The 277,370-nt window shown below is 39.3% G+C and overlaps 7 protein-coding genes, 1 long non-coding RNA gene, 1 other non-coding gene and 4 pseudogenes across 16 annotated transcripts in view; 7 read left to right on the forward strand and 6 right to left on the reverse strand.

Annotated features, from left to right (window-relative positions):
* Positions 1-26,264, reverse strand: part of LOC149105773 (uncharacterized) — a 58,273-nt gene extending 32,009 nt beyond the window's left edge. Inside the window, exons 1-14 of one of the 4 annotated variants that reach the window (XM_089271255.1) lie at positions 26,123-26,264; positions 24,698-25,530; positions 22,728-23,098; positions 19,245-19,986; positions 18,741-18,837; positions 17,902-18,151; positions 16,081-16,884; positions 13,355-14,594; positions 12,776-12,880; positions 12,087-12,343; positions 11,484-11,751; positions 10,403-10,661; positions 8,380-9,738; positions 5,880-7,731 (exon numbers count right to left, since the gene is read on the reverse strand). In XM_089271255.1, the coding sequence (XP_089127381.1) occupies positions 10,639-10,661; positions 11,484-11,751; positions 12,087-12,343; positions 12,776-12,880; positions 13,355-14,594; positions 16,081-16,884; positions 17,902-18,151; positions 18,741-18,837; positions 19,245-19,986; positions 22,728-23,098; positions 24,698-25,475 (4,935 nt within the window). In that variant the 5' untranslated portion in view covers positions 25,476-25,530; positions 26,123-26,264 and the 3' untranslated portion in view covers positions 5,880-7,731; positions 8,380-9,738; positions 10,403-10,638. The other 3 variants (XM_089271253.1, XM_089271254.1, XM_089271257.1) reach the window with 3 other exon arrangements.
* Positions 26,265-47,300: 21,036 nt separating this feature from the next.
* On the reverse strand, positions 47,301-167,541 carry LOC110066283 (uncharacterized). Of its 2 annotated transcripts, none has more exons than XM_089271263.1 (12): positions 167,447-167,541; positions 166,164-166,858; positions 62,225-62,595; positions 58,739-59,480; positions 58,235-58,331; positions 57,400-57,649; positions 55,579-56,382; positions 52,853-54,092; positions 52,274-52,378; positions 51,585-51,841; positions 50,982-51,249; positions 47,301-50,159 (listed from the first exon to the last, which is right to left on the reverse strand). In XM_089271263.1, exons 2-12 carry the CDS (start codon positions 166,801-166,803, stop codon positions 50,137-50,139), a joined length of 4,797 nt encoding a protein of 1,598 aa, XP_089127389.1. In that variant the 5' UTR covers positions 166,804-166,858; positions 167,447-167,541; the 3' UTR covers positions 47,301-50,136. The 2 variants fall into 2 exon arrangements, with proteins under 2 accessions (XP_089127389.1, XP_089127388.1); XM_089271262.1 differs by lacking the exons at positions 166,164-166,858; positions 167,447-167,541 and adding exons at positions 64,196-65,028; positions 65,621-65,754.
* LOC110066281 (uncharacterized) lies at positions 81,436-105,872 on the reverse strand. Of its 3 annotated transcripts, XM_089271269.1 has the most exons (15): positions 105,767-105,872; positions 104,475-105,173; positions 102,792-103,300; positions 96,621-97,371; positions 96,108-96,204; positions 95,261-95,510; positions 93,468-94,274; positions 91,713-92,390; positions 90,755-91,310; positions 90,103-90,207; positions 89,459-89,563; positions 88,716-88,981; positions 87,669-87,936; positions 86,666-86,923; positions 81,436-85,903 (listed from the first exon to the last, which is right to left on the reverse strand). In XM_089271269.1, exons 2-14 carry the CDS (start codon positions 105,115-105,117, stop codon positions 86,901-86,903), a joined length of 5,058 nt encoding a protein of 1,685 aa, XP_089127395.1. In that variant the 5' UTR covers positions 105,118-105,173; positions 105,767-105,872; the 3' UTR covers positions 81,436-85,903; positions 86,666-86,900. The 3 variants fall into 3 exon arrangements, with proteins under 3 accessions (XP_089127395.1, XP_089127393.1, XP_089127394.1); XM_089271267.1 differs by lacking the exons at positions 81,436-85,903; positions 86,666-86,923; positions 87,669-87,936; positions 90,103-90,207 and having other exon boundaries at positions 88,007-88,981; XM_089271268.1 differs by lacking the exons at positions 81,436-85,903; positions 86,666-86,923; positions 87,669-87,936; positions 89,459-89,563 and having other exon boundaries at positions 88,008-88,981.
* On the forward strand, positions 94,859-94,931 carry Trnat-ugu (transfer RNA threonine (anticodon UGU)). Its single transcript has one exon. It is a non-coding gene; the product is annotated as a tRNA-Thr (tRNA).
* LOC110047785 (uncharacterized) lies at positions 106,103-108,604 on the forward strand (annotated as a pseudogene).
* Positions 108,091-115,801, reverse strand: LOC149105775 (uncharacterized). Its single transcript, XM_089271292.1, has 2 exons — positions 115,114-115,801; positions 108,091-110,134 (listed from the first exon to the last, which is right to left on the reverse strand). The coding sequence occupies exons 1-2, from the start codon at positions 115,444-115,446 to the stop codon at positions 108,359-108,361; spliced, it is 2,109 nt and encodes a 702-aa protein (XP_089127418.1). The 5' UTR covers positions 115,447-115,801; the 3' UTR covers positions 108,091-108,358.
* On the forward strand, positions 136,546-137,260 carry LOC149105776 (zinc finger MYM-type protein 1-like; annotated as a pseudogene).
* Positions 167,542-167,591: 50 nt separating the features above from the next.
* LOC149105777 (uncharacterized) lies at positions 167,592-167,987 on the forward strand. The gene is made up of 2 exons (XR_016201403.1): positions 167,592-167,661; positions 167,838-167,987. It is a non-coding gene; the product is annotated as an uncharacterized LOC149105777 (long non-coding RNA).
* Positions 167,988-180,325: 12,338 nt separating this feature from the next.
* Positions 180,326-181,579, forward strand: LOC149105778 (zinc finger MYM-type protein 1-like; annotated as a pseudogene).
* An 8,117-nt stretch (positions 181,580-189,696) lies between these two features.
* LOC110057502 (uncharacterized) lies at positions 189,697-212,395 on the reverse strand. Of its 2 annotated transcripts, none has more exons than XM_089271251.1 (14): positions 212,287-212,395; positions 210,026-210,865; positions 207,657-208,027; positions 206,474-207,218; positions 205,672-205,768; positions 204,028-204,277; positions 202,242-203,045; positions 199,913-201,146; positions 199,295-199,399; positions 198,198-198,454; positions 197,599-197,866; positions 196,337-196,595; positions 194,402-195,606; positions 189,697-193,565 (listed from the first exon to the last, which is right to left on the reverse strand). In XM_089271251.1, exons 2-12 carry the CDS (start codon positions 210,807-210,809, stop codon positions 196,573-196,575), a joined length of 4,938 nt encoding a protein of 1,645 aa, XP_089127377.1. In that variant the 5' UTR covers positions 210,810-210,865; positions 212,287-212,395; the 3' UTR covers positions 189,697-193,565; positions 194,402-195,606; positions 196,337-196,572. The 2 variants fall into 2 exon arrangements, with proteins under 2 accessions (XP_089127377.1, XP_089127378.1); XM_089271252.1 differs by lacking the exon at positions 212,287-212,395 and adding an exon at positions 212,077-212,195.
* Positions 193,830-194,636, forward strand: LOC149105779 (uncharacterized; annotated as a pseudogene).
* Positions 212,396-223,992: 11,597 nt separating the features above from the next.
* LOC149105780 (uncharacterized) lies at positions 223,993-230,160 on the forward strand. The gene is made up of 4 exons (XM_089271281.1): positions 223,993-224,123; positions 224,339-224,467; positions 227,163-228,003; positions 228,503-230,160. Exons 2-4 carry the CDS (start codon positions 224,366-224,368, stop codon positions 228,835-228,837), a joined length of 1,278 nt encoding a protein of 425 aa, XP_089127407.1. The 5' UTR covers positions 223,993-224,123; positions 224,339-224,365; the 3' UTR covers positions 228,838-230,160.
* A 7,358-nt stretch (positions 230,161-237,518) lies between these two features.
* Positions 237,519-258,460, reverse strand: LOC149105781 (uncharacterized). The gene is made up of 13 exons (XM_089271264.1): positions 258,350-258,460; positions 256,944-257,764; positions 254,276-254,646; positions 253,082-253,823; positions 251,297-251,393; positions 250,458-250,707; positions 248,612-249,415; positions 245,888-247,121; positions 245,276-245,380; positions 242,269-242,525; positions 241,671-241,938; positions 240,422-240,668; positions 237,519-239,669 (listed from the first exon to the last, which is right to left on the reverse strand). Exons 2-12 carry the CDS (start codon positions 257,707-257,709, stop codon positions 240,646-240,648), a joined length of 4,917 nt encoding a protein of 1,638 aa, XP_089127390.1. The 5' UTR covers positions 257,710-257,764; positions 258,350-258,460; the 3' UTR covers positions 237,519-239,669; positions 240,422-240,645.
* Positions 258,461-277,370: the final 18,910 nt, after the last annotated feature.

A 277,370-nucleotide genomic window follows, 5' to 3' on the forward strand; every position in this document is an offset into this window, starting at 1 on the left:
GCTTGCTTGCTTTCTTGCTGATTGTGACAAGCTTCAGTTGCAGGGATTATAAAAAGGCATAAAATTCAATAAAAAACTTTATATTCTAAGACGCTTTTCCACTGAGATGAAATTTTTTTTGTGATGAGTTGATCAAAAAATGACACTAAGAAATACACATAGATTGTAATTTGAAAGGAAATATATAATATTGGCAGAGTAAAGATTAAGGTTAAAATTGATTAGCTGTAGATTAAAATAAAGGATACTCAGATTCTTTTTTGCATTTCTTTTTCCGCTGGAGGATAAATAAATAAACAAAAAAATATATATATCGTCTTGTCTTTTTTGATGAATGGGAGTACAAAAGAAGCTCTGTAGACAATTTGATCTTACCCGTTTTTCGATAAGCAATCGTCGATACCAAGGAGTCTGCACAGTTACCCCATCAACCTCCTTGTAGTTTTTTGATATCTTAAGCTTTTTGATTTTTTGTTTTATCGTTAGCTCACTTCGTAAGAGCGTCAAACTGCGTGGCGGAATGTCGTGGGTTCAACACCCAGACCGGACCACAAACCAGGGTCTTAGAATAAGTGGTAAGATCATGCTACCCGTGTGCTTAACATCTGCTTCAGTTCAGATGGTTGCACCATTGGGTTGTGACTTCAACCCGTTGACCTTGTCTTCGTCCCCTTCACAAGAAAAACCTTGGTGGGGAGATAAGAGAATCCACGCACTTACCAGAGCGTGCTTCCCTGTGATGAAATCCTGGTTTTCACTTAAAATTCAAGCAGCCTTTTACATGACGATTGCAAACCCGTCTCGGGGGGGCGAAGGTAAGGTGGGGGCCGAGACAATTCGGGTGGGCGAGTTCTCTCGCCTCGGCAGGTATAGAGTATCTCTGGCAGGCGAGACAACTTTTCTTCACATAAACATTCTGGCGCGCCTAACCGGGACAACTCTGGGCGTGGCGAGTGTCACTAAATGCCTAGATTAAGTGTTAAAAAAGCAGAAATTTGTATCAGAAAAGTCAAAATTAACTCGCCAAATCCCACTGTGATCGAATGACCGAGGGAAACTCAAAGAAAGAGGGAAATTTGCACATTTGATTGTTCATCAAGGGTTATGAATGCTGCAGTCAAGTTTGACGGCCTGTAGGGAAACCGTTTTCACATATAAACGCTCGATAAAGTTGCCTCGTGGCGGGGGTTGTCTCGGGGACATACACGAGACCATATAAATGGGGCCTAAGTCTTCTGAGTGGCAGAATAATGCATTTAAAATAGCAAGCGAGGCATGCAACAGTCACAAACTTCCAGCACTTTAAAAGCAATGTTTTCACTGTACAGGTGTAAGATTTTATCATCGAGCCTTTAAATTCAATATCCAATCCGACTTTCGGCACAACAAATTTACTCCACTGCTGACACCTTGTGATAAGCCAGGAATCCAATCATTTTCCTTCAGCGAGATTCAACTAACGCTGTGTAAACAGTGTGCAATCATTCAAGAAATTCACAATTGCAGCAACTTTTTGGTGCTGAAAACGCTGTAGTCAATGCGCTCAGAGCACATTGGCCTGTAATAGTTCTGTGTTTCGTTGGACGATATGTTTGTTTTTAAGTCTCGGGTCCTGTCCTCACTAATGCGTTTTCTATATCGTGAAAACGCACATTTCATCGGTTTCCGACAAACACCAAGCATGGTCTTCAACGAAAACGCAGTCCACAGTCAGGAGACAGTTAAAAACTGATCCTTATTTTTTAAGGGAACAGCGCAAAACAGAGGCCTTGGAAAACTCTGACGTCATTCACACGCACGTACGTGCACATTCGCTACAAGAGATAATCTCTGGTTCGCAGGTAACGGTTGTATGGCCAAAACGCTGTCGAAATATCGTCCACATACATCCAACACGGAGTTTGCCGTTAACAACGCAAAGTCAAGCTGCGTAACATTCGTCACAAGTGGTATTATATTATCCTTTGCTCATTTATTTTATTACTGTGAAAAAGTGGGGGGAAGGCTGACAACCCCCCCCCCCCCCCCCCCCCACAGCCCCTTCCGTCCGCGCTGTAGAGATGTGATTTGGCCGAGATGGCGGGTCTCCCAGAAGATTTTTGGCTGGCCATAAATTTCAAAGGACAAAATAACCCGACTGTTTGTTTTTGTTGTGGATCGTTTATCATGTTCCTACAGACACTAAATTCAGGAGGGGTTATAAGGCGAGACGTTTTGGCTAAAGGGGAATGGGAGGAGACATGAGCGCGGCACGCTTTCTTCCCTACTCGGCCATATCGCCCTTGTCCCGCCCTTGTCCCGCCTTTTTCCCTACTCGGCTACCGCCATACCGCCCTTTTGCGTTCGCGATGACTAAACACTCGTCCTAGTGACCCTTAGAGAAAAAATCCGGCTGCCAGCAGACTAGTGCCTACAGAATGGTTTCCATGGCGGCAAATCGAGCCTTTTTTCCTACCCTTTTAACCGAAGAATGTCTTGTATGCTACGGACCGAGCTCGTTGATCCGATAATTTTCCGAAGAATTATCGAGTGATTCGGTCTCTTTCGTACATTGTTTATCGCTATCAGACAACCTAACGACTGTTACAAACAGCCAGCCATTATTCTTTAAGCATTTTAACAGCACAATAAACTGACAAGGGGAATGTGACTTCCTAACGATGCTTTAGAGGTTCACGACCGGGAAGACTCCAATGCATGTGAAAAAATAGAAAAGTTTGTCTCTGTGTTTTTGACTGCCTACATGGTAATGTATGTACGCCTTTCACGAGGAAAAATCACAACTTCAACACCAGGAACAGACATTCGTCAGTTGAACTACCGAAAATGAAACTGGAGTTTGGCCGTAAAAGTTTTTCTTTTTTAGGTGTTTCAATTTAAGATAGGTTACCATCAGAGGTCAGAAATATGAATTCTAGAGTTTGATTTCGCAAAAAAGGTCAACGAACTTTTTTATTTGCAGTGTTTACAGGAAATTTTTAAATGTGATTTTTATATGTATTTTTCACTGATGTAGATTTATTTTACTAAGTTTTACAGGACACCTTTGATAACACTACAAGTTTTACTGATGGGTTTATGCTGTATAATTTTTTTTTAATTATGAAGAGACGGGGTGCTCGTTGGAAATTTTTAAAAGAACCCCTATGAGGTACCAAAAAACCCGTTTTGTAGGTTAAGCCCCATTTCATTTTCACATACAAGAAGAACCAATTCTAAAAGAACACATTAACTTACACCGTGACTTATCCACAACAAAACCCAAAAAAAAGTGATAAAGAAAATCCATTGATTACCTGCAAAGATCTTTGAAAGCAGTCATGAATCTGCATCCTATTTAAGTGGCTCAGTTCAAATCAGAATTGAAAAAAAAAAAAAAGATAAATAAAGTCACATTCTGACAGTGCGGCTCCTATGTACACTACTGCTGATTACTGAAGCGGTGATCAGTACTGTAATGATTCGATTTAGCGCCCGGGGCGCTTATTTACACTTGGTACTTTAGAGGAGGGCGCTTATTTCTTTGTTGAGAAACAACCGAATGCTCAAAACAAAACTTTAATACGGTATTTATTAAAATAAAGGAACGATAGCAGAAACTGCGACAAATATACGGTAAATATACCGTAACGTTTGATGGAATTATGCAGTCGCATGGAAATAATAGTTGAGAAACTCAGACGAAGATCACTGTTTTTGTAATGCGGCATTACGTACCTGAGCAGTTAAGGAAGATGAGGCTCGGTTGATACGTACTCTGACGGCGCTGAAATGTTATAATATTAGAATAGAGACGCTTATTAGAATGGAGACGATTTATTGGAATAGAGGCGCTTATTAATAAAAACACATTCGAAGGGGGCGCTTATTCGTAAGGGGCGCTTAACGGAATAGACGCGCTAAATCGAACTATTACCGTTCTTCAACACGTACGTTAACCACTAAAAGATAAAACGAGCACCCCCGTCACCGTTATAAGGGAGTCCCCCTGCCCTCTCGCCCCCCCTTCGCCCCCGAAGGGGGGGGGGGGGGGCAACAGCCTCTAACCCAGGTCTCTATCACGGGAATTCATTCCAGGTTATGTTTACTGAAAAGGAAGCAACAGTAAACGGTCTCTTCCTAACTGCAATGGTTGCTGGATTTTGGAGAAGCTTTAGGAAGATAGTAATTGCCAATGACTCATTCCATTTAACATGTTGTCGGGTTCAGACAGTTCCTAGATCTTTGTGTCATTCAACTGTTACCACCGTCCTTCAACAACTTTGAAAAACATTTATTGCTCCATAGTTCACCACACAGAAGGAACAACTCTGCTTAATTTGTTGAGATTATATATGATTTGAAAGTCTCTCTCTGGTCTTTCCATAAACAATGTAACACGGTTGGTCGTTATTGTGGACCCAACTTGCTTGCTATAAGTGAGTCAACCATCAGGGGACCTCTTCATATTAGCGCGGTCAACTGGGCTAGCTTGGTTTCAGAGATCTCGCCATTCTTCTCGTCGTAAAAATTTCGACGTGTTCATACGACAAGCCGGGCTGGCCAGGGTTCGAAATTTTTACAAAGAGAAGAGCAGCGAGGCGAGATTACGAAAACCGACCCAGCTCTGTTGACCAGGCTTATATGAAGAGCCCCGGAAACAACTGGGGAGGTCAAAAGCTACCATGGCCCACCTCCTGTACGGTCCCTGGGGAGGGGAGAACAAATGATCACTTTGTTATCTACTCCCTATTCTTTGTGGTGCCAGTATCTCGGGCAATCTATATACCCACGAAAGGCTCGCTTGACCATTGACAACCCAGAGAAGAAGAAACTGGTTTAATTAATACCCCCTTTAAATACAATCTTTTACAATAATATATCTCGGTTATTATACACTTTGCTGTAATATTGATGATTCTTAAAATAAGCAGTCTTTGGTATTCAGAATAAAAGTTTAGAAAACGTATACCTACAAAAAAATAACCATCAGTATAAAATAACAAACAGATAAAGCGCATCTCCAAAAATTCATTTCTTACATTCTAACAATGGCAAAGTGTATTTCTCTGAGAGGGATTTTTTACTCTTACAAAAGGCTGCTCTAAAAAAATAAATTCGTTTTCAATGTTCGCGCAACGGAGAGGCCTATTATTTACTATGTACCAAAGTACTCTGGTCAACACAACATTTCGGTAAATATTTAGCTCCGTACTAGTAAATTATACCTAATTTGCAACCTAACAAATGATTAATACATGTAGACGAGGGTCTAAATGGGAAGGGGGGAGTGGGGGGGGGGGTAGCTTTGACGGTTGACGGTTATTAACAGGAAATTTCTTCTTTGGGTTTAACTTAATATTAACTCTTGTTCTTCTCAACTATTACCTAAGGTGTTTTAGAGGTCGTCTTGGAATTTCACGGAAGGAATAAAGTGAAAGTTTGCCAATATACTTTAAGACCTCTAGAAAGAAGCCCATAGAAAATAGGCGCACTGATTGGTCAAAAATCGTGTTTCTGACTCGATAAAAACAGAGAACCAGCATGAGCTGTTGACAATGAATGATGGCGCGAGCAAAGAGAATTTACATTTTGATCATCAAAGTAAACGACTTGTTTTGTTTACTTTGCCGTCGGAGAATCTTCTCAAAGAAATAGAAAACATGTTTCTGATTGTTTCTATCGTGTTTTAGTAGAATTCTACTAGTATACTAATGCAAATGCTGCAGTCTGATTGGCTGAGCTACTCGTATACTATCAGCCATTAGAATGCAGTAGCTGTCGGTCGTCCACGAAATGCGACGTTTTTCCGAAGTTTTGGAAGAAAGTTTAGATGTAAATGGATAATCAAGTTCCTGAGAACACTAAAAGGACATAAACGGATTCTTGACTTAAAAAACTTGAAATTATGGAAAAACCGGTTCGCGCGCGTAAACAACTGCAAAATTACCAAAGACAATTCAATACGTGCGATTACATTAAAGCGTAAAGTTCAATAATGCGCCGAAAAATATTTGGAAACCATTATTTGCGTTACTTTAAGTTAGAATTCTACTAAACATGCTAAAGCAATTAGATTATTCGCTCTCGATTTCTATCAGGTGATAGTTGATTTGCAAATATACTCTAAGACCTCTAGAAAATAGCCAATAGAAATTACGCGCACTGATTGGTTAAAAATCGTGTCTCGATAAAAACACAGAACTAGCACGAGCTGTTGACGTAATGATCACGTCATTAATGGTAATTCTCTTTTCTCTCGCCAGCGGATGGCGAGAGAAAAGAGAATTTACATTTTGATGATCAAAGTAACCGAGTTGCTTTCTTTTTTTCGCCGTCGCGGAATTTTCTAAAAGAAGTAGACAACATGTCCTGCGTGTTTCCATCGTGTTATAGAAACACTCGTGATAGTTTGAGAGAACTCGTGAAACCTGTGGAAACAGCCGCCTGTCGGCTCGTGTTTCCATCGCATTCCTCGTTCTCCCAAACTTCCACTCGTGTTTGTATTTAACAATTAGATAATTCTCACCGTCGACGGCGCAGCCCGAGTCAACTATGACAGAAATCGAGAGCGATTAATCTACTATAAATCTACTAGTCGTTCAAAACTTCATCTAAATCAGCTCTCCAGATACTTAGATAACGCAAAGAAGCGGTCGTCATTTTGTTAACAACTGATACTGCTACGCTACTCTCTGTCTACAACAGAATAGATAGTGAGTAGAGTAGCTAATCAGAGAACGGCATTCGTGATAGAACACTAGTAGATTGATAGCAAAACTCGACAGAAACAAGGTACATATTTTCCATTTCTTAAATAATATACAACTTATAAAAATACATAATGAATGAGCCGAGATCAATTTCTTTTCTGTGGCTATCGATCAAATGCTGTTAGAAAGCTTCAATGTGCTTGGTCCTCAAAAACAAAAAGACTATAGTGTCAGCTTATTTGGGAACATGGAAACTAGTTTAAAGGTTTAAAGATTCTTTGAGACTCAGAAGTCCGTGATGAGCCAATAAAATAGTGAGATTTGAAATACCTTGAAACCATTTGACGGTTAACATTGAACTGCCTCTTTTTCGGACGGTTTACAGCAAAAATTGCAGTTTTTTGACGGTTTTCGGTTAAAGTTTGGGCTGTTTCACGGCTGACGGTTAACCCCATTGAGACCCTCGTAGATAGGGTTGCATTTTGAGCAAGTTTATTTGTTTAAGTAAATATCTTTATGTACAATCTTCTAATCTAAATCTCAGAATGAGTATCCGTTTATTATTTGCTATTCTAAATCTAATATTGAGTATTCTTTCTTATTATTTACGATTCAAAGGAAAAATTTTTAGGAAAGTCATGGGGGTAAAAAACAACTGATCCCTCAAAAAGAAATTTGAATGAAACAACGAATTCTCTTTCCTAGCCTGCGAACAGGCTCACGTTTGAGGAACACACGTGCAAGCAGCAAAGTTTAACCTCGTTCCCACGGTCCCCCACTCTCACTCTTGGGAGGACGACAGAGAGACCCCAGGAACAACAGAGATCAGAGATTAAGGCAGGCTGACTTCCTTTCTGCACCTCCTCGCTCGCTGACTCCCACTTCGCCGCTCACGCGTGTGACTCAAAGGTGAGCCTGATCACAGGCTATCTCTTTCCTGAAGATGAAAACCAATGCAGAGACTTCTGAGAGGGACTGGAGGCTAGCTGGAGCTCTTGAATTTATCCAGGTCACTGCACCGACTTCCAACATTTATTTGCTGAAATGAAAACATAATTTTGCTGTGTGAGTAATGCAACAGAAGTGCACGGGAAAAATATGACATTAAAGCTAATAAGAAAATATTTTCATTCTTCCAACCATATTATTGTCTTACTTAATATCCCAAATTTCTTCGAAGGACAAAATCTCGTTGTGAATTAAGGTTATCATTTGATCTTTAATTAATTTTGGGACAATGAGGACAGTAAATCCAGAATCATCAGATAAAACATGGCAAAAACTCAAAAGATTTTCATGTAAATGCTGCACCAGGGAAACAACCCTGTAAGCGAGCTGACTCGACACCAGTCTTCTTCATACAACACGTGGCACGGCACAAGGGGAAAAGTGCAAGGGGGAGCAAGGGGTACCCATCTCACCTTACGGTTCCATCTCGCACTGTGCCACACACTGTGGGAAGTTGTATGAAGACGAATGGGGACGAGTCAGGTAAGAGAGCGCCCACTAAAAGCTGCATTTCTCACTCGACAGAAAAACAAACCAGCATCAGCTGTTGACCAAATGATCATGTAGAATTTCTTACTCTGGAATTAAGTTTGTGCATTTCTACATGTGTATCAGAACAAATCAAGATCTTGGTAGCAGAGGGTTGTCAATAGTAACTGTTCCTGAAGCTGTTACTGACCTGACTGAATTGGAGGAAATTGACTTGTCAGATAATTATCTGGAAGAATTACCAACAAGTATTAACAAGCTGAAAAATCTGAAAACGCTGAGATTAGACGAGAGCCAGTTAAGAGAACTTCCTCAAGCCATTGCTGAGTTGAGTAACCTGACAGTGCTTAGTGTGAGTAACAACCAGTTGTCTGTTCTACCTTCCAGGAACTGAGGGGACTGTACTTGAGTAGTAACCAGTTGACTATGTTGCCTGATGATGTTGGTGAACTGAAGGAGCTGGAATGGCTGGATGTAAGAATGGAGACTGGAGACTGGACTTGAGTAATAACCAGTTGACTTCATTGGCTGATGAGATTGGTGAACTGAAGGAGCTGGCATGGCTGGATGTGAGTAACAATGAGCTGACAGTTTTATCATCACACATAAAACATCTCAATAAACTCTGGGTACTGTTGTGGGGTGATATCCAGTTGACTACATTGCCTGATGAGATTAGTGAACTGAAGTTACAATTGCTATCGGAGATGGCGTTTTAAATCTTAGTAGCCGAGGGTTGTCAAAAGTTACTGAAGCTGTGTCTGACCTGACTGAATTGGAGGAACTTGACTTGCCAGATAATTAATATCTGGAAGAATTACCAACAAGTATTAACAAGCTGAAAAATTTCTTAAGGCTGACATGAGAGGTGAACCAGTTGACAGAATTTCCTCAAGCCATTGCTGAGTTGAGTAACCTGACCGTGCTTAGTGTGAGTAACAACCAGTTGTCTGTTCTACTTTCAAGGAACTGACGGGGCGGTACTTGAGTAGTAACCAGTTGACTATGTTGCCTGATGAGATCGGTGAACTGAAGGAGCTGGTAACTAGTGTTACATGATGTGAGTAAAAAGAAGCTGACAGTTTTATCATCACACATAAAACATCTCAGTAAATCTCAAATAGTCCTGAATACCGGACTTGAGTAGTAACCAGTTGACTACACTGCCTGATGAGATTGGTGAACTGAAGGGGCTGGAATGGCTGGATTTGAGAATGGAGACTGGAGACTGGAGACTGGACTTGAGTTATAACCAGTTGACTAAATTGCCTGACGAGATTGGTGAACTGAAGGAGCCGGAAAGGCTGAATGTGAGAATGGCTTACTGGAGACTGGACTTAAATAATAACCAGTGGAGACTGATAAATTGAATGAGCCCATAGTATTGGATGTGGGTAAAATCACGCTGACAGTTTTATCATCACACATAAAGCATCTCAATAAACTCTGGGTACTGTTGTTGAGTGATAACCAGTTGACTACACTGCCTGATGATATTGGTGAACTGGATGAGCTGGAAATGCTGCTTGTAACTAGAAATCCTGTAACACTGGAAGAAATGAAAAAGGTTGTGAAAATACAGAAGACAATTTGAAGCCAGGCCTGGCACAAAACAGTATGTGTGTAGACCTGTACCTCTTAGGGATTCTTTTCAAAATTTCTGACGAGCATCCCTGTCTTTTTCATGTGGGAGTCTCACTCCTGCCCAGGCCTCACACCAAAACAGTGGCACAAGAAAAGAGAATTTACATTTAGATTAACAAAATAAACCAGGGACTATCCTTTCTTTTTATTGCTGAGTTTTCAACAGGAAATAGAAAAAAATTTATCTATGTTTCTATTGAGCTATAGAAAACTCGTGAAAGATTGAAAGAGCTGAAAAAAGTACTCTCCTAATCTTTCACTTGTGTTTCTATGAAACAATTACCGGTAGATTATGGGCTGAAGATTTCTATTGCATGATAGTTGACAAGGGCACAGTCCAAGTGAACTATCACGCATAGTATTCGAGAGCAAACAATCTAATTATTTTACTGTAGTATAAATCTACAAGTTGTTCTAAAATGTATCTAAATCCTCTTCACAGACGCCTCAAAAACACAAAGAAGCAGCCGCCATTTTGTCAACAAGTGCACACTGCTACCCTACTCACTGTTCCATGTTTGTTGAGGTCTTGCACGTCATAAAATAAACATAATCATAAAACAACTTACATTTTGTTAGCACCAATGCTTGCATGTATGAAGTTCTTGTGTTACCTTGTGATGTTGCCACTAAACAGAACACTCATGTTCACCAGCAATTCATTGAACAATCTTTCCTTTGGCTTATTACTATGAAATCTATTTACTACCAATCTTTGTAGTTCTACTATCTTGCAATTCCTTGATGCTTTCTAAATTGAAGTTTGAAGCTAAGTCACAAGTTGCTTTATTGTCAAAATTTGATTCTAATCAGACTTGCTCTGCAAACCTGCAAAGAGATTAAAAACAAAACTGAATAATCAGATACTAGTAGCAGCTCTTGAATTGTTGTTCAGGTCCACATGAAGGCAGGCATTAAATCATTCTACGATGATGAGAGTGCAAGTAACCTCCCTTAAGCAGTTTGGTGAGAATTATAGAAAATAAGAAAAACCTGATGATTCATAATATTATGCAACACAGTGGAGGATAAAAGGTCTACATCTTCCAAACTTATTTCAATCTACTCACAATTTTGTCACAGTCCCTGTTATAATATAAACAGTATTCTATCAATATTTTTTCTTGACCTTAGTTGCATGATCTGATCAGCTGAAAAGCCATGTAGCAATCAGAAAACCATGTTCTACTATTTCAAGTGTGTTCAATCAAAATCATAAATTAGTGTTTTACAAGCCTTTGGCTTTATTTGTTAAATTAATTAAAGATAATTTCTCTTGAAAAAACAAGAAAATGATATACATGACAAACAGATATGTACACAGTCATATAAAACACTAATCATAAATTAGTATTTTACATGACTTATGGTTTGATTTGTTAAATTAATTAATTATATTCTCTTGAATAAACCAAGTAATTTGCATTCCTAGGAGAGATACAAATTTGTTTACAATCATGAAAAAAATAATATTATAAATGTCTGAAAAAGAGGGACAGTTTACATACCCAGGAGAAATATAGAAAATTATATACATGACAAACAGACATGTCAACAGTCTGAGATAGTACGTTTTACCTTGTATGGGCTGCAATCATATACATCACTAATAAACTGTCATATAACTCAGTGTGTTGTCCAAAGTCTCACCTTGTTTGGGTTGCAGGCTGACGTAGTGGACTTCATGAACATGGCCTAACACAAGTGGGTCGGTGCTGATCACATGACCATCAGGCCTGATAGTAAGGTCACGGTGATTTGACTGACTGCTGATCACGTCAATGTAGGTTTTATAGTGGTTTGCAGTTGCATACAGAATCACGTGATCGCCCCATGTGCCATCTTGCTCCATGTTTGTAAGATAATCAGCCCATGACTGATATCCATTGATGAAGTTAAACAAATCTGTTCCATCAGGCTGTAAGAAGGGAGAATAAAAAGGCTAACTTTTAACGAGGTCAGTACACACATATACGTGTGATGGCAGAAATGTCCCTCCCTAAAGTTAAAATTATGTATAATGGAGAACCAAGTATTGAGATCTTTTTTCACAACAAATTATTTTAAGGCAACTAATCCCTACAGGTTCATGGCAATGTCCAGTTTTCTGCCATCTTATCGGACTGCAAGTCCAATTCAAATGCTGACACAAATGCTGGAGTCTGATCACTTGGAGCATTATTTTTCCCAAGCCACAAATTATTGTTTAAAGATATTTCAATCCGAAACAACAAAATAAAACACTAAACTTACCAGTTTTGGGTTCTTTCTGAGGTACTGCACTATGGATTGTCTTAATTCTCCATGTGAGATCTCAATTCCTTTCACAAGGTTCAGTTGTTCAGACAGCACATGAAACATGCAGTTCCCTGACCCTTCATTGTCAGAAATCACAAAGCCTTTGTCTGATGCAATCTTCTCCAACTCTGCTGATAGATCAGTATTACTGTTGACCTTGCTTACATCGCATTGCATTTGCTGAAGATTCATGAACATTTGCCCAAGCAGATCTAAAAGAAAAAATATGTAAATTAAGGTTATTGCACAAGGGGTACTCACTCAAACCTTTGGCCTGGATGGAACGTGCCATTTGTTACTTCAAATCCTATTTGAAACCAAAAATGACAGTGTGTAGTCTCATATGCACAGCCCCATGGAAAGATATTTATGATATGGTCCTGGAAATACGCTTTCAAGTTCTCTATGTAAAAGAAGTATACAAATCAATTACCAATTCTGAGTAAAAAATTTACGGTATCTAGAGCAACAAGGCAAAATCTGAAAAACTTTCAGACCAAAAAAGCTCAAAAATCAAGCCCTTTGACTCCCACACCCCCATATAGCTCATTTCTGGGAGTAATGCCTCCCCCTGTTTCGTTCCATGTTCACACTGTTATTCCGGAAAATATTGCTACATCCTAGTGTTGTTGCTACATGTTTACCTGGGGGTAGTGGAGATTCAATTGTGATCTGTCTTGCTGCAGACTCTGCTAAGTCTCTACACTGACTTGTGAAATATGCTTCATGTCTTACAGGTTTTTCTGAAGCTATGAAAAAGAATTAATCAAATTAATCCATCTGTCCCCACACCCCACCAGCTTCTCTGCATGCTCCCCTTTAATAGGAAGACAAGGCAACTTCACTTTGACCTCCCAACATGCCCCAACCCAGTTTTGGAATATGTCTGGACCCACCAGACTGGAAAGTACAATTTCTCTTGTCAAAACACTTGGTAAAGAACTAAAAAACTAATTAAGCTTTTCACAGGGGCCCCTTTTTGTAGAGAAAAAAGGCATTATATCTTTACTAGGATCCCCATCACCCTCACACCCTGACTTTGAACCATACCTGGATCCACTTAAAGTAAACATTGTTCTATAAAACTTGATAAAAGGGCTACAGACAATTACTGCATCATTCTGTGGATATCTCGTGAAACAGATATGAACAGGAGAAAACAACACCACAAAACAAATCCGGTGAATCTTACTAATGTAAATTTATTTAAATCAAAGCCTTACCATTAACCAAACTCCTCATCTTCTCAACAAGGGCTTCACACTGTTCCTTCCAGCTGAACTTCTCTTCATAAGATGTCCGCAGTGCTTTAATCTCTTGCAGTCGCTTTGATCTGTCTTTCAGACTTATTGCTTCAATTGCCTTGGCCCACTCTTTAGGATCAGCAGACTCCACCACAAATGGCTTGCCTAGTGGTAGAGTGCGCAGTGTATCTCCAAATCCCGAGTTTCCACTCACAAGAATGGGAAGACCAGCAGACAAGGCTTCCAATGCAGTTAATCCAAATCCCTCTGTCCTGGACGGCATGATGGCAAGGTCAACTTCACAAAACAACTCTTTCAATTTTTCCTTGCTTTGTATAAATGTTCGGACAATCAACTGATTTTTAGAGATTCCACTTTGCAGCAAGTTTTTGGCAACTTCATCCAGTTTCCCCTCAGGTGCCCCAACAAACACCAGAATATAAGTCTTAGAACTGTCTTTCAGTTCAACTATTGCTTTAGCAGAAATGTCGTATCCTTTAAGACTGAAGTCTTCAGGATCACCACGGCCAAAGGTCAACACCTTAAAGTTGGCACCCTCTTTTGTTGCTTGTCTGATGTCTGAAAATTCACTGAACGTGCCAGGAGTCAGCTGAATGATATCTTGGTGTTTCTCACAAGAGCGCAGATAAGATGAGTATGCTTTCTTCAACTTGGGTCCAATTGTGACAACTGTATCTGCCAATTTACACAAGTCTACTTCGGTTCTGTTCTTCTCTTCACCTTTGGAAATGGCCTTTGGATAGTCTTTGTACATTCCAAGTTCTTCAGGAGCAGTATGCACTACTTGCACCCACTTACAACCGTGCGACTCTCTAATGACCTGGGCTTGTTTACCAAGCTTCCCTCCATGACCCACTATGATGTCAATAGCAAGGTCTCTTGGTGGGAAACTCAGCCAGTCAAGGGGGTCATCATAGCCTGGACGTCTCTCTGCTTCTCTAATGGACACTTTGTGGCTTTCAGCAGTCCTCTTCCCTTCTTCAGAACAGGAAAATTGTGGGACTAAGAGGGTGACGTTTACTTGCTCATCTTGGGCCAATTCTGTGGCAAGCTGTCTGTTTACGGTTGACAAGCCTCCTTTAGATGAATCCCACTCACTGGCCAACAGAGTAACACTCAATGCTGTATCAGATTTCCCTTGATTGTCTTTTGCAGGTGCATCTTGTGTAGTGGGAACTCTGGCAGAAGGACTCAAATCCTACAAGAGAACCACACCTACAATTAAAGCTGGCCTCCAGATCAAGCAGTCCGGGTTTGAGACTTGGCAGGGTCACTGTGTTGTGTTCATGGGAAACACACTTTGCTCTCACAGTCTCTCTCTCCACCCCAGTGTATGAATGTGTACTATACTGAGTATAGCAAATTTTAGGCTGTGGGTAACCCTGCACTGGACTAGCATCCTCCAAGGGGAGGTACAAATACACCTACTGCTTAATGCTACAGGAAATTAGATGAACTCTACCAGTATGGGACTTTTAGCCTGATGAGGACTTTTTACAATAAAAGACACAAAAGGTTTACAACCAATTAGCAAATAACTCTCTGTAGCATCTTAATGATTATCTTCAACATGAAACAGTCAATTTTAATCTTTTGCAATTTTTATAAGTAACTGACCTTAATCAAATCATTTCTCCAGAGGTATAATTTAACCTCCGCAATGAAATGTGAAAAGTGATCTAATCAACATGACACCAGTGTGGGACAAAGAAAAAAGAAAAAATCTGACTCAGATTTTTACTTTGTCCTGTGCTCGTGTCCTGTTGATTAGTTCACTTTTCACATATATAGGTAAGGTAGGTAGGTTAAGTCTGTATATGAGTCAAGTGGCCCATCAGGCTGGAGCTTATCCCGGTTTCTGTAGCATGAAGCGACTAGGAGTATTTCTACTCCCCCCTGGATGGGATGCTAGTCCATCGCAGGGTTACCCCCAGCATTAAGTTCACCGGTACCCATTTATACACCTGGGTAGAGAGAGGCACTGTGAGAGTAAAGTCTTACCCAAGTACACAACACAATGTCCCTGGCCAGGGTTCAAACCCGGACTGCTCAATCCAGAGACAAGCACATTAACCATGAGGCCACTGCACCTTCCTTTCACATCTATAGCATTGCAGTAAAGACCGGCAGGCAAAATAAATGCTCTGGGGGAGGATGGAGTAGAAAGAATTACTTGAGAAAGGAGCAGAACTCAAGGAGGTCCAATGCCTCAGCCACTAAACATTTTTCTCAGAAAAGCTTATACTTTCGGATTCCCTCCATACAACAATTCGTACCTCAGGAGTTGCTGGTGCCCCTTTGACATACTACAGTAGACAAAGGAAAGGTTACCCAAACCCTTTGGACTACACTGGTAGAATTTCCACAGTATCTTGTGTAGGATCCTAAATGAGTTTTCACAGGATCTCTTCTCATTCTCCAGCATCTTAACTAAAACACCATTCCTAGTTATCATCCTAACAAATCCTTCAAGATCTCACAGGATCCTGTGATGATTTAAGCCATTTTATTCTTGAACTTCTGAAATCACTACCTCCTTTCAGACACAGCTCGCCTGTATGGTGCTTTAAAGGAATTCCAACACCAACAGCCCCCCATCCCCACCCCCCAAACACAGGTGAAACACAGATCTCTTCTCATTAAGTAGATTTTCATTAAATATATAGATTACATAAATCACATACCTGGTTAGTTTTTTTCAACAACCATTTCTCCAGGCCACGGACAGGGTGTTCTTCATCCCAGGGCTTCCTAGTACAGATCAGTGGTTGATCCTCTTTCATTTTAAGGAGGTGGAAGCACTCCTCATCGACACATGACACTCTTCCATGGTTTGAACACTCTTGACCAGCCCCATCTCTCCCTTGATGACAGTATGGGCAGGCTACACACAACTCATACTGCAGTCCGCTCAGGTATGGCAGCTCCTGTGACAAGGTTTGCAAAGTTCTCTCCACAAACTCCCGAACTAGTGTAGGTAGTTCTTCCGACTTGTCTGCTGACACCTGATGACTTTGTGTTCTTTGCCTTAAGATGATCTTAATGAAACTCTTCCTGCAAATGAGAATGAAATTATGGACTTGCTTCCCAATAAAGAAACAAGCTCCATTTTGGTACAGCATGGGATGCTCCATGGGCCAAGTCTTCTTACAACACCAACGAATGGTTTGCGACACCAGCTGTGAGAACAGACCATGAGGGACAAAGCCATGCACAAAGTGGAGATACAAAGGACAAGGATCAGTGTGGGATGGCTCTATTTGACAAAAGTCATCAGGTGATGGTTCAAGTTGAGCTGGTACAAAGTATTTTACATCACTTGGGGAGGGTGAGAACTTGGCAATCAAACCAAACTGCTCCATCATGTTCAAGATGTCATCTTTGATAACACCTTGTTGAATAAACTTGGAAAAGACATGATCGACGTGTTCCATGCAGAGGATGCCGTTTTTCCTCAGTTCATCCCAGTACTTGGCATGTACAGGATCCTAAGAAAAATCATCATAATGACAATTATAAGTACATGCATAATGCTACCTGGCTACTTTAGCCACACATGAGGCTAAAGACTATATTGACAATGGCAAAAACTGTAAGTACACTTATCAGTCTCTCAAATAGGGAATGCTTTTATGTCAAAACTACATGTAACAGTTACTTATTAAAACCGAGATTCTGGAACATACGTTCATTTTAAACATATACTGAGAGATGTTTCTTCATGTAGTACTGACATTCCTAGCATATGATAAGTTCACTGAGTGGTCCCAACGTAGATATAACAATACAAAGTAATGTGACAAAATATTTAAATCACCTCCACTCAAACATGTTGCATTTAAGCCAACATGGCACCTGCATTCTTAACACACCCCCAAGACATTAAAACGAGTTTTTGCAAAAGCATTAGCCTTTGTTATTCATAACCAATACTCCTTTTGTAATGCATTGTTATGGCCAACAAAGCAGGACTCCAGCTCAAAAAAATCCGTAATTTAAGCTCAAACAAGCTCAAACAAATGCATGATTCCACGCTAAGCAAAATTCAAATCAAAACACAGAAAATTAACAAGCACAGTTGGAAAATACAGCTTTGTATCTCTTCCTCTGAAATAAGGTGTCCTGGTGTTGACAAGATGGCAAAAAAATTTCAACACTATAGCATCAAACTATCCCTAGTTAGCCCAAAAATTTGAACCTGTTCACCCCTATACAATTTGAAAATATTTATATTTGATATTTAGTTTTCCTAACTTGGTAGTTAATCAATTAATTTACAAGTATCTAATAGGCACTGCATCATGTAGAATGATATCATTTTCTACAGGGGCCAAATTAATAGAAAGATGAACAAATACATGTTTGTGTATATACCGTAGTGTACATATTGTAACTTAATGTTTTTCAGCTATACAAATATTAAAAAAGTGACAACAACCTCTTGAGGAAAAGATCAGGTAAAGGTTAAACACTGAAATTTCTAACATTGAAATTATTTTACCTACCATTTCATCGAAGTGTGGAATAGTTATCAGCTGCTTCAATAGTTCAATCAGCCACTGAGCCTTCAGAACAACTGTACTGCGATGCTTGATAATCATACCAAGGCCATGGTAGAAACTGATCATGCCAGCAAACTCATCTTCATCTTCTATAAAGCAGTACTTTTTGGCATAGCTTTGGAGTTGCACCAGATTTATGTGAAAAATCTGTTTGGCAATCAAGGCTTCAATCACCTTTTCAAACAGAAGCCATCTAAAAGAGATCAGAGAAAATGAATCACATTACATGACAAGCCATTATTTGTACTATTTACCTTGAAGATCGCTATAGTATCCACAAATGAACAAGTTTTGATTAACGGAGGATAACTACTTCAAATCCTTGCCATATAATATTAATGTTCTGATGGCTTTCATTTCAAATTGCAACTAAAATGAGAGTGCAAGAACTATAAAAGCAGATTTGTCAAGATCACACATTTGTATTCAAACAACACACATGTGTATCCCTACCTGTGCACACGACAGTTCTTAAAATTTGATTTGCTAGTTTACGAAAGCCATCAAAATGTTGTCACAAACAGAGGTTTCATTAAGGCTGGGCATCCAGCAAATTAACTAAGCTGTGACAATTATATTTGTCCACCAAATAGAAATTGCATTGCAGATAAGGGATGAATTAATTTTCTTTTGTTTTATTCCCCAAAGCCTCAGAGCTAAGTTAAAATTTTAATTATAGATTGAAATTGGCCTATTTCTTCGCCTCCAATGTCAGTGCAACAATACCTTGCTGATTTAAAAATACTCAAAAAAAAAAAAGACTATAAGTATTTATTATTTACCTGACTGGTATCTCCTCCCCCATATATGGCTCCTGTCTCAACACCTCCATGATTTTGTTCCGCAGTTCTTGAATGTCATCTGTCTTCCCCTCTTGCTCTAAAAATAAACAACACACATTTTGATACTGATCCTGTGTTTACATATAACTGAGATATCCTTACAGTGTGCATGTAGGTACCTTGTAAATAGGTTCAAATCTGGTGTCATGAGCAAGTAGTAAATTTATGAGAGCAAGCAACAGTGGCAAGCCAGAAAGAGAGTCTGCTCTGATCTCTGTGGATATTCATTTCTACCCTTAGCCAAGCACCATACTGGTAAGAACCCAAGAATTGCATTTCTTGAGGTCATTAGTTAACTGCTGCCCCCGTGCTGGTCTTCAATTGGATCGCAGGCTCAAGCCAGGTTTACTTATTGTAATCAGGAGTTCCGCTCTTAGGCTTGGCTATATCTATATATTAAATAATTAAACAGTTTTACACAGCAAGACATTAGTACTTTAATACCTGTTTGATGTTTTTGTTTCTTTCCACCCTTCCTGATAACTTTCTTTATCCTATTCCAGATCAGTGAGCTTGTGTTATCAATGCTGAACAATGGTGGGACCACATGTTTCCCATATTCCGTACCAGAAATCCTCTTCTGTATTTCTGATTTCATCTCTGCAATGTCTTGAGGAGATTGTTTGTCAGCATGTGTGCCTACAATGAGTACCGGAGGTCGCATATAGGGCAGCCTACTTTCAGCATCAATATCTGGTTCTCCTTTCACTCGTGAAATACTGTGAATTGTAGCAAGCCAGGATAGCAAATTCTCCAGATTTGTTTCTCTGTTTGGGTTTTTCAGAGGAATGTCACAAGTACCTTGTCTAACACACGGCTGAGCTTGCACAAGTAATGGCTTGTTGAGATTGTGCACTAAAATATACAGTACACGTGATGATAAGAAGAGTGGGTGAGAGGCATAGTACAGGTGCTGTCCAGCAAAATCCCACACATCCAAACTGGTAACAGATTCTTCTTTAGCGATATCACTTTCAACATGTTCACCTCTAACATACTCCAGGAACTGATGAACATACTTTGTGACATCATCCGCAGGTGAAGTGGTGTTGATCATTACCTCAGGTTCATTCAGCTCAATTTTACTTCCACATTCAGGGAAATGTTCACCATTATGGGACTGCTTTGACATTGCTTTTACTTTTCTTGATGGTGAGGAAATTTCAGAGTCTACAATCTCCTCAACCTAGAATAGATTATCAAACAAAAGAGTGATTAATGACTTGATAATTAAAAGTCACAGGTACTCAGAAATAGACCCTGACTGACAGTTCCATATCTTCCACACACCATGCATACAGATTGAAATTTCCTCTGAATTAAATGCTCCATCATAACAAATATTTAATTATAGTTATCTCGCTCTAAGACAGGCAAGCATTAGCTATCTAACTGAGAGAGGTGATCTGATGTAATAGCCCAAAGAAAGTAAAATGAAAGTTAAATATACATTGTGTAGTTCCAGAAAATATCCATACCCCCCAAGGAAGGGATTTTTCCTATGACCCCCCTGCCCTCTGGATTTTCCAAAATTGGCTCACGAAATGGACCTCCCCTCCCCTCCCAAAATTCCATTTTTTGTCGCACACCCCCTGGAAATATTATCACTCCTTGTGGAAACCAAAAATAAGCTATTTTTTTTAAAGTGCAAAATACTGAATTTTGATCCTTACCTTTTTTTCCTGAAAAATTTGGTGGATATTGTGACCAACACATCGCCAGAAGGTACATCGCCTGCCTCAAACAGGCATATCGCAGAATTTGCGATATGACAATTATAGATTTCATACTGTCAATTCTGCTTCATAAATATTTTAACAAAACAGCAGTTACTAAAAAAGTTAATTTCCAAGACCACTGAGAGAGAAATGCTGAAAAAGAAACGCTTTACACTGCACCAGTTTAAAGCACAACAATCAAAACAACATAATTTTCAGTGCATGTTTTGTATCAAATTTGGGCGGATCAAATCGTTGTAAGTATATATCTGAAAGATTCAATTTTATTTGGAAGCTAGAAAATCAGAACTTTCCTGACCTTCAACAAAGATCTTACTGGTTTTAACGTTTCCAATGGGTTAAGTTTTCTTGCCATTCTTATGTAATGTCCCTCGCAGCTGCACTGTTATTTGGGCTGTCACGTAGTAGTGCCAAATATTTTTCTTATGCAGTCCTTTGCTCTTGATCTTGCTCTACGAGTTGTGTGAGCAACAAGAAAAATAATTCTTCAATTTGCCAGGCAAGTACACCACAGTATTGTCACAGTGAACATTCATAACTCTGGCAGCAAATTCCAGCGTATGGTTGCCACAGGTTTTTATCGTGGGTACTGTAAAACACGCTTTGTTCGGTGTAAACACAATATGTATATTAAATAATTTTATTAGCAACGGCTAGCTATTTGAGACCACGAGATAAACAATGCTTTGCTCTGCTTTATGTTTTCAAATATCAGTCCTGCATTGGGATTAAAAGAACTCAGATCATATTAGTGATATATTTTTGCTTTATTAATAAATAGTACATGACATTCAGAGGAGAGCAACTTTGTTTGCTACACATCCGAGGTGCCATCCATGAGTGATTACAACAACAGACTGCGCCAAAAATACCTTCCAGTTTTAATGAATAACGAAGTGAAAGCTTTTGCTGTAAACCCTTTCTTCTCTGTAATGTTGGAAGATGACTACAACTGCCTATAAGAAGAGTAAAAAGAATGCATTTTCGACTTTTTTGTAGCCGTGTAAAATGTAATTCAATCTTTCTCGCGACAATTGGCGTCGTGTCGACTGGTGGTGAAAATTTGACATGTTGCCGATTTCGAAATTTGCATAATTTCACTTTGCCAGCATTTATTTCTGATGGCGTTTCTTGATGGCATTAGCCTGTGGTAAACCACCTTGTACTCCACCTTCTCTGAAAACCTGCTTGAACCTTGAAAATCTTTATAAAACATTTTTTTTTCTCATTCAAAGTTTTGTCGAAAATGATGTTGCAAGCACCATGCCCACGTTTGAAAACATTTCAGCCTTACACACTACATGGAATGTAAACTAACTTGTGTGAATGGATTTATATTACTCACTACCATTCATGATTTCCCTTAAATTACATTTACTTGGGCTTAAATGTAAATATTATGATTTCTGTGTGATTCAAAATGGGTGTCGAATGATTTTTTCCCCTTTGTCTTCGGCTTTTATGCAGAAATATTGAAGCAGCAAGTCATTTATTTATCTAATTTCTGCTGATTTATATCGCATGCAGCTCACTGAAAAATATATTTGCCTCCTGAAATATAATTGTTACTGTACTGTTTTCCTCGTTCAAGAATCATTGTTAACGAGATAAGAAGTCTGTTATCTACCGATTCCGAATTTCGGCAAATTCAATGTTGATGCACTCTTCCATTTCAAACGTTACTTTTCACGCTTGCGACGACAGCTTAAAAATGCAACGAAATCTTCCAGCTGAAACGATACAGATAGTAGTGACAGAAGTACCTGGTCAAGTGCGACAGACATATTTTCAATTAGTCACGATTAACTCATCTACTTTCCACAACATACGCTTTGATCACCAGCCGCTACTCGGGAAAATGATGGGACTCTAGCGGCGACAGAATATCCAGCCTAACCTGAGCACAAAAATTTACATTTTGCACTTTAAATTAGCAAGATTTATTTTTTGCGTTCGCAACTCGAGAAGCAAAATGCAAACGAAACTTTACGTACAACTGTATGAAAATTGAGACCAGTCTGGAAAAAAAATTCATTAAGACAACCCCCTCCTCCCTCCAGAAATTCCTGCGCCTTTGACCCCCACGACCCTCTGGAATTTCCAATCCCTTCCGTGGGGGGGGGGGGGGGGGGATGGATATTTTCTGGAACTACACATTGTACCTCTAAACATTTAACTTTATTCAAACCTTATGCCTTCTGGGATCATTTCTTTCAGCCCTAAATTCTTTTCCTTCACACAGTTTCTCAACCACTATCCTTGATATATCTTTAGAACACTCTAGCAATCCTGCTTTGTTCTCATGGGTGGAATGCCAGTTCTTAACTTGTTCAACTTCTATTTCACATGTTGAAGCCTGTACTTCAATTCCCTCAGTACTCTGTTGTTTGGGGTCAAATGGCAGGCCTAAGAGACTCTTCTTTAGACTGGTTTTACCAGCACGATCCTGACCAATTAGTAATATGCGGCCGCGGTAAACATTCACAAAGCCATCTCTTAGAGCCTTTTCATAAGCCAGTCGTGCTCTTCGTCCTTCTGCTTTTTGTTCAAATACATGATCTAATATAAAAATTCAAGAAAAATATTCTTTAATTGTCAATTAATAAGATTATAATTAAAGTGTAGTTTATAATTCTTATATAAAGCTTCATACATGAAAGATAAATGTAACCTGTATAATAATATACATGAAAAAATTACTCAATTCTGATTGGCTGAGAGCAGTGCAGTTCAAGTGTAACACCAGTGCAAAAAGTGTAACATCAGTGCAAATTACACATCGTAATTCTGGATTGTGATTGGCTGAAAGGAAGTAGGAGATTTTCTAAGCCGATGATATCACATAAAATGATGACGAATATTTCGTCCGGAAACTTTGAAAACAGTTTTCTCGAATGAGAAAAAATGCCTTCAAGAAAGATCTACCGGCACTTCCTTCACACGAATTTTTTCATGTTTATGTTATTAATAAGTAATCATACGGTTTTTCTCATTCAATTTGGAATTAATTGACAGTCGTGAGTTTGTCAAAAAGCTAAAATTGCACTCTCCGAAGCGGCTTGTGCAATTTCAGCTTTTTGAAAAACTCACTCGTGCAAATTATTCCAAATTGAACTCCAAACCGTATGATTACCTATACTAACATGAATATGGTAAAAAATTAAAACTTTTGTGCTAATAAAGAGGAAGGGAATTTCACACCTTGTAAAGATATTTTTAACCATTTTGTGCATGTGATATAAACATTAATTTTTTTGTGTAAAAACTGCACTCATAAATGAGCTGCATTTCCAAGTTAAAAGTTCAAATTTTAAAAACACAAAGAAACTATGAAATCAGTAAAAGTATTTCCCTTCTCTGCCAATTTAATTTTTTTTTTACATTCTGTACAGTTCATAGTGAAATTATTAATATAAGATGCTCTTTTGGTTAGGGTTTGCCTTCAATTTCACTCAAAACTATTGAATCAAATACTGATAACCAAGCAATATTGGAGAAAGAAGTATTTGGGTAGTACAATTACCAAATTTAATTTCCACAACACCAAGAAATTTTCACACTCCTTGACAAAATTTTAACAAATGTTTTAAAACTCACGAACAGAAACGATGATGCCTATATAAATCATGCAGTTAAAATTAAACTTTCAACAAAAACAATCTTAAATTAGCTATTATTTAATATAATTCTTCTCAGCCTAAAGGATACACTAAATGGCCAGCAGCACATTTGTAATTTCTAAGTTAAACTACATGTTCCAATATTTATTTCATTCACTACACTCCTAAATGGACAAACGGTCGAAACATCTTTGTATAAGAAGCTATAAACGTTGTTTTAACGTTCACATAGAGTCAGTGTGAAACAAAACTTCGAAATAAGTATACTACACTCCTTGACAATTATTTTAAAAATGTTTCACTACTCATGAACAGTAACAAGGATGCCTGTATCATGCAGTTGAAGTTAAACTTTCCACAATAACAATCTAAATAAGCTTCACAGATATATTAAATATACTTCTTCAAAAAGATACACTGAAAGGTCAGCAGCACATTTGTAATTATGTAATTTCTAAGTTAAACTACATGCTCCAATATTTACTTCATTCACAAGACATAAAATAAAATACAAATAATGAGCATTTCATATCTTTACCTGTAACATCTGTGTGAAACTTCATCTTATTCGGTAGCTTCACAACCTTTCTCCTTTCTTCCAATGTTAGAGGATTACCAGCCACATACAGGAATAACAGCTCCTTCAGTTCACCAATCTCATCAGGCAATGTAGTCAACTGGTTATTACTCAAGTTCAGTGTCCAGAGTTTACTGAGATGTTTTATGTGTGATGATAAAACTGTCAGCTTGTTGTTACTCACATCCAGCCATCCCAGCTCCTTCAGTTCACCAATCTCATCAGGCAATGTAGTCAACTGGTTATCACTCAAGAACAGTCCCCGGAGTTTACTGAGATGTTTTATGTGTGATGATAAAACTGTCAGCTTGTTGTTACTCACATACAGCCCTTCCAGCTCCTTCAGTTCACCAATCTCATCAGGCAATGTAGTCAACTGGTTACCACTCAAGAACAGTCCCCGGAGATTCTTGAGATGTTTAATGTTTGAAGGTAGAACAGACAACTGGTTGTGACTCACATTAAGCCAGGTCAGGTTACTCAACTCACCAATACTGTGAGGAAGTTCTCTCAACTGGTTCCCGTCTAATATCAGCCATTTAAGATTTTTCAGCTTGTTAATACTTGTTGGTAATTCTTTCAGATAATTATCTGACAAGAAAAGTCCCTCCAATTCAGTCAGGTCAGACAAGGCTTCAGGAACTTTTGACAACCATTTACCACTCAGATGTAAACAGCTTTCTCCATCCTCATCTGTATAAATCTTCTTCCTCAGCTCCTCTGCTGACATTTTCGCCATTTGTATACAGTGATACTTACGATGGTTTGGATGCTTTCTTACTTCTGATAAGTATCTGAAAACACATGAAAACAAAAATTACAATCAATTCACGAAGCTTCCAGTAATTTTACATACGGGAGGAATCTGATAGAAATCACATAACAATTAGGCTAAGCAATTTGAGTTCATTAGCTGTCATATTTTGGTTAAACAATATAAAATTAGCAAGAATATCAGTATTAATATTAACACAGCCTGCAAGAAGCTGTTATTGAATACAATAATTGAATTTTGAGGACATTTTCAAAACAAACGTCATAGCTTATCGTCAGCTCAGTTCCATGGAGCGATCGCTCTGCGTTAATTCGTCCAACTCCGTTCAAAATCTTTACAGCTTCAACTTTAACAAGCTACCTTCTAGTTAACTTAACTTCCACTTGTGCTTTATAAGTACCGCTCGCTGTTTCACTGCTTTTATGCCATAAATAAGGTGACAAACTTCACTTCAAAGTTTCTGTTTCAAGGAATTCAAGCCGAACTTGATCTCACTACAAAAATTCAGCCTAAATTGCTCATTTACACGCACCAGGCGTAAACAAGCTTAAACTAAAAGCTGGCTGAAAACAATTCGCGTTAATTGAGCATCTGTACATTAAACTTCTTACCTTGGACTGCAATAACAGAAAAGAACCGACTCCTTTCGATGTAACTGTGTAGAAGTACTTTCTCTTTCGAGACAGCCCCAAACAACTCCCTAAATACCTCAAGATCTTTGGCTTCTCAAATGAGCCAATCATAACCAGGTGAGAAAGGGTGTGGAGCGGGGAAGGGAGAAGGAAGGGAGAGGATGAGGAGGAAGTGGAGGAAGTGAACGAAGTGGACCAAAGTGGTTCAAATCTAGGCCTTGGCCGATTGTGCTCCTAAAAGTGGCATATTATGCTACTAGCAATGATCGAAATTTTGCCAAATTATGCCAAAATTATGCCAGAATTCCCAAATTATGCTCCTGATTTCCGAAATTATGCTCACAAAAGGACGTAGATTCTGCACATAGAGGCCCCCGAATGCGAAATAACGACACCAAATTATGATGTTTTTCAAATAAACTGTTGTTGTAAATGTATTTGTGTTTTATGGCAGTTTGTCTAGGCTCGGCCATCAGCTGTCCAAATGCTCGCATCTCTGAACCGTTTTTAAAATGCCTTCAACGACACGCATTGCAGGAACATACTACCTAAATTTAATTTATTTCTGTAGAAAATACACCATATTTACTAAATTTTATGAATTTATGCTCCAAAAAGTGCTAAAATTTGCTAATTATGCCGTGGCAGTGCTCGTTTAAAAATGTCTGCTTTTTTGCTCCAATTATGCCAAAAATTACGCTAGCACAATCCGCCAAGGCCTATTCAAATCACGACTCACGGCTGACCACGAGAAAAAAAAATGCACTGACGGGGAAAAGTAACAGGTTTTTTTTTTACCGAATAAACCCTTTTACGGACAGACTATCAGAAAACCTGGCATGATTTTTTTTCTTTTTTTTTTTGGCCTTTTGACTGTGCAAGATTTTTTTTTTTCCAACTGCAACCCTTTGCACGAATTTTTTTAAATCTGCTTTCTACCATATTCGCCTGCGCGTGGCGCATTTGCTCTGGGCCTCTATGCGATGATTTTCCCTCGCTTGGTGGGACGGTCCAGAGAAAGCACTCCAAAGCGTTGACGTTGATGCCTGCGCCAAGGCCTTTGAGGGATTCTTTGCAACTAAACGCTAGCTCTGACACAGTTCTCCATACAGCAGCCGTTCGAGCAGTCGGCTGTCTGGCATTCAGACAACATGGCCAGCCCATTTCGCCTGTGCTTTCTGTAAGAGGTTGTGTGCACAGGATGCTGGTCCGTTACAGGACCTCCGTGTCTAGAATTTTATCTAGCCACCTGATGTGGAGAAGTCTAAGAAGACAGCTCAAGCCGGGAAAGTTGTTAAGCTCTTTGTAGTTTGCCCTCCCAAATTTGGTTCAAAGGGTTAATGAGGGGGGTGAATAGGTTTTCGGATCGACGAAGTTGGCCTTAAAAAGCGCATGGATTGTGGATTTTTGCGGTAAATCGGGCGGATTCGTAGTCTGCGAACGCAGACGTATTTCCGGCTGTCGGACAGCCCCTCGGGTCGGTAGTGCCCTCCGCTCCAAAATGTCAGTCCAAAAAGAAGACTGACCTATTTAAATTTGAGAAATAATCAAAATGTACGAGTTGTGATTAGTTGAGATAGAAGAGTTGACAAAAGTATGAGACTCAAAACAAACACTCTGGCTTTATATAAATGGGATCCAGACAGAACACTGGAAAATTTATCGCACCTTGGCTGAGTTATAATTAACTGGTTTGATACCAAAATGCAACCCTTCTTCTCCATGAATTTATTTTCTTTGGGTTCCTCTTTGCAAGAATTTTTTCCTGCCATTATCCCTTGCTCTCATTTTCTCTGGGTTTCTCCGTACTCCCTAACCCCGACACCATCACTTTTCTAATGATCCGTTCCTTATACGAATATTCAACACTGTAATATTATTGTGATTTTAATCTTATTTCTTTATATGATTCAACTCGATAATGACGACTTTTGTCCAAACCTACCGAAGATCAACAACTTCAACAGGTTTATTCCAGTATTGACATTTCTATGCACGGTTTTAACCGATTCGTAATAAACAGAATAAATAACAAGCAACCTAATATTAGCGTTAAGGAAATTTTCCGAAAATAATTCAGCTCAAATTCAACTCGAATTCAGTAAGGCCCTCAATAAGAGACTGACAGAAAACTAGACCTGTCTATATATTCTCTCTTTCTTGATCACTCGAAAAGAAAGAATCGAACTAGAAAGATGCGTGACTGAGAGTGTTAATTACATGTATTAAGTGAATACTTCTTTGCCATTGAGAAACCAGAGAAACTGATAAACCAGCAGTAGTTTTCTGTCCAAATCGCAGATTGTCGCCAAGATTTTGGTTGGTCCCTTCTGCGCTCCAACTCAGCTCCCTCTACCCCCGCTAACCATTAGGTATCTCCCACTGAGCTTTTTGTTCGTCTCTTACTTCTCTTGTACAACTGTCAAGGCTGCGAACAGTGTCCCAGGCTATTACAACTGCCACGCAACCTAACCAGCATAAACTAAACTACCTGACTGTTTTGTTTGTTTTTGCCACAGGAATCTTTTTCCAAGGTCCAAAAGAACGCGAAAAAAATTCCTCGAGCACCCAGGATATCACTTGATCGGGCTCCCTGCATATAAAAGTGACCCGGCAGATTTTCCAAAAAACCCATCAGAAGACCCATCAAAAGGAAGGAAGGAAGGAATTCCTTTGTGTAATAATACGCTACCCGCCTCTCGTTTATTCTGTTAGAGGTACGAAGATCTTACCTTGTGGGCGTGGCTTGAAATTGTTTTCTCCCCTGAGAGGTACCAATTCTAAAACAACACACTATCTCCTGTCATATTATGTTGGTTACACAGCCCGACACCTTCATTAACGCATTGCCGAACATAAGCATTCGGCTACCGGCAAACACCTTTTAGAAGTGCACGGTGACAAAAATCTTCTTAATGAGGCCCAATTTCGTGTTCTCAAGAAGTGCCACGGGAAATTTGACTGCCTTGTGTACGAAATGCTATTCATCAAAGAACTGAGGCCTAGCTTTAACACTCAGAATGACTCCATCAGTACTAAACTCTGTTTAGCTTTTAGCATATTTTTATGTTACTTTTCTTTTTAATGAACTATTTTTCTTTTCAATGAACTACTTTTCTTTTATTTATAGAATATTCATACTCTTTTTTTTTTACTTGATAATGACGTCCGAGAACGTTGAAACGTCGTGTATTTTTTAACCGTTTTAAAAATTTCTTAAATGTTTTTAAGAAAAGTTTTTTCGCACTTTTTTTATAGCTAAGTGTTTCAAAAAGTCGCTTCTTTTTCATATATTTGTGTTTGGCCAAACACCCTAACAGGTACAACAAAAGCTGCTGCAGTGGACCTTTTGAGTTTTAACATCCTTCGAGGTACCAGAACTGCTTTTTTAATCCCTAAAAGGTACGACGAGCACCCCCGTCCTTTCTACGTGGAAGTCCCCCCCCCCCCCCGGGAATCAAACAAAATCAAACACCGTTTGTTGACCAAACATGTTGATGTTATACTGGGTGACCACACGGTATCAAACATCACCGTCCAAACGAATGTTTTACAGTGTTTGATCAAATGTTTGTCGACTTTTAATTTTAATAAAGATGGTGAATTTTTAAGCTCGGTAATGAAATGTGAAGGTGAATTAATCAACATGGCACGAGCGTGGGAAAAAGAAAAATTCTGAGTCCTCGACAGGAATCGAACCCATGACCTCCCGAACACCGGGCGGGCGCTCTATCCACTGAGCTACGAGAACTCATGGAGAGCAAGGGTATTTAACTGAGTTCATGTATGATAGGTGTCCTGCATACTGCTAGGATCAACGCTATCGAATTCATCGTGAGTAGTGATAAGTTAATAAAGATGGTGAATTTTAAGCTCAGTAATGAAATGTGAAGGTGAAGGTGAATCAATCAACATGACACGAGCGTGGGTATTTGGCCAAACAAAAATATATGAAAAAGAAGCGACTTTTAAAACATTTAGCTATAAAAAACTGCGAAAAAACGTTTCTTAAAAACATTTAAGAAATTTTTAAAACGGTCAAAAATTCTGACTACTCAGAATTTTTCTTTGTCCCACTCACGATGAATTCGATAGCGTTGATCCTAGAAGTGTGTAGGACAGCTATCATATATGAACTCAGTTAATTGACCTTGTTCTCCATGAGTTCTCGTAGCTCAGTGGATAGAGCGCCCGCCCGGTGTTCGGGAGGTCATGGGTTCGATTCCTGTTTGGGACTCAGAATTTTTCTTTGTCCCACGCTCGTGCCATGTTGATTAATTCACCTTGACTTTTAATTTTATTAAACACCATCAAACAAGGTGTCCAAATTAAGGAGGTGGAATTCTCCGGTTTTCTCCTTCATTTCTCCTGTGTATTTCCCTGTATTTCTCTGGGACCCTCTGGTCTTCTATCTAAAGTGACGGTACTTTGAAAAGGGAGGAAAAGTTTCAGCGGACAAGTTAGCAGTTTGCCAGGGCACACAATTTTGGGCGCAAAAATTTGAACCTGTTGTTCATTTAAGTTCTGATTTTAAAAAGCAAACCAAATGTTAGTTTTTGAAATTCGGAGAGGGTCTTAGGTCTTAAGATTAGGAGGGGGTCTTAGATCTTAGGTCTTAGTTTTTGAGACACCCTTCGAGATTTAGATAGAAGTCCTACACTCCCTTAAGTTTAAAACGAAGATTCAATAATACCTACTGGAGAAATCAAAGTGGCTATGAGCTACTCAACTTGGAAAATGGATCGTCTGTAAACAGTGACAATTTTGATGCCACTGACTTGAGGCTTTAAAAAGCCCACTGGTAACGGTAAGAGAATACACGAGGAGATGTAACACCGTTGAAAACATTCATGAAGTTATTCAGAGGTGATCCTCGTCCGAAATATAAAGAAAGTACGGCTTCCTGCCCAATCAGCAAAGCAAGTGTAACCGGATTCTCATTTTCATTCCTATTGTTTTTCGTTCTTTACTTTCCCAGGCGATATCAGTGATTTTTTTTTTCTTTCTTTGTTACCTTTTGAGAGATCTTAAAAATACTGAAAGAAAAATATACAAAGTAGAGTCATAATACCACAAGGTTAGCACCACGTCTCGTCCGCTCAACGAAGTTAAGCCCTGTTCGGCGGGGTTCCTACTTGGATGGGTTACCAAATACGAATGTCCTGTGTTGTAATAACTTCTATTTTTTTTTCTTTTATTTTGTCCTTCCCTTTCCAAGGCGATATTAGTAACTCTCCCAGTCTAGAGTATTTATCAACTAATTTTGTTCAAATCATTTCGCCATGTCAGTACTCATCTTTGAAGTAGCCTAAGTATCAGGCTTTTCTTACTCGCGGGGTAGGAGGAAGCACCCGGCAAAGAAAAGCCTGACACAAGGGTCTTTATTGCTCCACCGCCTTTAATCTTTAATCTTTAATAAGTATACTCCTGAAACAGTGGAACTATACTAGGAGTTGAGAATAACATAATAAAAGCACGTAATAAATAATTACAATATGTATATATACAGTAAAAATTATAAGTTAGTAAAAGACAAAATAAAATAGATTAAGTATAATCTCGTCGAGATAAGTTAGGAGGTCTGAATATACATTATACAAAAGATTTAATGGCTGCAAGAGCAGTAGTCTTAAAATTATTTATATTAAGACCTCATAACGTAACAAGCGTCATTGTAGGTATTAACCGATCAGAAACATTTCTGGCTGTCATGTTTACTTTGCATGCATCACAGAACATTAAGCTTAAATTAATTAAAGAAGGCATTTATATCGTAAACGCAAGGGTGAAAAATTCGTACCATGTTTGTACACTGTACACTTTATCAGCTGTTAAAAACTCTGCCGGCTAGAAGCTTCCAGATTTAAAAGATTCTCTCCACTTCTCTGATAGTCACTGTTCGGTGTTTCCAAACCATACTATTTCGATCTCCACGTCAGATTTGAGATTTTCATCTTGGAGGCGGCGTGGCCTAGTAGTTAGGGCGCTGGATTTGTAATCCGGAGATCGCGGGTTCAAATCCTCCTCCCTGCCACTAGCTGGATTTGTGATTGGCAGTCCCAGATTCAACTCCTCCACGCTTTGTAAATAGCCAACTGGTCAGCCACCCACCAGTTTGGATTTTTAACAAGTTTCTGTTAATTTACAGTATTTGTTTGCTTATTTCAGTGTCCACAATTAGTACAGCAGTGCTAAGCACTTCGACACTTAAATAAAGTGATTTATTTTATTGATTTTTTCACATGTCATATCTTCAAGTAAAGCTGATTTCGCACCATTTGTATTTAGCCTCTTCACTTGTTGCTTTCGTATTAACTCCAGCGGACTGACAACCAGCACTGAATGCGTCTTTCTTGTTCCGTTCTTATTAAGCCAAATACTGTGATAACACTATCTGGAGCAGCTGGTAAATGAGGCTCTTTCCCTAGCCAGTTGGTCGAAGAGGCCATTAGAAAAGTTCTCGTGATATATTCCTTTGTAGTTTTTGTAGTTTTTGCGGCAATCGAGTACGGTTAAAACCTGTATAAGTGGACACCTTCGGGAAATGGGCTATTGATATAATTAGCTTCTATATATAAAAACGTTCGTGCGAAAATCTATTCAATGTAGATCATTTCTGCGGTAATATATTTAGTACTTGCGTCAGAAATTCAAAGAATAACTAACTTGACACGGTGCAATCGACTGTAAAACGGCCTTGGACAGCGCGATGTACGGAACCCGGGGGGACTCCTATATGAAAAGATCAAGGATGCTCGTCGTCTCGGGTACAAATCAAGGATTCTGGTCTCACTTAAGGTGTTGATGACGAAACGTCACCATTCTTAGCTGTCAAAGTATACTTTAGGCTGCATTCGGAGAAATAATAATAATAAAAGAAACGCTCTCTTTTGTTTTCCGCTGATCTCTCGAGTACACGAGTCGCCTACAAGTGCGCACGGGATCCTTTCTTGAACAGTGGCTAGTAATCGAACTCGTTCCGTTTTAACTGGTATCTTTTAGGGTCTAATGAAGCTCGAGTAACGCCCGCATTAGTCTTCTTTAGGAGTTAAATTCAAATTTTCCCACGAGCATCCGTAATCTTCTCATATGGGAATTCACCCCGGGGTTCCAAATGTCTAACAGGAATTGACCCACTAAGGAGTGAAGAAGTGATGGAGTGAAATCGTCCCACCACTACAACTTGGAAAATTTTCTAAGTTAAAAATGACCGGACGAGAGATGAACCGCCTACCTATAGCGGTACACAGAGGCCCTTTGGGCTGCCTCGTGTCATTAGCGTCGGCGAATGAATGTGGCGGAAATGTTGTTTAACTCTTATAATTATTCCTTCGAGATAGGAGAGATCTCAACTCGTATCACAATGTAAAGGAGGGGCCGTATTAAGCTCATATCAAAACAGGATTCAATAAAAAACTGGCGACCTTCAACGCTTTTGAATTGCGACTATAGCAAGCCTCGCATTAAAACTTTTCCCCCGTACTTATCTCCAACGACCAAACCGGCTTCATTAGTGACAGATTTATCGGAGAAAATTTTCGTTTAATAAATAGCGTTATCAAATATACAACAGCAAAAAATATGCGAGCAGGTTTGTGTCTGTTCGCTAAAGCAATCAAAATAATGCTATTTTCCAGTGAGTTTTTGTTACGGTTCTTTTGGGGAGTAATCATATAAGAGGTCAAGCAAAAAGAAAAACAACAACAACAAAAAAAACAATCGCTCAACTGCAACGAATCATATACACTTTACTGTTTTTAGTTTTCTTATTCATACATTTCAGTGAAGAGTGTAAAGCCGAGCACAGGAGAATATATGGAGGTTGGCTGGAATCCAACCTTGTCCTTGGATTAAAAAAGAGAATATTTTGACAATTGCTAAGAAATTAATGTTGTACTCGTTGCTAAAAACTGGGATACAACTGCGTGTTGTTTCTAGGAAATAAAAGTGGTCAAACAGTTAGAATTTCTGTTAACTTTCTTGTGTGTGGGGGAAGATATACCTCTTTTTTCAAGGGAAACAATAACTTTATTTGCAATAACACAAGGGAAACAATACTTACAATACAATTACGAACAGTACACTCTTTGGACTACTTACATCACTACTATTTACATCATATTGCTCTAAGCATTTACACTACTTAAATTACAAAATCTACACGACTTACTGTACACTACAGTGGAATCCCGTTTTCTCGAACCTCCAAGAGAAACGAAAATTAGTTCGAAAAATCGGACAGTTCGAGAAATCGGGGGTAAAATTACAGTGTTCGAATGAGGAGGGGAAACGACTTTTGGTTCGAGTTAACGGGAGGTTAGAAAAATTGAGGGTTCGAAAAATTGGGATTCCACTGTACTAAGAAATACAGTAACGACCAGGGGCAAAGAAAAATAAAGGAGAAAAATAGATAATTATCATTACAGCTTTAGGTTGCACGATAGGAACATCAAAAACAGACCAAAGGCATGTGGCACATTTCAGATAAAATTAGCTGTACACCTGACAGGAGATTAGAGATAGATTAATGGGTAAGAGATAAATACAGATAGGTACAGAGAATATAATCTAAAATATTTATTAAATCCTCATGTATCCTGCAAGAGGTTTCCATTTCTTTGTGTCTCCACTTTTTATTTCTATTTCATATTGTGATTTTAGTGTGCATTTGAAATGCGTAAGATTCGGATGATCTTCTTTTGTTTTAGCGAGCCATATGTGCTATCGTGGTAAGAGAAAACAGTAGGTGATAAGAAGCCCAAATTGAGAGATATCTGGCCTCAGACCCAAAGCAGTAATATTTGTCAGAGTACAATCTCTAGAATGTAAATTTAAGTTTTTCAGCCATTCAGTAACTTTATTCCAAAAGTTCCAATGTTTGGCGGCATGACCAAAAAGGATGAATTAATGACTTAGGAGAGGTGTGACAAAAACTGCAATTTTCATCACCCTGTAGACCGATTCTAAATAACAAGTTATTGGTTGGTACACGTCTATGCAAGAATTTAAACTGAAACTCTATCAGCTTAGTGCTCTTGGTGCATTTTTTAGTCAAAAGCTAGGCAGCAGTCTAATTTATGTTGTCATTTATTGGTAGGCTACAATCCTCTAGCCACTTCTTTTGACTTGACTCTGGGGTTAAACTCTACTAATCAGTTTTTTTATATACTGATGTAGTTGCTTTTTGGACTTGTAAAATTCTTGTTGTAAGTGGCTCATATTCGTAGTTAGTATTCTGTAAATCTTGAAACATGATTAGAATCAGTCCGGAGAGACTTTACAGCCGATACTAATCCGTAGAAGCTGAGAGGGCTAGGGTCTATTTCATACTTACCGCTGAAATCATTTATCGAAAGAAAGGTGTTTTCCGGTCCTAAAAGATGTTTCACCTGAGTTATTCCCTTTTTAAACCAATTTTTTTTAAAGAAACTGTCTTGTTGGCTATCTTTATTAGGGAGTTACGCCAAAGTTGTTGATTCAGAAAGTGATCTCTCGATGTTATTTCAGGTTCAAAGTTAACTTCTGACCAGATTCCTAATAGTTCTTTTAAAAAGGCGTCCGAAGTTGTTATTATTATCTTTCCATCTCACAGGTGATATTACCTTGGCGGAGCTAGAGAGCAGCCGTTTGGATGTGTTTGACGAGATATGCTTAAAGATTGATAATGGAAGATTGTGGTTCAGACGCGACTACGAACGGTTAGCTTCTAAGTTTAAGAAAATTCCTCTCGAAGTACGCAACTCTTTACGAGATCAGCTCGGTGTTGAAGGCGGGAGTCCCTCTAAGATGCTGATGACTCAATTGCAAACAAGATATCCAGAGCTTACTCTGCGGCAATTTGCTGAGAAACTAAAAGAAATCGGGCGAAACGACATTGTACAGTTGCTTGTGACACGTTCAGCACAAGACCTCTCACCGACCCAGTAATGCTGAGTAATCTCCGGACTACAGCAGTGCTGTAAGATGATCAGCTAAACTACGAAAGACAAAGGAGACAAAAGAGACAGAAGAGACAGAGGAGACAGAGGAGATAGAGGAGATAGAGGAGACAGAGGCTGGTCTCAGTGTAAAATGTTAGCGGAAGACCAACTAACTCTCAGTCGAATGAATAACATGGTGTCATTTTCAAATTGTTGGCAATTTTCGAGAGTGTCGAAGGTAAGTCTTGTTGAACCCTAGGGCTACCCTAGCTGCCTTGTAAACGCCCTTCTAGGGATAACTTCCCTACCCTGCTCAAGCCAAACAACTGGGCTGAACCAGGGCTGCATTTGACATTGCAACTTGTTGTTGTTGCCTGGCAATAATACGTAACATAACGGCATTCGGTAACACTTGTAAACAGCAGTCCAGACAGGAGAATCGACTTACCAAGCAGAGCTATTCCCTTGTCGGCCATTTTGTTTGCCATTATGTTGTCCAGAGTGGTAGGGTAACCCTACCTGTGAAATTTTGCTTTTAAACCCAGGCAGTCTTTGACCCTCCTGCTAGGGTAACCCTTCCTCCCTGTAAACAGGGCCTATAAAGGATGGATTCAAGCTCAGCAGGAGTCGAAAACGCAAGCATGAAGACACACCCAAAAAAGAACTCATCATTACAGCTTATGGATACTCCAAAAAACCAAACCAAACAAAAGGAAAAACAAACAAGCATAAAAAAAAAACCAAATATTGAATAAAATAAAGATTAAGCTAAATTTATACCAATTTATTATTTATAACAATTTGCACAATTTATGAATTATTATTAATGAAGTAACCCTTTAATTAATCAACCGATCAATCGATAAAGTATTTTCATAAAGTTTAGGAGAAAGGAATATTGTGTCAAGTTGATTTATTTAAAAGTATTGCTACTTTTACAAATGTCACGGGTAGTGTATATTTTGCCGAAGACAATTATATATTGATAAGCATTTGGAATGAATTCAGTCAGCTTGCTTGCTTTCTTGCTGATTGTGACAAGCTTCAGTTGCAGGGATTATAAAAAGGCATAAAATTCAATAAAAAACTTTATATTCTAAGACGCTTTTCCACTGAGATGAAATTTTTTTTGTGATGAGTTGATCAAAAAATGACACTAAGAAATACACATAGATTGTAATTTGAAAGGAAATATATAATATTGGCAGAGTAAAGATTAAGGTTAAAATTGATTAGCTGTAGATTAAAATAAAGGATACTCAGATTCTTTTTTGCATTTCTTTTTCCGCTGGAGGATAAATAAATAAACAAAAATATATATATATCGTCTTGTCTTTTTTGATGAATGGGAGTACAAAAGAAGCTCTGTAGACAATTTGATCTTACCCGTTTTTCGATAAGCAATCGTCGATACCAAGGAGTCTGCACAGTTACCCCATCAACCTCCTTGTAGTTTTTTGATATCTTAAGCTTTTTGATTTTTTGTTTTATCGTTAGCTCACTTCGTAAGAGCGTCAAACTGCGTGGCGGAATGTCGTGGGTTCAACACCCAGACCGGACCACAAACCAGGGTCTTAGAATAAGTGGTAAGATCATGCTACCCGTGTACTTAACATCTGCTTCAGTTCAGATGGTTGCACCATTGGGTTGTGACTTCAACCCGTGGACCTTGTCTTCGTCCCCTTCACAAGAAAACCTTGGTTGGGGGATAAGAGAATCCACGCACTTACCAGGGCGTGCTTCCCTGTGATGAAATCCTGGTTTTCACTTAAAATTCAAGCAGCCTTTTACATGACGATTGCAAACCCGTCTCGGGGGGGGCGAAGGTAAGGTGGGGGCCGAGACAATTCGGGTGGGCGAGTTCTCTCGCCTCGGCAGGTATAGAGTATCTCTGGCAGGCGAGACAACTTTTCTTCACATAAACATTCTGGCGCGCCTAACCGGGACAACTCTGGGCGTGGCGAGTGTCACTAAATGCCTAGATTGAGTGTTAAAAAAGCAGAAATTTGTATCAGAAAAGTCAAAATTAACTCGCCAAATCCCACTGTGATCGAATGACCGAGGGAAACTCAAAGAAAGGGGGAAATTTGCACATTTGATTGTTCATCAAGGGTTATGAATGCTGCAGTCAAGTTTGACGGCCTGTAGGGAAACTGTTTTCACATATAAACGTTCGATAAAGTTGCCTCGTGGCGAGGGTTGTCTCGGGGACATACACGAGACCATATAAATGGGGCCTAAGTCTTCTGAGTGGCAGAATAATGCATTTAAAATAGCAAGCGAGGCATGCAACAGTCACAAACTTCCAGCACTTTAAAAGCAATGTTTTCACTGTACAGGTGTAAGATTTTATCATCGAGCCTTTAAATTCAATATCCAATCCGACTTTCGGCACAACAAATTTACTCCACTGCTGACACCTTGTGATAAGCCAGGAATCCAATCATTTTCCTTCAGCGAGATTCAACTAACGCTGTGTAAACGGTGTACAATCATTCAAGAAATTCACAATTGCAGCAACTTTTTGGTGCTGAAAACGCTGTAGTCAATGCACTCAGAGCACATTGGCCTGTAATAGTTCTGTGTTTCGTTGGACGATATGTTTGTTTTTAAGTCTCGGGTCCTGTCCTCACTAATGCGTTTTCTATATCGTGAAAACGCACATTTCATCGGTTTCCGACAAACACCAAGCATCGTCTTCAACGAAAACGCAGTCCACAGTCAGGAGACAGTTAAAAACTGATCCTTATTTTTTAAGGGAACAGCGCAAAACAGAGGCCTTGGAAAACTCTGACGTCATTCACACGCACGTACGTGCACATTCGCTACAAGAGATAATCTCTGGTTCGCAGGTAACGGTTGTATGGCCAAAACGCTGTCGAAATATCGTCCACATACATCCAACACGGAGTTTGCCGTTAACAACGCAAAGTCAAGCTGCGTAACATTCGTCACAAGTGGTATTATATTATCCTTTGCTTTGCTCATTTATTTTATTGCTGTGAAAAAGTGGGGGGAAGGCTGACACCCCCCTCCCCCCCACAGCCCCTCCGTCCGCGCTGTAGAGATGTGATTTGGCCGAGATGGCGGCCCTCCCAGAAAATTTTTGGTTGGCCATAAATTTCAAAGGACAAAATAACCCGACTGTTTGTTTTTGATGTGGATCGTTTATCATGCTCCTACAGACACTGCTGGCATTTTGTTTTTCTCTCGAAATTCAGTAGGGGTTATGAGGCGAGACGTTTTGGCTAAAGGGTAATGGGAGGAGACATGAGCGCGGCACGCTTTCTTCCCTACTGGGCCATACCGCCCTTGTCCCGCCTTTTTCCCTACTCGGCTACCGCCATACCGCCCGTTTGCGTTCGCGATGACTAAACACTCGTCCTAGTGACCCTTAGAGAAAAAACCGGCTGCCAGCAGACTAGTGCCTACAGAATGGTTTCCATGGCGGAAAATCGAGCCTTTTTTTCTACCTTTTTAACCGAAGAATGTCTTGTATGCTACGGACCGAGCTCATTGATCCGATAATTTTCCGAAGAATTATCGAGTGATTCGGTCTCTTTCGTACATTGTTTATCGCTATCAGACAACCTAACGACTGTTACAAACAGCCAGCCATTATTCTTTAAGCATTTTAACAGCACAGTGAACTGACAAGGGGAATGTGACTTCCTAACGATGCTTTAGAGGTTCACGAGCGGGAAGACTCCAACGGCATGTGACAAAATAGAAAAGTTTGTCTCTGTGTTTTTGACTGCCTGCATGGCAGTGTATGTACGCCTTTCACGACGAAAAATCACAACTTCAACACCAGGAACAGACATTCGTCAGTTGAACTACCGAAAATGAAACTGGAGTGGCCGTAAAAGTTTTTCTTTTTTAGGTGTTTCAATTTAAGATAGGTTACCTTTAGAGGTCAGAAATATGAATTCTAGAGTTTGATTTCGAAAAAAAGGTCAACGAACTTTTTTATTTGCAGTGTTTACAGGAAAGTTTTAAATGTGGTTTTTGTATGTATTTTTCACTGATGTAGATTTATTTTACTAAGTTTTACAGGACACCTTTGATAACACTACAAGTCTTACTGATGGGTTTATGCTGTAGAATTTTTTTTTAATTATGAAGAGACGGGGGGGCTCGTTGGAAATTTTTCAAAGAACCCCTATGAGGTACCAAAAAACCCGTTTTGTAGGTTAAGCCCCATTTCATTTTCACATACAAGAAGAACCAATTCTAAAAGAACACATTAACTTACACCGTGACTTTTCCACAACAAAACCAAAAAAAAAGTGATAAAGAAAATCCATTGATCACCTGCAAAGATCTTTGAAAGCAGTCATAAATCTGCATCCTATTTAAGTGGCTCAGTTCAAATCAAAATTGAAAAAAAAAAAGAAAAGATAAATAAAGTCACATTCTGACAGTGCGGCTCCTATGTACACTACTGCTGATTACTGTAGCGGTGATCAGTACCGTAATGATTCGATTTAGCGCCCGGGGCGCTTATTTACACTTGGTACTTTAGAGGAGGGCGCTTATTTCTTTGTTGAGAAACAACCGAATGCTCAAAACAAAACTTTAATACGGTATTTATCAAAATAAAGGAACGATAGCAGAAACTGCGACAAATATACGGTAAATATACCGTAACGTTTGATGGAATTATGCAGTCGCATGGAAATAATAGTTGAGAAACTCAGACGAAGATCACTGTTTACGTAATGCGGCACTACGTATCTGACCAGTTAAGGAAGATGAAGCTCGCTTAATACGTACTCTGACGGCGCTGTAATATTATAATATTAGAATAGGGACGCTTATTAGAATGGAGGCGATTATTGGAATAGAGGCGCTTATTAATAAAAACACATTCAAAGGGGGGCGCTTATTCGTAAGGGGCGCTTAACGGAATAGACGCGCTAAATCGAACTATTACCGTTCTTCAACACGTGCGTTAACCCCTAAAAGATAAAACGAGCACCCCCGTCACCGTTGTAAGGGAGTCCCCCTGCCCTCTCGCCCCATGTTCACCCCAGAAGGGGGGGGGGGGGCAACAGCCTCTAACCCAGGTCTCTATCATGGGAATTCATTCCAGGTTATGTTTACTGAAAAAGAAGCAACAGTAAACGGTTTCTTCCTAACTGCATTGGTTACTGGATTTTGGAGAAGCTTTAGGAAGATAGTAATTGCCGATGACTCATGCCATTTAACATGTTGTCGGGTTCAGACAGTTGCTACGATCTTAATGTCATTCAACTGTTACCACCGTCCTTCAACAACTTTGAAAAGCATTTATTGCTCAATAATTCATCACACAGAAGGAACTGCTACTCTGCTTAATTTGTTGAGATTATATATGATTTGAAAGAGTCTCTCTGGTTTTTTCATAAACAGTGTAACACGGTTGGTCGTCGCGGCGCTATGCCCCACTGGGGGCCATGAGGATTAACGAACGACGGTTGGTCGTCAGTGTGGACCCAACTTGCTGAATATAGGTAAGTCAACCATCCGAGGGCCTCTTCATATGAGCCTGGTCAACTGGGCTGGCTCGGTTTCCGAGATTTCGCCACTCTTTTCTCCGTAAATTTAATGATATTTTAACGGGAAGCTTTCTCACCCGTAGGTGATCTACAGAAAGGTCCCGAAAAAGTTTCGATGCGTTCATACGAGAAGCCGGGCTGGTCTGGCTATCGAAATATTTTTACAATGAAAAAAGCAGCGAGGCAAGATCTCGGAAACCGAGCCACCTCGGTTGACCGGGGAGGTTAAAAGCGCCCAAGCCCCATCTCCTCTACGGTCCCTTGGGAGGGGAGACCAAATCTTTTATGTCAGGAACTTTTCCAAATTCTCTCTGTGTTCTCATTTCCTTGATCGCGCAAGAAGAAAACCGACTGAATTGTAAAGAGGCGCGAGTGAAAATGTTAGGTAAATGTTTCTTTGCCATTGAAAGAATAGAGTAACTGTAAAGTAAATGGAGAATGTTCCTCATAAATCAGTGTTAGCCTGTGCAACAGTCGTTACATTTTCAATCGCGAGAGCAGAACGAAAAGCTTTTCTGCCAAGATTTTGTTTCGTCCCAACCCAGCCGCCTCCCAACCCCACCCCCCCCCCCCCCACGCCTCCACCCATTACGTATCTCCCAAGCGTTTTGTTCGCCTCTTGTGATTGGACAGGAAACGACCGTCACGCGGGCTAACCAGCATAAACTAAACTACTTGACTGTTTGTTTTTATTGTTGATCGTTTATCGTGTTCCTACAGCATTTTCGGTGTCCAGGCTGGAAAATCCACTCGTTTAATAAAACTGGGACCACTACATCCTTTAGTGTGTGTCCGCACCCTATTCTCAAGTGAAATCTCTTAATGTTTTGTTCGTTGGCTTATTTGAATGTCTTTGTTTTTCTTTCTCGAAGGTAAATGCATTAAGCACATTCTTTTTTAACTTCTCAACTGCTATTACGGTATCCTTTCAGCGGTGTTCAACTTACTAACCAAACAGTGCCGAGTATGAATACGATGATTTTCCGAAGAACGATCGAGTGACTCGGTCTCGTTCGTGCATTGTTTATCACAATCTGACAACCTCACGACTGTTACAATCAACCAGTCCTTTCTGTTAGAAGCCTATTCTCTAGGCGTTAACTAGTCAGCCCGGGGGGAGGGGGTACTCCCTTATATGGGCTATATAGGTATGTGCGGCCCCAAAGGGTCGGATTTTCAGCCGTTTTGGTCATAAACAGAGTATCGATTTTGGCCATTTTGGTCTTAAATAGGGTATGGTTTTAGCAACTCGTCTTGAATTGGGTATGTTTCCTAGAAGAAGCTACTTTTTCATCACTATCAGTAGGACCGTCAACAAAAGCCTTTCATAACGTATGTTTAGGGCAACTGTACCAGCCGCAACGCTCATAAAAAGAGTATCGAAATTTTGGCTAGGTCATAAATAGGGTAGCAAGAATCGAAGATTTTGGTCATAATTAGGGTAAGGGTTATGGGAAGTGGGCCGCACGCCCCAACCCAACTTTTCTGGGAGTAACCTTCCCCCCCACCCCCCCCCCCCTCTCCCAAGACTACTAAGTAACTAACAACGGGAATGTGGCTTCCTAAATTTCAAGAAAACACCCCTAGAAGGTACCAAAGCCTCGTTTTGAAGGCGTGGCCCCAATTCACTTTCACCCCTAAGAGGCCAGAGGAATCAGTACATTAACTGACACCATGACATGTAAAAAAGCGATAAACATGATCCGTCGAATACCTTCTACCCGTAAAGGTTTTTGAAAGCATTGTCATAAATCTGCATTCTAATTAAATGGCTAATAGACCTTTTTAGCTTGGGCGGTTTGTTGCCCCATTTCAGACCATGTGACTATACTCTTGATAATACTTGCTTGCAAATTTTCAAATAGTCGAGTGTATATCAATGAAGTCTTTACATGGATAAAACAATTGTCTAGAGAATATCACGTGGTCTGTTATGGGAAAACAAACCGCCCAAGCTAAAAAGGTCTATTTCAAATAAAATGTAAAAAACAAACAAAAAAAAAGATCAATTAAGTCACATTCTGCTAGTGCGGCTGCTATGTACACGACTGGTGATAACTGCAGCGGTGATCATTTTTGATAGAACTGGTACTACAACATGAATTTTAACCATTAATAAGGTACGAGCACCCCCGTCACTGTTATACGGGAGTCCTCCCCCCCCCCCCCCCCCCCCCCCGTGGGGGCTTAACGCCTTTCGAGAGCAACAGCCTCTAACCAAGGTCTCTATCACGGGAATTCATTCCAGGTTATATTTACTGAAAAGGAAGCAACAGTAAACGGTCTCTTCCTAACTGCAATGGTTGCTGGATTTTAGAGAAGCTTTAGGAAGATAGTTTCCCGTGACTCATTCCATTTAACATGTTGTAGGGTTCAAACAGTTCCTACGATCTCAACGTCATTCAACTGTTACCACCGTCCTTCAACAACTTTGAAAAGCATTTATTGCTCCATAGTTCATCACACAGAAGGAACTTCAACTCTGCTTAATTTGTTGAGATTATATATGATTTGAAAGAGTCTCTCTGATTTTTCCATAAACAGTGTAGCACGGTTGGTCGACAGTGTGGACCCAACTTGCTTGATATAAGTGAGTCAATCACCAGGGGACCTCTTCATATGAGCCTGGTCAACTGGGCTAGCACGGTTTCAGAGATCTCGACATTCTTCTCGTCGTAAAAATTTCGACGTGTTCATACGACAAGCCGGGCGGGCCAGGGTTCGAAACTTTTACAAAGAAAAGAGCGGCGAAGCGAGATTTCGGAAACCGAGCCACCTCTGTTGACCAGGCCCCCGAAACAACAGGGGAGGTCAAAAGCTACCAAGCCCCACCTCCTGTAGGTTCCCTGGGGAGGGGAGAATAAATTATCGCTTTGTTACATACTCCCTATTCTTTGTGGTGCCAATATCTCGGGCACTCCATGTTCCCACGAAAGGCTCGCTTTACCATTGACAACCCAGAGCAGAAGAAATTGGTTTAATTAATACCCCCTTTAAATACAATCTTTAACAATAATATATCTCGGTTACTATACACTTTGCTGTAATATTGATGGTTCTTGAAATAAGCAGTCTCTGGTATTCGGAATAAAAGTTTAGAAAACGTATACATACAAAAACTAACCATCAGTATAAAATAACAAACAGATAAAGCGCATCTCCATTACTCCATTAATTCATTACTTACATTGTAACAATGCAAAGTGTATTTCTCTGAGTGAGAGGGATTTTTTACACTTACAAAAGTCTGCTCTAAAAAAATAAATTCATTTTCATTGTTTGCGGAACGGAGAGGCCTATTATTTACTATGTAGCAAAGTTCTCAGGTCAATGCAACATTTCAGTAAATATTTAGCTCCGTACTAGTAAATTACACCTAATTTGCAACCTCACAAATGATTAATACATGTAGACGAGGGTCTCACTGGGGGGGGGGGGGGGGGGTTGGGGGGTAGCTTTGACGGTTGACTTTGGGTTAACTTAATATTAACTCTTGTTCTTCTTGACTATTAGCTGAGGTGTTTTGGATGTCGTCTTGGAATTTCACGGAAGGAATAAAGTGAAATTTTGCCAATAAACTCTAAGACCTCTAGAAAGAAGCCCATAGAAAATAGGCGCACTGATTGGTCAAAAATCGTGTTTCTATAACTCGATAAAAACACAGAACCAACACGAGCTGTTGACAATGACTGATGGCGCAAGCAAAGTGAATTTACATTTTGATCATCAAAGTAGACGAGTTGTTTTCTTTATTTTGCCGTCGCAGAATCTTCTCAAAGATGTCGTGGACATTATCTGTTCCAAGAAGCGAACAGTTTTCCGAGACCGTAGCTCGAGGAAAACTGTGAGCTTTGAGGACCAGATAATGTCCAAGGACAAATATCCGAGCATACTTTCAAAGTCAAATGGAGGCTATTGTGCTTATACACGTGTAGTTTTCAGATATTCCCCAGTCTTTGCTGGGGAATATTCGGTCACGTGACGCGTTTAGCCCAATTGTGCTCGAGCGAAAACATTTGATGAATTATAAACTCGGATATTTGTCCCCGAGACTATCTGTTCCGAGAAGCGAACAGTTTTCGGAGAGCGTAGCTCGAGAAAAACTTTGAGGTTTGAGGAAAAGATTATCTCCAAGGACAAATGTCTGAGCATATTTTCGCGCCAAATGGATGCTATTGTGTTTATCATCCTTCAAATATTTCTCGCAACATGCGCGATTTTGAATAGTGGTGAACATCACTCGGATATTCCCCAGTTTGAGTTACGTAGCAGTGTGTCTTTGTTAACAAAATGACGGCCGCTTCTTCGCGTTTTCGCAGTGTTTGTGACGTGGATTTAGATAAAGTTTTGAACGACGGTAGATTTATACTGAAACAATTAGATTATTCACTCTCGATTTCTATGCATGATAGTTGTCGAGGGCGCAGCCTGAGCCAGTCAACTTTAACACATAGAAATCAAGAGCAATTAATCTACTATAAATCTAATACCATCTAAATCAGGTCTCCAGATACTTAGATAACGCAAAGAAGCGGTCGCCATTTTGTTAACAACTGATACTGCTACGCTACTCTCTGTCTACAACAGAATAGATAGTGAGTAGAGTAGCCAATCAGACAACGGCATTCGTGATAGAACACTAGTAGATTGATAGCAAAACTCGACAGAAACACGGTACATGTATTCTATTTCTTAAATAATATATAATTTATAAAAATACATAATGAATGAGCCGAGATCAATTTTTTTTTTCTAACTGTGGCTATCGATCAAATGCTGTTTGAAAGCTCCAATGCGCTTGGTCCTCAAAAAACAAAAAGACTATAGTGTCAGCTTATAAACTAGTTTACAAGTTTAAAGATTCTCTGAGAGCCAGAAGTCCGTAATGAGCCCATAAAATAGTGAGATTCCAACGACCTTGAAACCATTTGACGGTCAACATTGAACTGCCTCTTTTTCGGACGGTTTACAGCAAAAATTGCAGTTTTCTGACGGTTTTCGGTTAAATTTTGGGCTGTTTGACGGCTGACGGTTAACCCCATTGAGACCCTCGTAGATAGGGCTATATTTTGAGCAAGTTTATTTGTTAAAGTAAATATCTTTATGTACTATCTTCTATTCCAAATCTCAGAATGAGCATCCGTTTATTATTTGCTATTCTAAATCTAATATTGAGTATTCTTTGTTTTTATTTACGACTGAAAGGACAATTTGTTAGGAAAGTCATGGGAGTAAAAAAAATATCCCTCAAAAAGAAATTTGAATAAAACAAGGAATTCTCTTTCCTAGCCTGCGAACAGGCTCACGTTTGAGGAACACACGTGCAAGCAGCAAAGTTTAACCTCGTTCCCACGGTCCACCTCTCTCACTCTTGGGAGGAGGACAGAGAGACCCTGGGAACAACAGAGATCAGAGATCAAGGCAGGTTGACTTCCTTTCTGCACCAGACTCCTCGCTCGCTGACTCGCACTTCGCCAATCACGCGTGTGACTCAAAGGTGAGCCTGCTCACAGGATATCTCTTTCCTGAAGATGAAAACCAATGCAGAGACTTCTGAGAGGGACTGGAGGCTAGCTGGAGTTCTTGAATTTACCCAGGCCACTGCACCGACTTCCAACATTTATTTGCTGAAATGAAAACACAATTTTGCCGTGTGAGTAATGCAACAGAAGTAAACGGGAAATATATCACATTAAAGCAAATAAGAAAATATTTTCATTCTTCAAACCATATTATTGTCTTACTTAATATCCCAAATTTCTTAGAAGGACGAAATCCTGTTGTAAATTAAGGTTGCCATTTGATCTTTAATTAATTTTGTCACAACGAGGAGAGTAAATCCAGAATCATCAGATAAAAAATGACAAAAACTCAAAAGATTTTCATGTTAATGCTGCACAAGGGAAAGAACCCTGTAAGAGAGCTGACTCGTCTCCAGTCTTCTTCATACAACACGTGGCACGGCACAAGGGAAAAAGTGCGAGGGGAGCAAGGGGTACCCATCTCACCTTGCGGTTCCATCTCGCACTGTGCCGCGCACTGTAGGAAGTTGTATGAAGACGAATGGGGACGAGTCAGGTAAGAGAGCGCCCACTAAAAGCTGTGTTTCTGACTCGACAGCAAAACAAACCAGCATCAGCTGTTGACCAAATGATCATGTAGAATTTCTTCCTCTGGAATTAAGTTTGTGTATTTCTACATGTGTATCAGAACAAATCAAGATCTTGGTAGCAGAGGGTTGTCAATAGTAACTGTTCCTGAAGCTGTTACTGACCTGACTGAATTGGAGGAAATTGACTTGTCAGATAATTATCTGGAAGAATTACCAACAAGTATTAACAAGCTGAAGAATCTGAAAACGCTGAGATTAGATGAGAGCCAGTTAAGAGAACTTCCTCAAGCCATTGCTGAGTTGAGTAACCTGACAGTGCTTAGTGTGAGTAACAACCAGTTGTCTGTTCTACCTTCCAGGAACTAAGGGGACTGTACTTGAGTAGTAACCAGTTGACTATGTTGCCTGATGATGTTGGTGAACTGAAGGAGCTGGAATGGCTGGATGTAAGAATGGAGACTGGAGACTGGACTTGAGTAATAACCAGTTGACTTCATTGGCTGATGAGATTGGTGAACTGAAGGAGCTGGCATGGCTGGATGTGAGTAACAATGAGCTGACAGTTTTATCATCACACATAAAACATCTCAATAAACTCTGGGTACTGTTGTGGGGTGATATCCAGTTGACTACATTGCCTGATGAGATTAGTGAACTGAAGTTACAATTGCTATCGGAGATGGCGTTTTAAATCTTAGTAGCCGAGGGTTGTCAAAAGTTACTGAAGCTGTGTCTGACCTGACTGAATTGGAGGAACTTGACTTGCCAGATAATTAATATCTGGAAGAATTACCAACAAGTATTACCAAGCTGAAAAATTTCTTAAGGCTGACATGAGAGGTGAACCAGTTGAGAGAACTTCCTCAAGCCATTGCTGAGTTGAGTAACCTGACCGTGCTTAGTGTGAGTAACAACCAGTTGTCTGTTCTACTTTCAAGGAACTGACGGGGCGGTACTTGAGTAGTAACCAGTTGACTATGTTGCCTGATGAGATCGGTGAACTGAAGGAGCTGGTAACTAGTGTTACATGATGTGAGTAAAAAGAAGCTGACAGTTTTATCATCACACATAAAACATCTCAGTAAATCTCAAATAGTCCTGAATACCGGACTTGAGTAGTAACCAGTTGACTACACTGCCTGATGAGATTGGTGAACTGAAGGGGCTGGAATGGCTGGATTTGAGAATGGAGACTGGAGACTGGAGACTGGACTTGAGTTATAACCAGTTGACTAAATTGCCTGACAAGATTGGTGAACTGAAGGAGCCGGAAAGGCTGAGTGTGAGAATGGCTTACTGGAGACTGGACTTAAATAATAACCAGTGGAGACTGATAAATTGAATGAGCCCATAGTATTGGATGTGGGTAAAATCACGCTGACAGTTTTATCATCACACATAAAGCATCTCAATAAACTCTGGGTACTGTTGTTGAGTGATAACCAGTTGACTACACTGCCTGATGATATTGGTGAACTGGATGAGCTGGAAATGCTGCTTGTAACTAGAAATCCTGTAATACTGGAAGAAATGAAAAAGGTTGTGAAAATACAGAAGAAGATTTGAAGCCAGGCCTGGCACAAAACAGTATGTGTGTAGACCTGTACCTCTTAGGGATTCTTTTCAAAATTTCTGATGAGCATCCCTGTCTTTTTTATATGGGAGTCTCACTCCTCCCCAGGTCTCACACCAAAACAGTGGCACAAGAAAAGAGAATTTACATTTAGATTAACAAAATAAACCAGGGACTATCCTTTCTTTTTATTGCTGAGTTTTCAACAGGAAATAGAAAAAAATTTATCTATGTTTCTATTGAGCTATAGAAAACTCATGAAAGATTGAAAGAGCTGAAAAAAGTACTCTCCTAATCTTTCACTTGTGTTTCTATGAAACAATTACCGGTAGATTATGGGCTGAAGATTTCTATTGCATGATAGTTGACAAGGGCACAGTCCAAGTGAACTATCACGCACAGTATTCGAGAGCAAACAATCTAATTATTTTACTGTAGTATAAATCTACAAGTTGTTCTAAAATGTATCTAAATCCTTTTCACAGACGCCTCAAAAACACAAAGAAGCAGCCGCCATTTTGTCAACAAGTGCACACTGCTACCCTACTCACTGTTCCATGTTTGTTGAGGTCTTGCACGTCATAAAATAAACATAATCATAAAACAACTTACATTTTGTTAGCACCAATGCTTGCATGTATGAAGTTCTTGTGTTACCTTGTGATGTTGCCACTAAACAGAACACTCATGTTCACCAGCAATTCATTGAACAATCTTTCCTTTGGCTTATTACTATGAAATCTATTTACTACCAATCTTTGTAGTTCTACTATCTTGCAATTCCTTGATGCTTTCTAAATTGAAGTTTGAAGCTAAGTCACAAGTTGCTTTATTGTCAAAATTTGATTCTAATCAGACTTGCTCTGCAAACCTGCAAAGAGATTAAAAACAAAACTGAATAATCAGATACTAGTAGCAGCTCTTGAATTGTTGTTCAGGTCCACATGAAGGCAGGCATTAAATCATTCTACGATGATGAGAGTGCAAGTAACCTCCCTTAAGCAGTTTGGTGAGAATTATAGAAAATAAGAAAAACCTGATGATTCATAATATTATGCAACACAGTGGAGGATAAAAGGTCTACATCTTCCAAACTTATTTCAATCTACTCACAATTTTGTCATAGTCCCTGTTATAATATAAACAGTATTCTATCAATATTTTTTCTTGACCTTAGTTGCATGATCTGATCAGCTGAAAAGCCATGTAGCAATCAGAAAACCATGTTCTACTATTTCAAGTGTGTTCAATCAAAATCATAAATTAGTGTTTTACAAGCCTTTGGCTTTATTTGTTAAATTAATTAAAGATAATTTCTCTTGAAAAAACAAGAAAATGATATACATGACAAACAGATATGTACACAGTCATATAAAACACTAATCATAAATTAGTATTTTACATGACTTATGGTTTGATTTGTTAAATTAATTAATTATATTCTCTTGAATAAACCAAGTAATTTGCATTCCTAGGAGAGATACAAATTTGTTTACAATCATGAAAAAAATAATATTATAAATGTCTGAAAAAGAGGGACAGTTTACATACCCAGGAGAAATATAGAAAATTATATACATGACAAACAGACATGTCAACAGTCTGAGATAGTACGTTTTACCTTGTATGGGCTGCAATCATATACATCACTAATAAACTGTCATATAACTCAGTGTGTTGTCCAAAGTCTCACCTTGTTTGGGTTGCAGGCTGACGTAGTGGACTTCATGAACATGGCCTAACACAAGTGGGTCGGTGCTGATCACATGACCATCAGGCCTGATAGTAAGGTCATGGTGATTTGACTGACTGCTGATCACGTCAATGTAGGTTTTATAGTGGTTTGCAGTTGCATACAGAATCACGTGATCGCCCCATGTGCCATCTTGCTCCATGTTTGTAAGATAATCAGCCCATGACTGATATCCATTGATGAAGTTAAACAAATCTGTTCCATCAGGCTGTAAGAAGGGAGAATAAAAAGGCTAACTTTTAACGAGGTCAGTACACACATATACGTGTGATGGCAGAAATGTCCCTCCCTAAAGTTAAAATTATGTATAATGGAGAACCAAGTATTGAGATCTTGTTTCACAACAAATTATTTTAAGGCAACTAATCCCTACAGGTTCATGGTAATGTCCAGTTTTCTGCCATCTTATCGGACTGCAAGTCCAATTCAAATGCTGACACAAATGCTGGAGTCTGATCACTTGGAGCATTATTTTTCCCAAGCCCCAAATTATTGTTTAAAGATATTTCAATCCGAAACAACAAAATAAAACACTAAACTTACCAGTTTTGGGTTCTTTCTGAGGTACTGCACTATGGATTGTCTTAATTCTCCATGTGAGATCTCAATTCCTTTCACAAGGTTCAGTTGTTCAGACAGCGCATGAAACATGCAGTTCCCTGACCCTTCATTGTCAGAAATCACAAAGCCTTTGTCTGATGCAATCTTCTCCAACTCTGCTGATAGATCAGTATTACTGTTGACCTTGCTTACATCGCATTGCATTTGCTGAAGATTCATGAACATTTGCCCAAGCAGATCTAAAAGAAAAAATATGTAAATTAAGGTTATTGCACAAGGGGTACTCACTCAAACCTTTGGCCTGGATGGAACGTGCCATTTGTTACTTCAAATCCTATTTGAAACCAAAAATGACAGTGTGTAGTCTCATATGCACAGCCCCATGGAAAGATATTTATGATATGGTCCTGGAAATACGCTTTCAAGTTCTCTATGTAAAAGAAGTATACAAATCAATTACCAATTCTGAGTAAAAAATTTACGGTATCTAGAGCAACGAGGCAAAATCTGAAAAACTTTCAGACCAAAAAAGCTCAAAAATCAAGCCCTTTGACTCCCACACCCCCATATAGCTCATTTCTGGGAGTAATGCCTCCCCCTGTTTCGTTCCATGTTCACACTGTTATTCCGGAAAATATTGCTACATCCTAGTGTTGTTGCTACATGTTTACCTGGGGGTAGTGGAGATTCAATTGTGATCTGTCTTGCTGCAGACTGTGCTGAGTCTCTACACTGACTTGTGAAATATGCTTCATGTCTTACAGGTTTTTCTGAAGCTATGAAAAAGAATTAATCAAATTAATCCATCTGTCCCCACACCCCACCAGCTTCTCTGCATGCTCCCCTTTAATAGGAAGACAAGGCAACTTCACTTTGACCCCCCAACATGCCCCAACCCAGTTTTGGAATATGTCTGGACCCACCAGACTGGAAAGTACAATTTCTCTTGTCAAAACACTTGGTAAAGAACTAAAAAACTAATTGAGCTTTTCACAGGGGCCCCTTTTTGTAGAGAAAAAAGGCGTTATATCTTTACTAGGATCCCCATCACCCTCACACCCTGACTTTGAACCATACCTGGATCCACTTAAAGTAAACATTGTTCTATAAAACTTGATAAAAGGGCTACAGACAATTACTGCATCATTCTGTGGATATCTCGTGAAACAGATATGAACAGGAGAAAACAACACCACAAAACAAATCCGGTGAATCTTACTAATGTAAATTTATTTAAATCAAAGCCTTACCATTAACCAAACTCCTCATCTTCTCAACAAGGGCTTCACACTGTTCCTTCCAGCTGAACTTCTCTTCATAAGATGTTCGCAGTGCTTTAATCTCTTGCAGTCGCTTTGATCTGTCTTTCAGACTTATTGCTTCAATTGCCTTGGCCCACTCTTTAGGGTCAGCAGAATCCACCACAAATGGCTTGCCTAGTGGTAGAGTGCGCAGTGTATCTCCAAATCCCGAGTTTCCACTCACAAGAATGGGAAGACCAGCAGACAAGGCTTCCAATGCAGTTAATCCAAATCCCTCTGTCCTGGACGGCATGATAGCAAGGTCAACTTCACAAAACAACTCTTTCAATTTTTCCTTGCTTTGTATAAATGTTCGGACAATCAACTGATTTTTAGAGATTCCACTTTGCAGCAAGTTTTTGGCAACTTCATCCAGTTTCCCCTCAGGTGCCCCAACAAACACCAGAATATAAGTCTTAGAACTGTCTTTCAGTTCAACTATTGCTTTAGCAGAAATGTCGTATCCTTTAAGACTGAAGTCTTCAGGATCACCACGGCCAAAGGTCAACACCTTAAAGTTGGCACCCTCTTTTGTTGCTTGTCTGATGTCTGAAAATTCACTGAACGTGCCAGGAGTCAGCTGAATGATATCTTGGTGTTTCTCACAAGAGCGCAGATAAGATGAGTATGCTTTCTTCAACTTGGGTCCAATTGTGACAACTGTATCTGCCAATTTACACAAGTCTACTTCGGTTCTCTTCTTCTCTTCACCTTTGGAAATGGCCTTTGGATAGTCTTTGAACATTCCAAGTTCTTCAGGAGCAGTATGCACTACTTGCACCCACTTACAACCGTGCGACTCTCTAATGACCTGGGCTTGTTTACCAAGCTTCCCTCCATGACCCACTATGATGTCAATAGCAAGGTCTCTTGGTGGGAAACTCAGCCAGTCAAGGGGGTCATCATAGCCTGGACGTCTCTCTGCTTCTCTAATGGACACTTTGTGGCTTTCAGCAGTCCTCTTCCCTTCTTCAGAACAGGAAAATTGTGGGACTAAGAGGGTGACGTTTACTTGCTCATCTTGGGCCAATTCTGTGGCAAGCTGTCTGTTTACGGTTGACAAGCCTCCTTTAGATGAATCCCACTCACTGGCCAACAGAGTAACACTCAATGCTGTATCAGATTTCCCTTGATTGTCTTTTGCAGGTGCATCTTGTGTAGTGGGAACTCTGGCAGAAGGACTCAAATCCTACAAGAGAACCACACCTACAATTAAAGCTGGCCTCCAGATCAAGCAGTCCGGGTTTGAGACTTGGCAGGGTCACTGTGTTGTGTTCATGGGAAACACACTTTGCTCTCACAGTCTCTCTCTCCACCCCAGTGTATGAATGTGTACTATACTGAGTATAGCAAATTTTAGGCTGTGGGTAACCCTGCACTGGACTAGCATCCTCCAAGGGGAGGTAAAAATACACCTACTGCTTAATGCTACAGGAAATTAGATGAACTCTACCAGTATGGGACTTTTAGCCTGATGAGGACTTTTTACAATAAAAGACACAAAAGGTTTACAACCAATTAGCAAATAACTCTCTGTAGCATCTTAATGATTATCTTCAACATGAAACAGTCAATTTTAATCTTTTGCAATTTTTATAAGTAACTGACCTTAATCAAATCATTTCTCCAGAGGTATAATTTAACCTCCGCAATGAAATGTGAAAAGTGATCTAATCAACATGACACCAGTGTGGGACAAAGAAAAAAGAAAAAATCTGACTCAGATTTTTACTTTGTCCTGTGCTCGTGTCCTGTTGATTAGTTCACTTTTCACATATATAGGTAAGGTAGGTAGGTTAAGTCTGTATATGAGTCAAGTGGCCCATCAGGCTGGAGCTTATCCCGGTTTCTGTAGCATGAAGCGACTAGGAGTATTTCTACTCCCCCCTGGATGGGATGCTAGTCCATCGCAGGGTTACCCCCAGCATTAAGTTCACCGGTACCCATTTATACACCTGGGTAGAGAGAGGCACTGTGAGAGTAAAGTCTTACCCAAGTACACAACACAATGTCCCTGGCCAGGGTTCGAACCCGGACTGCTCAATCCAGAGACAAGCACATTAACCATGAGGCCACTGCACCTTCCTTTCACATCTATAGCATTGCAGTAAAGACCGGCAGGCAAAATAAATGCTCTGGGGGTGGATGGAGTAGAAAGAATTACTTGAGAAAGGAGCAGAACTCAAGGAGGTCCAATGCCTCAGCCACTAAACATTTTTCTCAGAAAAGCTTATACTTTCGGATTCCCTCCATACAACAATTCGTACCTCAGGAGTTGCTGGTGCCCCTTTGACATACTACAGTAGACAAAGGAAAGGTTACCCAAACCCTTTGGACTACACTGGTAGAATTTCCACAGTATCTTGTGTAGGATCCTAAATGAGTTTTCACAGGATCTCTTTTCATTCTCCAGCATCTTAACTAAAACACCATTCCTAGTTATCATCCTAACAAATCCTTCAAGATCTCACAGGATCCTGTGATGATTTAAGCCATTTTATTCTTGAACTTCTGAAATCACTACCTCCTTTCAGACACAGCTCGCCTGTATGGTGCTTTAAAGGAATTCCAACACCAACAGCCCCCCATCCCCACCCCCCAAACACAGGTGAAACACAGATCTCTTCTCATTAAGTAGATTTTCATTAAATATATAGATTACATAAATCACATACCTGGTTAGTTTTTTTCAACAACCATTTCTCCAGGCCACGGACAGGGTGTTCTTCATCCCAGGGCTTCCTAGTACAGATCAGTGGTTGATCCTCTTTCATTTTAAGGAGGTGGAAGCACTCCTCATCGACACATGACACTCTTCCATGGTTTGAACACTCTTGACCAGCCCCATCTCTCCCTTGATGACAGTATGGGCAGGCTACACACAACTCATACTGCAGTCCGCTCAGGTATGGCAGCTCCTGTGACAAGGTTTGCAAAGTTCTCTCCACAAACTCCCGAACTAGTGTAGGTAGTTCTTCCGACTTGTCTGCTGACACCTGATGACTTTGTGTTCTTTGCCTTAAGATGATCTTAATGAAACTCTTCTTGCAAATGAGAATGAAATTATGGACTTGCTTCCCAATAAAGAAACAAGCTCCATTTTGGTACAGCATGGGGTGCTCCATGGGCCAAGTCTTCTTACAACACCAACGAATGGTTTGCGACACCAGCTGTGAGAACAGACCATGAGGGACAAAGCCATGCACAAAGTGGAGATACAAAGGACAAGGATCAGTGTGGGATGGCTCTATTTGACAAAAGTCATCAGGTGATGGTTCAAGTTGAGCTGGTACAAAGTATTTTACATCACTTGGGGAGGGTGAGAACTTGGCAATCAAACCAAACTGCTCCATCATGTTCAAGATGTCATCTTTGATAACACCTTGTTGAATAAACTTGGAAAAGACATGATCGACGTGTTCCATGCAGAGGATGCCGTTTTTCCTCAGTTCATCCCAGTACTTGGCATGTACAGGATCCTAAGAAAAATCATCATAATGACAATTATAAGTACATGCATAATGCTACCTGGCTACTTTAGCCACACACGAGGCTAAAGACTATATTGACAATGGCAAAAACTGTAAGTACACTTATCAGTCTCTCAAATAGGGAATGCTTTTATGTCAAAACTACATGTAACAGTTACTTATTAAAACCGAGATTCTGGAACATACGTTCATTTTAAACATATACTGAGAGATGTTTCTTCATGTAGTACTGACATTCCTAGCATATGATAAGTTCACTGAGTGGTCCCAACGTAGATATAACAATACAAAGTAATGTGACAAAATATTTAAATCACCTCCACTCAAACATGTTGCATTTAAGCCAACATGGCACCTGCATTCTTAACACACCCCCAAGACATTAAAACGAGTTTTTGCAAAAGCATTAGCCTTTGTTATTCATAACCAATACTCCTTTTGTAATGCATTGTTATGGCCAACAAAGCAGGACTCCAGCTCAAAAAAATCCGTTATTTAAGCTCAAACAAGCTCAAACAAATGCATGATTCCACGCTAAGCAAAATTCAAATCAAAACACAGAAAATTAACAAGCACAGTTGGAAAATACAGCTTTGTATCTCTTCCTCTGAAATAAGGTGTCCTGGTGTTGACAAGATGGCAAAAAAATTTCAACACTATTGCATCAAACTATCCCTAGTTAGCCCAAAAATTTGAACCTGTTCACCCCTATACAATTTGAAAATATTTATATTTGATATTTAGTTTTCCTAACTTGGTAGTTAATCAATTAATTTACAAGTATCTAATAGGCACTGCATCATGTAGAATGATATCATTTTCTACAGGGGCCAAATTAATAGAAAGATGAACAAATACATGTTTGTGTATATACCGTAGTGTACATATTGTAACTTAATGTTTTTCAGCTATACAAATATTAAAAAAGTGACAACAACCTCTTGAGGAAAAGATCAGGTAAAGGTTAAACACTGAAATTTCTAACATTGAAATTATTTTACCTACCATTTCATCGAAGTGTGGAATAGTTATCAGCTGCTTCAATAGTTCAATCAGCCACTGAGCCTTCAGAACAACTGTACTGCGATGCTTGATAATCATACCAAGGCCATGGTAGAAACTGATCATGCCAGCAAACTCATCTTCATCTTCTATAAAGCAGTACTTTTTGGCATAGCTTTGGAGTTGCACCAGATTTATGTGAAAAATCTGTTTGGCAATCAAGGCTTCAATCACCTTTTCAAACAGAAGCCATCTAAAAGAGATCAGAGAAAATGAATCACATTACATGACAAGCCATTATTTGTACTATTTACCTTGAAGATCGCCATAGTATCCACAAATGAACAAGTTTTGATTGACGGAGGATAACTACTTCAAATCCTTGCCATATAATATTAATGTTCTGATGGCTTTCATTTCAAATTGCAACTAAAATGAGAGTGCAAGAACTATAAAAGCAGATTTGTCAAGATCACACATTTGTATTCAAACAACACACATGTGTATCCCTACCTGTGCACACGACAGTTCTTAAAATTTGATTTGCTAGTTTACGAAAGCCATCAAAATGTTGTCACAAACAGAGGTTTCATTAAGGCTGGGCATCCAGCAAATTAACTAAGCTGTGACAATTATATTTGTCCACCAAATAGAAATTGCATTGCAGATAAGGGATGAATTAATTTTCTTTTGTTTTATTCCCCAAAGCCTCAGAGCTAAGTTAAGATTTTAATTATAGATTGAAATTGGCCTATTTCTTCGCCTCCAATGTCAGTGCAACAATACCTTGCTGATTTAAAAATACTCAAAAAAAAGACTATAAGTATTTATTATTTACCTGACTGGTATCTCCTCCCCCATATATGGCTCCTGTCTCAACACCTCCATGATTTTGTTCCGCAGTTCTTGAATGTCATCTGTCTTCCCCTCTTGCTCTAAAAATAAACAACACACATTTTGATACTGATCCTGTGTTTACATATAACTGAGATATCCTTACAGTGTGCATGTAGGTACCTTGTAAATAGGTTCAAATCTGGTGTCATGAGCAAGTAGTAAATTTGTGAGAGCAAGCAACAGTGGCAAGCCAGAAAGAGAGTCTGCTCTGATCTCTGTGGATATTCATTTCTACCCTTAGCCGAGCACCATACTGGTAAGAACCCAAGAATTGCATTTCTTGAGGTCATTAGTTAACTGCTGCCCCCGTGCTGGTCTTCAATTGGATCACAGGCTCAAGCCAGGTTTACTTATTGTAATCAGGAGTTCCGCTCTTAGGCTTGGCTATATCTATATATTAAATAATTAAACAGTTTTACACAGCAAGACATTAGTACTTTAATACCTGTTTGATGTTTTTGTTTCTTTCCACCCTTCCTGATAACTTTCTTTATCCTATTCCAGATCAGTGAGCTTGTGTTATCAATGCTGAACAATGGTGGGACCACATGTTTCCCATATTCCTTACCAGAAATCCTCTTCTGTATTTCTGATTTCATCTCTGCAATGTCTTGAGGAGATTGTTTGTCAGCATGTGTGCCTACAATGAGTACCGGAGGTCGCATATAGGGCAGCCTACTTTCAGCATCAATATCTGGTTCTCCTTTCACTCGTGAAATACTGTGAATTGTAGCAAGCCAGGATAGCAAATTCTCCAGATTTGTTTCTCTGTTTGGGTTTTTCAGAGGAATGTCACAAGTACCTTGTCTAACACACGGCTGAGCTTGCGCAAGTAATGGCTTGTTGAGATTGTGCACTAAAATATACAGTGCACGTGATGATAAGAAGAGTGGGTGAGAGGCATAGTACAGGTGCTGTCCAGCAAAATCCCACACATCCAAACTGGTAACAGATTCTTCTTTAGTGATATCACTTTCAACATGTTCACCTCTAACATACTCCAGGAACTGATGAACATACTTTGTGACATCATCCGCAGGTGAAGTGGTGTTGATCATTACCTCAGGTTCATTCAGCTCAATTTTACTTCCACATTCAGGGAAATGTTCACCATTATGGGACTGCTTTGACATTGCTTTTACTTTTCTTGATGGTGAGGAAATTTCAGAGTCTACAATCTCCTCAACCTAGAATAGATTATCAAACAAAAGAGTGATTAATGACTTGATAATTAAAAGTCACAGGTACTCAGAAATAGACCCTGACTGACAGTTCCATATCTTCCACACACCATGCATACAGATTGAAATTTCCTCTGAATTATATGCTCCATCATAACAAATATTTAATTATAGTTATCTCGCTCTAAGACAGGCAAGCATTAGCTATCTAACTGAGAGAGGTGATCTGATGTAATAGCCCAAAGAAAGTAAAATGAAAGTTAAATATACATTGTGTAGTTCCAGAAAATATCCATACCCCCCCAAGGAAGGGATTTTTCCTATGACCCCCCTGCCCTCTGGATTTTCCAAAATTGGCTCACGAAATGGACCTCCCCTCCCCTCCCAAAATTCCATTTTTTGTCGCACACCCCCTGGAAATATTATCACTCCTTGTGGAAACCAAAAATAAGCTATTTTTTTTAAAGTGCAAAATACTGAATTTTGATCCTTACCTTTTTTTCCCGAAAAATTTGGTGGATATTGTGACCAACACATCGCCAGAAGGTACATCGCCTGCCTCAAACAGGCATATCGCAGAATTTGCGATATGACAATTATAGATTTCATACTGTCAATTCTGCTTCATAAATATTTTAACAAAACAGCAGTTACTAAAAAAGTTAATTTCCAAGACCATTGAGAGAGAAATGCTGAAAAAGAAATGCTTTACACTGCACCAGTTTAAAGCACAACAATCAAAACAACATAATTTTCAGTGCATGTTTTGTATCAAATTTGGGCGGATCAAATCGTTGTAAGTATATATCTGAAAGATTCAATTTTATTTGGAAGCTAGAAAATCAGAACTTTCCTGACCTTCAACAAAGATCTTACTGGTTTTAACGTTTCCAATGGGTTAAGTTTTCTTGCCGTTCTTATGTAATGTCCCTTGCAGCTGCACTGTTATTTGGGCTGTCACGTAGTAGTGCCAAATATTTTTCTTATGCAGTCCTTTGCTCTTGATCTTGCTCTACGAGTTGTGTGAGCAACAAGAAAAATAATTCTTCAATTTGCCAGGCAAGTACACCACAGTATTGTCACAGTGAACATTCATAACTCTGGCAGCGAATTCCAGCGTATGGTTGCCACAGGTTTTTATCGTGGGTACTGTAAAACACGCTTTGTTCCGTGTAAACACAATATGTATATTAAATAATTTTATTAGCAACGGCTAGCTATTTGAGACCACGAGATAAACAATGCTTTGCTCTGCTTTATGTTTTCAAATATCAGTCCTGCATTGGGATTAAAAGAACTCAGATCATATTAGTGATATATTTTTGCTTTATTAATAAATAGTACATGACATTCAGAGGAGAGCAACTTTGTTTGCTACACATCCGAGATGCCATCCATGAGTGATTACAACAACAGACTGCGCCAAAAATACCTTCCAGTTTTAATGAATAACGAAGTGAAAGCTTTTGCTGTAAACCCTTTCTTCTCTGTAATGTTGGAAGATGACTACAACTGCCTATAAGAAGAGTAAAAAGAATGCATTTTCGACTTTTTTGTAGCCGTGTAAAATGTAATTCAATCTTTCTCGCGACAATTGGCGTCGTGTCGACTGGCGGTGAAAATTTGACATGTTGCCGATTTCGAAATTTGCATAATTTCACTTTGCCAGCATTTATTTCTGATGGCGTTTCTTGATGGCATTAGCCTGTGGTAAACCACCTTGTACTCCACCTTCTCTGAAAACCTGCTTGAACCTTGAAAATCTTTATAAAACATTTTTTTTTCTCATTCAAAGTTTTGTCGAAAATGATGTTGCAAGCACCATGCCCGCGTTTGAAAACATTTCAACCTTACACACTACATGGAATGTAAACTAACTTGTGTGAATGGATTTATATTACTCACTACCATTCATGATTTCCCTTAAATTACATTTACTTGAGCTTAAATGTAAATATTATGATTTCTGTGTTATTCAAAATGGGTGTCGAATGATTTTTTTCCCTTTGTCTTCGGCTTTTATGCGGAAATATTGAAGCAGCAAGTCATTTATTTATCTAATTTCTGCTGATTTATATCGCATGCAGCTCACTGAAAAATATATTTGCCTCCTGAAATATAATTGTTACTGTACTGTTTTCCTCGTTCAAGAATCATTGTTAACGAGATAAGAAGTCTGTTATCTACCGATTCCGAATTTCGGCAAATTCAATGTTGATGCACTCTTCCATTTCAAACGTTACTTTTCACGCTTGCGAAGACAGCTTAAAAATGCAACGAAATCTTCCAGCTGAAACAATACAGATAGTAGTGACAGAAGTACCTGGTCAAGTGCGACAGACATATTTTCAATTAGTCACGATTAACTCATCTACTTTCCACAACATACGCTTTGATCACCAGCCGCTACTCGGGAAAATGATGGGACTCTAGCGGCGACAGAATATCCAGCCTAACCTGAGCACAAAAATTTACATTTTGCACTTTAAATTAGCAAGATTTATTTTTTGCGTTCGCAACTCGAGAAGCAAAATGCAAACGAAACTTTACGTACAACTGTATGAAAATTGAGACCAGTCTGGGAAAAAAATTCATTAAGACAACCCCCTCCCCCCTCCAGAAATTCCTGCGCCTTTGACCCCCACGACCCTCTGGAATTTCCAATCCCTTCCGTGGGGGGGGGGGGGGGGGGGGATGGATATTTTCTGGAACTACACATTGTACCTCTAAACATTTAACTTTATTCAAACCTTATGCCTTCTGGGATCATTTCTTTCAGCCCTAAATTCTTTTCCTTCACACAGTTTCTCAACCACTATCCTTGATATATCTTTAGAACACTCTAGCAATCCTGCTTTGTTCTCATGGGTGGAATGCCAGTTCTTAACTTGTTCAACTTCTATTTCACATGTTGAAGCCTGTACTTCAATTCCCTCAGTACTCTGTTGTTTGGGGTCAAATGGCAGGCCTAAGAGACTCTTCTTTAGACTGGTTTTACCAGCACGATCCTGACCAATTAGTAATATGCGGCCGCGGTAAACATTCACAAAGCCATCTCTTAGAGCCTTTTCATAAGCCAGTCGTGCTCTTCGTCCTTCTGCTTTTTGTTCAAATACATGATCTAATATAAAAATTCAAGAAAAATATTCTTTAATTGTCAATTAATAAGATTATAATTAAAGTGTAGTTTATAATTCTTATATAAAGCTTCATACATGAAAGATAAATGTAACCTGTATAATAATATACATGAAAAAATTACTCAATTCTGATTGGCTGAGAGCAGTGCAGTTCAAGTGTAACACCAGTGCAAAAAGTGTAACATCAGTGCAAATTACACATTGTAATTCTGGATTGTGATTGGCTGAAAGGAAGTAGGAGATTTTCTAAGCCGATGATATCACATAAAATGATGACGAATATTTCGTCCGGAAACTTTGAAAACAGTTTTCTCGAATGAGAAAAAATGCCTTCAAGAAAGATCTACCGGCACTTCCTTCACACGAATTTTTTCATGTTTATGTTATTAATAAGTAATCATATGGTTTTTCTCATTCAATTTGGAATTAATTGACAGTCGTGAGTTTGTCAAAAAGCTAAAATTGCACTCTCCGAAGCGGCTTGTGCAATTTCAGCTTTTTGAAAAACTCACTCGTGCAAATTATTCCAAATTGAACTCCAAACCGTATGATTACCTATACTAACATGAATATGGTAAAAAATTAAAACTTTTGTGCTAATAAAGAGGAAGGGAATTTCACACCTTGTAAAGATATTTTTAACCATTTTGTGCATGTGATATAAACATTAATTTTTTTGTGTAAAAACTGCACTCATAAATGAGCTGCATTTCCAAGTTAAAAGTTCAAATTTTAAAAACACAAAGAAACTATGAAATCAGTAAAAGTATTTCCCTTCTCTGCCAATTTAATTTTTTTTTTACATTCTGTACAGTTCATAGTGAAATTATTAATATAAGATGCTCTTTTGGTTAGGGTTTGCCTTCAATTTCACTCAAAACTATTGAATCAAATACTGATAACCAAGCAATATTGGAGAAAGAAGTATTTGGGTAGTACAATTACCAAATTTAATTTCCACAACACCAAGAAATTTTCACACTCCTTGACAAAATTTTAACAAATGTTTTAAAACTCACGAACAGAAACGATGATGCCTATATAAATCATGCAGTTAAAATTAAACTTTCAACAAAAACAATCTTAAATTAGCTATTATTTAATATAATTCTTCTCAGCCTAAAGGATACACTAAATGGCCAGCAGCACATTTGTAATTTCTAAGTTAAACTACATGTTCCAATATTTATTTCATTCACTACACTCCTAAATGGACAAACGGTCGAAACATCTTTGTATAAGAAGCTATAAACCTTGTTTTAACGTTCACATAGAGTCAGTGTCAAACAAAACTTCGAAATAAGTATACTACACTCCTTGACAATTATTTTAAAAATGTTTCACTACTCATGAACAGTAACAAGGATGCCTGTATCATGCAGTTGAAGTTAAACTTTCCACAATAACAATCTAAATAAGCTTCACAGATATATTAAATATACTTCTTTCTAAAAGATACACTGAAAGGTCAGCAGCACATTTGTAATTTTGTAATTTCTAAGTTAAACTACATGCTCCAATATTTACTTCATTCACAAGACATAAAATAAAATACAAATAATGAGCATTTCATATCTTTACCTGTGACATCTGCGTGAAACTTCATCTTATTCGGTAGCTTCACAACCTTTCTCCTTTCTTCCAATGTTAGAGGATTACCAGCCACATACAGGAATAACAGCTCCTTCAGTTCACCAATCTCATCAGGCAATGTAGTCAACTGGTTATTACTCAAGTTCAGTGTCCAGAGTTTACTGAGATGTTTTATGTGTGATGATAAAACTGTCAGCTTGTTGTTACTCACATCCAGCCATCCCAGCTCCTTCAGTTCACCAATCTCATCAGGCAATGAAGTCAACTGGTTATCACTCAAGAACAGTCCCCGGAGTTTACTGAGATGTTTTATGTGTGATGATAAAACTGTCAGCTTGTTGTTACTCACATACAGCCCTTCCAGCTCCTTCAGTTCACCAATCTCATCAGGCAATGTAGTCAACTGGTTACCACTCAAGAACAGTCCCCGGAGATTCTCGAGATGTTTAATGTTTGAAGGTAGAACAGACAACTGGTTGTGACTCACATTAAGCCAGGTCAGGTTACTCAACTCACCAATACTGTGAGGAAGTTCTCTCAACTGGTTCCCGTCTAATATCAGCCATTTAAGATTTTTCAGCTTGTTAATACTTGTTGGTAATTCTTTCAGATAATTATCTGACAAGAAAAGTCCCTCCAATTCAGTCAGGTCAGACAAGGCTTCAGGAACTTTTGACAACCATTTACCACTCAGATGTAAACAGCTTTCTCCATCCTCGTCTGTATAAATCTTCTTCCTCAGCTCCTCTGCTGACATTTTCGCCATTTGTATACAGTGATACTTACGATGGTTTGGATGCTTTCTTACTTCTGATAAGTATCTGAAAACACATGAAAACAAAAATTACAATCAATTCACGAAGCTTCCAGTAATTTTACATACGGGAGGAATCTGATAGAAATCACATAACAATTAGGCTAAGCAATTTGAGTTCATTAGCTGTCATATTTTGGTTAAACAATATAAAATTAGCAAGAATATCAGTATTAATATTAACACAGCCTGCAAGAAGCTGTTATTGAATACAATAATTAAATTTTGAGGACATTTTCAAAACAAACGTCATAGCTTATCGTCAGCTCAGTTCCATGGAGCGATCGCTCTGCGTTAATTCGTCCAACTCCGTTCAAAATCTTTACAGCTTCAACTTTAACAAGCTACCTTCTAGTTAACTTAACTTCCACTTGTGCTTTATAAGTACCGCTCGCTGTTTCACTGCTTTTATGCCATAAATAAGGTGACAAACTTCACTTCAAAGTTTCTGTTTCAAGGAATTCAAGCCGAACTTGATCTCACTACAAAAATTCAGCCTAAATTGCTCATTTACACGCACCAGGCGTAAACAAGCTTAAACTAAAAGCTGGCTGAAAACAATTCGCGTTAATTGAGCATCTGTACATTAAACTTCTTACCTTGGACTGCAATAACAGAAAAGAACCGACTCCTTTCGATGTAACTGTATAGAAGTACTTTCTCTTTCGAGACAGCCCCAAACAACTCCCTAAATACCTCAAGATCTTTGGCTTCTCAAATGAGCCAATCATAACCAGGTGAGAAAGGGTGTGGAGCGGGGAAGGGAGAAGGAAGGGAGAGGATGAGGAGGAAGTGGAGGAAGTGAACGAAGTGGACCAAAGTGGTTCAAATCTAGGCCTTGGCCGATTGTGCTCCTAAAAGTGGCATATTATGCTACTAGCAATGATCGAAATTTTGCCAAATTATGCCAAAATTATGCCAGAATTCCCAAATTATGCTCCTGATTTCCGAAATTATGCTCACAAAAGGACGTAGATTCTGCACATAGAGGCCCCCAAATGCGAAATAACAACACCAAATTATGATGTTTTTCAAATAAACTGTTGTTGTAAATGTATTTGTGTTTTAAGGCAGTTTGTCTAGGCTCGGCCATCAGCTGTCCAAATGCTCGCATCTCTGAACCGTTTTTAAAATGCCTTCAACGACACGCATTGCAGGAACATACTACCTAAATTTAATTTATTTCTGTAGAAAATACACCATATTTACTAAATTTTATGAATTTATGCTCCAAAAAGTGCTAAAATTTGCTAATTATGCCGTGGCAGTGCTCGTTTAAAAATGTCTGCTTTTTTGCTCCAATTATGCCAAAAATTACGCTAGCACAATCCGCCAAGGCCTATTCAAATCACGACTCACGGCTGACCACGAGAAAAAAAAATGCACTGAAGGGGAAAAGTAACAGGTTTTTTTTTTACCGAATAAACCCTTTTACGGACAGACTATCAGAAAACCTGGCATGATTTTTTTTCTTTTTTTTTTTTGGCCTTTTGACTGTGCAAGATTTTTTTTTTCCAACTGCAACCCTTTGCACGAATTTTTTTAAATCTGCTTTCTACCATATTCGCCTGCGCGTGGCGCATTTGCTCTGGGCCTCTATGCGATGATTTTCCCTCGCTTGGTGGGACGGTCCAGAGAAAGCACTCCAAAGCGTTGACGTTGATGCCTGCGCCAAGGCCTTTGAGGGATTCTTTGCAACTAAACGCTAGCTCTGACACAGTTCTCCATACAGCAGCCGTTCGAGCAGTCGTCTGTCTGGCATTCAGACAACATGGCCAGCCCATTTCGCCTGTGCTTTCTGTAAGAGGTTGTGTGCACAGGATGCTGGTCCGTTACAGGACCTCCGTGTCTAGAATTTTATCTAGCCACCTGATGTGGAGAAGTCTAAGAAGACAGCTCAAGCCGGGAAAGTTGTTAAGCTCTTTGTAGTTTGCCCTCCCAAATTTGGTTCAAAGGGTTAATGAGGAGGGTGAATAGGTTTTCGGATCGACGGAGTTGGCCTTAAAAAGCGCATGGATTGTGGATTTTTGCGGTAAATCGGGCGGATTCGTAGCCTGCGAACGCAGACGTATTTCCGGCTGTCGGACAGCCCCTCGGGTCGGTAGTGCCCTCCGCTCCAAAATGTCAGTCCAAAAAGAAGACTGACCTATTTAAATTTGAGAAATAATCAAAATGTATGAGTTGTGATTAGTTGAGATAGAAGAGTTGACAAAAGTATGAGACTCAAAACAAACACTCTGGCTTTATATAAATGGGATCCAGTGACAGAACACTGGAAAATTTATCGCACCTTGGCTGAGTTATAATTAACTGGTTTGATACCAAAATGCAACCCTTCTTCTCCATGAATTTATTTTCTTTGGGTTCCTCTTTGCAAGAATTTTTTCCTGCCATTATCCCTTGCTCTCATTTTCTCTGGGTTTCTCCGTACTCCCTAACCCCGACACCATCACTTTTCTAATGATCCGTTCCTTATACGAATATTCAACACTGTAATATTATTGTGATTTTAATCTTATTTCTTTATATGATTCAACTCGATAATGACGACTTTTGTTTAAACCTACCGAAGATCAACAACTTCAACAGGTTTATTCCAGTATTGACATTTCTATGCACGGTTTTAACCGATTCGTAATAAACAGAATAAATAACAAGCAACCTAATATTAGCGTTAAGGAAATTTTCCAAAAATAATTCAGCTCAAATTCAACTCGAATTCAGTAAGGCCCTCAATAAGAGACTGACAGAAAACTAGACCTGTCTATATATTCTCTCTTTCTTGATCACTCGAAAAGAAAGAATCGAACTAGAAAGATGCGTGACTGAGAGTGTTAATTACATGTATTAAGTGAATACTTCTTTGCCATTGAGAAACCAGAGAAACTGATAAACCAGCAGTAGTTTTCTGTCCAAATCGCAGATTGTCGCCAAGATTTTGGTTGGTCCCTTCTGCGCTCCAACTCAGCTCCCTCTACCCCCGCTAACCATTAGGTATCTCCCACTGAGCTTTTTGTTCGTCTCTTACTTCTCTTGTACAACTGTCAAGGCTGCGAACAGTGTCCCAGGCTATTACAACTGCCACGCAACCTAACCAGCATAAACTAAACTACCTGACTGTTTTGTTTGTTTTTGCCACAGGAATCTTTTTCCAAGGTCCAAAAGAACGCGAAAAAAATTCCTCGAGCACCCAGGATATCACTTGATCGGGCTCCCTGCATATAAAAGTGACCCGGCAGATTTTCCAAAAAACCCATCAGAAGACCCATCAAAAGGAAGGAAGGAAGGAATTCCTTTGTGTAATAATACGCTACCCGCCTCTCGTTTATTCTGTTAGAGGTACGAAGATCTTACCTTGTGGGCGTGGCTTGAAATTGTTTTCTCCCCTGAGAGGTACCAATTCTAAAACAACACACTATCTCCTGTCATATTATGTTGGTTACACAGCCCGACACCTTCATTAACGCATTGCCGAACATAAGCATTCGGCTACCGGCAAACACCTTTTAGAAGTGCACGGTGACAAAAATCTTCTTAATGAGGCCCAATTTCGTGTTCTCAAGAAGTGCCACGGGAAATTTGACTGCCTTGTGTACGAAATGCTATTCATCAAAGAACTGAGGCCTAGCTTTAACACTCAGAATGACTCCATCAGTGCTAAACTCTGTTTAGCTTTTAGCATATTTTTATGTTACTTTTCTTTTTAATGAACTATTTTTCTTTTCAATGAACTACTTTTCTTTTATTTATAGAATATTCATACTCTTTTTTTTTTACTTGATAATGACGTCCGAGAACGTTGAAACGTCGTGTATTTTTTAACCGTTTTAAAAATTTCTTAAATGTTTTTAAGAAAAGGTTTTTCGCACTTTTTTTATAGCTAAGTGTTTCAAAAAGTCGCTTCTTTTTCATATATTTGTGTTTGGCCAAACACCCTAACAGGTACAACAAAAGCTCCTGCAGTGGACCTTTTGAGTTTTAACATCCTTCGAGGTACCAGAACTGCTTTTTTAATCCCTAAAAGGTACGACGAGCACCCCCGTCCTTTCTACGTGGAAGTCCCCCCCCCCGGGAATCAAACAAAATCAAACACCGTTTGTTGACCAAACATGTTGATGTTATACTGGGTGACCACACGGTATCAAACATCACCGTCCAAACGAATGTTTTACAGTGTTTGATCAAATGTTTGTCGACTTTTAATTTTAATAAAGATGGTGAATTTTTAAGCTCGGTAATGAAATGTGAAGGTGAATTAATCAACATGGCACGAGCGTGGGAAAAAGAAAAATTCTGAGTCCTCGACAGGAATCGAACCCATGACCTCCCGAACACCGGGCGGGCGCTCTATCCACTGAGCTACGAGAACTCATGGAGAGCAAGGGTATTTAACTGAGTTCATGTATGATAGGTGTCCTGCATACTGCTAGGATCAACGCTATCGAATTCATCGTGAGTAGTGATAAGTTAATAAAGATGGTGAATTTTAAGCTCGGTAATGAAATGTGAAGGTGAAGGTGAATCAATCAACATGACACGAGCGTGGGTATTTGGCCAAACAAAAATATATGAAAAAGAAGCGACTTTTAAAACATTTAGCTATAAAAAACTGCGAAAAAACGTTTCTTAAAAACATTTAAGAAATTTTTAAAACGGTCAAAAATTCTGACTACTCAGAATTTTTCTTTGTCCCACTCACGATGAATTCGATAGCGTTGATCCTAGAAGTGTGTAGGACACCTATCATATATGAACTCAGTTAATTGACCTTGTTCTCCATGAGTTCTCGTAGCTCAGTGGATAGAGCGCCCGCCCGGTGTTCGGGAGGTCATGGGTTCGATTCCTGTTTGGGACTCAGAATTTTTCTTTGTCCCACGCTCGTGCCATGTTGATTAATTCACCTTGACTTTTAATTTTATTAAACACCATCAAACAAGGTGTCCAAATTAAGGAGGTGGAATTCTCCGGTTTTCTCCTTCATTTCTCCTGTGTATTTCCCTGTATTTCTCTGGGACCCTCTGGTCTTCTATCTAAAGTGACGGTACTTTGAAAAGGGAGGAAAAGTTTCAGCGGACAAGTTAGCAGTTTGCCAGGGCACACAATTTTGGGCGCAAAAATTTGAACCTGTTGTTCATTTAAGTTCTGATTTTAAAAAGCAAACCAAATGTTAGTTTTTGAAATTCGGAGAGGGTCTTAGGTCTTAAGATTAGGAGGGGGTCTTAGATCTTAGGTCTTAGTTTTTGAGACACCCTTCGCGATTTAGATAGAAGTCCTACACTCCCTTAAGTTTGAAACGAAGATTCAATAATACCTACTGGAGAAATCAAAGTACGTGGCTATGAGCCACTCAACTTGGAAAATGGATCGTCTGTAAACAGTGACAATTTTTATGCCACTGACTTGAGGCTTTAAAAAGCCCACTGGTAACGGTAAGAGAATACACGAGGAGATGTAACACCGTTGAAAACATTCATGAAGTTATTCAGAGGTGATCCTCGTCCGAAATATAAAGAAAGTACGGTTTCCTGCCCAATCAGCAAAGCAAGTATAACCGGATTCTCATTTTCATTCCTATTGTTTTTCGTTCTTTACTTTCCCAGGCGATATCAGTGATTTTTTTTTTCTTTCTTTGTTACCTTTTGAGAGATCTTAAAAATACTGAAAAAAAATATACAACGTAGAGTCATAATACCACAAGGTTAGCACCACGTCTCGTCCGCTCAACGAAGTTAAGCCCTGTTCGGCGGGGTTCCTACTTGGATGGGTTACCAAATACGAATATCCTGTGTTGTAATAACTTCTATTTTTTTTTCTTTTATTTTGTCCTTCCCTTTCCAAGGCGATATTAGTAACTCTCCCAGTCGAGAGTATTTATCAACTAATTTTGTTCAAATCATTTCGCCATGTCAGTACTCATCTTTCAAGTAGCCTAAGTATCAGGCTTTTCTTACTCGCGCGGTAGGAGGAGGAAGCGCCCGGCAAAGAAAAGCCTGACACAAGGGTCTTTATTGCTCCACCGCCTTTAATCTTTAATCTTTAATAAGTATACTCCTGAAACAGTGGAACTATACTAGGAGTTGAGAATAACATAATAAAAGCACGTAATAAATAATTACAATATGTATATATACAGTAAAAATTATAAGTTAGTAAAAGATAAAATAAAATAGATTAAGTATAATCTCGTCGAGATAAGTTAGGAGGTCTGAATATACATTATACAAAAGATTTAATGGCTGCAAGAGCAGTAGTCTTAAAATTATTTATATTAAGACCTCATAACGTAACAAGCGTCATTGTAGGTATTAATCGATCAGAAACATTTCTGGCTGTCATGTTTACTTTGCATGCATCACAGAACATTAAGCTTAAATTAATTAAAGAAGGCATTTATATCGTAAACGCAAGGGTGAAAAATTCGTACCATGTTTGTACACTGTACACTTTATCAGCTATTAAAAACTCTGCCGGCTAGAAGCTTCCAGATTTAAAAGATTCTCTCCACTTCTCTGATAGTCACTGTTCGGTGTTTCCAAACCATACTATTTCGATCTCCACGTCAGATTTGAGATTTTCATCTTGGAGGCGGCGTGGCCTAGTAGTTAGGGCGCTGGATTTGTAATCCGGAGATCGCGGGTTCAAATCCTCCTCCCTGCCACTAGCTGGATTTGTGATTGGCAGTCCCAGATTCAACTCCTCCACGCTTTGTAAATAGCCAACTGGTCAGCCACCCACCAGTTTGGATTTTTAACAAGTTTCTGTTAATTTACAGTATTTGTTTGCTTATTTCAGTGTCCACAATTAGTACAGCAGTGCTAAGCACTTCGACACTTAAATAAAGTGATTTATTTTATTGATTTTTTCACATGTCATATCTTCAAGTAAAGCTGATTTCGCACCATTTGTATTTAGCCTCTTCACTTGTTGCTTTCGTATTAACTCCAGCGGACTGACAACCAGCACTGAATGCGTCTTTCTTGTTCCGTTCTTATTAAGCCAAATACTGTGATAACACTATCTGGAGCAGCTGGTAAATGAGGCTCTTTCCCTAGCCAGTTGGTCGGAGAGGCCATTAGAAAAGTTCTCGTGATATATTCCTTTGTAGTTTTTGTAGTTTTTGCGGCAATCGAGTACGGTTAAAACCTGTATAAGTGGACACCTTCGGGAAATGGGCTATTGATATAATTAGCTTCTATATATAAAAACGTTCGTGCGAAAATCTATTCAATGTAGATCATTTCTGCGGTAATATATTTAGTACTTGCGTCAGAAATTCAAAGAATAACTAACTTGACACGGTGCAATCGACTGTAAAACGGCCTTGGACAGCGCGATGTACGGAACCCGGGGGGACTCCTATATGAAAAGATCAAGGATGCTCGTCGTCTCGGGTACAAATCAAGGATTCTGGTCTCACTTAAGGTGTTGATGACGAAACGTCACCATTCTTAGCTGTCAAAGTATACTTTAGGCTGCATTCGGAGAAATAATAATAATAAAAGAAACGCTCTCTTTTGTTTTCCGCTGATCTCTCGAGTACACGAGTCGCCTACAAGTGCGCACGGGATCCTTTCTTGAACAGTGGCTAGTAATCGAACTCGTTCCGTTTTAACTGGTATCTTTTAGGGTCTAATGAAGCTCGAGTAACGCCCGCATTAGTCTTCTTTAGGAGTTAAATTCAAATTTTCCCACGAGCATCCGTAATCTTCTCATATGGGAATTCACCCCGGGGTTCCAAATGTCTAACAGGAATTGACCCACTAAGGAGTGAAGAAGTGATGGAGTGAAATCGTCCCACCACTACAACTTGGAAAATTTTCTAAGTTAAAAATGACCGGACGAGAGATGAACCGCCTACCTATAGCGGTACACAGAGGCCCTTTGGGCTGCCTCGTGTCATTAGCGTCGGCGAATGAATGTGGCGGAAATGTTGTTTAACTCTTATAATTATTCCTTCGAGATAGGAAAGATCTCAACTCGTATCACAATGTAAAGGAGGGGCCGTATTAAGCTCATATCAAAACAGGATTCAATAAAAAACTGGCGACCTTCAACGCTTTTGAATTGCGACTATAGCAAGCCTCGCATTAAAACTTTTCCCCCGTACTTATCTCCAACGACCAAACCGGCTTCATTAGTGACAGATTTATCGGAGAAAATTTTCGTTTAATAAATAGCGTTATCAAATATACAACAGCAAAAAATATGCGAGCAGGTTTGTGTCTGTTCGCTAAAGCAATCAAAATAATGCTATTTTCCAGTGAGTTTTTGTTACGGTTCTTTTGGGGAGTAATCATATAAGAGGTCAAGCAAAAAGAAAAACAACAACAACAAAAAAAACAATCGCTCAACTGCAACGAATCATATACACTTTACTGTTTTTAGTTTTCTTATTCATACATTTCAGTGAAGAGTGTAAAGCCGAGCACAGGAGAATATATGGAGGTTGGCTGGAATCCAACCTTGTCCTTGGATTAAAAAAGAGAATATTTTGACAATTGCTAAGAAATTAATGTTGTACTCGTTGCTAAAAACTGGGATACAACTGCGTGTTGTTTCTAGGAAATAAAAGTGGTCAAACAGTTAGAATTTCTGTTAACTTTCTTGTGTGTGGGGGAAGATATACCTCTTTTTTCAAGGGAAACAATAACTTTATTTGCAATAACACAAGGGAAACAATACTTACAATACAATTACGAACAGTACACTCTTTGGACTACTTACATCACTACTATTTACATCATATTGCTCTAAGCATTTACACTACTTAAATTACAAAATCTACACGACTTACTGTACACTACAGTGGAATCCCGTTTTCTCGAACCTCCAAGAGAAACGAAAATTAGTTCGAAAAATCGGACAGTTCGAGAAATCGGGGGTAAAATTACAGTGTTCGAATGAGGAGGGGAAACGACTTTTGGTTCGAGTTAACGGGAGGTTAGAAAAATTGAGGGTTCGAAAAATTGGGATTCCACTGTACTAAGAAATACAGTAACGACCAGGGGCAAAGAAAAATAAAGGAGAAAAATAGATAATTATCATTACAGCTTTAGGTTGCACGATAGGAACATCAAAAACAGACCAAAGGCATGTGGCACATTTCAGATAAAATTAGCTGTACACCTGACAGGAGATTAGAGATAGATTAATGGGTAAGAGATAAATACAGATAGGTACAGAGAATATAATCTAAAATATTTATTAAATCCTCATGTATCCTGCAAGAGGTTTCCATTTCTTTGTGTCTCCACTTTTTATTTCTATTTCATATTGTGATTTTAGTGTGCATTTGAAATGCGTAAGATTCGGATGATCTTCTTTTGTTTTAGCGAGCCATATGTGCTATCGTGCTAAGAGAAAACAGTAGGTGATAAGAAGCCCAAATTGAGAGATATCTGGCCTCAGACCCAAAGCAGTAATATTTGTCAGAGTACAATCTCTAGAATGTAAATTTAAGTTTTTCAGCCATTCAGTAACTTTATTCCAAAAGTTCCAATGTTTGGCGGCATGACCAAAAAGGATGAATTAATGACTTAGGAGAGGTGTGACAAAAACTGCAATTTTCATCACCCTGTAGACCGATTCTAAATAACAAGTTATTGGTTGGTACATGTCTATGCAAGAATTTAAACTGAAACTCTATCAGCTTAGTGCTCTTGGTGCATTTTTTAGTCAAAAGCTAGGCAGCAGTCCAATTTATGTTGTCATTTATTGGTAGGCTACAATCCTCTAGTCACTTCTTTTGACTTGACTCTGGGGTTAAACTCTACTAATCAGTTTTTTTATATACTGATGTAGTTGCTTTTTGGACTTGTAAAATTCTTGTTGTAAGTGGCTCATATTCGTAGTTAGTATTCTGTAAATCTTGAAACATGATTAGAATCAGTCCGGAGAGACTTTACAGCCGATATTAATCCGTAGAAGCTGAGAGGGCTAGGGTCTATTTCATACTTACCGCTGAAATCATTTATCGAAAGAAAGGTGTTTTCCGGTCCTAAAAGATGTTTCACCTGAGTTATTCCCTTTTTAAACCAATTTTTTTTAAAGAAACTGTCTTGTTGGCTATCTTTATTAGGGAGTTACGCCAAAGTTGTTGATTCAGAAAGTGATCTCTCGATGTTATTTCAGGTTCAAAGTTAACTTCTGACCAGATTCCTAATAGTTCTTTTAAAAAGGCGTCCGAAGTTGTTATTATTATCTTTCCATCTCACAGGTGATATTACCTTGGCGGAGCTAGAGAGCAGCCGTTTGGACGTGTTTGACGAGATATGCTTAAAGATTGATAATGGAAGATTGTGGTTCAGACGCGACTACGAACGGTTAGCTTCTAAGTTTAAGAAAATTCCTCTCGAAGTACGCAACTCTTTACGAGATCAGCTCGGTGTTGAAGGCGGGAGTCCCTCTAAGATGCTGATGACTCAATTGCAAACAAGATATCCAGAGCTTACTCTGCGGCAATTTGCTGAGAAACTAAAAGAAATCGGGCGAAACGACATTGTACAGTTGCTTGTGACACGTTCAGCACAAGACCTCTCACCGACCCAGTAATGCTGAGTAATCTCCGGACTACAGCAGTGCTGTAAGATGATCAGCTAAACTACGAAAGACAAAGGAGACAAAAGAGACAGAAGAGACAGAGGAGACAGAGGAGATAGAGGAGATAGAGGAGACAGAGGCTGGTCTCAGTGTAAAATGTTAGCGGAAGACCAACTAACTCTCAGTCGAATGAATAACATGGTGTCATTTTCAAATTGTTGGCAATTTTCGAGAGTGTCGAAGGTAAGTCTTGTTGAACCCTAGGGCTACCCTAGCTGCCTTGTAAACGCCCTTCTAGGGATAACTTCCCTACCCTGCTCAAGCCAAACAACTGGGCTGAACCAGGGCTGCATTTGACATTGCAACTTGTTGTTGTTGCCTGGCAATAATACGTAACATAACGGCATTCGGTAACACTTGTAAACAGCAGTCCAGACAGGAGAATCGACTTACCAAGCAGAGCTATTCCCTTGTCGGCCATTTTGTTTGCCATTATGTTGTCCAGGGTGGTAGGGTAACCCTACCTGTGAAATTTTGCTTTTAAACCCAGGCAGTCTTTGACCCTCCTGCTAGGGTAACCCTTCCTCCCTGTAAACGGGGCCTATAAAGGATGGATTGAAGCTCAGCAGGAGTCGAAAACGCAAGCATGAAGACACACCCAAAAAAGAACTCATCATTACAGCTTATGGATACTCCAAAAAACCAAACCAAACAAAAGGAAAAAGAAACAAGCATAAAAAAAAAACCAAATATTGAATAAAATAAAGATTAAGCTAAATTTATACCAATTTATTATTTATAACAATTTGCACAATTTATGAATTATTATTAATGAAGTAACCCTTTAATTAATCAACCGATCAATCGATAAAGTATTTTCATAAAGTTTAGGAGAAAGGAATATTGTGTCAAGTTGATTTATTTAAAAGTATTGCTACTTTTACAAATGTCACGGGTAGTGTATATTTTGCCGAAGACAATTATATATTGATAAGCATTTGGAATGAATTCAGTCAGCTTGCTTGCTTTCTTGCTGATTGTGACAAGCTTCAGTTGCAGGGATTATAAAAAGGCATAAAATTCAATAAAAAACTTTATATTCTAAGACGCTTTTCCACTGAGATGAAATTTTTTTTGTGATGAGTTGATCAAAAAATGACACTAAGAAATACACATAGATTGTAATTTGAAAGGAAATATATAATATTGGCAGAGTAAAGATTAAGGTTAAAATTGATTAGCTGTAGATTAAAATAAAGGATACTCAGATTCTTTTTTGCATTTCTTTTTCCGCTGGAGGATAAATAAATAAACAAAAAAATATATATATCGTCTTGTCTTTTTTGATGAATGGGAGTACAAAAGAAGCTCTGTAGACAATTTGATCTTACCCGTTTTTCGATAAGCAATCGTCGATACCAAGGAGTCTGCACAGTTACCCCATCAACCTCCTTGTAGTTTTTTGATATCTTAAGCTTTTTGATTTTTTGTTTTATCGTTAGCTCACTTCGTAAGAGCGTCAAACTGCGTGGCGGAATGTCGTGGGTTCAACACCCAGACCGGACCACAAACCAGGGTCTTAGAATAAGTGGTAAGATCATGCTACCCGTGTGCTTAACATCTGCTTCAGTTCAGATGGTTGCACCATTGGGTTGTGACTTCAACCCGTTGACCTTGTCTTCGTCCCCTTCACAAGAAAAACCTTGGTTGGGAGATAAGAGAATCCACGCACTTACCAGGGCGTGCTTCCCTGTGATGAAATCCTGGTTTTCACTTAAAATTCAAGCAGCCTTTTACATGACGATTGCAAACCCGTCTCGGGGGGGGCGAAGGTAAGGTGGGGGCCGAGACAATTCGGGTGGGCGAGTTCTCTCGCCTCGGCAGGTATAGAGTATCTCTGGCAGGCGAGACAACTTTTCTTCACATAAACATTCTGGCGCGCCTAACCGGGACAACTCTGGGCGTGGCGAGTGTCACTAAATGCCTAGATTGAGTGTTAAAAAAGCAGAAATTTGTATCAGAAAAGTCAAAATTAACTCGCCAAATCCCACTGTGATCGAATGACCGAGGGAAACTCAAAGAAAGAGGGAAATTTGCACATTTGATTGTTCATCAAGGGTTATGAATGATGCAGTCAAGTTTGACGGCCTGTAGGGAAACTGTTTTCACATATAAACGCTCGATAAAGTTGCCTCGTGGCGAGGGTTGTCTCGGGGACATACACGAGACCATATAAATGGGGCCTAAGTCTTCTGAGTGGCAGAATAATGCATTTAAAATAGCAAGCGAGGCATGCAACAGTCACAAACTTCCAGCACTTTAAAAGCAATGTTTTCACTGTACAGGTGTAAGATTTTATCATCGAGCCTTTAAATTCAATATCCAATCCGACTTTCGGCACAACAAATTTACTCCACTGCTGACACCTTGTGATAAGCCAGGAATCCAATCATTTTCCTTCAGCGAGATTCAACTAACGCTGTGTAAACAGTGTGCAATCATTCAAGAAATTCACAATTGCAGCAACTTTTTGGTGCTGAAAACGCTGTAGTCAATGCACTCAGAGCACATTGGCCTGTAATAGTTCTGTGTTTCGTTGGACGATATGTTTGTTTTTAAGTCTCGGGTCCTGTCCTCACTAATGCGTTTTCTATATCGTGAAAACGCACATTTCATCGGTTTCCGACAAACACCAAGCATCGTCTTCAACGAAAACGCAGTCCACAGTCAGGAGACAGTTAAAAACTGATCCTTATTTTTTAAGGGAACAGCGCAAAACAGAGGCCTTGGAAAACTCTGACGTCATTCACATGCACGTACGTGCACATTCGCTACAAGAGATAATCTCTGGTTCGCAGGTAACGGTTGTATGGCCAAAATGCTGTAGAAATATCGTCCACATACATCCAACACGGAGTTTGCCGTTAACAACACGAAGTCGAGCTGCGTAACATTCGTAACAAGTGGTATTATATTATCCTTTGCTTTGCTCATATAATTTTACAGCGAAAACGTGGGGGGAGGGCTAGCACCCCCCCCCCGCCGCGCAGAGCACCTCCGTCCGCGCTGTGGAGATGGGATTTGGCCGAGATGGCGGGCCTCCCAGAAGATTTTTGGTTGGCCATAAATTTCAAAGGACAAAAGAACCTGACTGTTTGTTTTTATTGTGGATCAGTTATCGTGTTCTTACAGAGACTGCTGGCAGTCTGTTTTTCTCTGGAAATTCAGGAGGGGTTATGAGGCGAGACGTTTTGGCTAAAGGGGAATGGGAGGAGACATGAGCGCGGCACGCTTTCTTCCCTACTCGGCCATACCGCCCTTGTCCCGCCTTTTTCCCTACTCGGCCACCGCCATACCACCCTTTTGCGTTCGCGATGACTAAACACTCGTCCTAGTGACCCTTAGAGAAAAAACCGGCTGCCAGCAGACTAGTGCCTACAGAATGGTGTCCATGGCGGAAAATCGAGCCTTTTTTTCCACCCTTTTAACCGAAGAATGTCTTGTATGCAACGGACCGAGGTCATTGATCCGATAATTTTCCGAAGAATTATCGAGTGATTCGGTCCCTTTCGTGCATTGTTTATCGCCATCCGACAACCTAATGACTGTTACAAACAGCGAGCCATTATTCTTTAAGCATTTAACTGCACAGTAAACTAACAAGGGGAACGTGACTTTTAAAAGATGCTTTAGAGGTTCACGACCGGAATACTCCAATGTGAAAGAATAGAAAAGTTTGTCTCTGTGTTTTTGACTGCCTACATGGCAGTGTATGTACGCCTTTCACGTGGAAAAATCACAACTTCAACACCAGGAACAGACTTTCCTCAGTTGAACTACCCAAAATGAAACTGGAGTTTGGCCGTAAAAGTTTTTCTTTTTCAGGTGCTTCAATTTAAGATAGCTTGCCATTAGAGGTCAGAAATATGAATTCCGGAGTTTTATTTCGGAAAAAGGTCAACGTACCTTTTTATTGGTAGTTTTTATAGGTAATTTTTAAATGTAATTTTTATATGTACTTTTCACTGATGTATGCTTAGGTTTTTAGATTTATGTTTACTTTTTAAGCTTTACAGGACCCCTTTGAAGACACTACAATTTGCACTGATGGGTTTATCCTGTTTTTAAAGGGTAAAAAAAATTAAAAAATTCTTTTCCTTTTGTTACGAAGAGACGGGGGTACTTGTCGGAAATTTTCGAAAGAACCCCTATGAAGCACCAACAACTCGTTTTGTAGGTTAAGCCCTATTTCATTTTCACATAAAAGAAGCAACAATTCTAAAAGAACCCCTTAACTTACACCGCGACTTTTTCACAACAAAAACAAAACAAAAAAGAAAACAAAACAAAACAAAACAAAACCAAAAAGAGCGATAAAGAAAACCCTTTGATTACCTGTAAAAATTTTTGAAAGCATCGCAATAAATCAGCATCCTATATTTAAGTGGCCAAGTTCAAATGAAAATTGAAAAAAAAAGGAAGATAAATAAAGTCACATTCATTCTGACAGTGCGGCTCCTATGTACACTACTGCTGATAACTGTAGCGGTGATCAGTACAGTAATGATTCGATTTAGCGCCCGAGGCGCTTATTTACTCTTGGTACCTCAGAGGAGGGCGCTTATTCGAGACAAGGCGCTTCTTTCTTTTTTCAGAAACAACCTAATGCTCAAAACAAAACTTTAATACGGTATTTATTGAAATAAAGGAACGATAACAGAAACTGTAACAAATATACGGTAAATGTACAGGTAACGTTTGATGGAATTATGCAGTCACATGGAAATAATAGTTGAGAAACTCAGACGAAGATCACTGTTTTTGTAATACGGCATTACGTACTTGAGCAGTTAAGGAAGATGAAGCTCGGTTGATACGTACTCTGACGGCGCTGTAATATTATAATATTAGAATACGGACGCTTATTAGAATGGAGGCGCTTAGTAATAAAAATACATTCAAAAGGGGCCCTTATTCGTAAGGGGCGCTTATCGGGAATAGACCCGCTAAATCGGATCATTACGGTTCTTCAACACGAATGTTAACCCCTAAATGATAAAACGAGCAACCCCCCTTGGGACAGAACGCCTCTCGAGGGCTACGGCCCCTTACCCAGGTCTCTAACATGGGAATTCATTCCAGGTTACGTTTACTGAAAAGGAAGCAACAGTAAACGGTCTCTTCCTAAATGCACTGGTTGCTGGATTTTGGCGAAGCTTCAGGATGATAGCTTCCGATGACTAATTCCATTTAACATGTTGTCGGGTTCAAACAGTTCCTAGTTCTTACTGAATGTCATTCAACTGTTACCACCGTCCTTCAACAGCTTTGAAAAGCATTTAATACCCCATAGTCCGTCACACAGAAGGAACTGTAATTCTGCTTAATTCGTTGAGACTATATATGATTTGAAAGTGTCTCTCTGGTCTTTCCATAAACATTGTAACACGGTTGGTCGTCAGTGTGGACCAAATTTGCTTAATGTAACTGAGTCAACCATCCGAGGGCCTCTTCATATAAGCCCAGTGAACTGGGCTAGCTCGCTTCTAAGATCTCGCCATTCTTTTCTTTGTAAAAATTTTGATGTGTCCATACGAAAAGCCGGGCTGACCCGGCTATCAAAAGTTTTACAAAGAAAAGAGCTGAGAAGCAAGATCTGGGAAACCGAGTCACCATCTCGGTTGACCAGGCTCATATGAAGAGGCCCCGAGACAACCAGGGAGGTTAAAAGCGCCCAAGCCCCACCCCCTGTACGGTCCCCGGGGAGGGTAGAACAAATTATCGCTTTGTTACATATCCTCCTCTTCTCTGTGGTGCTAATGTCTCGCGCACTCCATATTCCCACGAAAGGCTCGCTTTACCATGACAACCCAAGGCAAAAGAAACTGATTTAATAAATACCACCTTTAAATACAATCTTTCACAATACTATATCTCCGTTATTATTCACTTAAATGTAATATTGAGAAGTCCTTACATAAGTAGTCTTTGGTATTCAAAATAAAAGTTTAGAAAACGTATACATCAAAATATCAGTTGAAAATAACAAATAGATAAAGCGCGTCTCCAAAAATGTAACAATGCATTGTGTAAGTGACAGAGATCTTTTCTACACCTACATAAATCTGGTCAAAAAAAAAAATTGATTTTCATTGTGTGCTCAACGGAGCGGCCAAATATTTACTATGTACCAAAGTTATCTTGTCAATACATTTCCGTAAATAGTTAGCTCCGTGCTATTAAATTATACCTTATTTGCGCCCTAACAAATGAATACATGAAGTTGAGGGACTCAATGGGGTGAGGAGGAGCGGGGGGGGGGGGGGGTGGGGGGGGGGAAGAAGGTGGGTAGCTCTGACAGTTCACGGTTAAATTTTTCCGATATGGACGGTTGACAGTAAAAGTTTAGGGCTTTTGACGGTTGACGGTTATTAAGCCGAAATTTCTTCTTTGAGTTTAACTTAATACTAACTCTTGTGTTTTTTTTGAAGTATTACCTATTGTGTTTTGGAGGTAGTCTTGGTATTTCACGGACAAAATGAAGTGAAATTTTGAATACTCTAAGACCTCTAGAAAATAGCCAATAGAAATTACGCGCACTGATTGGTTAAAAATCGTGTCTCGATAAAAACACAGAACTAGCACGAGCTGTTGATGTAATCATTACGTCATTAATGGTAATTCTCTTTTCTCTCGCCAGCGGATGGCGAGAGAAAAGAGAATTTACATTTTGATGATCAAAGTAAACGAGTTGCTTTCTTTTTTTCGCCGTCGCGGAATTTTCTAAAAGAAATAGACAACATGTCCTGCGTGTTTCTATCTTGTTATAGAAACACTCGTGATAGTTTGAGAGAACTCGTAAAACCTGTGGAAACAGCCGCCTGTCGGCTCGTGTTTCCATCGCATTTCTCGTTCTCCCAAACTTCCACTCGTGTTTCTATTTAACAATTAGATAATTCTCACTGTCGAGGGCGCAGCCCGAGTCAACTATGACACAGAAATCGAGAGCAATTAATCTACTATAAATCTACCAGTCGTTCAAAACTTCATCTAAATCAGGTCTCCAGATACTTAAATAACGCAAAGAAGCGGCCGCCATTTTGTTAACAACTGATACTGCTACGCTACTCTCTGTCTACAACAGAATAGATAGTGAGTAGAGTAGCTAATCAGACAACGGCATTCGTGATAGAACGCTAGTAGATTGATAGCAAAACTCGACAAAAACACGGTACATGTATTCTATTTCTTAAATAATATACAACTTATAAAAATACATAATGAATGAGCCGAGATCAATTTCTTTTCTAACTGTGGTTGTCGATCAAATGCTGTTTGAAAGCTTCAATGCGCTTGGTCCTCAAAAACGAAAAAAAAACATACTGTCAGCTTATTTGGCAACATGGAGACTAGTTTAAAGGTTTAAAGATTCTTTGGGAGTCAGAAGTCGGTGATGAGCCAATAAAATAGTGAGATTTGAAATACCTTTAAACCATTTGACGGTTAATATTGAACTGCCTCTTTTTCGGAAGGTTTACAGAAAAAATTGCATTTTTTTGACGGTTTTCGGTTAAATTTTGGGCTGTTTCACGGCTGACGGTTAACCCCATTGAGGTCCTCGTAGATAGGGCTGCATTTTGAGCAATTTTATTTGTTAAAGTAAATATCTTTATGTAAAATCTTCTAATCCAAATCTCAGAATGAGTATCCGTTTATTATTTGCTATTCTAAATCTAATATTGAGTATTCTTTGTTATTATTTACGATTCAAAGGAAAATTTGTTAGGAAAGTCATGGGGGTAAAAAAAAACAACTGATCCCTCCAAAAGAAATTTGAATTATACAAGGAATTCTCTTTCCTAGCCTGTGAGCAGGCTCACGTTTGAGGAACACACGTGCAAGCAGCAAAGTTTAACCTCGTTCCCACGGTCCCTCTCTCTCACTCTTGGGAGGAGGACAGAGAGACCCTGGGAACAACAGAGATCAGAGATCAAGGCAGGCTGACTTCCTTTCTGCACCAGACTCCTCGCTCGCTGACTCGCACTTCGCCGCTCACGCGTGTGACTCAAAGGTGAGCCGGCTCACAGGCTATCTCTTTCCTGAAGATGAAAACCAATGCAGAGACTTCTGAGAGGGACTGCAGGCTAGCTGGTGCTCTTGAATTTACCCAGGCCACAGCACCGACTTCCAACATTTATTTGCTGAAATGAAAACACAATTTTGCTGTGTGAGTAATGCAACAGAACTACACGGGAAATATATCACATTAAAGCAAATAAGAAAATATTTTCATTCTTCCAACCATATTATTGTCTTACTTAATATCCCAAATTTCTTAGAAGGACGAAATCCTGTTGTAAATTAAGGTTGCCATTTGATCTTTAATTAATTTTGTCACAACGAGGAGAGTAAATCCAGAATCATCAGATAAAAAATGACAAAAACTCAAAAGATTTTCATGTTAATGCTGCACCAGGGAAAGAACCCTGTAAGAGAGCTGATTCGTCTCCAGTCTTCTTCATACAACACCTGGTACGGCACAAGGGAAAAAGTGCGAGGGGAGCAAGGGGTACCCATCTCACCTTGCGGTTCCATCTCGCACTGTGCCGCGCACTGTAGGAAGTTGTATGAAGACGAATGGGGACGAGTCAGGTAAGAGAGCGCCCACTGAAAGCTGTATTTCTGACTCGATAGCAAAACAAACCAGCATCAGCTGTTGACCAAATGATCATGTAGAATTTCTTCCTCTGGAATTAAGTTTGTGCATTTCTACATGTGTATCAGAACAAATCAAGATCTTGGTAGCAGAGGGTTGTCAATAGTAACTGTTCCTGAAGCTGTTACTGACCTGACTGAATTGGAGGAAATTGACTTGTCAGATAATTATCTGGAAGAATTACCAACAAGTATTAACAAGCTGAAGAATCTGAAAACGCTGAGATTAGACGAGAACCAGTTGAGAGAACTTCCTCGAGCCATTGCTGAGTTGAGTAACCTGACAGTGCTTAGTGTGAGTAACAACCAGTTGTCTGTTCTACCTTCAAGGAACTGAGGGGACTGTGCTTGAGTAGTAACCAGCTGACGTCATTGCCTGATGAGATTGGTGAACTGAAGGAGCTGGAATGGCTGGATGTGAGAATGGAGACTGGAGACTGGACTTGAGTAATAACCAGTTGACTTCATTGCCTGATGAGATTGGTGAACTGAATGGAAGGAGCTGGTATGGCTGAATGTGAGTAACAATGAGCTGACAGTTTTATCATCACACAAAACATATCAATAAACTCCGGGTACAGTTGTGGGGTGATAACCAGTTGACTACATTGCCTGATGAGATTGGTGAACTGAATGGAAGGAGCTGGTATGGCTGAACGTGAGTAACAATGAGCTGACAGTTTTATCATCACACATAAAACATCTCAATAAACTCTGGGTACTGTGGTGAGGTAATAACCAGTTGACTACATTGCCTGATGAGATTAGTCAACTGAAGTTACAATTGTTATTGGAGACGGCGTTTTAGATCTCAGTAGCCGAGGGTTGTCAAAAGTTCCTGAAGCTGTGTCTGACCTGACTGAATTGGAGGAACTTGACTTGCCAGATAATTATCTGGAAGAATTACCAACAAGTATTAACAAGCTGAAAAATCTCTTACGGCTGACATCAGAGGTGAACCAGTTGAGAGAACTTCCTCAAGCCATTGCTGAGTTGAGTAACCTGACCGCGTTTAGCGTGAGTAACAACCAGTTGTCTGTTCTACCTTCAAGGAACTGAGGGGACTGTACTTGAGTAGTAACCAGTTGACTATGTTGCCTGATGATGTTGGTGAACTGAAGGAGCTGGTAGGTAGTGTTATATGGTGTGAGTAAAAAGAAGCTGACAGATTTATCATCACACATAAAACATCTCAGTAAATCTCAAATAGTCCTGAATAATGAACTTGAGTAGTAAGCAGTTGACTACACTGCCTGATGAGATTGGTGAACTGAAGGAGCTGGAATGGCTGGATTTGAGAATGGAGACTAGAGAATGGACTTGAGTAATAACCAGTTGACTAAATTGCCTGATGAGATTGGTGAACTGAAGGAGCTGGAAAGGCTGAATGTGACAATGGATTACTGGAGACTGGACTTAAGTAATAACCAGTTGAGACTGGTAAATTGAATGAGCCCATAGTATTGGATGTGGGTAAAATCACGCTGACAGTTTTATCATCACACATAAAACATCTCAATAAACTCTGGGTACTGTTGTTGAGCGATAACCAGTTGACTACATTGCCTGATAATATTGGTGAACTGAAGGAGCTGGAAATGCTGCTTGTAACTGGAAATCCTGTAACACTGGAAGAAATGAAAAAGGGTGTGAAAATACAGAAGAAGATTTGAAGCCAGGCCTGGAACAAAACAGTATGTGTGTAGATCTGTACCTCTTAGGGATTCTTTTCAAAATTTCTGATGAGCATCCCAGTGTCTTTTTTATATGGGAGTCACACTCCTCCCCAGGTCTCACACCAAAACAGTGGCACAAGAAAAGAGAATTTACATTTAGATTAACAAAATAAATGAGGGACTATCTTTTCTTTTTATTGCTTTTTAATGCTGGAAACAGAAAAAATCATCTGTATTTCTATTGAGCTATAGAAAACTCATGAAAGACTGAAAGAACTCAAAAAGCACTCTCCTACTCTTTCACTTGTGTTTTTATTCAACAATTAGATTATGAGCTTGAGATTTCAATTGCATGATACTTGACAGTGTGCGCTTGTTGACAAGAGCGTAGTCCGAGTGAACTAACACCCAAAGAAATCAAGAGCAAACAATCTAAGTGTTTTAGTATAAATCTACTAGTTGTTGAAAAATCTATCTAAATCCTTTTCACAGACACCTTGAAAATGCAAAGCAGCAGCTGGCATTTTGTCAACAAGCGCACACTGCCATGCTACTCACTATCAACTGAATAGATAGTGAGCAGTATAGCCAGTCAGAGAACGGCATTCATGATAGGACGCTAGTATTATGCTCACTAAAACCACATAATTTTTTGCTCAATGTTTGTTAAGGTCTTGCACGTCATAAAATAAAAATAATCATAAAACAACTTACATTTTGTTAGCACCAATGCTTGCAAGTATGAAGTTCTTGTGTTACCTTGTGATGTCGCCACTAAACAGGACACTCATGTTCACCAGCAATTCATTGAACAATCTTTCCTTTGGCTTATTACTATGAAATCTATTTACTACCAATCTTTGAAGTTCTACTGTCTTGCAATTCTTTGTGCTTTCTAAATTGAAGTTTGAGGCTAAGTCACAAGTTGCTTCATTGTCAAAATTTGATTCTAATCAGACTTGCTCTGCAAACCTGCAAAGAGAATAAAAACAAAACTGAATAATCAGATACTAGTAGCAGCTATGGAATTGCTGTTCAGGTCCACTTGATGGGAGGCATTAAATCATTCTATGATAATGAGAGTGCAAGTAAACTCCCTTGAGCAGTTTGGTGAGAATCATAGAACATAAGAAAAACCTGATGGTTCATAATATTATGCAACACAGTGGAGGATAAAAGGTCTACATCTTCCAAACTTATTTCAATCTACTCACAATTTTGTCATAATCCCTGTTATAATATAGACAGTATTGTATCAATATTTTCTCTTGATCTTAGCTACAAAGTCATGTAGGAATCAGAAAACTGTGTTTCAATATTTACAAGCATTCAATCGTAATCATAAATTAGTGTTATACATGGCTTTGGCTACATTTGTTAAATTAATGATAATTCTCTTCAATAAAACAAGTAATTTACGTTCCTAGGAAACATACAAATTTGTTTAAATCACAATAAAATTATAAATCTCTGAAAATGAGGAGCAGTTTACATACTCAGGAGAAATATACGAAATGATATACAAGACAAACAGACTTAATGTACACAGTGTGAAGTAGTAAGCTTGGCCTTGTATGAGCTGAAATGATATACATTACCAACAAACTGTCTTATAACACAGTGTGATGTAGTAAGCTTTACCTTGTATGAGTTGAAATCATATACATTAATTACCAACAAACTGTCTTATAACACAGCATGTTGCATGAAGCCTCACCTTGTTTTGGTTGCAGGCTGACGTAGTGGACTTCATGCACATGGCCCAGCACAAGTGGGTTGGTGCTGCTCACGTGACCATCAGGGCTGATAGTAAGGTCACGGTGATTTGACTGACTGCTAATCACGTCAATGTACGTTTCATAGCAATTTGCAGTGGCATAGAGAATAACGTGATCACCCCATGTGCCATCTTGCTCCATGTTTGTAAGATAATCAGCCCATGATTGATATCCATCAATGAAGTGAAACAGATCTGTTCCATCTGGCTGTAAGAAGAGAGAATAAAAAGACTAACTTTTAACAAGGTCAGTAAACACGGATTATATCAAGTGTGACATAATTATGACAGAAATGTCCCTTTCTAAAGTAAAGTGTATAATGGACAACCAAAATAAATGATGGAATCACATTCACAGCAATTTAATTTTTAAGACAATGACTGGTAATCAGATCTCAGAAAAAATTGAATTCCAGCTTGCCCTTGAGACAAGTAGCTGTACAATTTTGCTTGACCTGGCAAGTCTTAGTTTGCTCTTTTAATGATCTAGTTGGCAGATGACTTGCCTGATCCCTTGCCTAACAGGCACGTGAGATGGAAAACTTGCTTGCCCAGAATCTACATGTCCCAGACAACCGGACAGCACTTTTTTCGATCCCTGCTAATGTGTAGGTCCAGAATATATCCATACCCACACCAAAGAAGGTCATCAAAAGTCATCAAAAAGTCTGCGGGGGTGGGGGGTCTCAATAGCCAAACGATTAAAGGGAAGGTGTGAAGCTAAACTGGAAATATTCCAGGGGGAAAGGGGTGGGGGGGGGGGGGGGGTTACAAACCAAATAACCATCCTTGGTGGAGGAATGGATAATTTCTGGAACCACACAATCCCAGTATATGACAATATGAAATTTTCTGCCATCTTATTGGATTCCAAGTCTAATTACTGGAGTCTGATCACGTGGTACACATTTTCCCAAGCCACATGTGAAGATCATTTTAACCAGAATGTGTATGATGAAAAAATTAAAAACAAAATAAAAAAAATACTAAACTTATCAGTTTGGGGTTCTTTCTGAGGTACTGCACTATGGATTGTCTTAATTCTGCATGCGAGATCTTGATTCCTTTCACAAGGTTCAGTTGTTCAGACAATGCATAAAACATGCAGTTCCCTGACCCTTCATTGTCAGAAATCACAAAGCCTTTGTCTGATGCAATCTTCTTCAACTCTGTTGATAGGTCAGTATTACTGTAGACCTTGCTTACATGGCGTTGCATTTGCTGGAGATTCACAAACATTCGCCCAGGCGGATCTAAAAAGAAACATATATAAATTAAGGTTATTGCACAGGGGTTACTCACTGGAACCTTTGGAGGGAAGGGAAATTGACATCTGTTTCTTCAAATCCTATTTGAGACCAAAATATTTCATTTTTAAAACTCTTAGTCTCCATTAACTGAGTTGGAAAATGGCAGTGTGTAGTATCACATCCACAGTCCCATGGAAAAAGATTAATAAACTCATGGAAATAAGCTTTTAAGATTTCCATGTAAAAGAACTATGCCTAATTCCAACCTTAAGTCAATTACCGATAAAACATTTACTGTAGAACAACATGGCAAAATCTGACAAACTTTCAAAGCAAAACTGCGCAAAAGTCAAACCCTTTGGCTCCTACACACCCATATAGCTCATTTCTGGGAGTAACACCTCCCCCTGTTCCATTCAATGTTGACAATGTTACTGCAGAAAATATTGCTACATCCTAGTATTGTTGCTACATGCTTACCTGGGGGTAGTGGAGATTCATTTGTAATCTGTCCCACTGCAGACTCTGCTGAATCACTACTCTGACTTGTGGAATATGTTTCATGCCCTACAGGTTTTTCTGAAGCTATGAAAAAGAATTAATCAAATTCATCAATCTGTCCCCACACCCCACCAGCTTCTCTGCATGCCCCCTTTTAAAGAAGACAAGGCAACTTCACTTCAGCTCCCCAACAGCCCCACCCCAACTTTTGAGAATAATTTTGTTCCTCTTTCTTTGGCCCAGTGGGAAAGTGCCATTTGTTACTTCAACTCCTATTTGAGACCAAAACTGACAGTGTGTAGTCTCACATGCACAGCCTCATGGAAAGAGATTTATGATATGATCCTGGAAATACACTTTTATGTTTTCTCAGTAAAAGAAGTATACCCAATTCCAACTTTAAGTCAATTACCAATTCTGAGTAAAATATTTATGGTATCTAGAGCAACAAGGCAAAATCTGACGAACTTTCAGACCAAAACAGCTCAAAAATCAAACCCTTTGGCTCCTACACACCCATATAGCTCATTTCTGGGAGTAACGCCTCACTGTGTTCCATTCAATGTTGACAATGTTATTGCAGAAAATATTGCTACATCCTAATATTGTTGCTACATGCTTACCTGAGGATAGTGGAGATTCACTTGTGATCTGTCCCACTGCAGACTCTGCTGAATCACTACTCTGACTTGTGGAATATGCTTCATGACTTACAGGTTTTTCCGAAGCTATGACAAAGAATTAATCAAATTAATCCATCTGTCCCCACACCCCACCAGCTTCTCTCCATGCCCCCTTTTTATAGGAAGACAAGGCAACTTCCCTTTAACCCGCAACAGCCCCACCCTAACTTTTGGGTACATCTGGATCTACCAGACTAGAAAGTACAACTTCTTTCATCAAAACACTTGATAAAGAGCCGAAAAACTAAAGGGAAAGTAAAAAACACTTAAAATCAGCCTGCCAGCTTTTTAGAAGGACCCTTTTTTCCAGAGAGAAAAAGAATTACATCTTCGCTACAACCCCCATCCCCCCCAACTCTCAATTTGTGAACATGTTTGGATGAACTGGATAAAAAAGAACAATTTGTTTTATAACAGCTGATACAGAACTAGGGATGGTCCACTCTGTGGATATAATGCAAAACAGGATGTGAGGATACATATGTAAGAAAACAACACCTCAAAACAAATCAGGTAAGCCTTACTTGCAAACATAACACTTAAACATCTTAAAATGTATTGACAAAAACAATTAATTGAGCAAAAGCCTTACCATGAACCAAACTCCACATCTTCTTAACAAGGGCTTCACATTGTTTCTCCCAGCTGAACTTCTCTTCATAGGATGTCTGCAGTCTTTGAATCTCTTGCAGTCGCTCTGCTCTGTCTTTCAGACGCACAGCTCTAATTGCCTCGGCCCACTCTTCAGGGTCAGCAGAATCCACCACAAATGGCTTGCCTAGTGGTAAAGTGCACAGTGTATCTCCAAAACCTGAGTTTCCACTCACAAGAATGGGAAGACCAGCAGACAAGGCTTCCAGTGCAGTTAATCCAAATCCCTCAGTCCTGGATGGCATGATGGCAAGGTCAACTTCACAAAACAATTCTTTCAATCTTTCCTTGCTTTGTAAAAACTTTCTGACGGTCAGCTGACATTTAGAAATACCGTTCTTCAAAAGGTTCTCTGCAACTTCTTCCTGCTTTCCATCAGATGCACCAACAAAAATAAGTCTGTAAGAACAGTCTTTGAGTTTAGCTATTGCTTTAGCAGCAATGTCGTATCCCTTGAGACTGAAGTCCTCAGGATCACCACGGCCAAAGGTCAATACCTTTAAGAGAAACATCAAAAACCTGAGAAGGCCTAACAGGCTTCCAGTACCTAAACCGAATACTACTCACTTCGGCTTAAAATCAGTAAAATACTCAGCAGCCATTACCTGGATCAACATCAGACACTTTAAGATCCTAAAGCACTGTAATCTTTCTACAAAGCAGTCCACAACCTTTTTTTTAGTTAGAGTTTTTAAACATAAATTATCACATATTATTAATAATTGTATCTTGCTATCCAAATTTATTTTCTTTGTTGTTGTTGTTCTTGTTTTTCATTATTTGTTGCATGTATAGTAGTGTTTATTATTTATTTTCTTGGCAAATTAGCATATCAAATATCAAATAAGCCTCATCAACCCAGAGGTAAATAATGTTTACTTAATTATGTATGAATGTACCTTAAATTTGTTACCATCTTTTGCTACTTGTGTTACATCTGAAAATTCATGGAACAGGCCAGGTGTCAGCTGAATGATGTCTTCGTGTTTCTTGCAAGAGCGCAGGTAATAAGAGTATTCTTCCTTCAACTTGGGTCCCACTGCGACAACAACATCTGCCAATTTACACAAGTCTACTTCCGTTCTATTCTTCTCTTCACCTTTAGAAATGGCCTTTGGATAGTCTTTGTACATTCCAAGTTCTTCAGGAGCAGTATGCAGTACTTGGACCCACTTACATTTGTGTGATTTTCTGATGAATTGGGCTTGTTTACCAAGCTTCCCTCCATGGCCCACTATGATGTCAATGGTAAGGTCTTCTGGTGGGGAACTCAGCCAGTCAAGGGGGTCATCATAGCCTGGACGTCTCTCTGCTTCTCTAATGGACACTTTGTGGCTTTCAGCAATCCTCTTCCCTTTTTCAGAACAGGAATATTGTGGCACTAAGAGGGTCACTTTTACTTGCTCGTGTTGGGCCAATTCTGTGGCAAGCTCTCTGTTTAGGGTTGACAAGCCTCCCTTAGATGAATCCCACTCACTGGCCAACAGAGTAACACTCAATGCTGTATCAGATTTCCCTTGATTCTCTTTTACTGGTGCATCTTGTGAAGTGGCAACTTTGGCAGGAGGACTCAAATCCTACAAGAGAACCACACCTACAATTAAAGCTGGCCTCCAGATGAAGCAGTCAGGATTTGAGACTTGGCAGGGTCACTGTGTTGTGTTCATGGAAGACACAGTTTGCTCTCACAGTGTCTCTCTCTACCCCAGTGTATGAATGTGTACTATACTGGACTAGCATCCTCCAAGGGGAGGTAAAAATACACCTACTGCTTAATGCTAAAGGAAATTAAATGAACTCTACCAGTACAGGACTCTTAGCCTGATGAAGACTCTTCAAAATGAAAGACAATAGGTTTACAACAATGAGCAAATAACGTTCTGTAGCGTCTTAATGATTATTTTCAACATTAAACAGTCAATTTTAATCTTTTGCGATTTATAAAAGTAAACTGGCCTTAATCAAATCATTTCTCCAGGGATATAATTTAACCTCCAGCATATATAGCACTGTAGTAAAGACCTGCAGGCAAAATAAATCCTTGGGGGGGGGGGGGGGGGGAGGATGGAGGAGGAAGAACAACTTGAGAAAGGGGCAGTACTCAAGGAGGTCTAACCCTCAGCCACTAAACATTTTTCTCAGAAAAGGTGATCCTTTCAGATTCCCTCCACACAACATGGTACCTAGGGAGGGTGGGGATTACTCAACAAAGTTTTATAATGGGAGTTGTTACCAAACAAAGGGGTGCTCCTTTGACATACTACAGTAGACAAAAAAGGAAGGTTACCCCAACCCTTTGGACTACACTGGTAGATATCCTACAGGAACCTAAAATAGGATCCCAAAGGATCTTGTGTAGGATCCTAAAGGAGTTTTTACAGGATCTCTTTTAATTCTGCAGCATCCTAACTAAAACACCATTCCTAGTTAGTATCCTAATGAATCCTACCAGATCATGTGAGATCCAGTATATTAGATTTAACCAGTGTTATTCTTCAACTTGTGAAACTGCTAACTCCTTCCACACAGAGCTCCCTCTATATTCCATTATAGGCAATACCCCTTAAACCCTAAGATGACACAGGGATGGTTGCTTTTTGTAAAGTAGACTAATTTTTCCATCAAGTAGATTATAGATCATATAAATCACATACTTGGCTTGTTCTCTTTAAGCACCATTTCTCCAGGCCATGGACAGTGCATACTTTGTCCCAGAACCTCTTCTTACAGATCAGTGGTTGATCCTGTTTTACTTCAAGAAGGTGGAAGCATTCCTCGTCAACACATGACACTCTTCCATGGTTGGAACACTCTTGACTACCCTCGTCTCTCCCTTGATGACAGTATGGACAGGCTACACACAACTCATACTGCAGTCCACTCAGGTATGGCAGTTCCTGTGACAAGGTTTGCAAAGTTTCTTCTACAAACTTGCGCACTTGTGTAGCTAGTTCTTCTGACTTCTCTGCTGAAACCTGATGACTTTGGGCTTCTAAATTCCTTAGAACAATCTTCACAAAATTCTTCTTACAAATGAGAATGAAATGATGGAGTTGTTTCCCAATAAAGAAACAAGCTCCATTTTGGTACAGCTTTGGCTGCTCCATGGGCCAAGTCTTCTTACAACACCAACGAATGGTTTGTGACACCAGCTGTGAGAACAGACCATGAGGGACAAAGCCATGCACAAAGTGGAGATACAAAGGACAAGGATCAGTGTCAAATGGCTCTATTTGACAGAAATCATCAGGTGATGGGTCAAGTTGAGCTGGTACAAAGTACTTTATGTCACTTGGGGAGGGTGAGAACTTGGCAATCAAACCAAACTGCTCCATCATGTTCAAGATGTCATCTTTGATAACACCTTGTTGAATAAACTTGGAAAAGACATGATCGACGTGTTCCATGCAGAGGATGCCGTTTTTCTTCAGTTCATCCCAGTACTTGGCGTGTACAGGATCCTATGAAAAATCATCAGAATGACAGTTTTAAGTACATGCATAAAGCTACCTGGCTACTTTAGCCACACGAGGCTAAAGATTTTATTGACAATGGCATCCTTGTAAGTACAGTTAACAGTCTCTCAAATAGGGAATGCTTTTATGTCAAAACTACATGTAACAGTTACTTATTAAAACCGAGATTCTGGAACATACGTTCATTTTAAACATATACTGAGGGATGTTTCTTCATGCAGTACTGACATTCCTAGCATATGATAAGTTTACTGAGTGGTCCCAACGTGGATATAACAATACAAAGTAATGTGACAAAATATTTAAATCACCTCCACTCAAAAAAATTTCATTTTTTGGTAGAGCATTCCACCGGTAAGGCAAAGGTCGTGGGTTCCAATCCCATTCAGAGCCTGAAGTTTTTTCAGGTCATTTTCCCAGTAGTGTTATGGCTGCATTCACATCTTTCATTGTTTCATTATTTAATTGCTACTGTCGGACATCTATTACCATGGTATTCATGTCCTTGAGCCAAGTATTACGTCCACTGAACATATAGGGCCGAACCCACACACGACCGCTTTCATGTGGCTTTGATAGCTCAGTTGGTAGAGCATTGCACCTGTAATGCAAAGGTCGTGGGTTTGAATCCCGTTCAGAGCCTGAAATTTTTTCAGGTCATTTTCCCAGTTGTGTTATGGCTGTATTCGCATCTTTCATTCTTTCTTTATATTTGATATTTGGTTTTCCTAACTTGGTGGTTAATCAGTTAATTTACAAGTATCTAATAGGTACTGCATCATGTAGAATAATATCATTTTCTAAAGGGTTGGCCAAATTAATAGAAAGATGAACAACTACATGTTTGTGTATATACCGTACATACTGTAACTCCAGCTATACAAATATTAAAAAAGTGACAGCAACTAATTGAGGAAAAGATCAGGTAAAGGCTGAACACTGAAATTTCTAATATTAAAATTTTTTCCTACCATTTTATCAAAGTGTGGAATAGTTATCAGCTGCTTCAATAGGTCAATCAGCCACTGAGCCTTCAGAACAACTGTACTGCGATGCTTGATAATCATACCAAGGCCATGGTAGAAACTGATCATGCCAGCAAACTCATCTTCATCTTCTATAAAGCAGTGCTTTTTGGCATAGCTTTGGAGTTGCACCAGATTTATGTGAAAAATCTGTTTGGCAATCAAGGCTTCAATCACCTTTTCAAACCGAAACCATCTAAAAGAGATCAGAGAAAATTAATCACATTACGTGACAAGCCATATGTTTCTACTATTTACCTTGAGGATCGCCATACTATCCTCAAATGAACAAGTTTTGATTAACGTTTGACAACTACTTCAAATCCTAATTGCCATATAATATTAATGTTCTCACGGCTTTCATTTCAAATTGCCAACAATGAGAGTGTAAGAACTATAAAAGCAGATTTGTCAAGATCATACACTTGTATTCAAACAACACACATGTGTATCCCTACCTGTGCACACAACAGTTCTTAAAATTTGATTTGCTAGTTTATGAAAGCCATCAAAATGTTGTCCCAAAAAGGGGTTTCAATAAGGCTGGGCATGCACATGCGCATCCGGCAAATTGACTGAGCTGTGACAACCATTTTTGTCCACCAAAAAGAAATTGCACTGAGGATGAGGGATGAATTAATTTTTTTGTTTTATTCCCCAAAGCCTCAGAGCTAAGTTAAAATTTTAATCATAGATTGAAATTGGCCTATTTCTTCTCCTCCAGTGTCAGTTCAACAATACCTTGCTGATTTAAAAATACTCAAAAACAAGACTATATGTATTTATTATTTACTTGACTGGTATCTTCTCCCCCATATATGGCTCCTGTCTCAACACCTCCATGATTTTGTTCTGCAGTTCTTGAATGTCATCTGTCTTCCCCTCTTGCTCTGAAAATAAATAACATACATTTTGACACTGATCCTGTGGTTACACATAACTGAGATATCTTTACAGTGTGGATGTAGGTACATTGTAAATAGGTTCAAATCTGGTGTCGTACTAAGCAAGTAGCAAATGTTTGAGAGCAAGCAACAGTGGCAAACCAGAAAGAGAGTCTGCTCTGATCTCTGTGGAAATTCATTTCCACCCTTAGCGGTGTACCATACTGATAAAAGCCCACAAATTGCTTTTCTCAAGGTCATAAGTTGGCTGCTGCCTAGATGCTGGTCTTCAATTGGATCACAGGCTCAAGCCAGGTTTAAATGTACTTATTGTAATCAGGAGCTCCACTATTAGGCCTGGCTATATCTATATTTTAAATAATTAATCAGTTTTACACAGCAAGACATTAGTACTTTAATACCTGTTTGATGTTTTTGTTCCTTTCGACTCTGCCTGAAAACTCTCTTTATCCTATTCCAGATCAGTGAGCTTGTGTTATCAATGCTGAACAATGGTGGGACCACGTGTTTCCCATATTCCTTACCAGAAATCCTCTTCTGTATTTCTGATTTCATCTCTGCAATGTCTTGAGGAGATTGTTTGTCAGCATGTGTGCCTACAATGAGTACAGGAGGTCGCAGATAGGGCAGCCTACTTTCAGCGTCAACATCCGGTTCTCCTTTCACTTGTGTAATACTGTGAATTGTAACAAGCCAGGATAGCAAATTCTCCAGATTTGTTCCACTGTTTGGGTTTTTCAAAGGAATGTCACAAGTACCTTGTCTAACACTCGGCTGAGCTTGCGCAAGTAATGGCTTGCTGAGATTGTGCACTAAAATATACAGTGCACGTGACGATAAGAAAAGAGGGTGTGAGGCATAGTAAAGCTGCTGTCCAGCAAAATCCCACACGTCCATACTTACAACAGATTCTCCTTTGGGGATATCACCTTTATTGACACGTTTACCTCTAACATACTCTAGCCACTGATGAACATGTTTTGTGACATCATCAGGAGGTGAAGTGGTGTTGATCATTATCTCAGGCTCATTCAGCTCAAATTCGCTTCCACATTCAGAGAAATGTTCACCATTGCTAAGATGGGACTGCTTTGACACTGCTTTTGCTTCTCTTGATGGTGAGGAAATTTCAGAGTCTACAATCTCCTCAACCTAGAATAGAGCATCAAACAAAAAGAATGATTATACATATATAATGAAAGTGGTAAAAAGTTCAATTGAGGCCTTACACTACTGTAAAATGATATTAAAATCTTTAAAAAAATCCAAGCTTTCACCGATCTATGGCATCATCAGGGATGAGAAAAAATATTCTGCGTAAGGCTTATATACAGATGTAATGTAAAAACGTGTGAAAAGTGAAAGAATGTGGGGGGGGTAAAATGCATGAGATAAATAATAAGATACAAATATGAATAAAAACGAATGATATGATGTAATGAGCGAGTGTCAAAGTACAAAGAGTCTCTAGATGTGTTAAAATAATTATTAGAATGAAAGGTCCGCGAATTCGCTGCATTCCTCTCAGGAGTTGAGGCCAGGTTTTGCAGTTTTGTATGTAAAATGCTTCGAACAGTCATAGATTTGCGGGGTCGTTTTTCTAGTACAATGGTCTTGATTTCGATGCCTTTGTGGACTTTGGTTTGGTACTTTGAAATGTGCTTTATCCACTATCGTGTAAGAGAACACCTGAACAATGACATACTCCTCCGTGAAGAAACACATTTCAAAGTACCAAAACAAAGTCCACAAAGGCATTGAAATCAAGACCATTGTACTAGAAAATGACCCCGCAAATCTACGACTGTTCGAAGCGTTTTACATACAAAACTACAAACCTGCCCTCAACTCCTGAGAGGAATGCAGCGAATTTGCGAACCTTTTATTCTAATAATTATTTTAACACATCTAGAGACTCTTTGTACTTTGACGCTCGCTCATTAGATCATATCATTCGTTTTTATTCATATTTGTATCTTATTATTTACCTCATGCATTTTACCCCCCACATTCTTTCGCTTTTCACACATTTTTATTTTACATCTGCATATGAGCCTTATGCGGAATATTTTTTCTTATCCCTGATGATGCCATAGATCGGCGAAAGCTTGGATTTTTTAGAAGACTTTGATATCATTTTACAGTAGTGTAAGGCCTCAATTGAACTTTTACCACTTTCATTCAAAATGCTACTGAAGGACAACATCCAACGACATATATAATAATTACAACTAAGTCCCAGGTACTCATAGAAAGACCCTGGCTGACAGTTCCATGTCTCCTATTTAACCAAGCATTCAGATGGAAATTTCCTCTGATTTAAATGCTCCATATCATTACTTGTAAATGTAATTATAGTCTAGTAGACAGACAAGCATTAACTGTCTACCTGAGGGAGGTGACCTGACAGTAATCCAAAGATATGAAAATGGAAGCTAACCAGTACAGCAAATACAGTATTGCCTGAAAGTATTGATCTATTTTCCACACTCAACCTTGTCTTTACCTTGGTAAATCCGCGGACAGCATTCGTCCTGCCACGGCAGTGTTTGAACGAGGTATTACCTCAGTAAAGAAGACGCGTCAGGCTTGAATAGCATTTTGTTTTCTGTTTCTTTGCGACAAAGCATGCTTAAATGCTCAGTCTTGAATCTCCGCATTTTCATCGCAAAGAAGCATTCAATAAAGTCGATCATTTATGCCAGTTACAAGATTGATAACACAAAGAAAATTTGGTAGCTACATAGTGTGAACTTCACCTAAATATATCTGTAACTTTGTAAAATATAGTGGCACATATGTCTCAGTTCTTAGATGTTGTGTTAAGCATTCCCTTTTGCCAAGAAGAACGTGACAGAGCATGTGTGAAATTACAGGTTCGCTATCTGATTTCATGTCCACACATCACGCAAACGACCGGGAAACGACTAAATGCGAAAGGTCGGAATGGCTCTGAAATTCACTTTGATGAAAAGAAACCAGGGTAATACATTTAAATTCAATTCCAATTTATTTTGTTGCCATAATACTTCTCTGTTTATATGCGCTGCACTTTGTAGCGGACAGTTACAAAACCGGGTCAACTCCGATCGCTGATTTTAATAAAAACGGTAATTGCTGTTTATGCCTCGTTCTTGTATAGTTGTCATTAAATCAGCGATCTGAGTTCTTCTGGTCTAAGTTTTGTCTCTGCTCCCTTGCAGCCGATCGAGACATAAGCTTATTAAAATAATGTAAGAATATACTGTTATTTGTGGAACCTGCTTGAAGTTCAAGCATTTTCTCAGGAGACCAAACCACGAATAAGAGAAACCTTAGTCAGCTTTTTTACATCTACCTGTGTAATAACAGCACTCCAAAAGTAACATAACTTAACACAAAGAGAAAGCAAGAACAGTACACAAAAAGAAACTGCCATTTATCACACACAAAAATCACAGATCAACTTCTTTTGCTTGAATGTGTTGATGACATGTCAGTGACATGACATCGTCAAACAATGATAATGATCGATCAGTTTCCACATCAAACAGTCTCCTGTTTGAACATGGTTTGCACTTTGGAATATGTAAAATTAAGAATGTTAGCTCTTTTTAGACTAAATTTTAACCCTTGAGTTTGTGTACATGTAGATGACTTGGATTTATTTAGATATATAAACTCATGAGTGTTTTGCAAATCAGAAACCTATGGTTGATCAAATATTACTGGTTAGCCACTTTGTAAATCGTCAAATTACTTTGTGGCAACCAGTGAAATTCGCCTCGTCCCAGGTGTATTTACGGCTAATTTTAGGGGATGGATAATGGGTTGTACCGCGAATGAGATGCTTTTAAATAAACAATGGTTAAAAATAGCTTTCGACTCTAAAGGCCACTGTCTTCGTTGAGAGCTCAGTGAGAAAGTAAACAACTTTCGTAAGTGGTCACAATAAGGCTTGTTATTTGACTTGTTACAATTCTGATCAAAATGTTGGAAAAAGCTCACCGGCCCCATGAAAGGTTGCTTTGCCTATAGTTTCCTTTTGAGACATAAAATTCCGAAAAGCCGGCAAAAGACATGCCGCTACTTTCGTATTGCATTCTAGGGTTTTTTGGAAGTAAGGGTTATGGTATATTAATCTACGTATTTTTAGGTATCAACTGTTATCTTTTTTTTTTTTTTTAACTTTTTACCTTTCAAAGAGTTTCAGTGTGTACGTAGTTTCTCTCGCTTCGTTTATCTGTACCTCCAGACGTTAGAATCATACCCGTTTGATTTCCACTGATTCCGACAAGGAATTTTTAACCGCGCGGCCATGGGCCGAGTGCGGTTCATGTTCTACCCGTGGTTTATTTTTAACAACGCGGCCATGGGCCGAGCACGGTTCATGTTCTACTTGTGGTTTATTTTATTTTTTTTTTTTTGTCAGAGACCAGACGCAGACCACCACTCGGCCAACTTTGAATTACGCAATCTGTAATGTTTACTCGCCAAACCTTGTTTCTTCAGGGTCAACAAAAATCTCAGATTACAAAGTCACGCCGAACTCACGCTTTGCAAAAAAATCTCTTCAAAACCCTGACTTCGAAACGATATATCACTTTACCATTAATAGCTACCTCATATTGGCAGTAGTAAAATCTATTCCTTAACAATCCAGCTTCATCATATTAACATTTCAACGAAATCGAACAAAACCAGAACTAAATATAATTAGATTTTTTTTTGTCACATCACTTCATTGCTTGAGTCAAGAAAGGAAACGATGGTCACCCATAGCCACCGAAACACACAAACATAACACGAACCGACATTTCAGTCGAAAAATCCAGGATTATTGCCTGAGAGCTGAAAATTGAAGAGGAACATCTTTTTCGAACTTTTCTCAGGTTATTTAGACGGAAAAATTACCTCGGCAGGCTCCAAAAGAGAATGAAACAAAAAACAGAACGAGACAGTGAGAAGAGCCGATAATTTATTCAATTTGTTCAGCGCGTGGCCTTCGTTACGTTCAAGTTAAAAAGACAGCTTACTTCTGGATAATTTCAGCTTTACAAGCCAGCAACTGGTCCCAAATTACTTTCTGTATCCTTAAAAATGTCCTGACTTCCATCTCCGAAAGATTTGGCCGCAATTTTTGAGCAAATAAACATTTCCCCGACGGCAATCACCAATACGATGGCTTGCATACTAATTCACTAAATTTACAAAACCCTCCCAAGGGGGAGATATGACGAAAAGAGCTGGAAAATGATGGCTGGAAATAGGGTAATCTTCTCAGCTTCCGGTGTGCCAAATTTGCTGGAAATAAGTTCAAAACTGATTTTTTTTTTTCATTTTGTTTTTCTTCGGGTCACTCCTGATCCCATATTATGACATGTGCTGGAAGTAATTACATCATCGGCGATTTCACAACGCCTACGACTGATGGTGCAATAATACAGGTTGTGTTGATCAACTGATGTGGTGTCTGCAGTAATCAGTGAATCTTCAAAGACTGCTTTGGAATGTGCATTGCAGTGAGACTGTATAGTGCTACCAAAACAGTTAAGTTTTAAAAGCGTGGTTGTAAGATCTTAAAGATCTTCTTGTTCTTAGAGTGGCGACTGCTCTTTATTCCTCATGATGGCCTTCAATACATGTAATCTTCCTGTAAGCCAAGATTCCTATGGGTATTTATATCATTCGCCTTTATACACTTGATCAAAAGGAGAATCGAAACCTTTCACCAGTTTAGGCAAGAAGATTTTTTTACATTTCAAGTGACCTTTCGTGGAAATCAAAAGATGCTACACACTCTGTTGTTTCCAATACAAAATCATGAAGTTGCATTACTAGTTTCAATGCATCGATTTTAAAATTAAAGAAAAAATGAACTAGTTGACAAACAGTTACATTTTTACCTGAAACTGGTAACGTTTAGCGCGTGTTGCCGTAATTATGGATCAACAGATGGCACTGTATCAACACGTTGTTGATTATGGCAGTAGTAGACCACTCCATCCTGTTGCCATTCTAATCAAGTGACCTTCAAAACCCTGGGAACCCTTAATTAAATGGCTACGAATAGTGTAGTCAGAGTTCGTAAGAGGGCCTACCAAAAGTCAGCACATGTAGATTTCAAAAGTAGAGGATAGGCATTTACATGTAAAATGTTCGACTTTGCATCAAGCGTGTTTCTTGATTCCAAATTATGATGGAGTTTACATGCAACGTTGATGAAAAATGCCACTCTACTCGATACACATGTTACTTTCCTGAGGTATTACCTCATCTGTTTTGCCGCACTATTTATTCCATTGCGGTAGCACTCGTCTTTACCGCGGTGCTACATATTTTCACCTGTGGTGGACGTGAGGTGGGAGCATGCGGCAAAGACGAGGTTTTGCCGCAACCTGATGGGTCCATACTTTCAGGCGGTACTGCACATCAACTCAGGTTGTTTGTTACATGTTGCAAACTTAAGACTAACAAAACAGGAAGTGCTTTTGTTCTCAAATTCTCTGGTGACAGTTAACCTATTTCTGCTACATTTGAGATGTCTGCATTAAATATACATTGTACCTCTAAACAATTAACTTTATTCAAACCTTATGCTTGTTGGGATCATTTCTGTCAGCTCCAAATTCCAAGTCCATCACTTTTCTGTCAAAATTCCCAAAAGAAATTTCTTCAGACAATCCTCCCTCTTCTTCTTTAAAATGTTCTTCTTCTGTCATTACAGCTACTTCTGTTGCTGTTGTAGAATGTCCCTTTTCTAATTCCATTGTTATGTCACAAAGTTTCTCCGCCACCATCCTTGATATCTCTTTAGGACTAATTACCAATCCTGGTTTGTTCTCATGGGTGGAATGCCAGTTCTTAACTTGCTCAACTTCAATTTTACATGTTGAAGCTTGTACTTCAATTCCCTCAGTACTCTGTTCTTTAGGGTCAAATGGCAGGCCTAAGAGACTCTTCTTTAGACTGGTTTTACCAGCACGGTCCTGACCAATTAGTAACATGCGACCACGGTAAACATTTACAAAGCCGTCTCTTAGAGCCTTTTCATAAGCCAGTTGTGCTCTTTGTCCTTCTGCTTCTCGTCCAAATACATGTTCTAATATAAACATGTAAGAAGGAATTATTCTCGTCAATTAATGAGAATTACAATTAACTTATAGCTCATGAGGTTTTAACAATGCTAATCGCTGTCAAGTGTAGTTTCTAATTCTTATATAAAGCTTTATATATGTAAGATAAAATATGTAAGTATAACATGAATATGGTAAAAATTCTTAAATGTGTCAATGAAGAGGAAGGGAATTTCACATCTTATAAAGATATTTTTAAACCATTTGTATATGTCATGTAAACATTAATTGTGTAAAATTTGCACTCATGAATGAGCTGCATTCCCAAGTTGAAAGTTCAAATTTTAAAAACTTAGAGAAACTATAAAATTTATACAGTAAAAGGTGATTTCCATTTTCTGCCAATTTGAATTTTTCTACACTCTGTACAGTTCATAGTGAAAACATTAAATATAAGTTAGATGCTTTTTTGGTTAGGGTTGGCCTTAAGTTTCACTCAAAACCCTTGAAACAAATATTGGTAACCAAGCATCGAGAAAGAAGTATTTTCGTAGCACATTTACATAATTTAATTTCCACAACATCAAGAATTTTTTATACTCCTTGAAAACATTTTAAAATTGTTTTAAAACTCACGAACAGAAACAAGGATGCCTATATAAATCATGCAATTAAAATTAAACTTTCAACAATAACAATCTTAAATATGCTACATTCATTTAATATAATTCTTCTCAGGTTAACAGATACACTAAATGGCCAGCAGCACGTTCGTAATTATTTTCTAAGTTAAACTACACGTTCCAATATTTATTTCATTCACTATACTCCTTAATTGACAAACGGTCGAAACATCTTTGTGTAAGTAGCTATAAACGTTGTTTTAACGTTTAAATAGAGTCAGTGTCAAACAAAACTTCGAAATACGTATACTACTCCTTGACAATTTTTAAAAATGTTCTGCTACTCATGAACAGTGACAAGGATGCCTTTTTCATGCAGTTTAAGTTAAACTTTCCACAATAACAATCTAAATAAGCTTCATATATATATTAAATATACTTCTTCTAAAATATACACTAAAAGGTCAGCAGTACATTTGTAATTTTCTAATTTCTAAGTTAAACTACATGTTCCAATATTTATTTCATTCACAAGACATAAAATAAAATACAAATAATGAGCATTTCACATCTTTACCCGTAACATCTTTGGAAAACATCATCTTATTGTTCTGAAGCTTCACAACCTTTCTCATTCCTTCCAATGTTAGAGGATTATCAGTCACATACAGCCATCTCAGCTTCTTCAGTTCACCAATCTCATCAGGCAATGTAGTCAACTGGTTACCACTCAAATCTAGTTCCCAGAGTTTATTGAGATGCTTTATGTGTGATGATAAAACTGTCAGCTTGTTGCTACTCACATACAGCCATGCCAGCTCCTTCAGTTCACCAATCTCATCAGGCAATGTAGTCAACTGGTTATCACTCAAGTCCAGTACCCAGAGATTCTTGAGATGTTTAATGTTTGGAGGTAGAACAGACAACTGGTTGTTACACACAGTAAGCCTGGTCAGGTTGCTCAACTCACAAATACTGTGAGGCAGTTCTCTCAACTGGTTCCGGTCTAATCTCAGCCCTTTCAGATTTTTCAGCCTGTTAATACTTGTTGGTAATTCTTTCAGACAATTACCTGACAAGTTAAGTTCTTCCAATTCAGTCAGCTCAAAAACAGCTTCAGGAACTTTTGACAACCCGTTACCACTCAGATGCAAGGCCCTTTCTCTGTAAACATTTGTAAAAATCAGCTCCCTGAGCTTCTCGGCAGAAATATTCCCCATCTTCAATTTTTACAGTGATACTTACAACTGTTAACGTTTGAATGGTTCACAAGTATCTGAAAACACATGAAAACAAAAATTACAATCTATTCAGGAAGCCTCTAGTTATTTTAGATACGGGAGCAATCTGATAGGAATCACACAACAATTAGACTAAGCAATTTGAGTTTAGTAGCTGTCATATTTTGGCTAAACAACATAAAATTAGTAAGAATGTCAGTATTATTGTTAACACAGCCTGCAAGAAGCTGTTATTAAATACAAAGATTAAATTTAGATGACATTTTCAAAACAAACGCCTTAGCTTATCGTCAGACTGTTCCATGGATCGCTCGATCGATCTGCCTTCGTCCAACTCCGTTCAAAACTCTTGACGGCTTCAACTTTAACAAGCTACCCTTAACTTAATCTAACTTTCACTTGTGCTTTACAAGTACCGCTCGCAGTTTCACTGGCTTTATGTCATAAATAAGGTGAGAGACTTCAATTCAAAGTTTCTGTTTCAAGGAATTCAAGACGAACTTGATCTCACTACAGGAATTCAGCATACATTGCTCATTTCGCGCACCAGACGCAAACAAGCTTAAACTAAAAGCTGGTTGAATATAATTCACGTTAATTGAGCATCTCTACATTAACCATTTCGTACCTTGGACTGCAATAACAGAAAAGAACCGATTACTTTCAATGCCGCTGTATTGAAGCACTTTCGCTTTCGAGAGACAACTCCCTAAATTTCTCAAGTACTTTGGCTTGTCAAATGAGCCAATCATAACCAGGTGAGGAAGGGTGTGGTGTGGGGAAGGGAGAGGATGAGGAGGATGTGAACGAAGTGGTTCAAATCACGGCTTACGGCTACTAACAAAAACACCACGAGAAAAGAAAATTCACAGACGGGGAAAAACAATACTTTTTTTTCTTTACCGAAAATGCCCCCTTGGGACAGGCTATTATGAAATTGATGAGGGGGGGGGGGGGGGGGGGGGCAGAGGATTTTTATAAAATGTTTAAGCAAGCAACCGGAACGATGAATTTTAGCTCGCATGAATTTTTTTTGCCTGTTGAGTGTGCAAGATTCTTTTTTTTTTTTTTTTTTTCAACCGCAACCCTTTGCACGAATGATTTTTTTTTTTTAATCTGCTTCCTACCATATTCGCCTACGCGTGGCGCGTCCAGAATAAGCGACTCCAAAGTGTTGACGTTGATGCCTGAGCGCTTTCTGTAAGAAGTTGTGTGCACAGGATGTTGGTCCGTTACGGGACCTCCGTGTCGAGGATTTTATCCAGCCACTAAATGTGGAGGAGTCTACGGGGTTAATTGCCTGATTTCATACCGTGGGAGCCTGGCACAAGTTATCGGTTTTGCCGGACGGAAGTGCACTTTAGTTTGATGGCGTAGAGATGGCGACTTACACGAAAACTTGGCATTGGAATTGTGCCAATTCTTTGTGTACGAATAATTACAGAACTAAAGGAATAACGTACTACACTTTGCCCAGCGATCCTGAGCTTCAAAAAGGATATAGGAAAGTTCTTATGAACGAAAATATTAACTGGAGAAAACATGTTATATGTAGCGCTCACTGGAGCTCGGGGAAACGAGAGAACAAGAATCAATTGCCAGACATAATTTGTACAAAAGAATATGCCGCTAATCTGGAAAAAGAGTACTCCCAAAAACCATCTAGGGAATTGAAAAGGAAGATTGACTGTACAAAAACGGTTCTTGCTTCGTCGAATGCCAATACCGTGAGGAGTACTCCGAGGAAAGCCCCTGCAAGTAGGACGCCGCTTCCTTCACGCCCTGTTAAGAAAAGGAAAATTTTATCAGAGAAACTGGAAGCTGAGAATTCCAGCTTAAAATGCCAGGTTGAGTGTTTAACTAAAGAACTCGAGCAGAAAAATAGTTGTATTGACAAATTGCAACAAGAGCTAAGAAAGCTTCAAACGGAAATGATAGCCTTACAAGACAAAATGAAGTTTGAGATAGATTCTTTCGAAAAGAAAATAAAAGAAATGAAATTCGACCTTAATAAGAGAAGATTCACCTATGACTGCTCGAAGAACAGGGAAAAGGAATTCTTTGACATGTGTGGACTCACTGTGAATGAATTTGACTGTCTTTTTGCATGTGTGATTCCTTTCTTACATCTGATTTTGTATCCTGACTGTGTTCAAACTTTGTAAAAATTAGATTCACATAATAAACTTCTTGACAACAGAACAGAACTCCTTGTCACACTGACTGTGGCAAGACATGCAGTGGATCTAGTCATTATGGCCAAGTTAGTAGGTGGAAGTTCCTCAACTATTTCAAGAGTGTTTGTTGCTTGGATGGTTTTCCTTCGCTGTGTGCTAGACGAAGTTAATCTGAAGCCATTGCCTGGCTTTATAGAAGCTTTCCTCCCTAGAGTTTTTGTTGATGCAGGGTATGCTGACTGTGGAATTCTTGGGGACAACACAGAGACCTGGATTGCTCAATCGGAGAATTTTGAGTTGAATAACCTCACCTTCAGCCATTACAAAAATCACACAACTGGTAAAGTATCTGTGTGGATTTTTCCTCATGGTGCTTTATGCAAATGCTCTGATGCTTTTCCTGGGTCAATCTCAGATGAACAACTCACTGAACAACTTGGAGTTATAGACTACTGTCCTAAGGGAAAGGTGGTTATGACTGATAAGGGCTTTGCAATTAGTGATTTATGTCATGAAATGGGAGTACATCACAACAGGCCACCATTGAAGAACAATTGTCAGTATGATGAAAATGACATAAATCTAAATTTTGATATTGCAACCCTTCGCACTTATAATGAAAATGTAATTGGCAGAATTCGTGACTGGTCAATCTTGAACAAATGCTGGCCTTCAGGGAGAGTTGACCTTCTTGGAATTTGTTGGATTGCACTGGCACACATTGTTAACTTGACTAAGAAACCTTTTGGTCCCAAGGAAACACAAGACAGCAAAGTGCAGTAAAATGACATTTAAATACAACTCGATATCCTGCTAACAGGCATTGTTACAAGACATGCTATCTTCATAAACAGAAAACACTTTACAGTTTTAATATTTGATTTCTAAATTAACATTTTGTACAAGTACTATATTTGTAGCATAATGCAAATGAGCTGCAGATGGTCAGAGAACAAATAAGAGCTCATGTTTGTAACCCAACAATAATCTCTGTCAGCTTGCTTATGTCCTTCACGGCTATTTTTAAGACAAATTTGAGATTATTAATCTGAAGAGTTTATGTCGATTTTCATTACTTTTTTGGCTTCTTCTTTTACCCATGATCTCAATGGTTTTGTGCTTTGAAAGGTTGGCACCCTGCCAACATTCAGCTCACCCAGCTTTTTAAGGAGTTTGTTCTCTTCATGAGGCCATTCACAGATAATACTTTCAGTGATCATGTGATCAATGATGGTTTTTGTAACAGTGAGAAGCAAGTTGTTTTTCTGTATTAAAAATAGATTGAAGCTTTTTGTTTCAGGATGATAGGATTGCAAAAACACAATAGTTGCTCCAGTGATTGCCATCTGATAATTTGTCTGGAGAAGATGGTTAGCTGTTATAGCGATGAGAGGTCCCTCACTCCCTGCCACCCTTGTTTTAACTTCCAATAAAAAACCCAGGCCAACACCATCTGGGCTTCCCCCATAGTTAATATCACTTGGGTGGGCAAAAAAAACACATGAAGTGACTGGCAGTTTTGTTGCTGTTACAAAAGCTTCAACAGCTTCACCCTCAAACTGTCTACCTCTGGTAAAACTAGCAAATTTCTTTGGGTTAACTTTATTAGGATCTATTTTGTTTTTGACACATAATAAATAATGCAAGTGCTCTTTCTCTCCAGCAAGTCCAATCAGATTACCTATTATACTGCAGGTTACTTTTCCAATACGGAGATGAAACCATTCTTGGGTATTTTGTTCGACTTCATGGTAATTAAAGCCAAATGCATAAACTGGTTTCAAGGGAGGAACTGATATGGACAGAACTTTGGTATTTTTGTCCCCCTCACTAACAAGATTACCCTTAGCAGCCTCAACAATACCTTCTAACTGCTTAACATACAAATGTACTGTTTCATGTTCATACATAGTTTGATTCTTTGCCACTGAAGCACCAGGGGCATGTTGATCCTCAGCTGGGGCTAACATTCCTGTGACAAGCTGATCATCTTCAGTGTTTGGATCTTCAACAATGTTATCAGTCAATAGCAAAGGTGCATGCCAAACATCACAATCATTCGCAGAAAATCTTGGCTTTAGCACTTGCTCATCATGAAAGCAGTCCTTTGCATAGTTGTGATCTTGAAGGGCTTGTTTTAATCTGTAATTATAATTGTAATGCAGCTGCTCAAAAAGCCCAGATTTCACATCATATTTCTTTAGCTGGTCATGGATATGGCTCTCAATGTTAACCTTAGTTTCTTGAATCCCATTTCTGATTCTAGATACCATTCCATCGATATCACGTTTCGACCAATCATTTTTCTCCAATGACTCATCTGACAAGGCTTGGTCATTTGAAACATTCAACTTTCTTTTTGGGCGTGAACTGTCCAGTGTCTTTCTGGATGATCGCACATTTCGGAGTTGGGACAGAGGTACATGACACAGCTCAGTTTGCTTTGTTACACCCTTTCTGTGCCACTTTTGAATTTTCTGAGTGCAAGTAAGAGCAAGAAATTTAACTCCATGGCTGGTGTAATGTTGCAGATATATCAGTAAGCAAACAACATGACAGCATAACCCTGAAAGTCCCACTGCACATTCACAGTGGCCCTTAATAGGTGTACCATCCTGGAACAGAACAACTGCAGGTCTTGTTACTCCATTGTTTGTAGGTGTAAAACTTTTAAATATATGTGCTTTTACGAAAATAGAACTTCCTTCTTTGCAGACTTTAACGGTTTTAACTTTCCTGCTGTTGAACATGCGGAGAGCTTTCCGGTACTGACCTAGGCTACCTTGGCGCTTGAGAGCTTGATAATTTTTGATCATGGTGTTACGGATGGCACGACAAGACGCCATTTGCAATGCAACTCAACTCGTTTAATGCGTACTTCATGTAAGCTACATAGAACTAGAACGCACATGTTTACTCCAAATATGGTAAGACAAACCATATACGTAACATCTCCCTTTCTTTAAAAAAAGAAAAACTAATAAACAAATATCTGGCAAAAACTAGCCTAAAACAAACTTACACAAATCCACTTTGTTTCTGAAAGTGTTCTATGTCAAACTAAATCAGTTTATCCGAGCTTGCTAAAACAAACTTAAAGTGTTCAAAGTCTAGTCTTTGCTTAACGCTTCATGTCAAAATCTTTAAATCTTGAAGGGGGACGAACAGTCCGGGTTCTTGTCTTCTGAGGTGCTAACAATGGAACATTAGTCTCTTCAGCAACAGTTTCATTCAAGGAATCTTTGTCAGGCCTAGTAGGTATAGCAGGTAACTCAGGTACTCTAGGTATCTCCTTGTGATCTACTCCTGACTCATGTGAGCTAACCTTGGTGCTTTGCTTTTCTGGTGTCGAGGATTCTGCTGCAGGCCTCAGAAACTGCCTGTTTCTTCGGAGGGTCTCACTGCCTGCTTGGACTACATATGACCTGTCTGACAGTTTCTCGACACAAGTGGCTGGTTTCCACGTTTGGTTCTTTCGCAGGGGTGCACTTCTGACTTCTTGTCCAATCTCTAATTCAGGTAACTGCTTCACATGACGGTCATGGTAGAACTTCGCCTTTTGCCTTTTCCGCTCTAATTTCTCTGTAGAATGTGGACTTACTTTGGGACGGAGAAGGCTTGACGCTGTTGGTAAGAGAGTTCGTGTTCGGCGCGACATAAGCCTCTGGGCGGGGCTGTCACCTATACCTTCAGTAGGTGTGTTCCTGTAGTCTAGTAGCGATAGCCATGGATCTTTCCCATCTCGGTCCGCTTTCTTAAATAGCAGTTTAACTGTCTTCACTGAAGACTCTGCTTTCCCATTTGACTTTGGGTAGTGTGGTGATGATGTCACATGGTTAAATTCCCAGCTGAGTGAGAACTCGTGAAATTCTTGACTGCTATACTGTGGTCCGTTGTCTGAGACAACAGTGTCCGGGATTCCATGTCTACTGAATTGTTCTTTGAGTACTTGTATAACTGCACGTGAGGTGGTATCTTCAAGTTCACTAACTTCTACAAAATCTGAGTAATAGTCAACGACTGTGAGGTAATTCTTTCCACTAACAGTGAACAAATCTGTAGCCACTTTACTCCAAGGTCTGTCTGGAAGTTGATGAGACTGCATTGGCTGACTAGCATTCCTAGCCTGAAACTCGGCACAGACAGCACATCTCTCAACCAGGGCTTTGACTTCTGAATTCATTCCAGGCCAGAACACGATGTCTTTGGCCTTTCTTAGACATGATGCGACTCCTTGATGGCTTGAATGAATTCTTGAGAGCATCTCTGGCCTCATGGCTTTGGGGACAATCACTCTCTGACTCTTAAATAGAATACCATTGTGGAGTGAAATCTCTTCTCTGTAGTTCCAGTAGTCACGAACTTGTACTGGGCATTGCTCTCTTCTCTCAGGCCATCCTGTTAGAACAGTGGTCTTCAGGCTCTCTAAGACGAGGTCTTGTGCTGTGCACTTCTGCAGCTGAGTTAACCTTTCTGGAGCCACTTTGATGGAATCAAAGGGAGTAAGTGTTTCAAGTTCAAGAGCGAAAACTTGAAAGTTGTCTGTCATCTCCTTCTTGACAGCAAGCGAGGCTCGAGACAAGTGATCGGCAACATACATCTGTGCACCTGGCTTGTACTTAACCTCTAGGTTAAAGCGCTGTAGCCTCAACATCATTCTTTGTAGTCGACATGGAGCAGAGAGGATTGACTTCTGGAAAATGGACTGTAAGGGTTTGTGATCTGACTCAACTGTTATCTTTTTACGACCGGCGAGGTATTGACTGAACCTTTCGCAGGAGAAGACAATCGCTAAACACTCTTTCTCGATTTGAGCGTATTGCCTCTCAGTCTGTGATAGGGACCGTGAAGCAAAAGCAACTGGCTGGCCGTTTTGTAATAAAGCTGCTCCTAACCCGTATTCACTCGCATCACATTGCACTGTGACTTCTTCTTGAAGGTCATAATACTTGAGCACAGGGTGTTTGACTACAAGCTCGAGCACTTCCTGGAATGCTGTCTCATGATGCTGGGACCAGATGAACTTTGCATCCTTTGCTGTCATCTCTCTCAGTGGCTGGGCGACCTCTGATAACCTAGGGAGAAACTTTGCCAAGTAATTAACGAATCCTAAGAGACTCAGGAGTTCCTTCTTGGATGTAGGCCTCGGCATTTCCTGAACTGCCTTCACTTTCTCAGGATCTGGCTGTAACCCATCTTTGGTGATCAAGTGTCCCATGAATCTGACTTCAGACTTCTTGAGGTTCAACTTGCTGCTGTTTAGACGCAGATTGGCTTTTCGAGCTTGCTCTAGCAGACGAATCAAGTTCTCATCATGATTTCGATTTGCTTCTTCATCATTCTCTCCATAGCCCATGACCAATATGTCATCTCTTATCACTTCTACACCGGGAAGACTATCAAGCTTCTCATGCAATTTGCATTCGAACTCTTCTGGAGCCAGGTTGATACCAAAGGGTAGCCTCAAATACTTGTAACGCCCAAAGGGAGTCCAGAATGTTGTCTTGAGACTGCTGCTCTCATCTAATCCAACCTGGTAAAACCCATCTTTAGCATCTAAGGTACTAAACACTTTGGCATTGCTAAGCTTGGGCAACAACTCATCTAGAGTAGGCATTTGGTACTTTGGACGGATGACTGCCTTGTTAAGATCTTTAGGATCCAAACAAATCCTAATCTTATTTGGTGTTGTGACAACCACCATACTGCTAATCCAGTCGGTCGGTACTGTGACTTTCTCCACGATTCCTTTCCTTTCCAGATCATCAAGTTTGGCCTTGACCTTATCACGCAGGGGAACTGGCACTCGGCGCGGAGAATGCTGCACTGGTTTTACGCTGGGGTCTGTGATAATGGTTGTATCACCAATATGGCCTAACCCTTCAAAAACATCTTTGTACTGAACAAGAATCTGATCTCTGGTCAGGTTACTACTGCTTTTCAGGACATGAATGGACTCTTCAGGATCTATATCCACTTTGAGAAGTCCCAACTGCTCACAAGCCTCAGCCGATAAGAGGGGTTTGTTAGAACTCTCAACAACTTGGAATCTCAGGTCCAGACGCTTGCCCCTTCTCTCTGCTGTGAGTGTGGTCTCACCTACAGGCTTCATCAAGCTACCATCAAATAGCTTTAGCTGGGCATTGGACTTAGACAAGGGGGGATCACCATTCTGCAATAGCTGAACTAAATTTCTGTGACTGATCACATTACAAGTTGCACCAGTGTCCAACTGACATACTAGTTGCTCTTTGTACTGCTCTTCTATCACAAAGGTAATACTGGATGTCAACTGTTTACCACTACCATTAATTGCAGTAATTTCTTCTATCTTCAATAATGATTCCTCAGACTCAAAACCTTCTGCCACTTCAGCGACATGAACCTTCTCTTTGCCTGCCTGACACACTTTGGCGAAGTGGTTCATTCTTTTACAATTGCGACATTGTTGACCATAAGCTGGACATTCTGTCTGCTTGGCATGCTTCTTTTGTTGGCCACAATATTTACATTTCCATTTTTTGTCAGGTTTCTTTGGATTTGGTGGTTTCTTCGGATGAGGAGGCATCTTGCCTTGCATCGGTTTACGCTTCACATGAACTAAGTTCAGTTCCTCATTGTTTTGTTTCTCATCCTTTTGAATCGACTTTAGCTGCTTATTCGTTATTTCACTTGATTTACACATGTCAAGAGCTTTATCCAAAGACAAATCTTTCTCTCTGAGCAATCTAGCTTTTGTACCCTTATCTTGTATTCCAATAACTAGCCTGTCACGTATCATTTCTTCTGCAAGTGCTCCAAACTGACACGATGCTGCGAGTTTTCTTAATCTATTGACATAGCAATCAACAGTTTCTTCGGGTACTTGAATGCAAGAGTTAAAGACATACCTCTCATAGACGACATTTCTCTTTGGTAGGAAATAGTTTTCCAGCGCCTTCAATGCTGAAGTTATCGTCAGTACTTCGGTGCCAAAATTCAGATTCAGGAAAATTTGCAGACACTCCTTTCCCATAACAGAACGGAAGGTTGCTAATCGGATCGATTGACTCTTCTGATCCAAACCCGTTGCTACCTCATAATCTTGCCATTGTTGCTTAAAAAATTCCCAGTTGCTCGTGATATCTCCACGACAAACCATAGCGCTTGGTACTGGAAAATTTGAAGGAAAACTGAGGACTTGAGGCGGCGGAGTAGGCTGTGGAGCTTGCGGTGGAGCTGGTGGTGGAGGATCTTGTTTGGTGTCTGACATCGTTTCGCTGGGTTTCAACGCACGTGGTCGATGTTGAAATTCGCTGTACGTACCGTAAATCAAGGAATTGTCGCTTCGTTTCGCTTCAGTAACTGCTTTGACTGAATATCAACCAGAAGACGTAATCTTGAGCGCTGCAGCTCGCCATAAGATCAACAAAGCACTTCTGACACCATGTTACGGATGGCACGACAAGACGCCATTTGCAATGCAACTCAACTCGTTTAATGCGTACTTCATGTAAGCTACATAGAACTAGAACGCACATGTTTACTCCAAATATGGTAAGACAAACCATATACGTAACACATGGCACCTGTAACCTAAAACAAAAATTCTACCCATTATACATTGAACAGCTATACTTAAAATAAACTTCATTGAGTCCCAGCTCGCAAATTACCAGTCTAAATAGAACTTACAACAGTTTATTTTCAATGGGAATTCTTGGTTAGAAAAAAAAAATCAAAATAAGAAACAGGTAAGACTCATTTGTTCACGCAAACATTAAAAGTGAAAAAAAACCAAAACAAAACAAAAATGAATTACCTTTGGATAATGACTTGAATCTGATGTCCAGATTGCTTCTGGTGGCGGAATGTTGCGTACTAAGAGCCGTGATTTGAACTTGAAGGATTTCTTTCTCCTTAATATAATCTTATCCAAGATCAGTGGGTTTTTTTTTAGGTTAACGATTCTCTTGACCAAGAGTTCCTTCGATCCAGACACACTTTGCCCAAGTTTAAGTAAGCACTTCTGAAGGCATTCTACGCTCCACTTCGATGGATCCTCGGAAATAACCTTCGTTTTAACTTCTCCAAGGGAAATTTCGGGCTGGCTTTCCTTTTTCGCGGTCTTTTTACTTGATTTGCATTCCATGTTGTCGAGAAAAGGCAAGTCATAAGGTCACGAAAGAAAAGCCAAAAGGCCACTTCCGTCCGGATAAAATTAAATTAGTGCCAGTCTCTCTCGGTTTGAAATTGGGCAATGCAACAGCTTTTCCATAATGAAGACACAGTGGGGGGTGTCTTGAAAACAAAGACACCCTAAGACTCCAAAACTTGGAAACAAAGACCCCCTCATTTTTCTACGTATTGATTTTTTTTTGGGGGGGAGGTTACTCCTCTCCCCGTTACCCCCCAGAAAAATTGCTTCTAAAAAGTTTGCCATAGCATGGTCTAACGGCTCAACTCTACTTAAAATTCCCCCTTACAACACAACATAAAGTGCCCTTCATAAACTCGAGTCAGAAGTAAAGCACAAAAAAAAAGGTCGAGAGAGCGAACAGAGAACAGCAAATGTACAAATGTCACGAACCGTAGGAGTTGTGTAGGCTTGTCAACCCAATTTTACAAATTTCATATTTTGTTCCACAAAAGCAAATACTTGGAGACTTAAAAACAATGCATAAACACATGGCAAATTACAGAGGTATCAAACTCCGCGAAGCGACATGCAGATAACAGCGGAAACCGTGCAGACTTATGAACTCTAAAAAGTTGCCATAACATGGTCTAGTGGCTCAGCTCTGCTTAAAATTCCATCTTATTACACAAGATAAAGTGCCCTTTATAAACACGAGTCGAGTCAAGAGTGAAGTAAAAAAAGGTCGAGAGAGCGAACAGAGAACGGCAAATGTACAAATGTCACGAACCGTGGGAGTCGTGTAGGCTTGTCAACCCAATTTTACCCGAGGGAGGGTGTAGTACAGTTGTCAGTTTGTCAACTTGTGCTCTCCGCTTCCCCTCAGAAAAAGACAATTTTCGGGGAAGTGACAAAAAGAAGAGAGAGTACAAACAGAAGACTTAATCTCGTAATTTAAACAGTTCTGATTACTGTACACATAAAAGTATTATTATTATATATATGAAGACTGATAATCGCAGCTATGCTCACAACTTAAGCAGTTGTAAAATTAAAGCCTGAAAAAAACATCAGGCCTGAGCGGGATTCGAACACATGACCTCTGCGATACCAGTGCATTGCTCTACCAGAAGCTGGTCACATTGTGAGTTCGTAATATACCCGTAGATAGTAAAGAATACAAGTGAATATATCAGAGACCATATATTTGAACTGCAGAGAAAGATACGGAAGACTCATCATCGCAGTTATGCACACAACTTAAGCAGTTGTGAAATTAAGGCCTGAAAAAAATTCTAGCCTGAACGGGATTCGAACCCATGACCTCTGAGAGGGTGTCTGGAAAACCCGAATAGCGAATAGCGAATAGTCGCGAATAGCGAATAGCGAATAGTGCCGAATAGTGCGAATAGTCTCGAATAGCGCGAATAGTGGCGAACAGTCGCGGAAAGTGGCGAATAGTGACGAATAGTCGTCAATAGTCGCCGCTTTAGATCTAATGTCCAGCGTTGATTAATTATCAAAATGAGCAAAAGAATTTCAGTGAATTTATTACCTTTTCTTCTCTGGACTCAGGCTAGTAGGCTATCCATCGCTAACATTAAGAAGACAGAAAACACAAGGATAACCTAATAAAGACGTATTTACGCTTTTGCAGCGGTTAAAACAGAAGAAATTAAGTTTAGAAACACCTTTTGTCCTGATAAGCGTCTGTGCTTTTTAGCGGAAAAATCCCATTCTAGGTTGCTACGAGGTTAACTGCGAGATACTGAGTATCCTATTTGTTACTATTTGCCACTATTTGCTACTATTTGCCACTGTTCGCCACTATTCGAGACTGTTCGCCATTATTCGCACCATTCGTACTATTCGCTATTCGCTATTTGAGACTATTCGCTGTTCGCTATTCGCGACTATTCGCTATTCGCTATTCGGGTTTTCCAGACACCCCCTCTGAGATACCGGTGCAGTGCTCAGCGGAGCTGGTCACATTGTACCGGAGTTCGTATGGTCCTTCATATATTCACTTGTATGAAAGTATTAAAGTGCACATGAAAGTACCCCCCCCCCCAAAAAAAAAGAAAAAAACGAAATATATCTGTAAAAAAATGGGGGGTCTTTGTTTTGGGGTCTTAGGGGTCTTTGGGGGTCTTATGGGGTTTTCGTTTTCAAGACACCCCACACTGGGAGAGAAGGAAGCCATTTGGAGCGAAAGGCTTCCCAGTGCAGTGTTTTAGTCCTCTCCCTCTGGAATTCCTGTCCCATAGCCCATCGTAGTGATGTCAGACTCCACTGATTAGGACAGCCCCTCGGTAGTGCCCTCTGCTCCAAAATGGCAGTCCAAAAAGAAGACTGAACTATTGAAATTTGAGAAATAATCAAAATGTATGAGTTGTGATTAGTTGAGATAGAAGAGTTGACAAAAGTAGGAGACTCAAAACAAACACAGTGGCTTTATATAAATGGGATCTAGTGACAGAGCCCTGGAAAATTTGTCAATATTTTAAACACCTTGGCTGAGTTATACTCAGACTGGTTTGTTACTCAAATGCAACCCTTCTTCTGCATGAATTTATTTTCTTTGGGTTTCTCTTTGCACGAATTTTTTCCCTGCCATTTTTCCTTGCTCGAATTTTTTTGTTTTTTCTCTACCCCCCTCCCCCAACTCCACCCCCAGTCACTTTTCTAATGATCCGTCTCGTATAGAATATTCAACACTCTAATGCTATTGTGATTATAATCTTATTCCTTTATATGGTTCAACTCGATAATGATGACTTCTGTCCAAACCTACCGAAAATCAACAACTTCAAGGTTTATTCCGGTATTGCTATTTCTATGCACGGTTTTAACCGATTCGTAATAAACAGACTGAAATAACAAGCAACCTAATACATTAATTAGCGTTTAGGAAATTTGCTAAATATGATTCAGCTCGAACTCAACTCGAATTCAGCAAGGCCCTCAATAAGAGACTGACAGAAAACTAGACCTGTCTATATTCTCTCTTTCTTGATCGCGCGAAAAGAAAGAATTGAACTGGAAAGATGCGTGACCGAGGGTGTTAATTACATTTATTAAGTGAATACTTCTTTGCCATTGAGAAACCAGAGAAACCGATAAGCCAGCAGTACTTTCCTTCCCAAATCGCAGATTGTCGCCAAGATTTTGGTTGGTGCCTTCCGCGCTCCAACTCAGCCCCCTCCCTCTCACCCACCCATTACGTATCTCCCACTGAGCTTTTTGTTCGTCTCTTACTTCTCTTGTACAACTGTCAAACCTGCGAACAGTGTCCCAGGCTAACAACTGCCACGCAACCTAACCAGCATAAACTAAACTACCTGACTGCTTTTTGTTTTTTTGTTTTTGTTTTTTTTGTGCCACAGGATTTTTTTTCCACAGTCCAAGAGAACGCCGAAAAAATTCCTCGAGCACCCAGGGTATCACTTGATCGGGCTCCCTGCATATAAAAGTGACCCGGCAAATTTTCAAAAGAACTCATCAGAAGAACCCATCAAAAGGAAGGAAGGAATTCCTTTAGCTACCTGCCTCTTGTTTCTTTTCCTGGTTTAGCCTTCTCGTGACAAGCGCTCTTCGGGCTCTCCTTAGAAAGATTACGTTAAGAGTAATCTCTTTTTAGCCGCTGGAAGCCTAAAGCCTTGTTCAAACGGGAAACGTTTGGTGATCAACCCCCCAGGGACTCCCACATAAAAAGGAGCGGGGTGCTCATGGGAAATTTTGAAAAGAACTCGTAAGAGGTACCAAGATCTTGCCTTGTGGGTGTGGCTTGAAATTGTTTTCTCCCCTGAGAGGTACAAATTCTAAAACAACACATTATCTCCTGTCATATTACGTTGGCTACACAGCCCGACACCTTCATCAACGCATTGCCGAACACAAGTATTCGGCTATCGGTAAACACATTTTAGATGAGCACGGTGACAAAAATCTTCTTAATGAGGGCCAATTTCGTGTTCTCAAGAAGTGGCACGGGAAATTTGACTGCCTCGTTTACGAAATGCTATTCATCAAAGAACTGAGGCCTAGCCTTAACACTCAGGGTGACTCCATCAGTGCTAAACTCTTTGTTTAGCTTGTAGCATATTTTTATGTTACTTTCCTTTTTAATGAACTACTTTTCTTTTATTTATAGAATATTCATACTGTTTTTTTTTTACTTGATGATGGCGTCCGAGAACGTTGAAACGTCGTGTATTTTTTAACCGTTTTAAAAATTTCTTAAATGTTTTTAAGGAACGTTTTTCGCAGTTTTTTATAGCTAAATGTTTTTAAAAGTCGCTTCTTTTTCATATATTTGTGTTTGGCCAAACACCCTAACAGGTACAACAAAAGCTCCTGCAGTGGACCTTTTGAGTTTTAACATCCTTCGAGGTACCAGAACTGCCTTTTAATCCCTAAAAGGTACGACGAGCACCCCCGTCCTTTCTACGTGGAAGCCCCCCCCCCCGGGAATCAAACAAAATCAAACACCGTTTGTTGACCAAACATGTTGATGTTATACTGAGTGACCAAACGGTATCAAACATTGATCACCGTCCAAACGAATGTTTTAAAGTGTTTGATCAAATGTTTGTCGACGTTTAATTTGATTAAAACCAGACCAGACGGCACTTTGTCTCAAAATCACACTCTAGCGGTTGTGAAAGCCTGTATTTCCGATGTCCGTGCGTGGTGAATACATAACCGTTTATTAATCAACGACGCAAAGACTGAGTTTTAAATTATTGACTCCAGCCATCAACTGTCAAAAATGTAAATCGACTCCATTACCGTTGGTGACTCCACTATGCAACCTCTAGAAAGTGTTCAGTCGCAATCTGGGCTCGTGGTTTGACACTACGATGTCTATGGCAGTCCATATTGGCAAGATTTGCAGTAAAGCATTCTATGGCCTGTACAAAATTCGGCAAATAAGACTAATACAACTTATTGCCTGCGCTCCCAAGACCATAACCTCCTCGCTGTTCTCAGAACCAAACACAGGACATTTGGTGATCGCGCCTTTGCACACTCTGGACCTTTTAACTGGAACAAACTTCCTCGTGAAATATGACTAGGTCCAACCCTGACTGTTTTTAAATCAAAGTTAAAAACTTACTTTTTTAAATTAGCGTCTAGCATGCCATAGTTTTTTAATATTTTTTTAAAATTGTATTATTTTTAGACACATTTTTCTTATATTTTTACCGTAATCTTAATCTTACATTGTAAAGCGTTTTAGAATATTTTATAATTTTAGCGCTATATAAATCTATTATTATTATTATTATTATTATTATTATTATTATTATTAAACACGATCAAACAAGGTGTTCAAATCAAGGGGGTGGTATTCTCCGGTTTTCTCCTTCATTTTCCCTGTCTATTTCCCTGTATTTCTCTGGGACCCTCAGGTCTTCTATCTAAAGTGACGGTACTTTGAAAAGGGGGGAAAAGTTTCAGTAGACAAGTTAGCAGTTTGCCAGGGCACACAGTTTTGGGCTGCAAAATAAAGTTAAACCGGTTCATGATTTAAGTTCTGATTTTAAAAAGCAAACCCAAGTCTTAGTTTTTGAGATTCGGAGGGAGTCTTAGGTCTTAGGATTAGGAGGAGATCTTAGATCTTAGGTCTTAGTTTTTGAGACCGCACCCTTCGAGATTTAGATGGAAGTCCTACACTTCCTTTAGTTTGACAAGAAGATTCGATAATACCTACTAGAGAAAAAAATGACCGGACGAAACATGAGCAGCCTACTTATAGCCGTATATAGTACCCAAAGGCCCTTTCACAGGGCTGCCTGGTGTCATTAGTACCGGCGAATGAATGTGGCGGAAATGTTACTTAACTCTTATAATTTTTGCTACGAAATAGGAAAGCTCTCAATATCACAAAGGAGGAGCTGTATTAAGCTCATACCAAAACAGGATGGTGAACTGAATTCAATAAAGAACTGATGACTTTCAACGCTTTTGAATTGCGACGGTACGTACCTCATCCTATAATCTGCGTGGTAATTATATTCTGGACCTTCCCAAAGCAAAAACAACTACTTATGGTCTGCACTCTTTTTCATACTTAGCTAGTAAAATATGGAACTCTCTCCCGGTCACTTACAGGACATCTGATTTTCTTCAATTCAAGCAAAAGATCCTTAAATATGAGGCCTTTTCACAGTGTAAATATATATAGTGCATAAATGATATAGAATTGTAATTGTATTTCATTTTATTTTATTTTATCTATTTACTTTTTCTTTCTAGTATTTATTTGTCTCGAAGATATTAGCTAACAAGCTACTCTGTAAATTCGAGGTTAAATAAAGTATATGTATGTATGTATGTATTTATGACTACAAGAGAGCGACAAAAGCTATAGCAAACCTCGCATCAAAACTTTTCCACCGTACTTATCTCCAACGAGCAAACCACCTTCATTGGTGACAGATTTATCGGAGAAAATCTTCGTTTAATAGATAGTGTTATCAAATATACAATAGCGAAAAATATGCCGGGACAGTTCCTTTTCCTTGATTTTAAAAAAGCCTTCGATACTCTAGCGTGGCCTTTTATTCGTAAAACCTTCAAATACTTTGGTTTCGGTCTACCATTATTGAACTAGTTAAAAGTTAGTTATTGCAATAATCAAAGCTGTATATTAAGCTATATTAAACAGTGAATATGGGTAAGCAATTTTTTTGAACTATGCCGGGGAGTTAGGCAAGTTTGCCCTCTGTCACCTTATCTATTCATTTTCTCTGTACGCACTGGTACGTAGAAGTACTCGCCAATGCAATTCGCCAGAAAAAAAAATGGAAATCGGTGGCATATCACCGTAAAGAGTATAAAAACTAAACTAGCCAATATACAAACGACATGACCCTTATTTTAGACGGTTCCGAAGAATCTTTTCTAGAATCTTTAAAGATAATAGACCCTTTCGGCAATATATGCGACCTCAGACTTAACAGCGAAAAACAGAAGCTTTGTGGATTAGTGCGCAAATTGGGATTTTAAACTTTGCTCTCTAAAGAAGTTCAAATGGCGGAAGAAAAAAGTCTGAGCGTTAAGGGTATGGTTGTCAACAGAGCCTGATGTAACTATATCTTTGAATTACAATTAAGTTAAGATAAAATAGAAAAAAATTAAGTCGCTACTGGCGTGCTGGAAACTTCGCAGACTCGGTGTTTTAGGAGAGATTATCGTTTTACATAAAAAGCCTTGAAGCTTCACAATTGATGTACATTTTTTGTCCTCTTCAAACAAATCATGCAGTAATAAAGGAAATAAACGTAATGTTTTATAACTTCTTATGGAATGACAAAGGCGACAAGATAAAACAAAAGAAAAGTAATGATAACTGATTACTTAGAAGGGGGATTTAAAATGATTGACATAGCTTCCTTCAATTTAGATCTCTCAAAGCCACGTGGAGTGGAGACGCGGTGGCCTCATGGTTAGTGCGCTCGTCTCCGGATCGAGCGGTCCGGGTTCGAGCCCTGGCCGGGGACATTGTGTTGTGTTCTTGGGCAAGACACTTTACTCTCACAGTGCCTCTCTTCACCCAGGTGTATAAATGGGTACCGGCGAACTTAATGCTGGGGGTAACCCTGCGATGGACTAGCATCCCATCCAGGGGGGAGTAGAAATACTCCTAGTCGCTTCATGCTACAGAAACCGGGATAAGCTCCGGCCTGATGGGTCACTTGGCTCGTACGCAGACTTTACCTTACCTTTACCTAAAGCCATGTGGATAAAGAAGTATCTAGATAAGAAAAACTGTGGAAGTTGGAAAGTTTTTATTGATTAAGGACTTGAAAAATATAGAGGTGAAATAACACTAACTGGATATCTTAACATATAAAAGACAGTCGTAACATCATCAAAGTATCAAATCCTTTTTTCCAAGAAATTCTTGAAATCTTGTCTGAAGCCAATTATGACGAAAAGATTAAATCAGATTATCACCTTCGGTCATCGCCCTTCTGGTATAATTCACTTAAAAAAGTTGAGAATAGACCAGGGTTTTTTAAAGAATTATTTCTCAAAGGAATAACAAAAGTAGAACACTTAATGGATGACTCCGTCAAGTTCCTTTCCCTCACTGCCTTCTAAAATACACGACCAGACAGTCCAGTCTTTAAATTTAATCTTTCTTGGAATCATTTCTTCAATCAAACTTCTCCAAAGAGGTTTACCCCATAATACAGGGATCTCAATTAAACATGAATGCTTCTTGACAAAATTTTTGAAAAGTGCAAAACCAAGTAGACTTGTATATAACCATAGGCGTACGGGCACCTTCGAAGTTGGGGGGGGGGGGGGGGGGAGGGGGAGGAACCTTCTTGCCCGAAAAAATTAAGCAATGCTCGAATGTGTGAGTGTTGAAATAGGGATGCAAATGTACTCAAATTGCGTGATAAGCAAAAACGTTCACAAAAGTTAGTTATATTGAAAGCTTGCATGCTCAATGACCTTCAGCGATCGGCTGATCAGCAACAGAGACAAGATCGATGTACCATTTGGACGACCATTACAGAAGCTATCCTATGTTCGAGACGAGCGTCTCGACATACTCGAGACGTTCAAAGAACAACATGAGGCATTGCTAGAAGTCCTTCAAGCCTTCCATGAATTCAGAAGCCTCGTCAATATGATGGTAAACAACATGGACGTAATAGCGAAACACCTGCAAAGAAAATTCAAGAAAGAAATTAAAACACTCCTCGGTTAAGACATTCCAAACGGCTCTTTTCAGGGCTTCCACAAAAACAAAAGTCTTGGTCTTCGTTCGCTTTGATTGGCGTCCTCGTTCTGTTGATAGAAAATTGGGAAAGAAAATAATAACGTTATCGTGGATTTCCACGATACGTGAAAAAAAGCCTGAAAACCCTACGGTCACTTGACGGCCTACAGACTCCCGGTCGGACGTCTACTCACACGGAGATTCATGAAAAAGTGAAACCTTTTTTACGAGTTTTGGAAATTACGCCAACAGCGTTATTTTGTAATGTTTCCTTACAAGTGTCGTTGCCCGAATCATGAGCGTTTTGCCCGAAAAATTAGGTAATTTCCGTGGCTGGCGGGCAGCCCCCCTCGCCTCTCCCCCCCCCCCCCCCCCCCAGCTCGTACGCCTATGTATATGACAAACTTTGTATCACAGGCGTCCCTAGACTTTCAGAAAAGTCCTTCGTCTTGTTTATTCAGAAAGTTGTTACAAACACCTCAAAAACCCCCCAAAATGATGAAATAGGCTAAATGGACGGCAGAAACCGGGAAAGGTGATTATATTTTCTTTATTTAATTGAAAAGAAGGTAACATTTTATTTTGTTGAGGGGTTTATCTCCGAATAGTTTTCACTCCATACAATGCCTTGTAGAACGCTCAAATTGTTTAACACAACGTCGCGTACTTTGGGTAGTCACATCCCACTCGATACGCTTACATAAACCATTTAAAATATTCGATCGATTTCTCGAATCGTGAGTTTGGGACGCTTGTGCTTATATCAGAAAAAAGTGAATCACCTAACCAAAGCCAACAAAAGTGTCAGGACGATGTCACTCTTACGACAAGACAAGAGTTCAACTGGAAAGAGGCTTATCAAATGGCTTTTCAATGTACAAAGCGCACAAAACTTATGACCTTCAATTTTAAATTCTTACATAGGAGAATATCAACGAACAGCTTTTTGAAAAAAGAAAAAAAAGGTCTTGCCGATAGATAGAAATGCACTTTCTGTGAAAGAGAGAGAGACAGAAATTGGCACATTTCTATTGGGGTTGCCCAAAACTCAAATGTTTTGGACCAGTTTGAAAGTATGGCAACAGTCTTGCCAAGGGAACTATTTAGAGTCTGGTGCCGCGGTCTAAGGCCGGATAGCTCTAAACATTGACTTCAAATTAACTTCTGCCGCTTAAATGCTAAATACTATATTTGGTTATGCAGACAGAAAAAAGGTTTTCCAAAACTAAACAATTTCTTACTGAATTTAAAACACATCTATGAAATAGAAAAAATACAACTGCAATCACTTTAAAAAAGTGGGAGCATCTGTTGGTGTTGTTGTAATCTCTTGATAACTTGATCCTAGTCCCCTGAAAACGAAATGGAAACAAAAGGAAAAGAAACAAGGCGCATGTATACAGACTGAATATTTTCATCAGCTCAAATTAACAATTCAAGTTACTGACAGGAATAAGCTGGGTTTATGTGTTGTAAGTAAGCATGCTGTAGTCACCTATTTGTTGTGCAAGATTTGTAAGTAGCGCAAATAATCGTATTAAATTGTAACTATTGCAAGTATTAGTATTGTAAGTGGTGCAAGTAATTGTATCGTATACAAGTTTTGTAAGTAATGTAAATAACTGTATTAGTATCGGTAATCGTATGAATGTGAGTGCAATTAACAATTTACATTACTCGTGATAATTGAAAATTCTCTCAAAATTGGACGAGCCTTTAGGCGAGTTTGAAAGATTTTTTAAATATCACGAGTAGTGTAAATCCTTACTTGCTCAAGCTCTCTAACGATTACTCATTTATTATATGACTGAGAAAATTGCGAACGCGCGCGCTTTATTTATACAGCAGTGCAAATGACGAATTAACGATAAATTGGCCTGCTCTCAGCCAATCACAATGAAGTCATTTTATCAGTCATGTAATAAGCACTTTGTAATGAGTGTACGCAACAGAATTAGTTTATTTATTAAAATTACAAAAAAAATCACAATTCACAAGAAGAAAGCGGGCTCGGCTGGCAGGTCTTGTAAGGTCTCACATGAATGGTTTGATACCCCTTGAGAGGAAAATACAACAAACAACGGAATCAATGTCCCTAGCCCAAAAACAATAACAACTGCTAACAAACAAAGCAATTACAAGCTTACGAGAGCTTTTTCTTCCCCACATTTTTATTTCCATTGTTAAATACAAAGTACAGCGCTATTATTAAGTGTCAATAACATAATTACAAAACGTTGATAATAATATAATTATTTGAACTATATAGTATAAGAAATCATACTTTACTATCAATAAATAACTTCCATTTGGCCTGAAATTTCCTTTGCGTGTTGTTTTTTAAGGCTATGTACTTTTCAGTCTTATATTTCATATTAATCATTTCTTTAAAAACAGTAATATTTGGGCTGAGACTTCGTTTACGACTCGTCCAGATATGCCATTTTGCAACAATTAAAAAGTAATTTAGTAAGTCACTTACTTCATCTAATTTGCCTATCAAAACATCCTGCAAGGAAAATTCAACCTGTTTACCAGAAAGTGCAAACCAAAAATTTTTGAAATCTTTCCAAAACTGGTTAGTATGAAAACATTCATAAAATAAATGATCAACAGTTTCTGAGCTAACTCTACAAAATGTGCAAGAATCGTCTTGAACATAACCTATTTTGGCTAGACGAGAATTAGTGAAAGTGATATTATTGAAAATCTTGAATTGGAAGCTTCTGATAAACATTTCGGATGAGATAGTCTTCACTTTTATGAACGCTTTAGTAACAGCTGAATCTGGTAAACCAAAGTCTTCTTTCAGTTTAGCAAAGCCCCTTGAGACTCGTGCCTTACCAGAAACAAGCAATTCATAAAAGTGTTTATTTTACATACAGTAGGATTAAATTTTTTCTCCCCACATTGAAATTCCAAACAGCTCTCTAGTTCACTTTCGGTCACATCCAAATCCTTCAGGTGGGCAGGAACAGCAGAACGAATTCCTGACCAGACTAAAAAATTTGTATGCTTCAAACCTTTACTTTTAGCAGTATTATAAGGTTCTATATTATTCTTGTTGAATTGCAAGTGGTTAATAAGGAGGATACCTGCTTTAACATAATTTGAGTAATATATTGTTCTATTATCTATCTTAATATCTTTGTTGTTCCAAATTATATTGTAAGATGTAGATGGCTTTGTTGAAAAGGCAATTCTAAAGTCAGCCCACCATTGGAGAAGTTCTCTATAAAAAGTGGAATTAATTTTACAGTCTTTGACATCGTAATTACAACTAAATAGAAAAACCCCGCCAAAATCCTCAAGCAAATAAGTAACATAAGCTTTCCATGGGGACGAGCCTTCTGAAAAAATTCTACCAAGCCAAGCTAATCTTGACGACTTAACATACGTTTCAAGATCTATTAAGTTCAAGCCTCCTTATTTCAAGTCATTTACAGCTGCCAGTATAGCTATTTTATCTGTCCCTTTCCATAAAAAAAAACTATAAATAATAGTGTTCAATTGTTTTATAAATTCTTCTGGAGTTGTTAGAACTGAGAACACATATAGCATTTTGGGAGGCAGAAGTGATTTAATGACGGTAACTTTGCCAAATAGTGAGAGACCTCGGCAATTCCATAACCGTATTTGTGTTCGAATGTCTTAATTTATCATATTTAATTTATCAGTATCATTATAGGTAAATACTATCCCCAGGGCTTTGACACTTTTGCTCCACTTTAGCCCCAGAGGTGTCGCTGTATTTTGTCTGCATGAACCGATCCACATTGCCTCAGTTTTAGTATGATTAACCTTTAAGCCTGAACAAATTGTAAATCGATCAAGCAATTGAAGGATGAGTTTTACATATTCAATATCAGGTACAAACAGAGTAAGGTCAGCAGCATATTGTACCAGCTTAAATTCTTCCTGCCCTATCATTAGGCCTTGAATGTCTTCTCTGCTTCGAATAGCGACTGCTAAAATTTCGGCTGCAATAATAAATAAATATGGTGATAACGGGTCTCCTTGTCTTACTCCTCTCTGTAATTCAAAATATGGTGTACAAATACCATTATTTAATACACAACTAGTTATGTCTCTATAAAATGTTTCTACCCATCTTGTGAGGGTAGGCCCAAAACCGAAAGCATCTAAGCATTTTAGCATAAAATTCCAGTCAATACTATCGAACGCCTTTTCAAAATCAATAAACAATAATATGCCTGGTATATTTTGTTGTTTTGTATACTCCATAACGTCTATAATTGACCTTGCCGCTTCACCAATGAACCTGCCCTTAACATAACCTGTTTGGTTAGTATGTATTATCTCTGGAAGGACTTTGATAATTCTTGCTGCAATTACTTCGGAAGCAATTTAGGCATCTACATTAATTAAGGATATTGGTCTCCAATTTTCTAAATAGTTTCTATCTTTTCCTTTCTTTTCAATGAGTGTAATTAAAGCTTGCTTTTGAGAGGAAGACATTTCCTTATTATCAAAGGCCTCATTAAAAGATGCAATCATAAATTCACCTATTAAGGGCCAGAAAATTTTGTAGAACTCTACTGGAATGCCATCATTTCCGGGTGTTTTACCCACTTGAAAGGAACCCAAGATAGACTCGCACTCCTGAAAGGTTATTTTTCCTTCGCAACGTGAGCTTAGTTCGTCAGAGTGTTTCAATATATTTAGGTTTTCCAAAAAGCTTTTAGCTTGGTTCACTGTTCAGATTTACTCTTTGTTTACTATACAGCTTGCTGTAGAAAAGTTTTTCAGCATTCAATATCTCAAACGGATCGGTCGAAAAAGAACCACTAAGGTATGATTTCCTTACATGTTTTTTAATGTTATTGCGTTTTTCTCGATTTAAAAAATATTTACTGCTCTTTTCACCGTGCTCGTGCCATCTTGCTCTCGCACGAACAACAATTCCTTCTACTTTTTCATCGTATAGTGTTTCAAGTTCATTTTTAAATTTGTCAATTTCTAGTCTTGTGAATTCGTTGGGGTTTTCTTGAAATTTATTTAACGCATCTTGATAGTTGAAGTTAAGCTCCTCTTCTCGCTTTTTACGTTCTTGTGCTAATTTTTTAGAACAAGTGTTGAGCTTGTTTTAATTTTAAATTTTAGCCAATCCCATTTTGCCCTATTGTCTGATAAATCCCTTGCATCATCTAACCAGTTTGGCAATTCACTATTAATCACGTCCAGGTAATCTGGCCTGTCCAGCATGGAAGTATTTAGTTTCCAAAAACCAGGTCCTTTGCAGCTCTCCTTAATGTTTTCTAATTCTAGTACTATAAAAGAGTGGTCAGTTTTAATTGAGGCCACAATATCAACCTGTGTGACTAAATCATTCAATTTGTCCGAAATAAGCCAGTAATCAAGTCTACAGAAGATGAAAGGAGAGCTTTTACTCCATGTGTAGCTGCGGGTATTCGGATTCTTAATACGCCAGATATCGTGGAGACTGAATTCATTTTGAATGTTTTCAATCGAATTTATCACATGTTGTCGAGGAATTAAAATGCCGCCTTTTTTGTCTATAGTAGGATCTAACGGACAATTAAAGTCTCCACCTACGATGACATTGCTATCACTGTCCAAGTCAATACCTCGTGAAGTAGTCGACAAATGCTGATAAAAGCGAACAGCTTCTGCATCTTTAATCGGACCATAAAGGTTTACCAGAAAGTAATTTTTTTCTTTGATTTTTGCATTAAGCATTATTAGCCGGCCGTTTGAATCACAATGTACGTGCTGAATAACAATGTCCAAACCACTCCTAATTAATACAGCGACACTCCTCGCATTTGTGCCCCCATGAGAAAACATAATAGAAGAACTCCATTCTTTTTTCCATTGACTCTCACAGTTCTTTGTTGTATATGTTTCCTGAAGAAAAATTAGATCTGCTTTTTGTTTACGACACCAGGTAAAAGTAGCTCTGCGCTTTCGGAAATTGCCAAGACCTGTAACATTAAGAGAGAGCAATTTCAGGCTGTAAGGTTTCATTTTAGAATTGGTCATCTGAAATATTTTGGATTAGTTGTTTTGAATGTTTTAAGGTTATTGACAACGTGTTTAAATTAACATATTCACACCATTTGTGAGTGCAATCGGAAATGTGGAAAAACAAAACATGGAAATACATACACAAAACCAACAAAGACAAAACACACACAAACAGAAATTCGAAAGCGGACTTAGCATGGCTTTGGCAGCCCCGTTTCTAGGTACACTTTCGCCGAGCAACTCCGAATTTTCTTCATATATTAAGTGAACGGTAAAAATTACAAACTAAATTAATAAGTGGAAAAAAAATAAAATAAAATAAAAACTTCATGGTATAAAAGTCTGCATGGTCCAGGAATAAAGCACTGTCCAATTATAACTTAGAAAGTTAAGCTTTAGGTAGATAAAATGACTTTAAGCTGTCTATTCCTTCCTTCTTATACAGAATTCTAGCCGGAACGCTCCATGGTATAAAAGCAAACTGAACTTCAGGTCTGGCTTTAATTTCTTGAAGATAATTTTTCCTCAACTTCGACCGATCATCGCGTACAGATTTCGAAACATCATCCGAGATAAAGATCATTGATTCTTTATATTTGTTATCCTTTAACTTACTTGCCGCCAGTTTGAGAAGGTTAACTTTATCAGTGTACCTTAGCAAGTACACGTGGACCGGTCTTGGCTTTGGCGTCTCGTTCTCAGATGGATTCCGTCTAAAGCTACTTCTGTGTGACCGCATCACTTCGATTTTTCTCTCTAACTTCATGTGGCGTTGCAAGATTTCAACCTCAATAAATTCCTCCATCGAGGCAAAATCTTCCTCACTCCCCTCTGGAACGCCCCAAATGACCACGTTGTTTCTTTTGGAGCGGTTCTCTAGGTCGTCCATCTTCTCCTTCAGAGCCTCAACCTCCGTCCTGTCTGCTTTCAGCGACAACTTAGAATTGCACTCTCGAATTTCTATATCCGTCTCTTGAAAACTATTCTTCAGGTCTTCTACATCTTTAATGATTGTACTTTGTGCTAGCTCCAACGTGTGTAGTTTGCTCAACATCTCATTCTTCGCTGTAATGAACACGTCCATCTTGGCAAGAATGTCATCCAGCTTACGCGAAGAGTCAGCTGAATCGCTCGTCATTTCGTGTTTTCGCGCTTTAGACCTTGTTTTTATACTCATAAATGAAACTAGCTGGAGAAAGGCTTAAACCATTTGCAACAAGAAGATCTGTTGGATCTTATAACCGCGCGTTTAAAATTTAACTGTTTTCTTAGTACTACAGTCGCAACGCAGTGCATATTCCAAAGCAATCTTTGATGATTCATTGATTACTGTAGACATCACAGCACTTGATCAACATAAACTCTATTATCGCACCATCAGTCGTAGCCGTTGTGACATCTCCGATGACGTAGTAGTCTTAATCTGGAACTTTCTTCGGGATATGTATGGGCATGAAGATACGAACATTATTACAAACCGCTTTCTTTCTTTAAAGTCACGATTAAATTTAATTGTTTTTTCCCTTGAGTTAAGGGTTAGCAAAGAAGTCACACGAGTCACATAATTGAAGAATTGCGTTATCTACGGCTATCTTTAATACAGTGGTTATTTCCCTATCAATGACGTAATCTTTGCACGTTCTGACACGTTCTTTGCTTAGCTTGCAAATATTTAATTTTCCTTCCGATCTATGAACTGGCTGTGATGAAACAGTCAAAGGATTTACTTCATTTGCGTAAAACCACAAGAAATACTCACAAAATTACAAATAAATTAATGACCGTCGCTTCTGCCGAAATAAACTTGCAAAGTAAACACGATCGTATTTGTCACGTAGCGAAAGTGAAAGCTGCAACGTCAGCGCATTCCATGGCTGACGTAATACCTTTTTTCAGCGTATTTATTATTCCCTTTAAATCCAACGCTTTGATAAAACGAAAAGAAAATATATTTTACCCACAAAAAAGAAAACAATATCGGTAAAATTGTCCGTGTATTTATGTTTTAACAGCTTCTGGCGGAAAAAAATCACATGTTGCGTGACTCAAAGTTTGGCCGAGCGGAGGTCTGCGTCTGGTCACCGACAAAAAAAAAAAAAATAAACCACGGGTAAACCTAGAACCGCGCTCGGCCCATGGCCGCGCGGTTAATAAATTGCTACAAATAGAAGAAATTACGGAGAGCTCGAAAAAGCCGTCCTACCCTCCTGCAGTCATGCGCACCACTCCAAGCTTACGAGAGCTGCTACACTTCTGGAAAAAAACTAGCCATTTCAAAATTCCCGGGAAAAAATTTGGCTTACTATCAGGGATGGCGGAACGTATTCTGAATTGAGGCTTATAAGGCTTATGAGGCTTATAAGCGAGTGCCAGAGGGGCTAACTTATAAAGTGTCTGGAGATATTTGTAAAATTATTATTTTAAGTATTTTTTGCTTGAAATCGTGGGGGGTAAAGTCCCCTCCCCCCCCCCCCCCCACACCAAGACCTTCTGCTCCGCCGTCGCAGTTACGAATCTACGAATTTACTACCTTCTATTATGTCAATTTTAATCGATATGGTGACCTTTTCTACACCTACGAACAAAACCTATGAACAAAAACTCAGTTATTCCAGTATTGCCGTTTCTATGCATTCGTCATCTCTTGACCCGGGGAGGGGTATTCCCTTATATGGGCTATATAGATATGTGCGGCCCCAAAGGGTATGGATTTTCAGCCGTTTTGGTCATAAATAGGGTATCGATTTTGGCCATTTTGATCATAAATAGGGTATGGTTCTTTCGCTCTAGTCTTGAATCGGGTATGTGTCTTAGAAGAAGCTACTTTTTCCTCCTTATCAATACGGCCGTCAACAAAAGCCCTTCAAAAATTATGTTTAGGGTAACTGTGCCAGCCAAAACAGTCACAAATACGGTATCAAATTTTTGGTCACGTCATAAATAGGGTAGGGAAAATCGCAAATTTTGGTCATAAACAGGCTACGGGTTTGGGACTGAGCGGGCCGCACGGAGTACCACCCGGGGTAGAAGGAAGCTCGAAATATATTGTCGATTAGACTTTTTCTTAGTGAGTCAGAGTCTAATGTGTAACGTCACGCGCACGGACGTCTCGGCGGACTTTAAAACAGATCATACGACTGATTGTGACAATTAAAATTGCACTTCACACGAATCCAAGGGAATCGGGCTTTTGGAAATTAAACACGTCGTATCTATCAGAGACGCAAGACATCGAGGCAACCATCGAGTGTGTTAAGAAGGAATATCAAAATGATCAATCAATAAATGCTTCCTTGTTATGGCAAATGGTTAACTTACAAGTTAGAGAACAAACTCTGCGATATGCGAAAACAGAAAAGGCTAAAATGCTGCGAGAAAAAGAAGAACTGGAGAAGACAATTAACAAAGTGCAGAGGCAAACTGATTCAGCGTGTAATAACGCCAACAAAAAGCTAGTGATTAATATTCAATTAGAAAAGAAAACGAGAAAACTAGAAAAGATATTTGAATACAGAACAAAGGCAGGGATCTTCAGGGCAAAATGCAGATGGCACAATTAAGGTGAGAAAATTAAAAGTATTTCCTAAATATTGGAAAAAGGCACTTCAAAAATGGCATAATCAGTCAACTATTAGGAACGAATTTGCCAGCTGAGACAAAGTAATTGGGTGTGAATATAAGCCAAACCCCTTTACCGTACGGGCTGGGGAGACTAGGTGGAGGGGGGGAGGGGCATGTCAGTTTTTTGGGGCAACAAGAGAAATTTGGGCAAAGTTTAAAAACATTTCCATTTGCTTCGAGAAATAACGTCACCGTAGTATTCCGAATCTAACGGCCCTTATCACTTTTGGATTTAGCAGGCAAAAGGTGGAGTATCGAATGGTCCCGTTCAATTTAAAAGTGCTCACCAAAATTTGGCCTTTGCTGGAATGGCTCGCAAAAATTAGATGAGTGCTCGCTTGCTCATGTTCGCAAAATTTTGTAACTACTCGCATGCTCGGATTTCCGTTCAGGTGTCTCCCTAGAGTAGTTACGAACCCCCTCGCTATAGAGCGCGAGTTAGAAAAGGAAACTCGGTTAATTTCTCTTAAAGTTTTCCTGTAGAGATTTAACAGTGTGGGTACTGTTAAAATAAGGCTTATTTTTTGGTTGTCAATTTTTTTTACTATGGCAACATCTCATTTAATGACAGGCAGATATATTCCTCATTTTGGCCTAAACTCCTTAATATTTATACTTGCCTTCGGTGAAATGTTTTCAAACTTTGCCACATCATGGAAATGATATTGCCCGATATTTTGAATTGGTAAAATGTGTCAAGGTTGTTCAGACGGTTTCTCCAATATTCTGTAATTTGTCATTCTTCTAAATATATTGGATTAGCTCTGACATATTTTAACAAAAATAAGGTATTTTGTAGCAATTGTATGTGGTTATCACTCAGCCAAATTAAAAAAAAAATCACCGAAGGAAACGCGAGAAAATTCACTGTCAGTTTTGCCTTTTGTGCTCATGTTGACGTAATAAAGATCGAAAAACTCTGACGTTTTCCTTTGAGCGCGCGCAGATTACTTGAGCTTTCGTCCTCAGCGCGCATGCAATCGTAAAACTATAGGGAGCCACCTTAAAATGTGCTCGATTTCCGTATGGCAAAATTGGGAAACATGCACGCGCTTTGAAGTCTATGCAAGTTTCTGGAAACATGCATGTTTCCTCAGTTTAACCAACGTTTTATAATCTATTGAAACTAACGGGCGTAAGAATTGTTCGCGAAAGACACCCCGAAGGTAGAAAGTATTCTAGAGACATGAAGACATGTATAATGTTACTTTTACTATTCGATCTTCAGAGCTTGTCGGATTTATATGACTTCAACTGGTCTAATTTTATGATCATAAACGACTCTTTCCGTAACACTTTGTCCCCTAAAATGCATGAAATCGAATCTTTGGCAACCTACATATTTGCTGTAAGCTGCTGGGATTGGTTGAACCACGATTGCGCCTATTGTCCTGTTTTGGAGATGTCAGCCAGATCACTTGGCGCAAAACGTTTCCTTTTAACAAAAGAGAGTTCCAGCTAGCGGAAAATTTACGAAGTGTTCGCTGCCAGTCATCTGTATTTTCTAGAGTGCTCGCTGCTCACAAGACAAATTTCATCACTGCTCGTGCTCGCAAAAATAAACGCACTGCTAGAGCATGCTCGCAAATGCTCGCAAAGACCATTCGATACTCTTAAAAGGGGCCGCTACTTTCGGCCGGTGTCCGTTACTTTCGGATAGTTAAAAAAACGTTTGTACAGTAACAATGGTTTCAGACAAAGCGGACGAGTAACAAAAGAAATTAAACGTTCCGTTTATGTATGTTACTAACTACCCACATAAACAAAGCAGACTGTTTAAATTAAACAAAAAAGGCCCTAAACCGGTTGGTACAGTACTGTAGGGCGAATCGACAGTAGGGAGGTTAAGAAACCACGACGCGACGCCGAGGACAGCTTCGATTAAAAACTGATTTTATATTCTACCCACGAATCTCGCGATACTCTAAAGTCATTTTCCTCTGTTTCTCAGTGTCAAAACTATCACAAAACCGAATCTGGGACAGGGTTTGAATGATATCAAATGAAAATAAAAAACATAGCAGTCGTGGTTCACGCTCTCCGGACAACGCAGAAGTTGGTCATTTCACGTTTTTGGTGTGCAGAGGACGGGAAAGAAATGTACCAAGAATCATAACGCACGTACACAGCCACTGTTCTGCTCATTAAACCTTTTGTTTAGCGACATTGCCGCTGCCGTTCCCGTCGTGGTTTTTTTAAACCCCCTAGTATAATGGTCGCATTATATCGCAATGAAACAGATTACCCTACAGTATATCATTTGACTCTGCTGCTAGACAAACACAGTTTATAAATCATAGTTTCAAGAAAAATTCAGTCAAGTTCGAAATAAAGCACTGATAGCTGTTCAAGTGAATGTTCAGCCCTGCAGTCAGGCTGTTCCATCCGCATGACGCGCGGTTGACAACAGAGACTTTCTCTGTTTTTTTAGGGCCGCTACTTTCGGGTGCACCGCTATTTTCGGGGTTCAATAGGAAGGTAAAAAAAATTAACGTTACTTTCGGGGAGCCGTTATTTTCGGGGGAGCCGTTACTTTCGGAATTCGACGGTATACAATAAGGTGAGACTCAATACTCAAATTAAAAGTAGTGCGACACTGCGTTTTCTTAACGCACCTTATATTTTCGTTTTTCACATTGTCACTAGACAATTTGTACGAATCCGGAATTTTTTCATTCTCAGTGCCCACTTTTTAGGCATTGCAGAAATTTAATTCACGTCCTCAGATTGCGCTGAATGGCATGAAGGAAAAATCATTCATTGGTTTCTATTTCATAAAATCAACTGAAGGCGATGCACTGTATAAACTGGTGAAATCTTCTATCGCTGAACTCAATCTGGACCTCAAGAGCATTGTTGGTAGAGCATTCGATGGAGCAGCTAATATGAACGGTCTAGATACACAAGGGATTCTATAAAACAAGAATGGTAAAGTGCTCCCCGCTGTGTATCTACGTCCATTGTTACGGACATGTGCTCAACCTTGCCCTTGAGGATACCATGACACAAATAGAACCATTGCGTTACGTTCTGGGCACTGTGCAGGCTCTGTACAACTTCTTAGAAGGAAGTCTCAAATGACGCACCCTGTCTGGCGACACAGCTCACAGACGTAGACTGGGTGAGGGTCTGAAATTGACGCTGAAGTCATTGAGTGTCAAGCGGTGGTCATGCCGGTGGGAAGCCGTGAAGGCCGTACACGGACAAATGGAACGCATTGTAAAAGCTATGCTCACACCGTCTCCAGACAAAGATCCCCAAACCTACGCTGATAGTAGAGCTTTATTTACCGCCATTTTATAGTTCTATCTGTTTGCGTGGAAAATAATCTTAAGCAGCACTAATAGTCTGTGCCGCTATCTTTAGGGGAAGACAGTTGACGTCATTTCCGCCCGTAGAAACACCAACACGACCATTCAGACTCTTCAAGGAAGTTTCAGCAGTGCCGTATGGTAGATAGTATCAGAAATGGGTCTGAAAATGAAGAAGTGGTTGACCCATTCTCGGTTTGAATTACAAGAAGCCAGGACACCCAGACACAGGACATCATCCTTGTATGTACGTGAACACACGCAAAGACAAATGCAGCTGACTTTGGAATCGCACCACCGCATTAACACTTAGTATGCGTCCCTCGCTCGAGGTCAGGTTCAGTGGAAAGAATGACTTAGAAATACTCTGTGCGTTGGGAGATATTTGTCAGAGGAAAGCGCCTAATAATTAAGAAAGCTTCTCCCGCATTGCTAATTTTACGAAATTGACGGCGAGACTCTGGAACCGGAGCAGAAAATGTACGCGAGTTTTCGTCGTGAGCGCGGGTTCCACACCATGACTGTTTGATTGTTTCAGAAACACTGTACACAATGCATGAGAACGATCTATTTGATATGTTGCCAGAGTTTTCTTGTTTTGCAGAATGATCATTCAGTGCATTTCGCAGATTGAAAACCTACCTTCACTTTCTCGTCTCGCGGCTGCGTGCGCTTGTGCTCCAACGTGAGCCTGCTCGTAGGCTACCTACGCAACAACCTGAGGTAGCAGCGTACCAGTAACATCGCACTGATTAACACTGAAAGGGAATATGCCAACTCTGTACTAAACAATGTCATGGATCGTACTATTGATATTTTCAGCCGTCGCGATGGCAGAGACAGTTATTTCTTTTAATATGTTCTACTTGTAACGTGATCTATTTGCTAGATTCATGTACAAGAATATTCTCACTGTGGATTCAAATGTAAGATTATTTCCACTCCATCTGCAGGCCTATGTTAGTGAATCCTATGACCCTAATTTGTGTTCGATTGTTGTGTAAAAATTTGCCCAACTTGCGAAATTTTTTGGGGAAATTAAAGTGATTCACCTGCCAGCCCCGCCCCTCCCCCCTGGATTAAATTGCCCGAACGCCTATGCTTGGAGTGGACTCCCATACAAAAAGAACGTGGGTGTTCGTCGGAACTTTTAAAAGAACCCCTATTAAAGAGGTACCAAGATCCTGTTTTGTGGTCGTGGCTTTAAATACTTTTCACCCCCAAGAGGTAATAATTCCAAAACAATGCTCCATCTCCTGTCAATGTTTTGCGGCTCAATACCCTAAAATAATAATAATAATAATAATAATAATAATCACTTTATTTAAGTGTCAATGTATTTAGCACTAATGTGCTAATTGGGGACACTGTAAATAAATAAACAAATATTTCAAATACAACATAAACTGTTAAGAATCCTAACTGGTGGGAGGCTGACCAGTTGGCTATTTACACAACGCGGCCGAGGAGTTGAACTCGAGAACAAATCCAGATAGCGGTAGGGCGAAGGATTTGAACCAGGGACCTCCAGATTTCAAATCCGGCGCCCTAAACCACTCGGCCACGCCGCCTCCCTTAAAAGATACCACAAAAGTTCCCGCTGGGGATCTTTTCAGGATGAACACCCTAAGAGCTGTCAAAACCGTTTTTTAACCCCTAAAAGGTACGACGATTGGAGTCCCCCCCACCCCGCGGGGTGACCAGGCTTTTGGAAATTAAACACGTCGTTTTTATCAGAGACGGAATACATAAATCAAATTGTGGCAAATACTCTTGTTCTTTGGCCATCGTAGCTTAATAAGAAATAACACACAAACTACGGTGATAAGCATGACAATAAAATGCATTGTTGGAAAACAAAAATAAAACTATATCATTTAACTTGACGTTTCGTATGTTTCGACATACATCTTCAGAAGTGATGACCGTTTTCTTTTATCCTAAACGGTCACCTCTGAAGATGTACGTCGAAACATGCGAAACGTCAAGTTAAATGATATAGTTTTGTTTTTGTTTTCCAACAATGCCTTTTATTGTCAAGTTTGTCAACGCAGTTTGTGTGTTATTTCAAATTAGGGCAACCATCGAGGATGTTAAGAACGAATATCAAAATGATAAGTCAATAAATGCCTCCTTGTTATGGCAAATGGTTAAGTTAAAAGTTAGAGAACAAACTCTGAGATATGCGAAAACAAAAAAGGCTAAAATGCTGCGAGAAGAAGAAGAACTGGAGAGGACAATGAACAAAATGCAGAGGCAAATTGATTCAGCGTGTAATAAGGCCAACGAACAGCTAACGATTAGTATTCAATTAGAAAAGAAAACGAGAAAACTAGGAAAGATAATTGAATACAGAACAAAGGTAGCGATCTTTAGGGCAAAATGCAGATGGTGCAAAAAATTCAAAGTATTTCCTAAATCTTGAAAAAAGGCACTTCAAAAATGGCGTAATCAGTCAACTTAAATAAGCTGATAAGGAATTTGCCAGCTCAGACAAAGAAATTTTGTCTGAGCGAAACTTTTTTACTGAAATATTTATCAGCTCCAAAACATACTGTGATGATTCATGAATTACTGACGACCTATTGTTGGGAAGTACTGCTTCAAAATCATCTAGCCTTGAGGAAAAAGAAAAATGCGAGAGCGTGTTAACCAAAGCAGAGTGCTTACAAGCTCTAAAAAGTGTGAAACCCGAAAAAACACCAGGCTCGGATGGTTTGCTCGTAGAATTTTATAAAGTTTTCTGAAATGAAATCTCGGACTACCTTTTATACTCTATGAACTACGCTCATACTGAAGGAAAATTCTCTATAAGTCAAAGACGTGGGATGATTTTAAGCTTATACCCAAAAAAGATACAGAACTTTACTTCATGTTGTTAAAAACTAGCGACCAATTACCCTATTAAATTCCAACTGTAAAATAGCGGCTAAGGCCATTGCAAATCGACTTCAAAATGTACTTCTGAAACTAATAAATGATGACCAAATCGGTTTTCTCAAAGGACGATTTATTGGTGAAAACAAAAGATTAATCGATGGCTTAATAAACCACACTGCTGCTCATAATATTCCTGGACTATTAATGTTTCTAGATTTCGACTGAAAAAGCGTTTTACACAGTTGAATGGTCTTTTATATGGAAAGCGATGGGTTCTTTCAATTTCGGATCGTCATAATAAGCTAGATCAAATTGTGCTACCGTAACAGAAAGCTGCGTCCTTAATAACGGATGGGCAAGCAATATACTTCACACCTGAAAGAGGACGCCAGGCAAGGTTGTCCACTTTCCCCTTATATTTTCATCATTTGCGCAGAATTACTAGCCAACAAAATACGAGAAAACAAAGATATCAAAGAAATCACTGTGTATAGAAATGAAATCAAGATTAGTCGTCGATATACTGACGATACCGAATGGTGTGTAGTTTACGGGGTGTCAGTGTAAAAACTGCATTTTCTAACTCAAATTTTTAATTTAGGGCTAGTTGCTCTTAGGAATATTTTATATTTTAATTCTGACTTTATCTTAGCGAATATAGTAATTGTAAGTAGTAATATTATTGTAAATAGTCGTGGTCTTAGGAATATTTTATATTTTAATTCTAAATTTATCTTAGCGAATATAGTAATTGAAAGTTGTAATGTTATTGCAGATGGTCGTGTGTTTTTGTCATGAGCCCCTGGCTCGAGAGATTGGGCAACCACTCCCCACGTTTACGACTTAAAATAAAGTTACCTTACCCTACCTTACCTTACACTTCTATGATTTTAGACCGTTCAAAAAAGTCCCTTGCATCTGTTTTACTCGACCTAGAGCTTTTCGGTGCGCTATCTGGCTTGCAACTTATAACAACAAGAAAACAGAAATTTTCTGGATTGGGGCTTGTGCTGGGCGTCATGATAAATTATGTGCTGAAAAAGATTTAACATGGCTAAGCGCTGGTATAAGGTCCCAGTGGGGTTAGCAAGGGTCACCAATGCTCTCCCCGTAAATGCTGAGAAATGCCTTTCCGTCTAATATAGGCTCCGCCAGCGAAGTCATATGTTGCACGTCCTCGTTTTCGTAGCCCCTGGTAATGCTAGCAATAGCTAGCAGCTGAGCGACAGTGGCAAAAGGCGAGTGTTCGGCGCCTTCAAATAACCGGAATCTGTGACTAAGGAAAGAAAAACCCGACAGAAAAACCCGACAGAAAAACCCTGGCCCTCCAGGTTGGGGGTTGGGCGTGAGGCCAATCACCTCACCCCATAAAACATTGTGATTACAAAAACTGGAATCTCGATGTATACAGGCTACAATTAACAACCTGGAGGCAGAGAGCTTACGGCCCAATTCTCCACTTGGAGAACGGATAAATGATGACGGACAAAGTTATGGCCTTAAATGTCTGGATTTCGCCGATCCCATGGTTACCATGAAAGCAAACTGCAGTGAAAAATTACAAAAGGTTAGAGATTGCTTAACCCTTTTGCGACCAGATTTTCACCAAAAAACCCGTTTTTAACCGTTTAATCAGCTTTCTTGGCTGCCGTGACGCTAAATGGGCCTAGGTTTTGCTAAAATTGCTATGTTTTACCAAAAAGATATATTTTCCGAAGATTAGGTACAAAATTGTACAATATTTCAATTCGGTGCAAGCGCATAAGCCCATCTTTTTTTTTTTTGCCATTACCCGTTCTCAATTTTTTCCCTTGGCCCTTTCCTTTTCCTCGGCCCTTTTAATCTCGCGTATTCTTTCTGGCTGCCGTAAAAAGTTGGGTGTTAATTAAGGGCAAAGCCTAGAAATGGGACTTTGGTCAATTATAGGCATAGTGGACCATTTTACCACCAGTTTTGCACCAAAACTGATAACGTTGTTTTTCAATTTGCTACGTCAGAATGTCGTCGATATCCAAAATCGACCGTTGTACGGAAAGGTCCATCCTAGCTCTACTATCTGCTTATCAAGAATATCCGATGACATTTAAATTGATGACGTCACAAGTGGTACAAAGAGCACGACCATTAATTACGCGTATATTCGTAATTAGGGCTCAAAGGTTTAAGCTGCTGTGAATACAAATCGTTGTCTTAAAGTTTAATCGCCTCTCAGCTTGTTTTTATTTTATCACCGCTTCCAACAAATCATGCCGCTCTGGATGAGGTTAACAGCATGTTCTACAGCTTCCTCAGGAGCGGAAGGGGTGGAGGAAAAAATTAAGCGAGATGCGGAGATTATAACAATGAAAGTTTTAGGATGATCGACATTAAAGCGTTCAAATCAACCTGGGTCAAAATATATTTAGACAATGATAATCATGGTAAATGGAAATTATTTTTTGATTCTGAATTACACGATTTCGGCGGGGTAGTTATATTTAAGGGTAACTTCAACGAAAATGATGTGGCAAAGTTCATACATATATCAGACGCGTTTACAATAGAAATTTTAAAAATCTAAAATCTAATTCTAAAAATCAGTTATGACGATAACATGACTTGTGCTGAAATTTGCTCCCTTTACCTGTTTGCCAAAATTCGCTTGTGAGAATTGGAAATAAACCTACACACTACAAATCATGGTCTTTCAAAGGAATACTGAACGTCAGGCATTTAATGAAAGACGCAGATAACTTGCTATCTTCCAAGGAATTTAAGGAACGCTTCTTGTTTATCGCGGTTTGGGATCGTGCATAAAATTGTTAAGGAATGCCACAGAAAACCCAAATGAAAAAAAAAGGAAACAAAGGAAACAGGTATTTCAGCACCTTTGTTTTAAACTTCGTAAAGCGCCTAAATTCAATAGACTGGCATACAAAAAGCTAGCCGGCGCTAAACGGAGAAGCCCCAGGAAAAGCCAAGAGAAATGGTGTGTCGACTGCAGCCTTCAGTGCTCCAAAACAATTGATTGGGCAGATGGCCTACAAACTCTTTTTCTGCAGCACGAAAGCTACCAAATTAATTAGTTTTTAGTTTAAATTACTTCACAGGCGTTTAGCGACAAATGACTTTCTAAATAAAATAGGCATTAGAGAGTATGATATCTATACCTTTTGCAGAACCGAGATAGAGTCCCTTTTTCATTTATTTTGGTCGTGTAGCGAGACGTCTTGTTTTTGGCAGGGCTTTATAAAATGGCTAGCCGAAAACCATATAAAACTAAAATCCAACATTTTTACTACCGATATAATAAATGGTCTGAGGTCGGACACCCTATCCAACACAAAGCAATACTTAGCTTTTACTTACTTGTTGCCAGATATTGCATATGATTCTGCAATTGCAAAACAAAGGAAGTACTCCATAAAATAGAAAGATTTCCTAGTTTTCTATCTTCTTTAGTGCCTTTTGAATCTTAAAAAAAATAAATCCCCAAAAAATAAATGAATAAAAAAAAATTAAACCAATCTCAATATATAGCCATGCATGCCAGAGAATAGATTAATAATACAGTTGAGATTTGTAGTAATGACCTTTTTATCCTTAGTTTTAGTAGTTTTGTTTTGTATAATTGTTTAAAGTTTGTTTTCCTTTTATATTTTCCGCTTGCTATGTATGTGATATATATAAAATTACTCTGTTAGTAATGTAATGTTTTGTACTTCGATTTAAGTAAATGTTATTTATTGAAAGAATTTTTTTCCAAATTCAGCCAAATTCTGTCTGTTCTCATTTCCTTTATTGCGCGAAAGTAAAGCCGATTGAACTGGAAAGAAGCGCGCGTGAGAGTGTTGAGTGAATGTTTCTTTGCTATTGAGAAAATAGAGAAACTGTAAACTTATGGGGAATGTTCATCAAAAACCAGTCTTAACCCGTGCAACAATCGTTTCATTTCCAATCGCGAGAACAGGACAAAAAACTTTTCTGCCGAGATTTTGTTTGGTACCTTCTGCGCCCCGACCCATTCCTCCCACGCGTCCACGCATAGCGTGTCTTCCCAGCTTTTTGTTCGCCTTTTGTGATTGGACGGAAAACAACTGACACGTAAGCTAACCAGTATAAACAAAACTACTTGACTGTTTGTTTTTGTTGTTGATCGTTTATCGTGTTGACACAGCACTTTCGGTGTCCAGGCTGGAAAATCCACTCGTTTAATAAAACTGGGACCACTACAGCCCTTAGTGTGTGTCTGTCCCGTATTCTCAAGTGAAATCTCTTGTTTTGTTTGTTTGCTTATTTGAATGTGTCTTTGTTTTTCTTTGTCGAAGGCAAATGCATTGAGCACATTGTTTTTAACTTCTCAGCTGCTATTATGGTATCCTTTCAGCGGTGTTCAACTTATTAATCAAACAATGCCGAGTATGAATACGATGATTTTCCGAAGAACGATCGAGTGACTCGGTCTCTTTCGTGCATTGTTTATCACCATGCGACAACCTCAGGACTGTTACAATCAACCAGCCCCTTCTGTTAGAAGCCTATTCTCTAGGCATTAACTAGTCAGCCCGGGGGGAGGGGGTTCTCCCTTATATGGGCTATATAGGTATGTGCGGCCCCAAAGGGTCGGGATTTTCAGCCGTTTTAGTCATAACTAGGGTATCGATTTTGGCTGTTTTTTTCTTAAATAGGGTATGGTTTTAGCACTCGTCTTGAATTGGGTATGTTTCTTAGAAGAAGCTACTTTTTCATCATTATCAATAAGACCTTCAATAAAAGCCTTTAATAACGTATGTCTAGAGCCAGCCGCAACGGTCAAAAATAGGGTATCGAATATTTGGCCAGGTCATAAATAGGGTACCAAAAATCGCAGATTTTGGTCCTAAATAGGCTAAGGGTTTTGGGAAGTGGGTCACACACCCCCAACGCACTTTTCTGGGAGCACACCCACTCCGGTTAATCAGTAACTAACAAGGGGAATGTGTCTCCCTAAAGATGCTTTGATGACCAATAGAAGTTAATGACCGGGGGAAACTCTCATGTTAAAGTGAAGGGGAACCCCTAGAAGGTACCAAAACCTCGTTTTGTGAGCGTGGCCCCAATTCACTTTCAACCCGAAGAGGCCAGAGGAATCAGTACATTAACTGACACCATGACATGTAAAAAAAGCGATAAACATGATCCATCGAACACCTTCTACCCGTAAAGGTTTTTGAAAGCATTGTCAAAAATCTGCATTCTATTTAAATGGGTAATAGATCTTTTTAACTTGGGCAGTTTGTTGCCCCATTTCAGACCGTGTGATTATACTCTTGATAATACTTGCTTGCAAATTTTCAAATAGTCGCGTGTATATCAATGAATAGTTTTTACATGGATAAAACAATTGTCTAAAGAATATCACGTGGTCTGTTATGGGAAAACAAACCGCCCAAGCTAAAAAGGTCTATTTCAAATAAAATGTAAAAAACAAACAAAAAAAGATCAATTAAGTCACATTCTGCTAGTGCGGCTGCTATGTACACTACTGGTGATAACTGCAGCGGTGATCATTTTTGATAGAACTGGTACTACAACACGAATTTTAACCCCTAATAAGGTACGAGCACCCCAGTCACTGTTATACGGGAGTCCCCCTGCTTAGTTTGTTGAGATTATATATGATTTGAAAGAGTCTCTCTGATTTTTCCATAAACAGTGTAACACGGTTGGTCGACAGTGTGGACCCAACTTGCTTGATACAAGTGAGTCAATCACCAGGTGACCTCTTCATATGAACCTCGTCAACTGGGCTAGCTCGGTTTCAGAGATCTCGCCATTCTTCTCGTCGTAAAAATTTCGACGTGTTCATACGACAAGCCGGGCTGGCCAGGGTTCGAAATTTTTACAAAGAAAAGAGCGGCGAAGCGAGATTTCGGAAACCGAGCCACCTCTGTTGACCAGGCCCCCGAAACAACAGGGGAGGTCAAAAGCTACCAAGCCCCACCTCCTGTACGGTCCCTGGGGAGGGGAGAACAAATTATCGCTTTGTTACATACTCGCTATTCTTTGTGGTGCCAATATCTCGGGCACTCCATGTTCCCACGAAAGGCTCGCTTTACCATTGACAACCCAGAGCAGAAGAAATTGGTTTAATTAATACCCCCTTTAAATACAATCTTTTACAAGAATACATCTCGGTTACTATACACCATGCTGTAATATTGATGATTCTTAAAATAAGCAGTCTTTGGTATTTGGAATAAAAGTTTAGAAAACGTATACATACAAAAACTAACCATCAGTATAAAATAACAAACAGATAAAGCGCATCTTCATTACTCCATTAATTCATTACTTACATTGTAACAATGCAAAGTGTATTTCTCTGAGTGAGAGGGATTTTTTACACTTACAAAAGTCTGCTCTAAAAAAGTAAATTGATTTTCATTGTTTGCGCAACGGAGAGGCCTCTTATTTACTATGTAGCAAAGTTCTCTGGTCAATGCAACATTTCAGTAAATATTTAGCTCCGTACTAGTAAATTACACCTAATTTGCAACCTAACAAATGATTAATACATGTAGACGAGGGTCTCACTGGGGGTGGGGGGGGGTGGGGGGGGGTGGGGGTAGCTTTGACGGTTGACTTTGGGTTTAACTTAATATTAACTCTTGTTCTTCTTGACTATTAGCTAAGGTGTTTTGGATGTCGTCTTGGAATTTCACGGAAGGAATTAAGTGAAATTTTGCCAATTAACTCTACGACCTCTAGAAAGAAGTCCATAGAAAATAGGCGCACTGATTGGTCAAAAATCGTGTTTCTATAACTCGATAAAAACACAGAACCAACACGAGCTGTTGACAATGAATGATGCCGCAAGCAAAGTGAATTTACATTTTGATCATCAAAGTAAACGAGTTGTTTTCTTTATTTTGCCGTCGCAGAATCTTCTCAAAGATGTCGTGGACATTATCTGTTCCAAGAAGCGAACAGTTTTCCGAGAGCGTAGCTCGAGGAAAACTGTGAGCTTTGAGGACCAGATAATGTCCAAGGACAAATATCCGAGCATACTTTCAAAGTCAAATGGTGGCTATTGTGCTTATACACGTGTAGTTTTCAGATATTCCCCAGTCTTTGCTGGGGAATATTCGGTCACGTGACGCGTTTAGCCCAATTGTGCTCGAGCGAAAATATTTGATGAACTATAAACTCGGATATTTGTCCCCGAGACTATCTGTTCCGAGAAGCGAACAGTTTTCTGAGAGCGTAGCTCGAGAAAAACTGTGAGGTTTGAGGAAAAGATTATCTCCAAGGACAAATGTCTGAGCATATTTTCGCGCCAAATGGATGCTATTGTGTTTATCATCCTTCAAATATTTCTCGCAACATGCGCGGTTTTGAATAGTGGTGAACATCACTCGGATATTCCCCAGTTTGAGTTGCGTAGCAGTGTGTCTTTGTTAACAAAATGACGGCCGCTTCTTGGCGTTTTCGAAGTGTTTGTGACGTGGATTTAGATAAAGTTTTGAACGACGGTAGATTTATACTGAAACAATTAGATTATTCACTCTCGATTTCTATGCATGATAATTGTCGAGGGCGCAGCCTGAGCCAGTCAACTTCAACACATCGAAATCAAGAGCAATTAATCTACTATAAATCTAATACCATCTAACTCAGCTCTCCAGATACTTAGATAACGCAAAGAAGCGGTCGTCATTTTGTTAACAACTGATACTGCTACGCTACTCTCTGTCTACAACAGAATAGATAGTGAGTTGAGTAGCTAATCAGAGATTGGCATTCTGGATACAACACTAGTAGATATATGGCAAACCTCGACAAAAACACGGTACATGTATTCTATTTCTTAAATAATATATAATTTATAAAAATATATAATGAATGAGCCGAGATCAATTTTTTTTTCTAACTGTGGCTATCGATCAAATGCTGTTTGAAAGTTCCAATGCGCTTGGTCCTCAAAAAACAAAAAGACTATAGTGTCAGCTTATAAACTAGTTTACAAGTTTAAAGATTCTTTGAGAGCCAGAAGTCCGTAATGAGGCAATAAAATAGTGAGATTCCAACGACCTTCAAACCATTTGACAGTGAACATTGAACTGCCTCTTTTTCGGACGGTTTACAGCAAAAATTGCAGTTTTTTGATGGTTTTCGGTTAAATTTTGGGCTGTTTGACGGCTGACGGTTAACCCCATTGAGACCCTCGTAGATAGGGCTGAATTTTGAGCAAGTTTATTTTTTAAAGTAAATATCTTTATGTACAATCTTCTATTCCAAATCTCAGAATGAGAATCCGTTTATTATTTGCTATTCTAAATCTAATATTGAGTATTCTTTGTTTTTATTTACGACTGAAAGGAAAATTTGTTAGGAAAGTCATGGGGGTAAAAAAAAATACCCCTCAAAAAGAAATTTGAATAAAACAAGGAATTCTCTTTCCTAGCCTGCGAACAGGCTCACGTTTGAGGAACACACGTGCAAGCAGCAAAGTTTAACCTCGTTCCCAAGGTCCCCTCTCTCACTCTTGGGAGGAAGACAGAGAGACCCTGGGAACAACAGAGATCAGAGATCAAGGCAGGCTGACTTCTTTTCTGCACCAGACTCCTCGCTCGCTGACTCGAACTTCGCCGCTTACACATGTGACTCAAAGGTGAGCCTGCTTACAGGCTATCTCTTTCCTGAAGATGAAAACCAATGCAGAGACTTCTGAGAGGGACTGGGGGCTAGCTGGAGCTCTTGAATTTACCCAGGCCACTGCACCGACTTCCAACATTTATTTGCTGAAATGAAAACACAATTTTGCTGTGTGAGTAATGCAACAGAACTACACGGGAAATATATCACATTAAAGCAAATAAGAAAATATTTTCCTTCTTCAAACCATATTATTGTCTTACTTAATATCCCAAATTTCTTAGAAGGACAAAATCCTGTTGTGAATTTGCCATTTGCTCTTTGATTAATTTTATCACAATGAGGAGAGTAAATCCAGAATCATCAGAAAGGATGACAAAAACTCAAAAGATTTCCATGTAAATGCTGCACCAGGGAAAGAACCCTGTAAGAGAGCTGACTCGTCTCCAGTCTTCTTCATACAACACGTAGCACGGCGAAAGGGGAAAAGTGAAAGGGGGAGCAAAGGGTACCCATCTCACCTTGCGGTTTCATCTCGCACCGTGCCACGCACTGTAGGAAGTTGTATGAAGACGAATGGGGACGAGTCAGGTAAGAAAGCGCCCACTAAAAGCTGTGTTTCTGACTCGATAACAAAACAAACCAGCATCAGCTGTTGACCAAATGATCATGTAGAATTTCTTCCTCTGGAATTAAGTTTGTGCATTTCTACATGTGTATCAGAACAAATCAAGATCTTGGTAGCAGAGGGTTGTCAATAGTAACTGTTCCTGAAGCTGTTACTGACCTGACTGAATTGGAGGAAATTGACTTGTCAGATAATTATCTGGAAGAATTACCAACAAGTATTAACAAGCTGAAAAATCTGAAAATGCTGAGATTACGACGAGAACCAGTTGAGAGAACTTCCTGAAGCCATTGCTGAGTTGAGTAACCTGACCGTGCTTAGTGTGAGTAACAACCAGTTGTCTGTTCTACCTTCAAGGAACTGAGGGGACTGTACTTGAGTAGTAACCAGTTGACTGCATCGCCTGACGAGATTGGTGAACTGAAGGAGCTGGAATGGCTGGATGTGAGAATGGACACTGGAGACCGGATTTGAGTAATAACCAGTTGACTTCATTGGCTGATGAGATTGGTGAACTAAAGGAGCTGGCATGGCTGGATGTGAGTAACAATGAGCTGACAGTTTTATCATCACACATAAAACATCTAAATAAACTCTGGGTACTGTTGTGGGGTGATAACCAGTTGACTACATTGCCTGATGAGATTGGTGAACTGAATGGAAGGAGCTGGCAATTGGTTGAATGTGAGTAACAATGAGCTGACAGTTTTATCATCACGCATAAAACATCTAAATAAACTCTGGGTACTGTTGTGGGGTGATAACCAGTTGACTACATTGCCTGATGAGATTAGTGAACTGAAGTTACAATTGTTATCGGAGACGGCGTTTTAGATCTCAGTAGTCGATGGTTGTCAAAAGTTCCTGAAGCTGTGTCTGACCTGACTAAATTGGAGGAACGACTTGCCAGATAATTATCTGGAAGAATTACCAACAAGTATTAACAAGCTGAAAAATCTCTTACGGCTGACATGAGAGGTGAACCAGTTGAGAGAACTTCCTCAAGCCATTGCTGAGTTGAGTAACCTGACCGTGCTTAGTGTGAGTAACAACCAGTTGTCTGTTCTACCTTCAAGGAACTGAGGGGACTGTACTTGAGTAGTAACCAGTTGACTATGTTGCCTGATGTTGGTGAACTGAAGGAGCTGGTATGTAGTGTTACATGATGTGAGTAAAAAGAAGCTGACAGTTTTATCATCACACATAAAACATCTCAGTAAATCTCAAATAGTCCTGAATACCGGACTTGAGTAGTAACCAGTTGACTACACTGCCTGATGAGATTGGTGAAGTGAAGGAGCTGGAATGGCTGGATTTGAGAATGGAGACTGGAAACTGGAGACTGGAGACTGGACTTGAGTAACAACCAGTTGAGTAAATTGCCTGACGAGATTGGTGAACTGAAGGAGCTGGAAAGGCTGAATGTGAGAATGGATTACTTGAGACTGGACTTAAGTAATAACCAGTGGAGACTGGTAAATTAAATGAGCCCATAGTATTGGATATGGGTAAAATCATGCTGACAGTTTTATCATCACACATAAAACATCTCAATAAACTCTGGGTACTGTTGTCGAGTGATAACCAGTTGACTACATTGCCTGACGATATTGGTGAACTGAAGGAGCTGGAAATGCTGCTTGTAACTGGAAATCCTGTAACACTGGAAGAAATGAGAAAGGTTGTGAAAATACAGAAGAAGATTTGAAGCCAGACCTGGCACAAAACAGTATGTGTGTAGACCTGTACCTCTTAGGGATTCTTTTCAAAATTTCTGTTGAGCATCTCTGTCTTTTTTATATGGGAGTCTCACTCCTCTCCAGGCCTCACACGAAAACAGTGGTGCAAGAAAAGAGAATTTAAATTTAGATTGCAAAATAAACGAGGGACTATCTTTTCTTTTTATTGCTGTGTTTTCAACAAGAAATAGAAAAAATTACCTGTGTTTCTATTGAGCAATAGAAAACTCGTGAAAGATTGAAAGAGCTGAAAAAAGTACCCTCCTAATCTTTCACTTGTGTTCTATTAAACAATTACCAGTAGATTATGGGCTCAAGATTTCTATTGTGATAGTTGACGAGGGCACAGTCCAAGTGAACTATCATGCATAGTAATCGAGAGCAAACAATCTAAATGTTTTAGTGTAAATCTACTACATGTTAAAAAATTTATCTAAGTCCTTTTCACAGACACCTCGAAAACGCAAAGAAGCAGCCACCATTTTGTTAACAAGCGCACACTGCTAATTGCTACTCACTACCTACAACTGAATAGATAGTGAGTAGCATAGCCAATCAGAGAATGGCATTCGTGATAGGACGCACATATATTAATACTCGACAGAAACAAAGAAATTTTTTGTTCAATGTTTGTTAAGGTCTTGCATGTCATAAAATAAAAATAATCATAAAACAACTTACATTTTGTCAGCACCAATGCTTGCAAGTATGAAGTTCTTGTGTTACATGTACCTTGTGATGTTGCCACTAAAGAGAACACTCATGTTCAGCAGCAATTCATTGAACAATCTTTCCTTTGGCTTATTACTATGAAATCTACTTACTACTAATCTTTGTAGTTCTACTGTCTTGCAATTCTGTGATGCCTTCTAAATTGAAGTCACAAGTTGCTTCATTGTCAAAATTTGATTCTAACAAGACTTGCTCTGCAAACCTGCAAAGAGAATAAAAACAAAACTGAATAATCAGACACTAGTAGCAGCTATTGAATTGTTGTTCAGGTCCACTTGATGGGAGGCATTAAATCATTCTACGATGATGAGAGTGCAAGTAACCTCCTTTGAGCAGTTTGGTGAGAATCACAGAAAATATTATAATATAGGTAGGACCCTGCATGCACTCTGATTGGTCACAAAACCATGTTTTATCAGAGTATTAACCATAGAAAAAGCGTGTTTTATTGTTTTTTGTTTTGTTTTGTTTTGTTTTGTTTTTTGCCACATTAATTGTATATATTAAATCAAATGAACTTAGAAGCCTGAGCTGTGTATTACACTGTGATAGAACAATCCGGACATTTGAGAACACTCGAGAAATGTAGAAAACACTCACCTGCAGCTCGTGTTTTCTACATTTCCCTTGCGTTCTCAAATGCTTGTCGTGTTTTATCACAAAGTAATACACAGCTTAGCCCTCTTTATTTGTTAAAGAAAAGCCTCATGATTCATACTACCTGTATGCAATACAGTGGAGGATAAATTAGGTCTACATCTTCCAAACTTATTTCAATCTACTGACAATTTTGTCATAGTCCCTGTTATAATATACCGGTAAACAGTATTCTATCAATATTTTCTCTTGATCTTAGTTGCAAGATCTGATCAGCTGAAGAGCCATGTAGGAATCAGAAAACCATGTTTTACTATTTCAAGTGTGTTCAATCAAAATCATAAATTAGTGTTTTACACAACTTTGGCTTTATTTGGTAAATACAACTTAATTATAATTCTCTAAAATAAAACAGATAATATTTTACATTCCTAGGAGACATATGGATTTGTTTACAGTCACGACAAAATTATAAATCTCTGAAAAAGAGGAGCAGTTAACATACCAAGGAGCAATATAGGAAATGCTGCACATGACAAACAGACTTAATGTATACAGTATGATGTACTAAGCTTTACCTAATGTGCGAGTCTAAATAATATACATTACCAACAAACAGTCTTATAACACAGTGTGTTGGTAAAGTCTCACCTTGTTTGGGTTGCAGGCTGACGTAGTGGACTTCATGAACATGGCCCAGCACAAGTGGGTTGGTGCTGATCATGTCACCATCAGGCCTGATAGTAAGGTCACGGTGATTTGACTGACTGCTAATCACGTCAATGTACGTTTTATAGTGGTTTGCAGTCGCATACAGAATCATGTGATCGCCCCATGTGCCATCTTGCTCCATGTTTGTAAGATAATCAGCCCATGACTGATATCCATTGATGAAGTTAAACAGATCTGTTCCATCAGGCTGCAAGAAAGGTGAATAAAAAGGCTAACTTTTAATGAGGTCAGTACACACATATACGTGTGATGGCAGAAATGTCCCTCCCTAAAGTTAAAATTATGTATAATGGAGAACCAAGTATTGAGATCTTTTTTTCACAACAAATTATTTTAAGACAACTAATCCCTACAGGTTCATGGCAATGCCCAGTTTTCTGCCATCTTATCAGACTGCAAGTCCAATTCAAATGCTGACACAAATGCTGGAGTCTGATCACTTGGAGCATTATTATTTTTCCCAAGCCACAAATTATTGTTTAAAGATATTTCAAACCGAAACAACAAAATAAAACACTAAACTTACCAGTTTTGGGTTCTTTCTGAGGTACTGCACTATGGATTGTCTTAATTCTCCATGTGAAATCTTGATTCCTTTCACAAGGTTCAGTTGTTCAGACAGCGCATGAAACATGCAGTTCCCTGACCCTTCATTGTCAGAAATCACAAAGCCTTTGTCTGATGCAATCTTCTCCAACTCTGCTGATAGATCAGTATTACTGTTGACCTTGCTTACATCACATTGCATTTGCTGAAGATTCATGAACATTTGCCCAACCAGATCTAAAAGAAAAAATATGTAAATTAAGGTTATTGCACAGGGGGTACTCACTCAAACCTTTGGCCTGGATGGAAAGTGCCATTTGTTACTTCAAATCCTATTTGAAACCAAAAATGACAGTGTGTAGTCTCATATGCACAGCCCCATGGAAAGATATTTATGATATGGTCCTGGAAATACGCTTTCAAGTTCTCTATGTAAAAGAAGTATACAAATCAATTACCAATTCTGAGTAAAAAATTTACGGTATCTAGAGCAACAAGGCAAAATCTGAAAAACTTTCAGACCAAAAAAGCTCAAAAAATCAAGCCCTTTGACTCCCACACCCCCATATAGCTCATTTCTGGGAGTAATGCCTCCCCATGTTTCGTTCCATGTTCACAATGTTATTCCGGAAAATATTGCTACATCCTAGTGTTGTTGCTACATGTTTACCTGGGGGTAGTGGAGATTCAATTGTGATCTGTCTTGCTGCAGACTCTGCTGAGTCTCTACACTGACTTGTGAAATATGCTTCATGTCTTACAGGTTTTTCTGAAGCTATGAAAAAGAATTAATCAAATTAATCCATCTGTCCCCACACCCCACCAGCTTCTCTGCATGCTCTCCTTTTATAGGAAGACAAGGCAACTTCACTTTGACCCCCCAACATGCCCAACCCAGTTTTGGAATATGTCTGGACCCACCAGACTGGAAAGTACAATTTCTCTTGTCAAAACACTTGGTAAAGAACTAAAAAACTAATTAAGCTTTTCATAGGGGCCCCTTTTTGTAGAGAAAAATGGCATTATATCTTTACTAGGATCCCCATCACCCTCACACCCTGACTTTGAACCATACCTGGATCCACTTAAAGTAAATGTCGTTCTATAAAACTTGATAAAAGGACTACAGACAATTTACTGCATCATTCTGTGGATATCTTGTGAAACAGATATGAACAGGAGAAAACAACACCACAAAACAAATCAGGTGAATCTTACTAATGTAAATTTATTTAAATCAAAGCCTTACCATTAACCAAACTCCTCATCTTCTCAACAAGGGCTTCACACTGTTCCTTCCAGCTGAACTTCTCTTCATAAGATGTCCACAGTGCTTTAATCTCTTGCAGTCGCTTTGATCTGTCTTTCAGACTTATTGCTTCAATTGCCTTGGCCCACTCTTTAGGGTCAGCAGAATCCACCACAAATGGCTTGCCTAGTGGTAGAGTGCTCAGTGTATCTCCAAATCCCGAGTTTCCACTCACAAGAATGGGAAGACCAGCAGACAAGGCTTCCAATGCAGTTAATCCAAATCCCTCTGTCCTGGACAGCATGATGGCAAGGTCAACTTCACAAAACAACTCTTTCAATTTTTCCTTGCTTTGTATAAATGTTCGGACAATCAACTGATTTTTAGAGATTCCACTTTGCAGCAAGTTTTTGGCAACTTCATCCTGTTTCCCCTCAGGTGCCCCAACAAACACCAGAATATAAGTCTTAGAACTGTCTTTCAGTTCAACTATTGCTTTAGCAGAAATGTCGTATCCTTTAAGACTGAAGTCTTCAGGATCACCACGGCCAAAGGTCAACACCTTAAAGTTGGCACCCTCTTTTGTTGTTTGTCTGATGTCTGAAAATTCACTGAACGTGCCAGGAGTCAGCTGAATGATATCTTGATGTTTCTCACAAGAGCGCAAATAAGATGAGTATGCTTTCTTCAACTTGGGTCCAATTGTGACAACTGTATCTGCCAATTTACACAAGTCTACTTCAGTTCTGTTCTTCTCTTCACCTTTGGAAATGGCCTTTGGATAGTCTTTGTACATTCCAAGTTCTTCAGGAGCAGTATGCACTACTTGCACCCACTTACAACTGTGCGACTCTCGAATGACCTGGGCTTGTTTACCAAGCTTCCCTCCATGACCCACTATGATGTCAATAACAAGGTCTCTTGGTGGGAAACTCAGCCAGTCAAGGGGGTCATCATAGCCTGGACGTCTCTCTGCTTCTCTAATGGACACTTTGTGGCTTTCAGCAGTCCTCTTCCCTTCTTCAGAACAGGAAAATTGTGGGACTAAGAGGGTGACGTTTACTTGCTCATCTTGGGCCAATTCTGTGGCAAGCTGTCTGTTTACGGTTGACAAGCCTCCTTTAGATGAATCCCACTCACTGGCCAACAGAGTAACACTCAATGCTGTATCAGATTTCCCTTGATTGTCTTTTGCAGGTGCATCTTGTGTAGTGGGAACTCTGGCAGAAGGACTCAAATCCTACAAGAGAACCATACCTACAATTAAAGCTGGCCTCCAGATCAAGCAGTCCGGGTTTGAGACTTGGCAGGGTCACTGTGTTGTGTTCATGGGAAACACACTTTGCTCTCACAGTCTCTCTCTCCACCCCAGTGTATGAATGTGTACTATACTGAGTATAGCAAATTTTAGGCTGTGGGTAACCCTGCACTGGACTAGCATCCTCCAAGGGGAGGTAAAAATACACCTACTGCTTAATGCTACAGGAAATTAGATGAACTCTACCAGTATGGGACTTTTAGCCTGATGAGGACTTTTTACAATAAAAGACACAAAAGGTTTACAACCAATTAGCAAATAACTCTCTGTAGCGTCTTAATGATTATCTTCAACATGAAACAGTCAATTTTAATCTTTTGCAATTTTTATAAGTAACTGACCTTAATCAAATGATTTCTCCAGAGGTATAATTTAACCTCCGCAATGAAATGTGAAAAGCGATCTAATCAACATGACACCAGTGTGGGACAAAGAAACAAGAAAAAATCTGACTCAGATTTTTACTTTGTCCTGTGCTCGTGTCCTGTTGATTAGTTCACTTTTCACATATATAGGTAAGGTAGGTAGGTTAAGTCTGTATATGAGCCAAGTGGCCCATCAGGCTGGAGCTTATCCCGGTTTCTGTAGCATGAAGTGACCAGGAGTATTTCTACTCCCCCTGGATGGGATGCTAGTCCATTGCAGGGTTACCCCCAGCATTAAGTTCACCGGTACCCATTTATACACCTGGGTAGAGAGAGGCACTGTGAGAGTAAAGTCTTACCCAAGTACACAACACAATGTCCCTGGCCAGGGTTCGAACCCGGACTGCTCAATCCAGAGACAAGCACATTACCCATGAGGCCACTGCACCTCCCTTTCACATCTATAGCATTGCAGTAAAGACCCGCAGGCAAAATAAATCCTAGGGGGGAGGATGGAGTAGAAAGAATTACTTGACAAAGGAGCAGAACTCAAGGAGGTCCAATCCCTCAGCCACTAAACATTTTTCTCAGAAAAGCTGATACTTTCGGATTCCCTCCATACAACATGGTACCTCAGGAGTTGCTGGTGCCCCTTTGACATACTACAGTAGACAAAGGAAAGGTTACCCAAACCCTTTGGACTAAACTGGAAGAAATTCTACAGTTTCTTATGTAGGATCCTAAATGAGTTTTGACAGGATCTCTTTTCATTCTCCAGCATCTTAACTAAAACACCATTCCTAGTTATCATCCTGACAAATCCTTCAAGATCTCACAAGATCCTGTGATGGTTAACACCATTTTATTCTTCAACTTCTGAAATCACTACCTCCTTTCAGACACAGCTCGCCTGTATGGTGCTTTAAAGGAAGTCCAACACCAACAGCCCCCCACCCCCACCCCCCAAACGCAGGTGAAACACAGATCTTTTCTCATTAAGTAGATTTTCATTAAATATATAGATTACATAAATCACATACCTGGCTAGTTTTCTTCAACAACCATTTCTCCAGGCCACGGACAGGGTGTTCTTCACCCCAGGGCTTCCTAGTACAGATCAGTGGTTGATCCTCTTTCATTTTAAGGAGGTGGAAGCACTCCTCATCAACACATGACACTCTTCCATGGTTTGAACACTCTTGACCAGCCCCATCTCTCCCTTGATGACAGTATGGGCAGGCTACACACAACTCATACTGCAGTCCGCTCAGGTATGGCAGCTCCTGTGACAAGGTTTGCAAAGTTCTCTCCACAAACTCCCGAACTAGTGTAGGTAGTTCTTCCGACTTGTCTGCTGACACCTGATGACTTTGTGTTCTTTGCCTTAAGATGATCTTAATGAAACTCTTCTTGCAAATGAGAATGAAATTATGGACTTGCTTCCCAATAAAGAAACAAGCTCCATTTTGGTACAGCATGGGGTGCTCCATGGGCCAAGTCTTCTTACAACACCAACGAATGGTTTGCGACACCAGCTGTGAGAACAGACCATGAGGGACAAAGCCATGCACAAAGTGGAGATACAAAGGACAAGGATCAGTGTGGGATGGCTCTATTTGACAAAAGTCATCAGGTGATGGTTCAAGTTGAGCTGGTACAAAGTATTTTACATCACTTGGGGAGGGTGAGAACTTGGCAATCAAACCAAACTGCTCCATCATGTTCAAGATGTCATCTTTGATAACACCTTGTTGAATAAACTTGGAAAAGACATGATTGACGTGTTCCATGCAGAGGATGCCGTTTTTCTTCAGTTCATCCCAGTACTTGGCGTGTACAGGATCCTATGAAAAATCATCAGAATGACAGTTATAAGTACATGCATAAAGCTACCTGGCTACTTAGCCACACATGAGGCTAAAGACTTTATTGACAATGGCAAAAACTGTAAGTACACTTAGCAGTCTCTCAAATAGGGAATGCTTTTATGTCAAAACTACATGTAACAGTTACTTATTAAAACTGAGATTCTGGAACATACGTTCATTTTAAACATATACTGAGAGATGTTTCTTCATGTAGTACTGACATTCCTAGCATATGATAAGTTTACTGAGTGGTCCCAAAGTAGCTATAACAATACAAAGTAATGTGACAAAATATTTAAATCATCTCCACTCAAACATGTTGCATTTAAGCCAACATGGCATATGCATTCTTAATGCACCCCTAACATGTTAAACGAGTTTTTGCAAAAGCATTAGCCTTTGTTATTCATAACCAATATTCCTTTTGTAATGCATTGTTATGGCCAACAAAGCAGGACTCCAGCTCAAAAAAATCTGTAATTTAAGCTCAAACAAGCTCAAACAAATGCATGATTCCACACTAAGCAAAATTCAAATCAAAACACAGAAAATTAACAAGCATAGTTGGGAAATACAGCTTTGTATCTCTTCCTCTGAAATAAGGCGCCCTGGTGTTGACAAGATGACAAAAAAAATTTGAACACTTTTGCATCAAACCATCACTAGTTAGCCCAAAAATTTGAACCTGTTCACCCCTATACAATTTGAAAATATTTATATTTGATATTTGGTTTTCCTAACTTGGTGATTAATCAGTTAATTTACAAGTATCTAATAGGCACTGCATCATGTAGAATGATATCATTTTCTAAAGGGGCCAAATTAATAGAAAGATGAACAAATACATGTTTGTGTATATACCGCAGTGTACATACTGTAACTTAATGTTTTTCAGCTATACAAATATTAAAAAAGTGACAACAACTAATTGAGGAAAAGATCAAGTAAAGGTTAACCACTGAAATTTCTAACATTGAAATTATTTTACCTACCATTTCATCGAAGTGTGGAATAGTTATCAGCTGCTTCAATAGTTCAATCAGCCACTGAGCCTTCAGAACAACTGTACTGCGATGCTTGATAATCATACCAAGGCCATGGTAGAAACTGATCATGCCAGCAAACTCATCTTCATCTTCTATAAAGCAGTGCTTTTTGGCATAGCCTTGGAGTTGCACCAGATTTATGTGAAAAATCTGTTTGGCAATCAAGGCTTCAATCACCTTTTCAAACAGAAACCATCTAAAAGGGATCAGAGAAAATGAATCACATTACATGACAAGCCATTATTTGTACTATTTACCTTGAAGATCGCCATAGTATCCACAGATGAACAAGTTTTGATTAACCTTTGACAACTACTTCAAATCCCTGCCATATAATATTAATGTTCTGATGGCTTTCATTTCAAATTGTAACTAAAATGAGAGTGCAAGAACTATAAAAGCAGATTTGTCAAGATCATACATTTGTATTCAAACAACACACATGTGTATCCCTACCTGTGCACACAACAGTTCTTAAAATTTGATTTGCTAGTTTCCATCAAAATGTTGTCACAAACAGAGGTTTCATTATAGCTGGGCATCCAGCAAATTAACTAAGCTGTGACAATTATTTTTGTCCACCAAATAGAAATTGCATTGCAGATAAGGGATGAATTAATTTTCTTTTGTTTTATTCCCCAAAGCCTCAGAGCTAAGTTAAAATTTTAATTATAGATTGAAATTGGCCTATTTCTTCTCCTCCAATGTCAGTGCAACAATACCTTGCTGATTTAAAAATACTCAAAAAAAAGACTATAAGTATTTATTATTTACCTGACTGGTATCTCCTCCCCCATATATGGCTCCTGTCTCAACACCTCCATGATTTTGTTCCGCAGTTCTTGAATGTCATCTGTCTTCCCCTCTTGCTCTGAAAATAAACAACACACATTTTGATACTGATCCTGTAGTTACATATAACTGAGATATCCTTACAGTGTGCATGTACGTACCTTGTAAATAGGTTCAAATCTGGTGTCATGAGCAAGTAGTAAATTTATGAGAGCAAGCAACAGTGGCAAGCCAGAAAGAGAGTCTGCTCTGATCTCTGTGGAAATTCATTTCTACCCTTAGCGGAGCACCATACTGGTAAGAACCCAAGAATTGCATTTCTTGAGGTCATAAGTTAACTGCTGCCCCCGTGCTGGTCTTCAATTGGATCGCAGGCTCAAGCCAGGTTTACTTATTGTAATCAGGAGTTCCGCTCTTAGGCTTGGCTATATCTATATATTAAATAATTAAACAGTTTTACACAGCAAGACATTAGTACTTTAATACCTGTTTGATGTTTTTGTTTCTTTCCACCCTTCCTGATAACTTTCTTTATCCTATTCCAGATCAGTGAGCTTGTGTTATCAATGCTGAACAATGGTGGGACCACATGTTTCCCATATTCCTTACCAGAAATCCTCTTCTGTATTTCTGATTTCATCTCTGCAATGTCTTGAGGAGATTGTTTGTCAGCATGTGTGCCTACAATGAGTACCGGAGGTCGCATATAGGGCAGCCTACTTTCAGCATCAATATCTGGTTCTCCTTTCACTTGAGTGATACTGTGAATTGTAGCAAGCCAGGATAGCAAATTCTCCAGATTTGTTTCTCTGTTTGGGTTTTTCAGAGGAATGTCACAAGTACCTTGTCTAACACACAGCTGAGCTTGTGCAAGTAATGGCTTGTTGAGATTGTGCACTAAAATATACAGCGCATGTGATGATAAGAAAAGTGGGTGAGAGGCATAGTACAGGTGCTGTCCAGCAAAATCCCACACATCCAAACTGGTAACAGATTCTTCTTTAGTGATATCACTTTCAACATCTCCACCTCTAACATACTTCAGGAACTGATGAACATACTTTGTGACATCATCCGCAGGTGAAGTGGTGTTGATCATTACCTCAGGTTCATTCAGCTCAATTTTACTTCCACATTCAGGGAAATGTTCACCATTATGGGACTGCTTTGACATCGCTTTTACTTCTCTTGATGGTGAGGAAATTTCAGAGTCTACAATCTCCTCAACCTAGAATAGATTATCAAACAAAAAGAGTGATTAATGACTTAATAATTAAAAGTCACAGGTACTCAGAAATAGACCCTGACTGACAGTTCCACATCTTCCACAGACCATGCATACAGATGGGAATTTCCTCTGAATTAAATGCTCCATCATAACAAATATTTAATTACAGTTGTCTCGCTCTAAGACAGGCAAGCATTAGCTATCTAACTGAGAGAGGTGATCTGATATAATAGCCCAAAGAAAGTAAAATGAAAGTTAAATATACATTGTGTAGTTCCAGAAAATATCCATACCCCCCCAAGGAAGGGATTTTTCCTATGACCCCCCTGCCCTCTGGATTTTCCAAAATTGGCTCACGAAATGGACCTCCCCTCCCCTCCCGAAATTCCATTTTTTGTTGCACACCCCCTGGAAATATTATCACTCCTTGTGGAAACCAAAAATAAGCTATTTTTTTAAAGCGCAAAATACTGAATTTTGATCCTTACCTTTTCTTCCCGAAAAATTTGGTGGATATTGTGACCAACACATCGCCAGAAGGTACATCGCCTGCCTCAAAGATGCATATCGCAGAATTTGCAATATGAAAATTATAGATTTCATACTGTCAATTCCGCTTCATAAATATTTTAACAAAACAGCAGTTACTAAAAAAGTTAATTTCAAGACCATTGAAAGAGAAATGCTGAAAAAGAAACGCTTTACACTGCACCAGTTTAAAGCACAACAATCAAAACAACATAATTTTCAGTGCATGTTTTGTATCAAATTTCGGTGGATCAAATCGTTGCAAGTATATATCTGAAAGATTCAATTTTATTTGGAAGCTGGAAAATCAGAACTTTCCTGACCTTCAACAAAGATCTTACTGGTTTTAACGTTTCCAATGGGTTAAGTTTTCTCGCCGTTCTTATGTAATGTCCCTCGCAGCTGCGCTGCTATTTGGGTTGTCACGTAGCAGTGCCAAATATTTTTCTTACACAATCCTTTGCTCTTGATCTTGCTCTACGAGTCGCGTGAGCAACAAGAAAAATAATTCTTCAATTTGCCAGGGAAGTACACCACAGTATTGTCACAGTGAACATTCATAACTCTGGCAGCGAATTCCAGCATATGGTTGCCACAGGTTTTTATCGTGAGTACTGTAAAACACGCTTTGTTTGGTGTAAACACAATATGTATATTAAATAATTTTATTAGCAACGGCTAGCTATTTGAGACCATGAGATAAACAATGCTTTGCTCTGCTTTATGTTTTCAAATATCAGTCCTGCATTGGGATTAAAAGAATTCAGATCATATTAGTGATATATTTTTGCTTTATTAATAAATAGTACATGACATTCAGAGGAGAGCAACTTCGTTTGCTACACATCCGAGGTGTCATCCATGAGTGATTACAACAACAGACTGCACCAAAAATACCTTCCAGTTTTAATGAATAACGAAGTGAAAGCTTTTGCTGTAAACCCTTTCTTCTCTGTAACGTTGGAAGATGACTACAACTGCCTATAAGAAGAGTAAAAAGAATGCGTTTTCGACTTTTTTGTAGCCATGTAAAATGTAATTCAATCTTTTCACGACAATTGGCGTCGCGTCGACTGGCGGTGAAAATTTGACATGTTGCCGATTTCGAAATTTGCATAATTTCACTTTGACAGCATTTATTTCTGATGGCGTTTCTTGATGGCATTAGCCTGTGGTAAACCACCTTGTACTCCACCTTCTCTGAAAACCTGCTTGAACCTTGAAAATCTTTATAAAACATTTTTTTTTCTCATTCAAAGTTTTGTCGAAAATGACGTTGCAAGCACCATGCCTGCGTTTGAAAACATTTCAGTCTTACACACTACATGGAATGTAAACTAACTTGTGTGAATGGATTTATATTACTCACTACCATTCATGATTTCCCTTAAATTACATTTACTTGGGCTTAAATGTAAATATTATGATTTCTGTGTGATTCAAAATGGGTGTCGAATGATTTTTTTCCCTTTGTCTTCGGCTTTTATACGGAAATTTTGAAGCAGCAAGTCATTTATTTATCTAATTTCTGCTGATTTATATCGCACGCGGCTCGCTGAAAAATATATTTGCCTCCTGAACTATAATTGCTACTGTACTGTTTTCCTCGTTCAAGAATCATTGTTAACGAGATAAGAGGTCTGTTATCTACCGATTCTGAATCTCGGCAAATTCAATGTTGATGCACTCTTTCATTTCAAACGTTACTTTTCACGCTTGCGGCGACAGCTTAAAAATGTAACGAAATCTTCCAGCTGAAACGATACAGATAGTAGTGACAGAAGTACCTGGTCAAGTGCGACAGACATATTTTCAATTAGTCACGATTAACTCATCTACTTTCCACAACATATGCTTTGATCACCAGCCGCTACTCGGGAAAATGATGGGACTCTAGTGGCGACAGAATATCCAGCCTAACCTAAGCACAAAGATTTACATTTTGCGCTTTAAATTAGCAAGATTTATTTTTTGCGTTCGCAACTCAAGAAGCAAAATGCAAACGAAACTTTACGTACAACTGTATGAAAATTGAGACCGGTCTGGAAAAAAAAATTCATTAAGACAACCCCCCTCCCCCCCTCCAGAAATTCCTGGGCCTTTGACCCCCACCACCCCCCCCCCCCCAATTTCCAATCCCTTCCATGGGGGGGGGGGGTATGGATATTTTCTGGAACTACACATTGTACCTCTAAACATTTAACTTTATTCAAACCTTATGCCTTCTGGGATCATTTCTTTCAGCCCTAAATTCTATTCCTTCACACAGTTTCTCAACCACTATCCTTGATATATCTTTAGAACACTCTAGCAATCCTGGTTTGTTCTCATGGGTGGAATGCCAGTTCTTAACTTGTTCAACTTCAATTTCACATGTTGAAGCCTGCACTTCAATTCCCTCAGTACTCTGTTGTTTAGGGTCAAATGGCAGGCCTAAGAGACTCTTCTTTAGACTGGTTTTACCAGCACGATCCTGACCAATTAGTAATATGCGGCCACGGTAAACATTCACAAAGCCATCCCTTAGAGCCTTTTCATAAGCCAGTTGTGCTCTTTGTCCTTCTGCTCTTTGTTCAAATATATGATCTAATATAAAAATTCGAGAAAAATATTCTTGAATTGTCAATTAATACGATTATAATTAAAGTGTAGTTTATAATTCTTATATAAAGCTTCACACTGGTAAGATAAATGTAAACTGTATAATAATATACATGAAAAAATTAGTCAATTCTGATTGACTGAGAGCAGCGCAGTTCAAGTGTAACACCAGTGCAAAAAGTGTAACACCAGTGCAAATTACACATTGTAATTCTGGATTGTGATTGGCTGAAAGGAAGTAGGAGATTTTCTAAGCTGATGATATCACGTAAAATGATGACGAATACTTTGTCCGGAAACTTTGAAAAAAGTTTTCTCGAATGAGAAAAAATGGCTTCAAGAAAGATCTACTGGCACTTCCTTCACGCAAATTTTTTCATATTTATGTTATTAATAAGTAATCATACGGTTTTTCTCGTTCAAATTTGAAATTAATTGGCACTCGTGAGTTTGTCCAAAAGCTGAAATTGCACTTGCCGAAGCAGCTTGTGCAATTTCAGCTTTTTGAAAAACTCACTCATGCAAATTATTCCAAATTGAACTCCAAACCGTATGATTACCTATACTAACATAAATATGGTAAAAAATTAATACTTTTGTGTTAATGAAGAGGAAGGGAATTTCACACGTTGTAAAGATATTTTTTAACCATTTTGTGCATGCCATATAAACATTAATTTTTTGGTGTAAAAACTGCACTCATAAATGAACTGCATTTCCAAGTTAAAAGTTCAAATTTTAAAAACACAAAGAATTTATGAAATCAGTAAAAGTATTTCCATTCTCTGCCAATTTAATTTTTCTTTTTTACATTCTGTACAGTTCATAGTGAAATTATTAATATAAGATGCTCTTTTGGTTAGGGTTGGCCTTCAATTTCACTCAAAACTGTTGAATCAAATACTGATAACCAAGCATGGAGAAAGAAGTATTTGGGTAGCACAATTACCAAATCTAATTTCCGCAACATCAAGAAATTTTTACACTCCTTGACAAAATTTTAACAAATGTTTTAAAACTTAGGAACAGAAATGAAGATGCCTATATAAATCATGCAGTTAAAATCAAACTTTCAACAAAAACAATCTTAAATAAGCTATTATTTAATATAATTCTTCTCAGGCTAAAAGATACACTAAATGGTCAGCAGCACATTTGTAATTCCTAAGTTAAACTACATGTTCCAATATTTATTTCATTCACTATACTCCTAAATGGACAAACGGTCGAAACATCTTTGTATAAGTAGCTATAAAAGTTGTTTTAACGTTCAAATAGAGTCAGTGTCAAACAAAACTTCGAAATAAGTATAACTACACTCCTTGACAATTATTTTAAAAATGTTTCACTACTCATGAACAGTGACTTTTGCCTATACCATGCAGTTGAAGTTAAACTTTCCACAATAACAATCTAACTAAGCTTCACAGATGTATTAAATATACTTCTTCTAAAAGATACACTAAAAGGTCAGCAGCACATTTGTAATTTTGTAATTTCGAAGTTAAACTACATGTTCCAATATTCACTTCATTCACAAGACATAAAATAAAATACAAATAATGAGCATTTCACATCTTTACCTGTAACATCTTTGCCAAACTTCATCTTATTCTGTAGCTTCACAACCTTTCTCATTCCTTCCAATGTTAGAGGATTACCAGCCACAGACAGCCATCTCAGCCCCTTCAGTTCACCAATCTCATCAGGCAATGTAGTCAACTGGTTACCACTCAAGTACAGTCTCCTGAGTTTACTGAGATGTTTTATGTGTGATGATAAAACTGTCAGCTTGTTGTTACTCACATACAGCACTACCAGCTCCTTCAGTTCACCAATCTCATCAGGCAATGTAGTCAACTGGTTATAACTCAAGTCCAGTACCCAGAGATTCTTGAGATGTTTAATGTTTGAAGGTAGAACAGACAACTGGTTGCGCATCACACTAAGCACGGTCAGGTTACTCAACTCACAAATACTGTGAGGAAGTTCTCTCAACTGGTTCCCGTCTAATCTCAGCCTTTTCAGATTTTTCAGCTTGTTAATACTTGTTGGTAATTCTTTCAGATAATTAAATGACAAGTCAAGTCCCTCCAATTCAGTCAGGTCAGACACAGCTTCAGGAACTTTTGACAACCTTTTACCGATCAGATCTAAACAGCTTTCTCCACTCCTCTTTGTATAAATCTTCTTCCTCAGCTCCTCTGCTGACATTTTCTCCATTTGTATACAGTGATACTTACAATGGTTTGGATCCTTTCTTACTTCTGATAAGTATCTGAAAACACATGAAAACAAAAATTACAATCAATTCACGAAGCTTGCAGTAATTTTACATACGGGAGGAATCTGATAGAAATCACATAACAATTAGGCTAAGCAATTTGAGTTTATTAGGTGTCATATTTTGGCTAAACAATATAAAATTAGCAAGAATATCAGTATTAATATTAACACAGCCTGCAAGAAGCTGTTATTGAATAGAATGATTAAATTTTGAGGACATTTTCAATACAAACGCCTTAGCTTATCGTCAGTTCCATGGAGCGATCGCTCTGCGTTCGTCCAACTCCGTTCAAAATCTTTACAGCTTCAACTTTAATTTAACAAGCTACCTTTTAGTTAACTTAACTTCCACTTGTGCTTTATAAGTATCGCTCGCTGTTTCACTGCTTTTATGCCATAAATAAGGTGACAAACTTCACTTCAAAGTTTCTGTTTCAAGGAATTCAAGCCGAACTTGATCTCACTACAAGAATTCAGCTTAAATTGCTCATTTACACGCACCAGGCGTAAACAAGCTTAAACTAAAAGATGGCTGAAAACAATTCGCGTTAATTGAGCATCTGTACATTAAACTTCTTACCTTGGACTGCAACAACAGAAAAGAACCGACTCCTTTCGATGTAACTGTCTAGAAGTACTAGGCACCTTAAGATACCAGGACGGGACGAGCTAGGACGGCTACCGGAAGTAAATTAACTCAACCGGGCATGCGCACGAGAACTCTCGATTCATCTCTCTGCCGTCCTCATCTCGTCGAGGACGCCATTTCGCCCGACTAGCCGTCGTATCGAAAACGTGAGTATTTTACTCTTGTTTTGCCTCGATAACTGTTCCAATCGACGTTATTTTCAGTTATATTGATAGGAATGTTTATAAGGTTCACAGTTTTCCTGATTGTAGTGCAGAACACTACGCTGAGATACGAAAATGTGAATAAAATATTCTTTGTCTGTTCGTTTGTGTTTCTGCAGTCACTGTTCAGACGCTATTACGAGTGTGCAAGCTCAATACAAACTGTGTGCATTGAGAATACATCAGTGTAAGTACAGTCGATAAAATGTTGTAAAAATGAATGCCATGGAGCATCTATCGAGCAAATAAAATACACATTTTCAAACTGATGTTCAGTTTTTTTATGCTACCCGGAACTTGAAGCAGCATTTGTTTGATTTTTATGATGCTTGTTACAATTACAGATGGAAATTGAAACGTTCACCAAAAGTCAGGATTCTTCGGCGACAGAATTCCCAAACGCTTTAGTGGTAACTGAAAAGCCATCTGAAGCAGGTCGATCAGATTGTTCGTTTAATTTTTTCATACGGAAATTATGGTTTCTCTATTAGAATATTGACAGATGTTTGCTTCGCTTATACAGAAAAAGAAATTCAGCGTCGCTGTTCACTATCGTTTAAGCCTAATAGGATAAGATTTCTACCATCTCTTTTATAGTCTAATGGATGTCATTGCTTCTGTGAATAGCTTGTACGAGGTTCGAATTGTTGACGTCGCTGTCCTTTGCGAAAATGCACATCTTAAGCATTTTGTTTTTGGCGACACGACGGGACCCGCGAAAGTTTCCCGCGTCCACTGCCGTTGCCGTCCTGGCCTTCCCGTCCTCGTATCTTAAGGTCCCTACTTTCTCTTTCAAGACAGCTCCCAAACAACTCCCTAAATACCTCAAGATCTTTGGCTTCTCAAATGAGCCAATCATAACCAGGTGAGAAAGGGTGTGGAGCGGGAAAGGGAGAAGGAAGGGAGAGGATGAGGAGGAAGTGGAGGAAGTGAACGAAGTGGACCAAAGTGGTTCAAATCTAGGCCTTGGCCGATTTTGCTCCTAAAAGTGACATATTATGCTACTAGCAATGATCGAAAATTTGCCAAATTATGCCAAAATTATGCCAGAATTCCCAAATTATGCTCCTGATTTCCGAAATTATGCTCACAAAAGGACGTAGATTCTGCACATAGAGGCCCGCAAATGCGCAATAACGACACCAAATTATGATGTTTTTCAAATAAACTGTTGTTGTAAATTTATTTGTGTTTTATGGCAGTTTGTCTACGCTCGGCCATCAGCTGTCCAAATGCTCGCATCTCTGAACCGTTTTTAAAATGCCTTCAACGACACGCATTGCAGGAACATACTACCTAAATTTAATTTATTTCTGTAGAAAATACACCATATTTACTAAATTTTATGAATTTATGCTCCAAAAAGTGCTAAAATTTGCTAATTATGCCGTGGCAGTGCTCGTTTAAAAATGTCTGCTTTTTTGCTCCAATTATGCCACTGAAAAATTACGCTAGCACAATCCGCCAAGGCCTATTCAAATCACGGCTCAAGGCTGACCACAAGAAAAAAAAATGCACTGAAGGGGAAAAGTAATAGGTTTTTTTTTTACCGAATAAACCCTTTTACGGACAGACTATCAGAAAACCTGGCATGATTTTTTTTCTTTTTTTTTTTTTTGGTCTTTTGACTGTGCAAGATTATTTTTTTCCAACTGCAACCCTTTGCACGAATTTTTTTAAACCTGCTTTCTACCATATTCGCCTGCGCGTGGCGCCTTTGCTCTGGGCGTCTATGCGATGATTTTCCCTCGCTTGGTGGGACGGTCCAGAGAAAGCACTCCAAAGCGTTGACGTTGATGCCTGCGCCAAGGCCTTTGAGGGATTCTTTGAAACTGAACGCTTGCTCTGACAGTTCTCTATACAGCAGCTGTTCGAGCAGTCGGCTGTCTGGCATTCAGACAACATGGCCAGCCCATTTTGCCTGTGCTTTCTGTAAAAGGTTGTGTGCACAGGATGCTGGTCCGTTACAGGACTCCGTGTCTAGAATTTTATCTAGCCACCTGATGTGGAGAAGTCTAAGAAGACAGCTCAAGCCGGGAAAGTTGTTAAGCTCTTTGTAGTTTGCCCTCCCAAATTTGGTACAAAGGGTTAATGAGGCGGGTGGATAGGTTTTCGGATCGACGGAGTTGGCGTTAAAAAGCGCATGGATTGTGGATTTTTGCGGTAAATCGAGCGGATTCGTAGCCTGCGAACACGGACGTATTTCCGGCTGTCGGACAGCCCCTCGGGTCGGTAGTGCCCTCCGCTCCAAAATGTCAGTCCAAAAAGAAGACTGACCTATTTAAATTTGAGAAATAATCAAAATGTATGAGTTGTGATTAGTTGAGATAGAAGAGTTGACAAAAGTATGAGACTCAAAACAAACACTGTGGCTTTATATGAATGGGATCCAGTGACAGAACACTGGAAAATTTATCGCACCTTGGCTGAGTTATAATTAACTGCTTTGATACCAAAATGCAATCCTTCTTCTCCATGAATTTATTTCCTTTGGGTTTCTCTTTCCAATAATTTTTTCCTGCCATTTTCCCTTGCTCTAATTTTCTCTGGGTTTTTCCCTACTCCCTAACCCCGACACCATCACTTTTCTAATGATCCGTCCCTTATACGAATATTCAACACTGTAATATTATTGTGATTATAATCTTATTCCTTTACACAATTCAACTCGCTAATGATGACATTTGTCCAAACCTACTGAAAACCGACAACTTCAACAGATTTATTCCAGTATTGCCATTTCTATGCACGGTTTTAACCGATTCGTAATAAACAGAATAAATAACAAGCAACCTAATATTAGCGTTCAGGAATTTACCAAATATAATTCAGCTCAAATTCAACTCGCATTCAGTAAGGCCCTCAATAAAAGACTGACAGAAAACTAGACCTGTCTATATTCTCTCTTTCTTGATCGCGCGAAAAGAAAGAATCGAACTGGAAAGATGCGTAACTGAGAGTGTTAATTACATGTATTAAGTGAATACTTTTTTTCCATCGAGAAACCAGAGAAACTGATAAACCAGCAGTAGTTTTCTGTCCAAATCGCAGATTTTCGCCAAGATTTTGGTTGGTCCCTTCCGTGATCCAGCTCAGCCCCCTCTCCCCCCGCTACCGATTACGTATCTCCCACTGAGCTTTTTGTTCGTCTCTTACTTCTCTTGTACAACTGTCAAGCCTGCGAACAGTGTCCCAGACTATAGCAACTGCCACGTAACCTAACCAGCATAAACTAAACTACCTGACTGTTTTGTTTGTTTTTGCCACAGGAATCTTTTTCCAAGGTCCAAAAGAACGCGAAAAAAATTCCTCGAGCACCCAGGGTATCCCTTGATCGGGCGCCCTGCATATAAGAGTGACCCGGCAAATTTTCCAAAGAACCCATCAGAAGAACCCATCAAAAGGAAGGAAGGAATTCCTTTGTATAATAATACGCTACCCGCCTCTCGTTTATCGCGTTAGAGGTACCAAGATCTTACCTTGTGGGTGTGGCTTGAAATTGTTTTCTCCCCTGAGAGGTACAAATTCTAAAACAACACATTATCTCCTATCATATTATGTTGGTTACACAGCCCGACACCTTCATCGACGCATTGCTGAACACAAGTATTCGGCTATCGGTAAACACCTTTTAGAAGTGCACGGTGACAAAAATCTTCTTAATGAGGGTCAATTTCGTGTTCTCAAGAAGTGCCACGGAAAATTTGACTGCCTTGTGTACGAAATGCTATTCATCAAAGAACTGAGGCCTAGCCTTAACACTCAGAGTGACTCCATCAGTGCTAAACTCTTTGTTTAGTTTGTAGCTTATGTTTATGTTACCTTTCTTTTTAATGAACTATTGTTTTTCTTCTATTTATAGAAAATTCATACTGTTGTTTTTTTTTTACTTGATAATGACGTCCGAGAACGTCGAAACGTCGTGTATTTTTTAACCGTTTTAAAAATTTCTTAAATGTTTTTTAGGAAAATTTTTTTCGCAGTTTTTTATAGCTAAATGTTTTAAAAAGTCGCCTCTTTTTCATTTATTTTTGTTTGGCCAAATACCCTAGCAGGTATAACAAAAGCTCCCGCTGTGGACCTTTTGGGGTTTAAAATCCTTCGAGGTACCAAAACTGTTTTTTTAATCCCTCAAAGGTACGAAGAGCACCCCCATCCTTTTTACATGGAATTGGAGTCCCCCCAGGAATCAAACAAAATCAAACACCGTTTGTTGACCAAACATGTTGATGTTATACTGAGTGACCAAACGCGCAGTATCAAACATTGATCACCGTCCAAACAAATGTTTTACAGTGCTTGATCAACTGTTTTTCAACATTTAATTTTATTAACCACGATCAAACAAGGTGTCCAAATTAAGGAGGTGGAATTCTCCGGTTTTCTCCTTCATTTCCCCTGTGTATTTTCCTGTATTTCTCTGGGACCCTCTGGTCTTCTATCTAGAGTGACGGTACTTTTAAAACGGAAAAAGTAACAATGGACAAGTTAGCAGTTAACCAGGGCACACAATCTTGAGCAGCAAAAAGTTAAACCCGTTGTTGACTTAACTTCTGATTTTAAAAGGCAAACTCAAGTCTTAGTTTTTGAGATTCGAAGGGGGTCTTAGGACTAGGAGGAGATCTTAGATCTCAGGTCTTAGTTTTTGACACACCCTTCGAAATTTAGATAGAAGTCCTACACTTCCTTTAGTTTGACAAGAAGATTCAATAACACCTACTAGAGAAAAAATGACCCGACGAGAGATGAACAGCCTACTTATAGCCCTACCCAAAGGCCCTTTCACAGGGCTGCCTCGTGTCATTAGTGCCGGGAAATGGATGTGGTGGAAATGTTTTTTAACTCTTATCATTATTCCTACAAAATAGGAAAGCCCTCAATATCACAAAGGAGGGGCTGTATTAAGCTCATACCAAAACAGGATGCTGAACTGAATTCTATTAAGAACTGGCGACCCTCAAAGCTTTTGAATTGCGACTACAAGAGAGCGACAAAAGCTAAAGCAAGCCTCGCATCAAAACTTTTCTATCGTACGTATCTCCAACGACCGAACCGGCTTCATTACGCTATCTATTAAAATAGATAGCGTTATCAAATACTATATGCTGGGACTTCTCCTTTTCCTTGATTTTAAAAAAGCCTTCGATACTCTGGAGTGGTCTTTCATTCGTAAAACCTTCAAATGCTTTGGTTTCGGTCCACCATTATTGAACGAGCTAAAAGAAAGTTATTGAAATAGTCAAAGCTGTATTAAACTATATTAAACAGTGGATGGGCAAGCAATTTCAGCTATGCCAGGGAGTTAGGCAAGTTTGCCCTCTGTCACCTTCTCTATTCATTTTCTCTGTACGTAGAAGTTCTCGCCAGTGCGATCGCCAAAAAAAAAGAAAGAAAGAAAGAAAGAAAGAAATCCGTGGCATAACCGTTAAGGGTAAAGAGACTTAATTCGGCCAATATACAGATGATACGACCCTTATTTTAGACGGCTCGGAAGAATCTTTTCTAGGATCTTTAAAGATAATAGGCTTTCGGTAATATTTTCGACCTCAGACTTAACAGCAAAAAACAGAAGCTTTGTGGATTGGTGCGATAGTGGATTGGGATTTTCAACTTTGTCCTGAAAAGAAGTTCAAACGGCCGAAAAAAAAAGCCAGAGCGTTAGGGATATGGTTGTCAACAGACCTTGATGTAACTATATCTTTGAATTACAAAGATAAAATAGAAAAAATTAAGTCGATTTTGGCATGCTGGAAACTTCGCGGACTCAGTCTTTTAGAGAAACTGAATAAACATGAATGCTTCTTGACAAAATTTTTGAAAAGTACAAAACCAAGTAGACTTGTATATAAGAAACTTGTATCAAACGCGTCCTTGACTTTCAGAAAAGTCCTTTGGCTTGTTTATTTAGAAAGTTGCTACAAACATCTCAAAAAACCCCTAAAACGATGAAATAGGCCAAATGGACAACAGAAACCTTGCAAGGTGAGTATATTTTCTTTATTTAATTGAAAAGAAGGTAACATTTTATTTCGTTGAGGGTTTTTATCCCTGATTACTTTTAACTCCATACAACGCCTTGTAGAACGCTCAAATTGTGTAACACAACGCCGTGTACTTTGGGTAGTCACGTCCCACTCGATACGCTTACATGAATCATTTAAAATATTCGATCGATTTCTCGAATCGTGACTTTGGGACGCTTGTGCTTGTATCAGAAAAAAAGTGAATCACCTAACCAAAGCCAACAAAAGTGTCAGAAAGATGTCGCTCTTACGACAAGACAAGAGCTCAACTGGAAAGAGGCTTATCAAATGGCTTTTCAATGTACAAAGGGCACAAAACTTATGACCTTCAATTTTACATAAAGGAATATCAACGAACATCTTTTTGAAACAAGATTGGACTTGCCGATAGATAGAAATGCACTTTCTGTGAAAGAGAGACAGAGAAATTGGCACATTTCTATTGGGGTTGCCCAAAAACTCAAATGTTTTGGACCAGTTTGAAAGTATGGCTACAGTCTTGCCAAGGGAACCCTTTAGAGCCTGATAAAGCGCTGGGTCTAAGGCCAGATAGCTCTAAACATAAACTTCAAATTAACATCTGCTGCGTAAATGCTAAATATTACATTTGGCTATGTAGACAGAAAAAATGTTTTCCAAAACTATAATTCTTGCTAGATTTAAAACACATCTATGAAATAGAAGAAAATACAACTGCAATCGCTTTAAAAAAAGTGGGAGCATCCGTTGGTGTTGTTGTAATCGCTTGATAACTTGAGCCTAGTCTCCTGAAAAGGAAATGGAAACAAAAGGAAAAGAAACAAGGCGCATGTGCACATACATGAATATTTTCATCATCTAAAATTAACAATTCAAGTTACTGACATGTATTGTAAGTAAACATGCTGTAGTAACCTATTTGCTGTGCAAGATTTGTAAGTAGCGCAATTAATCGTATTAAATATATTGTAACTATTGCAAGTATTAGTATTGTAAGTGGTGCAAGTAATTGTATCGTATACAAGTTTTGTAAGTAATGTAAATAACTGTATTAGTATCGGTAATCGATGAATGTGAGTGCAATAACAATTTACACTACTCGTGATAATTGAAAATTCTCTCAAAATTGGACGAGCCTTTAGGCGAGTTTGAAAGAATTTTTAAATCTCACGAGTAGTGTAAATTCTTAATTGCTTAAGAGGCCCTGCGCCTAAGAAACGACCGATGATTTCCGACTAAAAAATAAAATCGGCCGATTCTTATCTCCCAAGTAGAGGTTACCGAATACTATTTAAAAATGAATTTCTTTTGTTTCAGTTTCGCTTTAAACCAAAAATATCGAGCCGCAAACTTTTTCCGTCTGATAGCAGCAAAATCAGGCCGAAAATAAGCCCCCGCAAAAAAAACTGTTCACAAATTACTATCGTAGCGCAAAATAATGAGAAAACTACCCAGTGTTGAAGAAAAAGGCCTTTTAATGCAATATCATTCCATAAACATCAAAAAAGTGCCGAAGCGATTAAAAAATAAAGTTTCAAATATTGCATACTAAATTAGATGGAGCGTTGGAGCTGATTTTAAAATAATTATTTCTCAAAAGTTCAACGGTTACTCATTTATTATATGACCGAGAAAACTGCGAACTGAACGCCCGCGCTTTAATTTATTTAGACCGCAGTGCAAATGATGAATTAACGATAAATTGGCCTGCTCTCAGCCAATCACAATGAAGTCATTTTATCAGTCATGTAATAAGTACGTTGTAATAAGTGTACGCAACAGAATTAGTTTATTTATTAAAATTTAAAAAAATCACAAAGCACGATGAAAACAAAGCGGGCTCGGCTAGCAGGTGTTGAAAGGTCTCACATGAATGGTTTGATACCCTTTGAGAGGAAAATACAACAAACAACAGAAACAATGTCATTACCCCAGAAACAATAACAACTGCTAACAAACAAAACAATTACAAGCTTACGAGAGCTGCCACACTTCTGGAAAAAAGTAGCCATTTCACAATTCGCCGGGAAAAAAATTGGCTTACCATCAGGGATGGCGAAACATATTTTGAATTCAGGAAGGGGGGGAGGGGTGGGGGGGGGGCTTACAGGCGAGCGCCAGAGGGGCTAACTTGTAGGGGGTCTGGAGATATTTGTAAAATTATTATTTTGGGTATTTTTGCTTGAAATTGTGGGGGGTAAAGTCTTCCCTCCCACCCAGACGTTCTGCTCCGCCGTTCCTGTTACGATTCATGAAAATACCTTTTACTACCTTCTATTATCTCAATTTTAATCGATATGGTCACCTTTTCTAAACCTACGAGAAATGAACATAAACTCAGTTATTCCAGTATTGCTGTTTCTGTGCATTCTTCGTAACAGCAGTCGTCGTCTTCTTGACGGGGGGGAGGGGTACTCCCTTATGTGGGCTATATAGATATGTGCGGCCCCAAAGGGTATGGATTTTCAGCCGTTTTGGTCATAAATAGGGTACCGATTTTGGCCATTTTGATCATAAACAGGGTATGGTTCTCTCACTCTTGTCTTGAATTGGGTATGTGTCTTAGAAGAAGCTACTTTTTCCTCATTATCAATAAGACCGTCAACAAAAGCTCTTCATAAGTTATGTTTAGCGCAACTGTGTCAGCCGCAACAGTCACAAATACGGTATCAAATTTTTGGTCAGGTCATAGGTAGGGTAGAGAAAATCGAAAATTTTGGTCATAAACAGGCTACGGGTTTGGGACTAAGCGGGTCGCACAGAGTACCACCCGGGGCAGAAGGAAACCCGAAATACATTGTCGATTAGACTTTTTCTTAGTGAGTCAGAGACTAATGTGTAACGTCACGCGCACGGACGTCTCGGCGGGCTTTAAAACAGATCATACGACTGATGGTGACAATTAAAATTGCACTTCACGCGAATCCAAGGGAATCGTGCTTTTGGAGATTAAACACGTCGTATCTATCAGAGACGCAAGACATCGAGGCAACCATCCAGGGTGTTAAGAAGGAATATCAAAATGATAAGTCAATAAATGTCTCCTTGTTATGGCAAATGGTTAAGTTAAAAGTTACAGAACAAACTCTGAGATATGCGAAAACAAAAAAGGCTAAAATGTTGCGAGAAGAAGAAGTACTGGAGAAGACAATTAACAAAGTGCAGAGGCAAACTGATTCAGCGTGTAATAACGCCAACAAACAGCTGGCGATTGATATTCAATTAGAAAAGAAAACGAGAAAACTAGCAAAGATATTTGAATACAGAACAAAGGCAGCGATCTTGAGGGCAAAACGCAGATGGTACAATTAAGGTGAAAAAAATTAAAAGTATTTCCTCAATGTTGGAAAAAGGCACTTCAAAAATGGTATAATCAGTCATCTATTAGGAACGAATTTGCCAGCTGAGACAAAGAAATTGTGTTTGAATATAAGCTAAAACCTTTTACCCACAGGCGTACGGGCTGGGGAGGCAACAAGAGAAATTTGGGCAAAGTTTAAAAACATTTCCATTTGTTTCGCGAAATTACGTCACTAAAAAACAGCGAATAAAAATACTGGTAATCAGTACCGTAGGATTCCGAATTTAACGGCTCTTATCACTTTCGGATTTAGCAGGCAAAAGGTGGAGTATCTAATGGTCCCATTTAATTTAAAAGTGCTCGCCAAAATTTGACCTTTGCTGGAATGGTTCGCAAAAATTAGATGAGTGCTCGCTTGCTCGTGCTCGCATGCTTGGATTTCCGTTAAGGTGGCTCCCTAGAGTATTTACGAACCCCCTCGCTACAGAGCGCGAGTTAGAAAAGGAAACTTAGTTAATTTGTCTTAAAGGTTTCCCTGTAGAGATTTACCAGTATGGGTACTGTTAAAATAAGGTTTATTTTTTGGTTGCCAATTTTTTCTTGCCATGGTAACAACTCATTTAATGACAGGCAGATATATTCCTCATTTTGGCCTAAACTCCCTAATATTTATACTTGCCTTCGGTTAAATTTTTTTCATACTTTGCCACATCATGGAAATGATATTGCCTGACATTTTGAAAAAGTAAAGGTTGTTCAGACGGTTTTTCCAATATTCTGTAATTTGTCATTCTTCTAAATATATTAGATTGGCTCTGACATATTTTAACAAAAATAAGGTAGTTTGTAGGAATTGTATGTGGTTACAACTCAGCCAAATTTAAAACAAATTCACCGAAGGAAACGCGAGAAAATTCACTGTCAGTTTTGCTTTTTGTGCTCATGTTGACGTCATAAAAATCGAGAAACACTGACGTTTGCCTTTGAGCGCGCGCAGATTACTTGAGCTTTCGTCCTCAGCGCCCATGCAATCGTAAAACTTTAGGGAGCCCCGTTAAAATTTGCTCGATTCCCGTATGGCAAAACTGGGAAACATGCATGCGCTTTGAAGTCTATGAAAGTTTCTGGAAACATGTTTCCTCAGTTAAACTGACGTTTTATAATTTATTGAAACTAACGCGCGTGAGAATTGTTCGCGAAAGGCACCCCGAAGATAGAAAGTATTCTAGAGACATGAAGACATGTATAATGTTACTTTTACTATTCGATCTTCAGAGCTTGTCGGATTTATATGACTTCAATTGGTTAGATTCTAGAAGCCTCCAAATGAAGCTTCGTTGCCTTGAATTTTTACATTGTTTACATTTTTACAATTGTTTACATTTCCCAAGAATTATATAACCCAAAAAACCTTTCATATTAGGGACCGGTCATTATTTATCGCCTGGGGGGTCGAGGGATTTTGGGGGGATCATTTGATTTTTAGGATGAAAGAAGGGGGGATCAGTCAGAACTGAGAGCCCAAAAAGAGGGGCCCGCTTGATGTCACACGCTCATACAAACTTGATGGACGTTATTTGACAAAGTAACTTTGCAGTTTCCAAGCAATTGGGATAGTTAAATTACTGGTATGTCCACTGACATCGGTCACAGGGTTCTCAGTAGAACGCCGGAATTCCATCGACTGTAAAATCGAATGTAGCCACCTGTTCCGGTTAAAAAATTTGCACACATATAATAAGAAATTAAGACTTACAGATTGAGACGTTTCAAGAATAAAATAGTATTTAAAAAGGGGAAACAGTGCTACTTACTACGTCTAATTTTATGATCATAAACGACTCTTTTCCGTAACACTTTGTCCCCTAAAATGCATGAAATCGAATCTTTGGCAACCTACATATTTGCTGTAAGCTGCTGGGATTGGTTGAACCACGATTGGGCCTATTGTCCTGTTTTGGAGATGTCAGCCAGACCACTTGGCGCAAAACGTTTCCTTTTAATAAAAGAGAGTTCCAGCTAGCGGAAAATTTGCGAAGTGCTCGCTGCCAGTCATCTGTATTTTCTAGAGTGCTCGCTGCTCACAAGACAAATTTCATCACTGCTCGTGCTCGCAAAAATAAACGCACTGCTAGCGCATGCTCGCAAATGCTCGCAAAGACCATTCGATACCCTTAAAAGGGGCCGCTACTTTCGGCCGGTATCCGTTACTTTCGGATAGTTAAAAAAACGTTTGTACAGTAACAATGGTTTCAGACAAAGCGGACGAGTAACAAAAGAAATTAAACGTTCCGTTTATGTATGTTACTCAACTACCCACATAAACAAAGCAGACTGTTTAAATTAAACAAAAAAGGCCCTGTACCGGTTGGTACAGTACTGTAGGGCGAATCGACAGTAGGGAGGTTAAGAAACCACGACGCGACGCCGAGGACAGCTTCGATTAAAAACTGATTTTATATTCTACCCACGAATTTCGCGATACTCTAAAGTCATTTTCCTCTGTTTCTCAGTGTCAAAACTATCACAAAACCGAATCTGGGACAGGGTTTGAAACATATCAAATGAAAATAAAAAACATAGCAGTCGTGGTTCACGCTCTCCGGACAACGCAGAAGTTGGTCATTTCACGTTTTTGGTGTGCAGAGGACGGGAAAGAAATGTACCAAGAATCATAACGCACGTACACAGCCATTGTTCTGCTCATTAAACCTTTTGTTTAGCGACATTGCCGCTGCCGTTGCCGTCGTGGTTTTTTTAAACCCCCTAGTATAATGGTCGCATTATATCGCAATGAAACAGATTACCCTACAGTATATCATTTGACTCTGCTGCTAGACAAACACAGTTTATAAATCATAGTTTCAAGAAAAATTCAGTCAAGTTCGAAATAAAAGCACTGATGGCTGTTCAAGTCAATGTTCAGTCCTGCAGTCAGGCTGTTCCATCCGCATGACCCGCGGTTGACAACAGAGACTTTCTCTGTTTTTTTAGGGCCGCTACTTTCGGGTGGACCGCTATTTTCGGGGTTCAATAGGAAGGTAAAAAAAATTAACGTTACTTTCGGGGAGCCGTTATTTTCGGGGGAGCCGTTACTTTCGGAATTCGACGGTATACAATAAGGTGAGACTCAATACTCAAATTAAAAGTAGTGCGACACGGCGTTTTCTTAACGCACCTTATTTTTTCGTTTTTCACATTGTCACTAGACAATTTGTACGAATCCGGAATTTTTTCATTCTCAGTGCCCACTTTTTAGGCATTGTAGAAATTTAATTCACGTCCTCAGATTGCGCTGAATGGCATGAAGGAAAAAGCATTCATTGGTTTCTATTTCATAAAATCAACTGAAGGCGATGCACTGTATAAACTGGTGAAATCTTCTATCGCTGAACTCAATCTGGACCTCAAGAGCATTGTTGGTAGAGCATTCGATGGCGCAGCTAATATGAACGGTCTAGATACACAAGGGACTCTATAAAACAAGAATGGTAGAGTGCTCCCCGCTGTGTATCTACGTCCATTGTTACGGACATGTGCTCAACCTTGCCCTTCAGGATACTATGACACAAATAGAACCATTGCGTTACGTTCTGGGCACTGTGCAGGCTCTGTACAACTTCTTAGAAGGAAGTCTCAAATGACGCACCCTGTTTGGCGACACAGCTCACAGACGTAGACTGGGTGAGGGTCTGAAATTGACGCTGAAGTCATTGAGTGTCAAGCGGTGGTCATGCCGGTGGGAAGCCGTGAAGGCCGTACACGGACAAATGGAACGCATTGTAAAAGCTATGCTCACACCGTCTCCAGACAAAGATCCCCAAACCTACGGTGATAGAAGAGCTTTGTTTACCGCCATTTTATAGTTCTATCTGTTGCTGTTGAAAATAATCAGTAAGCAGCGCTAATAGTCTGTGCCGCTATCTTCAGGGGAAGACAGTTGACGTCATTTCCGCCCGTAGAAACACCAACATGACCATTCAGACTCTTCAAGGAAGTTTCAGCAGCGCCGTATGGTAGATAGTATCAGAAATGGGTCTGAAAATGAAGAAGTGGTTGACCCATTCTCGGTTTGAATTACAAGAAGCCAGGGCACCCAGACACAGGACATCACCCTTGTATGCACGTGAACACACGCAAAGACAAATGCAGCTGACTTTGGAATCGCACCACCGCATTAACACTTACTATGCGTCCCTCGCTCGAGGTCAGGTTCAGGGAAAAGAATGACCAAGAAATACTCTCTGCGTTGGGAGATATTTGTCACAGGAAGGCGCCTAATAATTAAGAAAGCTTCTCCCGCATTGCTAATTTTACGAAATCGACGGCGAGACTCTGGAACCGAAGCAGAAAATGTACGCGAGTTTTCGTCGTGAGCGCGGGTTCCACACCATGACTGTTTGATTGTTTCAGAAACACTGCACACAATGCATGAGAACGATCTATTTGATATGTTGCCAGAGTTTTCTTGTTTTGCAGAATGATCATTCAGTGCATTTCGCAGATTGAAAACCTACCTTCACTTTCTCGTCTCGCGGCTGCGTGCGCTTGTGCTCCAACGTGACCCTGCTCGTAAGCTACCTACGCAACAACCTGAGGTAGCAGCGTATCAGTAACATCGCACTGATTAACACTGAAAGGGAATATTCCAACTCTGTACTAAACAATGTCATGGATCGTACTATTGATATTTTCAGTCGTCGCGATGGCAGAGACAGTTATTTCTTTTAATATGTTCTACTTGTAACGTGATCTATTTGCCAGATTCATGTACAAGAATATTCTCACTGTGGATTCAAATGTAAGATTATTTCCACTCCATCTGCAGGCCTATGTTAGTGAATCCTATGACCCTAATTTGTGTTCGATTGTTGTGTAAAAATTTTCCCAACTTGCGAAATGTTTTTGGGAAATTAAAGTGATTCACCTCCCAGCCCCGCCCCTCCCCCCTGGATTAAATTGCCCGAACGCCTATGCTTGGAGTGGACTCCCATACAAAAAGAACGTGGGTGTTCGTCGGAACTTTTAAAAGAACCCCTATTAAAGAGGTACCAAGATCCTGTTTTGTGGTCGTGGCTTTAAATACTTTTTACCCCCAAGAGGTAATAATTCCAAAACAATGCTCCATCTCCTGTCAATGTTTTGCGGCTCAATACCCTAAAATAGTAATAATAATCACTTTATTTAAGTGTCAATGTATTTAGCACTAATGTGCTAATTGGGGACACTGTAAATAAATAAACAAATATTTCAAATATAACATAAATTGTTAAGAATCCCAACTGGTGGGAGGCTAACCAGTTGGCTATTTACACAACGCGGCCGAGGAGTTGAACTCGGGGCTACCGAGAACAAATCCAGATAGCGGTAGGGCGAAGGATTTGAACCAGGGACCTCCAGATTTCAAATCCAGCGCCCTAAACCACTCGGCGACGCCGCCTCCCTTAAAAGATACCACAAACGCTCCCGCTGGGGATCTTTTCAGGATGAACACCCTAAGAGCTGTCAAAACCGTTTTTTAACCCCTAAAAGGTACGACGATTGGAGTCCCCCCCGCCCCCCCCCCCCCCCCCACTCCCCTCCCGCGGGGTGACCAGGCTTTTGGAAATTAAACACGTCGTTTTTATCAGAGACGGAATACATAAATCAAATTGTGGCAAATACTCTTGTTCTTTGGCCATCGTGGCTTAATAAGAAATAACACACAAACTACGGTGATAAGCATGACAATAAAATGCATTGTTGGAAAACAAAAATAAAACTATATCATTTAACTTGACGTTTCGTATGTTTCGACATACATCTTCAGAAGTGATGACCGTTTTCTTTTATCCTAAACGGTCACCTCTGAAGATGTACGTCGAAACATGCGAAACGTCAAGTTAAATGATATAGGTTTGTTTTTGTTTTCCAACAATGCCTTTTATTGTCAAGTTTGTCAACGCAGTTTGTGTGTTATTTCAAATTAGGGCAACCATCGAGGATGTTAAGAACGAATATCAAAATGATAAGTCAATAAATGCCTCCTTGTTATGGCAAATGGTTAAGTTAAAAGTTAGAGAACAAACTCTGAGATATGCGAAAACAACAAAGGCTAAAATGCTGCGAGAAGAAGAAGAACTGGAGAAGACAATGAACAAAGTGCAGAGGCAAATTGATTCAGCGTGTAATAAGGCCAACGAACAGCTAACGATTAGTATTCAATTAGAAAAGAAAACGAGAAAACTAGCAAAGATAATTGAATACAGAACAAAGGTAGCGATCTTGAGGGCAAAATGCAGATGGTGCAAAAAATTCAAAGTATTTCCTAAATCTTGAAAAAAGGCACTTCAAAAATGGCGTAATCAGTCAACTTAAATAAGGTGATAAGGAATTTGCCAGCTCAGACAAAGACATTTTGTCTGAATATAATGCGAAACCTTTTTACTGAAATATTTATCAGCTCCAAAACATACTGTGATGATTCATGAATTACTGACGACCTATTTTTGGGAAGTACTGCTTCAAAATCATTGAGCCTTGAGGAAAAAGAAAAATGCGAGAGCATGCTAACCAAAGCAGAGTGCTTACAAGCTCTAAAAAGTGTGAAACCCGAAAAAACACAAGGCTCGGATGGTTTGCTCGTAGAATTTTATAAAGTTTTCTGGAATGAAATCTCGGACTACCTTTGATACTCTATGAACTACGCTCATACTGAAGGAAAATTCTCTATAAGTCAAAGACGTGGGATGATTTTAAGCTTATACCCAAAAAAGATACAGAACTTTACTTCATGTTGTTAAAAACTGGCGACCAATTACCCTATTAAACTCCAACTGTAAAATAGCGGCTAAGGTCATTGCAAATCGACTTCAAAATGTACTTCTGAAACTAATAAATGATGACCAAATCGGTTTTCTCAAAGGACGATTTATTGGTGAAAACAAAAGATTAATCGATGGCTTAATAAACCACACTGCTGCTCATAATATTCCCGGACTATTAATGTTTCTAGATTTCGACTGAAAAAGCGTTTTACACAGTTGAATGGTCTTTTATACGGAAAGGGATGGGTTCTTTCAATTTCGGATCGTCATAATAAGCTAGATCAAATTGTGCTACCGTAACAGAAAGCTGCGTCCTTAATAACGGATGGGCAAGCAATATACTTCACACCTGAAAGAGGACGCCAGGCAAGGTTGTCCACTTTCCCCTTATATTTTCATCATTTGCGCAGAAATACTAGCCAACAAAATACGAGAAAACAAAGATATCAAAGAAATCACTGTGTATAGAAATGAAATCAAGATTAGTCGTCGATATACTGACGATACTGAATGGTGTGTAGTTTACAGGGTGTCAGTGTAAAAACTGCATTTTCTAACTCAAATTTTTAATTTAGGACTAGTTGCTCTTAGGAATAATTTATATTTTAATTCTGACTTTATCTTAGCGAATATAGTAATTGAAAGTTGTAATGTTATTGCAGATGGTCGTGTGTTTTTGTCATGAGCCCCTGGCTCGAGAGATTGGGCAACCACTCCCCACGTTTACGACTTAAAATAAAGTTACCTTACCCTACCTTACCTTATACTTCTATGATTTTAGACCGTTCAAAAAAGTCCCTTGCATCTGTTTTACTCGACCTAGAGCTTTTCGGTGCGCTACCTGGCTTGCAACTTATAACAACAAGAAAACAGAAATTTTCTGGATTGGGGCTTGTGCTGGGCGTCATGATAAATTATGTGCTGAAAAAGATTTAACATGGCTAAGCGCTGGTATAAGGTCCCAGTGGGGTTAGCAAGGGTCACTAATGCTCTCCCCGTAAATGCTGAGAAATGCCTTTCCGTCTAATATAGGCTCTGCCAGCGAAGTCATATGTCGCACGTCCTCGTTTTCGTAGCCCCTGGTAATGCTAGCAATAGCTAGCAGCTGAGAGACAGTGGCAAAAGGCGAGTGTTCGGCGCCTTCAAATAACCGGAATCTGTGACTAAGGGAAGGAAAACCCCGACAGAAAAACCCTGGCCCTCCAGGTTGGGGGTTGGGCGTGAGGCCAATCACCTCACCCCATAAAACATTGTGATTACGGAAACTGGAATCTCGATGTATACAGGCTACAATTAACAGCCTGGAGGCAGAGAGCTTACGGCCCAATTCTCCACTTGGAGAACGGATAAATGATGACAGACAAAGTTATGGCCTTAAATGTCTGGATTTCGCCGATCCCATGGTTAGCATGAAAGCAAACTGCAGTGAAAAATTACAAAAGGTTAGAGATTGCTTAACCCTTTTGCGACCAGATTTTCACCAAAAAAACCCGTTTTTAACCGTTTAATCAGCTTTCTTGGCTGCCGTGACGCTAAATGGGCCTAGGTTTTGCTAAAATTGCTATGTTTTACCAAAAAGATATATTTTCCGAAGATTAGGTACAAAATTGTGCAATATTTCAATTCGGTGCAAGCGCATAAGCCCATTTTTTTTTTTTTGCCATTACCCGTTCTCAATTTTTTCTCTTGGCCCTTTCCTTTTCCTCGGCCCTTTTAATCTCGCGTATTCTTTCTGGCTGCCGTAAAAAGTTGGGTGTTAATTACAGGCAAAGCCTAGAAATGGGACTTTGGTCAATTATAGGCATGATGGACCATTTTACCACCATTTTTGCACCAAAACTGATAACGTCGTTTTTCAATTTGCTACGTCAGAATGTCGTCGATATCCAAAATCGACCGTTGTACGGAAAGGTCCATCCTAGCTCTACTATCTGCTTATCAAGAATATCTGATGACATTTAAATTGATGACGTCACAAGTGGTACAAAGAGCACGACCATTAATGACGCGTATATGCGTAATTGGGGCTCAAAGGTTTAAGATGCTGTGAATACAAATCGTTGTCTTAAAGTTTAATCGCCTCTCAGCTTGTTTTTATTTTATCACCGCTGCCAACAAATCATGCCGCTCTGGATGAGGTTAACAGCATGTTCTACAGCTTCCTCAGGAGCGGAAGGGGTGGGGTGGGGGGGGGGGAGGAAAAAATTAAGCGAGATGCGGAGATTATAACAATGAAAGTTTTAGGATGATCGACATTAAAGTGTTCAAACCAACCTGGGTCAAAATATATTTAGACAATGATAATCATGGTAAATGGAAATTATTTTTTGATTCCGAATTACACGATTTCGGCGGGGTAATTATATTTAAGGGTAACTTCAACAAAAATGATGTGGCAAAGTTCGTACATATATCAGACGCGTTTACAACAGAAATTTTAAAAATGTAAAATCTAATTCTAAAAATCAGTCATGACGATAAAATGACTTCTGTTGAAATTTGCTCCCTTTACCTGTTTGCCAAAATTCGCTTGTGAGAATTGTAAATAAACCTACATACTACAAATCATGGTCTTTCAAAGGAATACTGAACGTCAGGCATTTAATGAAAGACGCAGATAACTTGCTATCTTCCAAGGAATTTAAGGAACGCTTCTTGTTTATCGCGGTTTGGGATCGGGCATAAAATTGTTAAGGAATACCACAGAAAACCCAAATGAAAAAAAAAAGGAAACAAAGGAAACAGGTATTTCAGCACCTTTGTTTTAAACTTCGTAAAGCGCCTAAATTCAATAGACTGGCATACAAAAAGCTAGCCGGCGCTAAATGGAGAAGCCCCAGGAAAAGCCAAGAGAAATGGTGTGTCGACTGCAGCCTTCAGTGCTCCAAAACAATTGATTGGGCAGATGGCCTACAAACTCTTTTTCTGCAGCACGAAAGCTACCAAATTAATTATTTTTCAGTTTAAATTACTTCACAGGCGTTTAGCGACAAATGACTTTCTAAATAAAATAGGCATTAGAGAAAATGATATCTATGCCTTTTGCAGAACCGAGATAGAGTCCCTTTTTCATTTATTTTGGTCGTGTAGCGAGACGTCTTGTTTTTGGCAGGGCTTTATAAAATGGCTAGCCGAAAACCATATAAAACTAAAATCCAACATTTTTACTCCCGATATAATAAATGGTCTGAGGTCGGACACGCTATCCAACACAAAGCAATACTTAGCTTTTGCTTACTTGTTGCCAGATATTACATATGATCCCGCAATTGCAAAACAAAGGAAGTACTCCATAAAATAGAAAGATTTCCTAGTTTTCTATCTTCTTTAGTACCTTTTGAATCTTAAAAAAAATAAATCCCCAAAAAATAAATAAATAAATAAAAATTAAACCAATGTCAATATATAGCAATGCATGCCAGAGAATAGATTAATAATACAGTTGAGATTTGTAGTAATGACCTTTTTATCCTCATAGTTTTAGTAGTTTTGTTTTGAATAAATGTTTAAAGTTTGTTTTCCTTTTATATTTTCCGCTTCCTATGTATGTGATAGATATAAAATTACTCTGTTAGTAATGTAATGTTTTGTACTTCGATTTAAGTAAATGTTATTTATTGAAAGAGTTTTTTTTCCAAATTCAGCCAAATTCTGTCTGTTCTCATTTCCTTGATTGCGCGAAAGTAAAGCCGATTGAACTGGAAAGAAGCGCGCGTGAGAGTGTTGAGTGAATGTTTCTTTGCTATTGAGAAAATAGAGAAACTGTAAACTTATGGGGAATGTTCATCAAAAACCAGTCTTAACCCGTGCAACAATCGTTTCATTTCCAATCGCGAGAAGAGAACAAAAAACTTTTCTGCCGAGATTTTGTTTGGTACCTTCTGCGCCCCGACCCATTCCTCCCACGCGTCCACGCATAGCGTGTCTTCCCAGCTTTTTGTTCGCCTTTTGTGATTGGACGGAAAACAACTGACACGTAAGCTAACCAGTATAAACAAAACTACTTGACTGTTTGTTTTTGTTGTTGATCTTTTATCGTGTTGACACAGCACTCTCGGTGTCCAGGCTGGAAAATCCACTCGTTTAATAAAACTGGGACCACTACAGCCCTTAGTGTGTGTCTGCCCCGTATTCTCAAGTGAAATCTCTTATTGTTTTGTTTGTTTGCTTATTTGAATGTGTCTGTTTTTCTTTGTCGAAGGCAAATGCATTGAGCACATTGTTTTTAACTTCTCAGCTGCTATTACGGTATCCTTTCAGCGGTGTTCAACTTATTAATCAAACAATGCCGAGTATGAATACGATGATTTTCCGAAGAACGATCGAGTGACTCGGTCTCTTTCGTGCATTGTTTATCACCATGCGACAACCTCAGGACTGTTACAATCAACCAGCCCCTTCTGTTAGAAGCCTATTCTCTAGGCATTAACTAGTCAGCCCGGGGGGAGGGGGTACTCCCTTATATGGGCTATATAGGTATGTGCGGCCCCAAAGGGTCGGGATTTTCAGCCGTTTTAGTCATAACTAGGGTATCGATTTTGGCCATTTTGTTCTTAAATAGGGTATGGTTTTAGCACTCTAGTCTTGAATTGGGTATGTTTCTTAGAAGAAGCTACTTTTTCATCATTATCAATAAGACCTTCAACAAAAGCCTTTAATAACGTATGTTTAGGGCCAGCCGCAACGGTCATAAATAGGGTATCGAATATTTGGCCAGGTCATAAATAGGGTATCAAAAATCGCAGATTTTGGTCCTAAATAGGCTAAGGGTTTTGGGAAGTGGATCACACACCCCCAACGCACTTTTCTGGGAGCACACCCACTCCGGTTAATCAGTAACTAACAAGGGGAATGTGGCTCCCTAAAGATGCTTTGATGACCAATAGAAGTTAATGACCGGGGGAAACTCCCATGTTAAAGTGAAGGGGAACCCCTAGGAGGTACCAAAACCTCGTTTTGTGGGCGTGGCCCCAATTCACTTTCAACCCTAAGAGGCCAGAGGAATCAGTACATTAACTGACACCATGACATGTAAAAAGAGCGATAAACATGATCCGTTGAACACCTTCTACCCGTAAAGGTTTTTGAAAGCATTGTCAAAAATCTGCATTCTATTTAAATGGCTAATAGACCTTTTTAGCTCGGGCGGTTTGTTGCCCCATTTCACACCATGTGATTATACTCTTGATAATACTTGCTTGCAAATTTCAAATAGTCGCGTGTATATCAATGAATAAGTTTTACATGGATAGAACAATTCTCTAGAGAATATCACGTGGTCTGTTATGGGAAAACAAACCTCCCAAACTAAAAAAGTCTATTTCAAATAAAACGTAAAAGAGAGAAATCAAGGCACATTCTGCTAGTGCGGCTCCTATGTACACTACTGGTGATAACTGTAGCGGTGATCATTTTTGATAGAACTAGTACTACGACACGAATTTTAACCCCTAATCAGGTACAACGAACACCCCCTTTACTGTTACATGGGAATCACCCCGGGGTTTAACGCCTCTCGAGAACAACAGCCTCTAACCCAGGTCTCTAACATGAGAATTCATTCCAGGTTATGTTTACTGAGAAGGAAGCAACAGTAAACGGTCTCTTCCTAACTCCACTGGTTGCTGGAATTCGCAGACGAAGCTTTAGAAAGATAGTTTCCAATCAGTGCCCTCCCCCTTACTTTGGGTAAAAAAGAAGAAATAACAGAAGGAAGAATAGCGGCAGGGTAAGCAAAGCAAACCCACCCACCCCCTCCTCCCTAGCTCAAGGTTTGGAACCACCACTGCCAATGACTCATTCTACTCAACATGTTGTCGGGTTCAGACAGTTCCTGGATCTTAATATCATTCAACTGTTACCACCGTCCTTCAACAACTTTGAAAAGAATTTATTGCTCCATAGTTCATCACACAGAAGGAACTTCAACTCTGCTTAGTTTGTTAAAATTATATATGATTTGAAAGAGTCTCTGGTTTTGCCATAAACATTGTAACACGGTTGGCCATCAGTGTGGGCCCAACTTGCTTGATATAAGCGAGTCAACCATGAGGGGACCTCTTCATTTGAGCCCGGTCAACTGGGCTAGCTCGGTTTCAGAGATCTCGCCATTCTTCTCGTCGGAAAAAATTTCGACGTGTTCATACGGGTTGGCCAGGGTTCGAAATTTTTACAAAGAAAAGGGCGGCGAGGCAAGATTTCGAAAACCGAGCCAGCTCTGTTGACCAGGCCCATATGAAGAGCCCCCGAAACAACTGGGGAGGTCAAAAACTCTCAAGCTCCACATCCTGTACGGTCCTTGGGGAGAAGAGAACAAATTATCGCTTTGTTACCTACTCCCTATTCTTTGTGGTGCTAATATCTCGGGCACTCCATATTCGCACGGAAGGCTCGCTTTACCATTGACAACCCAGAGCAGAAGAAACTGATTTAATTAATACCCCCTTTAAATACAATCTTTTACAATAATATATCTCGGTTATTATACACGTTGCTGTAATATTGATGATTCTTAAAATAAGCAGTCTTTGATATTCAAAATAAAAGTTTAGAAAACATATACCTACAAAAAATAACCATCAATATAAAATAACCAACAGATAAAGCACATCTCCAAAAATTCATTACTTACACTGTAACAATGGCAGTGTATTTCTCTGTGTGAGAGGGATTTTTTACAATTACAAAAGTCTGCTCCAAAAAAATAAATTCATTTTCATTGTTTGCGCAACCGAGAGGCCTATTATTTACTATGTAGCATTCTCTGGTCAATGCAACATTTCAGTAAATAATTAGCTTTGCACTAGTAAATTATACCTAATTTGCAACCTAAAAAATGATTAATACATGTAGACGAGGGTCTCACTGGGGGGGGGGGGGGGGGGGAATTGGGATGGGAATAGCTCTCATGGTTGACGGTTATTTTAAAAGAGGAAATTTCTTCTTTGGGTTTAACTTAATATTAACTCTTGTTCTTCTTAAGTATTACCTAAGGTGTTTTGGAGGTCGTTTTGGAATTTCACGGAAGGAATAAAGTGAAATTTTGCCAACATACTCTAAGACCTCTAGAAAGAAGCCCATAGAAAATAGGCGCACTGATTGGTCAAAAATCGTGTTTCTATAACTCCATAAAAACACGGAACTAGCTTTAGCTGTTGACAATGAATGTTGGTGTGAGCAAAGAGAATTTACATTTTGATCATCAAAGTAAACAAGTTGTTTTCTTTATTTTGCCATCGCAGAATCTTCTCAAAGAAATAGGAAACATGTTTCTGATTGTTTCTAAATCTACCAGCGTCCTATCACGAATGCCGTTCTCTGATTGGCTACGCTACTATCTATCTGTCACTAGAGTGTTTCTGTCGAGGGAACTATCGGCTGATAGTTGCCCCGCAGAAATTTGATTTCTTAAAACAAATATTCTGCTTTGAGGGCAAACATGCTAATTTTAAGGAACATCAAATTTCCAAGGGACAACTATCAGACCGATAGTTCCGCGACATAAACATTCTATTGTCTTTATCGTTCACCACTAAATTTTCTTCCGCGCGCCAGTTCAAAAATCATATTGAATCATTTTCAACTTTTTAGGCGAAAGCCGTGAAAGCCAAATGTAAAATTTGAAAAAGAAAACAGACAAACACTAACTTAATACAATTTCAATTGTTTATTTTCTATACGCCTGCTTGTTTACAAAGAAATCTTCACGGACGAGTACTCTCCATTCGGGTATTTTCCTCGGGCGGGCACTATATAAATAGCCTCCATTTGACGCGGAAATATGCTCGGATATTTGTCGCGGACATTATCTGTTCCAAGAAGCGAACAGTTTTCCGAGAGCATAGCTCGAGGAAAACTGTGAGCTTTGAGGAACAGATTATGTCTAAGGACAAAGATCCGACCATATTTTCAAAGTCAAATGGGGGCTATTGTGTTCATTATTCTTCAAATATTTTTTCGCAACATGCGCAGTTTTCAGATATTCCCCAGTTTTAGCTGGGGAATATTCGTTCACGTGACGCGCTTAGCCCCATCGTGCTCGAGCGAAAATAGTTGATGGATTATAAACTCGGATATTTGTCCGCAAGACTGTCTGTTCCGAGAGGCAAACTGTGAGGTTTGAGCATATTTTCACACCAAATGGATGCTATTATGTTTATTATCCTTCAAATAATTCTCGAATATTTTTCTCAAATATTTCTCTTTCTTGAAAAGTGGTGAATATCACTCGGATATTCCCCAGTTTTAGCTGAGGAATATTCGTGACGCACTTAGACTAATCGCGCGTGTGCGAAAATATTCGATGACTCTCTGCGGATGAACACTATCGCGTCACGTGATCAATTATCTGTGATAGATAGTGAGTTGCGTAGCAGTGTGTCCTTGTTAACAAAATGATGGCCGCTTCTTGGCGTTTTTGAAGTGTTTGTAAGGCGGATTTAGATGAAGTTTTGAACGACTGGTAGATTGATACTAAAACAATTAGATTATTCACTCTCGATTTCTATGCATGATAGTTGTTGAGGGTGCAGCCCGAGCCAGTCAACTTCAACACATAGAAATCTAGAGCAATTAATCTAGTATAAATCTAACAGTCGTTCCAAACTTCATCTAAATCAGCTCTCCGGATACTTAGATAACGCAAAGAAGCGGTCGTCATTTTGTTAACAATTGATACTGCTACGCTGCTCACTATCTACATTACAATAGATAGTAAGTGGAGTAGCTATTCAGAGAACGGCATGTGTGAAATAACACTAGTAGATATACAGCAAAACTCAGCAAAAACACGGTACACGTATTCTATTTCTTAAATAATATATAATTTATAAAAATATATAATGAATGAGCCGAGATCAATTTTTTTTGACTGTGGCTATCGATCAAATGCGGGTTGAAAGCTACGATGCGCTTGGTCCTCAAAAACGAAAAGACCATAGTGTCAGCTTATAAACTAGTTTACAAGTTTGAAGATTCTTTGAGAGTCAGAAGTCTGTGATGAGCCAATAAAATAGTGAGATTCCAAAGACCTTGAAACCATTTGACGGTTAACATTGAACTGCCTCTTTTGACAGTTTACAGCAACAATTGAGGTTTCTTGACGGTTTTTGGTTAAATTTTGGGCTGTTTGACGGCTGACGGTTAACCCCATTGAGACCCTCGTAGATAGGGCTGCATTTTGAGCAAGTTTATTTGTTAAAGTAAATATCTTTATGTACAATCTTCTAATCCAAATCTCAGAATGAGTATCCGTTTATTATTTGCTATTCTAAATCTAATATTGAGTATTCTTTGTTATTATTTACGATTCAAAGAAAAATTTCTGAGGAAAGTCATGGGGTAAAAAAAAACTGATCTCTCAAAAAGAAATTTGAATGAAACAACGAATTCTCTTTCCTAGCCTGCGAACAGGTTCACGTTTGAGGAACACACGTGCAAGCAGCAAAGTTTAACCTCGTTCCCACTGTCCCCCTCTCTCACTCTTGGGAGGAGGACAGAGAGACCCTGGGAACAACAGAGATCAGAGATCAAGGCAGGCTGACTTCCTTTCTGCACCAGACTCCTTACTCGCTGACTCACACTTCGCCGCTCACACGTGTGACTAGAAGGTGAGCCGGCTCACAGGCTATCTCTTTCCTGAAGATGAAAACCAATGCAGAGACTTCTGAGAGGGACTGGAGGCTACCTGGAGCTCTTGAATTTACCCAGGCCACTGCACTGACTTCCAACATTTATTTGCTGAAATGAAAACACAATTTTGCTGTGTCAGTAATGCAACAGAACTACACGGGAAATATATCACATTAAAGCAAGTAAGAAAATATTTGCATTCTTCAACCATATCATTGTCTTACTTAATATCCCAAATTTCTTAGATGGACGAAATTCTGTTGTGAATTGAGGTTGCCATTTGATCTTTAATTAATTTTGACACAATGAGCAGAGAATAAATCCAGAATCATCAGATAAAAGATGCCAAAAACTCAAAAGATTTTCATGTAAATGCTGCACCAGGGAAAGAACCCTGTAAGAGAGCTGACTCGTGTCCAGTCTTCTTCATACAACACGTGGCGCGGCGAGAGGGGAAAAGTGCGAGGGGGAACAACGGGTACCCATCCCACCTTGCGGTTCCATCTCGCACCGTGCCAGCATTGTAGAAAGTGGTATGAAGACGAATGGGGACGAGTCAGGTAAGAGAGTACCCGCTAAAAGCTGTATTTGACTCGATAGCAAAACAAACCAGCATCAGCTGTTGACCAAATGATCATGTAGAATTTCTTCCTCTGGAATTAAGTTTGTGCATTTCTACATGTGTATCAGAACAAATCAAGATCTTGGTAGCCGAGGGTTGTCAATAGTAACTGTTCCTGAAGCTGTGTCTGACCTGACTGAATTGGAGGAAATTGACTTGTCAGATAATTATCTGGAAGAATTACCAACAAGTATTAACAAGCTGAAAAATCTGAAAACGCTGAGATTAGACGAGAACCAGTTGAGAGAACTTCCTCAAGCCACTGCTGAGTTGAGTAACCTGACCGTGCTTAGTGTGAGTATCAACCAGTTGTCTGTTCTACCTTCAAGGAACTGAGGGAACTGTACTTGAGTAGTAACCAGTTGACTTCATTGCCTGATGATGTTGGTGAACTGGAGGAGCTGGTATGGCTGAATGTGAGTAACAATGAGTTGACAGTTTTATCATCACACATCAAACATCTCAATAAACTCCGGGTACTGTTGTGGGGTGATAACCAGTTGACTACATCGCCTGATGAGATTGGTGAACTGAATGGAAGGAGCTGGTGTGGCTGAACGTGAGTAACAATGAGCTGACAGTTTTATCATCACACATAAAACATCTCAATAAACTCCGGGTACTGTTGTGGGGTGATAACCAGTTGACTACATTGCCTGATGAGATTAGTGAACTGAACTTACAATTGTTATCGGAGACGACGTCTTAGATCTTAGTAGCCGAGGGTTGTCAAAAGTTCCTGAAGCTGTGTCTGACCTGACTGAATTGGAGGAAATTGACTTACCAGATAGTTATCTGGAAGAATTACCAACAAGTATTAACAAGCTGAAAAATCTCTTACGGCTGACATCAGAGATGAACCAGTTGAGAGAACTTCCTCACGCCATTGCTGAGTTGAGTAACCTGACCGTGCTTCGTGTGAATAACAACCAGTTGTGTTCTACCTTCAAGGAACTGAGGGAACTGTACTTGAGTAGTAACCAGTTGACTACATTGCCTGATGATGTTGGTGAACTGAAGGAGCTGGTAAGTAGTGCTACATGATGTGAGTAAAAAGAAGCTGACAGTTTTATCATCACACATGAAACATCTCAGTAAATCTCAAATAGTCCTGAATACCGGACTTGAGTAGTAACCAGTTGACTACACTGCCTGATGAGATTGGTGAACTGAAGGGGCTGGAATGGCTGGATTTGAGAATGGAGACTGGAGACTGGACTTGAGTGATAACCAGTTGACTAAATTGCCTGACGAGATTGGTGAACTGAAGGAACTGGAAAGGCTGAATGTGAGAATGGATTACTGGAGACTGGACTTAAGTAATAACCAGTTGAGACTGGCAAATTGAATGAGCCCATAGTATTGGATGTGGGTAAAATCACGCTGACAGTTTTATCATCACACATAAAGCATCTCAATAAACTCTGGGTACTGTTGCTGAGTGATAACCAGTAGACTACATTGCCTGATGATATTGGTGAACTGAAGGAGCTGGAAATGATGCTTGTAACTGGAAATCCTGTAACACTGGAAGGAATGAAAAAGGTTGTGAAAATACAGAAGAAGATTTGAAGCCAGGCCTGGCACAAAACAGTATGTGTGTAGATCTGTACCTCTTAGGGATTCTTTTCCAAATTTCTGATGAGCATCCCTGTCTTTTTTATATGGGGGTCTCACTCCTCCCCAGGCCTCACACGAAAACAGTGGCACAAGAAAACAGAATTAATTTTACATTTAGATTAACAAAATAAATGAGGGAGTATCGTTTCCTTTCATCGCTGTGTTTTAAACAGGAAATAATAAAAATTTATTGCTGTTTCTACCGAGCTATAAGAAACTCGTAAAAGACTGAAAGAACTCAAAAAAGCACTCTCCTAATCTTTCACTTGCGTTTCTATTTGACAATTAGATTATGGGCTTGAGATTTCTGTCGCATGATAGTTGACGAGTGCACAGTCCAAATGAACTATCAAGCATAAGAAATTGAGGGCGAACAATCTAATTGTTTTAGTATAAATCAACAAGTTGTTCAAAAATTTATCTAAATCCTTTTCACTGACACCTCAGAAACACAAAGAAGCAGCCACTATTTTGCCAACAAGCGCACACTGCTACGCCATTCACTATCTACAATCAGAGAATGGCATTTGTGGTAAGACGCTCGTACATTAACACTCGATAGAAACACGGATATTTTTTGTTCAATGTTTGTTAAGGTCTTGCATGTCAAAATAAAAATAATCATAAAACAACTTACATTTTGGTAGCACCAATGCTTGCAAGTATGAAGTTCTTGTGTTACCTAGTGATGTTGCCACTAAACAGAACACTCTTGTTCACCAGCAATTTATTGAACAATCTTTCCTTTGGCTTATTACTATGAAATCTATTTACTACCAATCTTTGTAGTTCTACTGTCTAGCAATTCTTTGATGCTTTCTAAATTGAAGTTTGAAGCTAAGTCACACGTTGCTTCATTGTCAAAATTTGATTCTAAGAAGACTTGCTCTGCAAACCTGCAAAGAGAATAAAAACAAAACTGAATAACCAGATACTAGTAGCAGCTATTGAATTGTTGTTCAGGTCTAATTGATGGGAGGTATTAAATCATTCTACGATGATGAGAGTACAGGTAACCTCCTTTGAGCAGTTTGGTGAGAATCATTGAAAATATTTTTAATACAGATATTACTCTCCGTGCGCTCTAATTGGTCAAAAAACCATGTTTTATCAGAGCATAAAACCTAGAAAAGCGTGTTTTATTGTTTTTTTTGGCACATTACTTCTATATCATAAAGCCAAGGAAGAAGCATAGGCCGTGTATTTCACTATAATAAAACACTCCGGACATTTGAGAGCACTCGAGAATGTAGAAAACACTCATCTGCAGCTTGTGTTTTCTACATTTCCCTTGTGTTCTCAAATGTTCGTCGTGTTTTATCACAGTGCAATACACGGCTTCACCTTCTTTATTTGTTAAAGAAAAGCCTTATGATTCATATTATGCAACACAGTGGAGGATAAAAGGTCTACATCTTCCAAACTTATTCCAATCTGCTCACAATTTTGTCATAGTCCCTGTTATAATATAAACGGTATTCTATCAATATTTCCTCTTGATCTTACAATGTAGTTGCATGATCTGATCAGCTGAACAGCCATGTAAGAATCAGAAAACCACGTTTTACTATTTCAAGTGTGTTCAATCAAAATCATAAATTAGTGTTTTACACAACTTTGGCTTTATTTGTTAAATATAACTTAATGATAATTCTCTTGAATAACACAGGTAATTTACATTCCTAGGAGAGATACAAATTTGTTTACAATTACAACAAAATTATAAATCTCTGAAAAAGAGGAGCAGTTAACATACCCAGGAGCAATATAGGAAATGCTACACATGACAAACAGACTTAATGTATACAGTATGATGTACTAAGCTTTACCTTGTACGAGTTGAAATAATAAACATTGCCAACAAACTGTCTTACAACAGTGTGTTGCCCAAAGTCTCACCTTGTTTGGGTTGCAGGCTGACGTAGTGGACTTTATGAACACGGCCCAGCACAAGTGGGTTGGTGCTGATCACATCACCATCAGGCCTGATAGTAAGGTCACGGTGATTTGACTGACTGCTAATCACATCAATGTACGTTTTATAGCAGTTTGCAGTGGCATAGAGAATAACGTGATCACCCCATGTGCCATCTTGCTCCATGTTTATAAGATAATCAGCCCATGACTGATATCCATTGATGAAGTTAAACAGATCTGTTCCATCAGGCTGTAAGAAGGGAGAATGAAAAGGCTAACTTTAAACTGGGTTAGTCCACACATACTGGGGGTACACGTGTGATGGCAGAATGTCCCTCCTTAAAGTTACATGTATAACGGAGAACCAACTATTGAGATCTTTTCTCAAAGCAAATTATTTTAAGACAACTAATCCCTGTACATGGCAATGCCCAGTTTTCTGCCATCTTATCGGACTGCAAGTCCAATTCAAATGCTGACACAAATGCTGGAGTCTGATTACTTGGAACATATTTTCCCAAGCCACAAATCATTGTTAAGATATTTCAGCTCAAAAAAACAAAATAAAATACTAAACTTACCAGTTTTGGTTTCTTTCTGAGGTACTGCACTATGGATTGTCTTAATTCTCCATGCGAGATCTTGATTCCTTTCACAAGGTTCAGTTGTTCAGACAACGCATGAAACATGCAGTTCCCCGACCCTTCACTGTCAGAAATCACAAAGCCTTTGTCTGATGCAATTTTCTTCAACTCTGCTGATGGGTCAGTATTACTGTTGACCTTGCTTACATAGCGTTGAATTTGCTGAAGATTCATGAACATTTGCCCAGGCAGATCTAAAAAAAAGTGTGTGAATTAAGGTTACTGCACAGGGCTTACTCACTGGAACTTTTGGTTGAAAGGGATTTAAACAATATCCGTTTCTTCAAATCCTATTTGAGACAAACTGAGTTGGAAAATGGCAGAGTGTAGACTCACATGCATAAAATGGCCCTGTATTAAGTGGCCACCATCTATTAAGCAGCTAGTTTTCAAAGTCCTGATTTTTTGCTCAAACAAACACTGTATTTGTTACCTGTATTAGGCGGTCACCTCTATTGAGCAGCTATGACCACCCTGTGGCAGTCCTATGTTTGTCTTTCTTTGTTATTTTTACCTGTATTAAGTGACCACCCTCAAACGGAAACTAAGCCAAATGTCATTTTATGTGGTATTTTATTTTGTTTGAAATGCAATCCATTATCACTGATAAGAAATAACATGTAAAAAGCTACTGTAAGCTGATAATCCGCCGTTTAGTATCATTAACACTTTCCAGATGTCTGCAATGTGCTAAAGTACAGTTCCATTTCATTAGACCACACTCAGTGAGTATTTTAAATAATCCTGTTTTAAGCGGCCAGTTCCTCAAGTCGTGAGGGTGGCCTTTATATACAGGTTCGACTGTATACCTAATTTCAACCTTAGGTCAATTACCAATAAAACATTTACTGTAGAGCAATACAGAAAAATCTGACTAACTTTCAAACCAAAACAGCCCAAAAATCCATGTCTTTGGCTCCCACACACCCATATCACTCGTTTCTGGGAGTAATGCCTCCCCCTGTTCCCTTCAGTGTTGACAATGTTACTGCAGAAAATATTGCTACATCCTAGTATTGTTGCTACATGCTTACCTGGGGGTAACGGAGATTCACTTGTGATCTGTCCCACTGCAGCCTCTGCCGAGTCTCTACACTGACTTGTGGAATATGCTTCCTGACTTACAGGTTCTCCTGAAGCTATGACAAAGAAATAATTCAATTCATCAGTCTGTCTCCACACCCACTAGCATCTCTGCATGCTCACCTTTTATAGCAAGACAAGGCAACTTCACTTCACCCCCAATAGCTCCACCTCAACATTTGAGAAGTACAATTTCTTTGATCAAAACACTTGATAAAGAGCTAAGAAACTTATTGAGGGAAAGTAAAAAACACACACTTAGAATCACTCCCCCAGCTTTTCAGAAGGACCCCTTTACATAGTGAGAACAGACATTACATCTTTGCTAAAATCCCCTCCACCCTCACCCCTAAACTTTGGAACATATCTGGATTCGCTTAGAGTAAAATTTGTTCCATAACAATTAACAAAAGGACTAGAGATGGTTTGCTGCATGATTTTCTGGATATGCTGTGAAACAGATGAACAAACAGGAGAAAATAACACCAGAAAAAAAACAGGTGAGTCTTACTTAGGTAACATAATTATTGATCATAACAATGTAAAAAACAATGAAGTCAAAGCCTTACCACGAACCAAACTCCACATCTTCTCAACAAGGGCTTCACACTGTTTCTTCCAACTGAACTTCCCTTCATAGGATGCCCGTAGTCTTTGAATCTCTTGCAGTCGCTCTGCTCTGTCTTTCAGACGTACAGCTCTAATTGCCTTGGCCCAGTCTTTAGGGTTAGCAGAATCCACCACAAATGGCTTACCTGGTGGTAGAGTGCGCAGTGTATCTCCAAATCCCGAGTTTCCACTCACAAGAATGGGAAGACCAGCAGACAAGGCTTCCAGTGCAGTTAATCCGAATCCCTCTGTCCTAGACGGCATGATGACAAGGTCAACTTCACAAAACAACTTTTTCAATCTTTCCTTACTTTGTATATATCTTCGGACAAACAGCTGATTTCTAGAGATTCCACTTTGCAGCAAGTTTTCAGCAACTTCCTCCTGTTTCCCATCTGGTGCACCGACAAACACCAGATGATATGAGCTGTCTTTCAGTTCAACTATTGCTTTAGCTGCAATGTCGTATCCCTTGAGACTGAAGTCTTCAGGATCACCACGGCCAAAGGTTAACACCTTAAACTTATCACACTCACTTGCTGCTTGTCTGATGTCTGAAAACTCACTAAATGTGCCAGGTGTCAGCTGAATGATGTCTTGGTGTTTCTTGCAAAAGCGCAGGTAAGAGGAGTATGCCTCTGTCAACTTGGGTCCAACTGCTGCCACAACATCTGCCAATTCACACAATTCTATTTCAATTCTGCTCTTCTCTTCACCTTTGGAAATGGCCTTTGGATAGTTTTTGTGCATTCCGAGTTCTTCAGGAGCAGTATGCAGTACTTGGACCCACTTACATTTGTGTGATTTTCTGATGAATTGGGCTTGTTTACCAAGCTTACCTCCATGGCCCACTATGATGTCAATGGTAAGGTCTTCCGGTGGGGAACTCAGCCAGTCAAGGGGGTCATCATAGCCTGGACGTCTCTCTGCTTCTCTAATGGACACTTTGTGGTTTTCAGCAGTCCTCTTCCCTTCTTCAGAACAGGAAAACTGTGGTACTAAGAGGGTGACTTTTACTTGCTCATGTTGGGCCAATTCTGTGGCAAGCTCTCTGTTTAGGGTTGACAAGCCTCCCTTACATGAATCCCACTCACTGGCCAACAGAGTAACACTCAATGCTGTACCTGAGTTCCCTTGATTCTCTTTTGCTGGTGCACCTTGTGAAGTGGCAACTTTGGTAGAAAGACTCAAATCCTACAAGAGAACCACACCTACAATTAAAGCTGGATGCTAGATCAACCAGTCTCAGGGTTTGAGACTTAGCAGGGTCACTGTGTTGTGTTCATGGGAGACACACTTTGCTCTCACAGTGTCTCTCTCCACCCCAGTGTATGAATGTGTACTATACTGAGTATAGCAGATTTTAAGTTGTGGGTAATCCTGCAATGGACTACCATCCTCTGAGAGTAAAAAAAAAAAATGCTACAGGAATGGAGATGAACTCTACCAGTATGGGACTCTATGCCTGATGGAGACTTTTTAAAATAAGACACAATAGGTAACCAATAAGCAAAAAAAAAAAGAAATGGTTCTGCTGTGCATAGCTTCTCAATGATTATTTTCAAAATTAATCGGTCAAATTGCAATTTTTTTCCATAAACTGGCCTTCATTCAATCATTTCTCCTTGGGATATAATTTAACCTTCAACTTTATATATAGCATTGTACAAAAGACCTGAAAGCAAAATAAATCCTAGAGGGGACGGGGGGAGGAGGAGGAAGAATTACTTGAGAAAGGGGTAGTACTCAAGGAGGTCCAATCCCTCAGCCGCTAAACATTTTTCTCAGAAAAGCTGATCCTTTTCGATTCCCTCCATACAACATGGTACCTAAGGAGGGAGGGGGATTACTCAAAACAGTTTTTTGATAGGAGTTGCTGGTGCTCCTTTGACATACTACAGTATACAAAGGAAAGGTTACCCAACCCTCTGGACTACACTGGTAGAATTTCTACAGGATCCTGAAAGAGGATCCCACAGGATCTTGTGTAGTATCCTAAATGATTTTGGACAGGATCTCCTTTCATTCTCCAGCATCTTAACTAAAACACCATTCCCAGTTATCATCCAAACAAATCCTTCAAGATCTCACAGGATCCTGTGATGATTTAAGCCACTTTATTCTTCAACTTCTGAAATCACTAGCTCCTTTCAGACACAGCTTGCCTGTATAGTCCTTAAAGGGGAGTCCAACACCAACTGCTCCCCCCCCCCCCCCCCACCCCGCTCCCAACCCAGGTGAAACATGGATGGCCTTTTCTCGTTAAGTAGATTTTCATTGAATATTTACCTGGCTAGTTTTCTTCAACAACCATTTCTCCAGTCCACAGACAGTGTGTTCTTTACCCCAGGGCTTCCTAGTACAGATCAGTGGTTGATCCTCTTTCATTTTAAGGAGGTGGAAGCACTCCTCATCGACACATGACACTCTTCCATGGTTAGAACACTCTTGACCAGCCCTGTCTCTCCCTTGATGACAGTATGGGCAGGCTACGCACAACTCATACTGCAGTCCGCTCAGGTATGGCAGCTCCTGTGACAAGGTTTGCATAGTTCTCTCTACAAACTCCCTAACTAGTGTAGGTAGTTTTTCCAACTTGTCTGCTGACACCTGATGACTTTGCATTCTTTGCCTTAAGACGATCTTAATGAAACTCTTCTTGCAAATGAGAATGAAATTATGGACTTGCTTCCCAATAAAAAAACAAGCTCCATTTTGGTACAGCATGGGTTGCTCCATGGGCCAAGTCTTCTTACAACACCAACGAATGGTTTGCGACACAAGCTGTGAGAACAGACCATGAGGGACAAAGCCATGCACAAAGTGGAGATACAAAGGACAAGGATCAGTGTGGGATGGCTCTGTTTGACAAAAGTCATCAGGTGATGGTTCAAGTTGAGCTGGTACAAAGTATTTTACATCACTTGGGGAGGGTGAGAACTTGGCAATCAAACCAAACTGCTCCATCATGTTCAAGATGTCATCTTTGATAACACCTTGTTGAATAAACTTGGAAAAGACATGATCGACGTGTTCCATGCAGAGGATGCCGTTTTTCTTCAGTTCATCCCAGTACTTGGTGCGTATAGGATCCTAAGGAAAAACATCAGAATGACAGTTAAATGTACATGCATAAAGCTACCTGGCTACTTTAGCCACACATGACGCTAAAGATTTTATTGACAATGGCATCCTTGCAAGTACAGTAGCAGCCTCTCCAATGGGGAATGGTTTTATGTCAAAACTACATGTAACTGTTCTTAATTAAAACCCAGATTCTGGAACATATGTTCATTTTAAACATACTGAGAGATGTTTCTTCACGTAGTACTATTACATTCCTAGCATATCATAAGTTTACTGAGTGGTTCCAACGTAGATATAACAATACAATGTAATGTGACAAAATATTTAAATCACCTCCACCCAAACATGTTGTATTTAAGTGAACATGACACATGCGTTCTAACGCACCCCTAGCGAGTCAAAACGCGATTTTGCCTACGTATTAGCCATTGTTATTCATAACCAATATTCCTTTTGTGATGCACTGTTATGGCCAACAAAGCAGGACTCCAGCTCAAACAAATGCGTGATTCCACGCTAAGCAAAATTCAAATCAAAACGCAGAAAATTAACAAGCACAGTTGGAAAATACAGCTTTGTACCTCTTCAACTACAGTAAGGTACCCTGATTTTGACAAGATGACAAAAAATTGCGAACACTTTTACATCAAACCATCGCTAGTTAGCCCAAAAATTTGAGCCCGTTAAACCCTACACAATTTGAAAATATTTATAATTGATATTTGGTTTTCCTAACTTGGTAGCTGTTAATCAATTAATTTACATGTGTGTAATAGGCACTGCATCATGTAGAATGACATCATTTTCTGAAGGGTTAGCCAAATTAATAGAAAGATGAACAAATACATGTTTGTGTATATACCGTACATACTGTAACTTAATGTTTTTCAGCTATACAAATATTATAAAAGTGACAACAACCACTCTAGGAAAAGATCAGGTAAAGGTTAAACACTGCAATTTCTAACATTGAAATTATTTTACCTACCATTTCATCAAAGTGTGGAATGGTTATCAGCTGCTTCAATAGCTCAATCAGCCACTGAGCCTTCAGAACAACTGTACTGCGATGCTTGATAATCATACCAAGGCCATGGTAGAAACTGATCATGCCAGCAAACTCATCTGCATCTTCTATAAAGCAATGCTTTTTGGCATAGCTTTGGAGTTGCACCAGATTTATGTGAAAAATCTGTTTGGCAATCAAGGCTTCAATCACCTTTTCAAACAGAAACCATCTAAAAGAGATCAGAGAAAATGAATCACATTACATGACAAGCCATTATTTCTACTACTTACCTTGAAGATCACCATACTATTCACAAATGAACAAGTTTTGATTAACGTTTGACAACTACTTTAAATCCTTGCCATATAATATTAATGTTCTCATGGCTTTCATGACAAATTGCCAACAATGAGAGTGCAAGAACTATAAAAGTAGATTTGTCGAGATCATACATTTGTATTCAAACAACAGACATGTGTATCCCTACCTGTCCACACAACAGTTCTTAAAATTTGATTTGCTGTAGTTTATGAAAGCCATCAAAATGTTGTCACAAACAGGGGTTTCATTAAGGTTGGGCATCCTGCAAATTGACTGAGCTGTGACAACCATTTTTACCCACCAAAAAGAAATTGCAACAAGGATGAGGGAAGAATTAATTTCTTCTGTTGGGTAACCCGAAAAAAATGACCCCCAGTCCGCGAATCCCCACTACAGACCGGGTCCGCGGACTACCTATGGACCAGTCCATGGACTTCCCCTACTGACCCCCTCTACGGACCACCCCCCCAAAATATAATAAAAATAATAAATAAATATTTCAGTTACGGGTTGTCCAATAGATTACCCGTGACGGCGAAATTTCGAACTTTACATTGTGCAAATGTAACAGACCTGGATTCAGGCTCGGGTGCAATTTATATCATTACACATTCCCATTTCCTTTGCTGTGGCCATAAAGTATACGAAAAAGACACGTACGGGGAACCCTCCGGGAAGCCTCGAAATTTGTGTTCTTTCCCCTCTGCCGTTTTGTTCAGCCCATTCTCCTGTGGGTTCGTGAACTCGTTCCAGGCTTCCCAATTTGCTCAGCGGAATAACAGATACAAACAAGAATAAATGGCCTAAAAACATATCTTCCATAGCCAGATTGAGCCACCAATGGAAGGTATGAACTTTCCTTCTTACCATCGGCATCTCTACGCTGAAAACAACTCTTAGGCATTTTTTTTTGGGGGGGGGGGGGGGGGAGGAGTGGGGTGTTAAAAACCCAAGTCTGTTACATTTGCACAGTGTAACACTCGAAAAATCACCGACACGAGTCTGAATATATTAGACAACCCATAAGTGAGATCTTCATTTATTATTTTTACACTATTTTAGGGTGGTCCGTAGAGGGGGTCCGTAGGGTAGTCTGTGGACCCGGTCCGTTGTGGGGGTCCGCGGACCAGGGGTCAGTGTTTTCAGGTTACCCTCTTCTGTTTTATTCCCTAAAGCCTCGGAGCTAAGTTAAAATTTTAATAGATTGAAATTGGTCTATTTCTTTTCCTCCAATGTCAGTGCAACAATACCTTGCTGATTTAAAAATACTCAAAAAAAAGACTATAAGTATTTATTATTTACCTGACAGGTATCTCCTCCCCCATATATGGCTCCTGTCTCAACACCTCCATGATTTTGTTCCGCAGTTCTTGAATGTCATCTGTCTTCCCCTCTTGCTCTGAAAATGAATAACATACATTTTGACACTGATCCTGTGGTCACACATAACTGAGATATCCTTACAGTGTGGATGTAAGTATCTTGTAAACAGGTTCAAATCTGGTGTCATGAGAGCATGTCTCATAAATACTGTTGCTTGCTCCACGAGCAAGCAACAGTTAGCAAGCCCAAAAGAGAGTCTGCTCTGATCTCTGTGGAAATTCATTTCCAACCTTATAAGAGCTCTGGTGACCCAAAGTGGAGCACCATATGCATACTGATAAGAACCCATGAATTGCTTTTTTCACGGTCATCACAGCCATCACGGGTGTGTACGCACAACAACGATAACGCCGTGTAACATAAAGGTCATACTCCAGCTATTACAGTGTAGGTCAAGGCATATGCATGCAGCCTTAATTTAGAGTGTACATCTTTGATATCGGGCATCCATGTTATGGTCAATTGATACCTGTCAAACTAAGGTGTCCACTGACCAGTATCACGTGACCATTTCGTGAACTAATAATTTTATTTAGAGCTCATCGAGGTCTCATGTTTTTTCTTTTAAGTTGACTGCTCTCCAGGTGCTGGTCTTCAATTGGATCACAGGCTCAAGCCAGGTTTACTTACTGTAATAAGGAGCTCTGCTCTTAGGCATGGCTATATCTATATATTAAGTAATTAATCAGTTTTACACAGCAAGACATTAGTACTTTAATACCTGTTTGAAGTTTTCGTTCCTTTGGACCCTGCCAAAAGACTCTCTTTATCCTATTCCAGAACAGTGAGCTTGTGTTATCAATGCTGAACAACGGTGGGACCACATGTTTCCCATATTCCTTACCAGAAATCCTCTTCTGTATTTCTGATTTCATCTCTGTAATGTCTTGAGGAGATTGTTTGTCAGCATGTGTGCCTACAATGAGTACCGGGGGTCGCAGATAGCGCAGCCTACTTCCAGCATCAATATCTGGTTCTCCTTTCACTTGTGTAATACTGTGAATTGTAGCAAGCCAGGATAGCAAATTCTCCAGATTTGTTTCACTGTTTGGGTTTTTCAGAGGAATGTCACAAGTACCTTGTCTAACACATGGCTGAGCTTGTGCGAGTAATGGCTTGTTGAGATTGTGCACTAAAATATACAGTGCATGTGACGATAAAAAAAGAGGGTGTGAGGCATAGTACAGCTGCTGTCCAGCAAAATCCCACACATCCATACTTACAACAGATTCTCCTTTGGTGATATCACCTTTACTGTCGCCTTTGCCTCTAATATACTCTAGCCACTGTTGAACATGTTTTGTAATATCAACTGGAGGTGAAGTGGCATCGATCATTATCTCAGGCTCATTCAGCTCAATTTCACTTCCACATTCAGGGAAATGTTCACCATTATGGGGCTGCTTTGACACTGCTTTTGCTTTTCTTGATGGTGAGGCAATTTCAGAGTCTACAATCTCCTCAACCTAGAATAGATTGCCAAACAAAAAGAATAATTATTAATGACATAATTAAAAGTAAGTCACAGGTACTCAGAAAAAGACTCTGACTGACAGTTCCATGTCTTCCAGACACCATGCATTCAGATGGAAATTTCCTCTGATTTTAATGCTCCATCATTCCAAATATTTAATTGTAGTTAACTCACTCTAAGACAGGCAAGCATTAACTATCTACCTGAGAGATTTGATCTGACATTAGTCCGAAGGAAGTAAAATGGAAGCTACCCAGTAGAGCAAATACATCAGCTGAGGTTGTTTGTTACATGCTGCACACTAAAACAAAACAGGAAGTGCTTTAATTTGTTCTTAAATTCTTAGGTGATAGTTAACCTGTTTCTGCTGCATTTGACATGTCTGCATTAAATATACATTGTACCTCTAAACATTTAACTTTATTCAAACCTTCTGCCTTCTGGGATCATGTCTGTCAGCCCTAAAGTCTTTTCCTTCACACAGTTTCTCAGCCACTATCCTTGATATATCTTTAGAACACTCTAGCAATCCTGGTTTGTTCTCATTGGTGGAATGCCAGTTCTTAACTTGTTCAATTTCAATTTCACATGTTGAAGCCTGTACTTCAATTCCCTCAGTACTCTGTTGTTTAGGGTCAAATGGCAGGCCCAAGAGACTCTTCTTTAGACTGGTTTTACCAGCACGATCCTGACCAATTAGTAATATGCGGCCACGGTAAACATTCACAAAGCCATCTCTTAGAGCCTTTTCATAAGCCAGTTGTGCTCTTTGTCCTTCTGCTTTTTGTTCAAACACATGATCTAACATAAAAATTCAAGAAAAATATTCTTGTCAATTAACAAGAATTATAATTAAAGTGTAGTTTATAATTCTTATAAAAAGCTTCATACATGTTAATGCAAACTGTATAACATGAATGGGTAAAAAATTACCATATTTACCCTTGTATTAGTCGATCCCATGTATAAGTCGACCCCCAATTTCTGAGGCCAAAAGCTAGATTTTCTTAATTTCCAGGTACGAATTTCTTGGAAAACATATCTTGTATTTCTTAGAATTATCTTTCAGCTACCACAGATATGTGAACAAATCACAATCAGTTTCAACAAGCAGTTTCAATAAGCTTATTATGGCACGTATACAAGCGTTTTACCCAGTTTCGCAACACATGTGCATGTGGGCTTTTCGACTATAATTTTTGTCAAATGCTCACAAAATCAAACATAAGGATTTCAAACGAACCTTTCCGAGCGAAGAGATTAAAAGTGGCTTTATAAGACAGGCAAAACACCAAAGAAGCTCAAGACTTTCAAATCCACTCCATAAACAAAGTGCAACGCATGTGAAGGGAACTTGGTAGCCAAGCCTTGAAATCAGTCGATTACTGGTACAGAAGTCCTCGCACTCGTATCCTGCCAGGTTACTAAGCAGAGAAGTTCAAAGCGCGCAAGATGTTTTCTCCGAATGGCTTTACTACAGCTTTATTTACAGGAAAAATATCGGTTCGTTATGACAAAATTAAGCCAGTGAGTGTCTATGAGATTCAGGTTAACATTTGGCAGACCAATGTTAATGCATTTTAACTTGAAGCTCTGATATAGAGAAAAAGATCGCTAAATGAACTCACGCTGAAAACTGCACCACTGTTTATTACATGTTTGTTAACATTGAAAGACAATTATTATGCTAATTATTTGACTGGCACTTGGATCTCAAGTTTTGACCCATGTATAAGTCAGGGGTGAATTTTTGGACTAATTTTTAGGTCTTGAAAGGTTGACTTATACACGGGAAAATATGGTAATACTTTTGTGTTCATGAAGAGGATGGGAATTTCACACCTTGTAAACAAGATATTTTTTAACCATTTTGTAGGTGTTATATAAACACTAATTGTGTAAAAGTTGCAATCATAAATGAGCTGCATTTCCAAGTTGAAAGCTCAAAATTTTAAAAACATAGAAAACCTATGAATACAGTCAAAGTATTTCCATTCTCTGCCAATTTGAATTTTTCTACATTCTGTACAATTCATAGTGCAATTAGTAATCTAAGATGCTCTTTTGGTTAAGGTTGACCTTCAATTTCACTCAAAACCATTGACACAAATATTGATAGCCAAGCATTGAGAAAGAAGTATATGTGTTGTACAAATATTACCAAATTTAATTTCCATAACATCAAAAATTTTTTATACTCCTTGACAAAATTTTAAAAATGTTTTAAAACTCACAAACAGAAACAAGGATGCCTATATAAATCATGCATTAAAATTAACCTTTCAACAATAACAATCTTAAATAAGCTAAATTTATTTAATATAATTCTTCTCAGGCTAAAAGATACACTAAATGGTCAGCAGCACATTTGTAATTTCTAAGTTAAACTACATGTTCCAGTATTTATTTCATTCACTATAATCCTTAACTGACAAATGGTCGAAACATCTTCGTATATTGGTAGCTATAAATGTCGTTTTAACGTTTAAATAGAGTCAGTGTCAAACAAAACTTTGAAATATGTATACTACTCCTTGACAATTACTTTTAAAATGTTTTACTATACTCATGAACAGTAACAAGGATGCCTATATCATGCAGTTGAAGTTAAACTTTCCACAATAACAATCTTAATAAGCTTCATATATCTATTAAATATACTTCCTCTAAAAGATACACTAAAAGGTCAGCAGCACATTTGCAATTTTGTAATTTCTAAGTTGAACTATTTGTTCCAATATTTATTTCATTCACAAGACATAAAATAAAATACAATTAATGAGCATTTCATATCTTTACCTCTAATATCTGTGTAATTATAATACTTCATCTTATTCTGCAGCTTCACAACCTTTCTCATTTCTTCCAATGTTAGAGGATTACCAGCCACAAACAGCCACATCAGCTCCTTTAGTCCACCAATCTCATCAGGCAATGTAGTCAACTGGTTATCACTCAAGTACAGTCCCCGGAGTTTACTGAGATGTTTTATGTGTGATGATAAAACTGTCAGCTTGTTGTTACTCACATACAGCCATCCCAGCTCCTTCAGTTCACCAATCTCATCAGGCAATGTAGTCAACTGGTTACCACTCAAGAGCAGTCCCCAGAGTTTACTGAGATGTTTTATGTGTGATGATAAAACTGTCAGCTTGTTGTTACTCACATTCAGCCTTACCAGCTCCTTCAGTTCACCAATCTCATCAGGCAATGTAGTCAGCTGGTTATCACTCAACTCCAGTATCTCGAGATTCTTGAGATGTTTAATGTTTGAAGGTAGAACGGACAACTGGTTGTTCCTCACACTAAGCCAGGTCAGGTTACTCAACTCACAAATACTGTGAGGAAGTTCTCTCAACTGGTTTCCGTCTAATCTCAGCCTTTTCAGGTTTTTCAGCTTGTTAATACTTGTTGGTAATTCTTCCAGATAATTATCCGACAAGTCAAGTTCCTCCAATTCAGTCAAGTCAAAAACAGCTTCAGGAACTTTTGACATCTCTTTACCAGTCAGATTCAAAGCCCTTTCTCCGAAAACACTTGTGAAAATCAGCTCCCTGAGTTTCTTGGCAGAAATGTTCTCCATCTTCAATTTTTACTATGATACTTACAACTGTTAATGTTTTAACGGTTCACAAGTATCTGAAAACACATGAAAACAAAAATCAAAATCAATTCATGAAGCCTCTAGTGATTTTACATACGAGAGGAATCTGATAGAAATCCCATAACAATTAATCAGGCTAAGCAATTTGAGTTTATTAGCTCTTATATATTGGCTAAACAATATAAAATTAGCAAGAATGTCAGTATTAAATATTAACACAGCCTGCAAGAAGCCGTTACTAAATACGATGATTAAATTTAGAAGACATTTTGAAAACAAACGCCTTAGCTTACAGTAAACACCCGTGTATAAGAACCTAGTGATTTAAGAACCTACAGGCTGAAATTGGGCATTTTAATACCCAAATATATAAGAACCTATTTAGGCTGGCAAAGAACAATAGGTTCTTATACAAAAAAACACTCTTATTTTGTAGCCAAAATACTGGATTTTAATTGATAGAAATTGTGAAATTTCTGAGAAACACCATGAAAATTATTTGTTTAATTGAAAATCTTTTAAATACAGAGTATAGAATACTGTATAAAATTATACTGGTGTAGCCTTGGGACTTGAATCTGTAGAGTGCCCTGACTTTTGCTCATGTGAAATACACATTACTGCTTGTCTTTTTCATTCCAACTGTAACAGTGATACCCAAAGAAAATGTTTGTTCTTTCTGTGTACAGTACAATGCATCTTTATTTCAATACGCAAGAAAATTAATATTTTGTTTCACATTGTATTTGATTATTTTCAAATTGGTTCAATTTTAATTCCCTAAATTGGGTTTTTATTTATTTTTGCTGTTTTTATTTATATATTTATATTGCTGTTAACAATTTACATTATTATCAAATACAACTGTAAATATGGTAGCCTTTGATACTGAATTTATTATTGTTTAAAAAATAAGGCTTGGCATTTTTGCGGTTTAAAATACAAATGTTCAACCATTATGACATACTAGTACTACAGTAGCTCTCTGAATGGTATCACTATGACAACTCCTACAAATAAGAACCTACTAAAAACCTAATCAGCCTGAGTTCGGAAAAACTACCCCAAAATATAAGAACCCATTCAGCCTGAACCCAAAAATTCTAGGTTCTTATACGCGGGTGTTTACTGTATCGTCGTTACATGGAGCGCGCTCTGCGTTCGTCCATTACTCCGTTCAAAATCTTGACCGCTTCAACTTCAACTCAATCTAACTTTCACTAATGTGCTTTATAAATAAGTTTACCGCTCGCTGTTTCACTGCTTTTATGCCATAAATAAGGTGACAAACTTCAATTCGAAGTTCCCGTTTCAAGGAATTCAAGCCGAACTTGATCTCACTACAAGAATTCAGCTTACAGAGCCTGTTGCTCGTTTACAGGTACCAGGCGTTATATGCAGGCTGAGAATATATAATTCACGTTAGGTGAGCATCTGTTCATTAAACATATCTTACCTTTGACTGCAATAACAGAAAGAACCGATTCCTTTCGATGTCGCTGTGTTGAAATACTTTCCCTTTCGAGACAACTCCCAAGGCTCCGTAAATATCTCAAGATCTTTGGCTTGTCAAATGGGGTATCCCCGGGTAACCCGAAAACACTGACCTCCGATCCGCGGACCCCCACTACGGACCGGATATTTCAGTTACGGGTTGTCTAATAGATTACCCGTGACGGCGAAATTTCGAACTTTACATTGTGTAAATGTAACAGACCTGGATTCAGGCTCGGGTGCAATTTATATCATTACACATTCCCATTTCCTTTGCTGTGGCCATAAAGTATACGAAAGACCCGTACGGGGAACCCTCCGGGAAGCCTCGAAATTTGTGTTCTTTCCCCTCTGCCATTTTGTTCAGCCCATTCTCCTGTGGGTTCGTGAACTCGTTCCAGGCTTCCCAATTTGCTCAGCGGAATAACAGATACAAACAAGAATAAATGGCCTAAAAATATATCTTCCATAGCCAGATTGAGCCACCAATGGAAGGTATGAACTTTCCTTCTTACCATCAGCATCTCTACGCTGAAAACAACTCTTAGGCATTTTTGGGGGGCGGGGAGGAGTGGGGTGTTAAAAACCCAAGTCTGTTACATTTGCACTCGAAAAATCACCGACACGAGTCTGAATCTATTAGACAACCCATAAGTGAGATCTTCATTTATTATTTTTACACTATTCTAGGGTGGTCCGTAGGGGGGGTCCGTAGGGGTAGTCCATGGACCGGTCCGTAGGGTAGTCCGCGGACCCGGTCCGTTGTGAGGGTCCGCGGACCGGGGATCAGTGTTTTCGGGTTACCCAGTCAAATGAGCCAATCATAACCAGGTGAGGAAGGGTGTGGAGACGTGAACGAAGTGGACCGAAGGCTCACGGCTACTAACAAAAACACCACGAGGAAAAAAAATTTACTGACGGGGAAAAACAATAGTTTTTTTGTCCTTTAGAAAATTGACTATTAGAAAAGTTATGGGTGGGGGGGAGGGGTGATTGTTAGCTCGCATGATTTTTTTTTGCCTGTTGACTGTGTAATTTTTTTTTCAACTGCTACCCTTGGCACGAATTTTTTTAAATCTGATTTCTACCATATTCGCCTGCGCGTGGCGCATTTGCTCTGGGCCCCTATGTGATGATCTTCCCTCGCTTGGTGGGACGGTCCAGAGGAAGCAACTCCAAATTGTTGACGTTGATGCCTGCACCTAGGTCTTTGAGGGATTCTTTGCAACTGAACGCTTGCTCTGACACAGTTCTCCATACAGCAGCCGTTCGGGCAGTCGGCTGTCAGGCATTCAGACAACATGGCCAGCCCATTTCGCTTGTGCTTTCTGTAAGAAATTGTGTGTACAGCTAGATACTGGTCCGTTGCACTGAGACATCCGAGTTTAGCATTTTATCCAGCCTCCTGATGTGGATGAGCCTACGGAAACAGCTCAAAGAAAAGTTGTTAAGCTGTTTGGTGTGTCTTTTGAATTAATGAAAGTGTACCTCACAAGTTTGGTACAAAGGGTTAATGCAACAGCTTTTCCATAATGTACACACGGTGGAAGATAGAGCAGGAAGCCATTTGGAGTAGAAGGCTTCCCAGTGCAGTGTGTTAGTCCTCTCCCTCTGGAATTCCCTTCCCATAGCCCATCGCAGTAATGCAAGACTCCACTGATTAGGACAGCCCCTCGGTAGGGCCCTCCGCTCTAAAATGTCAGTCAAAAAAGAAGACTGACTTATTTAAATTTGAGAAATAATCAAAATGTATGAGTTGTGATTAGTTGAGATAGAAGAGCTGACAAAAGTATGAGACTCAAAATAAACACAATGGTTTTATATAAATGGGATCCAGTGACAGAACATTGGAAAATTTGTTAATATTTTAAACACCTTGGCTGAGTTATAATTAGACTGGTTTGATACCAGAATGCGACCCTTCTTCTGCATGAATTTATTTTCTTTGTGTTTCTCTAAACAAAAATTTTTTCCTGCCATTTTCCCTTGCTCTAATTCTTTTGGGTTTTCCCTACTCCCTATCCTCGACACCATCACTTTTCTAATGTTCCGTCCCTTATACGAATATTCAACACTTTAATATTATTGTGATTTTAATCTTATTTCTTTATATGATTCAACTCGATAATGATGACTTTTGTTCAAACCTATCGAAGATCAACAACTTCAACAAGTTTATTCCAGTGTTGCCATTTCTATGCACGATTTTAACCGATTCGTAATAAACAGACCGAAATAACAAGCAACCCAATATTACCGTTTAGGAAATTTTCCAAATATAATTCAGCTTAAATTTAACTCGAATTCAGTAAGGCCCTCAATAAGAGAGTGACAGAAAACTAGACCTGTCTATATTCTCTCTTTCTTGATCACTCGAAAAGAAGGAATCGAACTCGAAAGATGCGTGACTGAGAGTGTTAATTACATGTATTAAGTGAATACTTTTTTTCCATCGAGAAAGCAGAGAAACTGATAAACCAGTAGCAGTTTCCTGTCCAAATCGCAGATTGTCGCCAAGATTTTGGTTGGTCCCTTCTGCGCTCCAACTCAGTCCCCTCTTCCCCCCCCCCCCCCCCCCCCCCCCCGCTACCCATTACGTATCTCCCACTGAGCTTTTTGTTTGTCTCTTACTTCTCTTGTACAACTGTCAAGCCTGCGAACAGTGTCCCAGGCTATTACAACTCCCACGCAACCTAACCAGCATAGACTAAACTACCTGACTGTTTTAATTTGTTTGTTTTTGCCACAGAAACCTTTTTCCAAGATCCAAGAGAACACGAAAAAAATTCCTCGAGCATCCAGGGTATCGCTTGATCGGGCTCCCTGCATATAAAAGTGACCCGGCAAATTTTCCAAAGAACTCATCAGAAGAACCCATCAAAAGGAAGGAAGGAATTCCTTTGTGTAATAATACGCTACCCGACTCTCGTTTATTCCGTTAGAGGTACCAAGATCTTGCCTTGTGAGTGTGGCTTGAAATTGTTTTCTCCCCTAAGAGGTACCATTTCTAAAACAACACATTATCTGCTGTCCTATTATGTTGGTTACACAGCCCGACACCTTCATCAACGCATTGCCGAACACAAGTATTCGGCTATCGGTAAACCACCTTTTAGAAGTGACAAATATCTTCTTAAGGGCCAATTTCGTTTTCTCAAGAAGTGCCACCGGAAATTTGACGGCCTCATTTACGAAATGCTATTCATCAAAGAACTGAGGCCTAGCCTTAACGCTCAGAGTGACTCCATCAGTGCTAAACTCTTTGTTTAGCTTGTAGCATATTTTTTATGTTACTTTTCTTTTTAATGAACTTTTGTTTTTCTTGTAGTTGTAGAATATTCATACCGTTTTTTGTTTACTTGATAATGACGTCCGAGAACGTCGAAACGTCGTGTATTTTTTAACCGTTTTAAAAAACTTCTTAAATGTTTTTAAGAAAAGTTTTTTCGCAGTTTTTTATAGCTAAATCTTTTAAAAAGTCGCTTCTTTTTCCTAAATTTTTGTTTGGCCATATACCCTAACATCCACAGCAAAAGTTCTCGCTGTCACGGTTCGGTGGAATACGCGGAGTGTGGAGTGCGGACTGTAGAAAATGCGGAGTGTAGAAAGTGCGGAGTGTAGAGAATGAGGAGTGTACTGTGGAAAATGCGGAGTGTGGAAAGTGCGGAGTGTGGAGTGTGGAAAATGAGGAGTGTAGAAAATGCGGAGTGTGGAAAGTGCGGAGTGTGGAGTGTGGAAAATGAGGAGTGTGGAAAGTGTGGAGTGTAGAAAGTGCGGAGTGTAGAAAAATGCGTAGAAAATTTCAATTTTCCATTTCAATTTCCATGGACATTCCATGTAATGTCTATGCTGAGTGTGGAAAACGAGGCGTGTGTAATATGGAAATTAACAAATAATCTTTAATTCCGTTATATTCGCATTGAAAGAGTGTTTTATAATATCGAGACACATGCGTGTAAATTAAAGAAATCAATGCGCGTAGCATTATTGTGAATTTCATTGTGCACGTGCTCCGACAGTCTAAGGAATATGAAGTAGACTATGCCGCCAAAACGTCAGATTATCTGTCCTATCATGACTTTGATGGCGTTGAAGTAATTTTAGAGCCAGACTGCAGCCAATAAAGCCTGATATGAAACCGTTTTTATATATTTATTTATCAGTAGTAAAAGTAGCAACCTTAGTGGCATTATAGGTGTTGAATATGGAATCCCTAAAATAGGGTTCCCACTCCACTGATAAGAAATCAGTGGGGACATAGGGATATTGTGTATGTGAGGGTGAGAATATGTGTGTGTATAACAATAAAATAAATCTAGAGAAAATTAAATGTTAATATTAATGGTTAAATTGAGGGAGTGACCTCTGTAACACAGCACTCTCCAGCTCAAGTACAGATTAAAAGAAATAAAATGAAATGAAATAAAATAAGGAAATGTTAATAGGTTAACTGAAGGCAACCATAAGTTTGAGATGGTATGAAAAGCAAGGGGAAATATGTTCCTTTTGGTTAGGTTCGGGTTTGGGAAAAGGGTAAAGAGAATTCTTGGGGTTAGTTTCAGGTTTGGGAAAAGGGCAAAAAGGTTTTTCGGGTTAGTTTTAAGTTTCAGAAAAGAACAAAAAAGTTCCATTGGGTTTATGTTACGTTTGGGAAAAGGGCAAAAAGGTTCCTTAGGGTTTGTGTTAGGTTTGGGAAAAGGGCAAAAAGGTTTTTCGGGTTAGTTTTAAGTTTCAGAAAAGAACAAAAAAGTTCCATTGGGTTTATGTTACGTTTGGGAAAAGGGTAAAAAGGTTCCTTAGGGTTTGTGTTAGGTTTGGGAAAAGGGCAAAAAGGTTCCTTCGGGTTTGTATTAGGTTTGGGAAAAGGGCAAAAAGGTTCCTTAGGGTTTGTATTAGGTTTGGGAAAAGGGTAAAAAGGTTCCTTAGGGTTTGTGTTAGGTTTGGGAAAAGGGCAAAAAGGTTCCTTCGGGTTTGTATTAGGTTTGGGAAAAGGGTAAAAAGGTTCCTTAGGGTTTGTGTTAGGTTTGGGAAAAGGGCAAAAAGGTTCCTTAGGGTTTGTATTAGGTTTGGGAAAAGGGTAAAAAGGTTCCTTAGGGTTTGTATTAGGTTTGGGAAAAGGGTAAAAAGGTTCCTTAGGGTTTGTGTTAGGTTTGGGAAAAGGGCAAAAAGGTTCCTTAGGGTTTGTATTAGGTTTGGGAAAAGGGTAAAAAGGTTCCTTAGGGTTTGTGTTAGGTTTGGGAAAAGGGCAAAAAGGTTCCTTAGGGTTTGTATTAGGTTTGGGAAAAGGGTAAAAAGGTTCCTTAGGGTTTGTGTTAGGTTTGGGAAAAGGGCAAAAAGGTTCCTTCGGGTTTGTATTAGGTTTGGGAAAAGGGTAAAAAGGTTCCTTAGGGTTTGTGTTAGGTTTGGGAAAAGGGCAAAAAGGTTCCTTAGGGTTTGTATTAGGTTTGGGAAAAGGGCAAAAAGGTTCCTTCGGGTTTGTATTAGGTTTGGGAAAAGGGTAAAAAGGTTCCTTAGGGTTTGTGTTAGGTTTGGGAAAAGGGTAAAAAGGTTCCTTAGGGTTTGTGTTAGGTTTGGGAAAAGGGCAAAAAGGTTCCTTCGGGTTTGTATTAGGTTTGGGAAAAGGGCAAAAAGGTTCCTTCGGGTTTGTGTTAGGTTTGGGAAAAGGGCAAAAAGGTTCCTTCGGGTTTGTATTAGGTTTGGGAAAAGGGTAAAAAGGTTCCTTAGGGTTTGTGTTAGGTTTGGGAAAAGGGTAAAAAGGTTCCTTCGGGTTTGTATTAGGTTTGGGAAAAGGGTAAAAAGGTTCCTTCGGGTTTGTGTTAGGTTTGGGAAAAGGGCAAAAAGGTTCCTTAGGGTTTGTATTAGGTTTGGGAAAAGGGCAAAAAGGTTCCTTCGGGTTTGTATTAGGTTTGGGAAAAGGGTAAAAAGGTTCCTTAGGGTTTGTGTTAGGTTTGGGAAAAGGGTAAAAAGGTTCCTTAGGGTTTGTGTTAGGTTTGGGAAAAGGGCAAAAAGGTTCCTTCGGGTTTGTATTAGGTTTGGGAAAAGGGCAAAAAGGTTCCTTCGGGTTTGTGTTAGGTTTGGGAAAAGGGCAAAAAGGTTCCTTCGGGTTTGTATTAGGTTTGGGAAAAGGGTAAAAAGGTTCCTTAGGGTTTGTGTTAGGTTTGGGAAAAGGGTAAAAAGGTTCCTTCGGGTTTGTATTAGGTTTGGGAAAAGGGTAAAAAGGTTCCTTAGGGTTTGTGTTAGGTTTGGGAAAAGGGCAAAAAGGTTCCTTAGGGTTTGTGTTAGGTTTGGGAAAAGGGCAAAAAGGTTCCTTCGGGTTTGTATTAGGTTTGGGAAAAGGGTAAAAAGGTTCCTTAGGGTTCGTGTTAGGTTGGGAAAAGGTTAAAAAAGTTCCTTAAGGTTTAATTACGTTTGGGAAAGGATAAAAAGGTATCTTAGGATTAGTTTTAGGTTTGGGAAAAGGTCAAAAAGGTTTCTTGGGGTTAATTTAATGTTTATCATGACTTTGAAGAAATTGTGGAGCCAGACTGCAGCCAATAAAGCCTAATATGACACGCCTAACCTCTTGCAGTATGTTGTTAGCATCCGGTGACATACGGCTAGTACTAGTGCTGTTTTTGTTTTGTTTTGTTTTGTTTTGTTTTGTTTTTGGCTAGTTTTGCCGTTTAGAAAAATGAAGAATTCTATACGGTTTGTATTTACAAATTTGCACCACACAAAATTACATTCTTTTCCAAATCTCAGCCTCGCCTTTTAAAATATTCTCTGGTTAAAATTTAGCAAATTTCAGCCTCTATGTTCTTAAAAAAAGGTATTCCATTCTTACACTCATATTGAGGTTTTAAGTTATTTTGGCCTAGAAAATCGGGAGTAAAATTTAGCCGTGTCTAAATCAGATATAAAGACACTCTTAAAGCATTAATTTCTTTTGTATTTTTGTTGTAAATTATAAATGAGTTTTTTGTACAATTCCTAATACAAGAATTCCAGCTCCTCTGAGAAGCTAGCGAAGTCCTAATTTCAGTCAACACTACTTAACTTTTAAAATTGTGAATCATTGCCATTTGTCGGGCAACCACTACGAAACTGCATGAAGTCTTGGATGTCATGTACTGTTCATGTGGTGTTCTGTGCAATGAAATGAGAGAAAAATCCGTCGGATTTTTGAAATTCTTTCAGAAGACTTTGTGAGACGACAAAGCGGACACACTACCCTATGCGGTTTAATAACGTTTAGACATAAGCATTACAGGTAAATTCTATTCTTCTTTTGCAGTTAATATAACCCTTGAAGAGCTGGAGCACAAACACCTGGAAGCTCTTGAGTGGATGTGTGCGAGGCTAGACAATGGACAAAGCAAGGACTTCGAATCGTTAGCTTCTGACATATCCAAGAATTACCCTCGACCAACGCCGGTCTTTGCAACACGAGTTCAAAAACAGTGGTGGAAGACCCTCTAAGGCTTTAGTGAAGCTTCTTCAGGCTTTGTATCTCAATCTCACTGTTAGGGATTTTCTGAGGTCATTAACTGAAATAAGGCGAAATGACATCGTACAGGGACTTCAGCAAAGAATAATCGAGAACGAAAGCAACACAACACTTGCTCAACACAGTCGTTGAGCAAGTACTGCAAATTCTGATGATATCGATTCTGACAGGCAGACAAATTCTTAGAGGGCTAAGATTTCTGGTGGGCTATTTTTAGTGGGCTATTTGAAAGAAGACCGAAAATGGGAGGAATGATACAAGGATGGAATTGAATTTTGCGACCATTCGCTTCAAACGGGAAAAGAGGAACCCTAACTATGATGCTATGTAAATTGAAGAGGGAATTTGTTAAAAAACAGCTCGAAAATTACTCCTAAAAGTTGAAAAGTTGCTCGTGGAATCTGAAGACTTGAATAGGCTCTATATATGCCTTTTGTTATTTGAAAAACTTTTAGACTTGTAGCTTAACAATCCCGTGTTGTTAGAATCTCAAAACGTAGTCAAAATTTCTGATGTTGACAAACCGTTGTCGCACACAATGTGTCAATAATAGTTATTCTTTTCCATCAGTTTCTGGTCGTTCGAACAAACGGAACTCAACTTTGTACTCCTTAAGTAATTAAAACCTCAGAAGTTTTGTTCGTGGAGAGTTTATTACATCAAATAGCGCAAGAAAGACAATGGTAATAAAACAAACTTTTTTGTTGACCAAGAAAAGACTCAGACGTCAGTTGAAAGAGGCCTGCCCCGCGTTTTCTTTAACGCTAACTTTTCAAAGGCTTTACCAGTTCTTAGGAGGGTAGGGTGAGACGGCTCATGTTTAAAAGTGTTTTTCAGAAAAACTGGTCTAGTACAAGAGGACACCACATTTTAAAAAAGGCATGTGCAATTTACCCTTTTTCCTTATTATTAATCTTTAAATCTACTATAAAATTGTGGAGGTAAAGTTAAAAAAATGTACTGTTGATGGAATTCGATGAACTTGCGTGAGCCTCTAATCTATTGCAGTTCAACACAAAACATTTCATTTTGAGTCCTATAAAGTAGGGAAAGGGAGTTGGGATGCGCACATGTATAGGGTCACAACAGGAGTCTCGTTGTTACTAGACGGGATGTGAACAACTTGACAGCTGATTGCTTGTAGTACTTCGAATTATACAATGGACGGTGTAAACCTCTTGTTTTGATTGGTCTAGAGGAAAAATAGGGGATTTTATTTTTTTCTCAAGCATCTGAGCGGGCCGGAATCCTAAATCCTCGAATTTGATTGGCTAATCATACGCACGTGACCGGTCCAGTTTTTTACGATACGGCTCACGGGCCGGATTTTTTTTCCCGCTGCCTAAATTTCGCTCCTAAAAGTTAGCGGTAATCGCTAATCTTTTGCCTTTTTTACACATCCATCGGCGATTAGTCAACGCAAGTTTATCTCTGTTCACTTTAAAATGGCAAGGAAAGTCACTGTAAGTAAATTCAATTGAGTGTTCAGTTGAGGTTGTGAGAGTTTGCTTAATTGTTTGTAGCTTGGCGCTGTAATGGCGCGTAATCCTGTGTTTCTCTCGCCGTAAAATTTGAGCCTATTTCAGTCGAGTTAACCTCTCTGATCGTTGCTGTATTTAGAAGAATTTCTGTGGAATACACTTAACGAATTTCCTCGCTTTCTGCTATTCAATTTACGGTAGAAATGTGACGAAGTGATTTTAAAAGCAACGACTGACAGAAATTGTTTTTGTAGTAAAACTTCAACTTCGCACGAAATTTCACACCGCAAAAACAATTTTGGAGAACTTAACTGGTGAAATAAATGCAACTAACACAAAGTAGTTCGAAAAAAATCTGTTTCTTAATACATCTTTCTTTGTCTACTATCTGAGTTACTCGCTCGTTGCCGAGATTTTTTACAAATCGTTAGTAGACCGCGCGCAAGCCAATTCAATAACAAGAGTTGCGTAAACAAACCCATTTGTAATCTGTAAAACCAATTTACTGCAGGAAAAAAAATAATAAACATGTTATTTGCCGGCTTACGGTCGGTCCGTATGGTGAAAAACTGTGACCTCGGGCTTGAAAATGCTGCCCTCGGCCTGCGGCTTAATTTGGTAGGCAGAGACGCACAAAATAAGCAGCCTTTACCGGAAGCCCTTCTTGAGTGCGCACGAGTTCTTGAGGTCAAGGGCAGGCATCACTTTTTTACAAGCTAATTCCTCTGAAATAAAGTGACAATAGAGTTGTTGTTCAAACTTTGTCCACTGGATTTTTATCATATGAGAACTTAAATTTTGAAATAAAAAGGGGGGTGCCCGCGCTCATTAAGGAGCAGCGAGACATTGAAAATTCCCCATTTTTGACATTATTTAATGCTTATTATCAGAACGCATGCATTCCAAGTTATAAATCTCTGTGAGCCCAGACTCGTCGCATTAAACTACACTCAATGCATTGTGTCGGATACAAATAAACATTTTTAAGTTTGATTTGGACAGAAAGCTAAATGGTTGATAAAAATTTGAACCAAATTTCTTGACATAGTTGCCAAACGTCAAAAAAGAAAAGACCACAGTGTATGTGCTATTTCCTTATTTATTCAATTTTCAGCAATAGAAATCAGACCAGACTCTTCTCGCGCAAAGCTAATGATTAGTTGGTTACAATGAGTGGAAAAAAGGTGGGGTCCCCGTGCTCGTTGGTGAGCTATAGCCATTTTTCAACTGACAGAGCTCAATATCAAGGCCAATCCGCCATGTTTTAAATATGCCTGTGCACAAGCGCGCGCTAAATGACGCCATAAATTATGGGCAGTAAGGATGCGCGATGCAAAGCGGAAGAAGAAGATAACGTTATCTAACGAGGGTTAAAACACTTTACAGTTAAAACTGATAACCTAGTGGCCCTTATTATAGTATACATAAAATCTAATAAATAAAATAACTCAGTGACTAAAATACTAACATAGAGTTTGACTTGAGAAATAGAGAAATGGTCGAGACCTTAATATGATTCCTTAAGAAAACACACATTAATGACCTTACGTTTCTATCGTGATTTAATATAAATATATCTACTAGCGTTCTATCATAAATGCCGTTCTCTTATTGGCTACGCTACTCGCTATCTATTCTGTTGTAAATCAGTGCGTAGCGGTTGCCAATAAAAAGGCGGACGCTTCTTCGCGTTTTCGAAGTGTCTGGGAGGAGGATCGATTTAGAAAATTTACTTGTTTAGTTTGAACGACTAATAGATTTATACTAAAACAAGTAGGACGCTCGCTTTCGATTTCTATGCGTGATCGCTGATTCGGGCTGCGATAGTAATCTCGAACTCATAATGTAATTGTTAAATATAATTACAAATAAGATCATCACTAAGCTACGACATAAGGTGATAAAGGGTAGACCAGCATACAATAAGCCACGGCAAAACGTTATATGTTATTAACATGTTATACACTCTTTGGCGCGCGGCTAAACCAGGTGGGCTAAGTGTTCTAACATCGTTAAAGCAACAAAATGTTGTATAGCAGTGTTTTTGAACGATTTGGCGGGGCCAGTTTGTGTCAAGAAAAATCTCGGGGGTACTTCCCTGCGTAAATTATACCAGTAGTATGTGCCTGCCATAAGGGTATGGTCGTCGTGCCGTTTTCATCTGAAGGCGCGCATCTAAATTGGTTTCCATCGTTTTATGGAGATCGTTTAGATATTTGACAACTAAATATGATTTCCAGAATAAACGAAAATTTTTCAGTTTTGTTCTTGAAAGAATCAACCGACTTGCGAGGCTAATCACCCCAGGAAACTGGAACTGCCAATATCCTGTGCTAGAAACGCAAAAGCCTGGAAAATGCACATTAGGACCATTTTTCCTGGATCTCAGTCTGACCATCGTTTAGATCTGGACCATTGTGGCCTTAAACTGTGGGTACCGGCTGCTTAAACTAATCACAGAATCGTAAAATTTTGACAGGGCTGAAGAACATCACTCATCTTCTCGAGAGTTTATTATTGATGTTGTTACAAGGGAGGTCGCACTGTACGTTATACCCCAGAGAAACACGGTGTAAAGTAGTTTCTTATAAGGTCACTGATGTTCCTGTTGGGTAACTCGTCGTTCGCCTGGTTTGTTTCATGTTTGTGTGACGCGACACTCCCTCGAGGGGAATCCCCGAATACTTGATACCCTCTCGGGGCTAAAGTAATCATTTTCCCTCGTTCTTTCATTAACTTATTTTTCTCCGTTGTGCATGCTTAGGCGTGTAGATAATATTTACTACTGACTTGATTCTAGACAGGGAGGAAAAAAAGGGAACGCATCGTAAGGTAGGTGATGATATTAGCAAATACACAATATTGCGCCCCAATTTTGGAGGCATTTCATTGTGCGTGAGGTCACTTCTGTGATGACTCATGTCTCGTAGGCTACTGTTCACACTATTTTCCTGTTTCAAAAGTCCGTGGTGACTACTTGTGCATTTTTCGTTCGACTCAGCTGTGTCGACATCTAACCAGCAGTTTGTGATCTTCCTTCTCTGCAGTATAAAAGAAATCTCAACGAGACGACAATGAGCCTATCACTCTGCAAACCACGTATATCGTCGTCAAGATGCGCCGCCACGATGGAAAAAACATCGAGTCCTGTCTCAATCATGATGTTTTGCTTTTTGGTGAGAACACAACTTAAATATTTTATTTAACGGCGAAGGAAAAAAATAACTGTGAAGGGAGAATAATGTGACTGTGTTTTGATTGCTTCCTAAGTTTATACAACTGTAAGTAAGCTAATTGCTGCCGCTGAGTAAATTTGCTTACGCAAGTAGGTTTGTGTTTGCATCATCAATCTCAATTACAGCGATGAGAAACGTTTGTGTTCTTATGTACATGTCTTGTTTAGAAAAAGAAATAGCCGGAACCTTCAAGTTAAATTGTGTTATTTGACAAGGCTTTTGAGTCGCGATATCTTAATTAATTGTTTTAATACCCTTGTTTTTGTGCATACGTGTTCAGTCACCCAATTGAGAATTACAATCTTCGTTTGTAGTATTTTATCGCCGACACCATCACAGTTAGGTTAGAGATCTTCGCAAATACAGTACATAACATCGAAAAGGTCGTTACATGGCTATTTTTCGGGATTTCTAAATGAACACAATGAAATGAAGTATAGGGCTCAAATGAATGATGATCTTTCACGTTTGTCCTTTTAACAGAAAATGCTTCGCTAGCACAACTGAGAAAATGTTGTGTAACGAAAACACTTAAACTGTAACTCACTCGATATATAAGCACAACCTCTCCTCACGTTGATCCCCCGTTACTGTGTTAACGATTAAGAAAATGCAATGCAGAATTGTTCAGTTTGAATAGATCTTGTAGATCAAGACAATTAAAGCGAACGATGGCGGGTGAGACAAAGTGATAAAGATTATGCCACATGTATGTTGATGTGGCGTTACAAAGGTCCCACTGCAGAAGGTGTAACCTACACTTATGGTGACTCATCAAAATATTCTCCATTAAACGCAGTCACAAGGTTGCGTGGGATGTAGCTATTTAACCGCTATGTACATGAAACTGCGTGTGCAGAGGCACGCGACGCTATGTGGGCGAAATTGCGTAAACCGTATACGAAAACCTGATCGATTATAAACCACTTTATTTATTTTTCAATCCGTGAAAATAACGAAACAGAAGCAGTTTAGTACATTATTTGAAGCTACACTATCTAGGCTGACATTCAAAGCCAATTTATAATGTACAGTCAAGGGTCATCTAGCTTTAGGAAGACCTTGAAAATCCACAGGACACTTCAGTTTTCACGAGTTACGGCCGAAACATATTGACCACTTTGTCTTAAAAACTCTAAGCAATTGTAGGCCTTTTCAGTGTACGCAGACTTATAAAAGGTGTTTTCGTCTAGCTGCAGGAATCGGATACGAACGTAGTTTGACGAAAAAAGTATAACCCTGTAGAAAAGAGTAACACATTTATTTATTACAGGAAACAAATAATGACGATCGACATTGATCGGATGGATAAAAATGTTCCTAGAAATTTAATAGCCGTTGGCTAATGCATGTATCGTAAGCCTGTACACTTAATCTTGCGACTAAGATATTACGACGTCGAGACTTGGTGAGGCTGGTATCCGGTTCACCGAACGAAAGGCTTGTTTTAAGGACCTCTTCATAGGAGCCCGGCAACCGGGCTGGCTCGGTTACCAGGACGGATTTTGTGGTCAGTTCATATTGGAAATTTCAGCTCGGTCGACCGGGATGAAATTCAGGAAACACAACCAAAATGGTATATACTTGTATCGTTCGCGACTGTCGTAGTTTTGTGAACTCCTGTAACTTCACTGATAAAACTAATTCGTATACTTTTGAAGTGGAAATACGTACATTTTGGCCGGTATGTTGCGAAAGCGAAGCTATTTTGTCGAAAAAGTCTCGTCTCGGTCACCCGAGCTGGAGTGTTTATAAGGGAAAATTTTCATCCCAGTTACCAAGATCTCGGTTGCAAAAACCGAGATCTCGGTAACCGGGCCAGCCCGGCCTCTCATATAAACACATCGAAATTTTTACGAAGGAAAGAGTGGTGAGGCGAGATCTCGGAAACCGAGCCAGCCCGGTTGACCGGGCTCATATCAAGAGGCCCCCAGGGTTCAAACTCAACGAAAAGTTGAGGGAGGGTTAATTTTGATGCACGAATGTAAGTTGCCAGCCATATTCACCTTTTTAAAGAACTTCGGCTCAACGGACAGAATTTTTATCGCGCCTATGCTGACCAAGTCATTGCATTCATCTTCTGTTCATCCGGCAAAGAGTACTTTTAAAAGCAACCGTCTCTTTCTTTGTGGTTCTCAAGAATTGCGCGGAAAGCAGGCGCTGGTTTCGCTCGAATAGGCGCCGTATCTGTCGACTATTTCTTAATCTTGCTTCCACGACTGTGGTAAAAATACCAAAGACGATTCATGGCACTTTCGGTTTTAGTTTGTTTATGGAGGCACTTAGAATATATTATTCACGTTATGCCAGTCTTAAACCAAAACGCGCATCTTACTACAAAACACGTCTTTTGCTTGCTTCGAATAGAAAAGTAACTTATATCCTGAGATGTTTTTGAGCTGATCGAGTTGTTGTGATTGATTTACAGTCACCATACTAAATAGCTTTATGTTAGAGTGCATCGCAGTGTAAGAAGTACAATTTATGAGTATGAATATGAAATTCATATATTTGAACTGCGGATTAAAGAGTGAAGATCTGATAGTCGCAGTTAGAAACACTACTTAAGCAGTAGTGAAAATAAAGCGTGAAATTGTCGAGTTGACACTGAATAACTATTTCGTTGCCCAAACAGGTTTATGGAGCTGTCGCAGACTTTCCGTGCAAGCCTGAACAAATCCACTGGAATGCAACAACAGGGAGGAGGTATAGATGTTTAGAATGTCCCGACTGTCCCGCGGGATCGCAGCCTTCCGTCCCTTGCGGCACTTCTGTTGCATATAGGACTCCAGTTCACTGCATTTCCTGCCAACTTGGCAGAACATACTCGGACAATTACGGGAAAGCGCGTTGCAAGGCGTGTACTGTATGTTCGGAAGGAAAGGCGATAAAAAGGAACTGCACATTATTCTCGAACACTAAGTGTGACGATAAATGCGCTGAGGGGTATTATCATTTGCCATTTGTGTTCAGTTGTTTTCGTTGTGAGAAATGCTGCGGAGACGGGAAGGACGAAATGGCGCAGGAATGTGCGCATTATCAGAACAAGTGTAAAGCCCGTTCAGTGCCGTGCCCTAATATGCCTACAAAGGCTTCTAAAACATCGCCACACGGAAGACTATCAACCAGGCAAAGTCAAAAGATCTCAATGACCTTACAGACCACTCAACAAGAGAGGCAGTCGCGCGTGTCCCGGATACCTACTTCTTTTTGGTCGGGAAATAGCAATTACACAGGTGGAGGCATGACATGGCCCGAGTCAAGAGAAGGAAGCACTGAAAACAAAACACTTTGGGTAGCAGTGGCACTCCTAGTTGCAGTCTTAGCAATATTGATACTGTTGGCGGTTTTCAGTACGAGGCAATCCAACCAACCTGGCTTCAGATGTCATTGTTTTTTCACTAATGCCCCCAGTGCTGTACTCTTTAACCGCCAACAGCCTGCGTCTACCTCACAAGAGAGACTAAACCTCGTGGGTGAGTAACATCATAAATCTGTAGGTAGTCAAGACAACCACGTGCATGCTTGTTTTTTTGACAATAACACTTAAATAAATTAAAGATGTCTCTCGAATTGCCGTCTCCTATCAGAATAAGTTTTGTTAAGACTTAAAATCAAGCCGTATAACTTTTGACCAGGCTGGAACTGCTGCTTAACGGAGGTCATTTCTTCAGTAGATATAAGGGTAAGATCTAGACAGGCCTATTCCAAAGAGGAAAAGGGAGGGAGGGGATAAAGAATTGAACGAAAATATCTTAAAGAAATAGCGGTTCAGATAGTCCAATAGAAACCGCTTAAGAATCCACTATTATACGAATAGTTTCAGACGGGTTTGAAAATTTCCCCTTTGGTTGATCAGAAAAGTGCCTGTGTTGAAAGTTGTTGGCTGATCGGTGAGATGTGTTCTCCACGTATTACAGTCGGTAAGAGAAAGAGAGAGAGGATGCCTCGACTAATTATCTTTGCATCTCACAGGTGATATTACCCTGGCGGAGCTAGAGAGCAGCCGTTTGGACGTGTTTGACGAGATATGCTTAAAGATTGATAATGGAAGATTGTGGTTCAGACGCGACTACGAACGGTTAGCTTCTAAGTTCAAGAAAATTCCTCTCGAAGTACGCAACTCTTTGCGAGATCAGCTCGGTGTTGAAGGCGGGAGTCCATCTAAGATGCTGCTGACTCAGTTACAAACAAAATATCCAGAGCTTACTCTGCGGCAATTTGCTGAGAAACTAAAAGAAATCGGGCGAAACGACATTGTACAGTTACTTGTGACACGTTCAGCACAAGACCTCTCACCGACCCAGTAATGCTGAGTAATCTGCGGACTACAGCAGTGCTGTAAGATGATCAGCTAGACTACGAAAGACAAAAGAGACAAAAGAGACAGAGGAGACAGAGGAGACAGAGGTTGGTCTCAGTGTAAAATGTTAGCGGAAGCCCAACTAACTCTCAGTTGAATGAATAACATGGTGTCATTTTCAAATTGTTGGCCATTTTCGAGTGTCGAAGGTAACTCTTGCTGAACCCTAGGGTTACCTTAGCCGCCTTGTAAACGCTCTTCTAGGGATAATTCCCCTACCCTGCTCAAGCCAAACAACTGGGCTGAACCAGGGCTGCATTTGACATTGCAACTTGTTGTTGTTGCCTGGCAATAATACGTAACATAACGGCATTCGGTAACACTTGTAAACAGCAGTCCAGACAGGAGAATCGACTTACCAAGCAGAGCTATTCCCTTGTCGGCCATTTTGTTTGCGATTAAGTTGTTCCGGGTGGTAGGGTAACACTACGTGTAAAATTTTGCTTTTAAACCCAGACTATCTTTGACCCTCCTGCTAGGGTAACCCTTCCTCCCTGTAAACAGGGCCTATAAAGGATGGATTGAAGCTCAGCAGGAGTCGAAAACGCAGGCATGAAGACACACCCAAAAAAGAACTCATCATTACAGCTTATGGATACCCAAAAAAGCCAAACCAAACAAAAGGAAAAACAAACAAGAATAAAAAACAAAACACAAATATTAAATAAAATAAAGATTAAGCTAAATTTATACCAATTTATTATTTATACGAATTTGTACAATTCATGAATTATTATTAATAAAGTAACCCTTCAATTAATCAACCGATCAATCGATAAAGTATTTTCATAAAGTTTAGGAGAAAGGAAGGCTCTACAATGCCAGTTTCACGTTATACTGTGAATATTGTGTCAAGCTGATTTATTTAAAAGTATTGCTACTTTTACAAATGTCACGGGTAGTGTATATTTTGCCGAAGACAATTATATATTGAGAAGCATTTGGAATGAATTCAGTCAGCTTGCTTGCTTGCTTGCTTATTGTGAGAAGCCTGAGTTGCTGGGATTATAAAAAGGCATAAAATTCAATGAAAAACATTATATTCTAAACTGAAGCTTTTCCACTGAGACGAATTTTTTTTTGTGATGAGTTGATCAAAAAATGACACTAAGAAATACACATAGATTGTAATTTGAAAGGAAATATATAATATTGGCAGAGTAAAGATTAAGGTTAAAATTGATTAGCTGTAGATTAAAATAAAGGATACTCAGATTCTTTTTTGCATTGCTTATCCGCTGGAGGATAAATAACTAAACAAAAAAATATATATATCGTGTTGTCTTTTTTGATAGAAGGGAGTAAAAAAGAAGCTGTGCAGACAATTTGATCTTACCCATTTTTCGACAAGCAATCGTCGATACCAACGAGTCTGCACAGTTACGCCATCAACCTCCTTGTAGTTTTTTTTGTTATCTTAAGCTTTTTGGTTTTTGGTTTTATCGTTAGCTCAGTTGGTAAGAGCGCCAAACTGCCAGGCGGAATGTCTTGGGTTCAACACCCAGACCGGACCACAAACCAGGGTCTTAGAATAAGTGGTAAGATCATGCTACCCGTGTGCTTAACATCTGCCTCAGTTCAGATGGTTGCACCATTGGGTTGTGACTTCAACCCGTTGACCTTGTGTTGCTCCCCTTCACAAGAAAAACCTTGGTTGGGGGATAAGAGAATCCACGCACTTACCAGAGCGTGCTTCCCTGTGATGAAATCCTGGTTTTCACTTAAAATTCAAGCAGCCTTTTACATGACGATCGCAAACCCGTCTCGGGGGCACGAAGGTAAGGTGGGGGCCGAGACAATTCGGGTGGGCGAGTTCTTTCGCCTCGGCAGGTATAGAGTATCTCTGGCAGGCGAGACAACTTGTCTTCATATAAACACTCTGGCGCGCCTAACCGGGACAACCCTGGGCGTGGCGAGTGTCACTAAATGCCTAGATTAAGTGTTAAAAAAGCAAAAATTTGTTTCAGAGAAGTGAAAATTAACTCGGCAAATCCCACTGTGATCGAATGACCGAGGGAAACTCAAAGAAAGAGGGACATTTGCGCATTTGATTGTTAATTAAGGGTTATGTAATGATGCAGAGTCAAGTTTGACTCGGCCTGTAGGGAAACCGTTTTCACATATAAACGCTCGACAAAGTTGCCTCGTGGGGAGGGTTATCTCGGGGACATACTCGAGACCATATAAATGGGGCCTAAGTCTTCTGAGTGGCAGAATAATGCATTTAAAATAGCAAGCGAGGCATGCAACAATCACAAACTTCCAGCGCTTCAAAAGCAATCTTTTCACCGTACAGGTGTTAAATTGTATTATCGAGCCTTTAAATTCAATATCCAATCCGACTTTCGGCACAAGAAATTTACTCCACTGTAACACCTTGTGATAAGCCAGGAATCTAACCATTTTCCTTCAGCGAGATTCAACTAACGCTGTGTAAACGGTGTACAATCATTCAAGAAATTCACAATTGCAGCAACATTTTGGTGCTGAAAACGCTGTAGTCAATGCATTTAGAGCATATTGGCCTGTAATAGCTCTGTGTTTCGTGGGAAGATATGTTTGTTTTTTGTTTTCTCGGGTCCTGTCCTCACTAATGCGTTTTTCTATATCGTGAAAACGCGCATTTCATCGGTTTCCGACAAACACCAAGCATCGTCTTCAACAAAAACGCCGTCCACAGTCAGGAGACAGTTAAAAACTGATCCTTATTTTTTAAAGGGGACAGCGCAAAACAGAGGCCTTGGAAAACTCTGAAGTCATTCACATGCACGTGCACATTCGCTACAAGAGATAATCTCTGGTTCGCAGGTAACGGTTGTATGGCCAAAACGCTGTAGAAATATCGTCCACATACATCCAACACGGAGTTTGCCGTTAACAACGCAAAGTCAAGCTGCGTAACATTCGTCACAAGTGGTATTATATTTGCTTTGCTCATTTATTTTATTACTGTGAAAAAGTGGGGGGAAGGCTGACAACCCCCCCCCCCCCCCCCCACAGCCCCTTCCGTCCGCGCTGTAGAGATGTGATTTGGCCGAGATGGCGGGCCTCCCAGAAGATTTTTGACTGGCCATAAATTTCAAGGGACAAAATAACCCGACTGTTTGGTTTTGTTGTGGATCGTTTATCATGTTCCTACAGACACTAAATTCAGTAGGGGTTATAAGGCGAGACGTTTTGGCTAAAGGGGAATGGGAGGAGACATGAGCGCGGCACGCTTTCTTCCCTACTAGGCCATACCGCCCTTGTCCCGCCCTTGTCCCGCCTTTTTCCCTACTCGGCTACCGCCATACCGCCCTTTTGCGTTCGCGATGACTAAACACTCGTCCTGGTCACCCTTAGAGAAAAAACCGGCTGCCAGCAGACTAGTGCCTACAGAATGGTTTGCATGGCGGAAAATCGAGCCTTTTTTTCTACCCTTTTAACCGAAGAATGTCTTGTATGCTACGGACCGAGCTCATTGATCCGATAATTTTCCGAAGAATTATCGAGTGATTCGGTCTCTTCCGTACATTGTTTATCGCTATCAGACAACCTAACGACTGTTACAAACAGCCAGCCATTATTCTTTAAGCATTTTAACAGCACAGTAAACTGACAAGGGGAATGTGACTTCCTAACGATGCTTTAGAGGTTCACGACCGGGAAGACTCCTATGTGCAAGAATAGAAAAGTTTGTTTCTGTGTTTTTGACTGCCTACATGGTAATGTATGTACGCCTTTCACGAGGAAAAATCACAACTTCAACACCAGGAACAGACTTTTGTCAGTTGAACTACCCAAAATGAAACTGGAGTTTGGTCCTAAAAGTTTTTCTTTTTTAGGTGCTTCAGTTTAAGATAGCTTACCATTAGAGGTCAGAAATATGAATTCTAGAGTTTGATTTCGAAAAAAGGTCAACGAACTTTGTTATTTGCAGTTTTTACAGGAAATTTTTAAATGTGATTTTTATACGTACTTTTCACTGATGTATGCGTAGGTTTTTAGTTTTATTTTTACTAAGTTTTACAGGACACCTTTGATAACACTACAATTTTTACTGATGGGTTTATGCTGTATAATTTTTGTTTTAATTATGAAGAGACTGGGGTGCTCGTTGGAAATTTTTAAAAGAACCCCTCTGAGGTACCAAAAACCCGTTTTTTGGGTTAAATTCCTTTTCATTTTCACATACAAGAAGAACCAATTCTAAAAGAACACATTAATTTACACCGTGACTTTTCCACAACAAATCCAAAAAAAAGAGTGATCAAGAAAATCCATTGATTACCTGTAAAGATTTTTGAAAGCATTGTCATAATTCAGCATCCTATTTAAGTGGCTAAGTTCAAATCAAAATTGAAAAAAAGAAGATAAATAAAGTCACATTCTGACAGTGCGGCTCCTATGTACACTACTGCTGATTACTGTAGCGGTGATCAGTACAGTAATGATTCGATTTAGCCCGAGGCGCTTATTTACTCTTGGTACCTCAGAGGAGGGCGCTTATTTGAGACAGGGCGCTTATTCGGAAGGGCGCTTATTTCTTTTTTGAGAAACAACCGAATGCTCAAAACAAAACGGTATTTATTAAAATAAAGGAACGATAGCAGAAACTGTAACAAATATACGGTAAATATACCGTAACGCTTGATGGAATTATGCAGTCGCATGGAAATAATAGTTGAAAAACTCAGACGAAGATCACTGTTTTTGTAATGCTGCATTACGTACCTGAGCAGTTAAGGAAGATGAAGCTCGGTTGATACGTACTCTGACGGCGCTGTAATATTATAATATTAGAATAGGGACGCTTATTAGAATGGAGGCGCTTATTAAAAAAAATACATTAAAAGGGGGGCGCTTATTCGTAAGGGGCGCTTATCGGAATAGAGGGGCTAAATCAGATCATTACGGTTCTTCAACACGAATGTTAACCCCTAAATGATAAAACGACCACCCCATCACTGTCATATGAGAGTCACCCCTCCTTCCCCCCTCTAGGGACTTAACGCCTCTCGAGGGCTACGGCCCCTTACCCAGGTCTCTAACATGGGAATTCATTCCAGGTTACGTTTACTGAAAAGGAAGCAACAGTAAACGGTCACTTCCTAACTGCACTGGTTGCTGGATTTTGGAGAAGCTTTAGGAAGGTAGTTTCCTATGACTAATTCCATTTTAGTATCACCCAACTAGTGGACTAATGCAAATCCTGCACTTTAATTGGCTACGCTACTAGAGGACTATTAGTAATAGTCCTCGAGTAGCAAAATTGGCGCAATCGAGCGTGACGCTTTCTTTCGTTTTATTCCCAAATAAATATTTCTTCAACTTGCATTTGCTAACTTTATTATTGCCTTTTCTGTCCGACTAGTCGGGTGATACTAAAACAGTTAGACCCTTCGCCCTCAAGAGCCACGGGTCTAGTTGTTAATTAACATGTCGGTTTCAAACAGTTCCTAGTTCTTACTGAATGTCATTCAACTGTTACCACCGTCCTTCAACAGCTTTGAAAAGCATTTACAGACCCATAGTCCCTCACAGAGAAGGAACTGCAATTCTGCTTAATTTGTTGAGATTACATATCATTTGAAAGTCTCTCTGGTCTTTCCACAAACATTGTAACACGGTTGGTCGTCAGTGTGGACCCAACTTGCTTAATGTAAGTGAGTCAACCATCCGAGGGCCTCTTCATGTAAGCCCAGTCAACTGGGCTAGCTCGCTTCAAAGATCTCGCCATTCTTTTCTTCGTATAAATTTTGATGTGTTCATACGAGAAGCCGGGCTGACCCGGCTATCAAAAGTTTTACAAAGAAAAGAGCTGAAAAGCAAGATCTCGGAAACCGAGCCTACCACCTCTGTTGACCAAGCTCATATGAAGAGGCCCCGAGACAACCGGGGAGGCTAAAAGCGCCCAAGCCCCACCTCCTGTACGGTCCCTGGGGAGGGTAGAACAAATTATCGCTTTCTTACATACCCTCCTCTTCTCTGTGGTGCTAGTGTCTCGCGCACTCCATATTCCCACGAAAGGCTCGCTTTACCGTGACAACCCAAGGCAAAAGAAACTGATTTAATAAATACCCCCTTCAAATACAATCTTTCACAATATATCTCGGTTATTATTCACTTTGCTGTAATATTGAGAAGTCTTAACATAAGCAGTCTTTGGTATTCAGAATAAAAGTTTAGAAAACGTATACATACAAAAATATCAGTTGAAAATAACGGATAAAGCGCGTCTCCAAAAAATGTAACAATGCAACGTGTGACAGAGTTTTTTTCTACACTTACAAAAATCTGGTCCAAAAAAAAAAGTTGATTTTCATTGTATGCTCAACGGAGAGGCCTAATATTTACAATGTACCAAAGTTACCTTGTCAATACAACATTTCAGTAAATATTTAGCTCCGTACTATCAAATTATACCTTATTTGCGCCCTAACAAATGATTAATACATGAAGTTGAGGGACTCAATGGGGTGAGGGGTGTAGTGGAATCATGGGACACAAACAAGGTCACGTGACAGAGCACATGTAACAAAGTCGAGATCGAGCAAGACAACCGAGATCTTCTTCATGCGTTTCACGAGTATCGAGTATTGTCCGAACTTTCTGTTTATCGTTCAGAATATAAGTTGCGTTTCTACATTTTGTCTACATGTCAGATAATTCCCCCAACAACGTCTACAGGGAGGGAGGGAGGGGGGGGGGGGGAAGAGGTGGGTAGCTGTGACCGTTGGTTAAATTTTTCCGATTTTGACGGTTGACAGTAAAATTTTAGAATTTAACTTAATATTAACTCGTGTTTTTTTTTTTAAGTATTACCTATTGTGTTTTGCAGGTCGTCTTGGTATTTCACGGACAAAATGAAGTGAAATTTTGCAAATATACTCTAAGACCTCTAGAAAATAGCCAATAGAAATTACGCGCACTGATTGGTTAAAAATCGTGTCTCGATGAAAAACACAGAACTAGCACTAGCTGTTGACGTAATCATTACGTCATTAATGGTAATTCTCTTTTCTCTCGCCATCGGATGGCGAGAGAAAAGAGAATTTACATTTTGATGATCAAAGTAAACGAGTTGTTTTTTTTCTTCGCCGTCGCAGAATTTTCTAAAAGAAATAGACATGTCTTGCGTGTTTCTATCGTGTTATAGAAACACTCGTGATAGTTTGAGAGAACTCGTAAATCCTGTGGAAACAGCCGCCTGTCGGCTCGTGTTTCCATCGCATTTCTCGTTCTCCCAAACTTCCACTCCTGTTTCTATTTAACAATTAAGTAATACTCAAAGTCGAGGGCGCAGCCCGAGTCAACTATGACACAGAAATCGAGAGCGTTTAATCCAGTATAAATCTACTAGTCGTTCAAAACTTCATCTAAATCAGCTCTCCAGATACTTAGATAACGCAAAGAAGCGGTCGCCATTTTGTTAACAACTGATACTGCTACGCTACTCTCTGTCTACAACAGAATAGATAGTGAGTAGAGTAGCTAATCAGACAACGGCATTCGTGATAGAACGCTAGTAGATTGATAGCAAAACTCGACAGAAACACGGTACATATTTCCTATTTCTTAAATAATACAACACTAATAAAAATACATAATGAATGAGCCGAGATCAATTTCTTTTCTGTGGCTATCGATCAAATGCTGGTTGAAAGCTTCAATGCGCTTGGTCTTAAAAAACGAAAAAAACATAGTGTCAGCTTATTTAAGAACATGGAAACTAGTTTACAAGTTTAAAGATTCTTTGAGAGTCAGAGGTCCGTGATGAGCCAATAAAATAGTGAGATTCCACAGACCTTGAAACCATTTGACGGTTAACATTGAACTGCCTCTTTTTCGGACGGTTTACAGCAAAAATTGCAGTTTTTTGACGGTTTTCGGTTAAATTTTGGGCTGTTTTACGGCTAACAGTTACCCCATTTGAGACCCTCGTAGATACGGCTGCATTTTGAGCAAGTTTATTTGTTAAAGTAAATATCTTTATGTACAATCTTCTAATCCAAATCTCAGAATGAGTATCCGTTTATTATTTGCTATTCTAAATCTGATATTGAGTATTCATTGCTATTATTTACGATTCAAAGGAAAATTTGTCACGAAAGTCATGAGGGTACGAAAAAACTGATCTCTCAAAAAGAAATTTGACTGAAACAAGGAATTGTCTTTCCTAGCCTGTCAGCAGGCTCACGTTTGAGGAACACACGTGCAAGCAGCAAAGTTAACCACGTTCCCAAAGTCCCCCTCTCTCACTCTTGGGAGGACGACAGAGAGACCCTGGGAACAACAGAGATCGGAGATCAAGGCAGGCTGACTTCCTTTCTGCACCAGACTCCTTGCTCGCTGACTCGCACTTCGCCGCTCACGCGTGTGACTCAAAGGTGAGCCTGCTCAGCGGCTGTTTCTTTCCTGAAGAAGAGACTTCTGAGAGGGACTGGAGGCTAGCTGGAGCTCTTGAATTTACCCAGGCCACTGCAACGACTTCCAACATTTATTTGCTGAAATAAAAACATAATTTTGCTGTGTGAGTAATGCAACAGAACTACACGGGAAATATATCACATTAAGCAAAATAATAAGAAAATATTTTCATTCTTCCAACCATATTATTGTCTTACTTAATATCCCAAATTTCTTAGAAGGACGAAATCCTGCTGTGAATTAAGGTTGCCATTTGATCTTTGATTAATTTTGTCACAATGAGGAGAGTAAATCCAGAATCATCAGATAAAAGATGACAAAAACTCAAAAGATTTTCATGTAAATGCTGCACCAGGAACAGAACCCTGTAAGAGAGCTGACTCGTCTCCAGTCTTCTTCATACAACACGTGGCACGGCACAAGGGAAAAAGTGCGAGGGGGAGCAAGGAGTACCCATCTCACCTTGCGGTTCCATCTCGCACCGTGCCGCGCACTGTAGGAAGTTGTTTGAAGACGAATGGGGACGAGTCAGGTAAGAGAGCGCCCAATGAAAGCTGTATTTCTGACTCGATAGCAAAACAAACCAGCACTGGCTGTTGACCTAATAATCTAGTAGAATTTCTTGCCCTGGAATTAAGTTTGTGCATTTCTACATGTGTATCAGAACAAATCAAGATCTTGGTAGCAGAGGGTTGTCAATAGTAACTGTTCCTGAAGCTGTTACTGACCTGACTGAATTGGAGGAAATTGACTTGTCAGATAATTATCTGGAAGAATTACCAACAAGTATTAACAAGCTGAAAAATCTGAAAACGCTGAGATTAGACGAGAACCACTTGAGAGAACTTCCTCAAGCCATTGCTGAGTTGAGTAACCTGACCGTGCTTAGTGTGAGTAACAACCAGTTGTCTGTTCTACCTTCAAGGAACTGAGGGGACTATGCTTGAGTAGTAACCAGCTGACGTCATTGCCTGATGAGATTGGTGAACTGAAGGAGCTGGAATGGCTGGATGTGAGAATGGAGACTGGAGACTAGACTTGAGTAATAACCAGTTGACTTCATTGCCTGATGAGATTGGTGAACTGAAGGAGCTGGTATGGCTGAATGTGAGTAACAATGAGCTGACAGTTTTATCATCACACATAAAACATCTCAATAAACTTCGGGTACTGTTGTGGGGTGATAACCAGTTGACTACATTGCCTGATGAGATTGGTGAACTGAATGGAAGGAGCTGGTACGGCTGAACGTGAGTAACAATGAGCTGACAGTTTTATCATCACACATAAAACATCTCAATAAACTCTGGGTACTGTTGTGGGGTGCTAACCAGTTGACTACATTGCCTGATGAGATTGGTGAACTGAATGGAAGGAGCTGGTATGGCTGAACGTGAGTAACAATGAGCTGACAGTTTTATCATCACACATAAAACATCTCAATAAACTCCGGGTACTGTTTTGGGGTGCTAACCAGTTGACTACATTGCCTGATGAGATTAGTGAACTGAAGTTACAATTGTTATCGGAGACGGCGTTTTAGATCTTAGTAGCCGAGGGTTGTCAAAAGTTCCTGAAGCTGTGTCTGACCTGACTGAATTGGAGGAACTTGACTTGTCAGATAATCATCTGGAAGAATTACCAACAAGTATTAACAAGCTGAAAAATCTGAAAAGGCTGATATCAGAGGTGAACCAGTTGAGAGAACTTCCTCAAGCCATTGCTGAGTTGAGTAACCTGACCGTGCTTAGTGTGAGTAACAACCAGTTGTCTGTTCTACCTTCAAAGAACTGAGGGGACTGTACTTGAGTAGTAACCAGTTGACTATGTTGCCTGATGATGTTGGTGAACTGAAGGAGCTGGTAAGTAGTGTTAGATGATGTGAGTAAAAAGAAGCTGACAGTTTTATCATCACACATAAAACATCTCAGTAAATCTCAAATAGTCCTGAATACCGGACTTGAGTTGTAACCAGTTGACTACACTGCTTGATAAGATTGGTGAACTGAAGGAGCTGGAATGGCTGGATTTGAGAATGGAGACTGGAGACTGGAGACTGGACTTGAGTAATAACCAGTTGACTAAATTGCCTGACGAGATTGGTGAACAGAAGGAGCTGGAAAGGCTGAATGTGAGAATGGATTACTGGAGACTGGACTTAAGTAATAACCAGTGGAGACTGGCAAATTGAATGAGGCCATAGTATTGGATGTGAGTAAAATCATGCTGACAGTTTTATCACCAGACATAAATCATCTCAATAAACTCTGGGTACTGTTGTTGAGTGATAACCAGTTGACTACATTGCCTGACGATATTGGTGAACTGAAGGAGCTGGAAATGCTGCTTGTAACTGGAAATCCTTTAACACTGGAAAAAATGAAAAAGGTTGTGAAAATACAGAAGAAGATTTGAAGCCAGGCCTGGCACAAAACAGTATGTGTGTAGGCCTGCACCTCTTAGGGATTCTTTTCAAAATTTCTGATGAGCATGCCTGCCTTTTTTATATGGGAGTCTCACTCCTCCCCAGGCCTCACACAAGAACAGTGGCACAAGAAAAGAGAATTTACATTTAGATTAACAAAAATAAACGAGTGACTATCCTTTCTTTTTATTGCTGTGTTTTCAACAGGAAAGAGAAAAAATTTATCCATGTTTCTATTGAGCTATAGAAAACTCGTGAAAGATTGAAAGAGCTGAAAAAAGTACTCTCCTAATATTTCACTTGTGTTTCTATTAAATACTTAGATTACGGGCTCAAGATTTGTTGATAACAGTTGACAAAGGCACAGTCCAAGTGAACTATCACGCATTAATCAAGAGCAAACAGTGTAAATGTTTTAGCATAAATCTACTACTTGTCCAAACATTTCTCTAAATCCTTTTCACAAACACCTCGAAAATGCAAAGAAGCAGCCGCCATTTTGTTAACAAGTGCACACTGCTACGCTACTCACTATCTACAACTGAATAGATAGTGAGTAGCATAGCCAATCAGAGAATAGCATTTGTAATAGGATACATGTATATAATTATACTTGATAGAAACCCGGATATTTTTTGTTCAATGTTTGTTAAGGTCTTGCATGTCATAAAATAAAAATAATCATAAAACAACTTACATTTTGTTAGCACCAATGCTTGCAAGTATGAAGTTCTTGTGTTACCTTGTGATGTTGCCACTAAACAGAACACTCATGTTCACCAGCAATTCATTGAACAATCTTTCCTTTGGCTTATTACTATGAAATCTATTTACTACCAATCTTTGTAGTTCTACTGTCTTGCTATTCTTTGATGCCTTCTAAACTGAAGTCACAAGTTGCTTCATTGTCAAAATTTGACTCTAACAAGACTTGCTCTGCAAACCTGCAAAGAGAATAAAAGCAAAACTGAATAACCGGATACTAGTAGCAGCTATTGAATTGTTGTTCAGGTCCACTTGACGGCAGGCATTAAATCATTCTACGATGATGAGAGTGCAGGTAACCTCCCTTGAGCAGTTTGGTGAGAATCATAGAAAATATTACAATACAGATAGCCCCTGTGTGTGCTATGATTGGTCAAAAAACCATGTTTTATCAGAGTATTAAACATAGAAAAAGCGTGTTTTTTTTTTTGTTTTTTTTTTTTGCCACATCACCTCTGTATCATAAAGCAAATGAACTTAGAAGCCTAAGCCGTATATTACACTGTGATAAAACACTCCGGACATTAATTTTGAGAACACTTACGAAACGTAGAAAACACTCACCTGCAGCTCGTATTTTCTACATTTCCCTTGTGTTTGTCATGTTTTATCACAGTGTAATACACGGCTTAGCCTTCTTTTTTTGGTAAAGAAAAGCCCTATGATTCATATTATGGAACACAGTGGAGGATAAAAGGTCTTCCAAACTTATTCCAGTCTACTCACAATTTTGTCATAGTCCCTGTTATAATATAAACAGTATTATATCAATAGTTTCTCTTAATCTTAGTAGCAAGATCTGATCAGCTGAAAAGCCATGTAGAAATCAGAAAACCATGTTTTACATTTTCAAGTGTGTTCAATCAAAATCATAAATTAGTGTTTTACACAACTTTGGCTTTATTTGTTAAATATAACTTAATGATAATTCCCTTGAATAAAACAGGTAATTTACATTCGTAGGAGACATACAAATTATTTTGTTTACAATCACACCAAAATTATAAATCTCTGAAAAAGAGGAACAGTTAACATACCCAGGAGAAATATACAAAATGATACACCTGACAAACAGACTTAATGTACACAGCATGATGTAGTAAGTGTTACCTTGTACGAGTTGAAATGATGTACATTATTAATAAACTGTCTTATAACACAGTGTGTTGCCAAAGTCTCACCTTGTTTGGGTTGCAGGCTGACATAGTGGACTTCATGAACATGGCCCAGCACAAGTGGGTTGGTGCTGATCACGTGACCATGAGGCCTGATAGTAAGGTCACGGTGATTTGACTGACTGCTAATCACATCAATGTAGGTTTTATAGCAGTTTGCAGTCGCGTACAAAATCACGTGATCGCCCCATGTGCCATCTTGCTCCATGTTTGTAAGATAATCAGCCCATGACTGATATCCATTGATGAAGTTAAACAGATCTGTTCCATCAGGCTGTAAGAAGGGAGAATAAAAAGGCTAACTTTAAACTAGGTCAGTACACACATACGGGGGTATACGTGTGATGGCAGAAATGTCCCTCCCTAAAGTGACATGTATAATGGAGAACCAAATTTTGAGATCTTTCCTCAAAACAAATTATTTTAAGACAACTAATCCCTGTACATGGCGATGCCCAGTTTTCTGCCATCTTATCGGACTGCAAGTCCAATTGAAATGCTGACACAAATGCTGGAGTCTGATTACTTGGAACATATTTTCCCAAGCCACAAATCATTGTTGAGACATTTTAACCGAAAAAACAGAATAAAATACTAAACTTACCAGTTTTGGGTTCTTTCTGAGGTACTGCACTATGAATTGTCTTAATTCTCCATGCGAGATCTCGATTCTTTTCACAAGGTTCAGTTGTTCAGACAGCGCATGAAACATGCAGTTCCCCGACCCTTCATTGTCAGAAATCACAAAGCCTTTGTCTGATGCAATTTTCTTCAACTCTGCTAATGGGTCAGTATTACTGTTGAAGTTGCTTACACTGCATTGAGTTTGCTGAAGATTCATGAACATTTGCCCAGGCAGATCTAAAAAGAAAAAACGTGGAAACTCAGGTCACTGCACAGGGGTTACTCACTGGAATCTTTTGGTGGAAAGGGAAAGTGATATCTGTTTCTTCAAATCCTATTTGAGACAAAAATACCTCATTTTTAAAACTCTTAGTTTCTATTAACTGAGTTGGAAAATGGCAGTGTGTAAACTCGCATACACAGTCCCATGGAAAGAGATTTATAATACAGTCACTGAACTATGCTTTTAGTATTTCTATATGAAAAAACTACAGTCAAACCTGTATATAATGGCCCTGTATTAAGTGGCTAGTTTTCGAAGTCCCGATTTTTCACTCAAACAAATGCTGTATTTGTTACCTGAATTAGGCGGCCACCTCTATTAAAGTGCCACTGAAACGAAATTTTCATACTCTCTTTTATTATCCCAATCTGTAGTTTCAAACGTGCTTAAAGTAATGGTGAACTTTATTTCTGTCAAATCCTAACGGAAAGTGCTTTTTTTAGCTGTTGAAATCGACTTTTTGGAGCAAAACTGTGTCCGGGCTCTGGTACCGAGTTTAAGGACCTTGTGACGTCACTGGTTGTATTCACGCAAGTAGCGCTGTAAATTCTCTCTTGTTTTTACTTGATTTATTCAAGTTTATTCTTCATATTGTCGATACCTACTAGTTTTCTACCTTGTAATTTCTGTCCAGTCTTGACAGGAAATACACATCATAAACGTTGGAGGGCGCCAGAGAGTGTAGATTCACCAAAATAAATGCTACAGATTAGAACAGGTCAGTATACTTTCCGAACATCTTGAGTACTCGATTGGAGATTTCGAAGACGAGTATTTCGTCGTCTGTTTTCAGCCTGGTTCTGAAATTTGGATTCTCACGTTTATCTAAGGTCTATTAAGGTTCGAATATATCCTCGGCAACCTTACTGCATTAAAAGCCGTAGGTGCATCAGCCATCCACACAATCACGAAGTTATTAACGGTCCACAAGCTTTGAGTCGAGCACTTCTTTGCACACAGAGGGCATCTTTTTATGATACTAATAAGTGAGAGTTCTTGTGGTAGACAAAATGTATCTTTGAAAATTGTGATCAGCAGCAAGGTTTGCTTTATCGCCGCATACGTATCAGTGTAAACAAAGCGGGAATTTCGCTTCTCTTTTACGCGTATCTCCCAATTGCAATATTTCACGGCCGATGGATTACTTTGAGTTCTTTAGCACATACTTATGTCTATGATCTTCATTTAATAGTATCCAAGTTCAAAACAATTCGCTAAAACGTCACTAGTTTACACTCCTTTCGAAGGTTCGTTAAACAGAATTTTAACTAATTTGCATATATGACCTTTCGCCGCCGACATTGTCACGCTTTCTCTCGTTTCCTGAAAACATACCTGTGGGGTCATGACAGCTTAGTTTACCTTTATAGTTTAAATTCGTTCCCTGATATAAAAGAAGAGGGTTTCTTAAATTGTTGCTGTTGTGATAACTTGTAGGATGTAGCAGATACAACTGGACTAAAGGTCACTGTGGCACAATCTCGTCTGCTGTGAAACTCACAATGTGTCCGGTTTCCTCGAAGTGAAGCGACTCGAAAACTCGAAGCGTTGTTGCTGCGATTCGTGCAGCAGCAGTCCGGATAATATTTTCAAGAGCCGCTTTCTCTTGTTTTCATGTCTTTTTTACTTTATGAGTGTAGATATTGTTTAATTGAGTGCTGGCCATTTCACCAAGAGTCCCGATCATTTTGCGATCTAAGACTCTCCCACTCGTTTGCTTGCTTACATAAAATATCCTGCAAATATCCAATTAAATAGACTGGAAAGCCCCAGGATCGTCTCTCGACCTCTTTATGTCTAAGGCTACTATTATTATCTGCTTTACAGCTCTGAGATGTCCTTAAGATGTTTTTTGGGGGGCTTCGAACAGTAATCTCTTCTCCCATCGTCACTCTAAATTTTCAGCGTAGCATGAGAGTAATACAACCAGTGACGTCACTAGGCCGTTTTGGCCGCGCCAAAATGGCTGCCAATTTTGAGCCTAACCAGCCATCTTCGAACGGCTGAAAAAGCAGTTTTCGCTTACCGTATGCGAAAAAAAAGTTTGCAGTGTTTCCAAGTAAGGTTGAAACTTTATTACTAAGCAAAAATCTCACATACAAAAATTTCGTTTCAGTGGCACTTTAAGCAGCTGTGGCCACCCTGTGACAGTCCTATGTTTGCCTTTCTTATTTATTTTTACCTGTATTAAGCGACCACCCTTGAATGGAAACTAAACCAAATGTCATTTTATGTGGTATTTTATTGTGTTTAAAATGCAATCCATCATCACTAATAAGAAAAAACATGTACAAAGCTACTGTAAGCTGGTAATAGGCCGTTTAGTATCGTTAACATTTTCCAGATGTCTGCAATGTGCTGAAATACAGTACCATTTCATTAGACCATGCTCAGTGAGTATTTTTAATGATCCTGTTTTAAGTGGCCAGTTCCTCAAGTCCTCAGGGTGGCCTTTATATACAGGTTCGACTGTATACCTAATTCCAACCTTAGGTCAATTACCAATAAAACATTTACTGTAGAGCAATACAGAAAAATCTGACTAACTTTCAAACCAAAACAGCCCAAAAATCCATGTCTTTCAGGCTCCCACACATCCATATAGCTCATTTCTGGAAGTAATACCTCCCCCTGTTCCCTTCAATGTTGACAATGTTACTGCAGAAAATATTGCTACATCCTAGTATTGTTGCTACATGCTTACCTGGGGGTAGTGGAGATTCACTTGTCATCTGTCCAACTACCGACTCTGCTGAATCACTACACTGACTTGTGGAATATGCTTCATGACTTACAGGTTCTTCTGAAGCTATGAAAAAGAAATAATTAAATTCATCAGCCTGTCTCCACACCCACTAGCATCTCTGCATGCTCCCCTTTTATAGCAAGACAAGGCAACTTCACTTCACCCCCCACAGCCCCACCCCAACTTTTGAGAAGTACAATTTCTTTCATCAAAACACTTGATAAAGAGCTAAGAAACTTATTAAGGGAAAGTAAAAAAGAACACACTTAGAATCACTCCTCCAGCTTTTCAGAAGGACCCCCTTATGTAGTGAGAAAAGACATCATATCTTTGCTAAAATCCCCTCCACCCTCACCCCTAACCTTTGGAACATATCTGGATTCGCTTAGAGTAAAATTTGTTCAATAGTAAAAGGACTAGAGATGGTTTACTGCATGATTTTCTGGATGTGCTGTGAAACAGATGAACAAACAGGAGAAAATAACACCAGAAAACAAATCAGGTGAGTTTCACTTGGGTAACATAATTATTGATCATGACAATGTAAAAAATAGTAAGTCAAAGCCTTACCATGAACCAAACTCCACATCTTCTCAACAAGGGCTTCACACTGTTTCTTCCAAATGAACTTCTCTTCATAGGATGCCCGTAGTCTTTGAATCTCTTGCAGTCGCTCTGCTCTGTCTTTCAGACGTACAGCTCTAATTGCCTTGGCCCAGTCTTTAGGGTCAGCAGAATCCACCACAAATGGCTTGCCTAGTGGTAGAGTGCACAGTGTATCTCCAAATCCCGAGTTTCCACTCACAAGAATGGAAAGACCAGCAGACAAGGCTTCCAGTGCAGTTAATCCGAATCCCTCTGTCCTAGACGGCATGATGACAAGGTCAACTTCACAAAACAACTTTTTCAATCTTTCCTTACTTTGTATAAATCTTCGGACAAACAACTGATTTCTAGAGATTCCACTTTGCAGCAAGTTTTCAGCAACTTCCTCCTGTTTCCCATCTGGTGCACCGACAAACACCAGATGATATGAGCTGTCTTCCAGTTCAGCTATTGCTTTAGCCGCAATGTCATATCCTTTAAGACTAAAGTCTTCAGGATCACCACGGCCAAAGGTCAACACCTTAAACTTATTACGCTCACTTGCTGCTTGTGTGATGTCTGAAAACTCACTGAATGTGCCAGGTGTCAGCTGAATGATGTCTTGGTGTTTCTCACAAAAGCGCAGATAAGAGGAGTATGCCTCCGTCAACTTGGGTCCAACTGCTGCCACAACATCTGCCAATTCACACAATTCTATTTCAATTCTGCTCTTCTCTTCACCTTTGGAAATGGCATTTGGATAGTCTTTATGCATTCCAAGTTCTTCAGGAGCAGTATGCAGTACTTGGACCCACTTACATTTGTGTGATTTTCTGATGAATTGGGCTTGTTTACCAAGCTTCCCTCCATGGCCCACTATAATGTCAATGGTAAGGTCTTCTGGTGGGGCACTCAGCCAGTCAAGAGGGTCATCGTAGCCTGCACATCTCTCTGCTTCTCTAATGGACACTTTGTGGCTTTCAGCAGTCCTCTTCCCTTCTTCAGAACAGGAAAATTGTGGGACTAAGAGGGTGACTTTTACTTGCTCATGCTGAGCCAATTCTGTGGCAAGCTCTCTGTTTATGGTTGACAAGCCTCCTTTAGATGAATCCCACTCACTGGCCAACAGAGTGACACTCAATGCTGTAACAGATTTCCCTTGATTCTCTTTTGCTGGTGCATCTTGTGAAGTGGCAACTTTGGTAGAAGGACTCAAATCCTACAAGAGAACCACACCTACAATTAAAGCTGGCCTCCAGATCAAGCAGTCCAGGTTTGAGATTTGGCAGGGTCACTGTGTTGTGTTCATGGGAGACACACTTTGCTCTCACAGTGTCTCTCTCCACCCCAGTGTATGAATGTGTACTATACTGAGTATAGCAAATTTTAGGCTGTGGGTAACCCTGCACTGGACTAGCATCCTCCAAGGGGAGGTAAAAATACACCTACTGCTTAATGCTACAGGAAATTAGATGAACTCTACCAGTATGGGACTTTTAGCCTGATGAGGACTTTTTACAATAAAAGACACAAAAGGTTTACAACCAATTAGCAAATAACTTTCTGTAGCGTCTTAATGATTATCTTCAACATGAAACAGTCAATTTTAATCTTTTGCGATTTCTATAAGTAACTGACCTTAATCAAATCATTTCTCCAGAGGTATAATTTAACCTCTGCAATGAAATGTGAAAAGTGAACTAATCAACATGACACCAGTGTGAAAGAAAGAAAAAAGAAAAAAATCTGACTCAGATTTTTACTTTGTCCTGTGCTCGTGTCCTGTTGATTAGTTCACTTTTCACATATAGGTAAGGTAGGTGATTAAGTCTGTATATGAGCCAAGTGACCCATCAGGCTGGAGCTTATCCCGGTTTCTGTAGCATGAAGCGACTAGGAGTATTTCTACTCCCCCCTGGATGGGATGCTAGTCCATCGCAGGGTTACCCCCAGCATTAAGTTCACTGATACCCATTTATACACCTGGGTAGAGAGAGGCACTGTGAGAGTAAAGTCTTACCCAAGTACACAACACAATGTCCCTGGCCAGGGTTTGAACCCGGACTGCTCAATCCAGAGACAAGCACATTAACCATGAGGCCACTGCACCTCCCTTTCACATCTATAGCATTGCAGTAAAGACCTGCAGGCAAAATAAATCCTAGGGGGGGAGGATGGAGTAGAAAGAATTACTTGACAAAGGAGCAGAACTCAAGGAGGTCCAATCCCTCAGCCACTAAACATTTTTCTCAGAAAAGCTGACACTTTCGGATTCCCTCCATACAACATGGTACCTAAGGAGTTGCTGGTGTCCTTTTGACATACTACAGTAGACAAAGGAAAGGTTACCCAAACCCTTTGGACTACACTGGTAGAATTTCTACAGTATCTTGTGTAGGATCCTAAATGAGTTTTCACAGGATCTCTTTTCATTCTCCAGCATCTTAACTAAAACACCAATCCTAGTTATCATCCTAACAAATCCCTCAAGATCTCACAGGATCCTGTGATGATTTAAGCCATTTTATTCTTCAACTTCTGAAATCACTACCTCCTTTCAGATACAGCTCGCCTGTATGGTGCTTTAAAGGAAGTCCAACACCAACAGCCCCCCACCCCCACCCCCACCCCCCAAAACGTAGGTGAAACACAGATCTTTCCTTATTAAGTAGATTTTCATTAAATATATAGATTACATAAATCACATACCTGGCTAGTTTTCTTCAACAACCATTTCTCCAGGCCACGGACAGGGTGTTCTTCACCCCAGGGCTTCCTAGTACAGATCAGTGGTTGATCCTCTTTCATTTTAAGCAGGTGGAAGCACTCCTCATCGACACATGACACTCTTCCATGGTTTGAACACTCTTGACCAGCCCCATCTCTCCCTTGATGACAGTATGGGCAGGCTACACACAACTCATACTGCAGTCCACTCAGGTATGGCAGCTCCTGTGACAAGGTTTGCAAAGTTCTCTCCACAAACTCCCGAACTAGTGTAGGTAGTTCTTCCGACTTGTCTGCTGACACCTGATGACTTTGTGTTCTTTGCCTTAAGATGATCTTAATGAAACTCTTCTTGCAAATGAGAATGAAATTATGGACTTGCTTCCCAATAAAGAAACAAGCTCCATTTTGGTACAGCATGGGGTGCTCCATGGGCCAAGTCTTCTTACAACACCAACGAAGGGTTTGCGACACCAGCTGTGAGAACAGACCATGAGGGACAAAGCCATGCACAAAGTGGAGATACAAAGGACAAGGATCAGTGTGGGATGGCTCTATTTGACAAAAGTCATCAGGTGATGGTTCAAGTTGAGCTGGTACAAAGTATTTTACATCACTTGGGGAGGGTGAGAACTTGGCAATCAAACCAAACTGCTCCATCATGTTCAAGATGTCATCTTTGATAACACCTTGTTGAATAAACTTGGAAAAGACACGATCGACGTGTTCCATGCAGAGGATGCCGTTTTTCTTCAGTTCATCCCAGTACTTGGCATGTACAGGATCCTAAGAAAAATCATCATAATGACAATTATAAGTACATGCATAATGCTACCTGGCTACTTTAGCCACACACGAGGCTAAAGACTTTAGTGACAATGGCAAAAACTGTAAGTACACTTAGCAGTCTCTCAAATAGGGAATGCTTTTATGTCAAAACTACATGTAACAGTTACTTACTAAAACCGAGATTCTGGAACATACGTTCATTTTAAACATATACTGAGAGATGTTTCTTCATGTAGTACTAACATTCCTAGCATAATTATGATAAGTTTACTGAGTGGTCCCAACGTAGCTATAACAATACAAAGTAATGTGACAAAATATTTAAATCACCTCCACTCAAACATGTTGCATTTAAGCCAACATGGCATATGCATTCTTAACGCACCCCCTAACATGTTAAAACGAGTTTTTGCAAAAGCATTAGCCTTTGTTATTCATAACCAATATTCCTTTTGTAATGCATTGTTATGGCCAACAAAGCAGGACTCCAGCTCAAAAAAATCCGTAATTTAAGCTCAAACAAGCTCAAACAAGCTCAAACAAGCTCAAACAAATGCGCGATTCCACGCTAAGCAAAATTCAAATCAAGACACAGAAAATTAACAAGCACAGTTGGGAAATACAGCTTTGTATCTCTTCCTCTGAAATAAGGTGTCCTGGTGTTGACAAGATGACAAAAAAATTTGAACACTTTTGCATCAAACCATCACTAGGTAGCCCAAAAATTTGAACCTGTTCACCCCTATACAATTTGAAAATATTTATATTTGATATTTGGTTTTCCTAACTTGGTGGTTAGTCAATTAATTTACAAGTATCTAATAGGCACTGCATCATGTAGAATGATATCATTTTCTAAAGGGGCCAAATTAATAGAAAGATGAACAAATACATGTTTGTGTATATACCGCAGTGTACATACTGTAACTTAATGTTTTCCAGCTATACAAATATTAAAAAAGTGACAACAACTAATTGAGGAAAAGATCAGGCAAATGTTACACACTGAAATTTCTAATATTGAAAGTTTTTTTCGTACCATTTTATCAAAGTGTGGAATAGTTATCAGCTGCTTCAATAGCTCAATCAGCCACTGAGCCTTCAGAACAACTGTACCACGATGCTTGATAATCATACCAAGGCCATGGTAAAAACTGATCATGTCAGCAAAGTCATCTTCATCTTCTATAAAGCAGTGCTTTTTGGCGCAGCTTTGGAGTTGCACCAGATTTATGTGAAAAATCTCTTTGGCAATCAAGGCTTCAATCACCTTTTCAAACAGAAACCATCTAAAAGAAATCAGAGAAAATTAATCACATTACATGACAAACCATTATTTCTACTATTTACCTTGAAGATTGTCATAGTATCCACAAATGAACAAGTTTTGATTAACCTTTGATAACTACTTCAAATCCTTGCCATATAATATTAATGTTCTCATGGCTTTCATTTCAAATTGCCAACAATGAGAGTGCAAGAACTATAAAAGCAGATTTGTCAAGATCATGCATACATTTGTATTCAAACAACACACATGTGCATCCCTACCTGTGCACAAAACAGTTCTTAAAATTCAATTTGCTAGTTTACGAAAGCCATCAAAATGTTGTCACAAACAGAGGTTTCATTACGGCTGGGCATCCAGCAAATTTAAAGTCAGCTGTGACAATTATTTTTGTCCACCTAATAGAAATTGCATCGCTGATAAGGGATGAATTAATTTTCTTTTGCTTTATTCCCCAAAGCCTCAGAGCTAAGTTAAAATTTTAATTATAGATTGAAATTGGCCTATTTCTTCTCCTCCAATGTCAGTGCAACAATACCTTGCTGATTTAAAAATACTCAAAAACAAGACTATATGTATTTATTATTTACCTGACTGGTATCTCCTTCCCCATATATGGCCCCTGTCTCAACACCTCCATGATTTTGTTCCGCAGTTCTTGAATGTCATCTATCTTCCCCTCTTGCTCTGAAAATAAATAACATACATTTTGACACTGATCCTGTGGTTACACATAACTGAGATATCCTTACAGCGTGGATGTAGGTATCTTGTAAATAGGTTCAAATCTGGTGTCATGAGAGCATGCCTCATAAATACTGTTGCTTGCTCTGAGAGCAAGCAACAGTAGAGAGCCAGAAAGACAGTCTGCTCTGATCTCTGTGGAAATGTATTTCCACCCTTAGCAGAGCTCTGGTGACCCAAAGCAGAGCACCATACTGATAAGAACCCATGAATTGCTTTTCTCAAGGTCATGACAGCCATCACGGGCGCGTACGCACAACAACAACGTCGTGTAACATAACGGTCATACTCCAGCTATTAGGTCAACCGAGGCATATGCATGCAGCCTTACATATTTGAGATCCATGTTATGGTCAATTGATACCTGTCAAAGCAAGGTATCCACTGACCAGTATCACATGACCATATCATGAACTCAGATTTAGAGCTCATTGAGGTCAAGCAGGTCTTTTTTTGCAGGGTGCAGGGTGCAGAATGCAGGTTGAAATTTAATTATAACTGGAAAACCGCTAGCGCTAAAAATAATGAATAACCTGTACACTCGTCAGGGGTTCTTACATAAAGTAGCTCGCCTCTTTCACATAGTGAGAACACGATCAATCCGCTATAAGTACTTATCGATCGACACGCTGAGACCAGTGAAATCTCTTCGAAGCCATCTGAATGGCCACTCCACAGACGTTTCTATCGATTCCAGAATTGGCTCGGGTCTTCCTATAGGACTCCACATGCGAATTTTTATTTTGCCTTGCCATTTATGTATGCAAATTAGGACTATTTAAATGCTACGGTTTCCTAGCGCACCAATCTTTTCAACGTTTTCTATAGCTTCAAGTTATTATTGTTGCGGAATCTATACTCTACCTAGCTTCACCGTCATCGCTACAGTCAAGAAACATTTGTAAGTCTCTATATTCTGTCCTGTATTTTTCTTATCGCTCGGCTCTTCTTCACATGTATTTTTATTTATTTTTCTAGTCGAACATCGCTCGATCCTTCAATACTCAACGGACTTCTCAAGTCTCTTTAACAGAGCGCGAGTTCGAAATCTCTAGGCATAGCGTCAACAAGAACTGTAAGCTACACTTCCCTTAACTACAGAAGATTGCCATCACAAATGAAGCAAATAAATAAAGAAATGAAATAATATAAGATTTTAACCATCAGAATATACTAGCACAAGCTCAGTGTGCTTTCATTTTGGTACTCACAGGGAAGAAACCAAATTCAGCAGATATTTCAGGTGATATTTCCGGTGATAATTCATTGCAGGCTTAAAATCATAGGAATATACTCTCCTCCCATCGCTTCGGCGGGTTTGGCACTTAGGTAGAAGCCACCTTTCTGAGCAATTGTAAACAGCGTCATGTAACTGTCACGGTAAGTCTACCACCTGTACGTTTCTTTTAAGTGCCAGCGGTTTCCCAGTTATAATTACATTTCAACCTGCAACCTGCACCCTGCAAAAATGACCTGTCATCGAGGTCTCATTTTTTTTAAGTTGACCGCTGCCCAGGTACTGGTCTTCAGGTTTACTTACTGTAATCAGGAGTTCTGCTCTTAGGCTTGGCTATATCTATATATTAAATAATTAAGCAGTTTTACACAGCAAGACATTACTACTTTAATACCTGTTTGATGTTCTTGTTTCTTTCGACCCTGCCTGAAAACTCTCTTTATCCTATTCCAGATCAGTGAGCTTGTGTTATCAACGCTGAACAACGGTGGGACCACATGTTTCCCATATTCCTTACCAGAAATCCTCTTCTGTATTTCATATTTCATCTCTGCAATGTCTTCAGAAGATTGTTTGTCAGCATGTGTGCCTACAATGAGTACCGGAGGTCGCAGATAGGGCAGCCTACTTTCAGCATCAGTATCTGGTTCTCCTTTCACTTGTGTAATACTGTGAATTGTAGCAAGCCAGGATAGCAAATTCTCCAGATTTGTTTCACTGTTTGGGTTTTTCAGAGGAATGTCACGAGTACCTTGTCTAACACACGGCTGAGCTTGCGCATGTAATGGCTTGTTGAGATTGTGCACTAAAATATACAGTGCACGTGATGACAAGAAAAGTGGATGAGAGGCATAGTACAGCTGCTGTCCAGCAAAATCCCACACATCCAAACTGGTAACAGCTTCTTCTTTAGTGATATCACTTTCAACATGTTCACCTCTAGCATACTCCAGGAACTGATGAACATACTTTGTGACATCATCCGCAGGTGAAGTGGTGTTGATCATTACCTCAGGTTCATTCAGCTTAATTTCACTTCCAAATTCAGGGACATGTTCACCATTACGGGGCTGCTTTGACGCTGCTTTTACTTTTCTTGATGGTGAGGAAATTTCAGAGTCTACAATCCCCTCAACCTAGAATAGATTATCAAACAAAAATGATTATAATGACATAATAATTGAAAGTAAGTCACAGGTACTCAGAAAAAGACCCTGACTGACAGTTCCACATCTTCCACACACCATGCATTCAGATGGAAATTTCCTCTGATTTACATGCTCCATCATTACAAATATTTATTTATAGTTAACTCACTCTAAGACAGGTAAAGCACTAACTATCTAACTGAGAGATGTGATCTGACATTAGTCCAAAGGAAGTAAAATGGAAGCTAACCAGGACAGCAAATACATCAGCTGAGGTTGTTTGTTGCATGTTGCATGTTGCATGTTGCAAACTAAAACAAAACAGGAAGTGCTTTAATTTGTTGTTAAATTCTCAGGTGATAGTTAACCTGTTTCTGCTACATTTGAGATGTCTGCATTAAATATACATTGTACCTCTAAACATTTAACTTTATTCAAACCTTATGCCTTCTGGGATCATGTCTGTCAGCCCTTAAGTCTTTTCCTTCACACAGTTTCTCAGCCACTATCCTTGATATATCTTTAGAACACTCTATCAATCCTGGTTTCTTCTCATAGGTGGAATGCCAGTTCTTAACTTGTTCAACTTCAATTTCACATGTTGAAGCCTGTACTTCAATTCCCTCAGTACTCTGTTCTTTAGGGTCAAATGGCAGGCCTAAGAGACTCTTCTTTAGACTGGTTTTACCAGCACGATCCTGACCAATTAGTAATATGCGGCCACGATAAACATTCACAAAGCCATCTCTTAGAGCCTTTTCATAAGCCAGTTGTGCTCTTCGTCCTTCTGCTCTTTGTTCTAATACATGATCTAATATAAAATTTCAAGAAAAATATTCTTGTCAATTAATAAGAATTATAATTAAAGTGTAGTTTGTAATTCTTATATAAAGCTTCATACATGTTAGCCTGCGTTGCAGCCGGACGTGTCATAAAATCCCCGATACAGTCCGTCTGCGAAACGCCTCCCAAAAGCTTGTTCTGATATCCTGCATGGATACACAGATCTGTGTATCTATTTCTGATTGGCTAGTTTCTTACGCGCCTTGTAATTAGTCATATTCTTGCAAAATGTATCACGCAATGCTAACAATAGAGTGACAGGCCTACACAACTTCTATCCACGTGTATTAATACATAGCCGCTTTGAAAGTTTTGCCCCTTTCGTATGATATGATAGGGGATCTTTGAATATTTCACTAAGCAATAATCCTGTGTTTTCAGGAGGACATTTCCAGAGTAGAGCTGTTAGAGGTCGTAGGTCTGTGTGGTTTCGGCTGTTATCCGCGTGTAATTTGTAAGAGTTTGACACCTCTGTTTTTTGCCACGTGCTAGTTTTTTTTTTGGCTCCGTTGTACTGCAGGATATGTTTCAGGCTCTCTAAATGTTAGCTCAGGAGGGACAAAGTTTGAAATATTCCATGAACATGTTGGTTACCTGCATTTTGTATCATTACGCAGGGCCCAGCTGTTTGATTAACTGTTGCACGTTATGCTGCTTCTTATCACGGTTGTAATATTTATCTTTGTCCAGCTTCGCCAGATAATTTGGTCTTCCATGAGTGATCGCAATGGCGATATTACAACGAGAACACTGGAACCACGAGGCTTTTCGAACAGAGCATAGGCAGCGATCGGAAGGCACTGGAAAATCAAAGATTTACCGTAGCCCGTCGGCAAATTTACAAAAATATTTTGACCTCCAAGAAATTTGTGAAGCAAGTTTTCCTGTTCAGGTAGAAGATTATCGATTTCTAAGTGCTCTCTCACAGATTTGAACGCTTTTTGCCAATCTTCTTCCGTTATTGCACACATCTTATTTCCAACTCGAAGTAGATTTATTGTTAATAATGTACAAATGTACAAATGTTCGTGGGAAACCCGCACATAATTATTGTTAGCATTACGTGATAGTTGCGTGATCGCTTTCGCAAGAATTATCCAATCAGAAAGTGCGTAAGAAACTAGCCAATCAAAAATGGATACACAAACTGCAGAAATATCAGACCAAGCTTTTGGGAGCTGTTGCGCAGACGGACCATACCGGCGGTTTAGACTGCCTGCGACCCAGGCCACATACATGTATGATAAATGTAAACTGTATAACATGAATAGATAAAAAATTCATACTTTTGTGTTACTGAAGAGGAAGGGAATTTCGCACCTTGTAAACAAGATATTTGTTAACCATTCTGTACATTCCATATAAACATTAATTGTGTAAAAGTTACACTCATAAATGAGCTGCATTTCCATGTTGAAAGCTCAAAGTTTAAAAACATGGAGAAACTTATTGAATACAGTAAAAGTATTTCCATTCTCTGCCAATTTGATTTTTTGTTTACGTTCTGTACAGTTCATAGTGAAATTATTAATATAAGATGCTCCTTTGGTTAGGGTTGGCCTTCAATTTCACTCAAAACTATTGAATCAAATACTGATAACCAAGCATGAAGAAAGAAGTGTTTGGGAAGTACAATTACCAAATTTAATTTCCACAACATCAAAAAAATTTTATACTCCTTGACAAAATTTTAACAAATGTTTTAAAACTCACGAACAGAAATGAGGATGCCTATATAAATCATGCAGTCAAAATTAAACTTTCAACAATAACAATCTTAAATACATGTAAGCTACATTTATTTAATATAATTCTTCTCAGGCTAAAAGATACACTAAATGGCCAACAGTACATTTGTAATTCGTAAGTTAAACTACATGTTCCAGTATTTATTTCATTCACTACACGGTCGAAATATCTTTGTATAAGTAGCTACAAACGTTCTTTTAACGTTTAAATAGAGTCAGTGTCAAACAAAACTTCGAAATATGTATCCTACTCCTTGACAATTATTTCAAAACTGTCTTACTACTAAGGAAGAGTAATGAGGATGCCTATATCATGCAGTTAAAGTTAAACTTTCCACAATAACAATCTAAATAACCTTCACAGATGTATTAAATATACTTCTTCTAAAAGATCCACTAAAAGGTCAGCAGCACATTTGTAATTTTGTAATTTCTAAGTTAAACTACATGTTCCAATATTCATTTCATTCACAAGACATAAAATAAAATACAAATAATGAGCATTTCACATCTTTACCTGTAACATCTTTGGAAAACATCATCTTATTCTGTAGCTTCACAACCTTTCTCATTTCTTCCAATGTTAGAGGATTACCAGCCACAAACAGCCCTGCCAGCTCCTTCAGTTCACCAATCTCATTAGGCAATTCAGTCAACTGGTTATCACTCAAGTACAGACCCCGGAGTTTACTGAGATGTTTTATGTGTGATGATAAACCTGTAAGCTTGTTGTCACTCACAAACAGCCATAACAGCTCCTTCAGTTCACCAATCTCATCAGGCAATGTAGTCAACTGGTTATCACTCAAGTACAGACCCCGGAGTTTACTGAGATGTTTTATGTGTGCAGATGATAAAACTTTCAGCTCGTTGTTACTCACATACAGCTCTACCAGCTCCTTCAGCTCACCAATCTCATCAGGCAATGTAGTCAACTGGTTATCACTCAAGTCCAGTGTCCGGAGTTTACTGAGATGTTTTATGTGTGCAGATGATAAAACTTTCAGCTCGTTGTTACTCACATACAGCTCTACCAGCTCCTTCAGTTCACCAATCTCATCAGGCAATGTAGTCAACTGGTTATCAATCAAGTTCAGTATCCGGAGATTCTTGAGATGTTTAATGTTGGAAGGTAGAACAGACAACTGGTTGTTCCTCACACTAAGCCAGGTCAGGTTACTCAACTCACAAATACTGTGAGGAAGTTCTCTCAACTGCTTCTCGTCTAATCTCAGCCATTTACGATTTTTCAGCTTGTTAATGTTTGCTGACATCTTCTCCATTTGTATACAGTGATACTTACAATGGTTTGGATGCTTTCTTACTTCTGATACGTATCTGAAAACACATGAAAACAAAAATTACAATCAATTCACGAAGCTTCCAGTAATTTTACATACGGGAGGAATCTGATAGAAATCACATAACAATTAGGCTATAAGCAATTTGAGTTTATTAGCTGTCATATTTTGGCTAAACAATATAAAATTAGCAAGAATGTCGGTAGTAATATTAACACAGCCTGCAAGAAGCTGTTATTGAATAGAATGATTAAATTTTGAGGACATTTTCAATACAAACGCCTTAGCTTGTCCTCAGTTCCATGGCGCGATCGCTCTGCGTTCGTCCAACTCCGTTCAAAATCTTTACGGCTTCAACTTTAACAAGCTACCTTTTAGTTAACTTAACTTCCACTTGTGCTTTATAAGTACCCCTCGCTGTTTCACTGTTTTTATGCCATAACAAAGGTGACAAACTTCACTTCAAAGTTTCTGTTTCAAGGAATTCAAGCCGAACTTGATCTCACTCCAAAAATTCAGCTTAAATTGCTCATTTACACGCACCAGGCGTAAACAAGCTTAAACTAAAAGCTGGCTGAAAACAATTATCGTTAATTGAGCATCTGTACATTAAACTTCTTACCTTGGACTGCAACAACAGAAAAGAACCGAGTCCTTTCGATGTAACTGTGTAGAAGTACTTTCTCTTTCGAGACAGCCCCAAACAACTCCCTAAATACCTCAAGATCCTTGGCTTCTCAAATGAGCCAATCATAACCAGGTGAGAAAGGGTGTGGAGCGGGAAAGGGAGAAGGAAGGGAGAGGATGAGGAGGAAGTGGAGGAAGTGAACGAAGTGGACCAAAGTGGTTCAAATCTAGGCCTTGGCCGATTGTGCTCCTAAAAGTGGCATATTATGCTACTAGCGATGATCGAAAATTTGCCAAATTATGCCAAAATTATGCCAAAATTATGCCAGAATTCCCAAATTATGCTCCTGATTTCCGAAATTATGCTCACAAAAGGACGTAGATTATGCACATAGAGGCACGCAAATGAGCAATAACGACACCAAATTATGATGTTTTGCAAATAAACTGTTGTCGTAAATTTATTTGTGTTTTATGGCAGTTTGTCTCGGCTCGGCCATTAGCTGTCCAAATGCTCGCATCTCTGAACCGTTTTTAAAATGCCTTCAACGACACACATTGCAAGAACATACTACCTAAATTTAATTTATTTCTGTAGAAAATACACCATATTTACTAAATTTTATGAATTTATGCTCCCAAAAGTGCTAAAATTTGCTAATTATGCCGTGGCAGTGCTCGTTTAAAAATGTCTGCTTTTTTGCTCCAATTATGCCAAAAATTACGCTAGCACAATCCGCCAAGGCCTATTCAAATCACGACTCACGGCTGACCACGAGAAAAAAAAATTCACTGAAGGGGAAAAGTAATAGGTTTTTTTGTATGGAATATACCCTTTTACGGACAGACTGTCAGAAAACCTCGCATGATTTTTTTTTTTTTTTTTTTTTTTTTTTGGCCTTTTGACTGTGCAAGATTTTTTTTTTCCAACTGCAACCCTTTGCACGAATTTTTTTTAATCTGCTTTCTACCATATTCGCCTGCGCGTGGCGCATTTGCTCTGGGCCTCTATGCGATGATTTTCGCTTGGTGGGACGGTCCAGAGAAGGCACTCCAAAGCGTTGACGTTGATGCCTGCGCCAAGGCCTTTGAGGGATTCTTTGCAACTGAACGCTAGCTCTGACACAGTTCTCCATACAGCAGCCGTTCGAGCAGCCGGCTGTCTGGCATTCAGACAACATGGCCAGCCCATTTCGCCTGTGCTTTCTGTAAGAGGTTGTGTGCACAGGATGCTGGTCCGTTACGTATACAGGACCTCCGTGTCTAGAATTTTATCTAGCCACCTGATGTGGAGAAGTCTAAGAAGACAGCTCAAGCCGGGAAAGTTGTTAAGCTCTTTGTAGTTTGCCCCCCAAATTTAGTACAAAGGTTTAATGAGAGGGGTGAATAGGTTTTCGGATCGACGGAGTTGGCCTTAAAAGCGCATGGATTGTGGATTTTTGCGGTAACTTGAGCGGATTCGTAGCCTGCGAACGCAGACGTATTTCCGGCTGTCGGACAGCCCCTCGGGTCGGTTGTGCCCTCCGCTCCAAAATGTCAGTCCAAAAAGAAGACTGACTTATTTAAATTTGAGAAATAATCAAAATGTATGAGTTGTGATTAGTTGAGATAGAAGAGTTGACAAAAGTATGAGACTCAAAACAAACACAAAGGCTTTATATAAATGGAATCCAGTGACAGAACACTGGAAAATTTGTTAATATTTTAAACAACTTGGCTGAGTTATAATTAGACTGGTTTGATACCAAAATGCGACCCTTCTTCCGCATGAATTTATTTTCTTTGGGTTTCTCTTTGCAAGAATTTTTTCCTGCCATTTTCCCTTGCTCTAATTTTTTGGGTTTTTTTCCTACTCCCTAACCCCGACACCATCACTTTTCTAATGATCCGTTCTTTATACAAATATTCAACACTGTAATATTATTGTGATTTTAATCCTATTTAATCCCCGCTATAACGAAGTGCCACGGTACCGAAAGAAATGTTCGTTACAGCGAGGTAATTTAAAATTACCAAAAATTCAATACTACACGTAGAAATCATTACTTTTTTTCATTTGATACTGTAAACTGTAAGTGTAACGCGCTGACAATCAGGACATAAATTTCAAGAACACTTTCAATTTAGTAACAGTAACACCTGTGGCAAATCATCAAGATCGGACAAAACATTCGTTATCGCGGGGTAAATTGTGCGTTGGGACTGTCAAAATCTATTTGTTATGGCGGGGATTTCGTTTTAGCGGGGTTCGTTTCCACATATTTTACTGTAATTCTGCCGGGCTTTCAAATGTTGTTCGTTATAACGGGGTCTTCGTTATAGCGGGGTTCGTTATAGCGGGGTGCCACTGTATGCCTCAACTCGATAATGATGACTTTTGTCCAGACCTACCGAAGATCAACAACTTCAGCAGGTTTATTCCAGTATTGACATTTCTATGCACGGTTTTAACCGATTAGTAATAAACAGACTGAAATAACAAGCAACCTAATATTAGCGTTTAGGAAATTTTCCAAATATGATTCAGCTCAAATTCAACTCAAATTCAGTCAGGTCCTCAATAAGAGACTGACAGAAAACTAGACCTGTCTATATTCTCTCTTTCTTGGTCACTCGAAAACAAAGAGTTAAACTTGAAAGATGCGTGACTGAGAGTGTTAATTACCTGTATTAAGTGAATACTTCTTTGCCATTGAGAAACCAGAGAAACTGATAAACCAGCAGTAGTTTCCTGTTCAAATCGCAGATTGTCGCCAAGATTTTGGTTGGTCCCTTCCGCGCTCCAACTCAGCTCCCTCTCCCCCCGCTAACCATTAGGTATCTCCCACTGAGCTTTTTGTTCGTCTCTTACTTCTCTTGTACAACTGTCAAGCCTGCGAACAGTGTCCCAGGCTATTACAACTGCCACGCAACCTAACCAGCATAAACTAAACTACTTTTTTGTTTGTTTTTGCCACAGGAATCTTTTTCCAAGATCCAAGAGAACACGAAAAAAATTCCTCGAGCACCCAGTGTATCACTTAATCGGGCTCCCTGCATATAAAAGTGACCCGGCAAATTTTCCAAAGAACTCATCAGAAGAACCCATCAAAAGGAAGGAAGGAATTCCTTTGTATAATAATACGCTACCCGCCTCTCGTCTATCCCGTTAGAGGTACCAAGATCTTACCTTGTGGGTGTGGCTTGAAATTGTTTTCTCCACTGAGAGGTACAAATTCTAAAACAACACATTATCTCCTATCATGTTATGTTGGTTACACAGCCCGACACCTTCATCGACGCATTGCCGAACACAAGTATTCGGCTATCGGGAAACACCTTTTAGAAGTGCACGGTGACAAAAATCTTCTTAATGAGGGCCAATCTCGTGTTCTCAAGAAGTGCCACGGGAAACTGATTTGACTGCCTCGTGTACGAAATGCTATTCATCAAAGAACTGAGGCTTAGCTTTAACACTCAGAGTGACTCCATCAGTGCTAAACTCTTTGTTTAGCTTGTAGCATATTTTTATGTTACTTTTCTTTTCAATGAACTATTTTTCTTTTTAATGAACCACTTTTCTTTTATTTATAGAATATTCATGCTGTTTTTTTTTTACTTGATAATGACGTCCGAGAACGTCGAAACGTCGCGTATTTTTTAACCGTTTTAAAAATTTCTTAAATGTTTTTAAGAAAAGTTTTTTCACAGTTTTTTAGAGCTAAATGTTTTAAAAAGTCGCTTCTTTTTCATATATTTTTGTTAGGCCAAACACCCTAACAGGTACAACAAAAGCTCCTGCAGTGGACCTTTTGAGTTTTAACATCCTTCGAGGTACCAGAACTGCCTTTTTAATCCCTAAAAGGTACGACGAGCACCCCCGTCCTTTCTACGTGGAAGTTCCCCCCCCCCCGGGAATCAAACAAAATCAAACACCGTTTGTTGACCAAACATGTTGATGTTATACTGAGTGACCAAACGGTATCAAACATTGATCACCGTCCAAACGAATGTTTTAAAGTGTTTGATGAAATGTTTGTCGACGTTTAATTTGATTAAAACCAGACCAGACGGCACTTTGTCTCAAGATCACGCTCTAGCGGTTGTTGAAGCCTGTATTTCCGATGTCCGTGCTTGGTGGATGCATAACCGTTTATTAATCAGCGACGCAAAGACTGAGTTTTAAATTATTGGCTCCAGCCATCAATTGTCAAAAATATCAATTGACTCCATTACCGTTGGTGACTCCACTATGCAACCTCTAGAAAGTGTTCAGTCGCAATCTGGGCTCCTGGTTTGACACTACGATGTCTATGGTAGTCCATATTGGCAAGATTTGCAGTATAGTATTCTATGGCCAGTACAAAATTCGGCAAATAAGACTAACACAACTTACCGCCTACGCTCCTAAGACCATAACCTCCTCGCTGTTCCCAAAACCAATTGCAAACACAGGGTATATATTTGGTGATTGCGCCTATGTACACTCTGGACCTTTTATCTGGAACAAACTTCCTCGTGAAATAAGACTAAGTCCAACCCTGACTGTTTTTAGATTAAAGTTAAAAACTTACTTTTTAAATTAACTTATAGCATGCCATAGTTTTTTAATCATTTTTTTAAATTATATTATTTTTAGACACCTTTTTCTTATATTTTTACTGTAATCTTAATCTTACATTGTAAAGCGTTTTACAATATTTTACAATTTTAGCGCTATATAAATCTATTACCATTATTATTATTATTATTATTATTATTATTATTATTATTATTATTATTGTTATCCAGGACCTGAATCTAACCAAGAAACTACCTCAAGGTCGGTTGGATTATATCATCATTCGTTTCGGTCGGTACAACTTATTACATATTCAAGAAGTGAGTTGTTATCAGTGCGGCGTTTTTCGCCGGCTCGTTTGCCTTTTCATCTGGTTTCGGTCTTAAAGGATTTCAGTTTGCTTCGGACAAGAGGATGTAGAGCAGGTGTATGGGCGAAGTCACGAACGAGGCAGAGGAGCATAAGGACGGTTGTTTCAAATCGAAATGATCGTTTTTCGAAATTTGCATCTTTGCTTAATCGCGACAATCTCGTGAAGGTGCCGATCTCACAAGTTGCTAACACCTAGGATACTTCTCACGCGATCAACTTTTGTTTGCTCAATTCCAGGTCAATAAGGAATAAATCTAGCGTACTGAAAGACTTTGCTGTTGACAAGGATATTGATCTTCTTGCTTTGACGGAGACGTGGCTCAGACCTGGAAATATTGATTGTGTTGAGATTGGTGATTTATGTCCCACTGGTTATGATTTTATCCACATTCCACGGGAATCGAGAGGTGGTGGTGTCGGCTTGCTTTTCAAAGAAAGTATGGATATTAAATGCAAAAATAGTGAGTGGAACACTTCCTTCCAGTCGTTCGAATTCTTGGATGTTCGTTTCAAGAGCTCAAAGATGATCAGGATGATAATTATTTACCGCCCACCGTCATCTGTGCCTTTGTCAACATTTTATCGTGAATTTTCTCTCCTGCTTGAGGAATTGGCCACAGCATCAGGCGAGCTTTTAATTGTCGGTGATTTTAATCTACATGTGGATTCTTCGCGTGATGTCAACGCATTGCATTTTTGTGACCTAATAGCGTCTTTCGATCTGAAACAATGGGTGACTACGCCGACTCACATAAGTGGTCATATCTTGGATTTAATCATTACTAGAAATCAGTGTAAACTTATAGACAATGTTATGGTTCATGACCCTTTGATTTCTGACCATTACGCTATTTTTATGCATTTATTATTGCACAAACCACAATTTCCAACAAAAACTATTCGCCACCGGAAGCTGCGTTCGATTGATTATGCTGAATTCAATGACACTATCATGAATTCGGCCTTGTTTGATGAATCACGACGTGATTTGGATTCGTTAGTTGATTCCTATCATCGGGTCTTGAAGTCCACCCTTGATGTTTATGCCCCCGAAAGGACCCGTGAGGTAGCTCTTCGTCCTTGTGCGCCTTGGTATTCAACTGACATTAGTGTTCAAAAGAACATAAGGAGGAAGCTCGAACGTAACTGGCGATGTACAAGATTACCTGCAGATAGAGAACGGTATGTGTTTCAGAACAGCGTTGTTAATGACATGATTGCCTCCGCGAAGCACACATTTTATTCATCAGTGATCCAGGAAAACTCAGGGAACTCTGGACGTCTTTTTAAGACAATAGAGAAGCTTCTGCACTCCAATCCAGTCCAGCGTTATCCATCTGGGCCTAATAACTGTTCTCTGTCCGAATCATTCGTTGAATATTTTAGTGACAAAATTGTTAAAATCCGCAATGATCTTGACAAAGTTAATGGAACTCTGAATGACGGTCAAGTTACTTCATGCAATGCTGAGTCTGAAAGCTGTCTAGCTGGTCAGCTGCTAAGTGAATTTATACTGGTCACTGAGGAGGTCGTATCTGGTTTCGTGAATCACCTGTGTTCAAAGTCCTGTACACTTGATCCAATTCCATCTTCAGTCTTCAAAGGGTGCCGTCATTATCTGCTTCCAATTATCACTCGTATAGTTAACTTGTCTCTTACAAGTGGCCAAGTACCTGATAGATTCAAGGTTGCCATGTTGAAGCCGTTGTTGAAAAAGAGTGGAGCTGATCATGAACTATTTTCTAACTTTCGTCCTGTCTCGAATTTATATTTTCTATCCAAAGTTACGGAGAAAGCAGTTGCAGCACAATTAATGGACCACCTTAATGATAATGAAGGCTTATTAGAAGAATTTCAGTCGGCATATAAATCTCATCACAGTACAAAGACTGCGCTTGTGAGCGTTCAAAATGATATTTTGAAGGCTATTGACAATAACAGATCGGTTATATTACTATTGCTCGATTTATCGGCTGCGTTTGATACTGTCGATCATTCGATTTTGTTATCTAGACTACAGAATCGCTTTGGTATTAGGAACACTGCTCTTAATTGGTTTCATTCGTACCTTCACTCACGCGAACAGTTTGTTTCTGTTAATGGAATTGAATCGTCAAAGAAGAATTTACCCTACGGGGTACCACAGGGTTCTGTACTGGGACCCTTGTTGTATTCCCTTTATACAAGTCCGCTGGGCGACATAGCCAGAAAGCATAGCATACCGTTTCATCTCTATGCAGATGACACACAGTTGTACTTGTCGTTTACGTCCAACTGTCCTAATCATCTATCAAGCTCAAAGATGGCCGTAGAATTATGTGTTAAGGACATTGGGGACTGGATGCTGCGCAACAAGCTTAAGTTAAATCGGGATAAGACTGAACTTTTGGTTATTAGTTCTAAATATCGTCCACGACCACCCCTCGACTATATACGAGTTGGTGATGAAGTAATCAAGTCTAGTAAACAGGCCAGGAATTTAGGAGTTGCATTCGATCAATGTTTGGATTTCAAAGAACACGTTAAAATAACCTGCAAGAGCGCATTTTTCCGCATTCGTAGTATAGCTAAAATTAGGCGATACCTATCCCAGAGTACTACTGAGACTATTGTTCACGCTTACATAACATCGCGTTTGGACTATTGTAACGCCCTACTGTATGGTCTCCCAAAGTATCTGATTAATAGACTTCAGCTTGTACAGAACTCTGCAGCTCGCCTTGTTACCTTGACTAGAAGGCAGGAACACATCACACCAATACTAAGGAGCTTACATTGGTTGCCAGTTCATTTTAGGATTATTTTCAAAATATTGTTGTTAACTTACAAAGCTCTGAATGGACTGGCCCCTGATTACATTAGAGACCTACTGCGATTTAACATTTCTGGTCGGACACTAAGATCTTCAAACAACAGGTTGCTTGATGAGCCTAGAGCAAATCTTAAAACGTATGGTGAAAGGGCTTTTTCCGTGGCGGCACCAAGGCTCTGGAATAAACTACCCCTCCAGATCAGACTCTCATCATCAGAGGCAGTTTTTAAGGCTAATCTTAAGACTTATCTTTTTAAGCGTGCATTTGATTTGTAGTTTTTACTTTTTATTTCTAGCCTAATTGTATTATATAGCGTATTTTATTCTTAGGATTTTAACTTTTAGGATTTAGGATTTTAGGTTTTTAAAGAATTAGGATTTTAATTTTAAAGTATTGTAAAGCGCCATGGACAATTAGTGGAAAATGGCGCTATATAAATGTATATTTATTTATTTATTTATTTATTTATTTATTTATTAAACACGATCAAACAAGGCATATGTTCAAATTAAGGTGGTGGATTTCTCCGGCGTTCTCCTTTATTTCCCCTGTCTATTTCCATGTATTTCTCTGGGACCCTCTGGTCTTCTATCTAAAGTGACGGTACTTTGAAAAGCGGGAAAATTTTTCGGTGGACAAGTTAGCAGTTTGCCATGGACAGGGCACTCAATTTTGGGCTGCAAAATAAAATTAAACCTGTTAATGATTTAAGTTCTGATTTTAAAAGCAAACCCAAGTGTTTGAGATTCGGAGGGAGTCTTACGTCTTAGAGTTAGGAGGGGGTTCTTAGATCTTAGGTCTTAATTTTTGAGACACCCTTCGACATTTAGATAGAAGTCCTACACTCCCTTTAGTTTGACAAGAAGAATCGATAATGCCTACTAGAGAAAGTGACTGGACGAGACATGAACAGCCTACTAATAGCCGTATATAGTACCCAAAGGCCCTTTCACAGGGCTGCCTCGTGTCATTAGTACCGACAAATGGATCTGGCGGAAATGTTGTTTCACTCTTATAATTATTCCTACGAAATAGAAAAGCCCTCAGTATCGCAAAGGAGGAGCTGTATTAAGCTCACACCAAAACAGGATGCTGAACTGAATTCAATAAAGAACTGGGGACCTTCAACGCTTTTGAATTGCGACTACAAGAGAGCGACAAAAGCTACAGCAAGCCTCGCATCAAAACTTTTCTACCGTACTCATCTCCAACGACCAAACCGGCTTCTTTAGTGACAGATTTATCGGAGAAGATCTTCGTTTAATAAATAGCGTTATCTAATATACAACAGCGAAAAATATGCCGGGACTGCTCCTTTTCCTTGATTTTAAAAAAGCCCTCCATACTCTAGAGTGGCCTTTTATTCGTAAAACCTTCAAATACTTTAATTGGTTTCGGTACGCCATTATTGAACTAGTTAAAAGTAAGTTACTGAAATAGTCAAAGCTGTATATCAAGCTTTATTAAACAGTGAATGGGCAAGCAATTTCTTTGGCTATGCCGGGGAGTTAGGCAAGTTTACCCTCTGTCACCTGATCTATTCATTCTCTCTGTAAGGAGAAGTACTCGCCAATGCAATTCGCCAGACAAAAAGAAATCCGTGGCCGCCATAACCGTAAAGGGTAAAGAAACTAAACTCAGCCAATATGCAGATGACACGACCCTTATTTTAGAAGGCTCGGAAGAATCTTTTCTAGAATCTTTGAGATAATAGACACTTTCGGTAATATATCTGGCCTCAGACTTAACAGCAAAAAACAGAAGCTTTGCCGTTGAATTGGTGCGATAGTGGATTGGGATTTTAAACTTTGCCCTGAAAAGAAGTTCAAATGGCCGAAAAAAAAAGTCAGAGCGTTAGGGATATGGTTGTCAGCAGACCCTGATGAAACTATATCTTTGAATTACAGAGATAAAATCGAAAAAATTAAGTCGATTTTGGGATGCTGGAAACTTGGCACACTCAGTCTTTTAGAAAAATTACCGTTTTAAAAAGCCTCATAGCTTCACAATTAATATACATGTTTTCTTCTCTGCAAACAAATCATGCAGTAATAAAGGAAATAAACGTAATGTTTTATAACTTGTTATGGAGTGACAAAAGCGACAAAATAAGAAGAAATTAGGAATGATTACTCAGAAGATTGATATAGCTTCCTTTAATAGAGCTCTCAAAGTCACGTGGATAAAAAAGTATCAAGATAAGGAAAACTGTGGAAGCTGGAAAAGTTTTTTTGATTCAGAACTTGAAAAATATGGAAGTGGAGGAACACTAACTGGATACCTTAACATACAACTGCAATCACTTTAAAAAAGTGCGAGCATCTGTTGGTGCTGTTGTAATCTCTTGATAACTTGATCCTAGTCCCCTGAAAACGAAATGGAAACAAAAGGAAAAGAAACAAGGTACATGTATAGAGACTGAATATTTTCATCAGCTCAAATTAACAATTCAAGTTACTGACAGGAATAAGCTGGGTTTATGTATAGTAAGTAAGCATGCTGTAGTCACCTATTTGTTGTGCAAGATTTGTAAGTAGCGCAAATAATCGTATTAAATTGTAACTATTGCAAGTATTAGTACTGTAAGTGGTGCAAGTAATTGTATCGTACACAAGTTTTGTAAGTAATGTAACTAACTATATTAGTATCGGTAATCGTATGAATGTGAGTGCAATTAACAATTTACACTACTCATGATAATTGAAAATTCTCTAAAATTGGACGAGCCTTATGGCGAGTTTGAAAGAATTTTCACATATCACGAGTAGTGTAAATCCTTACTTGCTTAAGTTCTCTAACGATTACTCATTTATTATATGACTGAGAAAGTTGCGAACGCGCGCGCTTTAATTTATTTATACCGCAGTGCAAATGATGAATTAACGATAAATTGGCCTGCTCTCAGCCAATCACAACGAAGTCATTTTATCAGTCATGTAATAAATACTTTGTAATACGTCTACGCAACAGAATTAGGGTATTTATTTATTTATTTAAATTAAAAAAAAATCACTAATCACGATAAAAACAAAGCGGGCTCGGCTAGGAGGTCTTGTAAGGTCTCACATGAATGGTTTGATACCCTTTGAACGGAAAATACAACAAATAACAGAAACAATGTCATTAACCCAAAAACAATAACAACTACTAACAAACTGAACAAAACAATTACAAGCTTAATAAGAATTAACACGCAAACTGCGGTGATAAACATGGCAATAAAATAAATGAAGTAAATGAACTTTAAATGTTCAAAAATGAACTTTAAACTTTAAATGTTCAAGTAAATGAACTTTGTTTTTTTTTTAACATGCGTTTTATTGCCATGTTTATCACCGCAGTTTGCGTGTAATTTCTTATTAAGCTACGATGGCCAAAGAAAAAGAGTAATTACAAACTTACGAGAGCTGCTACACTTCTGGAAAAAAACTAACCATTTCACAATTCGCGGGAAAAAATTTGGCTTAGTATCAGGGATGACTGAACATATTTTGAATTGAGGCGGGGAGGGGGGGAAGGGGCTTATAAGCGAGCGCCAGAGGGGCTAACTTATAGGGGGTCTGGAGATATTTGTAAAATTATTATTTTAAGTATTTTTTGCTTGAAATCGTGGGGGTAAAGTCCCCAGCCCCCCCCCCCCCCAACCAGGACCTTCTGCTCCGCCGTCCCTGTTACGAATCTACGAATTTACTACCTTCTATTATGTCAATTTTAATCGATATGGTGACCTTTTCTACACCTACGAACAAAACCTATATACAAAAACTCAATTATTCCAGTATTATCGTCGTCTCTTGACCCGGAGAGGGGTGTTCCCTTATATGGGCTATATAGATATGTGCGACCCCAAAGGGTATGGATTTTCTGCCGTTTTGGTCATAAATAGGGCATCGATTTTGGCCATTTGATCATAAATTGGATATGTGTCTTAGAAAAAGCTACTTTTTCCTCATTATCAATAAGACCGTCAACAAAAGCCTTTCATAAATTATGTTTAGGGCAACTGTGCCAGCCAAAACAGTCACAAATACGGTATCAAACTTTTGGTCAGGTCATAAGTAGGGTAGAGAAAATCGCAAATTTTGGTCATAAACAGGCCACGGGTTTGGGACTGAGCGGGCCGCACGGAGTACCACCAGGGGTAGAAGGAAGCCCAAAATATATTGTCGATTAGACTTTTTCTTAGTGAGTCAGAGTCTAATGTGTAACGTCACGCGCACGGACGTCTCGGCGGACTTTAAAACAGATCATACGACTGATGGTGACAATTAAAATTGCACTTCACACGAATCCAAGGGAATCGGGCTTTTGGAAATTAAACACGTCGTATCAATCAGAGACGCAAGACATCGAGGCAACCATCGAGTGTGTTAAGAAGGAATATCAAAATGATCAATCAATAAATGCTTCCTTGTTATGGCAAATGGTTAACTTACAAGTTAGAGAACAAACTCTGCGATATGCGAAAACAGAAAAGGCTAAAATGCTGCGAGAAGAAGAAGAAGAACTGGAGAAGACAATTAACAAAGTGCAGAGGCAAATTGATTCAGCGTGTAATAACGCCAACAAAAAGCTAGTGATTAATATTCAATTAGAAAAGAAAACGAGAAAACTAGAAAAGATATTTGAATACAGAACAAAGGCAGCGATCTTGAGGGCAAAATGCAGATGGTACAATTAAGGTGAGAAAATTAAAAGTATTTCCTAAATATTGGAAAAAGGCACTTAAAAAATGGCATAATCAGTCAACTATTAGGAACGAATTTGCCAGCTGAGACAAAGTAATCGGGTGTGAATACAAACCAAAACCTTTTACCCATAGGCGTACGGGCTGGGGAGGCTAGGTGGAGGGGTGGAGGGCCATGTCAGTTTTTTGGGGCAACAAGAGAAATTTGGGCAAAGTTTAAAAACATTTCCATTTGCTTCGAGAAATTACGTCACTAAAAAACAGCGAATAAAAATACTGATAATCGATACCGTAGGATTCCGAATCTAACGGCCCTTATCACTTTTGGATTTAGCAGGCAAAAGGCGGTGTATCGAATGGTCCCATTCAATTTAAAAGTGCTCACCAAAATTTGGCCTTTGCTGGAATGGCTCGCAAAAATTAGATGAGTGCTCGCTTGCTCATGTTCGCAAAATTTTGTAACTGCTCGCATGCTTGGATTCCCGTTCAGGTGTCTCCCTAGAGTAGTTACGAACCCCCTCGCTATAGAGCGCGAGTTAGAAAAGGAAACTCAGTTAATTTCTCTTAAAGTTTTCCTGTAGAGATTTAACAGTGTGGGTACTGTTAAAATAAGGCTTATTTTTTGGTTGTCAATTTTTTTTTACTATGGCAACATCTCATTTAATGACAGGCAGATATATTCCTCATTTTGGCCTAAACTCCTTAATATTTATACTTGCCTTCGGTGAAATGTTTTCAAACTTTGCCACATCATGGAAATGATATTGCCCGATATTTTGAATTGGTAAAATGTGTCAAGGTTGTTCAGACGGTTTCTCCAATATTCTGTAATTTGTCATTCTTCTAAATATATTGGATTAGCTCTGACATATTTTAACAAAAATAAGGTATTTTGTAGCAATTGTATGTGGTTATCACTCAGCCAAATTAAAAAAAAAATCACCGAAGGAAACGCGAGAAAATTCACTGTCAGTTTTGCCTTTTGTGCTCATGTTGACGTAATAAAGATCGAAAAACTCTGACGTTTTCCTTTGAGCGCGCGCAGATTACTTGAGCTTTCGTCCTCAGCGCGCATGCAATCGTAAAACTATAGGGAGCCACCTTAAAATGTGCTCGATTTCCGTATGGCAAAATTGGGAAACATGCACGCGCTTTGAAGTCTATGAAAGTTTCTGGAAACATGCATGTTTCCTCAGTTTAACCAACGTTTTATAATCTATTGAAACTAACGCGCGTGAGAATTGTTCGCGAAAGACACCCCGAAGGTAGAAAGTATTCTAGAGACATGAAGACATGTATAATGTTACTTTTACTATTCGATCTTCAGAGCTTGTCGTATTTATATGACTTCAATTAGTCTAATTTTATGATCATAAACGACTCTTTCCGTAACACTTTGTCCCCTTAAAATGCATGAAATCGAATCTTTGGCAACCTACATATTTGCCGTAAGCTGCTGGGATTGGTTGAACCACGATTGCACCTATTGTCCTGTTTTGGAGATGTCAGCCAGATCACTTGGCGCAAAACGTTTTCTTTTAGAAAAAGAGAGTTCCAGCTAGCGGAAAATTTACGAAGTGTTCGCTGCCAGTCATCTTTATTTTCTAGAGTGCTCGCTGCTCACAAGACAAATTTCATCACTGCTCGTGCTCGCAAAAATAAACGCACTGCTAGCGCATGCTCGCAAATGCTCGCAAAGACCATTCGATACCCTTAAAAGGGGCTGCTACTTTCGGCCGGTATCCGTTACTTTCGGATAGTTAAAAAAACGTTTGTACAGTAACAATGGTTTCAGACAAAGCGGACGAGTAACGAAAGAAATTAAACGTTCCGTTTATGTTCATTACTAACTACCCACATAAACAAAGCAGACTGTTTAAATTAAACAAAAAAGGCCCTAAACCGGTTGGTACAGTACTGTAGGGCGAATCGACAGTAGGGAGGTTAAGAAACCACGACGCGACGCCGAGGACAGCTTCGATTAAAAACTGATTTTATATTCTACCCACGAATCTCGCGATACTCTAAAGTCATTTTCCTCTGTTTCTCAGTGTCAAAACTATCACAAAACCGAATCTGGGACAGGGTTTGAAACATATCAAATGAAAATAAAAAACATAGCAGTCGTGGTTCACGCTCTCCGGACAACGCAGAAGTTGGTCATTTCACGTTTTTGGTGTGCAGAGGACGGGAAAGAAATCTACCAAGAATCATAACGCACGTACACAGCCATTGTTCTGCTCATTAAACCTTTTGTTTAGCGACATTGCCGCTGCCGTTGCCGTCGTGGTTTTTTTAAACCCCCTAGTATAACGGTCGCATTATATCGCAATGAAACAGATTACCCTACAGTATATCATTTGACTCTGCTGCTAGACAAACACAGTTTATAAATCATAGTTTCAAGAAAAATTCAGTCAAGTTCGAAATAAAAGCACTGATAGCTGTTCAAGTCAATGTTCAGTCCTGCAGTCAGGCTGTTCCATCCGCATGACGCGCGGTTGACAACAGAGACTTTCTCTGTTTTTTTAGGGCCGCTACTTTCGGGTGGACCGCTATTTTCGGGGTTCAATAGGAAGGTAAAAAAAATTAACGTTACTTTCGGGGAGCCGTTATTTTCGGGGGAGCCGTTACTTTCGGAATTCGATGGTATACAATAAGGTGAGACTCAATACTCAAATTAAAAGTAGCGCGACACGGCGTTTTCTTAACGCACCTTATTTTTTCGTTTTTCACATTGTCACTAGACAATTTGTACGAATCCGGAATTTTTTCATTCTCAGTGCCCACTTTTTAGGCATTGCAGAAATTTAATTCACGTCCTCAGATTGCGCTGAATGGCATGAAGGGAAAAGCATTCATTGGTTTCTATTTCATAAAATCAACTGAAGGCGATGCACTGTATAAACTGGTGAAATCGTCTATCACTGAACTCAATCTGGACCTCAAGAGCATTGTTGGTAGAGCATTCGATGGAGCAGCTAATATGAACGGTCTAGATACACAAGGGACTCTATAAAACAAGAATGGTAGAGTGCTCCCACTGTGTATCTACGTCCATTGTCACGGACATGTGCTCAACCTTGCCCTTCAGGATACTATGACACAAATAGAACCATTGCGTTACGTTCTGGGCACTGTGCAGGCTCTGTACAACTTCTTAGAAGGAAGTCTCAAATGACGCACCCTGTTTGGCGACACAGCTCACAGACGTAGACTGGGTGAGGGTCTGAAATTGACGCTGAAGTCATTGAGTGTCAAGCGGTGGTCATGCCGGTGGGAAGCCGTGAAGGCCGTACACGGACAAATGGAACGCATTGTAAAAGCTATGCTCACGCCGTCTCCAGACAAAGATCCCCAAACCTACGCTGATAGAAGAGCTTTGTTTACCGCCATTTTATAGTTCTATCTGGTGCTGTTGAAAATAATCAGTAACCAGCGCTAATAGTCTGTGCCGCTATCTTCAGGGGAAGACAGTTGACGTCATTTCCGCCCGTAGAAACACCAACATGACCATTCAGACTCTTCAAGGAAGTTTCAGCAGCGCCGTATGGCAGATGGTATCAGAAATGGGTCTGAAAATGAAGAAGTGGTTGACCCATTCTCGGTTTGAATTACAAGAAGCCAGGGCACCCAGACACAGGACATCACCCTTGTATGTACGTGAACACACGCAAAGACAAATGCAGCTGACTTTGGAATCGCACCACCGCATTAACACTTACTATGCGTCCCTCGACAAGGTGCTGTCTGAGCTCGAGGTCAGGTTCAGTGCAAAGAATGACCAAGATATACTGTGTGCTTTGGGAGATATTTGTCACAGGAAGGCGCCTAATAATTAAGAAAGCTTCTCCCGAATTGCTAATTTTACGAAATCGACGGCGAGATTCTGGAACCTGAGCAGAAAATGTATGCGAGTTTTCGTCGTGAGCGCGGGTTCCACACCATGACTGTTTGATTGTTTCAGAAACACTGCACACAATGCACGAGAACGATCTATTTGATATGTTGCCAGAGTTTTCTTGTTTTGCAGAATGATCATTCAGTGCATTGCGCAGATTGAAAACCTACCTTCACTTTCTCGTCTCGCGGTTTCCCCAGCTCGATTTCGCGCTTGCGGCTACGCCGCGCGCGCTTGTGCTGCAACGTGAGCCTGCTCGCGGGCTACCTCCGCAACAACCCGAGGTGACAGCGTACCAGTAACATCGCACTGATTAACATTGAAAGGGAATAATCCAACTCTGTACTAAACAATGACATGGATCGAATTATTGATATTTTCAGCCGTCGGAATGGCGGAGACAGTTATTTCTTTTAATGTGTTCTACTTGTAACGTGATCTATTTTATAGATGCATATACAAGAATATTCTCACTGTGGATTCAAATGTAAGATTATTTCCACTCCATCTGCAGGCCTATTTAGTGAATCCTACGACCCTAATTTGTGTTCGATTGTTGTGTAAAAATTTGCCCAACTTGCGAAATTTTTTTGGGAAATTAAAGTGATTCACCTGCCAGCCCCGCCCCTCCCCCCTGGATTAAATTGCCCGAACGCCTATGCTTGGAGTGGACTCCCATACAAAAAGAACGTGGGTGTTCGTCGGAACTTTTAAAAGAAACCCTATTAAAGAGGTACCAAGATCCTGTTTTGTGGTCGTGGCTTTAAATACTTTTCACCCCCAAGAGATAATAATTCCAAAACAATGCTCCATCTCCTGTCAATGTTTTGCGGCTCAATACCCTAAAATAATAATAATAATAATCACTTTATTTAAGTGTCAATGTATTTAGCACTAATGTGTTAATTGGGGACACTGTAAATAAATAAACAAATATTTCAAATATAACTTAAACTCTTAAGAATCCCAACTGGTGGGAGGCTGACCAGTTGGCTATTTACACAACGCGGCCGAGGAGTTGAACTCGGGGCTACCGAGAACAAATCCAGATAGCGGTAGGGCGAAGGATTTGAACCAGGGACCTCCAGATTTCAAATCCAGCGCCCTAAACCACTCGGCCACGCCGCCTCCCTTAAAAGATACCACAAAAGTTCCCGCTGGGGATCTTTTCAGGATGAACACCCTAAGAGCTATCAAAACCGTTTTTTAACCCCTAAAAGGTACGACGATTGGAGTCCCCCCGCCTCCCCTCCCCACCCCCGCCTCCCCCCCCCCACCCCCCCGGGGTGACCAGGCTTTTGGAAATTAAACACGTCGTTTTTATCAGAGACGGAATACATAAATCAAATTGTGGCAAATACTCTTGTTCTTTGGCCATCGTAGCTTAATAAGAAATGACACACAAACTACGGTGATAAGCATGACAATAAAATGCATTGTTGGAAAACAAAAATAAAACTATATCATTTAACTTGACGTTTCGTATGTTTCGACATACATCTTCAGAAGTGATGACCGTTTTCTTTTATCCTAAACGGTCACCTCTGAAGATGTACGTCGAAACATGCGAAACGTCAAGTTAAATGATATAGTTTTGTTTTTGTTTTCCAACAATGCCTTTTATTGTCAAGTTTGTCAACACAGTTTGTGTGTTATTTCAAATTAGGGCAACCATCGAGGATGTTAAGAACGAATATCAAAATGATAAGTCAATAAATGCCTCCTTGTTATGGCAAATGGTTAAGTTAAAAGTTAGAGAACAAACTCTGAGATATGCGAAAACAAAAAAGGCTAGAATGCTGCGAGAAGAAGAAGAACTGGAGAAGACAATGAACAAAGTGCAGAGGCAAATTGATTCAGCGTGTAATAAGGCCAACGAACAGCTAACGATTAGTATTCAATTAGAAAAGAAAACGAGAAAACTAGGAAAGATAATTGAATACAGAACAAAGGTAGCGATCTTGAGGGCAAAATGCAGATGGTGCAAAAAATTCAAAGTATTTCCTAAATCTTGAAAAAGGGCACTTCAAAAATGGCGTAATCAGTCAACTTAAATAAGGTGATAAGGAATTTGCCAGCTCAGACAAAGAAATTTTGTCTGAATATAATGCGAAACCTTTTTACTGAAATACTTATCAGCTCCAAAACATACTGTGATGATTCATGAATTACTGACGACCTATTTTTGGGAAGTACTGCTTCAAAATCATTGAGCCTTGAGGAAAAAGAAAAATGCGAGAGCATGTTAACCAAAGCAGAGTGCTTACAAGTTCTAAAAACACCAGGCTCGGATGGTTTGCTCGTAGAATTTTATAAAGTTTTCTGGAATGAAATCTCGGACTACCTTTTATACTCTGTGAACTGCGCTCATACTGAAGGAAAATTCTCTATAAGTCAAAGACGTGGGATGATTTTAAGCTTATACCCAAAAAAGATACAGAACTTTACTTCATGTTGTTAAAAACTGGCGACCAATTACCCTATTAAACTCCAACTGTAAAATAGCGGCTAAGGCCATTTCAAATCGACTTCAAAATGTACTTCTGAAACTAATAAATGATGACCAAATCGGTTTTCTCAAAGGACGATTTATTGGTGAAAACAAAAGATTAATCGATGACTTAATAAACCACACTGCTGCTCATAATATTCCCGGACTATTAATGTTTCTAGATTTCGACTGAAAAAGCGTTTTACACAGTT

Source organism: Orbicella faveolata, unplaced genomic scaffold, assembly GCF_042242905.1.
Source record: "Orbicella faveolata isolate gen_17 unplaced genomic scaffold, um_ofav_v1 contig_34, whole genome shotgun sequence".
In the NCBI taxonomy this organism is placed as follows: domain Eukaryota; kingdom Metazoa; phylum Cnidaria; class Anthozoa; order Scleractinia; family Merulinidae; genus Orbicella; species Orbicella faveolata.

What these genes read in the sequence shown, in the direction of transcription:
- LOC110066283 (XM_089271262.1), bottom strand. Translation starts at nt 64,973, where the DNA reads ATGGCGAAAATGTCAGCAGAGGAGCTGAGGAAGAAGATTTATACAGAC. An exon ending in GGGGAGGAGATACCAGTCAG is followed by an intron (nt 57,650 to 58,234) that starts GTAAATAATAAA and finishes GATCTCTTTTAG; the next exon opens with ATGGCTTCTGTTTGAAAAGG. An exon ending in GATGAGGAGTTTGGTTAATG is followed by an intron (nt 52,379 to 52,852) that starts GTAAGGCTTTGA and finishes TCTTTTTCATAG; the next exon opens with CTTCAGAAAAACCTGTAAGA.
- LOC110066281 (XM_089271269.1), bottom strand. Translation starts at nt 105,117, where the DNA reads ATGGGGAATATTTCTGCCGAGAAGCTCAGGGAGCTGATTTTTACAAAT. An exon ending in ATGATCCCAACAAGCATAAG is followed by an intron (nt 97,372 to 102,791) that starts GTTTGAATAAAG and finishes GCTCTATTCTAG; the next exon opens with GTTGAGGAGATTGTAGACTC. An exon ending in CAGCCTGCAACCAAAACAAG is followed by an intron (nt 86,924 to 87,668) that starts GTGAGGCTTCAT and finishes TTCTCTTTGCAG; the next exon opens with GTTTGCAGAGCAAGTCTGAT.
- LOC149105775 (XM_089271292.1), bottom strand. Translation starts at nt 115,446, where the DNA reads ATGGAATGCAAATCAAGTAAAAAGACCGCGAAAAAGGAAAGCCAGCCC. An exon ending in CAAGTCATTATCCAAAGGTA is followed by an intron (nt 110,135 to 115,113) that starts ATTCATTTTTGT and finishes GCCATCCGTAAC; the next exon opens with ACCATGATCAAAAATTATCA.
- LOC110057502 (XM_089271251.1), bottom strand. Translation starts at nt 210,809, where the DNA reads ATGGAGAACATTTCTGCCAAGAAACTCAGGGAGCTGATTTTCACAAGT. An exon ending in TAATTACACAGATATTAGAG is followed by an intron (nt 208,028 to 210,025) that starts GTAAAGATATGA and finishes TTTTTATGTTAG; the next exon opens with ATCATGTGTTTGAACAAAAA. An exon ending in TGTTGAAGAAAACTAGCCAG is followed by an intron (nt 201,147 to 202,241) that starts GTAAATATTCAA and finishes GTTCTCTTGTAG; the next exon opens with GATTTGAGTCTTTCTACCAA.
- LOC149105780 (XM_089271281.1), top strand. Translation starts at nt 224,366, where the DNA reads ATGAGCCTATCACTCTGCAAACCACGTATATCGTCGTCAAGATGCGCC. An exon ending in TCATGATGTTTTGCTTTTTG is followed by an intron (nt 224,468 to 227,162) that starts GTGAGAACACAA and finishes TTGCCCAAACAG; the next exon opens with GTTTATGGAGCTGTCGCAGA. An exon ending in AGAGAGACTAAACCTCGTGG is followed by an intron (nt 228,004 to 228,502) that starts GTGAGTAACATC and finishes TGCATCTCACAG; the next exon opens with GTGATATTACCCTGGCGGAG.
- LOC149105781 (XM_089271264.1), bottom strand. Translation starts at nt 257,709, where the DNA reads ATGGAGAAGATGTCAGCAAACATTAACAAGCTGAAAAATCGTAAATGG. An exon ending in GTTTTCCAAAGATGTTACAG is followed by an intron (nt 254,647 to 256,943) that starts GTAAAGATGTGA and finishes ATTTTATATTAG; the next exon opens with ATCATGTATTAGAACAAAGA. An exon ending in TCAGAAAGAACCCAAAACTG is followed by an intron (nt 241,939 to 242,268) that starts GTAAGTTTAGTA and finishes CCCTTCTTACAG; the next exon opens with CCTGATGGAACAGATCTGTT.